The sequence below is a fragment of the Schistocerca americana genome, chromosome 2 (genome assembly GCF_021461395.2).
Source record: "Schistocerca americana isolate TAMUIC-IGC-003095 chromosome 2, iqSchAmer2.1, whole genome shotgun sequence".
NCBI classification, from domain to species: domain Eukaryota; kingdom Metazoa; phylum Arthropoda; class Insecta; order Orthoptera; family Acrididae; genus Schistocerca; species Schistocerca americana.
The window spans coordinates 731,901,692-732,190,049 of NC_060120.1; the positions used below are offsets into that span (position 1 = coordinate 731,901,692).

Consider the following 288,358-nt stretch of genomic DNA (forward strand, 5'->3'; position numbering starts at 1 on the left):
GGGTGCGCATGAATTTCTCCTTACCGATTTGATTGATATCGACAGGGTATGGATGGAACGTTAGGCCTTACACATTTGTCAGCAGGGAGACCAACTCTCAACCGTTTTCGAGAAAATCGACTATGAAAATTTTAGGCATGTTTACATACGATGTATGGTCGCTGCCATTCAAGGAGCCCGTAACAGGGCCTGTAAGCATTTAGTTACATAAATGTGAGGATTTTGGATTGAATTGCGCCACCGACACTAATTGTGTATCATTTCAATTTTAACGTTTGGAGATGTTCTGGCAACATGAAGTATTAAAGTAATCCCTCCAAAATGTACTCCGCTGTGTAGCCTTGCGATGTTTACTTTTACAGACGAGTGAAAAACCTTATAAAACGACTACTAAATTGCTCGCACGCCACCGAAAAGAAGAGAGAAACGGCGCCTAGAGAAGACTGCATACAAATTCCATCAACCACACTCCATCAGTTACCTGCACCAGTCTTTGGTGAAATTCTTCGATGCGCTTGGTACGCCCCGAAATTATGTGATAACCAAGAACCGTTTACAAGAGTAAACCAAGTTTACTTTGCAACAGAAAAACCTATGCACTTGCAAAATTTCGGCTTTCATTACATGGGCTGTATGTCGCAATAATTATTGTTTCCCATGTTTCTGCGATCAGTATGATGCTGATTCGTGCAGTGTCCCACAGGTTACAGATTATATTTGTCACAAATGTAGATACAGTAATGTAAATAAAATGACAGTACTGATTTGATCGAATGTCCTCTGCTATCCTTTCTTTATTTACAATCTCGTTCGAAAAATTGTTTTTCTTTTTTCAGTATAAAGATTATGCAAATAGTAAATTATTCATTACTTTTAATCTTCACAGTCATAATAAATCTTTTGTTAGAATTATGCGGTAATGAGGAAAAGGACCAGCACCAAGATTCGAGACCTCACGCTTATGGAACGCTCTACTGTGGGTTCTTTGGATAGAAGCGACCACGAAAAACATATAAGTAATTTTGAGCACATTCGTGTGGACCATTGTCAGCCAGAGTGTATCGATAGCGTCAGTAACATACCTCAGGACCCCATCTGTACTAACCTACAGTAGCTCCCAAAAGATCACACCTGGGCATTCTACTAGTTATTGTAGTCCTTGCTTACTGGACCCAGGATTTCTTTTACAGAGGTGGAGCCCTCCACGCCCACACCGGCATGATGGCCAACTCAATAGGTCCACTGCCATCTCTGCATAAGGGTTAATTTTCACTAAAGTGAGTTGTCACAGGATGTGGGTGCTGCGATGTTTGCGTACGTCTGGTTAAGGTTAAACATTAATACGCGCTCATCTGGAGATAGATTGGGTCAAAGTCGAACGAAGGGTAACGGTTTGAAGGGCAGAGGAAAAAAGTGCTAAGGCAAGAGCCAAGGGAAAAAAACCTCTGCGATACTTAGGTAGGGCGGTAAGAGCAGTAGCGGATGCCTGGCTGCCTGCGATAGGTCGTGCAGGGGTAGGCTTTGTTAGTAGTGGGTATCGTGCATGTCGATGCCTTTGACGTTGTGCGGTGGTGTTGCTCGGAGGTTGCCGCTGCCGCTGGGTGCCGGTGTTGAGCTCTCGTGCAACGTCAGCAACCTGCAACAGTTAGGTCTATTATCGTTTTATATCGGATGCACGGTGTAGGGTGGTGTATGCGGATTGTTTGTGCGTCAGTGGGCAAGCTCGTCGGTGTCCCTGCTGTGGCCTGTTGATCGGCTGTAGTAGCAGCTGGTAATTACCTGTCAGTGTTGCTGATATGCAGGGGCTTGCCGACGTTTGTCGCATGTTAGTGTATGTTAGTTTACCATAGGTGGCTATGCCCTAGCTAGTAGTGTCTTTGGCCGCTTGTGCTTCTACCTATGGTTGTGATCGTAGTTTCCCAGAGTGAGGGTGAAAGGATTGTTCGAGTGTCTGGAGTTCCTGTATAGTCGCGTGGCGTGTATTTTGATTACTTCCTTGAGCGTATCAAGGCGAAATTCTTGGTGAAGATCCACGGTGCGTGTGTAGCGTGGAGCGTTGCTAATGATTCGTAGCACTTTGTTCTGTATGATATGCAGGCGGCGCAGTCGTGTAGGAGCTGCATATCCCCAGACGGGAGCTGCGTACGTCATCAGAGCTCTAATAAGTGTCTTGTATATGGACCTCGACATCCTTCTATTCAGTGTGCTTTCCCTGTTGAGCGGATCCAGGACTAGACAAGTGTTCAGAAATAGATCAACGGAAGTGAACATAGCATTACATTTCATTTATCATTTGCAAACTCAAGTTATGTAAAGTGTAATTTACTTCAGTCGATTATTGTAGATTGTTGGTAATCTGAGTTACCACAATTTTTACAGTAGTTTGCCTGCACTTGTTTGGTCCTCTGACGAAGCAGTGTGGTTGCCACGTGCAAGCCAGCTTCGTCAGTAACAGCAACTACTTTCTTTTCCTCATACATTTATATTGGACGCCAAGAGTAATTGGCTGAGACAACAATATCTGACGTCAACAATAAGAATGTGGTTCCGTGACTGAAACTTCTGCAGTCGCCTAGGAAGGATAGGCTTGACAGAATCCCCCACGTTCTGTGCGACCCTTCATCAGTTGATTAAGTCACACATTGTTTTCGCGCCAGTGTTAGGGCGCTATGCAAGTAACTTTGTTCAAAAGGTTAAACGAATTGAAACACCAATGACGCATCAATATCTCCACAATTCTCACATTAGAGAACGAAAAAACTTACAAAAGCATCATGGAATTTCTAATCTAATTTCTTCCAGTATTTAGATGCAGCTGAGACGCTTAGTGCTGCCAACACCCTTTAACAAATGCAATATTCGATGAGTGGAAGGGAGAAACGGTTGGACGTACTCAAGGCAAAAAATAAAAGCAGAATACATTTGGAAATCGTTACGTAATCACCGGGACCAACCTGACTATCTAAATTACAGATTACAGGCACTGGAGATATGAACGAAGGACACGATCGGAAAATGGAAAAAAACGATGGTCTAAGGACGAAATACGGATGAGAGAAACAGGAATGAAAGTGTACCCATGTTTAATGAATGGAAAAACCAAGGACGATCAGTTATTGCTCTGAATTGCGGATCGAACGTACACTAAGGGACAAAACAAGGGCAATAAAACTTTTACGGTGTAAAAACGAGAAGGAAATCGAGATCGAATTGAGAACGGGCAGAACCAAGTGCATAGCCCAGGAAACAGTCAGGTATTAATGCCTACGCGAGCTGGTTAATGGTCGTAGCTGTTATGAATACAGACGCTGATTTAAATATTATTTTAACCGTGTTATTTCGCAGAATATGACAAGAGGAAAAGCTTTTACCTCTGCCAGTAAGTAGCATCATATTAGTAGGATCCGTTGGATAGAGGGCGAAGCCAGTTATGTTCCAAGACCAAACACAATTAATGTTGAATGATAACAGAGTGGAACATAGCGCTTTTGGTGGCTCAAGACTTCTTAGTGGACTTCGTTTGGGGACTGATTTTTTTGCAGACGAAAGCTGCGCAGATGGACTTCCAGGCCGGAAAGTTGGCAATGTATGCTAGAGATGGTGTTGAGGTTGATCTCTTAAGATCCAACGCCACACACGGAAGGTTCTGTGATAATTGCAAGAAATAGATATTGCACCAAAAGAAATACGTATGGCACAATGAGTGGAACTGTATGTTTAGAAGTAACTGACGAGGAAGTTAACGATTCATATCACTTCAATGCTATGTACAACCAAGAATAGAAATATGCCCAGTGTAACTTCTCATCAAATGACATGATATTGTTAAGAAATGTGAATGCCGTCTTTAGCCAGTACCTAGGTCAAAATATCGGAGGTAAATGAAGAACTCAAACAAATGGTAGTGACATATGGTACAAGATTAAAAAATCCATATTGCAGTCCCGCAAGGAGATTACATTTTAACTTTTAAGAAGTTGTAATCTACACATATAATTACCATTTAGTAAATTCTTTGAATGCGCTGTGTGACACGACAGGCCAAAAAAAAGAGGCAAAAAAAAGAGGTACTATATGACTTGGTTTGAGCGAGGATGCTGGCCGCTGCGCGACCACTTATCTGTACGCCGCATTGGCCTCTGAAGTAGGGATGGCCAAGAAATGGCGTCTCTCATATACATCATTGTAACTGAGAAGTTGCAGATATCACAATAACCACTTCACAGAATCTGGCGATGATTTTAGTCGCAATTGGAAGTCGCAAGTAGCATTTAAAAATTAACGCCATGTTCCATCTGTTAGCCGGAGTTCATAATTCGTACTTCTCTCTAAGAAACTTTCGTCTTACACTATGATTGTGTAACCTAAAATCATGGTCGAAGAAATTAAGCAAGAAACTAATTTGCTCTGAGAATAATTTTATACTTTGTGTTCTACCTGCCAGTAGCTCTGAAATGTTTGGCTAAACTGCGTTAAACTGTGTTACATTGGATACCCTATCCTTCTCCCTCCCCATCAAAGGCCGAGTTCAGGCCTCACATTCGGGAAGACGGCGGTTCAATCTCGCGTCCGGCCATCCTGATTTAGGTTTTCCGGGATTTCCCTACATCGCTCCAGGCAAATGCCGGGATGGTTCCTTTGAAAGGACACGGCCGACTTCCTTCCCCATCCTTCCCTAATCCGATGAGACCGATGACCTCGCTGTTTGGTCTCTTCTTCCAAACAGCCTAACCCCAACCGCGAGTTCATGGTTAGGTTGGAAGGTGATAATTCGGTTGAGAATTGGGGATACAGACGAATGTGAATGCCAAATAAAGGTTGTCCTTGTAGATGGACCTATAGCGCAGTCTGATGTTTACATCTGCGTCACATTTAAAAGTACTTAATGCACATTTCATCATAAAAACTTGAACTGCAAGACAATTTCAGAAAACATCCAATGAGGTGCATAAAAACTTAAACTGCAAGATAATTTCAGAAAACATCCACAGAGGTGACAAAAGTCACGTGACAGCGATATGCACTTATACAGACAGCCTAAGATCGCAAGCTCGTTGTATAAAAGGGCAGTGAACTGGTGGAGCTGTCATTTGCACTCAGGTGCTTCACGTGGAAAAGTTTCCGAAGTGATTATGGCTGCATGACGGAAATTAAAAGACTTTGGATGAGGAACGGCAGTTGGAGCTACACACAAGGTACAATCCTTTTTGGAAATCGTTACGGAATTCAAAATTCCGAGATCAACAGTGTCAAGAGTGTGCCGCGAATACCAAATTTCAGACATTACCGCTCGCTATGGACAACACAGTGGCCAGAGCGCTCCACTTAACGACCGAGAGCAGCGACGTCTGCACAGAGTTGACAATATTAACAGATAAAAAACACTGCGTGAAACAGCTACAGAAATCAATGTGGGACGTTCGACGAACGTGCGACCGACGCGAGTGCCTTTGCTATCAGCACGACATCGCCTCTCCTGGGCCCGTGACCATACTCTAGATGACTGGAAAACCACAGTCTGGTCAGATCAGCCCCAATTTCAGTTGGAAAGAGCTGATGTAAGGGTTCGAGTGTTGTGCAGACCCCATGAAGCAATGGACCCAAGTTGTCAACAAGGCACTGAGCAGTCTGGTGGGTGCTCTACTATGGTGGGGCCTACGTTTATATGGAATGGACCGTATCATCTGGTCCAACTGAACCGAACATTGGTTGGAAATTGCTGTTTCAGCTCCTAGGAGACCATCTGCAGCCATCCATGAATTTCATGTTCCCGAATTACGATGGAAATTTTATGGAGTACAATGCGCCGTGTCACTGGGCGACAATTGTTCGAGATTGGCTTGAGGAACATTCTGGACATTTCGAGCGAATAATTTGACCACTCAAATCACCCGATATGAATCTCATCGAAAATTTATGGGACACACTCGAGTCAGTTCGTGCACAAGATCTTTCGCCGGGAACACTTTCGCAATTATGGATGGCAATAGAGGCAGCATGGCTCAGTGTTTCTGCAGGCGACTTCTAACGACATGTTGAGTCCATGCCAAGTCGAGTTCCTGCACCACGTCTGGTAAAAGAAGGTACGACCGATAGAAGAGGGGAGCCCATGACTTTTGTCACCTCAGTGTATTAGGTAATAGACAATGATATGATGATTATTTTGATGCATATTATACACATATATCATACATAAACTACAAAACATCGATCAGGAGTCCAGTATACAGGGTGTAAATTTTAAGTTGACAAACCAGAATAACTCGAAAAATAAGCTTCACACGAAAAAATGTGTGGAATCCAGAGTTCATTTTTTTTTTCGAGAGAGACATCTGCTAGTGCTAAAATTAGCCCGCCACCCCAGCCCCCTTGGGGTTAAGGCGGGAGGCAACTTTAAAATTTAAAATGGGAACCCCCCATAGTATATGCTATACTGGATATAGACCGGCATAGACTAAGATGTGCAGACAGTATAATCAAGATATTAGCGAAAAATCAAGGCAGGTGCAAAGGGGTGCCAAAATAATGCTTTAAGATGATTATGAAGACCGTTAAAGAGGTGTTACTTTTGGATCAGGAATGTTTTAATCTTCTTTCTCCACTCCCCGTAAGGTTACTTTTTACCGCTCCTACGAACATTATTTCAGCTACTGTTGAACTTAGAAGTCTTAAATTTTTATGACATAGTCACATGGGCTTCTTGTATACATACTGAAATAATGATTTCTGAATTACTTAATTTACAAAAGATTCAGAGGTGATAATATAGTGAAAACTGATGGAAAAAGTTTATTGTAAGGTAAATATAAAATATCTTTGTAAGTAATTAATTTAATAAAAAAATTGTTATTTCAGTACTGTTAAAACACATCAATGACCATACAGTAAAAATTTTATCTCTTTAGCTTTAGTAATTCGAAAGAAAATGTTCCATATAGTAGGCATAATATAACATTGTGGGGATAGGCGAGTCCGTATCTAATTAACGTACATTCCATATTCTGACATTTGATGTCACTTGCGCACTAAGTACCACTAAGCCGTAAAACTGTAAGTAGGCTGTTTATGTTTTCTTATTGGCAACGTTATGTAGCGCTCTGTATGAAAATCACTGGCTGTGCTGTGTGCAGTCTGCGGCTAGTTTGCATTGTTGTCTGCCATTGTAGTGTTGGGCAGCTGGATGTGAACAGTGCATAGTGTTGTGCAGTTGGAGGTGAGCCGTCAGCAGTGGTGGATGTGGGGAGAGAAATGGCAGAGTTTTGAAATTTGTAAGACTGGATGTCATGAACTGCTATCTATATTATGATTTTTCAACACTATTAAGGTAAATACATTGTTTGTTCTCTATTAAAATCTTTCATTTGCTACCTATGCCTATCAGTAGTTAGTGCCTTCCGTAGTTTGAATCTTTTATTTAGCTGGCAGTAGTGGCGCTCGCTGTATTGCAGTAGTTTGAGTAACCAAGATTTTTGTGTGGTAAGTGATTTGTGAAACGTATAGGTTAATGTTAGTCAGGGCCATTCTTTTTTAGGGATTTTTGAAAGTCAGATAGCATTGCACTAAAAATATTGTGTGTCAGTTTAAGCACAGTCATGTACAATTTTTCAGAGGGGACATTTCATATGGCGACCCTGCCAGGATACCTTACTGGAATCTTCTGATTTTTTTCTTGTAGTTTGTGTAATTAGTGTAGCTATTGTTTATTGCTAGCGCATAATTGTAGAGAGAATCTCCTTTGCAGTTGCAGTATTTCATTGTTGTACAGTAAAACAGTTGTGGCATGCGTGTAGATTTGCACCAAGTATTTTGCAGCTGTGCTTGCAATTAACTAGATATTATTTTCAGTGCTATGTTAATGTGTTTTCTTATTTTGTTCTTCAAATTGTGCTTTTCTGTGTTGTGTGAAATATTGTGACAATGGCGTGTGAAAAACATAATACTAGTCTCCAAAGTAAACTGCAAAATAATAGTGACGACGAGCGTAGTTTATCAGCACCACTGTGTAATGAATTAACAGACATTCAAAGTAGTAATTTGGTAACTGTGCATAGGGAAATAGAGTGGGCGGCAAATAATGGCGTAGACAGTGACACAATTAGTGAACAGGGAAGCATTATCGATCGATCGGTCGGCAATAGCTCACCTCAGGAATCCCAAATGACAGGACACAATCTCGCAAATACTGTACATTCAGGTTTTGGATCCTCACTGTTCTCTCAAATAAGTCATGACACATTTTGTCAAAATGTGAATGTTGCCGGTGCAAATTCACTGCCAAGAAGCATTGACGAACATGTTTCAGACACTAGTGCGTTGTTATTACAATTAATACAACAAATGGGACAAACAGCAAAAGCTTCAAACGTTAGACACAATGGAACAAAATCAGAGACAAATACAGCAAAAGCTTCAAAAGTTAGACACAATGGAACAAAATCTTCGGAAGTTAGACACCACGCCTGAACAAACACGTGAAGATTTAACTACTGAGTTACATAACATTGAATCGAAATGTCAAAAAGTCTGTAATGACGTAAAAACACAAATTTGTGAGCATTTTCAACCTATTTTTTCGCGGCATGAAAATGCATTACAGAATCACGAAGCAGCCATAAAAGAACTGCAAACTATTGTTCATGAAAATCATGAGACCTTGCAAGCTAAAATTGACTCAGTTGCATCTACCGATTCGGTTACGCAACTGGCAAAAACTCAGGAAAACTTAAAGGACACAGTAGATACTCTGAAAATTGGTTCAGAAAGACACACGGAGGAAATTAGTTCATTATCAGAGAAAGTAGTTGAACTTTCAGATCAGCTAAATAATTTATCTACGAAGGTAGATGATAATCTGAATGACACAAAACCGGTAGTCTTTAATGACACAGAAGAGTGCGAACAAATTAGGAAATTCAAACAAAATCAGAATCAAATTAATATGCAACACCAAAGAGAAATCTGGGAAGTACAAGATCAGCTGACACAGGTAATACAAGAATTACGTATTTCAGAAGACACTCGTGCCCCAATATGGGGAGAGGGACATAGAAATACGGAACAGCCACAAAATAATAACACAGCGCATTTTGGAAATTATGAAAGAAATTGGCAAGGTGCACCGAATTTTGAAATGGAACCGCCGAAACAACGTAACAATGACCGATATACGACTCGCTGACATGATGATTTTGACTATAAGCTGTTGATTACTGCACGTAAATTTAAAACATTTAAGAATTCTGGGAACGACATTCATCCACAAGCGTGGCTCCATCAATTCTCTCATTGTTTTCCTCCCAACTGGTCATTAGAGCACAGATTAGAATTTATGTGTGGCTACTTAGAGAATGAACCAGCTGTAAGAATGCGATCGATCATTCAGAATTGTCACAGTGAAGGAGAATTTTACCATGCCTTCCTCTCAGCATATTGGTCTAAAGCTACAGAAGACCCAGTAAAACATAGCATCATAATGATGAAACATTTCGAACAATCTGAATTTTCCAGTCTTGTGAAATATTTTGAAAACATGTTGCACAAGAAGCAGTACCTGTCAAACCCATACAGCCCCTCAGAACTGATGTGCATTTGCTTAATCAAATTACCTGAACCTTTACGACATATTATTTTGGCAGGACGTTGCAAAGATGACATTGAAGCTTTTCAGGGACTGTTACAAGACTTGGAAATTGACACTGACAATCGCGGAACGTGGAAACAGGAACGCAACAATTACAGGTCACATCTGTCGCAATTCCACGATGAAAGAAATAATAACTGGACACGACAAGGCTATTCTCACAACACAAATCGTGACCAAAGCAGACACCACCCGTATGACAACCACTGGCAGAGTAATAGTTACAGAGAAAGATCGCATTTCCGTAGTAATGAATGTGACAGAGACAATCATAGAAACAGACAATTTGGCAACCAGAACATTTATTATCACGGGAGAAAGAATAACTTCAGATGCAACTGTCCACCGTGCAGTGATAATTCAGGGAGAAATTCTCCACCACTTAACCGACAAGAAAGAAACTACAGGAACTACCGACATGACGACAGACGATATAATCATAACGACAGACCTGAATTTCATCAGAACTGGCGGCATTTAAACAGGGCTGGGCCCTCTGGGCAAGATGAATTTGTAGAAGTTAGGTCTCCAAATCCCTATAACGACGCACGCCAACAAAGAGATAGCAGACAATGACTTGCACCGCAGGCAGCCACGTGCGCCGGCTGGCTCACAGAAAAATAACAAAGACGCTAACCTTAAGAAAAAATTTAGCATTCTTCACTGACGTATACCACATGATAATTGCGTTAAAGTTGAAACTCTGCATACTAGGAAGAGCAAAGGGTTACACCACATTTCACATGTAAAACCATTTATTGAGAGATAATCTGCTTTTTAACTTAGTCTTTGCTATAAAATTTTTCACTTCACGTTACTAGTACTCTTTTTCAATCTTAGAAACTGTTAACATGCAACTATGTTTTAAAGTTAACTATCCAGCCCAGAACCAAGAGAACATATTTAGACAGTAATTACGAATGCATTGTTATAGTGAACAGATGACACAGTGTTATTGTGTGTGTACATTCTTGCTTGTTAGTTGCACGATCACATAATGACTATAAGGCTCACATACTTAGGACATTTACCAGTACTGCTAATGAGATTTTATTGCAACAATTTGGTTTACTTGAAAATACATTCTGGATTTAAAGTACTTTCAGTGAGATACCAGATGACACAGTGGTTAGTTTATGTGACAGTTAGACGATTTTATCACGACGCTTCTAATGAGTGACAATTTACAATGTTGCTTTTGCAGTGTTTCTGTTTTATATCTGCACAGTTCTTCTGTATTATTCTGGAAAGTAAGACATGTTTTAGTAGTAACTTTTGTGGTATAGCTACAATGAGACAGCCTTTTCCACAGCACAGCAATACTTTACAGCACAGTACTTTCTTCATCACGGCAATAAGCGTAATAACTACGATATCTATACTCATAGCATTTCGCTTTTGTTTATTACGAGGTAAGTACATTGACTTCCACAGAACTTTGCTTGCGGACGACAGTAATTACGACACTTGGCACATTTTTTACCATTAAGTAATGACAGAGATTATGTTACAACAAGACGCACAATTTATGGCTACAGGACACGCATTTGAGTGATTATTTTTGTACTTAAATCATTTACTTTTCAAAATTTTTGACATACAAAGAAAGTTTTCCGTTATACTTTTCATTCCATTGCTGTAATCTGTAACACCTGACGGTATAATTACATTAATCCTCAGGGGGTACACGCCTACTTTGTGTACCATGTGTTTGGCAAGCACAAGGAGCCCTAGCTAATATGGTATTTGCTTATACAACTTTACACATCAGCACCATATTTCACTAACACATAAATTACACAGGTATCTGATCATTTAACTGAGAGACAAACATTTTTTTTACTACATCAGTGACAGATGTTTACGTAATTATACAGTTGGATAACTTCACACTTATGAAACTGTATTTTGTATGTACTTTGTGAACTGTTCATATTTTTTCAGAACCATTGTGATACTATGAGAGCTTTGAATGATGTATTTGGTATGAGATCATGATTTTTAAAGTATGTTTGAGATAGATGACACTATTGAAATGAGCAGAGAATTTTTTTTAGGTTTTGAAATTATTGCAGAAAGCTACAACGATTTTGAGATTTGACTGAGGTGTTATGTTGTTATTATTACGATGACAATGTGTATTATGCTGTTGAGGTATGTTTATGATCAATAAGCTGATGCTATATGAGGAATTTGATTATGCTATGTATTTATTATGATGAAATATTGAAGTGTCGTCACAAGATTTACGTGTCGACGAATATGTATTTGTGTAATAAGGTAAGGAGTAATGAGTAGTGGTTAGGGACTCTGGTTTGTGAAAAAATGATGTTGGAAACCAAGAATCGTATTTTAAGAGTTACGAAATGTGTGTAAATGCGTGAATGTATCACAATGCCGCCGAAAATTTTTTGGGCACTGTTATATTTATAAGATTTTGTTTCTACAGATTTGTAATGCAAATATTTCGACTTGTGAAATTTTATTTGTATCCAACTGTCACTGTAGCGGAAACTGATGTCGTAAGTATTTCGGTAGGTCACTGTAAGCACCCAGCTGTGCGACAGTCGCCTGGAAAAAAAATCCATTAGTGTGTGCCTTTCAGAGGCACAGGTGGAGAAAAAAGGAGGCCATTATCCTCGCTATTGACATTTCTTTGTAGAAAGCATCCTAAATACGATACGCTCAAACTTGAAAATATATGATTACACTGTGCAGCTCTTAATTTATGAAATTTACTAAAATGCCTAATGAAATGATGAGAAACATTTTACATCTATCGTCTACCTAGTTGAGAGATTTTTTTTGCCCTTGGAGACGCCATTTGCCTAGTGAATGACGTTTCATATGTTGCTTTGTATATATATTTGCTCATTTCGTTTAATATCTAGTTTCTAGCACTGCAGCATTGGATAAAATAAAATTTAATAGATGTACTAATATCACTTTTTTCTGTCTACAGACCCAGTAACGAATACGTTTATAATGTACTTTCTTAGAAAAGAGAGCAAAAATAGACATTTCCCTTCACAGGAATTCCATAAATAATTTTTTTAACAACTTGGTAACTTTCTTGCAGAGTAAGATTTTGTGATGCATCACTCTAGTGTGAAGATCTCACATAAGTATTAGACATGGGTATCTTTACTGTAATATTTTTTTTGCTTGTGGGTTTGTCATGTTTAGATATAAGTTATTATATTTACTGCTGCTTGCTTTGCCAATTTCCATTTTTTTGTCATTGCTGTTTGTGTTAATTTGTTATGTGCTGCTCCATTGCCTCGTCCCTTGGTATATATATCTGAGCTCAGTAGATTTAAGTTAGCTTAAGCGAGGGTAGACTATATAACAAACTAACTATGATGAATTGGAAGAAATGCATTGAGAATCTGTAAGAAAATGATTTGGCCAAAAAAGTAGTGTATGGTGGAGAATAACTATTTTTGAAAGAGGATGTGAACAGAATACAGAAAGCTGGCTTAGATAGGACTTTCTGAGAATAATGATGAATGAAGGGTGATCTCCATGCAAAATACTGCAGTAAAACAAACCCTGTCCTTTCCTTTTGTCTTATCCCTTTACGTGTTTGTGTACCCTTGTGTATTTGTGTTTTTCCTGTCTTTATGTGTTTAGCTGATGTTGTTATATTGTAGAATTTTTCTAATATTATGTTATTTACTTTGTAAAGATGTTTAGACATTATTTGTTCTGTTTTGTTTTAATGCTCATGTGTGAAGATGATGTTTCGAAAGTTATTCTGATCTTTTATGTATGTACTTATGTCATAATTCCTGTAACACTGATGTATATATTATTTCGATTCTTTTGTAAAGCACGTATTACCACAAATGTTATCTGTATTGTTATGTTCTTTAATGATATATTTTGTACCTTTGTAATTGTATTATTATGTTATAAAATTGTAATTGACAATCAAATTATTAACTTGTAAGTTCCATTTCACTGCGCACGTTTCTGTTGGTCATAGTTTATGGACAAGTAGGGACTGTTAGTGGTTGCACGTGTGTTAATAATTCAGCAAGGGACTGGGTAACAGCATTGCTGCTTCTAAGGACAATTCCAAAAACTTTGTGAGTGCACAAGTGGTGGTAATAGACTTGCTATAATATCCACAAGACTCATCAATGGTGATTGTGCACCTGCACAGTCACAACAGATGGCTGCTGGCCATCTCTAAAAGGACTACAGTGGGTCTGCATCTTTGATGACCCACCAATACCATTATTTCTACTAGGACTACAGTTGGTCTACACCTTTTCTGACTCACCAGTAGCATTACTTCTACAAGGACTGCAGTGGGTCTGCACCTCTGGTGGCCCACCAATACCATAATCTCTACCAGGACTACAGTGGGTCTACTCTGTGATGGCCTACCAAACGATATTCTTCAAAACTTCGAATGACTCTACTGTGGGTTTGCTCTGTTGTGGCCCATTGCCTGTCTGCATGTCAATAGTCAGCACTGTTTTTCCCTAGGAAGGACAACACTATTGCTTCCAGACTGCATGGAAATCCACTACCTCCGTGTGCATTTTCCTTTTCTGCTCAGACTTTGAGAAAAAAAACTGCAATTATACTATGATGGCTGATCAGGACTGTCTTTATGGACTGTGAAAAAGTTCTAGCTTTTGACCAACATTGTATCAATAAGTGTGTGCATTTGATTTCTTTGTTATTGCAATTATGAAAAATTTTATCAAATCATTATTGGCCACTGCCCAAAACAACTTGTAAAATATTTTGTAGGGAGCATGGGGGCTATGTAAGTAGGCTGTTTATGTTTTCTTATTGGCAACATTATGTAGCGCTCTGTATGAAAATCACTGGCTGTGCTGTGTGCAGTCTGCGGCTAGTTTGCATTGTTGTCTGCCATTCTAGTGTTGGGTAGCTGGATGTGAACAGCGCGTAGCGTTGCGCAGTTGGAGGTGAGCCGCCAGTAGTGGTGGATGTGGGGAGAGAAATGGCGGAGTTTTGAAATTTGTAAGACTGGATGTCATGAACTGCTATGTATATTATGATTTTTCAACACTATTAAGGTAAATACATTGTTTGTTCTCTATAAAATCTTTCATTTGCTAACTATGCCTATCAGTAGTTAGTGCCTTCCGTAGTTTGAATCTTTGATTTAGCTGGCAGTAGTGGCGCTCGCTGTATTGCAGTAGTTCGGATAACCAAGATTTTTGTGAGGTAAGTGATTTGTGAAACGTATAGGTTAATGTTTGTCAGGGCCATTCTTTTGTAGGGATTTTTGAAAGTCAGATAGCGTTGCGCTAAAAATATTGTGTGTCAGTTTAAGCACAGTCATGTATAATTTTTCAAAGGGGACGTTTCAAAACCACAACAGCGAGAAAGAATTAGTAACATGGTAATGCGTGTGCTTTGTACCGAACTCTTGCTGTGGGTGAAATAAGTCATATAAATATCAAAGTTCTATTAAAGCGTACTACAATCTCGAAGAGATGCTTATGTTTTTTTGTCTTCACATCCTGGACAGCGTCATGGCTACTGTGGCTCATGAGCTGTTCATTGAGCAGGTTGGGTGCTGTTGTAAATCACAAGGCACTTTCCGAAACCTTGCGACGAGATGCTGTCAGGAAATCCAAAGGGAACAAGCTACTCGTGCCTGCGAGCTCAAGTAAATCTGCTCAGCGCTCTCTTACGAGAATTTCCTTTTCTAAAGTGATAAGTTGAAGGAAATGTTGTAGCTGATTTCCAACGCTTGTAATTCTGTATAATACTATATTGGAGTAATACAGACGAAGACTGAAACGTTCTAAGGAAATCAAAAACGTTAATTTTTAATTCGGTATGGGGGGGGGTCTAAATTCAGAAGCAAATTTTTATCTCGTTTCCATATTATTATTATTATTATTGTGGAAAATGTCGTTCTGTAGCAATGTTGAGAACTAGAGCAAGTCACAACAAGCTTAAAAACAATTTTTTCAAGAATAGGAGGCTGTTAAGAAAATGGTTATACTTCCCACCTGAATACTGTTTACTAGTCAGTACTGTTGCTGCGAAGATATTATGTCCAGAACAACTACAGAGACACATAGCAAGGGAAAAAAAAGACAAAAGTGTGAAAAGAATAGCTGATAAAAAAATGGTTTTAATTTCTATTTCAGTACTATTTGTATGTCGGCATAGCCGTTCTGGAGCAATGTTAGGAATACGTAGAGCAACGCAAAGCACACTTTAAAGACACCAGCTTTTCAATAAAAGAGCTCTAGTCGGAAAAAAATTGTTTTGGTTACCAATTCTAGACTACTAGTAGATTGACATTGTTGTTCTGAGGTAACATTCAGAGTAGCTACAGCAACTCAGACCATGCATAAAAAATCCGATTTTTTAGGAAGTTGGATTTTGCTGATAATCTGTTTTTGCTCCCCATTTAAGAACTAGTTGTCTGAGGGCATTTTTGGTCTGGAACAACGTTCAGAGCAACTAGAGCAACTCAGAGCAACCATAAGAAATTGTATTTTTCAAAAAGTGGAGGATTTTGGAAAATATGTTTTCGCTTCCCTGCTGAAAACTGTTTTTCGGAGGACGGTGTTGTTCTGGAGCAACGTTCAGAGCAACCAGAGCAACAAAGAGCAAGCATAAAAAATCTGATTTTTCAAAAGGGGAAGACTGTGGAAAATTTGTTTTAGCTTTCCATTTGAAAACTGTTTGTCTGAGGACTACGTTGTTCTGAAGCAATGCTCAGAGAACTAGAGGAACTCGGAGCACGTATAAAAAATCCAATTTTTCAGAAGGTGGGGGCTGGTGGAAAACTTTGTTTTTGTTTATTTGTTTCCTTGTTTTTAAATTTACAGATGTGTCCTTCTGGAGGAAAGTTGAGCAGCCTCAGAGCAACCCAGAGCAACCCAGAGCAACAAAATAAATTCGAAAGTTTTCCCGAAGGCCGAAAATTGGCCACTTCGCGCCGGCCAGAGTATCCTGTGCGGACTTTTCTTTTTTCTACTTCGCATTCCAGGCGTCATCACATTTTCTGCGTCGATACCCTTCTTCCCACAAAACAAGCTAATTTCCCAAGTCAAGGTCCATAAAATTTCTGTACGATCAGCAGGGTTGAGTGAATGCTATGTCAGATCTCTAGAGCATTAGTTACATGAGGCCATTGAGATCCTGCATGGCGTTGAGAAAGGCTCCCCTAAACTCATCGATTTCGTATTTGCGTGGCAGTTGTGAGCTCCTGCCCTATGCAAGAAGCAATATCGTGGGACGATAAACTGCAGTGTCGGTAGGCCACGATCCTGATGCTGTGAAATTGCACTACGTGCAGGTGGACCTGACTCGCCTTTCACGATATGCAACACATTTTTTCACTTACAACCAAGAATCAGACGTGATTTCTAAATAAGAATTCTTCTGCATAGTTTTTCCCTGTATAGCATGTAGCACCCTGCTAATAATTTGAAAATTCTAGCACGCGGTGCACTTCTTGATAGTTTGATTTCTGTTGCATGTTGCCTTCAGGGTGTATCGATTTTAATGGCTAGAACGAAATATTCAGTTCAGGACGACTAGTTGTCGTGTAGCTATACTCTGTTTATTACAATTTAGTGCCTCCCAGCACATTTTCTCAAAATATTCTGTTCAGGAAGACTAGTTGTAGTGTAGCTATACTTTGTTTATTACAGTTTAATGCCTCCCAGCATATTTTCTCGAAATCGTCTACTTTGCCTAACACATTTGACTACCGTCTTGTCGACATTTCTGGTGTAGATTACCTGTGTTCTGCTTTTCTTTCCATGGATCTAATACGTGTGACACACAAAACTCCGGAAATACAGATCCTGTGTCTGAAATCTCTCTATTGGTAGCGACGGATTTTCATACACTTATGAAGTCCTTCTCGAAGACATTAAGCAAGGACGACTCTATTTTCACTGATTTCTAACGGTTTTCCGCATCTGTGTTTATCAACAGGAAATGGAAATAAAGTCCCGTGCTTCTTAACAGAGCGTAGGGGAACGATGCGGGAGACCCACACCGCCGTACTAGGCAAGATCCTAATGTAGGTGGTTCGCCGTTGCCTTCTTCCGACCATAATGGGGTACGATGATGATGAACACGACACAACATCCAGTCATCTCGGGGCAGGTAAAAACCCCTGACCCCGCCGGAAATCGAGCGCGGGACCCCTGCTCAGGAAGTGAAAACGCTACAGCGAGACCAGGAGCGGCGGACTTGTCAACAGCCCACTAAGTAAATTCCAGTTTTATTCCAGCGCATATGAACGACAACAGCAACAGCACGAATGGGAGAGAAAACGTTGTACAATGAGATCTGAAAGAAGGATACATGGCTTAAATATCCAGCACGCTGACTGGTAAAAGCAGTGAAGACTTTTAATGCCTTTACATACCTCACGACGGCATCCGCGCTGGAATACAAACGAGCTAATTGATGCGTAAGTGTGAGTTATTTACACAGGCCTCGCAAAAAGTGGAATGGAGGCACTGCGCCCTATCAAATCGCCGAAAATGCTGAACTGGCGGTTGATTACATTTTTACAACACAGTTGAATTTCCGATGAGCAAAAAATACATTATCATTCACGAAATGGGAGAGAAAACGTTGTACAATGAGATCTGAAAGAAGGATACATGGTTTAAACATCCAGCACGCTGACTGGTAAAAACAGTGAAGACTTTTAATGCCTTTACATACCTCACGACGGCATCCGCGCTGGAAATCCAACGAGCTAATTGATGCGTAAGTGTGAGTTATTTACACAGGCCTCACAAAATGTGGAATGGACTCACTGCGCCCTATCAAATCGCCGAAAATGCTGAACTGGCGGTTGATTACATTTTTACATCTACATCTACATCTACATCGATACTCCGCAAGCCACCCAACGGTGTGTGGCGGAGGGCACTTTACGTGCCACTGTCATTACCTCCCTTTCCTGTTCCAGTCGCGTATGGTTCGCGGGAAGAACGACTGTCTGAAAGCCTCCGTGCGCGCTCTAATCTCTCTAATTTTACATTCGTGATCTCCTCGGGAAGTATAAGTAGGGGGAAGCAATATATTCGATACCTCATCCAGAAACGCACCCTCTCGAAACCTGGACAGCAAGCTACACCGCGATGCAGAGCGCGTCTCTTGCAGAGTCTGCCACTTGAGTTTATTAAACATCTCCGTAACGCTATCACGGTTACCAAATAACCCAGTGACGAAACGCGCCGCTCTTCTTTGGATCTTCTCTATCTCCTCCGTCAACCCGACCTGGTACGGATCCCACACTGATGAGCAATACTCAAGTATAGGTCGAACGAGTGTTTTGTAAGCCACCTCCTTTGTTGATGGACTACATTTTCTAAGCACTCTCCCAATGAATCTCAACCTGGTACCCGCCTTACCAACAATTAGTTTTATATGATCATTCCACTTCAAATCGTTCCGTACGCATACTCCCAGATATTTTACAGAAGTAACTGCTACCAGTGTTTGTTCCGCTATCATATAACCATACAATAAGGGATCCTTCTTTCTATGTATTCGCAATACATTACATTTGTCTATGTTAAGGGTCAGTTGCCACTCCCTGCACCAAGTGCCTATCCGCTGCAGATCTTCCTGTATTTCGCTACAATTTTCTAATGCAGCAACTTCTCTGTATACTACAGCATCATCCGCGAAAAGCCGCATGGAACTTCCGACACTATCTACTAAGTCATTTATATATATTGTGAAAAGCAATGGTCCCATAACACTCCCCTGTGGCACGCCAGAGGTTACTTTAACGTCTGTAGACGTCTCTCCATTGATAACAACATGCTGTGTTCTGTTTGCTAAAAACTCTTCAATCCAGCCACACAGCTGGTCTGATATTCCGTAGGCTCTTACTTTGTTTATCAGGCGACAGTGCGGAACTGTATCGAACGCCTTCCGGAAGTCAAGAAAAATAGCATCTACCTGGGAGCCTGTATCTAATATTTTCTGGGTCTCATGAACAAATAAGGCAAGTTGGGTCTCACACGATCGCTGTTTCCGGAATCCATGTTGATTCCTACATAGTAGATTCTGGGTTTCCAGAAATGACATGATACGCGAGCAAAAAACATGTTCTAAAATTCTACAAGAGATCGACGTAAGAGATATAGGTCTATAGTTTTGCGCATCTGCTCGACGACCCTTCTTGAAGACTGGGACTATCTGTGCTCTTTTCCAATCATTTGGAACCCTCCGTTCCTCTAGAGACTTGCGGTACACGGCTGTTAGAAGGGGGGCAAGTTCTTTCGCGTACTCTGTGTAGAATCGAATTGGTATCCCGTCAGGTCCAGTGGACTTTCCTCTATTGAGTGATTCCAGTTGCTTTTCTATTCCTTGGACACTTATTTCGATGTCAGCCATTTTTTCGTTTGTGCGAGGATTTAGAGAAGGAACTGCAGTGCGGTCTTCCTCTGTGAAACAGCTTTGGAAAAAGGTGTTTAGTATTTCAGCTTTACGCGTGTCATCCTCTGTTTCAATGCCATCATCATCCCGTAGTGTCTGGATATGCTGTTTCGAGCCACTTACTGATTTAACGTAAGACCAGAACTTCCTTGGATTTTCTGTCAAGTCGGTACATAGAATTTTACTTTCGAATTCAATGAACGCTTCACGCATAGCCCTCCTTACGCTAACTTTGACATCGTTTAGCTTCTGTTTGTCTGAGAGGTTTTGGCTGCGTTTAAACTTGGAGTGGAGCTCTCTTTGCTTTCGCAGTAGTTTCCTAACTTTGTTGTTGTACCACGGTGGGTTTTTCCCGTCCCTCACAGTTTTACTCGGCACGTACCTGTCTAAAACGCATTTTACGATTGCCTTGAACTTTTTCCATAAACACTCAACATTGTCAGTGTCGGAACAGAAATTTTCGTTTTGATCTGTTAGGTAGTCTGAAATCTGCCTTCTATTACTCTTGCTAAACAGATAAACCTTCCTCCCTTTTTTTATATTCCTATTAACTTCCATATTCAGGGATGCTGCAACGGCCTTATGATCACTGATTCCCTGTTCTGTACATACAGAGTCGAAAAGTTCGGGTCTGTTTGTTATCAGTAGGTCCAATATGTTATCTCCACGAGTCGGTTCTCTGTTTAATTGCTCGAGGTAATTTTCGGATAGTGCACTCAGTATAATGTCACTCGATGCTCTGTCCCTACCACCCGTCCTAAACATCTGAGTGTCCCAGTCTATATCTGGTAAATTGAAATCTCCACCTAAGACTATAACATGCTGAGAAAATTTATGTGAAATGTATTCCAAATTTTCTCTCAGTTGTTCTGCCACTAATGCTGCTGAGTCGGGAGGTCGGTAAAAGGAGCCAATTATTAACCTAGTTCGGTTGTTTAGTGTAACCTCCACCCATAATAATTCACAGGAACTATCCACTTCTACTTCACTACAGGATAAACTACTACTAACAGCGATGAACACTCCACCACCGGTTGCATGCAATCTATCCTTTCTAAACACCGTCTGTACCTTTGTAAAAATTTCGGCAGAATTTATCTCTGGCTTAAGCCAGCTTTCCGTACCTATAACGATTTCAGCTTCGGTGCTTTCTATCAGCGCTTGAAGTTCCGGTACTTTACCAACGCAGCTTCGACAGTTGACAATTACAATACCGATTGCTGCTTGGTCCCCGCATGTCCTGACTTTGCCCCGCACCCGTTGAGGCTGTTGCCCTTTCTGTACTTGCCCAAGGCCATCTAACCTAAAAAACCGCCCAGCCCACGCCACACAACCCCTGCTACCCGTGTAGCCGCTTGTTGCGTGTAGTGGACTCCTGACCTATCCAGCGGAACCCGAAACCCCACCACCCTATGGCGCAAGTCGAGGAATCTGCAGCCCACACGGTCGCAGAACCGTCTCAGCCTCTGATTCAGACCCTCCACTCGGCTCTGTACCAAAGGTCCGCAGTCAGTCCTGTCGACGATGCTGCAGATGGTGAGCTCTGCTTTCATCCCGCTAGCGAGACTGGCAGTCTTCACCAAATCAGATAGCCGCCGGAAGCCAGAGAGGATTTCCTCCGATCCATAGCGACACACATCATTGGTGCCGACATGAGCGACCACCTGCAGATGGGTGCACCCTGTACCCTTCATGGCACAGTTGAATTTGCGATGAGCAAAAAATACATTATCATTCACGAAATGTACACCATCAAGTGACTATGCTACATAGAATGCTAGACTGTACACTGGTTGAAGCCTATCGATCTTGTAACAAATGTTGTTATAGCAATGGCTCTGTTATAGGGGACACTTGTAGTGGTGGTAAGACGTTTACGATGAAATTCTGAGATGATGTGATTACTTCTTTCAGTAAAGCAGGCATTTGTCGTAGTGTGAGCAGATTTCAGTACAGCAGACACACTGCCCTGTTTGCACTGCACCCTGTCCCTTATAGTATTGTGTTTCCTGAAAAAATGCTTGATTCACTGTACCAGAAGATATATGACGCTTGACAACTGAAGGAAACTGCGTAGGGTGGAATTTTCTAGACTCTAAAATACAACCAGACAAACAATGGGGGTGAAAGAGAATCGCCGATGCAATTGGAGGAAGTAAGTACTTTAACAGAGAGATTCAGTTGCCATCATCCGAAGAACAACATATATTAAGTCTTGTAAGTAGGCTGTTTAGGTTTTTTATTGGTAACGCCACCTCTGTATGAAAATCACTGGCTGTGCTGTGTGCAGTCTGTGGCTGCATTGCATTGTTGTAATACTCGCCATTGTAGTGTTAGGCAGCTGGCTGTGAACAGCGCGTAGCGTTGCGCAGTTGGAGGTGAGCCGCCAGCAGTGGTGGATGTGGGGCGAGAGATGGCGGAGTTTTGAAATTTGTCATGAACTGCTATATTTATATATGATGATATCAAGGTAAATACATTGTTTGTTCTCTATTAATATCTTTCATTTGCTAACTATCCCTATCAGTAGTTAGTGCCTTCAGTAGTTTGAATCTTTTATTTAGGTGGCAGTAGTGGCGCTCGCTGTATTGCAGAAGTTTGAGTAGCGAAGATTTTTGTGAGGTAAGCGATTTGTGAAAGGTATAGTTTACTGTTAGTCAGGGCCCATTCTTTTGTAGTGATTATTGAAAGTCAGATTGCGTTGCGCTAACAAAATATTGTGTCTCAGTTTAAGAACAGTCTTGTATAATTGTTAAAAAGGGGACGTTTCATATGTCGACCCTTAGCTGAGGATACCTCACTGGAATCGTCTGATTTTTTTCTTGTAGTTTGTGTAATTAGTGTAGCTATTGTTTATTGATAGCGCGTAATCATAGAGAGAATTTCCTTTGTAGTTGTAGTTTTTCATTGTTGTACAGTAAAACAGTTGAGGCATGCATGTAGATTTGCACCAAGTATTTCGCAGCTGCGCTGGCAATTAAGTAGACATTATTTCCATTGCTATGTTATTTTATTTTGCTCTTCAAATTGTGCTTTTCTGTGTTATCGTGTGAAATATTGTGACAATTATGGCGTGTGAAAAACGTAATACTAGGCTCCAAAGTAAACTGAGAAATGACAGTGAAGACGAAAGCAGTGTGTTAGCGCCGCAGAGTAATGCATTAACTAATGTTCAAAGCAGTAATTTGGTAATTGCGCATAGGGAAATGGAGCGGGCGGCAAACAATGGTGCAGACAGTGAAACAGGTAGTGAACAGGGAAGCGTTATCGATCGATTGGTCGGCAACAGCTCGCCTCAGGAATCGGGAATGACAGAACACAATATTGCAAATACTGCAGACTCAGGTTTTGGGTTCTCACCATTTTCTCAAATAAGTCAAGACACATTTTCCGCTTGTCAAAATGTGAATGTTGCCAGTGCAACTTCACTGCCGAAAAGCACTGAGGAACATGTTTCAGACACCAGTGCATTGTTATTACAATTAATGCAACAAATGGGACAAAAGCTTGAAAAGTTAGACACAATGGAACAACACCAGAGGCAAACACAGCAACAGTTAGACACAGTGGAACAAAATCTCAAAAAGTTAGACACAATGGAACAAAATCAGAGACAAACACAGCAACAGTTAGACACACTGGAACAAAATCAGATACAAACACAGCAACAGCTTCAGAAGTTAGACTCATTGGAACAAACTCTTGAACAAACGCGTGAAGATTTAACTACTGAGTTACATAACATTGAATCGAAATGTCAAAAAGTCTGTAATGATGTAAAAACTCAAATTTGTGAGCATTTTCAACCTATTTTTTCGCGGCATGAAAATGCATTACAGAATCACGAAGCAGCCATAAAAGAACTGCAAATTATTGTTCATGAAAATCATGAGACCTTGCAAGCTAAATTTGACTCAGTTGCATCTACCGATTCGGTTACGCAACTTGCAATAACTCAGGAAAACTTTAAGGACACAGTAGATACTCTGAAACTTGGTTCAGAAAAACACACTGAGGAAATAAGTACACTATCGGAGAAAGTAGCCGAACTTTTGGATCAGTTCACTAATTTATCTACGAAGGTAGATGATAATCTGATTGACGCAAGACCGGTAGTCTTTAATGACACAGAAGAGTACGAACAAACTAGGAAATTCAAACAAAATCAGAATCAAATTAATACACAACACCAAAGAGAAATCCGGGAAGTGCAAGATCAGTTGGCACAAGTAGTACAAGAATTACGTATTTCAGAGGACACTCGCGCCCCAATACGGGAAGAGGGACATAGAAATACGGAACAGCCACAAAATAATAACACAGCGCATTTCGGAAATTATGAAAGAAATTGGCAATGTGCACCGAATTTTGAGACTGAACAGCCGACACGACGTAACAATGACCGACATGCGACTCGCCGACATGATGATTTTGGCTATAAGCTGTTCATTACTACACGTAAATTCAAAACATTTAAGAATTCCGGCAACGACATTCATCCACAAGCGTGGCTCCATCAATTCTCTCATTGTTTTCCTCCCAACTGGTCATTGGAGCGCAGGTTAGAATTTATGTGTGGCTATTTAGAGAATGAACCAGCTGTAAGAATGCAATCGGTCATTCACGATTGTCACAGTGAAGGAGAATTTTACCATGCCTTCCTCTCAGCATATTGGTCTCAAGCTACACAAGACCGAGTAAAACATGGCATCATAATGATGAAACATTTCGAACAATCTGAATTCTCCAGTCTTGTGAAATATTTTGAAGACATGTTGCACAAGAATCCGTACCTGTCAAACCCATACAGCCCCTCAGAACTCATCCGCATTTGCTTAATCAAATTGCCTGAACATTTACGACATATTATTTTGGCAGGACGTTGCAAAGACGACATTGAAGCTTTTCAGGGACTCCTACAAGAATTAGAAATTGACACAGACAGTCGCCGGATGCGAAAACAGGAAAACAATCACTACAGGTCACATACGTCACAATTCCGTGATGACAGAAACAGTAACTGGACACGAAAAGGCTTTTCTTACAACGCAAATCGTGACAAAACAGACACCACCCATATGACAACCGCTGGCAGAGTAATAATAGTTACAGAGAAAGATCGCATTTCCGTAGTAATGAATGTGACAGAGACAATCAGAGAAACAGACAATACGGGAACCAAAACAATTATTATCAAGGGAGGCAGAATAACTTCAGACGCAACAGTTCGGCGCGCAGTTACGATTCAGGGAGAAATTCTCCACCACTTAACCGACAAGAAAGAAACTACAGGAACTACCGACATGACGACAGACGATGTGATCGTAACGACAGACCTGAATTGCATCAGAACTGGCAGGATTTAAACAGGGCAGGGCCCTCTCGTCACGGTGAATTTGTAGAAACTAGGTCTCCAAATCCCAATAACGACGCGCGCCAACAAAGGGACAGACAATGACTCGCATTGCAGGCAGCCGCGTGCGCCGGCTGGCTCAGAGAAAAATGACATAGACGCTAACCTTAAGAAAAATTCCAGTAATGTTTAACGACGTATACCACACGATAATTGCGTTGAAGCTGAAACTCTGCGTACTAGGAAGAGTAAAGGTTTACACCACATTTCACATGTAAAACCGTTTATTAAATGCTGTTTAACTTTGTCATTGCCATAAATCTTTTCACTTTACATTACTAGTATGCTTTGTCAGACTTAGAATCTGTTAATATGCAACAATGTTTGAAGTTAAATATCCAGTCAAGAGCCAAGAGAACTTATTGAAACAGAAATTACGAATGCATTGTTATTGTGAACAGACGACACAGTGTTATTGTGTGTGTACATTCTTGCTTGTTAGTTGCACGATTACATAACGACTATAAGGCTCACATACTTAGAACATTTACCAGTAGTGCTAATGAGATTTTAATGCAACATTTCGGTTTACTTGTAAATACATTGTGGATTCAAGGTGCTTTCTGAGAGATACCAGGTGACACAGTGGTTAGTTTATTTGACAGCTACACGATTTTCTCACGACGCTACTAATGAGTGACAATTTACAATGTTGCTTTTGCGGTGTATCTGTTTTATATCTGCACAGTTTTTCTGTTTTATTCTGGAAAGTAAAACATGTTTTAGTAGTAACTTTTGTGGTACAGCAACAATGAGACAGCCTTTTTCATGGCACAACAATACGTTACTGTACAGTAATTTCTTCATCACGCCAATTAACATAATAACTACGATATCTATTCGCAAAGCATTTCACTTTCGTTTATGATGAGGTAAGTACATTGACTTCAGCAGAACTTTGCTTACAGAGGACGATAACTACGACACTTCCACAGAATTATCTTACAGCAAGACGCACATTTAGCGCTACAGGACACGCATTTGAGTGATCAGTTTTGTACTTAAAACATTTATTTTTAAAGATTTTTGAATTACAAAGAAAGTTTTCCGTGATACATTCAATACCATTGCTGTAATCTGTAACACCTGAGGGTATAATTACATTAATCCTCAGGGGGGTACACGCTTACTTTGTGTACCATGTGTGTGGCAACCACAAGGAGCCCTAGCTAATATGGTATTTGCTTATACAACTTTACACATCGGTACCATATTTCTCTAACACACAAATTACACAGCTATCTGATCATGTAACTGAGAGATAAACTTTTTTTTTATTACATCAGTGACAGATGTTTACGCAATTACACAGTTGGATAACTTCACACTTATGAAATTGTATTTTGTCTGTACTTTGTGGAATGCTCATATTTTTTCGGAACCATTGTGATACTATGAGAGCTTTGAATGATATATTTGGTAAGGGAGCATGATTTTAAAGTACGTTTGAGGCAGATGACACTATTGACATGAGCAGAGAATTTTTTTAGGTTTTGAAATTATTGGAGGAAGCTACGACGATTTTGAGAATTGACTGAGATGTTATGATATTATTACGACGACGATGTGAACTATGCTGTTGAGATATGTTTATGATCAATAAGATGATGCTACCGTATATGAGGAATAAGAAGTATGTTGGAAACCAAGAAGCGTACTTTAAGAGTTATGAAATGTGCGTAAATGCGTGACTGTATCACAATGCTGACGAATATTTTATTTGGACACTTATATTTATAGAATTTTGTTTCTACACATTTGCAACGCAAATTTTCGACCCGTGAAAATTTATATATGAGACTGTCACAGTAGCGGAAACTGCTGTCGTAAATATTTCCGTAAGAAAGTTAAGTGACCACCTGCACATAATGCGTCGTGGGCACGCAGCTGTGTCAGACGCCGGGAGAACAAGTCATTAGTGAGTGCCTCATCAGAAGCACAGGTAGAATAAAAGAAAGGGGAGGCCATTGTCCTCGCTATTGACATTTCCTTTGTAGAAAGCATCGTAAATACGACACCCTCAAACTTGAAAACATGATTACACTGTAGAGTTCTTAATTTATGATATTTACTAAATTGCCTAATGAAATGACGAGAAATATTTTTATGTCTATACACCTGATTATGACTACTGTCTCTCTAGTTGAGAGATTTTTCTACTAACTTATGAAATGCCTAATGACTACTGAATGATTTTCTTATGCTTTACTTTGTACATAGTTGCTTATTTCATTTAATATCTGGTTTCCAGCTGCGTTGCAGCATTGGTTTTATAAAATAAACTTAAATGCATCTGCTAATGTGAACACTTTCTGTCAACAGATGTATTAAATAAGTATTTTCTGATCCACATTCTTTGAAAAAGGAGCTCTTGGAATGGAGAGAACAATAAGAAGGGACTAATAACAGTAACTGCATCTATAATTTTCTTTTCAAGTACTTGGTAATTTCTTTTGTAGAATAATTTGTGGTGCACCACTTTAATTACTTAGACATTAAGATGTGATTATACATTTCCCTTATCTGCATTGTTATCTTTAGTGCACTATTTTTTCTGCTTGAGCTTTGTCATGCTTAGGTATACATTATAGCATTTACTGCTGCTGTTTGCCAGGCATAGTGCTACTGAATTTTAATTTGTGTTACTCTGCTAAGCCAGTTTTACTACACATTTATTTTTCTTGTTTGCTGCTCATTGCCTTATATTAGTTGTAATTTATGCTGCTTGCTTTGCCTTTTGTATTTTTGATCATTGCTGTTTGTGTTAATTGTTTTGTGCTGCTGCATTGCCTCGTCCCTTAGTTTAGCATCTGAGCTCAGTAGATTTAAGTTAGCTTAAGAGGGGGTAGACTATAGAAGAGAATGAGTTGCGATGAATTTGAAGAAATGCACTGAGAGGCTATACGAGAAAAGTACAGAAAGCAGGTATAGATAGGACCTTTTGGGAATAATGACGAATGAAAGGAGATCTCCGAGAAGTAAAGAAAGTTTTGTTTGCAAAATACTGCAGTAAAAGAAACCCTGTGCTTTCCTTGTGTTATCCCACTATGTGTTTGTGTTCCCTTATGTATTTGTGTTTTTCCTGTCTTTATGCGTTTAGGTAATAAGATTTATGTTGTAGAATTTTTCAAATACTATGTTATTTTCTTCATAAAGGTGTTTAGACATTATTTATTCTGTTTTGTTTTAATGCTCATGTGTAAAGTTGATGTTCCAAAAGTTATTCTGATATTTTATGTATCTACTTATCTCATAATTCCTGTAACATTGATGTATATGTTTATTTCTATTCTTTTGTAAAGCCCCTATTATCTACAAATGTTATCTGTATTATTATGTTTAATGATGTTTTCTGTATCATTGTAATTGTATTCTCATGTTATAAAATTGTACTTGACACCAGTTCATCAAATTAAGTAACTTGTGAGTTACATTTCACTGCACACGTTTCTGTTGGTCATAGTATATGGACAATATGTGAGAGGTAGGGACTGTTAGTGTTTGCACATGTGTTAATAATTCAGCAAGGGACTGGATAACAGCATATGCTGGTTCTAAGGACAATTCCAAAAATTTCGTGAGTGAACAAGTGGTGGTTTATGGACTTGCTATATTCTCCGCAAGACTCTTCGATGGTGATTGTGCACCTGCACAGTCGCAACAGATGGCTGCTGGCCGTCTCTATATGGACTACAGTGGGTCTGCATCTTTGATGACCCACCAGTACCATTATCTCTACAAGGACTACAGTGGGTCTACATCTTTGATGATCCACCAATACCATTATTTCTACAAGGACTGCAGTGGGTCTGCACCTCTGGTGGCCCACCAATACCGTAATCTCTACCAGGACTACAGTGGGTCTGCTCTGTGATGACCTACCTACCAATAGTCTTCAACACTTCGAATGACTCTCTTATGGGTTTGCTCTGTTGTGGCACATTACCTGTATGCATGTCAAGAGTCAGCACTGTCTTTCCGTTGGAACGACAACACTACTTCTTCAAGACTGCATGGAAATCCACTACTTCCGTGTGCATTTTCTTCTACTGCTCAGACTTTGAGAAAAACACAACTATTTTACCGTGATGAACGATCAGGACTGTCTTTATGGACTGTGAGATAATTTTAGCTTTTGACCAACATGGTATCAATAAGTGTGTGCATTTGATATCTTTGTTATTGTAATTATGAAAGAATTTATCAAATCATTATTGGGCACTGCCCAAAACAATTTGTAAAATTTTTTATGGGGAGCATGGGGGCTATGTAAGTAGGCTGTTTAGGTTTTTTATTGGTAACGCCACCTCTGTATGAAAATCACTGGCTGTGCTGTGTGCAGTCTGTGGCTGCTTTGCATTGTTGTAATACTCGCCATTGTAGTGTTAGGCAGCTGGCTGTGAACAGCGCGTAGCGTTGCGCAGTTGGAGGTGAGCCGCCAGCAGTGGTGGATGTGGGGAGAGAGATGGCGGAGTTTTGAAATTTGTCATGAACTGCTATATTTATATATGATGATATCAAGGTAAATACATTGTTTGTTCTCTATTAATATCTTTCATTTGCTAACTATCCCCATCAGTAGTTAGTGCCTTCAGTAGTTTGAATCCTTTATTTAGCTGGCAGTAGTGGCGCTCGCTGTATTGCAGTAGCTTGAGTAGCGAAGATTTTTGTGAGGTAAGTGATTTGTGAAACGTATAGTTTACTGTTAGTCAGGGCCCATTCTTTTGTAGTGATTATTGAAAATCAGATTGCGTTGCGCTAACAAAATATTGTGTGTCAGTTTAAGAACAGTCTTGTATAATTGTTCAACAGGGGACGTTTCAGCCTGACCAGTAGAATAAAAATGTACAAAAACTGCCCTGCTGGACAGCCTCCTGAAAGCCTTATAGAAGACAGTCCTACCTGCTGCACTACGCCAAATTAGTTCTTTCTGTATTTACAAGGGGAGACCACGACGTTTGGAACGCGGATTTACTTCAAATTTCGTACACTCGTAGTACTCCATGAGGACAACAAAACGTGTAAGCAGTACCGCGTGCTTCTCAAGCGTTATTGAGAAAATTGCAAGGTAATTTCGATCGTCAAATATATATCTGTGCGTGGCCGTTTTTACCAAGAACCGGCGGCAGCCGATAGGTTAGTGTTCAAACCCTGTAATCGCAGGGTCCCTGGATCGAGTGCCGTTCGCCAGTTTTTTTTTTTTCATTTTCAACATAGTCATTTTCTTTACTGTTCATATTACAATTGATATAATGGGAAAAGTACGTGTAATCGGATGAACTTTTATTAAATTTACAATGTTATTTGGCAGTTTACAAATTTTTACTATCAGAAATAATATAATATTCATAACTACCGACTAGTAAACGACCAAACGCATAAAGTGATACTGAAAATGTATGCTTGTCCGTGATTTGAGAAATCCCTTATACCTGGAAGGAGCTCGAAACGAGTTGTTACCTCCAAGTTTTGACCGGCACACACGGCTTTCGAAAGATGTACAATTAATCATCGCTTTAGAAATTACTAGTACAAGTTGCAGGATGTTATTTTTCGTAACAGCATGGAAAACATAAAGTTAAACGGCGCCAGCTCCATTGAATAAATGCTATGATTCTGCATACGCAAGGTCTTTTGAGGTTTTCCGTGGAAAAACAAACCTCGTTAACATTTTCAAAATCGTCTCTTTCAGCCGATAATTTGGAAGCAAACAATGCATAACGCAGTATTTCCTTAAATACCGGCGCTGATAATTGGTCATGCAGTATCGACTGTATTTTAATAGCGTCTTCACGAGAAGCAGTTTCTCGTTCTCTTTTCGATTAAATACGAACAGTTTTGAAGACACGGGCAAGCATGCATTTTCAGTATCACTTTATGCGTTTGGTCGTTCACTAGTCGATAGTTATGAATATTATATTATTTGTGATAATAAAAATTTGTAAACTGCCAAATAACATCGTAAAATTAATAAAAGTTCATCCGATTACACCTATTTTTTCCCATTATATCAATTGCGATATAAATAGTAAAGAAAATGACAAATGTGTTGAAAATTAAAAAAAAAAAAAACTGACGAACGGGACTCGATCGAGCGATTACGGGGCTTGAATGCTAACCACTTGGCTGCAGCCATTTGATGGTAAAAATGGCCACGCACAGGTATATACTTGACGACCGAAATTATCTTGCGATATCCTCAATAACACTTGAGAAGTATGCGCTACTGCTTACACATTTTGTTGTCCTCATGGAGTACTACGAGTGTACGAAGTTCACAGTAAATTCGCGTTCCAAACGTCGTGGCCTCACCTTGTTAATCTGGCCAGCTGTCACCAGAGTGGCTGATAAGCAATTCCAGGTTTCCCCTGGACACAACACATCTTTCGAGTCAAATGCTCGATGAACACCCGTTGGATTCAGATGGGGCCTCTGGACAGGCCAGATCATTTTCGGATTGTTATTGTCCACAAACCGTTGCCTTATGGCAGAATGCATTAGCATGCTGATACTCTCATCGTCTCCCAACTGCTCCTTTACTGCTGGCGTACACATTGCTGTAAAACGTTCTCATCATTCCTACTTCAGCGTTTTCGTAAGCGCAATAAGGGGACTACACCAGAACCATGAGAACCCCCCCCCCCCCCCCACACACACACCACAACGTCACCTCCTCTGTGCTGCACTACTGGCACATGATGGCAGGTAATGTTTTCCAGGCATTCTGCAAACCCAGACGCTTCCAGCGGATTGCCACAGTGTATGGCCTATCACTTCAAGTCACTCGTTCCTAGTCATCCCCTGTCCAATGGTGTTGCTATTTTCACCACCTCGTGAGCCGCTTGGAACTGGCTACAGAAATGGGTGGCTAATGAAGAGCTGCTCGACCCTCGTACCCCATTCTTTTTAACTCACTACGCACAGTCATTGTGCCAGCTGGACTGCTGGTAGCACTACCGAGTGATTCCGTCCGCTGATTTCATGGGATTCTTTACAGGCACCTTCCGTAATGCCCGACGGACCCTGTCCGTCAGTATATGAGGTCTGCCTGTTCTCGGTTCAAGTGTTGTTTCTTCGCATTTCCACTTCATAGTCGCAACAGCAACATTCGACCTGGTCAGTTTTGAAATCACTGAAATGTTCGCGATGGATCGGTTATTCAGGTGACACGCAATGACTAGTTCAGTTCCAATGTCACTACGAAAGTTATATAAATAAATAAAAATATGATCTGAAGTACTCTGTTTCTGACTGTAAGCCTTAGCTGAGATAATAAATCAGCTATCGTATTGTGACTTGTACTGTCGTAATATGAAAGACAAGCTGCACTTAAAAGTGATTTATTCAAATAATCAAAAGGGAATTGTTTCATGTTGTGGAAATTAGCAATCTGATTGCAAGAGTTTTGAACGGTATAAATTGCCTAAATAACATGAACATGAAACACAGAGTAACAGGCTTTGCAAAATTTGATCACAAAAACTGTCTCTGAATAACATAAATTGACCCTGATTGAATAAATATAACAATCGAAATATTTTCTCTTTACCTCTAATCACTGCAAATCTGGATAACGCGTTCCCATAGTGCTTTGTCTTGCGCGCCGCTATGCTGAAGCTGCAAATTACTATATCTACACAGAGACACTCGTGAGGTGCAATGAGTTCTCTGTTAGTTGCAAATAGAAGTATCTGCGCAACATACATAGAGAAACTCGAGCTGTGCAATGAGTTCTCTGTTAACAGCAAATCGAACAACTTGGTTGGGTCATCCATTAAAAAGAATTGCAAGTGAGCGGTTGGTAAGAAAATGAAATATGCACATAAATGACAACACTCTTTCTTTATATACACAGGGCGGTCCACTTATCGTGACCGGGGGCCAAATATCTCACAAAATAAGCGCCAAACGAAAAAAATACAAAGACGAAACTTGTCTAGCTTGGAGGTGGAAACCAGATGGCGCTATGATTCGACCGCTAGATGGCGCTGCCATAGGTCAAACGGAAATCAACTGCCTTTTTTTAAATAGGAACCCCCATTTTTTATTACATATTCGTCTAGTACGTAAAGAAATATGAATGTTTTAGTTGGATCACTTTTTTCGCTTTCTGATAGATGGCATTGTAATAGTTAGAAACGTATAAGTACGTGGTATCACGTAACATTCCGCCAGTGCGGACGGTATTTGCTTCGTGATACATTACCTGTGTTAAAATGGACCGTTTACCAATTGCAGAAAAGGTCGATATATATATTGAGAGCAAGTACTCAGGGTAGATTTTATATTTACTGTACTTCTTAACATCCAAACAATACACTTTCCTATCTCTCAAATCTGACGACTTTCAGTACAGTAACCAAGTTCGTTCGATATCGCAGCAATAGTGAAAAAAAAAATTAACATCATAATTGTATTTACCTGACATTCCATTTCATTTATACCTTCACAAATCAGTTTCATAATCACGTTGATTGGAGAAAATGATAAACGAGGCATTAAATTTGAATCATAATATTGCCATAACTTCCTAACTAACACTGCTTACCATTATCAGCCTAACTGTAAAGCAATTGAACTTCGACTCTGTCTCTGCCAGAGCTAAACATTGTCTACTCCACTGCGCCCCGCGCAACTCAAAGATACTTAATTAACTTCCGCGATAAAGCTTACATCATCGCTGCTCGCGCACAATCGATTCAGATACCAAAAATTTTATGTATCAAAAATTATACAAGACACCTATTGTAACGTTCCCTGGCAGCACAAACACTATTAATAAAATAAAATGACAATTAATTGTACTATGCACGCCACTATGAAGCAATTCGTATGTACTGCATTGTTTAACAAAAAAATATTATTTAATTTTGTATAAAGGACATTCGTTATTATTATAATATTTTCTGTAATAATATTCTCGATGCATTTATCATTGTAATATTTCTATACTCATAATGTAATTACGAAATATGTTAATATCTGCGATAAGAAAAATGTAAAATACAGCCACAGAGGAAAATAATGTTGTAAGATTACAAAGAGATGTTAATGGTCAGCAATAATATAAATAGCACTGCATGGTGTGCGTTCTTTGTCGTCTTCCTCGAGAGCTGAGAGAGAAAGGAAACTGTGACGTAGCATTTTATGAATGAGTAGACTTCTTTTGTCTATATGTATCTTTAGCCGCCATTAGAGGAGAAATTACAAAGTAATGTAAGTTTAATTATTGTTGTGGTCTAAATACATTATAATTTATCAAAATTGTGTATTACTAATGTAAATTAGATTGCCCATGTCATCTATAATATTTCTTTAAAGAATTTTCATCATTTTTAGCGATTATCGTTGGTGTTGCTGGGCTGTGCCGCGACCGAACGATTTGCAGCGGCGGCACATTTAAAAAAATTGTTCCGGTAAAAAATTAACCAAACCCGTAAATCGGGAGCAGATAAAATTAGCAGTGAATTACGAAATATTTTTCTTTTACAGCGATCCTGAGGCTGACGGAATTTATTACTGGTTTTATATTTGTGCATTCATAGGCGGATAATTAACGTTGAAGTTGTTAATCTGTTGGTTCTTTCAATTTCTAAACCAAATAACTTAAACGTATAGTGAAGTGTGTTTTGTCAATGATAATTAAACGTTCAGGTCGGCTTGGCATTATTTAACCATTTTATGCTAACACAGACAATCTTGTGTTCCATAGCTAACGCCGGGAAAGAATTCAGTAACTATTTAAAAAACCACTGCATTTAGAAAATGTGTGCCAATGCCGAAATACGTAAAAAAAATTTAATTTATACAATTTTCAACTAAATGTTCTTAATCAGTTAGTATGAATTTATCAGCATGAGAGGGTTGCTAAGGTTCACGTAATTTTAAATGTGCTTAATTCTGTCACACGTAAATAAGGAGTTCTACAACAAAGTTCGTACTGAAAGAGCAAATAACAAAAATATTTAAAGCCATTTCTTCCCCATTTTCACTTCATTCATTTTTTTTGCATAAGAAATATATAAATATTAATTTTTTTCATTAAATTGGCGCCCAACGTGGGGCTCGAATAAGCAGTGGCCACAAAGTACCCATGAGATAACTAGGGAATTATTGTAGTCGAACTTTGTTGGAGAACAATTAATAATGTTTTCATGTATTGTATGTATTGCCTAACCAATATTGTGTGGTAATACCTGTATATGATTTTTTTTGCATGAGAACACTATATACCCAGAGGCAAGCTGAAGAAGAGATCCCATTACATCAAAAAATCAATTACCTACCACAATACCAGGGGGCAGGTGCACCCAAGATAGGTCACCAAAAGGTAAAGCTACAGTGTAGTTGTCTTGTGGGTAGTAAAGTAGCCTCAGTGCGGTGTTCTCGGATCATTAGTGGTGTGCTTGTTGTTAATGTTCTTTTTTTTTTTTTAAAATAACAGGACGTTTGGGTAGTTAGTCATCGTAGTATATAATAAGTGTGTTTCAACAAATGACCATTTCTTGTGTGACTATGTCAGTGAAACCTGAGTGTTAGGATATTTAGTTCAGATTTTGTTTCTTTTGTTGACTATGGTTAGATTGCGTAGTCAGAAAAATATAAACACGGATAATGAACAACAGTTAGCAAGCAGTGATACCGAGTTAGAAAGTGGGGAACAAAGTAATGTTAGTATCGTAGTTCAGGAAGTACAATGTGAGAATCTGGGGGCAGAAGGGCAAGAAATGTTGCCACTGCCAGCCAGTGATTCAGTTGAAAGTAGAAATACTGTGCCCCCCACAAGCTATGTTTATGCATGAACAAGCAGAGCGTGATCGACGCCAGCATGAGGGAGATTTGCAGTTAATGCAATCTTTGGAAGCTATGCAAAGTGAGCTTGTTAGTTTGAGAGAAAACTATGAGACCACACCCAAAGCGGTGCAAGAATTGAGCGAAAGAGTAGATAATATCCAGGTGTCTAACGCCAGTATCGTAGATGAAATCAGTGTACTGACTAACAGGATGGAAAAATTAGAAATTGACACAAGTCAAGCAATAGAGCAGAAAATGTCCGAACAGGCGAACAAAATTGAAAACGAATTTACAAAAAAAATAGACGAGAAGGTGCACGTCGCGATTGATGCCAAGGACTGGGGCTCCAGTGCGGAAGTGCAGGACCTAAAAAGGGCGGTGCACACTGACATACCGCTGTGGCAGCGGAATGTCAACCGTCGTCTTGCTCAGCTGGAAAACAGCTTGTTGCACGGCGACGCACAGGCGTGTGTGACGGTTGGTTGGTTTTGAGGAAGGAGACCAGACAGCGAGGTCATCGGTCTCATCGGATTAGGGAAGGACGGGGAAGGAAGTCGGCCGTGCCCTTTGAAGGAAACCATCCCGGCATTTGCCTGGAGCGATTTAGGGAAATCACGCAAAGCCTAAATCAGGATGGCCGGACGCGGGATTGAACCGTCGTCCTCCCGAATGCGAGTCCAGTGTCTAACCACTGCGCCACCTCGCTTGGTCGTGTGTGACGCCAGCCAGGTCCAACAATGATAGGCCTATAAATACAACAGTGAAAAATTGCGACTGCGAGACAGAACAGGCAACCAATGTTAGCGAAACAAACAAATGTCACTCCAAAATAGTGATTGAAGAAAGCCTGATTAAAAACCGACAGTTTCAGATTTTTACAACGGAGAAGAAATCTGTTCACCCTGTAGTATTTATCAAGGGATTTAGAAACATTTTGCCTAGCGTTTGGAGTCATACACAGAAAATACAATTCGTTATGTCTTACATACAAGGAGATGCTGCATTATGGGCAACCGAAGCAGCTGACAGTTGCGACACATATGAGCAATTCGAAAAGGCATTCTTGGCCAAATATTGGTCAACATGTATTCAGGGGAGATTACGGAAAGAGGTATATAATCCAGAGCCGTATTCTCCACGATTAGGCAATTTGCGAAAATATTTTCAGAAACACATTAATAAGACCCGTTACTGCGACGAGCAGATTTCATCCCGGGATTTGATCAGACTTTTGAAATCACACTTGCCGATACACGTAAAGAAAAAACTTATACACGTACCGGAGAAAGACATGGAACATTTCTTGTCTGTTCTGGACTCAATTGACCTGATTCAGGAGGATGTTAAGGCAGCCTCTGAACAGGCTAGAAGTAACGGAAACGGTTACAGAAATGGTCGAAATAATACGCCTCCACCAAATAATGGAAACGGCGGAGGTAACAATAGGAAACAAGATTATGTACAAAATGGGAATAGAGGTGGAGACCGGAAAGGCAATAGTCCACCGGTGAACAATGACCGGAAAAGGAGGTTCGATGACCGATATGAAACAGGCCCACCAAGCAATAGTAGATGGAAAAATGCCAGGGGGCCGTGGAACACCAATACCTATGATGATGCAAACCGAACTTGGCCACAGAACCAGAGGCCCAGTCCGGACCGGCAAAACAGTGAAAGATATGACAATAACCGACCGCCACCACAAAATGCGCCAATTGCGCAACCGTGGCGGCCGACGCAACACAACTTACACATACTGGAGGTCAGCGACACAGAGCAGCCACACCCATCCACCAGTAATAATCCAACAAACTAGATTCAGCCGAAATACGCTCTCCATCGTCGGCTGAGGTTTGGAGTGAGAGCAGCCCGACACAGAACAAAACATCGGAAATATGTATCCTCTGGTATAATGACGGGGTACAGATGGGACATGAATTAATAACTGAACCACCCACGTGCACAAAGGAGCACAAAGACAAAGTACAAGCGATAATAGAGATCAAAATTAACAATATTGATGTGCAAGCAATCGTAGATACAGGTGCTACTGTCAGTGTCATGAGTATGGACTTATTCAGAGTACTGGGGAAAGAAAAGCGTATGCTGACTTTTCCTGTGAACAGTTGCAAAGTCACTGGAGCCATCAGTGCACAGCGACAAATAATTAAACTCCAAGTGCAGGTAGAGATGTATATAGGGGGAGAAGCCATAGCGTGCTCGTTCCTGGTAGTAAAGCGTTTAAAGGTAGCCTGCATTTTGGGGGTAGATTTTTTGAGAGAAAGGGACGCAGTAATCGACCTTTCTCGGAGAAAATTAAGTTTGATGAACACGGGTAGGAGGATAGAATTGTCCATGCTCAGATCTGAAGAGGTACCTGTGAAAGGGTCCTGTAGCCACCTTTCATTAGTCCGGTAGCCCATTTTCATTACCATTTCTCTTTCTTTTCCTTGTTTCTCTATTCTCTTTACTCTCATAGTAGTGTGATTGAATGAATGTGGTTGTGTGTCACGTTGCTAGACGGTGGCGTAGTCTGCTGCAGAAAGTCTGCGATAGTCGTACAGATTCAGCAGCAGTTGCACAGAATAGCCGACTCTCGTAGTGGTCAAGTCGGCAAAGAGGTTTCCGCTACTTGTGAGAAGTCCACCTGCGTTAGGCTGGTGGCGGAAATGGCATCTTGGGGTTTTCCGGTCCACGCGGAGCGTGGAAGAGGCTGGAGAAGCGGGAGGCAGTCTGCCGCCGGTACGGGAAGCATCCACAGCTGTGCTCCAGTCGAAGAAGGGTGAGTTAGACTGACCGCGTGGCGCGTTGTTACTTGGCGAGGGGAGAGCTGTTAGCCTTTGGTCTCGCTTTTCAAATCTGGAAGATTGCTTTGCCTTGTCGCAGCAAGGAATGCAAAACTTTGGCAGATTTTTCTTTTAGCAAATTTCTGTAGCAGACTTGGATCCGCCGGAAGAGCGCCACACAAAGGTGTCGATAAGAAGTGAGCACTCGCTTCTGTATGAATGTCTGTTTGCCTTCAGCTGTGCCTGTATAAGCTTTCACCTTTCTAAATATTTAGAGCCTTGCCTTCTCGTAAATTTTCCTTACTTTCCGTGTCTTTCGTCCGTGGGGAGCCAACCACGTGGTAGAACATTATAGTTGTTGGGCTACCGGCATCACTAACTGTCCGATCTCATGTTTGTTTTAGAAAATGTTAACATGATTGTATGATGTGATATTGTTGGAATTTGGCACTATGCCTAGAAATTGTGGCTCCACAAACCACGTGTTATCAGGAATCGTGTACATGCCTCACATCCTTAGTGTCCGCCCCCGGTAGTTGAGTGGTCAGCGCGACAGACTGTCAATTCAAAGGGCCCGTGTTCGATTCCCGGCTGGGTCGGAGATTTCCTCCGCTCAGGGACTGGGTGTTGTGTTGTCCTAATCATCATCATTTCATCCCCATCGACGCGCAAGTCGCCGAAGTGTCGTCAAATCGAAAGACTTGCACCAGGCGAACGGTCTACCCGACGGGAGGCCCTCGTCACACGACATTTCATTTCATACATCCTTAGTTTAGGAATAAATGATTTTATCTGCAATTTTCTCTTGTGTTCCAAGATTACGTTTTTGCGCCTAAGCCACTCACCTCGTAGCTTTCCCATTAGCACATCCAATGCGTTTCCTTATGCACAGGTCCAGTGATTAGTCTCCTCTTGTATTTTATAACAAATGCTTTAGATTAAGTCATATTTTCAGGTGTGTTGCTGGGAGCTGATCTTATGCAGTGTTCATGCATTTTCTATTTTATTTTAAATGTTTGATTGTCGTGAACAGCGCACGGGCAATACTATTAATTACATCGTATCCGCTGTGAGCGACCTCACAACGTATGCATTTTTGTGAGTTTTTCGTCTGTGATCAAATTAATTTATTTTCCGACTCGACCAAATCTTTGATTAGTTGTATGGTTTGAGTCGGTGGCGACCCTATTCTTCTCACGTTGATTTCATAAGCAATAAGTATTTCCATTCCCAATAATAAGGAATAACCCGTAGTAACGTGGGTAGTTACACCTGTGCCTAATTGTAATGCTATTAACATAAAATGTAGGAATCAGTGGATACTACATTTAGACAATCATTCTCTAGGACAAAGTCTCTATTATCCAGACGTACAAAGTGATCAATTAAAAGCAAATATGGACGCACTTGTGAACAAAGTATCACAGTCCGAAAATTTGAACTCAATGCAACAGCAGGATTTGGTACAGTTATTATCTAACTATGCAGATGTATTTTCAGAACGACCAGGAATTGTTAAGGGATATCAATACAATATCGAGGTGAAGCCTCACAAAACGTACTGTCGAGCCTCATACTCCATTCCTTGATCCAAGAAGGAAATAGTAGCTATCTCTTAGCAGATCCCCACTCAGGGAGAGTACGGGGACTGTATCCGCGTAAGGATGTGAAAATATTCCTACAGTAAATGACTAATAGTCCTACGTGTTATGTGTCAAAAGGTACACCATTCTTTTGGAAATGAATGAACATTAATGATGTGTCATCTGTAGAGATAATGTACTAGTGTAGAAGTATTTAGTTATAAGAATATGATTGACTTTCTCTTTTGTTTATGATTATTTGTGATATGTCTTCTTTTTAATTAGTGTTAGCTTAAACATGCTCTAAATGTCTGCACAGATAACCTGATTAGTGCAATTATTTGTAGTGTTAAATTGTTACAGAGATCAGTCAGGAGGAACATTTTAGTAGTGATTAGTTTGTGTACTGCATGATATTCTATATGTGTGTTACACTTGAAATATTTCTTGGTACAGTCTTTTCTATTCTATATATATATATATATATATATATATATATATATATATATATGTGCAGCTGTCAGATTGACAGGTTCGAACCCAGAATAATATTAATAATATGAGACCCTGAGAACTTTATTTTCAAACCAGTATTATCAAAGAGAGTAATGCACCCAGTAGTGACCCGAGGGCACCATGGGAGGCAAACTTATTGCAAATTTAAGTAACGCGAAGTTACGCACAAAGAAGCTTCAATTGAAGCATGTGCAGATCGAATCAGTAAAAAGAGCTAGCCTGATACAGTCCAAGTCAATTTTAGCCTACAGAGACTACACTGTAGTTACGTAGGACCTTGCAAGTAAAGTGAGACACAATTTCAAAGGAGTTATTGAACAATATGCCTGAATCCGGCTGGAATGCACAAATAAAATCTACTCGAACATAAATATAGATGATTTTTGGGAAAACTAATACGAAATTTTAGTATTTGTTACCATGTACGCAATTATCACACACCTTGGTAACGAGCGAACAAAGAAGTTACGAACGTGCTGTTACAAAACATTGCACAACGGACATTGTAACTGAAAAAAAACTTAAACAAAAGTGCAGTATTGTGTGGCAGAGACAGACAGTGACTGTTAAAACTGCAGCAATACGTCGCGAGGTTGTTTTGAACGAGCAATAAGAAACTGTATCATCGCCGTGTGTGCAGGTGGACAAAGAACTAACACGACACGAACAGTGAGCCGATAACAGATGGTGGACCAAGGTGGTGTCAAACTATAACTCATTGTGTGTCAAGGGACGCCAGGAAAGCGCATTGACTACAGAGATACATTTTGTTCTAAGGTGAAAACTTGCGTGTGACTAATGACAAGTCATGACATAGTGAAAAAATATTGTGTGCCCATAAAACGCGTTACTGTGACAACGAAACATTGTGCAAACCAGAATAGTGAAGGCCTACTGAATAATAACTGCCAATAACTATGTGCATTCTTTCCCACAGCAGGAAAAATGTCCATAAGGATAGTACACTGTTTGTGAACTTGTTGCATGTCTGCTGCAGCACTGCAAGAAGATGTCACACGGGCGAGCTGATATACAACGCGCATCCGGGTACTTCAGCCATGCAGCGGCCGCATCAACCCGTAGCAGACCAGACAGCCACACGCCTCTCCGCGCCGTAGCTGTCAACACCGGGGGCGGTGACCTACACGGAGCCGACGCGTCGCGCCGAGCGCCGCTCACTAATCACTCCGCACCGCTCACCAACTACATCATTATTGACATATTCCAAAATATTTACACAAACTGCATAACACGTCAATGAACTCGATTTTTGACAAACATTGAACACTTATTATGTATACCCGTAAATTGACGAGAGAAAATGAACACTAACAAGTGTAGGAGATGGATTTGTAACACGTAGGTAGTGAGAACATTATGAAAAGTGACGTTGTACTAAATGATTTCAAAAAACTAAGTGATATATCCTAGGACAAGTGACCTTGCAGTATATCGCAAAAATGATAATTACGAGTTGTTAAACACACACAACAAACTTTCGTTTAACTGTATGTGACTGTGATATTATGTAACCGTTGATGACAAACTGCTAAATCATTTCAAAACAATGACTGTTAAAGAGACAAGATTAATCATGAACCAACTGGGATGGCTGGGCCCCAGCACAGTTTTTCCCAGGTTTCCTGTCTGCCTTCTCCCAAATGGGGGAGCCATGAACATATATAACCCTGGGACTAATTAAAAGAGCCATTCCATAAAAAAAAACAGAATTGTAAAGAACGTCACTGGCACCATTGTGTCAAAGTATAGAAACTCTTTGTCAAATGCTGCCAGGGGGCAATGTAACGTTCCCTGGCAGCACACACACTATTAATAAAATGAAGTGACATTTAATTGTCCTATGTACGCCACTATGAAGCAATTCGTATGTACTGTAATTTTTTAACAAAAAAATATTATTTAATTTTGTACAAAGGACATTCGTTATTATTATAATATTTTCTGTAATAATATTCCTGATGTATTTATGATTGTAATATTTCTATACTCATAAAGTAATTAAGAAATATGTTAATATCTGCGATAAGAAAAATGTAAAATACAGCCACAGAGGAAAATAATGTTGTAAGATTACAAAGAGATGTTAATGGTCAGCAATAATATAAATAGCACTGCATGGTGTACGTTCTTTGTCGTCTTCCTCGAGAGCTGAAAGAGAGAGGAACCTGTGACGTAACATCTTATGAATGAGTAGACTTCTTTTGTCTACATCTATCTTTAGCCGCCATTAGAGGAGAAATTACAAAGTAATGTAAGTTTAATTATTGTTGTGGTCCAAATACGTTATAATTTATCAAAATTGTGTATTACTAATGTAAATTAGATTGCCCATGTCATCTACAATACTTCTTTAAAGAATTTTCATCATTTTTAGCGATTATCGTTGGTGTTGCTGGGCTGTGCCGCGACCGAACGATTTGGAGCGGCGGCACATTTAAAAAAATTGTTCCGCTAAAAAATTAACCAAGCCCGTAAATCGGGAGCAGATAAAATTAGCAGTGAATTACGAAATATTTTTCTTTTACAGCGATCCTGAGGCTGACGGAATTTATTACTGGTTTTATATTTGTGCATTCATAGGCGGATAATTAACGTTGAAGTTGTTAATCTGTTGGTTCTTTCAATTTCTAAAGCAAATAACTTAAACGTATAGTGAAGTGTGTTTTGTCAATGATAATTAAACGTTCAGGTCGGCTTGGCATTATTTAACCATTTTATGCTAACACAGACAGTCTTGTGTTCCATAGCTAACGCCGGGAAAGAATTCAGTAACTATTTAAAAAACCACTGCATTTAGAAAATGTTTGCCAAGGCCGAAATACGAAAAAAAATTTAATTTATACAATTTTCAACTAAATGTTCTTAATCAGTTAGTATGAATTTATCAGCATGAGAGGGTTGCTAAGGTTCACGTAATTTTAAATGTGCTTAATTCTGTCTAAATGAATTTTTATTACCACACGTAAATAAGGGGTTCTACAACAAAGTTCGTACTGAAAGAGCAAATAACAAAAATATTTAAAGCCATTTCTTCCCCATTTTCATTTCATTCATTTTTTTTACATAATAAATATATAAATATATATTTTTTTCATTAAACTATCAACTGAGCTTTCCTGACCGAGCCATTCTGCTGTTATCGCTTCTCTACAGAAATGAAATGTCGTGTGGCTAGGGCCTCCTGTCGGGTACACCGGTCGCCAGGTGCAAGTCTTTTGGAGTTGATGCCACTTCGGCGGCTGACAACAAAATAGCCGTTCCCGCTCCCATGCCCACCCCTTTCATTACTGACGAGCCCGCCTCTCATAACATCTGGTGGTCAATTTCGCATTACATTCGAGTGACAGGATATTTTTGATCGTATTGTGTATGTCCTGAGCTTCATTAGGATACTGATTAATGACATTGTTTCATTGAAAGTAAACATTGTATAGGGCATTATTTATTTTTTAAGATGAATACCAACTAGACACTTTTCCTCCACAAAATCTGTGCCCAATCCTGTCGTGGTTGGTTTTCCTTCATCTGACGCTCAGAAATCGTTATATCAGATGGTTGATAGAACGAGAGGGTGGCTACATAACTGTTATCCAGTCAGGGGCCAGCAGAGCGCATCACTACACTATGTTTAGGAAAAATGTATAACAACAACCCAAAACGCTGGTGACACACTAACAAATTATACCACATGGAAAACAGATTTCAGCCACCAGACTCATTTTTGAAATGTTTTGTAGTGTTACAGGTTAATACGTATGATCCCATTTATGCATTGAACAGTCACTTACTACCAGTCAGTCTTCATTCGTGACATTTAATTAACAGTTAGTGGCAAAAATATTTATTTCTGCGGAGACATATATTTACGAATGACGTCTTGGCTGATTTGATGGAGCGCTCTCAACAATGACACGTTTGTTTCTGTCGTAGGGTCAGCGATATGTCTAATGATAAACATGAATACGTTATGTTAAAAAATGGAATTTCATCTACCACTATTGGTATTTGAATACGTCTTTGCTGTATGTGGCTTCCCTTCTTGCTGTGTTCCCACCTTCCTTTCTTCAGAAATGAAGAGACTGGGTGCCAGTTTATCCTACAGGAGGTAGTATTGCAGACTAATTCGTTTAAAACATGCCATATAATATGTGTCTAATTTTTGTTACTGAGATACAGATGGTTACAGAGATCAGTTTCAATTCTTCTTGCTGGTGCTTCAGCAATTGCAGAACTTCTACACGCACTAGTGTTCCACATTTATGAATATGGGGGACATTACGAATGTACGGCCTCTGCCGTACTGATTTACAATGGATTCGACACTTTCAAGAAGCTGATGAAGGTAATCGATTGAAATTTTCTCGTTGGCTAATTGCAAATCACCGAGTAATCATAATAAAATCGTTTACTGAAGTGGCCACTTTCACTCGTGACTGTATCAATAACATTCATAACTCACATATGTAGAACGATGAAAACACATGTGCCTTTGTCTACACACACTATCAAGGCACACTATGTACGAGTAAATATGTAGTTTGGTATGATAATCAGTTGACTGGGGCTGTTTTGTTACCTCATGGTCTTTCAGGTCTGTATATTCTAATGACCCAACATTCCCAGAAGATACATCGGCAGTAGTGACGCGATAATTCGTATTATGAAAGGTGCTGTTCTCATAAAAGAATGTTAATTCGACTCACAAAAGTGAATGTAAGTTGTGGAGAGTGCTCCAAAGTGCACAGAATTCATCAAAATCGGCCGGCCGCTGTGACCGAGCGGCTCTAGGCGCTTCAGTCTGTCACCACGCGACCGCTACGGTCGCAGGTTCGAATCCTGCCTCGGGCATGGATGTGTGTGATGTCCTTAGGTTAGTTAGGTCTAAGTCGGGGCTTCACAACATACGTGCTCGCAGAGCAAGCTGTGAGCAGGAAGGCGCGAGCACGGAGCAGCGCGAACACTGTACCCCCACTACCGGATCAGAGCGGAGAGTGGGGAGAGTCACGTGGGGCACACAACAGCTACTGCCAGTCAATGTAAATCCACGGCCATCTGCAGGGACATCACTCACGAATTATTACTGCAATAAATGAAACAAATAAAGGAGAATGTACACGTGCCACATAATTTTATTAGCTTAGTGTATGCCTCTACATTCGTATTAATTTATGAACTGTTACACAATAAAAGGTGTCACTGAAGTGTGGGATTCTCAGTTATCTTGTACTTTTTGCCCTTTACAATAGCGCCTATGTTCGGAGTAATTGTTCTTGTGCGCAGCGTGCAGTTTAAATTTCGATCAGACAATGCGTTTCTCAGGCGCGTCTTGTTACATTTCATTGCAGAAAACAGTTGTTCACAAACATACGTGGAACCGAACATTGATTATTATAGCCGTCAGTTTGTGCAAACGAGGAAATCTATCCTGAGGGAAGTGTCTGTAGAATTCCAAAATGCTTTTCTTCTTCTGAAATTTGTCTCTGTATTCTCTGTAACACTGCAGGTCAATAATTTCTAGTTGCAGCTCAGGACGAATCTCTTCAATATTCGCTGAATATGGGGAGGAGAACAGATCAAAATCACTGTCTAGTGCTGTCAGATCTTGGAAGCGTTGATAAAATTCTTCCTTAAGGGCAACTAAACTATGTGAATAACGTTCACAGTCTTTGTGAACATCTTGCATGGATGATAATTTAGGAAAGTGAGCTAGATTACCTGTTTCCAGCTGACTCGCCCAAAGTGTCAATTTCATTTTAAAAGCTCGTATTCGATCTATGAAATGAGTAATTAGCAGATCTTTAGCTTGTAGTGAAATGTTCAAAGCATTCAGATGGCTAGTTAAATCTGCTAAGAACGCGAGATCACATTTCCATGAAGGCTCTTTCAATTCAGGAACACACGTGTTATTTATTTCCATGAACATATTTGTCTCATCTAATAGGCAAAAAAATTGATTTAATATTTCGCCACGACTAAGCCAGCGGACCTCGCTGTAATAAGGCAGGCTACCATACTGGCTTTCTACGTCCTCAAGAAAGCTTTTAAACTGCCTGTGTTGTAGCCCATGGTTCCTTATAGAATTGGTTGCACGAACAACAACACTCATCACATTTTTTAGAGTGATACTCTTTGCACATAAGTTTTGCTGGTGGATCACACAGTGAACGCCCCTTATTTCATTCGGCACGGTCAGTTTTTGCATTTTCTCCTTCAACATCGCAACGAAACCTGATTTTTTCCCTGTCATCGCTGGTGCATCGTCTGTAGACACTGAAACTAAAGAATACCACGACAATCCTATATTTTCAACACTTTCTTCAACACTACTTAAAATATCACCTCCGAGTGTAGTGTTCTTCATGGCTACTACATCGAGGAGCTCCTCCCTCACCTGAAGATCTCTATTAACACCTCTAATAAATATGGCAAGCTGCGCTGTTCCAATGATATCAACACTTCCGTCCAGAGCTAGAGAATACGCCATAAAATATTTACAGATATTTGCAAGCTGGCTCTGGACGTCGTCTGCCATGTCCTGTATACGATGCATAATGGTCATGTTAGATAATGGCACAATCCGAAACTGTTCGACTTGAGATGGACACAAATGTTCCGCTGCAACTACCAAACATTCTTTTATTAAATCGCCATCAGTGAAGGGGACACAAGAATTTTGCTAAAAGCAAATCAATTTTGTAACTCACTCTGAGAGCTGCCTCAGTTGATTTTTCTTCGTCGACCAGATCTTCTTCGGATAGCTTCCCTTTAAGTTTAATAACTTCCTGTGCACGATCTGGTGCATCACATTTTCCTCTTCCGTAGTCTTTCGCGTGGTACGACATATAATGTCGCTGCAAATTACTAAACATTTTGCAACACCATCTTTTTCTATAAACAGATACAATTCCTCCCAGTGGGGGTTGAACTGCGAAAGCATGGTTGGGGTTACACAACGGCGACTTGACATGATTCTTAACCAGCGAAGTGACTGTTAGAGCTGATCGTAATACTTTAAACGTTACAAAGTCGGCGCGAATTCAATAGGCACGCTGCGGCCCTATTCAAAAGTGCGCGCGCATTTCCCCTCCCTCCCTACTCCGCGACCTTGCACCTGCTCGCGAGCCCGTGCCTGAGCAGACGCGAGTACTCGCGCTCAAAACCGGCCAATTGTTAAGCCCTGGTCTAAGTAGTTCTAAGTCTAGGGGACTGATGACCTCAGTTGTTAAGTCCAATAGTGCTTAGAGCCATCTGAACCATTTTTTAAATTGACTTTGAACATAATCATTTGCCTTTGCTTAATGCATTCTGCGAGTATTTTTATGGTTTATATTTAACAGCTGCATGTGTTTAACCAATAAAAATTAGTCGTATATTATATGAAATGTTTTATTCGAATTAATCTACACTGCCACCTTCTGTCGCTGAGTCTAAGGTCGATACACAGTTGGCGTCCAGGGCGTCTCCAGCCACGTCTTCGCAGGTTATCTGGGCTCGTTTCGAAGTGGGGCTCACCACTGAGGATAATTCATCTTCAATGAGATTCCAGGCCGAAGACATGCCTGGAGACGCGCCGGACAGAGGACCTCTTTGGTTGTCATCCGCAGTACCTTTACAGAACAGCGGTACGTCGACGACTTTCTACGCCTCGCTTTGTGTCCCTTAATGGCAAGCTATCCTGGGCTTACATTTCAGCAAGATAATGCCTGCTTGCACGCAGCGTGTGTTTCTACTACTTGTCTTTATGCTTACTGACCCATACCTTGGCCAGTACTGTCACCGGATCTCTTCCAAGTCGAGAATGTTCTGAGTATTGTCGGCAGGGCCCTCCAAGGAGTTCGGGATTATGACGATCAAATGCACCAGTTGGACAGAATTAAACACGACATGCCTCGGAGGGCATCCAACATTCTTGCATGAGGGCCAGAGACAGACCAATGAGTTACTGACTTGCACAATTTGTGAAGACCTTTCTATTGAATAAATCATCCATTTTTTCTGAAACTGTAGATGTACGTCACATCTACGAATTTCCTTATCATTCGGTTAATTCTTTCGTGATGCGTCTTTACTTTTTGTCTTAGAGTGTCTTCTTCCTGGAGTGTACTATATATTTATGTGTTAATTACACCCTAAGACAGATAAAAGGTCAGTTGAGGCATTGTAGGAGAATAGACTTCAGAACCACCTAAAAGCTAAATCTTTGCTCTGACTTGCATCACGAGCGAATCAAAGGTAGCCAGTGAATCCAGTCAGCGGATGATATCAGACACGCTGGTGAGCAATAAAAGTGACAACGGAGGCTACTGCTTATAACTTAGCGTGTAACGAATAGCATAGGACCTAAATAATAGCATGATGATTGCACGAATTCAGCTCGAGGAGGCCTTGAGATTCAAGTTTGTTGGAAAATGAAAAACAAAACTGAAGGCCATCGCAGTTTATTAATAGTTGCAACGGACTGTTGAAGGATAAGTACAGCGTTGCGAAATCGGCGTCGTTGCGGCGTTAACTGCGGGAACGGCTGGAGACCGGCTCTGGGCTCTTGCCAGTTGCTGCCGCTCAGACACACGCGATGTGCCGACGCGTGTGCTACGCACTGCCGCCGCTGCTGCTGCTGCTGCTGCTGTGTGCGGCGCATCAAGCCAGAGGCCGCGATTTGCGTGAGTACTTTGCGTAGCTTACTGGCAACAACAGCACTGCCTCCATAGGACAACATTTTCACATTGAATTAGCCGAGATTGTATCCAGATCTCGATATTAACTACGTCATTTCTCTGGATGTGAAACGTGTGTTGATGGTCAGCGCTTCATTGCTCATGATTAATTTTCTGAACGATGTTATGTTGTTAGGAGAAGGTTGGTTTCCATTTTGATTAAGTTGTGTAAGTGCTGATCGATGTTAGAGTACTTTGAAAGGTATAGTTTAAACTATGGCGTTAGAATGGTTCCGAAACAGCATACTGGTGTTGGGATCTTCAGAACGCTAATTGAAACGCCCGCTAAACCCGCAGGGCAGAAAAGGTGATTAGGATTATGGAAAGGGTCAAATAAGGTGGCGATCAGTTTCACTTCATAATTGTAACTTACGTAATTTAATAACACATTTAAACCAAAACGGCACCTTTACACACTACGAGTTTCAAAATCCAATTCTTTCATGGCTGAAGGCCTCCAAACAAGAAATCTTAAAAATCAACAATATAAATTTCAAGTGACTGAAGACAAGCAGTTAAAATTGCTAATAAAATAATTAAAATATATATGTATATATCACAGCTAGGCAGAAAGCCTCAAGACAAAAGTGGATAGAACAAACATAAACAAAATGCAATACCAATGGCTGAAGGCCACAATTAAGTTTCAAAATTTTAAAATATATTGCCATTATCTTTTAAGGCAGAAGGCCGCAATGTTTTCTCTTAAGGGGAAATTTTAAGAATAAAGCTTTAAGCGACTGAAGGCCTACAGTTGATTTTACAAAAATTCAAAAGTAACTTAAACCCTTAAGTTTTAAGTGGCCGAAAGCATGCTAAATGAAAAGGCAACGGAACGACAATAACTAAATTTAAGAATAAGGGTTTAAGCGGCTGAAGGCCCACAATTGATTTTCCAAAAATACAAAATACCTTAAACCTATAAGTTTTAAGTGGCTGACAGCGCACTAAATGAAAAGATAGCACAACAACAGTAACTTTCAGCAAAACATCCCCTTGCCAGAATACAAACTTACTTATACGGGCTGAAGGCCCTTGATTTACATAAAACAAAATAAAAATCTGTTTTCCTTTTAAGCATTGGCTATAATATATTACCAAAACACTATTAAACACCCATGAAAAGGACAATATAGACAACAGCACTCACACGCCTCCTGGGGAGGGGCGGGGGACAGGGGAGGGGGGGGGGGAGAGGGGGTGCCCTCGAAACATTAACGTTCACTTAGGTGAGATAGGTGGTGGGCCCAACTACACTTACTCTATCGGTAACCCAACCAAGAGATAGTCACGGACCGACCGACCAAACAAGTTGCTAGCCGCCAATCGGTACATGATAAAGACCAAACTGTTACGGACGTGATTATCCACAATGAAATATGTATTAAGCAGTCAAAACTACACACCGTGTTGGACAGTGACAACAGGTGAGGAAAGGACACCGCCTGAAATTACGTTAGTGGCCAGGGCAGGTAACAGGAACACTAACGGCCACAAGGCAGAAAATTCCGCTGGTGCACTTGAATTGTAATGAAGCAATATAATTCATTCCACATCACGGCGGCTCGATTTCACCACTGCAAACATTCGGTGTTGCTCACAGGAAAAGCTCCCTAACAGAGAACCACCGGATCGAACGACACAACATGAATAGACGTGGCTTGGGTACTTAAGACACCAACCAACTTTGACGTCCTGGGTCGGTGAGCCACGAAGCTTGTAGCGATCGGACAGCTCCAGACATGCTCCGACACTTCGTAGGGACCGCCACCGGACCCAGCTGAGTGTGCCGCACGGAGATATCCTCCCTGGTCCGCACCAACCGTCCGACTCCCGCACACCCCCTAGCCGGAAACTACACTCCTGGAAATGGAAAAAAGAACACATTGACACCGGTGTGTCAGACCCACCATACTTGCTCCGGACACCGCGAGAGGGCTGTACAAGCAATGATCACACGCACGGCACAGCGGACACACCAGGAACCGCGGTGTTGGCCGTCGAATGGCGCTAGCTGCGCAGCATTTGTGCACCGCCGCCGTCAGTGCCAGCCAGTTTGCCGTGGCATACGGATCTCCATCGCAGTCTTTAACACTGGTAGCATGCCGCGACAGCGTGGACGTGAACCGTATGTGCAGTTGACGGACTTTGAGCGAGGGCGTATAGTGGGCATGCGGGAGGCCGGGTGGACGTACCGCCGAATTGCTCAACACGTGGGGCGTGAGGTCTCCACACTACATCGATGTTGTCGCCAGTGGTCGGCGGAAGGTGCACGTGCCCGTCGACCTGGGACCGGACCGCAGCGACGCACGGATGCACGCCAAGACCGTAGGATCCTACGCAGTGCCGTAGGGGACCGCACCGCCACTTCCCAGCAAATTAGGGACACTGTTGCTCCTGGGATATCAGCGAGGACCATTCGCAACCGTCTCCATGAAGCTGGGCTACGGTCCCGCACACCGTTAGGCCGTCTTCCGCTCACGCCCCAACATCGTGCAGTCCGCCTCCAGTGGTGTCGCGACAGGCGTGAATGGAGGGACGAATGGAGACGTGTCGTCTTCAGCGATGAGAGTCGCTTCTGGCTTGGTGCCAATGATGGTCGTATGCGTGTTTGGCGCCGTGCAGGTGAGCGCCACAATCAGGACTGCATACGACCGAGGCACACAGGGCCAACACCCGGCATCATGGTGTGGGGAGCGATCTCCTACACTGGCCGTACACCACTGGTGATCGTCGAGGGGACACTGAATAGTGCACGGTACATCCAAACCGTCATCGACCCCATCGTTCTACCATTCCTAGACCGGCAAGGGAACTTGCTGTTCCAACAGGACAATGCACGTCCGCATGTATCCCGTGTCACCCAACGTGCTCTAGAAGGTGTAAGTCAACTACCCTGGCCAGCAAGATCTCCGGATCTGTCCCCCATTGAGCATGTTTGGGACTGGATGAAGCGTCGTCTCACGCGGTCTGCACGTCCAGCACGAACGCTGGTCCAACTGAGGCGCCAGGTGGAAATGGCATGGCAAGCCGTTCCACAGGACTACATCCAGCATCTCTACGATCGTCTCCATGGGAGAATAGCAGCCTGCATTGCTGCGAAAGGTGGATATACACTGTACTAGTGACGACATTGTGCATGCTCTATTGCCTGTGTCTATGTGCCTGTGGTTCTGTCAGTGTGATCATGTGATGTATCTGACCCCAGGAATGTGTCAATAAAGTTTCCCCTTCCTGGGGCAATGAATTCACGGTGTTCTTATTTCAATTTCCAGGAGTGTATATGCATAAGACAATGATGGTTCACGGTGCAAATATCGATATACATCGCTTGTGTCACATGTAGAAGGAGGAAGAACCACGGCATAACCGCAACAATGGCGGGAAACCAAACACAGATAGACAACCAAGTTCAAGGAAACACATAATTCGGAGTGAGCACTGCTCAACCTCCCCCCCTTAAACTTAACCCAGGAATAGGTTAATTCAAACCCCGAGCTACTTGAACTTAACTTGACTAAGGTGAGCCTGATATTGCTTGCCTGAGCTGTTCTCTTTAACCAAGAGATTTACCGGGCCTAATACACGCCTAATAGTGCAAGGCTTCAGAAAACGAGGAGTAAATTTACTAAGGTTACCGCCGCGCACCTGCCTCATTTGGAAATTCCGGACATATACTTGGTTCCCCAGCCTACCCTTAAGGGTTTCCCGATTACGACTATAACGCTCGGCTTGCTTATTATGAGCTCTGAGTATATTATGCCTGGCCCGGTTCCAGTTTTCCTTGATGACCATCGGATTAACGTCAGGTGGAATTAGATCCTGAATTTCCCACGAGTAGGAAAGAGGGGAATTAAATGGGTAGGAAGAGATCAAGGATGCAGGCGTAACTCGCGAGGCTTCATGACTGGCGGTATTAAAGGCAAAACTGAGCCAGGGAAGACTGGAGTCCCGTTTGCTTGGTGTTTTCTGATAAAAATAATCAAAGTGGATTTAAGATTCAGATTAACCCCTTTCCGCAAAGGGCCCCTGGGGATAATACAGGGTGGTGGTGAGATGCGTAACACCATTCTGAAAGCACAAGGTCTTAAAGGGGGGCGAAAGAAAGGCAGGAGCGTTATCACTAACCAGCTGCTCACGTGGCCCGAAAACACTAAAGACACTAGCCAAGTGATTAACCGTGGTGGTAGCGGTAACGATATGACTGGGAAGGATCCAAGTAAACCTAGAAAATGTATCAATCATAAAGAGTATTTATCGATGACCCCGTTTAGTCCGAGATAAAAGCCCTAAACAATCAATATAGAGCTTGTGCATGGGAGAGGACTCTCGTTCAGAACTCAACCAGCCTTGTTGAAGGGCATTGTTGGGTTAGGCTGCGTTACACAAGCGACATTGAGCTATCATTTGCCTAACATCCTGGTCCAAAGGGGGCCAAGTTAAATGCTCCTTGATATTTTGGAGCGTCTTATAAGTCCCTAAATGGCCACCCACCAATGAATGATGAAAATAACGGAAGACTGGATGCAAACAGATCTTAGACTGAAACTTCCTGGCAGATTAAAACTGTGTCCCCGACCGAGACTCGAACTCGGGACCTTTGCCATTCGCGGGCAAGTGCTCTAACAGGTTCGCAGGAGAGCTTCTGTAAAATTTGGAAGGTAGGAGACGAGATGCTGGCAGAAGTAAAGCTGTGAGGACCGGTCGTGAGTCGTGCTTCGGTAGCTCAGATGGAGAGCACTTGCCCGCGAAAGGCAAAGCTCCCGAGTTCGAGTCTCGGTCGGGGACACAGTTTTAATCTGCCAGGAAGTTTCATATCAGCGCACACTCCGCTGCAGAGTGAAAATCTTATTCTAGATCTTAGACTGCTTAGCATTGCCCACCTTCCTGCAAAGAATATCCCTCTTAATCTCATTTTCTTCCGAGAGCTCTCCTGCCAACACACGTTGCTTAATACCAGCCCACACAGGGTCCTGGTCCTGATGGTACGCAATGTCTTCAAACAAAAGGGGAATTTCACCTAACACCACACAATTAAGACTGTCGCCATCTACTTGGTCTTGCTTTCCTGACTAGACACGTCTTCGGCAAACATCCGGCTGAGAACATCCGCCAAGACATTTTCAGAACCTTTAACATGTTTAACTTCGAACTGAAAAGTCGAAACACGTACTGCCAACCTGGCAATACGGCCAGTCTTGCGCGGCCTCTCCAGTACCCAGCTCAACGCTTGCTTGTCGGTTTCCAATTGGAAAACCAGATGCTCAAGGTAGAACCGATACTTCTCTAATCCAAACAAAACGGCCAAGGCCTCGCATTCATAGACAGAGTACTTAAGCTCGGCATCTGTTAACCGCCGAGACGCGTAAGCTAATGGTTGTCTCTGCCCCTAAAAATTCCTGGAGGAGAATCACTGAAATACCGGCAATTGTAGCATCAGTCTGCAAGATAAACCTTTTGCTAAAATCGGGTACCCCAAGAACCAGCGGGTTGGCTATTGCTGTCGTAATTTGTTCAAAGGCAGCCTCCTGGGCAGGTCCCCATTCGAAACGCACGCCTTTACGGCTTAACTGATTTAAGGTTGCCGGCAACTGAGCAAAATTGGGCACAAAACGCCTAAAGTAATTTGCCATGCCATAAATCTAGCGATTCCCCGCTTATCAGCAGGAGAAGGCAATGCCCACAGGGCTTTCATCCGCTCTTGGTCAATGTGAATACTCTGACCCGAGACTATATGGCCTAAGAAAGATACCTCCGGCCTAGCTAGCGTAATTTTACTAGGTTTAACAGTTAGACCAGCTCGCTGTAACCTCAACTTTCCGCATATGCTCCAAGTGATCCTCAAACGAACGACTATAGATATCCAAGTCGTCCATATAATTATAAACATATACTAACTTCAAGTCTCCAAGAATATTATCCAATAAACGAGTAAGCACCGCCTCTCTGGTAGCTAACCCAAAGGGGACTCTGTTAAACTCGAACAAGTTCTAATCCGTACAAAAGGCAGTGACATGTTTACATCATCCAGCCAGCGGAATTTGATAATAGGCCTGATTCAAATCAAGAACAGTAAGCCAATTATCGCCAGCAAAACAAGTAAAAGGATTATGCATATCCAGCAAAGATACTGATTCCAGTACAACCTTGGCATTCAAACGCCGGTAGTCAACGACAGGTCTGAAATCCCGCCCCTGATCCTTAGGTACTAGAAAAATTGGAGAAGCATAAGCAGAAGTAGAAGGTCTGATGACTCCTTGTTCCAGCATCTGAGATATCTTAGTGCTGAGTACCTTAACATTCTGGGATGACAGGCGGTATGGAGGTTGCCTAGCGAGGGTGTCATCGGACAATGGATATGATGTTCAAGAACACTGGCGACACCCAGTGGAGAAAAACAGTGCAACAAATCGCGTAACTGAGACACCTGATTGGGCAAGAGATCGGCCAGATCAAATTCATTAGCTGCAACCTGTACGCCAAAGGTCCCGACAGTTCGCCATACACCAGGTTTAGCGCACTCACAAAGGCCAAACTTCTCACCAGGAGAGAACGTAAAGGACAAGGTGTGCCTGGAATACTCCAAGATGAGCCCGGTCTTATAAATGAAATCATACCCCAATATTAGATTAAGGGGCTCCAGAAAGGCTCAAAATCATGAAAAGTTCAATTTTTACTTTTTTGCGTTTTCTGAATCTGCCGACTATTACCTTTTAATAGATATATAATTTATTCAATCCCGAAGACTACAACTATTTTTAAATTTTTTTTGAAATGTGTTCTACATGGGCGTGACCCACTGTGCCCCAAAGAAGAAGAGAGTTGGTGTAAATACAACAAAGGATTGTTAACTGGTGAAGTGTACACTCATAAGCATAGTCTGCCTCATGCAATAATGGAGGTGATAAAACCTATTTTCAGAGACTTAGCAGCACCTGAACTGTTGAAAAAGTGTATTCACGGAAAAACTCAAAACCCCAATGAAAGTGTAAATAGTGTTATATGGTCGAGAATCGCCAAGACTATATTTGTTGGAATAGAAACACTTCACTTTGGTGTGTATGATGCTGTTGCGACTTTCAATGATGGCAACATTGTAAGGTGCAAGGTATTTAGAAATATGGGAATGAAGATAGGTTCTAACATGATACGAGCGATGCTTGCTTTAGACAAGGAACGCCTTCGGGCTGCAGACAGAGCTGTAAAGAGTCTAGAAATACAAGCAAGAGTAAACAGGAGGAGGAACAAGAGGAAGCTGGAGGAGGAGTTTGCAGAGGATGAAGATAATCCATCCTATGGACCTGGAATGCACTAAAAAGTTAATCCAATCTTTGTCGCTCGATTCCCAAAACTTTTATTTTCTCATACTAATTACATGTTTTCTAAGGATCTTCCAAACATATTTGTTTCAAACTTTCAGTAAATGTTACACAGTACCTTCTGCATAATTTAACACAGCCTTTTTCCAAAAAACTGTATATTTTTGAATATATAAATAAAAAATTCCAAAAAATGTTGTGAATTTTCATTACAATTGAAAAAAAATCATCTTTAATAACTGAACTAAAATTTTGTAAAATCCCTGTGTTAAGTTGTAGCCCATATTCCAATAAATAATCTGTAAATAGTTCAACTTCCTACCTCAAATACTTTGTGAGGAAAGATGTAATTTACAAGCGTTATTTTAACATTGCAAGTATAGGGCGTTCCGGAGCCCCTTAACAGACAGTCCCTTAACCGAGGCTAAAGGTACAGGCCAGGAAAACTCGGCAACTTACACACTCCCCTGGACCAAACCCTGCAAAGGTAACACCTGGCCATTGGCCACCTCACATCTCTGCACCGGAGACAGGACCGAACGAAGTCTAGTAACATGCCCAAATTCCAAAAACCACTCAAAACTCAATAATGACAAGGAACTACCAGAATCCAAGAGAGAGCTAACGAGCTCGCCACCTAGCCGAGAACAAACGTAAGGCAAAGAGGATGATGCGGGGGTGACCATGGGAGTACACCAAGGCCTAAAGGTTCGAACCCGGGTTCGCGTGCCAACCCGGCGTCATGTATTGGAGCACGAGGCTCATCACATGAGCATACCAAATGAGCTGTACTGCCGCATCTGAAACAATGCCTGGACTCCCTTTTGCTAACTTTGACGGATGTGGATAATCCGGAATCGGCCCCTATGTCGCGCCCTGCAACCTCCCCACGGCCGTCGTTCTCAGAGGGGAATGCGAATGCTGCTACAACCACATCACGGAGTTCTCCCCCAGTCTCAGGCTGCTTACGGAAAACAAAATGCGCCGCACAGAAACTAATTAGCGTGCAGGTAATTCAATCAGAAAAGCCAAGGAGCCTGTGTGGACTCTATCGACATTCTGATATAACTGCTGTAACCCCACTGCACTTCCCAAATGTGGCGGCACTCATCTTGTTTCCGAACCGCAGTTTTTTATGTGTTTCCACAATGTAAGCAGTATGATTCGAAAGACAACAGAAAAACCTATAATGAATCAACTGTCGGCCGATTAAAAAGAAAAACCTACATCGGTTGCCAAACTATAGTGATCTGCTTACAATAATATGGTAGAGTAAGTGTTGGGAACCAGAATGAAAAACGCTCCTATAATAGCAAAAATGGGGAATACTTCCTGGTCAGAGTTAGGGATGTAAAAGAAGGGCACTAGCTTTTCGACATATCCGGCAGCAGGAAAGACATTTAAATCAATATATAATTTTAGATAGCATGGTTGGAGATAAAACAGCAACCTATTCCAAGTTATGACATAATGAAACAGTGAAGATCCCAAATAATCATTCATTTGAAAATGACGACCGATTTCAGCTTTTATGCTCGCCAACTTGAGATCCACGGCAATTCATGTCTGAAGTCGGTGGTGCACGGAACAGTTGCGTGATTGCATGGTCGTTTAGTGCTCAAACGACCGTGCAATAAGTGAAGACGGCATCACGCAACTGTCCTGTGCATCGCCGACCACAGCCAAATGGTGCCGTAGCTCTGAAGATGGCCACTTGTGTGATGCCAAGGTCGTTTACAGCTTAAACGACTGTCCAGTAAATGACCTTGGCATCACGGGACTGTTCTGCACACTGCTGACTTCAGAAAAATGGTGCCATACATCTGTCAGCATAAAGGTCAAAACCCGTCATCATTTTTAAATAAATAATTATTTGCTATCTTGACTGTTTCAGAAACATACTGGTATAGTCGCGACTGTTTACGAGCTAACACTACTTCCACAGTGCAGTGAGCTACCTAAACCGTAAGGTATTGACATACCTTCTTATTGCAATCTATAGGCTAAACTCCCTGGTCCTGTACCCAAAATCCAGAACATTTTCCACCCATAGTAAACAATATATAATATCAGATATGACTGAAGAGCGCACATGTTATAGGTAAAAAAAGTTTTTCTTGGCAGCGTGGGGGAGGGGCGGGGGATGGCAGGTAAAATTTCTACAGGTGAACTTGTTCCTGGAGAAACGCTACAGTAATTTTTTGATTACCGGTTGGGGGAAAGGGTTGATTTTTTTCTATGAGGGGACAGTTTCAAACACACTCCCCATTACATGTGTAGTGAGGGATGTAAGAACAAAGAGACACAAATTTATGTGCTTCTAGAGAGTGGGATGCATCTACTATAGGAAGCATCTGGGAGTGGAGGTACATCTACATGCTGTATCAAAAATAATCATCCTATTTGGCACGTCTATATTTCTGAAACTAATGAACATATACAACGGATTTGGTTCTCTGAAGAACTGCAAACTCAAAAAGTTTCTTTCATACCTTTCCAAAGGTGTTCGATACGCCCCCTTGAGACGCATGGCATATATCATTGCAATATTCAAACTGTTCCCACACTGCAGCGAGCTTGTCTCGAGTTGTGATGTCACAGTTCATTCATTGTTGTTGTTAACGGAGGCACATAAACAGTCATTTATAAATTTTATAAGCCCCCGCAAGAAATAATCGCATACAGTCAAGTCCGATGAACTGAGACCTATCCATCGTTCAGGAATCACTTGATTTAAAAATTCCCGCACTTACAGATGACATTGTGGCAGTGCCCCATTCTGTTGGTAATTTAAGTCGTTCGAAACGGTTTACAACTTTGGGAAAAGAAAATTCTCAAGCATATCGAGATATGTGCTTTCTGTAACAGTGTTCTCGGCAAAGAAAAATGGACCATACACGTTCTCCCGTGAAACTGCAATAAACACAAAAAATTTTTGTGAGTCCCTCTCATGATGTAAAACTTCATAGGATTGTTCCGGCTCGATATTTTCACATTATGGCGGTTCACCTTTCCATTTAAATGGATGCAGCAGCTGAATTTTGTGTGGTTTCATGTGTAAACATCAAAGCCACTCATGCCAGATGGACATCGAGGGCATGTTGAGCTGTCGAGCTGCAGAGTGAACGAATTTCTGTGGACTCCTTGTGAAACTACGGCTGATGCATTTGACGTCTGTGTCAGACACTCCGGGACGGCCCAGCGATTTGCCTTTACACAACCAACCTGTTTCTCGGAGTTTTTCATGTCTTCCTCCAATGCTCCATGCAGTAGGAGGATCCACACCGTACCTAGTACGAAAGTGACGCTGAACAGTCATTACTGATCCGCACTGCGCAGAACATAAAACACAAAACGCTTTCTGTTGTCCTGACACCATTTTTAATAGAACTGAAGTGGGCGCCCACTGCAGCTATCTAGCGCAAACCAAGGAAAACTCGAGTATTTGCTGTTTCCAACAGTATGCTGTTCACGCACATACCTAAAATAACATTATAGTAGTGATTTTTTTAAATCACATGATTTTTTTTGATACACCCTGTATAATACTAAGTATCCCAGAGTGGGTATGCATGCAACCTAATATTAGTGAGGTGTTGTGTTATATTGCACAAGATGACTAATTGCATGGTGGATGACTTGATGGAATGTGTCATGTTCCAAGACATATCACATATTATGTTACTCTACTTTACACAATGCATTATATTACATGATATTGGTACTAATACCAACAAGTAAAAAAGTAAGAATATGTCCAGGTGTTTTGATTCCAAAGTCTTTGAAGCTGCCAAATAGGTCGAAAAGCTCGTTCCCCGCTTTTCCGTTTCTAAATGTGCCCAGCACATACTCACCTTTCTTGTACTGTGATAAGAGCATTTTTCATTGTGGTAAGCCAATGTTTCAGTCCAACAATTTGCAGAACTACTCATTTGCGCACAGCTCCTTGTAGTAATCACAATAGGACTACAAATAAGTCAAGTATTAAAAAAATGGAAGTCATTCAATGAAATGTGTTAATAAATTAATCAATAAACAGTTTAAAAAACTATGCACTGAAATTAAGAAAAAGACTCATTTAAACCGATGTATAATGCGAAGGCACACTTTCAACAAATGATTATATCTGTATTTTCAAAACCCACCAGCAATGTTTAGAAAGCTGCTAGAGGAATAAAAAGAATATGGATGAAGAGTACAAATGGTTGTATTGGCCAGGATAAATATGGTGGCAGCTCCCTTTCATTCTGTTGCAGCAGCCTAGTGGTGAACATTTAAAACTGTTCAGAGAGTGAGTTTACTGTTGACAGTTGCAGGCATTTGTGTATTTTCTAGATGTCTTTTGTAACGAAAGTAAAAAATTTATTTGCATGTATGAAATATATAATTGTATATATAATGACAGTTAACTGCTACAATGCTGGTAAAACATTATATTTTAGCTTTTGAAACACTCCATTTGTAAATTGCTATGGTTATGTAATTATCTATACAAACTTCATTTAGCATAATGACATTCAGTCAGTCCTAGTGGCCATTTACCTAACAAGGCAAACTAATCAAACACATGTTTTGTAATGTGTTTACCTTATTTCAAGACAACCGAGTTGATGATAGGACAGTAGTATTTCACAAAATGAGTATATTACAGCATTAGTATATTACATTTTGCCAAAAAGCTATACATTGTTTTTACAGCAGTCTGTTAAGATTCCACTATATTACATAAGAAAATCACTACAACAATAATGTTAGATACAGTAAAGAAAAAAGATATCAGAGAATGAAGCTGTGTATAACCTAGTAATAACTTTTGTAAATACAATGGGAACACAGCTGAGATTACTAGCAGCAAGTCGAATACATATCATACCTTAATCAAAACTTAAATTAGGCCAACAACAATAAGAAGGAAAGAAAGCCAAAGCTAAAGCTATAGAAATGGGAAGGCAACAGTAATAATGTTGAGCCTATATACCAGTAACCTGTTAGTAGGTAAGTTGAAGATAGATGAGCAGGTAAATAGCAGAGTAAGAAAACCAGTAGAAACTGAAAAAACTGTTTAGTACATCCAAACCTGTTGAACTGAATAATAATAAAACAATGACACAAGGAAAGGATCCAGTAAATAACAAGAAGCAACTTTTTGGAGAATAAAGTGAAGAACACAAGGACATTGTACATTTGTATTGCAGTGAAACTTTCCATATCAATGACAATGAATGCTATATTAAATGATCCAACTGCAAACTGTGGGATAATGATCAATGTGTTGGTTGTGAAGAGGATGAGAACATGTTTATGTGTAAATATTGTATTAATACCTGACTCTTGAACCTAATTTAACCTTTCCTTTTGACAAGCATTATGAAGCAAGTTGGAAACTGAAGAATCAATGAAAATTCTGCATAATGTTGTAGATGATTATTATATGGCAATATTTTTCAAATTTAAATATACTTCATTGTATACAATTCTATCTTTTTCATGTGACAATTTCTTGCTAGTCATCTGAGCCTTATTTTTGTTGCTATCAGTCTTTGACAACTTTTCCCCACCAGCTGCACAAAGTGGTCGTTTTGGAGAGCTGAATAATAGTGGAGTTCTTTCAGTTGCAGAATAGCTACAGTTTATATAGAAGTATTTCATGTGCCAGCCAAAGAACTGGGATCAGAAGCCACAGTTTCCTTAGGGTGGCCACTTTACCAGCTTTCACCCATATATGTGTCATTCTGTGAGATTAGCATTCCCATTACAGCCATTCTTACTATGTTATGCGAGCCTTTCCCTACATTATACATCTCAGATTGTCACATTAAAAAAACTATAACTAATAATTGAGAAAATGGTAACAAACTCAATGGCAAATGACTAAAAGTAGTTTTAGACCAGCTGCTGTAGAAACTTCCTTAAAAAACTTCCTTAAAAATTCATTGTTTAAATTTATCATTCACTGAATTTCTTTAAGATAAATAAATAAATTTTGGTTCACATTATTTGTGGTATGTTCAATAAAATTATCATGACTTCTTGTACATATTTTGTACTTGTACACATAGCTCTTATGCTTAGTTTTAAACCCATTGTTACCTGAATGTTACTAGAGTGCTATTTCATTCATCTGGTTTTTGCTGGTTTCCTGCCAAATTTTGATTGAATACAAACATCCCAGTGGTATTTTATGTCTCAAAATTCGAGATGGAAAATATTTTTATGCCATTCTATTCAATATGATTTAAGGGAGTTTTTTAATATTGCTTTAATATACTTACTGTATACTTTGAATGAAATATCCTCAGAAAGTGTTATAAGTAGATAATACTCAGTTTTTTGGAAATTCCTTCATGTTTTGAAAAATAAATAAAATAGTATCATTTATAACTCTCTTTAGGTAATACAACCAAATTTTTGCAACTTAGCTTTCTTTTACTTGTTGTCCAAATGTAAACTTCCTTCTTATATTACTTTTCTTTTTGAAGTTCGAGAAAGTGTTGTTCCTCTACATAAAGCAAAGATTAGAGGTGCAAATGGAATACCATTTTAATAAAGGTAACTTTTGTGAAGTTGCCATCTGTATATGAGAATTCGATGAGGCAAATTTGAAAACAGTATTTTAGAAAATAACTAAAAATTCAAGTTAATTTTGATACATAATACACCTTTTGTAACTGACTATGTAACTGATTATGGTCGAAGTAGAGACGATATAAAATGTAAACTGGCAATGGTAAGAAAAGCGTTTCTGAAGAAGAGAAATTTGTTAACATCGAGTATATATTTAAGCGTCAGGAAGCCTTTCCTGAAAGTATATGTATGGAGCATAGCCATGTATGGAAGTGAAACGTGGACGATAAATAGTTTGGACAAGAAGAGAATACAAGTTTTCGAAATGTGGTGCTACAGAAGAATGCTGAAGATTAGATCACATAACTAATGAGGAGGTACTGAATAGAATTGGGAAGAAGTGAGTTTGTGGCACAATTTGACAAGAAGAAGGGATCGGTTGGTAGGACATCTTCTGAGGCGTCAAGGGATCACCAATTTAATATTGGAGGGCAGTGTGGAGGGTAAAAATTGTAGAGGAGACCAAGTGATGAATACACTAAGCAGATTCAGAAGGGTGCAGGTTGCAGTAGGTACTGGGAGATGTAGAATCTTTTACAGGATAGAGTAGCATGGAGAGATGCATCAAACCAGTTTTAGAACTGAAGACCACAACAACACAATTCTAAAAATATTTCCTAATTGTACATTGTTTCAAAAATAAAAATATTCATCATTGGTTTGGTATTTATAATGTAATCATTCCAAGTTGTTTTAGAAAAGCAAATTACTTGTGTTGTTGCACATGTTTCTTCAAGTAGAAGAATTTAGCTGTTTAAAATATGAAAGGTGTTAGCACTCTGGCTTATAAAATTCAATAAACTAAATGGTCATAATCTAAGGCATTATGGGGCAAACCATTTAAACTAAATTTTTCTATTATAAAATTATGTGATATTGTTTTTTGTTTTTCCTGTCGTTTGTTAAAATTAAACATATAAATTGTACCTGTATTGCTCTTCTCTTGTTTCAGTGTAATCTGTTTCAGAAAAATGGCCTTTATTAAGAGAAACAGTCTGAATTTGGTTTTCTGTCGATACCTATTCTGTGCAGAATTTTGTAAAATTTATGAAAGATAAATAGCGAAAATCATATGTTTTACAATGTGTCAGTTTTGAAGTATAATGTTATCAGTTATAATATTCCTACAGAGATTCTGGCACTAATGATACACTTGCAATGTGATCCATGGTTTTTATGGGTAACCAAAGGGCAGTATTTAATTAAATAAATTTGACACAGGTAACTGACATTTCATTTATTACTTTTCCCCTTTTGCTCACATCAAAATAGTTGATTTGTGCCAGAAAACGTATTCTTTGTACTACAATATTAATTACAATATCAATTACAGCAATATTAACTTGAACTCAGAGGTAGATGCACATATTATGCTTCTTACATCCTTACAGATGACTAATAATATGTTTCCAGCATGCTGTATTAAATGCTAATTCAGAAAACACTGATTCATCTGCCTGCATAGTTTGAAACTGGGTCCAAGTAATCTAAAAGTAGCCATCAACTTAAAAAAAAACTTTGGCTGTTTGTAGGTCGAATAGGTAACTGATGTTTTGCTAAATGATAATGACTTTTCTAACTACAGCATAGAACTTTAAATGAAATTTACGTTTAAATAACAATCATATATGTGAATATAATTCGAATGTAAGTCAAATACATGCCAGTGAGGAAGCTATGTAACCCCTACTGAATACTTAATCCATGCCATCTCCAGTACTTCAGTTTCAAAATATAGGAACAAAATTTGTAGGTATGTGCATATGCTAAGTCCAACATGATCATCATCATAATTCATTCGATATCCATTGGTAGGAAAAGCGTATTCTAGACTTTCAAACCATTACACTTTTTGGCTGCATAGATCCATGTTGATTCACCATGTTTTCTAGTATCATATACATAAATGTGGAACCTTACTAACTATTGGAATACAGAAAAAAATTTATTTTGTTAATATTACATATATTTGTCTGTCTATATGACCTGCACACTTCTATTTAATTTTCACTGACATCATAATTATGTCTTCCATTCTAATATGTTCCTGTTACATTTCTATCCTCTCTTCTTTCTTTTAGAATTTCTCAATGTGGATGTATCTATTACTCACTGAAAGAATTTCGTTTCTTCAGTTATCTCTACAGGGAAAGTTCAAACCTCACTGCTGTGATTGCAAAATGAAATTACATACTGTCTTTTAAATTACAGTATGAAACAAATCAGGAGCATTGTTTCAAACATTGTATTTAGATTACTACAAGCTATTACTCGATTATTTACTTTGCTATCCATTCAGTCAATGTCTTTAATTACCCTGTACACAGATAACCATCAACTGTTCTATGACTATTGTAAATTAGTAGCATTCTTCTAATTTATTCATTATGCAAATCAGGCCTAATTCCAAACTTGACCTATATAGTTTTTCTACTAATAGATGCAGATCATCTGCACAATAAGCAAAGAGCATAATGTCACTTGGAAATCAGAAGTGTTGGAGAAATGTTCGATTAATCAATATTCTTTCTTCAATTTCATAGTTCAATACCTTGGATAGCTTCCAGAGGGCAACTGAAAACAATTCTGCTGACATGACATGTTTTATGTAGCTGTACCTTGAATTCTATGTAGGGTGTAGGCGTCTAAAACAAACTGTATCATTGACATAAACAATCTTCCATCCACATGTAGGTTGAATCAACGCCTGTTTTTGATAACAGCTGTTGGTGTTGAACTTAAAGCTATGAATTCTAAGCCAACCAGCGTTTGTACTCATTTCTGTACTATTTTGTGAAAAGCTTAGCGAATAGTTTGCACATTACACAGAGGAAGTTGATACCTTGCCTGCATCTACTCTTGTAAGGAACAATAATTACAGCAGGTTATTGCAGTTTAAAGAAGTGATGTCATTCTACAAACATTTTTAGAGGATAATTGGGCTACTTGGCGAAGATCTTGGCTTTTGATTTTTTGTTAAGTGAAGAGATACTGGTGACTGCAGCACACAGCTTAAGTTTTTGATTACAAAATAAGTGTTTAGGTCACCCCAAAACAACATTTCTTAAAAGCTTGCAATTGGCATACCCTGGGGGTGAGTTGGCATAACGTGACTGAATAGGGTTACTTATGCAGAATACAGCAACTATCGATGAAAAACATTTTATTTTGTCGAAACTTGGGGTTTCTTCCTTTTCAAAGACTAAATTTTTCAAAGATAAATTGGAATGAAGAAATAAAATTTGAGCAAAAATAAATTGTACTTAAGTGTCTAACATCAGTGTGATCTTAAATGTATGAACAAACAATGAATTCTTCAAGAAAAATAAGGTCTGCTTATTACTACATCTACCTACACCTATTCAGATAGAATACATTCAAAGTTTTGAATCGAACACGAATGTAGGAATAGGACGCTCATTTATTTTCATAGGTGGATTCAAATTCTGCACTATTTTACTTCGATTATATTTGATTGAATAATCTTCATCTGGCCATCTCCAGTTTTTCCCATTTTTGACCATGTTAGATATGCGAATTTCGTTGTCATCGTTTTCGTCAATCTTCCGAAGATACTGGTCGGCAGGCATGGTACTTCAAAGCAAAATTATTGACGTTGAATTCAGTGTGACTGAGAAGCCCTTGAGATAATGGATCATTTGTTGTTGATCTTTTTCGATGTATCTGTTGGAAGGCATTTTCGCCCAGAAAGGAATTTCCTTGACGATTGTTCGGGAGAGGGCAGAAGGTGTAATAATCTGAGGACGCAAAATCAGGTAAGTAATGTTATGTGGAATGACTTCCCAACCCAGATCCTTCATAGTGCTTTTTTACCCTTTTTTGTAAGTCTAGCAGAAGGCGGGTGGGCGTTATCGTGGTGGAGTAGCGTCTTCCTGATCATTGTTCTTGGATTGCGTCTCAGTTGTTGAAAATAAATGTCAGCAGAGATGGTTACATCTCAGGGAAGCAGTTCGTGGTACACCACACCATCACTGTTCCACCAAATGCATAGCATTATCTCTCGTGCATGCACAAAGGTTTTTGTACTGGATGTTGCTGCTTTGTTTGTGCTCAACCACTCCTTCTATTTGTTATATTAAGATAAATGTATATTTTCATTTCATCAATAACAATTCAGGATAAGAATTTCAGTGTTGTTCACTATCGAATTGATGACGAGCAAGAAGAGATGCACATATGGACACCTGCTGATTTCCTTAATTTTCGCTTAGAGTATGCAGTACAAATTCACGCAATTTTTGAATCTTCTCCACGCATGCAAATGTTGTATGATGGTAGAAAGATCACAGTTCACTACATTTTCCAGTTCTCGAGGACACTGACGTGGACCATTGTAGATTAATGGGTTTAAACGATCTCCATCAGACCCCAAATGTCATCCAGAATGTGGACAGTCAGTAATGTCGAAACGACCCTACTTAAGACGAGAAAACAATTTCCTTTTCGTGGTCTGTTTAATAGCATTGTCCCATACACGGCGCAAATGCTTCAGGCTGCCACCGCTGCTGACACCCTTCTATTAAGTTCAAACAACTGTTACGATTTCTCCACTTGGCGATCCATTTCCTAGCGTCCACAGCTCGACTATCTCTAAGTGACAAAATGACAATCTGTAAACTCAAATAGCAACAGTGAACTACAAATAAAAATGACAAAAAATAAATATACACATATCACCCGCAAGCTAAGGCGTCCACAGACGTCATTCAACATTTAAACGCCACTACAGATATTCGGATTTAGGTTATGACATATTCGTTGTGACTGCCATCATTGGCGATGATGTGGAGCAGAGGAATAGTGAAATTCTACATGACCCGCTGAGGAGTCGGAATATCGATGCTGTCGACGAACTCCTGAATCCCTGTTTTCAGTTGAGGAATAGTTTTGGCGTTATTGCTGCACACTTGGCTCTAATATAACCCCACAAAAACGAGTCGCATGTACACTACTGGCCATTAAAATTGCTACACCACGAAGATGACGTGTTACGGACGCGTAATTTAACCGACAGGAAGAAGATGCTGTGATATGCAAATGATTAGCTTTTCAGAGCATTCACACAAGGTTGGCACCGGTGGTGACACCTACAACGTGCTGACATGAGGAAAGATTCCAACCGATTTCAAATACACAAACAGCAACTGACCGGCGTTGCCTGGTGAAACGTTGTTGTTCAAGTGGCTCTGAGCACTATGGGACTCAACGTCTGAGGTCATCAGTCCCCTAGAACTTAGAACTACTTAAATCTAACTAACCTAAGGACATCACACACATCCATGCCCGAGGCAGGTGTCGAACCTGCGACCGTAGCGGTCGCGCGGTTCCAGACTGTAGCACCTAGAACCGCTCGGCCGCTCCGGCCGGCAAAACGTTGTTGTGATTCCTCGTGTAAGGAGGAGAAATGCGTACCATCACGTTTCCGAATTTGATAAAGGTAGGGTCGTAGCCTATCGCGATTGCGGTTTATCGTATCGCGACATTGCTGCTCTCGTTGGTCGAGAACTAATGACTGTTAGCAGAATATGGAATCGGTGGGTTCAGGAGGGTAATACGGAACGCCGTGCTGGATCCCAACGGCCTCGTATCACTAGCAGTCGAGGTAACAGGCATCTTACCCACATGGCTGTAACGGATCGTGCAGCCACGCTTCGATCCCTGAGTCAACAGATGGGGACGTTTGCAAGACAACAGCAATCTGCACGAACAGTTCTACGACCTTTGCAGCAGCATAGACTATCAGCTCGGTGACCATAGCTGCGGTTACCATGGCTGCATCACAGACAGGAGCGTCTGCGGTGGTGTACTCAATGACGGACCTAGGTGCACGAATGGCAAAACGTCATTTTTTCGGATGAATCCAGGTTCTGTTTACAGCATCATGTTGGTCGCATCCGTGTTTGGTGACATCGCGGTGAACGCACATTGGAAGCGTGTATTCGTCATCGCCATCCTGGCGTATTACCCGGCATGATGGTATGAGGTGTCATTGGTTACCCGTCTCGGTCACCTCTTGTTCGCATTGACGGAACTTTGAACAGTGGACGTTACATTTCAGATGTGTTACGACCCGTGGGTCTACCCTTCATTCGATCCCTGAGAAACCCTACATTTCCGCACGATAATGCACGACCGTTTGTTGGAGGTCCTGTACGAGCCTTTCTGGATACAGAAAATGTTCGACTGCTACCCTGGCCAGCACATTCTCCAGATCTCTCACCAATTGAAAATGCCTGGTCAATGGTGGCCGAGTAACTGGCTCATCACAATACACCAGTCACTATTCTTGATGAACTGTGGTATCATGTTGAAGCTGCATGGGCAGCTGTACCTGTACACGCCATCCAAGCTCTGTTTGACTCAATGCCCAGGCGTATCAAGGCCAGAGGTAGTTGTTCTCCGTACTGATTTCTCAGGCTCTATGCACCAAATTGCGTGAAAATGTAATCACATGTCAGTTCTAGTACAATATACTTGTCCAATGAATACCCGTTTATCATCTGCATATCTTCTTGGTGTAACTATTTTAACGGCCAGTAGTGTATTCAGATCCGCAGAAAATGGAGGCCAATCGATCCCCAAGCCAGTGGCCTCTAGATACCCCAGAACCAGAATACGGTCCCCAAAGTCCTCCTCCAGAACATTAAACGCTCTTCTGCTTCGACGGGGTCTAGCTCCGCCTCCTGTGGAAACCAGGGTTACCTTGGATAATGGGGATGAAATCATCTTCCAAAACCTTCACGTACCGTTTGGTAGTCTCCATTCCATTAAGGAATAACACACTGATTACTCCGTCTCAGGACATTGCACACCACAGTCACCCGTTGAGGGTGAAGAGAATTCTCGATCGCAAATGCGGATTCTCTTTCCCCCAAATGCGCCAGTTTTGCTGACTGACGAACCCATCCAATTGAAAGTGGGCTTGGTCGCTAAACCAAGCCATATGGCACATACTGATCCCAATCATACCTTGCGGCCAACCGTGCAGTTTGCACGTCCTAACGTAAACCGTTCAGAAGTTATGACAATTTTATTTCATGCAGTTCAATAATTGTCACTCTGAACTTCCAGAATGGCTTCTGTCGTTATTGTGTGTTTCTGATTCACATATAGTGACATACGGCTATTTAAAGAAACGTTTGAATGTTTGTTCAAATTTATCTCGTTGTTTGATGTGTGCCAGTACAGTAACTACACAATACATGTTTCTATTTTGTTCTGTTCCTGCTCTTGTTGATGTCAGTTTTCCATTGTGAGTTCTCACTGCCGTAACTACATTTCCTCAGGTGCTTCATTTATTGGTTAATTTAACTGTTATATGTCCTTGTCCTTGAATACTGTCACATGACCTTCCTAAGAGACTACTTGTCTATTGTCTTCATTCCTACTTTTAGTCTGCATCTTCGTATTCCACAACAACTTGAAATTTAGAAGTTGGATTCGTTCTTTACATGAAGCCTGCCTCTTTATTGTTTGATAAAATGTAGTATGCTTTATTTTATTTTCGTACTAAAAAATAAGAATTTGCTATTTGTTTTTTTCATGCACGATTGTTATTGTTTTCAGCAATTCTGAGACGTGTGACCTCTGTTATTTGTGGTAATATATCCACCAAAGAACTGTTCTTTAGTATAAAAAATCCACACCATTTCCTTGCAGGATTTTCTGTCATTTATCAGTTTCTGTCACTCTTCGGTATGTCTTCTGATTACTCGTCATTGCTTGGAATGATTTCCATTCAGTATATTTTTCTTATTTTTAAAAGAATTTTTTTAATCAGTCTGAAATTCATTAGATAGCTCTAACATTTTCTTGTAATTTTCTTGTGTACAGCAAACCGTAATACGAAGTTTTCGTCTGAACTTCATTTCTTCGCAGTGAAACATACAACTTAATTTGAGTTGTACTTAATCGTTTTTTCTTCACGTTTTCTTGCATCTCACTTGATATTATTTAATGGTGCTCTAATTCCCCCAAAGTATCAGCAGACGGTAAAGACTTGGGAATTACTCTTATTAAATAAAATGTTGCAGAAACGGATATCTAATGCCCTCTCTACTGTTCTTTTTGCTGTATGTTGTGCTAGCGTGTGCACAAACCATTTTAGTCAGGCACTATGACCTGAATCTGTTACATAAGTCAAAGAAATAATCGTTCAAGTGAAAGATTGTCTCAGAAACTCAGTAACGGAAACCGGGATTCCAAAAATCCTTGCTTAAGATATATTACCGTGAATGGTCCAAAAAGCAGGCAAGATACATGAACAGCATGACACCTAGCAGCTCTATGCTCAAAGCTGTCTCAGCTCAGGTCTAAGTTCTTGTAAACGTCTATACAGGGAATCATCATAATAGTTAGCTTCCTGATCATCTCTCAGCAGAGGCAAATGTTTAGACTGTCATTTAGCAGTCAGTAATTCATTGAGTATTTGTACGCCTCATACTTTATTTAGTCCAGAGCCAGTCTGTAGAGCGCGCTGGTGGGCAACCCATCCAAATTTGTTTCCTTTCCAGTGACCCATCAAGATTTTAGACTTGCGTGTGCTAACAGTTGCATGACGTGAGCGTCAGGTCCGAACACTGGGACACGTCCCAATTGTTTCCCATAAACCTCACTTTGGTGGAATTACGGACTCTGGAATCGGTACTTGGTTAAGTCACTTCTTGCAAAAGAAATTTTCTCGCTGCCGAAAAAAATTGAGGATAAATACAAGATTACTAGTCGACATCCGAAACACGTAACTCATACGTAAAATTATTTAGGAATGATTAATAAGTTGTATGAAATGGGAGGAATATATAATATTAGTAGCATTAAATGCATCTGTAAATGACTTGCATATAAGACGCTAGTGGGACAAATTGTGTTTCACCGTTTGGATGGGTATAAAAAACACGAAAGTTTTCAACCTAAAGGAATTTAAATGGCAATCAGTGGGAGAAAGGCGACGTTCTACTCGCAAAACGGTGGTGGTATATGTAGAAAACCCTGTAATAGAAGAAGACTATGTGATCATTCTGCGCCGGCCGATGTGGTCGAGCGGTTCTAGGCGCTTCAGTCGGAAACCACGCAGCCGCTACGGTCGCAGGTTCGAATCCTGCCTCGGGCATGGATGGGTGTGATGTCGTTAGGTTGGTTAGGTTTCAGTAGTTCTAAGTTCTAGGGGACTGATGACTCAGATGTTAAGTCCCATAGTGCTCAGAGCCATTTGAACGAATTTGATCATTCTGCAGTCACATTTATTTATTTTGCGTCAAAAGGAAAGAAGGAAGATTAGGGATTAACCTCAGATTAACCTCCTGTTGACAACGAGACCATTAGAGGAATTTCCTGTAGGGATCTTTGGAATAATGAGACTAGGCTACGTATCATAGAGCCACATGGTTTTGTCTCGCCCAACACATAAAAGAAATGTGATAGAAAATTGCTTTTTTGGTGCAAAGTACTCACCACCAGGTGACGCAGCATAGCTTTCGGCGTACAGGCTCTATACAGGGTAGTCAGAAACAGTCTGAGAAGTTTGTAATGGTGCTGCAGGATGGGTTATAACGAGAAACAGCTGTTAAGAAAATGTAGAGACGTTGCGCAGTTTTCGAGTTTCTTAGCATTGAAGCTAGCCAATCAGACCGTTGCACGCGCAAATTCAGACAGCCCGGCAGATACAGCTTGATAGCGCACATGACTGCACATCGTTCGGTTCGGGTTCGGTTCCTACTAACGTCTTGTATTCAATTTTTCTATCACTCTATTGTCTGCTCCTAGGAAACCAAACGAAGAACAAATCTTTGTATGTCCTTCCTTGTAATGGATGATTACAAGCATATTGGCTGTTCTATATCAAATGAAAATTAAAACATCTCCAGCCGTCACTTTTGCATTTAATTTATTTATGCAAGCAGTTTCGGTGTTCCATTACATCATCTTCTGACCTTTCGAACAACGTAAATTGGGAGGAGTCCAATCTTATGCTCAGTATAACAGGAGTCAATATTTAATAACCGATGTCAGTAGATCTCTGGTATACACGAGACTGTACCTTTGTATTAAATAAATTAAATTCAAAAGTTACGGTTGCAGGCTTTTTAATTTTTATTCAAACGCACAACACGTTAGGCGACACTGTCTCTGGCCCGCCACTTGAATTTGCCCACACAATTGTTTGATTGGCTAACTTCAACAATCAGCGTATCGAATTCTTTTTTTAACAATTATTTCCCAGCACAACCTACCCTGCAGCGTTGTCACAAGCTTTTCAAGCTGTTTCTGAGCGCCGTGTATACAGATGTAGACTGGTTTATTAAATTTAATCTTTACAGGGTTGCACACATTTTCTATAGCTTTTCTAAACTACAAAATTATTAATCAATTTGGCCATAGTCTGCCGTCCGTGTATTCAAGTCACTGTATATCTTTAAGCAAATGTAAGTATTTCGTTGATTTTTCGTAGTACATTGCTAGATATACGTAACGTTTTTAACTGAGATTACATTTATTTGGTGGCCATCATGACTAGCTAGCGGGTAGCGCACTGCACTCCGAAACTGGAGATCCCGGATTCAGTCCCAGACAGAGTCATGGGTTTTTCCCGTTCCATTCTCTCCGGTATGGCCCCAAGCCCTCCCACTGAGTACCGGGGATCGTTCCCCGAGGTAGAAGGCCGCTGGCGCTGTGGGCACGCAATAAGCCCCGTCTTAGTGCTGCAGCGAAGAAAAGCTGTGCTCTGTCTGCAGTGGGCCAGTAGCCCCGTGATGGGGTACGCACCAAAGACTTTACTTTGACCTGTATTCATTTCCTCATTCAATTCCCTCAGCATAATCTGTGAAACCTATACATCAGTCTTCTACTCTATTGCTTTCACCTGTTTCAGTCAGTCTTTCCCTAATACTTCCTTGAAACACTCCCCAACAGTGATTCTATCAAATTAACCAGGTCCCATGTCCTAAAACTCCTACCGTTCTGCAATTTATTCAGTTTTAATCTGTAGTTTATAATGTTTTACAGTGTGCAGTCTGGTTTCGAAGTCTCAAAAAAAAAAAAAAAAAAAAAAAAAGTACTCAAATGTGTATGAAATCTTATGCGATTTAACTGTTAAGGTCATCAGTCCCTAAGCTTAACACCACCTAACCTAAATTATCCTAAGGACAAACACACACACCCATGCCCGAGGGAGGACTCGAACCTCTGCCAGAAGGTTACACTCCTCTCCCCCATTTCGTGTCCTGCTACAACTTTTCCTTCTCTTCCCTTTCTCACTATCGCATTTCAGTCCTCATTAGTATTAAATTTTCATCTGGTTTAACGATCTAAATAATTCCTTTTATGGCATCAAACGTTCTTACCATCTTTTCATGAGTGGAGCTAGTCAGCACACAAACTTTTACAACCATAGTTAGTGTCGACTTGTATATAGTGTAATTATGGATTCACTATTTTGTTTATGGTAGTTTGCTGCATTTCTATTTTTGTATTTATTGTGAGACCTCGTTCTGCAATACATCTATTTGAATCTGTGTTGAAAAGCGTGTACTGACCTGTCCAAAAATCCGTTCTTCCTGCCGCTGCGTATCTCTAATTACCACTACCTTTCATTTCAGCCTATCCAAACTCTATTTTTAATTCCTTTAACCTACCTACCCTCTTAAAGCATCAAGTGTGGAACGCTCCGACTCGTAGGAGGCTGGTTTACCTGATGGCCAATATCTTTCTGAGTATATGAATGGACGATTTTACCTCCTATTGTAACCGCAGGGTGGCCGAGAAATTGCGTTGGGACCAAACGGAGAGCGGCCCGCGAACAAACAAATGAACAGAAAGGACGGGCATGAAACAACAACAACGGACGACCGAGAGAGACCTTACAACGACAACACGCAAGAAGCAACGGAGTGACAGGGACAACCAAACGAATCCAACACGTCCACTAGTAATGAAAACAAAGAACGGTAAACAAGCAGTCTGTTGTCGAGGCGATATGTCACACGCAATGATTAGACTAGCGGCTGAGCTTTTATTTTTTTCTTTATTGTATTTCAATTCCCCATCGGGGTGGGCTGGCAACAGCATATGCGCTGCTCTTCAGCCGAAAGACATAGAACAAACAATAGAAGACATTTAAAAAGAACAAAGGAGAGAATATGGTGAACATAGATATAAAAAAGGGGGAACATCACGGAAGGCAATAGACAAAAAACGGGGTGACTGTAAAATGGAGATAAAAAACTGTTAAAACTGTTTAAAAGTAGCACACACAAAAAGCCACACACTGTGACAATTAAAAGAACACAAGGCACAGTATGACTGGAGCATAAAAGATATTGACGGATGGCGTAGCACATAACAAACACTGACAGCGAACCTCAAGGCAGTATACAATTAAAATCACACCTCTTGATGCACAGGAGAAACAGCACTAAACACAACACAGATGTGGCACACTGACGATGATGAAAACAGAGGATCTGCCAGGCGCAAGGAGATGAGGGAGACTGGAAGAAGGGAGGGAGGGGAAGAGATGGGGGAGATGAGTGGGGGGCGCACTGAAGGGAGCCAGGTAGGGAGGGATGTGGGAAGGAAAGAGGGTGCAGGGTTTCAGGGGAGGGGGGGAGGGAAGGAGGAAAATCCATTCTGTGAGAAGGAGGGAAGAGGAAAAAAGGGGGCCCTGGGGGGGGGGGGGGGGGACAAGGCCAGGTTATAGTTGGAAGGAAGGGTAGATGTCACGGCAAAGTTCGTCATCCGGGTGGGGGAGGCATTGGAAATTGCCCTGATGAAGGAGATGGAGGGTGTGGAGGTGGAGAAAGGGAGGGATACAGCGATAGAGGCGCGGCAACGGGCGGGGGTTGGAGAGGAAGGAGGAAACCAGAGGGTGGGGGGGATCAAGCCTGTGGACAATGCAAAGGATGCGGAGATGTTGGAGGAACCGGAGGAGGTGGGGGAAGGGGATCAGTTCATACAGGAGCCGTGTGGGGGAAGGAAGGCGGATACGGAAGGCAAGGCGGAGTGCATGGCGTTCAAGGATTTGGAGGGCCTTGTAAAAGCAGGTGGGGGCGGAGATCCATCCGGCTGAGCGAGAGGCAGGCGCTTAAATACAGAATCAGGGGTGTCGCTATTGGCTGCTGGAACCACGTGTTCCACTGTGGCGCCCCCACACTATAAATGCAGGCCAGGAGGCGCACTCCGCCACGGCTTACGGCGCGATGGTGGAGAGACATCTAGGGGTCTTTGACGTCCATGATGTCTGGCGCTGATTCAAATTCCGTGGGGCATGGTACCAGACCTCCGGGCTATTTTACCTCCAGAATAATTTACCCACGAGGACATCATCCCATAACCCACACTCGAGAGCTATCTGTTTTGAACTAAATATAATAGCAGTCGTTTCCCTTTTCTTTCAGACATTGATAGTACCAATATATAAAGGCTATGTTGCCAAAGTTACAAGGCCAGATCAGTCAATCAGCTAGACTGTTGCCTCAGTGTAGAGGCCAATGTCCCTCTTCAGCATCACAGGCTACTCAGGACTCCCCATTGATTCATCTCTACATGTGTATCTGTGTCGTAGAGCAAAGAAAGCCACCCACTTTGGCATGGTCCACGGTTCTTAGGTGGCGATGATAGGTCGGGGGGGGGGGGGGGGGTGTAATCGTTTTATCAAGTATCAACCACTTGTACTAGAATATCAGAATAAACTAGGATATAAGAATAAAAGTAGTAGGCGAGTTTGATGTGTGTGTGTGTGTGTGTGTGTGTGTGTGGGGAGAGGGGGGGGGCTGCATAGGGAGTCGAATGTAGTTAGCAGGTGCAAATGGATGCACGTTAAAGTAGTTATAAAGAGATGCGGAGGCCTGCACAGGACAGACTGGCATATAGAGCTGCATCAAAACAGTCTCCGGACTGAAGACCATAACAATAGTTCCTTGATGCATTTTTTGTTTATATCTTGTAGTATCAAAGGAAAAATGCTCTTGTACCACATAAGACCTTTCTGTTTCAGCACAATACCTCAAAGCCTGCAGCGAGAAGGACCCAAACGTAAATGAATGTGCTCTGAAGAATGGTCGCGCTGCAATTCCCTATCTTGTGAAAGGTGAGTATAATTGATTACATTTTTGAATATAACGATGAAAGAACAGTCTTCCTTAGTTTATGTAAGGATATTGTGCCCCTTTCTTCCATTGTTCTAAGCGGTTTCCCTATTTGCAAAAACTGCTCACTTTGTACGTGTCCTGCAGTATGACATTCGAGTTACTATTTACATTTTACCACGCTGATCGGCACAAAATTAACTTGTGCTTAATAATACCTGTTTATAGTTTCTCAACAAGTCGCTACACAAAACACGACAAATGTTGGTAGGCGGTGTATTCTCTGTTTCACTGAAATGCAATGAGAAATACAAACTGCTTAGTATGCAGCCTAACCTCTCCTGTAATATGGTGTACTTGATGCAATACCGTTTTATGTGAAAGAAATACGTGCTCTTCGATTCTTTCCAACAGTTTCTACGGGTCTAACATCTTAGTACTTTCCGCGTTTAATACTGATATCTATAAATCTTCGTTGCACTTCCACATTAACTAATAAGGTTGGCAAGAACTCCAGAACAACGTTCCGAAATCATTATATCTGTAGTTTATAGATACTTTACCACACACTGACATTACAAGACTTTAGGACATATTGACAATTCTACTTACTCGTCTCTAAGGAGAACTCTGACATAACCCGTTCCAGAATGACGGTTTTGTGGTTTACGCAAACATAACAAGCTCAATATTCGTTTTCAGGTTCGTTCTACTTCATCTCAATGCACTTGATCCCCTCACTACACTGGTTTGCATAGGTAGTCTCCTCCTCCCTCACTATGTCGATTTCTTCCACCCCTCTTTGTGCGTCTTCTCTTCTCCCCCCCCCCCCCCGCCCCCCCCCCCCCCCCCCCACTCTCTGACGTTGAACCTTTTGTCATTGTACACAGAACCTTGGATGGAAACTGAAGTCGATAGAAATGAGTACGTAAATCGGCTGGGATCGTTGGCATATGGGGGTATGAGAGCTGCTGGGTCGTGACTATAGTAAGTTCAGTGATTTGTTTTCCATATTGTTTCAGTCTGCGAATGGGAAGAATTTCAAAGTTTCGGACGATTCGGAATCCGTGGTAGTATTCTAAACGCAGTCCGATAAGCTATAAATACGACTTTCCTGCTTGCTCTTAAAAGCAACCGCAAGGCAGAAACCAAAACATCACATTATTGTCTATACAATTTTTTAAAAATATTATGTGTATGGTCTGAGAATATACATTGGAGAAACAGTTTGTCTACTGGTTTAAATGCCTCCCATCGTAGTTAAAGCTGACTATGAGAAAGAAACTTAAACTGCCCATTTAGGCCGGCCGGTGTGGCCGTGCGGTTAAAGGCGCTTCAGTCTGGAACCGCGTGGCCGCTACGGTCGCAGGTTCGAATCCTGCCTCGGGCATGGATGTGTGTGATGTCCTTAGGTTAGTTAAGGTTTCATTAGTTCTAAGTTCTAGGGGACTGATGACCACAGATGTTAAGTCCCATAGTGCTCAGAGCCATTTGAACCAAACTGCCCATTTTCACGGCACGGCACAGCATTCTTTTTATTGTATTCGGGTTTTACTGAAAGCCTGTACACTGCTGTTTTAAAGTATATAAAGCTTATGTCTGTATGATTACGTAAAAATCTGAAGTAAATCGGTCAAGAACTATTCGAATTTTTTGTCAACAAATTATTGTTTTCGCATTGTTTCTAAATCATAGTCGTTATAACAATATCGTAAAATTATGAATTCTCTGTTGTACAGTACTATACACAATACATACAAGAGTATTTTGGTAGTTGCGATTTTATGATATGATTGGTGTTACTACAATGAGGTGACAAAAGCCACGGGATAGCGACATGTCTGCATGTATACAGATTGCGGTAGTGTCTCGTACACAAGTTACAAAAGGGCAGCGCATTGGCGGAGGTGTCATTTGTACTCAGGTGATACATGTGAAAATGGTTTCCGACGTGATTATGGCCGCACGACGGATATTAACAGATTTTGTATGCGGGATGGTAGTTTGAGCTAAATGCATGGGACATTCCATTTCCGAAACCGTTAGGGCGTTCAATATACTGATATCACAGTGTGAAGAGGGCCGGGAACACCAAATTTTAGGCATTACTTATTATCACGGACGGCGTAGTGACCGATGGCTCTCACTTAACAACCGAAAGCATTGGCATTTGCGCAGAGTTGTGAGCGCTAACACACAAACAAGACTGCGTGAAACAAGCGCAGAAATCGATGTGGGACGTACGACGAACATATCCGTTAGGACTGTGCGGCGAAATTTGGCGTTAACGGGCAGTGACAGCTGACGACCGACGGGAGTGCCTTGGCTAACAGCACGACATCGCCTGCCGCCCCTCTCCTGGGCTCGTGACCATACCGGTTGGACCCTAGACCACTGGAAACCCGTGGCCTGTTCAGACGAGTCCCGATTTCAGTTGATAAGAGCTCATGGTAGAGCTCCAGTGTGGAGCAGAACCTACGAAGCCAAGGACCAAAGATGCTAACAAGGCACTGTGCAAGCTGGTGGGTGCCCTATAATGGTGGGGGCTGTGTTTACATGGTCTAATTGAAGCGATCATTGACTGGAAATGATTATGTTCGACTAATTGTAAACCATTCGCAACCATCCATGTACTTTGTGTTCCCAAACAACGACGGAATTTTTACAGATGACAATGTGACATTTCGCTGGGCCACGAATGTTCGCGATTGATCTGAAGTACATTCTGGACAGATATAGCGAATGATATGGCCACTTATCGAACATTTATGGGACATAATCTAGGGGCAAAAGGTGGTACGGCACGGTGTTAGGAGGTATCCAGTGACTTATTCCGCCTCAGTGAACATGTTGGTTTATGATACCACATTTCGTTCATCTTTCAGTCGTGAAGTCGCACATGAAGCATTGTTTCAGAACTTGAGCATCTGACAGTAATTTTATTATATGTAATGTGATCCTGAATTCCAATCAAGAACAACTGCCTAGACGAGAAACATAGAAATAGATATCCTCGGGGTCGCAAAGCAGCTTAATTCACTTAATAAAAGCAAGGCTTCCGGTCCACATTGTATACCAGTCAGGTTCCTCTCAGAGTATGCTGACACAATAGCTCCATATTTAGCAATACAACCGCTCGCTCACAGAATGATCCGTACCTAAAGACTGGAAAATTGCTCAAGTCACTCCAAACCCAAAAATGGAAGTAGGAGTAATCCGCTGAATTACAGACCCATATCACTAACATCGATTTACAGTAGGGTTTTGGAACATATACTGTATTCGAACATTATGAAGTACCTCGAAGAAAACGATTTATTGACACGTAGTCAGCACAGATTCAGAAAATATCGTTCTTGCGAAACACTACTAGCTCTTTGTACTCATTAAGTAATAAGTGCTATCGACAGGGGGTGTCAAATTGATTCCGTATTTTTAGATTTCTAGAAGGCTTTCTGTGACACTGTTCCTCACAAGCGTCTTCTAACCAAACTGCGTGTCTATGGAATATCGCCGCAGTTGTGCGACTGGATTCGTGATTTCCTGTCAGAAAGATCTCAGTTTGTAGTAATAGACGGAGAGTCATCGAGTAAAACAGAAGTAATATCCGGCGTTCCCAAGGAAAGTTTTATAGGCCCTCTATCGTTCCTGATCTATATTAACGACACAGGAGACAATCTGAGTAGTCCTATAGATTGTTTGCAGATGATGCTGCCATTTACCGTCTTGTAAAGTCATCAGATGGCCAAAACGAATTGCAAAATGGTGCGACAAGTGGCAATTGATCCTGAATAAGAAAAAGTGTGAAGTTATTCACTTGAGTACTAAAAGGAATCCGCTAAATTTCGATTACACGATAACTCACACAAATATGAAGGCTGTAAATTGAACTAAACACATAGGGATTACAATTATAAATACAATAAATTGGAACGATCACATAGATAATGTTGTGGGTAGAGCCAACCAAAGACTGCGATTCATTAGCAGAACTCTTAAAAGGTGCAACAGGTCTACTAAAGAGACTGCTTACACCACGCTTGTCCGCCCTATTCTGGAGTATTGCTGTGCGGTGTGGGATCCGCATCAGATGGGACTGACGGATGACATCGAAAAAGTACAAAGAAGGTCAGCTCGTTTTGTATTATCGCGAAATAGAGGAGATAGTGCCACAGATGTGATACATAAATTGGAGTGGCAGTCATTAAAACAAAGGCGTGTTTCGTTGCAAAGGGATCTTCTCATGAAATTTAAATCACCAGTTTTCTCCTCCGATTGCGAAAACATTTGTTGGCACCTACCTACGTAGGAAGAAATGATGATTACGATGCAATAAGAGAAATCAGGCTTCGCACAGAAAAATTTAAGTGCTCGTTTTTTCCCGTGATAGACAGCTTGAAGGTGGTCCATTGAACCCTCTGCCAGCCACTCTCTCTCTCTCTCTCTCTCTCTCTCTCTCTCTCTCTCTCACACACACACACACACACACACACACACACACACATATATATATATATATATATATATATATATATATATGTGTGTGTGTGTGTGTGAGAGAGAGAGAGAGAGAGAGAGAGAGAGAGAGAGAGCGAGCTTAGTAAGGAACGCAGTGACTGAACGCAATCCACAAAGTAACAAATTTACGAAATTTGATATTGGGACACAGTAGAGATCTGTGCATTCATAGTTACAATAAACGTATTGAATTTTCTTGCTTAATCTGTGTTTCCTTACTCTGACAGGTGATCCGAGCATCAGACTTTTACCCATGGATCCACAGCAGATTACGGAAATGGTGGTGGACGACAAAGGGCTCAAGTTCATCATGAGAGACATGGTCGTACTGGGACAAGCAAACGTACAGCTCCAAGATGTAAGGTACGGCGTCGTCTATTTAAAAGCAGAAAACGGAAATTAATATATTACATGGATGATGACAAATTTTCAATGTGAGGAATTATGCTTCTCAGAACCATAGAGTTATTGTCTCAAATGTTTCAAAGGAAAATGATACAATCTATTTCATGGCGGACAAAACTTCTCCAACACTATAAATAATCCATATCATAGAATTAAAAAGAAAAGCTATTTTATGGAGATGCTTCGAATGCCTTTTTATATAACTGAATAACTGGGACAATAGAACACTAAAAATGTTTCATGTTTCAGACCGCACATACCAGACAGTCTCAAAGGAAGCGAGATTAGGATTTAATATTCAGTCTAAACGAGATCCTTATTCATGGAATAGGGGACAGCAGTAACACACTAAGTTCCACGGTTGTGTTAAATACACATCATGTATGTTAGCTAGTTCAGATGTCTACACCAATATCAGCCACTGTGCTGTTGTGGGCTCCAGTCCAGAGACTGGTTTGATGCAGCTCTCCATGCTACTCAATCCCGTGCAAGCTTCTCCATCTCTGGGTAACTACTGCGGCCTACATCCCCCTGAATCTGCTTAGTGTATTCATTTCTTGGTGTCCCTCTACGATTTTTGCCCTCCACGCTTCCCTCCATCGCTGAATTGGTGACCCATTGTTGCCGCAAGACGTGTCCTACTAACCGATCCCATCTTCTAGTCAAGTTGTGCCATAAATTCCTCTTCTCCCCGATTCTATTCAGTACCTCCTCATTAGTTATTTGATCGACCCATCAAATATTAAGCATTCTTCTGTAGCACCACATTTCGGAAGCTTCTATTCTTTTCTTGTCTAAACCATTTATCGTCCATGTTTCACTTCCATATATGGCTAAACTCCATACAAATACTTTCAGAAACGACTTCCTGAAACTTAAATCTATACTCGATGTTAACAAATTTCTCTTCTTCAGAAACGATTTCCTTGCCATTGCTAGTCTACATTTTATATCCTCTCTACTTCGACCATCATCAGTTATTTTGCTCCCCAAATAGCAGAACTCATCTACTGCTTTAAGTGTCTCATTTCCTAATCTAATTCCCTTAGCATCACCTGATTTCATTAGACTACATTCCATTATCCTCGTTTTGCATTTGTTGAGGTTCATCTTACATCCTCCTTTCAAGACACTGTCCATTCCGTTCAGCTACTCTTCCAGGTCCTTTGCTGTCTCTGACAGAATTACAAACCTCAAAGTTTTTATTTCTTCTCCATGGATTTTAATTCCTGCTCCAGATTCTTCTTTTTTTCCTTTGCTGCTTGCTCAATTTACATATTGAATAACATTGGCCGGCCGCTGTGGCCGAGCAGTTCTAGGCCTTTCAGTCCGGAACCGCGCTGCTGCTACGGTTGCAGGTTCGAATCCTGCCTCGGACACGGATGTGTGTGATGTCCTCAGGTTAGTTAGGTTTAAGTAGTTCTATGTCTAGGGGACTGATGACCTCAGATGTTAAGTCCCATACTGCTTAGAGCCATTTGAACCATTTGAATAACTTCGGGGATGGGCTACAACTCTGTCTCACTCCCTTCCCAGTCGCTGCTTTCCTTTGATGCCCCTCGATTCTTATAACTGCCATCTGGTTCTTGTACAAATTGTAAATAGCCTTTCGCTCCCTGTATTTGACCCCTGCCACCTTCAGAATTTGTAAGTGTTCCAGCCAACACTGTCAAAAGCTTTCTCTAACAAGGGGGCCCTTCATAATGTAGATCATGGATTTTGATGCGCTTGAAATATGTTGTAGAGGCACTTACCCTGAGTACCTGGCTATCCGGTTTTTTCGCGACGGGCTTGATGTTTGAGAAAATCGATTTTGAAGTTCATTTCGCGATTTTTACACCGGTAACATTACACATGTTTCGAGCAAGTCAACGTCGGGCAATGGTAAAGGTTCACGGCTACCACACTGGAGGTACCGTGTTCGAATGCTTCTCGTTACTTTTTTTTCAAAATAGACCGAATTTTCAATTTTATTTCAAAGAATATAAACAAACAGTATAAGGTGTGCGAAATTATAAATGCTCCAGACTTGACGAAAGACAATAGAGAGATCGCTTCTAGGGAAGATTCAATAAAATTACAGTCGCTGATCCTACATCTATTCAGTGCACCTAAATTTGAAAGCATGATTAGATACTGATCGTTCGCATCGAAATTAGCCGATGAAAGAGAAATATTTTTGAATGCAGAAGAATTGTGTTTCCCGGTATCGCTCATAAAATGCGGGTGGTACTGCGAAAATTTGTGCTTTTGTTGTTTCTATGATAAGTATCACCCACAATATTGTTCTGGCACATCAAGCAATGTAGACGATGAAAACTAAGATTTTGTAATATTGTGTGAAAGTAAAATTTAATAACTGAATATATCTTTATTATTTCGCACACCTTACTCTGTTTGTTGATATTCTTTGAAATAAAATTGAAAAATTCGGTCGATTCTGAAAAAAAAGTACAAGAGCAAGATTCGAACACGGTACCTCCAGCGTGGTAGCAGTGAACTTTCACCGCTGATCTACGCTGACTTGCTCGAAGCAGAGGTAATGTTACGGGTATACAGAACGCGGAATGAACTTCAAAATCGATTTTTTCAAAAACCAAGGCCCGTCGCTAAAAAACCGGATAGTAATGTACTCAGGGTAAGTGCCTCTAAAACATATTTGAAGCGCACCAAAATCCGTGATTTACAGCATGGAGGGTCCCCTTGTAAGTAAAAAAATACTAGAAACGTAGGTTTGCCTTTCCTTAATCTATCTTCTAACATAAATCGTAGGGTCAGTACTGATTCACGTATTCCAACATATCTACGGAATCCGAACTGATCTTCCCCAAGGTCGTCTACTGTTAGTCCTTCCATTCGTCCGTAATGAATTCATGTAAGTATTTTGCTGCTGTGACTTATTAAGCTGATAGTTCGGTAATTTTCACACCTGTCATCACCTGCTTTCTTTGGGATTGGAATTATTAAATTCTTCTTGAAGTCAGAGTATTTCACCTGTCTCATACATCTTGCTCCCCAGATGGTAGAGTTTTGTCATGGCTGGCTCTACCAAGTTCTAATGGAATGTTGTCTACTCCTGGGGCCTTGTTCCGACTTAGGTCTTTCAGTGCTCTGTCAAACTCATCACGCAGTACCACATCTCCCATTTCATCTTCACTTATGCCCTCTTCCAATTCCATAACATTGCCCTCAAGTACATCGCCCTTGTATAGACCCTCTTTCTGTTTTCGCTTATTTGCTTAGAACTGGTTTTTCATCTGAGCTCATGATATTCATACAAGTGTTTTTTTTTCTCCAAAGGTCTCTTTAATTTTCCTGTAGGCAGTTTCTATCTTGCCCTTAGTGATATATGCCTCTACATCCTTACATTTGTCCTCTAGCCATCCCAGCTTAAGCCATTTTGCACTTCCTGTCGACCTCATTTTTGAGACGTTTGTATTCGTTTTTGCCTGCTTCATTTAGTGCATTTTTATATTTTCTCATTTAATCAACTAAATTCAATATCTCTTCCGTTTCCCAAGGATTTCTACTATCCCTCGGCGTTTTTCCTACTTGATCCTCTGCTGCCTTCACTGTTTCATCTCTCAAAGCTACCAGTTCTTCTTCTACCGTATTTATTTCCCCTGCACCTGACAATCGTTCCGTAATGCTCTCTCTGAAACTCTATACAACCTCTGGTTCTTTCTGTTTATCCAGGTCCCATCTTCTTAAATTCGCACCTCTTTGCAGTTTTTTCAGTTTTACTCTACAGTTCATAACCAATAAGTTGTGATCAGAGGCCTCATTTGCCCCTGGAAATGTCTTACAATTTAAAATCTGGTTCCTAAATCTCTGTCTTACCATTATATAATCTATCTCAAACCTTCCAGTGTCTCCAGGCCTCTTCCATGTATACAACCTTCTTTCATGATTCTTAAACCAAGTGTTAGCTATGATCAAGTTTTGATCTGTGCAAAATTCTACCGGGCGGCTTCCTATTTCGATCCTTATCCCCATTCCATATTCACCTACTACTTAGCCTTCTCTTGCTTTTCCTACTATCGAATTTCAGTCCCCCATGACTATTAAATTTTCGTTTCCCTTCACTATCTGAATAATTTCTTTTATCTCATCATACATTTCTTCAATGTCTTCATCATCTGCGGAGCTAGGTGGCATATAAACTGTGGTAGTTGTGGGCGTCGTGTCTATCTTGGCTACAATAATGCGTTCACTGTTCTATTCGTAGTAGCTGACGCCATATTTTTTTATTCATTATTAAACCTACTCCTGCATTACCCCTATTTGATTTTGTATTTATAACCTTGTATTCACCTGACCAGAAGTCTTGTTCCTCCTGCCACCGAATTTCACTAATTCCCAGTATATATAACTTTAACCTATTCGTTTCCGTTTTTAAATTTTCTAACCTACCTGCCCGAATAAGGATTCTGACATTCCACGCTCCGATCCGTAGAACGCCAGTTTTCTTTCTCCTGATAACGACATCCTCCTGAGTGGTCCCCGCGAGGAGATCCGAATGGGGGACTATTTTACCTCCGGAATATTTTATCCAAGAGGCTGCCATCATCATTTAACCACACAGTAAAGTTGCAAGCCCTCGGGAAAGTTTACGGTTGTAGTTTCCTCTTGCTTTCAGATATTCGCAGTACCAGCACAGCAAGGTCGTTTTGGTTAACATTACACGGCCAGGTCAGTAAGTCATCCAGACTGTTGCCCCTGCAACTACTGAAAAGGCCGCTGCCCCTCTTTAGAAATCACAAGTTTGTCAACAGATACCCCTCCGTTGTGGTTGCACCTGTGGTACAGGTATGTGTATCACTGAGGCACTCAAACCTCCCCACCAACAGCAAGGTCCATTGTTCACCAGCCACTATTATATCGAAAAATAAGTCTAAATGAGCCATGTAACACTCTGGGGTCCTCCTTGGCATGCTACCTACAAAATGGTCCAGAGATTGCTGCTCAAACATCGATCGAGAAATGTGTTTGGCGATGTTCTTGTGACGATACACTACAGGTTTCATCTGTCAATCATTGCAGTCATGTACATGTCAGCTAATACTGGATTCCATCCCAGTCAGTCAGTTCATCCCTTCTACAGGAAAGTGTTAACGAAATGGACGACATGTTCTCATGTGTTAGTCTGGACAGATCATCGCCGAAAAGTTTTAGGGCTGGTCAGACGTTTGGAAGAACCTATCACGAACTAACTGTCCTTAACTTCAATAGCAATGGCAGGCATTTGACATCTGTGCAAGAAACTGGTTCGAAACATCACTGCTCCATGCTCCTGCTGAAACTGTGGGACTGAGAGCCCAATACTTGTATTGGTACACCGGCGCCATCGTATTCCTTTAGTGCAATAATCAGGCGTCACACTAAAGTGAAGAGATTCCGATGGGATCTATAGTCAAGACGGCGTAAGAAGGTCCCTGACAGCTCACAGCAGTGTTACCAGCTTTCAGCTGCAGGCGAAAACAGAAGCCGTCTACCGAGCAGAGGCAACACTGTGGCGTGGCCATGGAGACGTTTGCAAAATCCCGTTAAATTATTGATTGAGGTAGACTCGCGAAGCTGCCTTGTGCTTCCCACTGCTACTGTCAGGGATCAGCTTTCGCCGATTGCATTACAGCAACTTTTTATTCTTGGTATTGCCTATCCCAGCTACTTCCCACACTAAAGTCCTGTTTATACGATTCCGTTTCCCAATCTGTAAAAATTCAACCCTTATAAGATGTAGTCCATCTGCCTGTCTGTCTGTCTATCTGTCAGTCCGACTGTCAAGAACGCTTTTTCTCAGCAACTCATAGACGTATCAAGCTCACATTTATGTCAAATATTAAAGTTTATTGTCCCTTGGCGGTGTAAGATGTTTAAGCTTCTAATTCAATGCAATCAGTTTATGTCACATACTTTGATGCTCGAAAACTCTCTCATCAAAACGTATAACGTGTTCCCCGTTGACCCAGAACCATAAAATTTGGCGAGAAGCACGGTTTCACAATGAAAGTTAAGAAAAAAAACTCTCAAATGGATAATTTGTAATTATATAACACGAAGAAATGGTTTTTAACTGTTTATCTACCTGTCTATCCATCTGTTAAGAACAGGTAGACGTAGCAATTTCAAATTTATGTGACATACTAAGGTCTATGGTCCATTGGTGGTGAAAAAATCTAAGTTTTTGTCAATGTAGTCAAAAGATTCGGTCATTATGTCACATATTTTGATACTTGCAAACTCATTCATCAAAACCTACGGAAGTAGCCTTGTTTCTCGTTGACCTAGAATCATGAACTTCGGCAGGAAGCAAGGTTGCACGGTACAAGTATAGCGAAAAGTATGAAACTTGTTAATGTGTGATTATATCACATAAAAATATCTTTTGCTTTTTGAATATACATTGCATTCATCATCTGTCAAACATTACTGCATGCAAACGTAAAATGTAAGTTGTAGTCACTTTTTAGTTACTTAATAAAAACGTTTCATTAAATCTTCTCTTTCTCTCTCTCTCTCTCTCTCTCTGAAATCCCCTGCTCGCTTCTTTTGTATGTATGGGCTAGTCTAAAGAATTACAGTAGACATTTTCATACGATCTAGGAATTTCTAGGACCAATATCTTGTTAGTATCGATATCGATAACAGGCAAACACCATTGAGATTCTGGACTCTCACTCGCACTTGACCAATCGTTTTTCTTTTGTTTACTGTTCTGCGTAATGGACCCCAAGAGCAGATATTATTTTTGTGGAGACTGTTCGCACTGTCTGTGTGGACACAGTTCCAAAAATGAAAGCGCACACTTCTGCTTCATTCCTGTAGCCGTACCATGAGGTACGGCCTGCTGGTAGCAATCAGCAGCTGGTATTTTCCACGGCAGGCGAAAACTGCGACATACTGTATGTCTCTAGTGTTATGTGTCTCTCGATAATGGTTGAATGTTCAAATTATGTCACTTACTTTCATTACATAGCGATTTCCTGAGCTAAAAGAGTGGTGAAAAAGAGGCTCAAGAAGAGAAATAGCTATGGAATCATGAGGACTATGTCAATAGTTTTTTTTCTACAATTTAGTCATCATCAACAATGAGAACACTTTTAGTTCCAAAGCTCGTCTCTCTGGCGATAACCATGTTACTAAGGCTAAAGGTAGAAGGATTTACACACGTTTGACATTTAAGATTTGCTGACAATTCTTGAATCGCTGCTGGAAAATAACAGTGAAGAAAATGCTCCCTGCTCTTCTTCTTAGTACATCGCATTTAATACGTTTAGTAAGCAAGTTCTCAGAGCCAATCTTTTAGTCTTCAGCGGAGCGCGTGTTTTTATAAAATTTCATGACAGATTAAAATTGTGTGCTAAACTAAGACTAACCTGCAACATTACCTTTCTTCGGTAACACTCTTACTAACTTTTTAAAATCTAAATTGACTTCTGATTAAACTATACGTATTAGTCGAACTGACAACACAGCTAAATAATTGTGAAATATTAAAGGCAGTAAACCTAGGAGACACCTAGAAATTACTGCGTTAGTGTTCAAAAGATCTGTATATACATCTTATACGTAAAGTGACAAGTAATGAACCACATTGAAATTACCAGTATCGATAGGTGTGACAAGCATATGGCCGGGGAGTTTCTGTATAGCCACCTCAGCAATTGCTGCAAGCCGTTTAGCAAAACAACAGAAAGTCTGCATCTGAGTGGCTGAATCAGGATATGAACCCAACTTCGTACGATGAGAGTTAGTGAATTACTTGCTGTACAACTTTCCTCTATGGCTGTTTTGATCTATTTTCGTAGTTAAATTGTACTGGCTCATTGAATACAATGACAGAGAATTTCGGATAAGTATACGCCAAGAGTTTCTAACTGGTGGTACGTCTGAGAAACATCAGGTAAAAGATAAAGCATTATCTATCACTGAAGAAGTCTACAATATTCTCAACAGCATGCTTTAACATCCATTAGGAGTGCATTCTACTTTTTCATGAGACGCGCTGTTGGAAATATCTGATTAATGTTCATCTCAGCTGAATTGAGCATCAAGTTATGATGATTACTACGTCCACGATTTCGTTTTAAAATTTGGTGTTGGGCAGTCAGCAAGTGGAATTGCTCTGTATTCACTGGGTGTCGTCGGCTGCAAAGTTTATATTTCCCTACCATTTGCTACGTCTGCCAAATGGTCGACGCCACGGTCAACAGCATTCTGGAGTACACCCCTCATCCTTTGTTCGGACAAAACAACACCTTATTAGGATAATACAACAATATAGCTCATGAAATACACAAATAATTACAAATGAAGAAGTAGAAAGAGAAATAAATAGCTATTATGCAATTCCACTCAGAAGCACAGAACAAAGCAGCTAAACTAACAGCTCTGTACAAACTAACAATAAGTGCTGCAGCTTCTGTTGTTGCAAATGGCAACTTCAAACCGGTCAGCGACTGGAACACTAATGACGAAATGGGATGTGTACAACAGCTGCACTCATTCAAATGCTCTGAATGATGCGACTAGTGGAGTTGCGTTTGTGATGGCTGTACCAACATGTGTACTGCATTTCATGAGCAGCGGCTACGATAAACTTCACTACACAATCTGTGTACGTAATGCCATGTTGTTATTGTTGCCTTTAGGGCCATATTACGTCTAGGTATAAATCAAACACATAGAACATATTTTTGATACCTAAATGAAGTTAATGAGCTAAAATTATTAGTATTTAGAATTTTACTGCTGACTTTTACTGTCCTGTTTCCTTGAAAAGAATCAGTTACTTAACAAATGCAAATTAACACAGATCTCACTAACTTTCAAAGAAGATATCTTTGAATTACAATTAAATTTGCTACATTATACTTCTGAAGAAGAGAAATTTGTTAAAATAGTATATAGATCTATGTTAGAAAGTCTTTTCTGAATGTATGGAATGTAGCCATACATGGAAGTGACAATGGACGACAAACAGTTTAGACAAGAAGAGAACGTAAGTTTTTGAAATGTGGTACTACAGAACAATGCTGAAGATTAGATATATAGGTCACTTAACTAATGAGGAGGTACTGATAGAAGAAGGGAACGACTACTGGAAGAAATTTTGAGCAACGGATCAGCAGTTTAGTACTCGAGGGAAGTGTGTGTGGGGAAGGGAGGGGGGATGGAAGAGGGGGGAGGGGGGTACAAATCGTAGAGAGAGACTAAGAGGTGAATACAGTAAGCAGATTCAGAAGGATTTAGGTTGCAGCAGTTGTTCTGAGATGAAAAGGCTTGCACAGGATAGAGGAGTATGGAGAGCTGCATCAACCTGTCCTCAGACATTATCATTATACATCACAGCTCTTCAAAGGGTTTGGATTTAACTGGCGCTGCTAAATTACACAGAGGATCATTCAACAGTATTCATATCATACGTTTCCTGATGAAATGGATTACTATAATGCTGTGCCGACATTATTGTTCATGTAAATGTGCTACTTTCGTCTCAGCTTCTAGACCTGTGAAAACTCATTTATATAGATTCAGCACTATAAAAACTACACTGAAACATTGTTGTTTGGATCTTCGAGTGAGCCAGTTATAGTAATGGATTACTATCACTAACCCAAGTGAACCAAAGGAAAAATTTAGTTCGTTTTCATAATGTTGTCGTGAATATCTTAATATCTGATTTTACTGATATGGATTTCGGCCTTCTAAGGCACACTGCCGTTCGATTATCGTCTTAAGCCTTCTACAGCAGCTGGATCCTCATCGTAATTTCTACCAAACACACTGGATGAATGGCGATGATCATAGTTGACAAATATATTACGAGGAGCTTAAGGTCTTAAAATATCGGTAATTCATTTATTTATGTTAATGAGCTCTCTGTTTAGAAAATGACAGCAAATGGTTTTGATTTGTTTTGAAACCGGAAGCTGACATATATCAGAAATCGGATGGGGAGTCTCCTGAAGTGACAAGCTTCATGACAAGTAGTTATAAAAAAGACTTATACTATGGTAGGGCTGCTGTTATGAGAATACACATACATTCACGGAGTATTGCGAACTGGAATCTGTGTGCGGTCTTTATGTTGTGGTCTAACGTCCAGATCATGTGCAAGGCTTTTCGTCTCTGCATAGTTACTGCAACCCTACGTCCATTCGATCTTGCTTACTGTATTCATGTCTACGTGTCCTACACTTTCGACCCATCAAACTTCCCTCCATTACCAAATACGAGGATCGCTCCGAAAGTAATGCCGCCTGTTTTTCGTGGTGACTGGATGTTCGCTCCAGATGTCGATGGTGTAGTGCTAATGTTTGAACCTTCCTCTTTCATTTGCAGATGGTTCCGTTGCCCTGCGTTAGATGACACCAGGAAAGGAGTGTTACAAAATAGAGTCTGATATGCCCGCGCGTATAAAACAGGGAAGTGTGATTGAATTACTCACTGCTGAAGAAATTGCACCGATTGAAATCCATCGACGCTCGGTAAAGGTGTATGGAGACGATAACATATACGTGAGCAGTGTGAGGTGATGAATACGGCTTTTTCAAGGTGGTTAAAATTCACGGTTTGGTCGACCCTTCACAGCTGTCATTTCTCACAATGAAGAGGGTCTTGATTGACTCATCCATCCTCATCGGCGGATAATGACAGAGAATTATCTGCAAAGCTGAATGTTGGCTGTAACGACTTGGAAACAATGTTGGAAAAGGTCGGTTATTGCAAAGTCTGTGCGAGATAGGTCCAGCGGATGCTTACAGAAGAACAAAAAACTCATCGAATGAAAATTTGTCAGGAACCTGCTGGACCAGTTTGAAGCTGAAGGTGACAATTTTCTGAATAGCACCGGAGACGAGACGTGGTGTCACCACTACCAGCCGGAATCCAAAAGAGAATCCCCGGAATCGCGACATTCGAATCCTCCGTCAGAGAAGAAATTGAAGACACAGCAGTCTGCAGGCAAAGTGATGTGCACAGTCCAATTGGGTAGTCAGGGTGTAGTTCTTTTGGATGATCTGTAAACTGGAGAAACTGTCATTTCAGCATGCTACAAGACGACACTGGCTAAGCTGGAAACCCGAATTTCGAGTGTGAGGCCAGAGAAGAACACAAACTTTCACCTGCAACATTATAACGCCAGATCCCACATCAGTTTTACAACCACGCAACTCATTGCAAAATTCGGCTCGACTGTCTCACCGCATCCACCGTACAGTCCCGATTTAGCGCCTTCAGACTTCCATCTCTTTAGGCCTCTGAAAGATGGACTACGTGGCGAACAATTTCAAGAATCGGATGCTGTGATCAAAACTGTGAGGAAGTAGTTAGCCTCAGTTGGTTCCAATTTTTACAAGCGCGGTATGCAGGCTCTGGTTGATCTTTGGCAAAAGTGATAACGAATGGTAGTGATTATGTGTGAAAATGCAAATGAAATATGGCTCTATTTAGCTGTGCTGTTATGATTTATGTATCTCCTGAAGTTTCCATGAATGAGAAGCTTGTTTCTGGATCGACCCGAGTAGACTGTTTCTTAATGCCTCAGGATGTGTCCCATCAATCAGTCACTTCTTTTAGTCAAATTCTGTCATAAATTTCTTTTTTCCCAATTCGATGCACCATTTCTTCACTTTTAGTTTCCTCTTCCGATCTAATCTTCTACATTCTTGACTTGGATTCGCGTAACGTCCACGTTTTGTTTCTGTACATGGCAGAAAAATACGCCTTCAGAAGAGACTTCCCATCTCTTAAACTTATATTCCACGTTACAATTTTGTCTTTTCCAAAAACAGCTTCCTTGATGCTGCTAGTCGCATTTTACATTCTCCAAAATTCTTCCATCTTCAGTTTTTTTGATGCTCATACAGCAGAAATCATCTACTATTTATAGCCTGTCATTCTCAAGTCTGATTTCCTCAGCAACGTCCTGGTTTAATTGTACAAACCTCCACTCCATTTTTTTACTTTTGTAGATGTTAATCTCATAATCTATTTTTCAAGAAATGTCGTTTATGGTGGTGTTAGAATTACAATACCATCAACTCATTTTTTATTCTGTCTGTATTCGCTTTCCTATTTATCTTTGCTAGTATACTTAGATAAAAACGTTATGAATCGGCTGCAACCCTGTGTTATTCCATTCTGAACTACTACACATCTTTCATGTTTTTCTACTCTCAAACGTTTAGTTTGGTTTCTGTACAATTTTCAGATAACTTTAAGCTCCCAGTATTTCATCCTTGTTTCAGAATTTCGTAGAGTGTGTTCCAGTCAACAGTGCCAAAAGTTCTCTCTAAATCTACAAGTAGTGTAACCGTACCTCTTACGTTTGTCAGTCTGTCTTCTGAGACAAGTCGTAAGGTCAGTTTAGCCAGACATACTTCTCCATTTGTCTGGAGGATAAACTGATCTTCGATACTATATTGCAGAGCATGTGTTGTTAAGAAGAACGATGCAATGTTCCTTCCGACATGCAGGCACTGCGACCAGTACAGCCATTATGAAGTACATAAACTGTATTCGCAGTTGCAAATATGGACCACCATCAGCTGTATAAGGGGATGACGGCAACGAACCCGGCCTTCGTGGTTTACGGTGGCGGTCGCTTTCACCACTTTGGCTATTTCTGCGCGACTCAGGACCGTACGTTGACGTTACTGCATCACAACCTGTGCTCGTATACACAATACGTAATTCTAATACAGGGGAGGACATTTTTCACTGAAAGTCGCTGTATTGCGGTCGCTTTCTACTAGTGATCCTGTTTTTATGGAGCTAATTCGTGGCAGCATTTTTCAACGATGATTAATTAAACCGACGTTTCTGTAAAATGCGTACTTGTCAGGATGTACTTCCTGTACAGCTGTAATTATTACGTTCTTCTTTAAGTCTGAAGATACTTTGCCAGTCGTATACCAGACGGAATAGTTTTGTCATGACTAGTTCTCCCAAACACTCTAATAATGGCGAGTCAACATTAATTTTGCTTTGATGACTGCTGCTAATATAGACACGAGAGCAGTATTTGGAAGTAGAACACACGATTGAACTGTGTTGCAGTACCGTAAATAAAATGTATAATCAACTTCTTTTAATTTTCAGACACAATCACAACTACCTTTCCAGATTATCAATTTCGACTTTCTCAAATGGCCATCTTCAGATCTAAAATAAAAAACAGAAATCTGCTTATAATTTAAGCTACTCCATATAAAATACTTTTTGTATTAAAAACTACAGACATAATAAAATTCTCTTCTGAATGGAGAGGTTGTAACCTTCCTGTATAAAATCATGATGTGTAACCTTCCCGAACAGATTAATTAAATTTGGATAATTAAATCCTGACGTTTGAAAACCGATAAATCTTAACTCACGAAAAACTGACAAATTTTGACGTAAGTAGCGCTACGCCATGGCCCTGTGAAATCAATCTGAATCTGTCCGTGAAAAATAAACTGAAAAATTTTTACCTCGTGATGGTGTCGACGGATAGCGCTGTCTATATATCTGCTCATAAATGGCACAGGTTAGTGCAATGCTGGCTTATCTACTGATACTGGATGACATTTGTCTGAGAGCTGAATTACTAGAAAAACTGACTTTACGTAGTGACGTAGCTGCACAGCTGGTCGTCTGATTACTAAAAAGCACTAGAGAAGAATTCTGGAATATTTTAATTTAGATAAATGACTGGATCGGGACTGGCATTAACTTAAGGGGAAATTATACTTTTATTGTTGACTGGTAAAAACAATTGTATTCTAAAAAATTTTTACGTTATTGATAAAGATCTACAATCCGTTACACGAGAAAACTGAATATAATACAAATCTGGTCACCTGGTGCCGACGAATCACAAAAAAAGATTGAAACAAATTAATATTAACATCTCAGACAAGTGACTTAACTACGCGCATGCCAACAAAAATAATAAAATTTACCTTACGATAGATGGTTGACTTAAGTACACGTGATTATTCATTATACAGGGTGTTACAAAAAGGTACGGCCAAACTTTCAGGAAACATTCCTCACACACAAATAAAGGAAAGATGTTATGTGGACATGTGTCCGGAAACGCTTACTTTCCATGTCACAGCTCATTTTAGTTTCGTCCACCTACGCTCAATGGAGCACGTTATCATGATTTCATACGGCATACTCTACCTGTGCTGCTAGAACATGTGCCTTTACAAGTACTACACAACATGTGGTTCATTCACGATGGAGCTCCTGCACATTTCAGTCGAAGTGTTCGTACGCTTCTCAACAACAGATTCGGTGACCGATGGATTGGTAGAGGCGGACCAATTCCATGGTCTCCACGCTCTCCTGACCTCAACCCTCTTGGCTTTCCTTTGTGGGGGCATTTGAAAGCTCTTGTCTACGCAACCCCGGTACGAATTGTAGAGACTCTTCGTGCTCGTATTGTGGACGGCTGTGATACAATACGCCATTCTCCAGGGCTGCATCAGCGCAACAGGGATTACATGCGACGGAGGGTGGATGCATGTATCCTCGCTAACGGAGGATATTTTGAACATTTCCTGTAACAAAGTGAATTCACGCTGGTACGTTCTGTTGCTGTGTGTTTCCATTCCATGATTAATGTGATTTGAAGAGAAGTAATAAAGTGAGCTCTAACATGGAAAGTAAGCGTTTCCGGACCCATGTCCACATAACATATTTTCTTTCTTTGTGTGTGAGGAATGTTTCCTGAAAGTCTGGCCGTACCTTTTTGTAACACCCTGTATTAACAATTAATCATTTGTTCATCATCTTCTCATTCCATGGTATCATTTAGCTCTGCGGCTGATCACAATTGTTATTCAGTTCCATATAATAAAACTTTACAATTTGTTCTGCACTGCGACTTTTAACAACTACTAACTATAAACTGCGCAGTACCAGCGACGGACTGCAACTACACTGTAGCAGCGAGGGGACTGCAACTGCGGCAGAGACTGCTCTGACCTGCGATTCAATTGCAGATCTCTTTCAACAGGGGCAAAGAAATTTTATGTCTCAGGCAGCACCTGTGAATTGTCGTTCTAGGAAGTGAGCAATACATCGAGATTACATTTGCTCCAGCATAGTGGTGAGCCCCTTACAAGGTTCTGAATGGAGAATTCTCTTCTGAATGGAGAAGCTGCGACACCAATACAGTACCGCCAGGACTCGGAAGCTAGTGACATGACGGAAACACTGAAGCAGTAATGCCATGGCTGTTCAAGGATAGGACCTCACCACATCAGTTAGAGGGCAGAAGGGAAAGCAGAGCAGAGCAGGGTGAGCATTCACCAAACCGACATACTGTAGGAACAGGTTCCTGAGTGGAAAGGAAGAAAAAGGTCTTAGGAACATGTATCCGGAAATGCGTCGTTGCCTCGGTACATGGCGCTGACGAATGGCAGAATGGTCCAGTATTAATGCCGGGAATAAGGTAGATAGCAATGGTCGAGAGGCGGCGAGGCTATGACAAAACGAATACCCTCACAGACATCACCCACATCACACATTTCAAGGCGTATAGGGCGATTCTGTGTGCGTACACCAGGTCTGGAGACCGGGTTCTATACAGCATTGAGACGAACCTTAGTACAAGCTGCACGCACGTTGCCCGCGAACATGGCATAAGGCAAAATAGGATTATGTGTATCCCGGATGACAACTGCTACTAACCCTCCACGTGCAGCAAGTGCAAGCGAATTTCCCGCTACAGGAAGGATTTTGTAGATTTTTTTTTACACTAGACCATCACGATTATAAGATTTCTATCATCGGTCTTCTTTACCGATGAAGCAATCTTTACCAGAACTGGCGACATCAATCTGCATAATCGTCATCTACAGGCTGCAGACAACCCACGGAGGATGTGAAGCGTCTTTTCAGCATCGGTTCAGCATCAGAGTGTGGGCAGGGATTCTTGTCGACCACATACTTAGACCTGTTATTATTCCACAACACCTCGACAGAGGGACGTACATGGACTTCCTGCGGAATACTATGTGTGGGCTGCTTGAGAATGTGTCTTTGGCAATACGACAGGTTACGTGGTTTCTGCATGACGGAGCACCGCCCCACATCCGCATTACAGTTCGCCGACTTCTCAACAACACCATTCTCTGAAGCTGGATAAGTCGCAGAGGCCCTACAGATTCACCTGCTAAATCATCGGACGCCCTGGATTTTTACCTCAGGGGGCATTTGAAAAGCGTTGTGTGTGCTGAACCGCTTCCTAACGTGCAGACCCTTCAAAAGCTTGTTCAAGACGCCTGTGACGCTATTCGGAGATAAACCGGAACGTGCAGAAGAGTGTGGCAATCCATAAAGCGACGTGTGAACGCGTACATTGCATCCCATGGAGGCCACTTTGAACATCTGTTGTGATGAAGACGCGACGCAGCTCTGTAATGTGTTCCGGGTCCATTTCCGGACACATATTCATGGGACCTTTTTCCTCTGTTTCCAGTCAGAAATCCATCTCTGCAGTTTGCCTGGTGTTATTGGTGTCCACACTGTACTTAGCACCAAATTTTGACATCCAGTCTGAATAACCAGCCATTAGCCACGAAAGGAGCTCGACGCCAGTCTGTTTGTTAAGACGAGTCAGAGATCTGACAAGTTCTTCGCTAGCTACAGGCCGCCGCCTATGCTGAGGCCCAGTGCCTTCCGACCGGCTGACTCTTTTGTTGTCGGCTGCCTACCTTGCTGGGCTGTGGTTCGTATCTGTAGTCCTGTCAAATAGCAGGTATACCTCGCAAAAGCTGGAGCCGAAGATTTTATTCTTTTAACCCATTTATATTGTTAGAGAAATTGAAAAACCAAAGTTTTACCAAAATAATTTAGTCTAAAAACTTTGAAAATTTCGTACCTATTTCAGTTTTGTCCAAAAAAGTCAATCTCTTGTGCTCCTAGAGCTTTCATGACTGTTTCCTTTCTTAAAAAGAGCAAAAAATTCTCTACAAATTCGATTGCTACAACTTACGGAATACCAAGGGCGCTACAGTTCGTCAAAAATTAGCAAAATTTCTAGTTTTTATGAACATTTATTTCAGTTTCTGTTTACATATCAGAAATGTATCAGATTTTACGTTATAAATTTGATCTGAACATCTCACCATGCGGTATTCAATTACTCTCTCTGGACTCGTGTGATTCCTGGGCATCTATACATCGCAGGAATACGCATCTATGTATCTATATATTGTCAAGAACAGTGACACAGAAGTAAAATATTTGAGAAAATATTCTTTAAACTTGTTTTGAAATAATGTAAGCGCCCTTTAAATATTAAGTAGTAATTTGGCAGTAAATTACTTTATAGTTAGTAAACAGTAATATGGACACTTTGTTATGTACTCATCGAATATGAGGTGTTATTAGCTAATTATTAATTAACTCTTTGAGCTGTGGTACTTTGCTTGATTTCCCGATTTCCTAAAAGTTGATATAATACTTTCGCCATTTTTTCGTGAGTCAAGTGCCAAATGTTAGAGCGTCGAGCTGCACGTATTGCTTGTTTGGTTAATGTTTCTGGCGCTGGTATCAACAGAGCTTTTTCAATTGAACCGTATGCTCTTTACAACTGCGTTCGATAGATCTTGAGAAGACAATTACAGTGATTTAGCATTTGCTAATATTTTCGTTGAAACGTGTCGTAAAAAATTTGAGAAATGTCCTAGAACTCAAGAGCACAGTGACTGGAATCGCCATTAGCGATGCAAACACCACCAAGCAGAGCTCTTGTGCTACTGTGTGTCAGAACGTCTACACACTTGCCTGTTTTCTTGTCTGCACTGCAGGCCGCACATTACTTCTTCAACATGCGTTGCATACAAGCACGTACCGCAACGAGGAGTGGCTGGATTTACCACTTTATATGGTGACTATAAAAGAGATGCCGTAAAGCAGTACAGAGGTATACGGCTAAATATTCGGTTCGCCAGTGTCGACGCGCCACGCGATTGCACGAATTATTAAGACGCTAGAGTTGGCAGGCTGCTTGAACGTCAAAAAGAGGACACGAAAGAAAACTGCAACAGTAACGAAAAATCCGCACAGTGGTACAAGACATATTACCGAGTAATATGGAATCAGCAAGACGAGTGTCATTTGCATTCTGCATGGACAATATTGCCATCCCTATCATCCGTTTCTACGTCAGGTATTCGACGTCTGTGATTTCGAACGTCGCGCAGAATTTTGTCGGATTGCCCTTCAGCAACTGAGGGACGACCTTACATTTTCCCAACCGATGAAGCAACGTTTTCTAAACACGCTAATGTAAATTTGCATTGCATACAGTACTGGGCAACCGAAAATCCACACTGGCTTCGTTAGGTGCAACATCAACGGCCGTAGAGTGTAAACGTACGGTGCGGCATTATAGGAAATTACATTTTAGATCCTTACTTCATATCAGGCGTTCTAAATGGACATTCGTAGGCACACTTTCTGACGAACATTCTGCCAGTTCTTCTAGAAAAAGTACCACTGAATATTCGACGGTGTATGTGACTGCAACGCTACGGTTGACCAGCTTACTCGTCCCGTGTTGCAACACAAATGCTGAATGAGAACTTTCCTGGACGTTGAATAGGACGAAATTCTATTGTCATGGCGTGCGAGGTCCCGCGATTTGACACCTCTTCACTTCTTTCTTTGGGTAACAACGATTCTGTCCATGACGAAGCCCCACGAAGCCTAATGATGTGTGTCGTCGAATCGCCAGTGCGTGCTCTGCCATACCATCTGTTGTAATTACATCTGCTCATCGTTCTGTCGAACGGCGATTGCAAATGTGCCTTTCAGTCCATGGTCAACAGACTGACTATATGCTTAAATAAAGGATAAGTATAATTGTTAGTGAATTGTTTATTTCATATACGTGTGTATGATATTGCGTTGCAATGTCAAATAAGTCGGCAGTTTGTATTGCACGTAGATGGTAGCACTGTCATTACGCGCTTACGTTCAGCATGAAACGGGGTTTCGTTAAGAAGAATTTATTTTGCAGTGAACAGGTAGTCACCAAAGTATGTATAGTAAAATGTTTGGTTCAACGAATCTATCCCATATGATATAAGTCAGAGCAGTGTTAACAGAGACAGTTGTTCGATCGCATGTATTTTACCTCTAAGAAGCACGTACAGGAAAAGATAGGTCAAATCTTTCTTCTTATATTCAGATATTTAATACAGAAGATGCTTTTTGCAGCTCACGTAAATATGGAAGTGTACATAAGTGTGAAATAGTTTTCCGAAGCCCCTTTGTGATACGCTAGATTCTAGGTTATGTCATACATCATTATGAAACGTTCGTAGGTGAGCCTGCAGTTAGATGGCAAGTTGGTTCAAGGGGAAATACAGCTTTATTGTGGCAGAGCAGACCTTCCATACGGTGTACATCTACGCAGTCTGGTCCGAGACGCCAGCTTGTATGTACTTGCACCGCAAATGCCATTCCGTGCCACGATGCTCTCTCATTCTAGAATATTTCTGGAATTTTTTTTACGTTAAACATTAACCAAACAAAAACATGCTTGCCCCTAGACGTACATAACATTTGTCGAAAACCGTGTTTCGATATGTGCAACCGCTCACAAAATTAAAGGGGTGTTACGTCTCAAACGCCCGCAAGCGCGCGCGCGAGCGCTGATATATATACACTCCTGGAAATGGAAAAAAGAACACATTGACACCGGTGTGTCAGACCGACCATACTTGCTCCGGACACTGCGAGAGGGCTGTACAAGCAATGATCACACGCACGGCACAGCGGACACACCAGGAACCGCCGTGTTGGCCATCGAATGGCGCTAGCTGCGCAGCATTTGTGCACCGCCGCCGTCAGTGTCAGCCAGTTTGCCGTGGCATACGGAGCTCCATCGCAGTCTTTAACGCTGGTAGCATGCTGCGACAGCGTGGACGTGAACCGTATGTGCAGTTGACGGACTTTGAGCGAGGGCGTATAGTGGGCATGCGGGAGGCCGGGTGGACGTACCGCCGAATTGCTCAACACGTGGGGCGTGAGGTCTCCACAGTACATCGATGTTGTCGCCAGTGGTCGGCGGAAGGTGCACGTGCCCGTCAACCTGGGACCGGACCGCAGCGACGCACGGATGCATGCCAAGACCGTAGGATCCTACGCAGTGCCGTAGGGGACCGTACCGCCACTTCCCAGCAAATTAGGGACAGTGTTGCTCCTGGGGTATCGGCGAGGACCATTCGCAACCGTCTCCATGAAGTTGGGCTACGGTTCCGCACACCGTTAGGCCGTCTTCCGCTCACGCCCCAACATCGTGCAGCCCGCCTCCAGTGGTGTCGCGACAGGCGTGAATGGAGGGACGAATGGAGACGTGTCGTCTTCAGCGATGAGAGTCGCTTCTGCCTTGGTGCCAATGATGGTCGTATGCGTGTTTGGCGCCGTGCAGGTGAGCGCCACAATCAGGACTGCATACGACCGAGGCACACAGGGCCAACACCCGGCATCATGGTGTGGGGAGCGATCTCCTACACTGGCCGTACACCACTGGTGATCGTCGAGGGGACACTGAATAGTGCACGGTACATCCAAACCGTCATCGAACCCATCGTTCTACCATTCCTAGACCGGCAAGGGAACTTGCTGTTCCAACAGGACAATGCACGTCCGCATGTATCCCGTGCCACCCAACGTGCTCTAGAAGGTGTAAGGCAACTACCCTGGCCAGCAAGATCTCCGGATCTGTCCCCCATTGAGCATGTTTGGGACTGGATGAAGCGTCGTCTCAAGCGGTCTGCACGTCCAGCACGAACGCTGGTCCAACTGAGGCGCCAGGTGGAAATGGAATGGCAAGCCGTTCCACAGGACTGCATCCAGCATCTCTACGATCGTCTCCATGGGAGAATAGCAGCCTGCATTGCTGCGAAAGGTGGATATACACTGTACTAGTGCCGACATTGTGCATGCTCTGTTGCCTGTGTCCATGTGCCTGTGGTTCTGTCAGTGTGATCATGTGATGTATCTGACCCTAGGAATGCGTCAATAAAGTTTCCCCTTCCTGGGACAATGAATTCACGGTGTTCTTATTTCAATTTCCAGGAGTGTATATATCTTGATAACCTGCCATTGTAGTAGCAGTAACCGATCCAACAACTGCACCAGACACTAGAGGTCTTATATAGACGTGGCCGACCTCAGCGCTGTATCCTGCTATTTACATACGTTTCTACGAGAATACGCATGCCAATACCAGTTTGTTTCGCGCTTCACTGTAATACGACATTAGAACCTCCATCAAGCGAATTTAGAACTTAAGTTAAAATTAAAAATGAAAATTAAGTTGAAACTGTTGTATTAGAAAAATACTAAATGCAAAACTGAATTTATGAACATTAAAACAATTTAATAAGCTACATTAATTAGGTACGATTTAACGGACACAATTTACGAAAAACAGAATCATAAATGGTAAATGGCCTTAAATAATGTAGGAATACTTTTCGCCGACAAAAGCGATTCACCTTGCAAGTTTCAATTTGCTTTTTGAGGCAGACTTGACAAATAACTGGTAACGCAAATTATCCAGCGTATGGGAAATGCTATCACTTCCATTATACAGTGCGATAATAAACAGCTCAGGAGCTGTTTTTATTTCTTCACGGGTAGCGTCCGATTTCTTGTACATGCCAGATACTGGAGTCCGCAGCTCGTGGTCGTGAGGCAGCATTCTCGCTTCCCGCGCCCGGGTTCCCGGGTTCGATTCCCGGCGGGGTCAGGGATTTTCTCTGCCTCGTGATGACTGGGTGTTGTGTGATGTCCTTAGGTTAGTTAGGTTTAAGTAGTTCTAAGTTCTAGGGAACTGATGACCATAGATGTTACGTCCCATAGTGCTCAGAGCCATTTTGAACCAGATACTGAGCTTAGGTGTTCATTATTTTTAATAACGTTGCAGAATTTCGTTATGCCTTTGCCGAAAAAAGCGGATGTTATATCACATCCACAGACGGAGGAAGTGAACAGAATATGTTCACTGATGAATTTGTAGGAAGCAGTGCAAAACCACTTGACTTCTGCACTTTCTCTTCTCGGTTTTAGAAAACAATAAGTTTTCGATGCCTTGCTGTAAACGAGTCGTGAGTACAAGGAGGTCAATTTCTATTCCCATTACAACAACATTTCCAAAATGGTAAATGTTACAATGTTTCCCGCTAAATAGCAGTTCCTACACAAAATGAAGGCCTTGCACGGCAGGTGTTGTCATCACCTAACACTTCTAGGCTGAGATGCCATGGTCCATACATAAGACTCTCCTCTGACGTTTCGCCTTCGACTGCGGAAGGCATCCTCCGAGGACAATCGGCGAACTGCAACGAGAGCACGAGTGAGCGCCGTATATATAAGCCACCCAGATGGCGCCGCTGTCAATCACTTGACGTCGGCTGTGCTATGATCTCTGATATTGCCAAATTTCTCAGTTGAAATTAATCGATTGTCACGCCGTTGCTGCAATGTTGACATCCATACTTTATCCAGCTAAATGCCTTCATCTTTTCTATTAAATTATTGCAGTGTTTTGCAATCTCAATCTCATACAAGGCAACAGCAGCCTCAAAATTTCTCCTACATTCTCCGTAAATCAGGATCATTTCAGTTTCTTCTTCTGTGGTTGCAACATTCATCGTCCACTTGCACGTCTGTTCTCCAAATGACAGGTAAGTACGCAGGCAGTAAACACTGTGCAAGTATTGTAATACTTAGAATCGCTATCTGTTTTATGACTGCAAGATACGTGAGGCCCGGTTTCAGTGTACTGCCTGTTACGACGCGTCGTTGCTCGCTACACGACCACGGTGGCGCGTCGAGTTCGAAATAGCGGAGGAATACAACATGGCGAATGGGGTGCATGGAGGGCCCCACTTGTCATAGGATATTCAAGGGCGATTGAGTTGAAAGTAGTAAATCACTATTATGTACCCATTTTTATTGCTACGATTACAGCGAAACGACGAAAATGGTTTAAACAAAACATATATCAATTTTGTCGTAGAATCGTAATATCCAATAAATAACGGGGGTCCCACTGAAAACTTAAAAGTTATCTCACGTCACCGACGAACGAGATGGGGTGGTTGGTCTAGCTGCATGACCCCCTCTAAGGCAAACAAACTGGAATTATGCCGTCTCTGATCCGAACTGTAGGTTTCGAGATATTTAAATGTCTTCATTGAAAATGAACACTCGGTGTATTTTTCATTGATCAACGTTTGCAATAGTTCATAGCATATACTGAGCAATGTAGTTGCATCTTAATTATGTGAGAAGTGATGAGAAGTACAGTCCTGTGTATTTAACAAGTTTTGAAATAGGATATTATCATATGCTCGGATTATCACTATATCTTGTGTTACAGAGTGCTTCTCAAAGAGAGACGCTTGGAGATGGACCTGTTTTTCCCTATGCTGGACATGAGCTTCAAGTACAACGTGTCTGGTAAGGTACTGGTGCTGCCACTGGATGGTTCGGGCACAGGCACAATGAAACTCGGTGAGTGCCGCTGGCAGTTCTGGTCGAGTAAGCGTACATGTAAGGTTCACAGATACTGCGCAAGGAAATTCTGCAAGCTTGTGCATTAGAGGATACACATTGAGGTGGCAAAAGTCATGGGACAGCGATAGGCTCGTATTCAGATGGCGTAGTATCGTGTATACAAGGTGTAAACGGCTGTGCATTGGCGGAGCTATCATTTGTATTCAGGTGATTCATGTGAAAGGGTCTCGGACGCGATTATGGCCGCACGACGGGAATTAATAGACTTAGAATGCGGAATGGTAGTTACAGCTATATGCATGGAACATTCCATTTAGGAAATCGTTAGAGAATTCGTTGTTATGAGACGCACAGTGTCAAGAGTGTGCCAAGAATACCGAATTTCAGGCGTTACCTTTCACAATGGATAACGCAGTGGCCCTCAGCCTTCAGTTAACGACCGAGAGCAGCGGTCTTTGCTTAGAGTTGTCAGTGCTAACAGACAAGCAACACAGCAGGATATAGCCGCAAAAATCAACGTGAGACGTACGATGAACGGATCCGTTACGACAATGCGACGAAATTTAGCATTAATGACGTATGACAGTAGACGGCCAACGTGACTTCCTTTGCTAACAACATGACATCGCCCAGGAGCTCGTGCTCACATCGGCTGGGTCCTAGAGGACTGGAAAACCTGGGCTGGTCGATGAGTCACGATTCTGTTGGTAGGAGCCAGTGGCAGGGTTTGAGTGTGGCACAGATCCCTCGAAGCCATCGACCCAAGTTGTCAACAAGGCACTGTGCAAGCTGGTAGTGGCTCCATTATGTTAGGGGCTGTATTTACAGCTAATTGAACACCATTTGCAACCATTCATGGCCTTCATGTTTCCAAGTAACGATGGAATTTTTATGGGTGACAATGCGGCATGTCACTGGGGCACACATGTTCGAGATTGGTTTGAAGAACATTTTGGACAGTTCGAGCGAATGATTTGGCCACCCAGATCGTTCTGCATCAATCCCATCGAACATTCATGGGTCATAAAGGAGAGGTCAGTTCATGCTCAACAACCTGCACCGGCAACACTTTCGCAATTACAGACTGCTGTAGAAACAGCTTGGCTTAATATTTCTGCAGGGAACTTCCAAGGACTTTTTGGGTCCGTTCCACGCCGAGTTGCTGCAGTGCGGAGGGAAAAGGAGGTCCGAATCGATATTAGGAGGTATCCATGACTTTTGTCACCTCAGTATTAATGTTTGACGTCTAGAATGCGAGAGGTGTGTGTTTTAATACAGAAATATAGTACTCCGTGACAGAGCACACCGCACCTTTATACTACAAAAATGAATGTGTATCACTCTAGATCTGCGATACATGTGATGTAATGTTTCAGAACGTCTTAGAAATCAAGTATAATAACTTAAAAATCGATTTTTTCTCATTTATTGTATTATACATTTAAAAAATTTTCTTTCTTCTTTCCTTCTCCTACGGGGGAGAGGGGGGGGGGGGTTTGGAAAAAGGTTATCATATGCACTGAAAGTAAATCACATTATCAGATGCCAATATTAACTTTACTGCTTCAGGAAAAAAAGGACTGCAATTGAAAGAGTCAACAATAAAACTGAACAAACAATGCGCCCCTTAACTTTCCTGCTTCCGTCAGACGATTTCTCGTGCATGCCTTGGGAGAATACGTATTTGCAGCAGGTCGTCACTTCCTCCTCAAGGTTAATATACTAAAAGCACCTTTAAATTTGGCCTAGTAAAACACTGAAAGAGATGTATTTTTTCATAGTGGGACAAACATTGTGCGCTGCAATTTTGGGTATTTCTGTCTCATCATTTGTAAGTTTAGAAAATCGTTGTACTGCACAGTGCTGTTGACCGAACTTTGCGGATTCCACCTGATACTCCGAATTATTTGTGCCCATCCTTTACGGTGGTACATATGTACCTGTCTTCTCTATTGTGAAACTGATAGTCACACACTACATTTTCGCATGACCTGTTTCAAAAAATTCGTGATAAATCGATCGATTCTAAGTTTGGAATTTTCTTGTACAGAGGCACACACTAACGTAAACGTATAGTTCTTCTGTTAACCCAAGCGTCCATCTTCCACTCATCGTGTTAAGACTTTCCTACTGCTCTTAGTGAAAGAATAGCAAATAATGTGTAGTATTATTCCTAGTTGCTTTGGTGAAATATATTTTTGTCTAGCAAAGGTTTCATCAAGCAAAAAACTGCAGTTTATCAGGCACGTTGTTACGGGCAAAGTCTTGTAAATTATGACGAAATACCGGATTATAATCGCACATTTAAAGTTTTAAGGGTACCAAAAAAATTATGTGGCACATTCAAGTTCGCACAGAGCAGTGAGAGCTCATAGCGGAGTACTAAATTCGCGAATGAGGCATATCCAATATTGTGGCTTTATTAAACACGCTCATTTCACCCGTTCGTGGTAATATATCTTGAATTTTTACTTACAGTACCAAAACAACTCATTAGAGGTTTCACCGTAACAGAGAGCTAGAAAAATGAAACTCGCCGAGAGATATAAGTCAAAATCACCATGTTCACGCACTCATGGTTTTGTTGTAAGGACGATACATTGCGTTCTGACTCTGTGGCGACTTGAAACATATTGAAGGCAAGGAAAATAAGAAACTGGCTGTTGGTTACAGACTTAAACAGACAACATGCAACAGTAGTGTTGGACAACCGTTAAATTGACTGGGAAGTCACCACCTTCAGTTAAACTTGCAGAGCACCATTAAGGAAAGGTAATCCATCAGATAAGTAATCGTACAAGGGAGCACATATTATAAAGTCAGAGGCCGAATTCGTCAAATACGTGGGGAGGTGCTTACATTCCTGTAATACCAGACGTACTTATCTGACAGAATCAAAGCAGTGGAAATTAGAATTAATATTGACACCAAGACTAAGTTCTGTCGAAGACGACGGGCATGGCAAAAATATGAGACCGTTTCTACAACAGGTAGGCCAGAAACCGATACGACTACTCAGGAACTCGGGGACCGGGCTGACAAATCGCGAAAAATCGCAACAAAGAAGAGGCCTAAACGCGTCTCCTAGAAAGCTGTTGAGAGCTCTAATGCGGTACTGAGCGACATCGAGAACTGCTTTCGGGACACCAAAAGCAGAATTACAATTAACCACGCCCGCGAAAGCTCAATCCACCTACACAGACAGCTCAAACAGGGGTGCCCTTTGTCTGCCACGTTGTGTGCCATAGGGTCGGAAATCCTTTCCTCTTGAATTCCAAATTACCACATCTTAGCTTTCGCAGTTCACATACAGTGGTACAAGTCTACACAGATAACGTAAACATTGTCATTAAGAAGCAAGAGGAATTAACTGCGCCGTAAGAAATAATCATCGAATATTTGCAACATAGGTTAAACTCAATGAATAGAAATTTACTATATCAAAATTAGTTATGTTTTGTATTCTGCTCACTCGTCTAATTTAGGGTGCCTACGAAGCCGTGTTCCCGGACCGTTAGACAACAATTCAAGCAAATCGTATTAATGGAGTTTATTACAATAAGTTAAACTGACAATACTTAGCTTTGGGTATTCAAAAAGGTGAGTTGCAAGCACATGGCAACTTGCAAATAATCAGTGTCCTTCCGTAAATACAATTTCATTGCAGGCAAAATAATATAGTTCAAAAGTCACTGCTGTAGCGTATGTATGACGGCCGGTCTTCCACTAGGCGGCGCGGCGTTTACATTCTCTTCGTGTAGGGCCGCTCCTGTCTCGGTGTCATCCTAGAGAGCGTACTGTGGTTAACGTCGTCCCAGAGCCATCTCTGCTCTTCCATTCTTCATGGTCGTGCCGGCGGCACTTACGCCGGAACAGTATGAGCACACGGCCGTATAAATCAGCAATAGCTATGGCGGCTGGATGAAAGAAAGCAACTAGGAATGAGGACTATGGCAAACATACTAACACTGAAATTTCCTGGCAGATTACAACTGTGTGCCGAACCGAGACTCAACCTCAGGACCTTAGCCTTTCTCGGGCAAGTGCTCTACCATCTGAGTTACCCACTGGCGCTGCTCTACTGCTTGTGTTTGAGTAGTTTAGGTGGTAGAGCACTTGCCCGCGAAAGGTAAAGGTCCCGAGTTCGAGTCTTGGTCTGGCACACAGTTTTAATCTGCCAGAAAGTTTCATATCAGCGCACACTCCGCTGCAGAGTGAAAATCTCATTCTGGAAACATCCCCCAGGCTGTGGCTAAGCCATGTCTCCCGAATATCCTTTCTTCCGGGAGTGCTGGTTGTGCAAGGTTCGCGGGAGAGCTTCTGTAAAATTTGGAAGGTAGGAGACGAGGTACTGGCAGAAGTAAAGCTGTGAGGACGGGGCGTGAGTCATGCCTGGGTAGCTCAGATGGTAGAGCACTTGCCCGCGAAAGGCAAAGGTCCCGAGTCCGAGTCTCCGTCCGGCACATAGTTTTAATCTGCCAGGAAGTTTCGTATCAGCGCACACTCCGCTGCAGAGAGAAAATCTCATTCTGGATACTAACACTGGTTCAGGCTAACTGGAGCAACGAAGCGAACTTAGTTTGGGTACTCTTAGAGAGCAGAAGACGAGATCAATCGACAAGCTACAAGCAGCGTTTTATACACATGTGTGCGAAATTTAAGAAAGAAAGTAACTTTCGTATGACGTGTCACTGCCAAGTAACTTAGCTAGAGTAAACCGGGACCATACATAGAAAAGATGGATACAATATAGGACAGTACAGATGATGACTGAAAGGAATACTCAGTGAGCCGAACAGAAGCACTTTTATTCAGAGACGGCAATTGCATTCAGTCGCTGCGGTTCATGATCCTGTCATGCACGCTCCCGGTAGCCGAGTGGTCAACAGTCTGCCGCCGGCAGTGCTGCGAGGCGGTCACGTGCCAGAGCGCTACGGGCGAGGCGCGCACGGTGTGTTTGTCTTTACTTTGGCCGCTGTAAGAGCCGTTTTCTTTCTAGACCACCATGGCGCACAACTATCGGAAGAAGACATTGTGTTTCAACTTTTGTTCCGACTTCGCCCGACCCAAGGCCCTCGAGGTAGAACGATTTATGCGTGATGAAGTTAAAATACCACCAACGGATCTAATTGGTATCCACTTGTCCATAGTTAGAAGTACCGTCTACGTCAAAATGATCAACGATGCGGCGTGCGACAAGGTGTTCTAGAGGCAAAACGTGGACTGCGCTTCTGTCATTCCGACGGCAACGTCGGACCCTTTACCGTCGATCACGCAGGTCTCGGCACACGAACGATAAGGATCTTCGAACTGCCGTTCGAACCACCTGCAGACGTCGAGGCGCTCCTTCCCTATGGCAACGTTCTGGAACATGTTGGCGAACGATGGGTACAATTTCAAACCTATCCTGTTTTAAACGGTGTTCGACAGGTCCGCATCGAGTCGCAGAAACACGTGCCTTCCTATCTACGCTGCCGTGCCATTATAATGTACGACGGCCAACCTCGGTCTGTTCCGGTTGCGGGAAAGAAGGTCACCTACGGTCTGAATGCATTCAACGACGTTTCGCTCAGGTCCCGTTGTCGGAAGCGTCCGTCACACCCACGATGACCGCCCTACCGGTCACTTACTTGCCACGTCTACAGTTTCGTCCAGCCCGTAGCCCGGTCCCTCCGATCGGCACGTCCCACCGCCTCAGTGACCTACGGACGGTGCAGACGTCCCACCTGACAACCTTGCCGCCGAACAGGCTCCCGCACCGGACGCTGAGGAGACCAGTACTTCTTCACAACACCTGTTTGACAATTTCATTGTACCCACCGACGCCTTCGAACCAGGTCGACGCTCCTCCTTGCCATCGTCCGACACTGAGGTACACGTGCGCAAACAACGCTCGCCACGTAGGCGCAAACACCGCCGCCGTTCACCGACGGGCTCTCAAAGCGTCGCCACCAGCGACGACGAAGACGACACCCAACTAGCCGACATTTCCACACAGAGGTCGGCGGACAGCTTTCAAGATGAACAAGACGCTTCGCAGGATGGGACCACCATGGAGGTCGCCACGCACAATGCAACGATCGGTGCGCTGGTTGAGACGCCTGTCTCCACGCCGACAACTCCAGATCTCTCTCACCACGACGCAATTCCCATGGACATTGGACAGATACACGGCACCGGAGCATTGGCCGACGACATTGAGGAAGATATGTCCCCTCCTCCGGATGAGTTGCCTCCGCCGGACGAGGCTGCCTGTTAACATCAAAAGCGAGGCACTGCAGCTGATGAGACGGGACGTCCTGTCGGTGCCCTCCTCATACCTCCCTTGGTGATGGTAGATGCGCGTCCACCACCACTGAAACAAACGTACCGGTTCGCCACACTGAACATCAGCATGATTGGCACTGCACCCAAGCTGCAGCTCCTATGTTACGTGCTTCGGGCCTCTGACGTCGACGTCGCCCTTCTTCAGGAAGTACACGTTGCCACACTACCACCAGTCTACGGCTACGACTCATACACGTGCACATGTGATCAATCAGGGCGTGAGTGGCTTTCTACATACGCGAAGGAATCCCCCTCAAGGACACGACAATCCTTCCCTGTGGAAGGGCCATGGCTGTTACCATCTTCGACACGCGCGTCACCAATATCTACGCTCCGTCTGGCTCCACGAACCGTCGGCAGCGGTCCACTTTCTTCGGACATGACGTGGCGCCCCTGTTTTCTGGACGCTATGATCGCCTTATCATGGGAGGCGATTTCAACTGCGTCCTCCATCCGCATGACCAAATGCCTGGTTATTCGCCATGCCCGGCGCTGCTCACCTTAATCGAAGATTTCCATCTAGTGGACGTTTGGGAGAAAATTCATGGAAATACCCCCGTTTTACCCATTATACAGCACATTCTGAGAGCAGACTGGACCGGTTTTATGTCTGTGCCCTCCTTGGCATTTTCGGACCACTGCGCCGTCATTTGCTCCCTGGCTCTGCCACCTCAGTCAGTGTGGCGCAGCAGAGGTTACTGGAAGCTTAATACCTCTCTCTTTAATGATCCACACTGCCGACAATGTATTGCCACTACATGGGCGTCTTGCGAAAGACGCCTCCCGCAGTACACATCCACATTCCATTGGTGGCTCACATGTGCCAAACCTGCGATCAGAAACGTCTTCATGCAATGTGGGAAGGAAGCAGCAGCATGGCATCGAGACACCACAAATTTTCACTACTCCGTCCTCCGTGAGCTCGATGCGCTCCCTCCATCGCCTGACACCCATAGGGAACGACAGCGTATTAAAGCTCGTCTCCTTTCTCTCCAACGTGCACGACTGCATGGTGTCGTGGTGCGTTCCCGTCGACAAGACCTCCTCCACGACGAAACTCCATCCACAATCCATGCCGCATCCGACCATAGTCGTCGACGTCGACTTTTCGTCCCCAACATCACGACCTCCGACGGTTTTAACCACACAACACAGGCGGCAGTGGTGTCTGCCTTTGCTGAACATTATCGCCAATTTTATGATGATGAAACGATGGCAACGCCAATTCCTGATGATCTCCGTGCTTCCCCTGATCGGACCCTCACCGTAACGGAGTGAACGTCCATGATGTCTGCAATCACCGCAGAAGAGGTGGTAGATGCGATCAACGAGGGGACCAAGAACAAATCCCCAGGACCAGATGCTTCCTCGCTGGACGGAAATGATTCGGGAACTCTTTACTCCGTCCTTCCCAATTCCACCTGAATTCGTCACTGGCATTCTTCTACCTGTGCCTAAGCCGAAGGGACGGTCTCATGTCACTGCATATCGCCCCCTTACACTGATGAATGCAGACTATAAGATCTATGCACGCCTCTTAGCAGCGCGCATACGCGCCGTCTTACCTACGGTCCTTTCACCGGAGCAGACTGCACGTAGTTGTGGGGCCACCTTACAAACAGCCCTAAGAGAATGCCGTGACCTCATCGCGCTGGCGTCGGTTTGTTGCCTTTGTGCAGCACTGGTATCCATCGATTTCACGAGTGCCTTTGATCGCGTTCAACATCCATTCCTCCTCATGGTGGCGACACGTATGGGGTTCCCATTACCTTTTGTCGATGCCATTCGCCGGTTACTACTTCCCGCAGTCTCGATGGTACAAGTCAATGGGAGGCTTGTAGGACCGATTCCTATACGCCGCTCTGTGCGTCAAGGATTCCCTATGTCTACCTTACTATATGCCATTGCACTTGAGCCCCTCGTCACTGGTCTTACCTCTAGACTGCAGGGTCTCACTTTGCGTGACTAATCCTTTCAATGCAGGGCTTATGCGGACGACCTCCTCTTTCTCAACTGCTCCTCCACGGAACTCAATGACGCCATCCAATGGATCCACCAGTATGGACGTCTTTCTGGTAGCATTCTTAATGTCCGTAAATCGACTATGGTGCACATTGGACGCGGCCTCCCGGCCATGGTGCCGACCCCACTCCCAGTCAGCACCACCCTACGTTACTTGGGTATCGAATTTACGAGCTCCACACACCGCACAGTGGCCCTCGCTTACCGACGGCTTTTGCAGTCGATTCGGCACCATGTCCGCGGTGAAGTGCGCCGTAATTTAAACCAACCCAACGTGTGTCCTACGTCAACATGTATGTCGCCCCTAAACTGGTACACGTCGCCCAGATCCTCCCAATGCCATTACTCCATGGCCGCCGCATCCAATCAGCCTTTGGATATTTCGTGTCAGCAGGGGCACTTATCAAAGTCCGCTACAACACTCTAACACTGCCTCCTGCAAAAGGTGGCCTTGGACTCGTCAACGTGCGGGCACGATCTTCTGCACTCTTTGTCCACACACTGTTGCGGCACTGGCAGGGGCCGGTCCCGTCCTTAACACGCAGTCTCTTAGACATCCTCCGACCAGCTTCTCTCGATCCACCGATCAATGTGGCACCTATTTCTCCATTATTGTGCCACGTCGGCGATTGTTTCATAGAACTCAGCTACGTTCGGGCCGGTCTTCGATTCACCTGTCCTCCCCGTACAAAAGATTACTATCGTTTGTTCATGCTGTCGAACCCTTGCGACCCCATGGTGCTACAGCACCCTGACATTAACTGGCGAACGGTTTGGGGGTGTGTACATGCACCCTTTTTACCGTCGTCTGTGTCTGCACTCTGGTATGTTTTAGTCTATGGAAAATTCCCGACTAATAGCCGACTTAATAGCATAGGACTGGCCACCTCCCCACTCTGCCCTGGCTGTCAGCTCGAAGACACCGACGAGTACCGTCTTACGTGCCCCCTGAAACGAAACATATGGCTCCTCATCCAACGAATCGTGGGCTTTTACCTCCGTGCCCCGCCAACGACGGTAGCCCCGGATTTCTTGTTGTTGCCCCAGACATTTCACTGCCCTCTTGCTAAGCACCATACCCTAATCTGGTTTCGAGGACAGGCTTTAGAATACCTCTTTCAGAGTGGTCCGCATACAGTCCTCGACTTCTGGTACAAAGTTGTGAAAGCACATAGCACCCTCACCCGAAAACCATCTTACCGACAAACTTTTGCCGGTTATCTCCGCAGCGTCTTCCTCGGTACCCCTCAAAGTTGGGGTGTGCCATGCCTACCTGTCACATGATGCAACACCCTTCTCCACGTTTCATGCATCTACCAAAAAAAAAAAAAAAAGGAAGAAGACAGAATATGTTATATTTTGTTGTACATAATGTTTATGAAATATTTTTTTCTTAATTAACAGTCATTTGTATATGTTTAAATGGTACCTTGAAGAACTCTTGCATAGTGTATATATATGTACTGTTAGTTTGTTCAGTAAAGATCATTGGGGGAAAAAAAGGGGTCAGCGCGACAGGATGTCAATCACAAGGGCCCGGGTTCGATTCCTGGCTGGGTCGAAGATTTTCTCCGCTCAGGGACTGCGTGTTGTGTTGTCCTAATTATCATATTTCATCCCCATCGACGCGCAAGTCTCCGAAGTGGCGTCAAATCGAAAGACTTTCACGCGGCGAATGGTCTACCTGACGGGAGGCACTAGTCACACAACATTTACATTTTATTTTTATCGTGTCCTGGATATTATAAATGGGCATAATTCTTAATCGGGTGTATTGTCATCACGGACAGCAGTGCATGCTCTGCACAAAGATTCCATGCTGGACATAAGATAGGTAAGAAATTCTTGTGGTAGGGGTCTCCATTTCTCGCCAACGCTTGACAACTGCTGACTGGTCGCTGGTCATTTGGACGTGCTCCGATATGTCTCCCCTACGCATCCCACACTTGCTCGATCGGAATTAAGCCGGGGGAACTGGCAGGCCGGTCCATTTACCCAATATCCTCTCGTTCCACGAACTCCTCCACTGCGCTGTTCAATGCGGTCGCAAACTGTCATCCATAAAAGTGAAGCATCTATGTTGAGATGCACCTGAGGAAGGACTGCAGTGTCACAATAACGTTGCGGATGAGTATACTGTGCTCAAAGATTTGGAGATCAGTAAGGCCATACATCATTCCTCCCAACACCATAGCACCTGAGCCACCAAAACGGTCATATTCGACAACGCTGGGCCTACCCTCACATCGCGAGAGCTGGAAACATGTAATGCACTCAGGAATATTGTCAAACATGGAACTGTGCAGGTAGAGGAACCCTTGGAACGAGAGGATATTTGGCAATTGAACTGGCCCGTGCTTTCCCCCGATTTAAATCGTATCGAGCAGGTGTAGGATGAGATGGGGAGACGTGTAGCAGCATGTCCATATGCACCAATGACCATCCAGCAGTTGTCAACCACCCTAGTGGAGGAATGGAAAAATTTGGAAATTTGTGGTGAGTTCCTATGGGACCAAACGGCTAAGGTCATCGATCCCTAGGCTTACACACTACTTAATCTAACTTAAACTAACTAGTCTAAGGACAATACATATGCCCATGCCCGAGGGAGGAGGCAAACCTCCGACGGGCGTAGGCTCGTGAACCGTGGTAAGGCGCCTTCAGACAGCACGGCTGGAGGAATGGAACGCCCTACCGCAAGGACAACTTATCAACTTTGTGGTCAGCATGGGACCACATTGCAGAGTATGAGTTGCCATCTGTAGTCACTATAAACGCTAATAAGCGAAGTCACGCTCTTTGTAACGTCCAGAGAGCCATATGAAATTGCGACGACATCACTGTAATTACTGCCTTTGAATGAAAGTGTCACTTCTGTTCTCTTCATTGGGTATTTCTATCAATTAGCTTCAGGATAATACTGTCTGTGTATACTCCAGGTTTCTTCTACGAACGTTACTTGGCAATGACGTATTGTGTGAAAGTTTCTTTCATCCTTAAGTTTTTTAATTGCTATGTACAGTCAAAGTTCCATCACATTGCGGCGACGCTTCCTCCACCGAAGCCTATGATAATAAGTATCGTACCGACTGTGATCTGGCCATCACATTTTCAAGGTCCCCTCCGTTCTAACTGCCCTTCCCGTACAGAGTTGAGGTTTAGGTCGCCTTAATGGTGAAATTCGTTACAAGTCTGTCTTCTATTTTGTGCCATTTATTCGGCAAGTACCTTACAGCAACCCTTGGAAGTTTCATTATACATGAGGAGGTACCATTAAGCGGTGCAATGTCGATTGTAGTTGTTAAGGATATGGACCCTATGGGCCAAGGCAGCTCTGGTCTGTAGGATATTGATGACTGCTCTGCCACCACATCGACGAATCATAAAACAACCATCACGAAACTGAGAAGAATCTGGAAGAATAGGCACGTTTCGATACTTCAGTCTAATGTTGAATCTTTGACAGGAAACTTGGCCACTCGCCAACTGCCGCTGAGACTATAAGTCTGAGCCATTCACTTTAGATGCCAATAATACAGACCACACCTAATTCCAGTTATCTGCACAATCGAGAAAGGGTGTAGGATAACTGAGTTTTTGAAGGAAGTGTTGTCTTCCTTTCGGGCTGTGGTACTGCTTTATCTGCTTGTGGCCCGGTGGTAATTGCCGCTCAATGTACAAGCAAACACAAGTTCAAGTCCATCCATTCCTTTATTTTTCAAACTACATTTCGCATATTTGTTGCGACTATCAGTTTGATGGGACGACAAGAATAATTTGCATCAGTTTCAAACTCACCAGTAATAGAAAAACCTTTTCAAACATTTGTGGCGTGTTTCTGCTCTCGCATAGACAAGCATGAAATGGTTTATTGTTATAGTTTGATTTTCCACGAGAAATAACCTCAATGAAACGAGTGACTACAGTGCAGTAACACAACACATGCAGGCTGCTATGAGTGTATTCATCAATTGCCATTTTTTAATTTGAAGTTCTAGTATTCATCTTGCAGATTTGTTTTGGATTTTGCTTATTTGATCTTGCGAATGCCGTTCAACCGTTGGCAAATAGCTGTAAGTTGGAAAAGTTCTAACATTAGCAAGAGATTGTTTTCTTTGGGTTTAATAGAGTGGTGAAGGTAGTTCAGGCAGCTCGAAACATTTATAGCGTGTGTGGGGCCAGTGCTATGAAACAAATCACTTCAAAAAAGAATTTAAGTTTTCACGGAAAGATTGTTATGGCATCAATGATTTCCTACACCAGTAAGCCTTGATAACTGATCTGTGAACTGTGACATTTAACCTTAGTGAGACAGTTTCAATCAATAGGTAAAGTTTAGTAGTTGAATGTAAGAGCACTGCATGCCCTGATTCAAGACAACAGAAACTGAAAGGGTGACTGTTACGGGATTTTTGTTTCAGTGTCATCTATTTGTTTGTCAAGAATCCCTAAGTGTTATTGTTACTGGTCACGAATTATGATGCTTCTTTTTATCTTCTTAAAAAATAATAATTAACGGCTGAACCCTTACAAAAGATCATCTTGGCCAAAGGGCAGTGTAAACAGTTATTTTGCATCCCATGGCATAAAAAGAGTGTTGCGCCGTACGGACTACTGTTCCAGTGTGTGTGTTTGTGTGTGTGTGTGTGTGTGTGTGTATGTGTGTGTGTATTGAGGCCCAATCAACACACGCCGACGCTCCGGACGCCAAGCAGAGACGGGCAACAGAGGCGCCACAACGGTAAGATTTCTATACAGGACGCTCGACTATTAATAACTGCCGCCTGAGGTGCCAGACTGACAGGAGCGTCTGGTGCACCCAAATGCAAGATTTGTATGCAGTGTGTACCGTACTTAGTAGCGAAAACTGACGTGGGTGAAAGTGTGCGAAGGAAAAAGGGGCATCAAATCATAAGTTGGCTGTGTGGAAAAATGTTCTCGAACCATCCCTTAGCGTATTGCAGTTGGCATTTGCTGCAGCTATGGAACAATATACAGGGTCTGAGGAACGACCAACAAAACTGCATCAAGAGTTGCTTCTGCAAGATGACGTTTGCATGCATTCTGCTGATGGCACGAAAAAAGCTATCCACGAGTTTGTTTCGAGTGTCATCCCTTCGCACTTATTCTTCCGATCTTGGCCCTCAGATGGTTACCTTCTCAATACTTATCGAATAACCACATAGCAAATTCCTTTCTGGACCAAAAAAAACTTGAAATCTGGCTTGATGACACAATTAACTCGGAACCAGTAGGATTCCGCAGGCATGGGATCAGTAAACTACTTCAACATGGTCGTCAGCCTGTTTTAAATAATCGGACAAATTTCTCTCGTATGTATTATTGCAGTGCTCAATAAACTAATGGAAAACGCAGTTGAAATATGTACTATACGAAGGTAAATTAATTACGGCTTACCACAATAATACATAACATATTAGATAAGGGAGCCTAAATACACACAAACTGGCATGATATTATACAGTTTGGACTTAGAAAAAATTCTTGCTTACATGCTTTTCTCTGTCATACAAATGTAGTATGGAGATGTCGCAGGTGGAGCAGACATAAAGAAACCCTTTTAATAGGTTATTTAGAGCTGCAATTTCATAACTGTGTACTCACAAAACCCAAGAAATATTCCAGTTCTAGTCATGTGAATGAAAAATGATGTTTTGTTACATAATTAATTTGTGAAAGATGAAGGCATAATTTGGTAACATACTCAATCCACAATTATTGCTTTATGGTATATGGCTCTGACATTTTGGTTTTTCAATCTTAGGCGTAGTGATAACTGCAAATCTCATTAAATATTAGGATAATGTACAGTGGCTGCACTGTAAAAACTGTGAGTAGGCAACGCATCTTTTAATCATTACAAACTTAAAAGATGGCTTTTTGGAGAATGTCATTGGTATTATTCCCAAAACACAGGAACACATATGAAAAGACAACATAACATTGGTTGCAAAATAATGAACATTCACAGACCTTATAAGCTACCAGTAATAAAGTAACCGTATCAAAGTCTACTGTGAAAGAAAACCGTATGCGATGACTGAAAAAGGCGCAAAGATAATGAAACCAGTGAATGTGTACAGTGCAAGTTCTATTTGAGCTTCTGCTAATGAAAGAGGGGAACCATTTGCCATCAGAACATGTTTGATGGATACAACGCTGACACTAATGTATAAAATTATTACCTGTAACAATACAGGGTTATTACAAATGATTGAAGCGATTTCACAGCTCTACAATAACTTTATTATTTGAGATATTTTCACAATGCTTTGCACACACATACAAAAACTCAAAAAGTTTTTTTTAGGCATTCACAAATGTTCGATATGTGGCCCTTTAGTGGTTCGGCAGACATCAAGCTCATAATCAAGTTCCTCCCACACTTGGCGCAGCATGTCCCCATCAATGAGTTCGAAAGCATCGTTGATGCGAGCTCGCAGTTCTTGCACATTGTGTCTGTTCACTTCACCATTAAGAAAAATTGTTGCTTCATCACTGAAAACAAGTTTCACACTGAACGCATCCTCTTCCATGAGCTGTTGCAATCGCGCCGAAAATTCAAAGCGTTTGACTTTGTCATCGGGTGTCAGGGCTTGTAGCAATTGTAAACGGTAAGGCTTCTGCTTTAGCCTTTTCCGTAAGATTTTCCAAACCGTCGGCTGTGGTACGTTTAGCTGCCTGCTTGCTTTATTCGTCGACTTCCGCGGGCTACGCGTGAAACTTGCCCGCACGCGTTCAACCGTTTCTTCGCTTACTGCAGGCCGACCCGTTGATTTCCCCTTACAGAGGCATCCAGAAGCTTTAAGCTGCGCACACCATCGCCAAATGGAGTTAGCAGTTGGTGGATCTTTGTCCTGAAGTGTCGTTGCACTGTTATGACTGACTGATGTGAGTGCATTTCAAGCACGACATACGCTTTCTCGGCTCCTGTCGCCATTTTGTCTCACTGCGCTCTCGAGCGCTCTCGAGCGCTCTGGCGATAGAAGCCTGAAGTGCGGCTTCAGCCGAACAAAACTTTATGAGTTTTTCTACGTATCTGTTGTGTGTCGTGACCATATGTCAATGAATGGAGCTACAGTGAATTTATGAAATCACTTCAATCATTTGTAATAGCCCTGTATGTTATAGAAATTCTCAATAAGAGAATTGATGACGTTTAAATGTAATAAAACTTATACTGTTTGATTTTTTATGCCTTGAATCAGAACACGCTAGAATTTTGAGCCTTGCGTATTGAATGCATCTGTCTCACGAAGATTAAATGGTTACAGCTCATAGCATAAGTAACAAGACTTCCTGAATTTGGAAAATCGTTAATTTTTCTTGTAAAACGAAAATTCTTTGTTTGACGTGATTTATCCGATGGCACTTGGCCCAAACATGATTTAAATTTTTAATGTTTCGAGCAGCTTCCACTACTTTCATCTCTGTATTAAACCTAAAGAAAAATGTATATTGTCAAGGTTAGACATTTTTTCACTTGAAACTTTATGTTACAACGCTCAAAAAGCGTTGTTTAGATTAAAGTATGCAAAGTCCAATACGTAAGTGCAAGATAAACACCAGCACTTCAGGTAAAGAACATAGCCAATAAATACGCTCGCAGCAACCTATGATCGTTGTGTCAGTGCAACTGTGTTCGTTCGTTTTATAGAAGTTACTTCACGCAGGAAATCGAATCACAATAATAAACAATTTCATGCTTGCTAATGTTAGAACTTCAGTGACAATGTGCGTTGTGCTGTGTTTACCTTGACGGGTGGTGAATGGCTGGTGGCCACTGTACGGCGATGAAACTCTAGAGCATACACTGTTCTGATCTCGTCGCAGCCCCGATCACATGTGCAGACAGGTTTCTGGGTTATTTGTGAGTCATAATGAGTAGAAAATTACCTTTGATGTTCCATCAGACTGATGTCTGTGGCAGACAGACGAAATGCTGTTTAAAAATTAAACGAAAGAGTGGACGCGAAATCGCGACTGTGTGTTCACACTGTGCGACATTTACCACTAGACCAAGAGTAGATACAGCACTACAGCAGCTCGAGGGGAAGACAGCAATTCCTCCGGAAACCATTGCATCCTATCTTGCTGCAAAAAAGTGCCGTTAGTCAGACTTAGAATTTCGAGGAGCAGCCAGTTTTCTTAGGCACCTTAAATGTACTACTTGGACTTAATCTTTGCTGCAGTCGGCCAGTGGTCTATGTCAAATATCATACGTAGTTACTGGTACACCTCGGTTATCAACTCCTTACCACAGAGACAAGGTTTTTTGGGTAAAATTTGCCACTTCGGCTTATTGTTTTTCGGTTCAATTAATAGGCTACACAGCACATATTTTTACTTGCAGAGATAACAATCAGTTGTGGGCTTGTGCACGTAAAATATGGTATATACACCTAGGTCAACAGCTGAATTTATTACGGTGGGTCCGGACTGGTCTCTCTACCTGGCACACAAAAATAATACCTTTGCCTGAGTAATGGAACATCTGGTCATTTTCACGTTACGTTCAAAATGAATGTTTACAGGTGATTGTCGAGACTATTTACGGCAACAACATTAAATCATAGAAGATAAACTCGGCAACAAATGTAAATCAAAATTTCACAATTTATGACTGTGGTAGTCCTCCATAATTCCAAGGTTAGTCTTATTATTTCTATAGTTTTTATTGTTGTGCAGGAGGAATTTCATTAGCTTCTAAAAAGCGATCGTCATGGATTTTAAGTAATATTTATACATGGGCAGTTGATGCTGGGTTCTGAGAACAGGTTCATTACTCTTCAATAAGTTCAGTTCTTTTATTGTCTTTTAAACTAGATCCTTAATCGTTTACGAAGAAGAGTTTTCTCAAAGAAGAGGCTTCTTATTTCCCAAAATGAGTATTTTGCTTCTTGAAGAGGTTATTAAACATTATCATAGTCATCAAGAAGAGGACTGTCTTCAGTATTTACGTGTCACTTTCGTAACACAGACGATGCTTTTGAAAAAAATTGCTATAGGCTACATTCCCGATCCGAAGAAGGTGTATGTTACGGTGAATGCGAGACAGGGCTCAAGGAGTGATAAGAAGTCCCTTAATAAAAAATGAAATTAAAAAAAGAGAATAATATTGAAGTGGGAAAGAAAATGGATTACAAAAGAAAAAAATCAGTTCTTGTGGTACATTCGGCGTTCCGCTAAGTGCCCTAACTGCCCATGTTTCGTTCCACAGACTGGTAACTTCTTGCATTCGGTGAAAGACGACTTCTATGGCGTCAGTTCCACCACTCTGCCCCCCACTCTCCCCTCCCCCACACACTCAATTACTCTTTACTTTTAATAAACGAATCTATCATATGTTTCATTTTCTTACAAAATTTTAGTATTGTTACTTCTTAACCTAAAAGCGTCAGACACCAATAGCGCAAACGTTTAAAATAAGAATGAAGCGCTCTCATTTTGAATTTGCGTCCTAGCGTTTTCACCGCTGGCATATTTTTTCTTGGTTCCACTGAAGCTCATCCGACTAATTCCACGCAAATTTCGTAGAAGAATCGAACATATCCATTTCTTACCGATATTGATATCACGCAATATTATGTAAGGAAAACTTCTGAAACGTTCTAACATTAATATGTATATATGACTGCCAACTACTAGAAGGCCGTTCATTTAACCGGAGGCACCCTTTCATCTTGGGAAGTGGTAGCAGACATAATTTGATAGTCAGAAAAGCTAGAATTCCCAAATATCCAATAGAAATCAGTGGTAGTGGTACTATAGGACAGGACCATGACAACTTCTGAAACTGGTACTGTAGGTTCCAATTACTACCACGAGATGCGATGTTTTCTAGAGACATGTTCCTCTCACACAGCTCTGTCCAACACCTTGATGTACGAAGAGATACGTGGTGATCACTTTTACGGATCTCATACAAACAGTGATTAATGTTGCTAAAAATCTCTTTGTGTTGTACTGCCTCTCTGAAAGTCGTAGTGTAATTTTCACGGTTATACGTAATGCTGTACTTCAATATTTACTCTTTAACATCTTTTCATTTACCTGACCATCCTCATTCACTTCAGTGCCTACATATGTACATTCCACATAACCAGCACAACATTGTCTTCCCGTTCATTTTATCTTTGCCTTCTACAGTACAATCATTGTCAGAATATAATCTGCACTACTGCAATTTTTCCAGAAAATGTGACCTTCAGTTGCATAATAAACTATGAACCTTTTAATAAGGGTGGCACTGACTATATGAAGGCAACAGTGGTGGATTCCAGAGGTGAAGTTGGGCACTTGACAATAAACCTGCAGAATTTATTCAACGGTGACAAATTTCTTGGTGAGTGCTCAAAAAAAGTATAAATAATAACTTATGTAATGATATCGTTTTAAGAAATAGCTTGTGGTAATAAACTGCATGTGGAATTACTCCAACACATCAAAAACTTTGAAAATTTAGCTCATCAGACAAATTACAACATTAATGCTGATACATGAGGTTAAGTTTGGTACATAAAAATAATCTCATAGCGTCTATTCAACGTACATTAAATTGTGAAACACAACACTGTTTCGTTATGCAGATGCTTACTACAATTTGATTCTCTTACACAAACATTTATTCGACCGACAAATCCATGATTTTCTGTGTACTTGTTCCGTTAAGATTCTGAAAAGTATGTTACCGTAAATTAGTCGCAGTTAATTGACACATCATTAACAATCATACGCTTTGAAATCAGATGGTTGTGTGGGACAGAAATCACACGTGTTTGGTTTCTGAATCTCCCAAGCAGGCAGCACCTCACGCCCTGTGTCGTCAATGTCAACAGTAAGTCTACTGAAACAGCCCGCTGAAACTATTGTGCAGGGTACTTATCCCATCTCGCCCTCCGAATTAAAATTCAATCATTATTAAGACATCATATTTACATAAGAATAATTAATAATAATTAAACTGTGCTGTTAGGATTTAATATAATACAGTGTGCGGCAGCGTTAATAGTAGTGTATTAAAAGCACACCATCAGGCAGTTACTGTAATTTATGTATTACCTCTTATGTCAATTAACAGTTAAAGGTATGCCAATTACTAAAGTGTAAGTCATTGTCCATTGCGTGGATTACTTTTTGAATATGACTCCTGTCACATGTTGCCCCCTCTGCACAACATATTCATCTAGGCGGCGTTGGAAGCTTTCCATAACTCGGCGTAACGTATTCCCTGGAACATTGCCGACGGCAGTTCTGATGCGATCCTTCAACTCAGAAATGGTGACAGAATTGCATGGATTTCTTGCGACAGACATTTACCGGTAGATTAATTTCGCGTTTTGGTGACACTTCTTGGCCGCCTCGCTCACCTGACCTTTCACGTGCAGACTTTTTAATATGGGGCTACCTGAAGCAAGAAGCGTTTCGAAAACGTTGTGCCTCCATTCTTGAGCTGACGCACTGCATCAGAACTGCTGTCGGCAATGTCCCAGGGAATACGTTACGCCGAGTTATGGAAAACTTCCAACGCCGCCTAGACGAATGTGTTGTGCAGAGGGGGCGTCATTTGACAGGAGTCATATTCAAAAAGTAATCCACGCAATGGACAATGACCTACACATTAGTAAATGGCATACCTTTAACTATTAATTGACATAAGACGTAACAAATAAATTATAGTTGATGCCTGACGGTGTGTTTTTTAATATCCTACTATGAACACTGCCGCACACTGTACAACTACGTTAAGGTCGAAACACAGATATTTTCGAACTGGAAATGCGTTCTACAGAACACATTGAATTCCAGACACTGAAAGGCGACTGTTAATTTGCCACGGTGATTTTCTGGAGGCTTTGGCCATAAATGTGAAAGATGTGAATCTGATAAATATACTCAGCCCCTGTAGTATCAATATAACCATATTCTTTCAATGTCTGTGACTTTCAACACCAAGAAGTCTTATCAAAAAAGTCAGTCAATAGAACGGGAAAAGCTAAACTTGCTTTTAGTGGAGAAGCTCCCGGATGAATATACAGGGAATGATCGTTGAACTATAAGCTCAAATGTGTTGAAGGAAAGGTACGGCTTTGTGCTCTCCTATTACTTGCTTATTTCTGCAGATGAGTAAAGCCGGAAATGCGTGTCATACAGGGAGATTCAGCTGCCTGTACCGATGTCGTTTTTTGCAACCCGCAGTTTTATATCTGACCTTGGGAAACAACGCGAGAGATTTTCATATTCTCTCGCAAGCTACGCGCAGACTATTACTAGCTACTGCAAAAAAGTTACCAGGACGTTTTCGCAGGAAATTTTATATAGCTAAGTTTTGTACTAGGATGCGGTTCCGTTGGAGGCCACGGTTTTCGAGTTATTCAAGAAAAACGTACAAAAGTGACCTTGAAACGCAACTCCATCCACACACGCATCCCTCATCAGTCACGGTATCTAGTATGTTGGTCGTGGAATTCCCTTCTACCACTGAACAAGAATTTCCGGATATACGAACTATTACCGATATTCGAACCTTTTTTGGTCTCATGACTGGACTATTAGACCACCAGCGTAGTCGGCTATTTCGTCAGCATTTCTAATTTAACCGTAGCCGCGAAAGGAATGAAAGAAAAATGACTTTTGTAAACGTAACACTAAAACCAACGACGCTGACAATTCGATTCAAACTTAACCTCTACAAGTAATGTAGATTCGTTGTCAGAAGGCCTGAAGAGTACAACGATTTAATGGTTTATTGATATTCACAAAGCTGTTATGTACATTGTAAAAAATGTCAATTTTACAATTTGGCAGCGCTCGACTAAGCCGGTGGTACAATAAGGCCAGCCAATGAAGACCAAGAACGATGGACTGTGAGAGGTAATTCGTAGAATAGCAAATTTTTGTACAGTGGCAGGAGAAAGTGCGATGAACAACTTACTAGAAATGCTGACCGAAGCTTACTGAGTGTGAGAGTGTTTGAAAATCGCTTATGTACGTATTTTTGGAATAACTCGAAAACTACCATCTCTAAAGAAAACGTATTCTAATAAAAAATTTAACTACATTTAATTTCCTACAAAAAGGTCCTGTTAATTTTTCTCTGTAGGGTAATGGTTTGCTCGTAGCGAGCGAGAAGGCCCAGATATGACATTGTGGGTTGCAGGTGAATCGCCCTGTGTATATGACTACAATCAGGTTCGCCCCTCTAATACACTCAATATCCGAGTACGCTGGTGCAGTGGCTACCACATCGGGCCAACATTCTGGAGGACGACGGTTCTAATTAGCGTCTGGCCATGCAGATTTTGGTTTTCTGTGTTTTTCCCTAAGTCATTTAAGGCAAATGCCGGGACGGTTCTTTTCAAAGAGCACGGCCGATTTCCTTCCCCTTTCCTTCCTAATTCGAGCTTATTCTCAGTCTCTAACGACTTCGTTTTGACATGTCGCCAAACTCTAACCTTCCTTGTTTCCTTCCTTCACAGATACCACCAATTCGCTGTACCACTGAATGTGAACCCCGTTTGAAAACACAATTACGTTCTACCCTACAGCTTTAACAGTTTGCGAAATACTGATCGCAACAAAAACTGTATAATAGTAGACCCAACATATTTCACTACACTTAGTATCCGGCCGAGGTGGCCGAGCGGTTCTAGCCGCTACAGTCTGGAACCGCGCGACCGCTACGGTCGCAGGTTCGAATCCTGCCTCGGGCATGGATGTGTGTGACGTCCTTAGATTAGGTAGGTTTAATTAGTTCTAAGTTCTAGGGGACTGATGACCTTAGAAGTTAAGTCCCATAGTGCTCAGAGCCATTTGAACCGTTTTTGAACACTTGGTAAAACACTCTCTAAAATTTCATTCACTTTCGACGTTGGATTGTTTTTACGTTACGTAACCGTGTACTCGGCACAAATTTAATTTAGTTTTGCAGCGGTAGGATTCTCAGCGCATGGATTAAAAGATGACATACTCGTAGAATCTGCATTAACATTTCCTCTCTTACTAAAATGTATTGTTTGCTGTTGAGAAATAAGTGTTTTTTCAGTTTGAAATGTATTTGACTTCATTTCAGGTGAAAACACCAACAAAGTTCTGAACGAGAACTGGAAAGCACTCGTTGAAGAGGTAGGTCCGGCAATATACGAATCGTACCGAGCCATAGCACAGAACCTGGTGGACACGTTGTTTGACGGGGTGCCATACAGGAAGGTGGTCCTCGAGTAAGTCGCCCACCACCTGCGGTCACGTTCCACAGATGTCAGGCGGCTACGACAAGAAAATTCCCTGCGACCTTACTGAATGAGAGGATGTGCTCTTGGCGCGGAATTGAAAGAAGCTTTGGAATGAGTATCTTTAAAGAAAGTCGTAATTGGCTATGAAGACGTATACCTGAGATACCTAAATAGTAAAAGCGATTATCGCCACAAATAAAAAGCTAAAGAATTTGTTAATCTTATTGTGGGTCTTAGTTCAGGATGCAATATTCGATTTATTTACACGTCACGTTGGAGAGCAAGTTATGTAGTGGTCAGTTCAGTGAACGGACATGAGATATTCAGACAAACAGACCAATTACATAAAACTTAGTTTAATATGGGTGTTTAAATGTGCTAATTGTATAAATAAAAAGATGAAGTATGCAAATTGTTGTAATCGATACACTGTAATTACATTTTATTTTCCCTAAATAATTTCCTGGATGCCACACCTAAGTTTCATTTGTTTATGCAGTTATTTCACGTGTAATTGCGCTTCCACTGTTAGTAAACATTACAGTGTGTTACGTGAGTAACATATAATAGTAACAGTAATAATCATATTTTGTATAATCAGCAAAATGTGATTTTAAGAGACATCAGTGTTATTAACAGCAAGCAATTTCCTATTTATGTGCCTGTCGAATGTAAGAAGTCACACATGACAGAAACGCATAATACCAGTACAGGAGGATGAATGTGAAGAAGGAGTTGATTGATCAGAGGAAGAGTGAGAAATAATTGGGTGTTTTTTAGCAAATGAGATGAAAAGAAAACGAAGATAGAATGATGAGGATAGCACAGAGAAAGGCGCTACACTAATGGTGAAAAATATATGTTTGCATTCAGAGTGATTTTGGATAACAGATAGGTCATAGGGTAACTTATTCCTACAGCTGAAATGGAGAAAGGAATGGAGAAAGATATAATGTGTTGAGCCTCGATGCTGGACAAATGTAATCTGGTACTGTCTTTTTTGGAATGATCACACATATTGGGAATTAGGTGCGACCTGCGGCTGTGCTCAGAAATCAGTAGTTTTGTTATGATGGGTGATGGTAAGTAAGCTATTGTACGTGCAATAACATCGGCTGCCATCATGTGCCTGCTTTTTTGGGTAGCGTAGCTCCTGAAGCTCAACCCACTCACGCCCTCCCCCCCCCCCCCCCCGCTTTCCCAAGATGACCCACTGCACTGCATGATGCATCAGCATGAGCAGCCTCGCTGCCCGCTGCCGAGCAGGGCGTGCACAACGTGTAGAGGGGCACGGGCAAGAGCGCACATCTGTGCATCGTGCTGATGGAGTAGCTATGCGTTATACAACATGTCTATTATGCAACAAATAGTGTGGGCTACGAATATTGAAGCCTGCATAAGCACTGCGTTCATTACTTTCAATCAAACCTTGCAGCCCAAACATGTTAACCAATAAAAGCACTTGCACAGTTATCATAAAGATCAAGAGACAAAGACTAAACATCTTTTTCAATAACTAGATATTTTTTCTGTAATTCTTGCAATATGAGGGTTTTGTGAGAGTCACGACAATGCATCTCGTTTTTGTCACCCACAGAGCGGCCAGCAAGATATACATCTGTATGTCGGATGAGTGCGAATACTAACGTTTATGTTTATTTTCAAGATAGTTGTTACAATATTGAATGTATTTAGTGCCATAAAAATCTACTAAAAGTAAGAATTGGTACCACATTTCTCATTGTATAGTTTCCTGAAAACCTCTATGAGGTACAAGACGGTGCATTGCAGGACAGTTTATTTACAATTCTCTTATAAAGTACAGATATTTACTAAATAACGCCATTTTGCACTAATGACAAAAAACTGCTAGTATACACTAGAAGACTTGATCTTTAGCACATATACTTCGTATGTCTACAGAACAAAGCGAACTTTTGTTCGCTACACTTTCAGCCACATCAACGAACATTGACCTTAGATAACCTGTATTTAACGAATCAAAGAAGCCTCCACACTAGCAGCTTAAGGGAAAACACAACGAGTGAAAATCTCGATACCTATTTGGCCGTATACAACCTATTACAGCCCACTCCTCCACAAGAACCGAAACTAGAGAATGTAGTGGGGTTGGAAGTTGCGGTCTGGAGGGGAGTCGACGTTCTAACTCATTCTAAAGCTTCTCCATTGGGTCCAGATCTGGACTCTAATAGGAATGTTATTGTCATGCTGATACAATCAATCAAACTCTCTGACTGTTCATCTACTGTCTGCAATACACAATGATGTAAAGTGTCTTCATATCTTCCCACATTTAAGATTTCCTTAAGAACAATAAGGAGTAAACACTGTAACCACGAGGAACACACCCACACTGTGACACCACGCCCTCAATATTTCACTGTTGGCGATATATGTTATGACAGGTAATGTTATCCAGGCATTCGCCATACCCGAGCCATTCCATCAGACTGCCACAGGGTACAGTGTCATTAATTATTCTAAATAATTCGTTTTCTTCGCCTACTGAGCAGTGGCATCGTTCTTAACAGACTCAAGGTCTCTTAACAGTGACCACAGAAGTATGTAGGTATGTAAGGAGAGCTGAAGGGCAGTGTCACTGATGACATAATTGAAGATAACATGGATGATTCATGGGTTTCCCCCAGCCCACACCCCAAACCCCATCCCTCCACTACTGCCACCCCACCACCCCAATCCCACCCCACCCCACACCCATCACACCCTGAGCCCAACTCCACACAATCAATACCACCCACACCCCACCCTCACCACCATCTGACAAACGTCAACTGAATTGTTTAAAGTGGTGGACAGTTCCAGTTTTGGTGGGAAATTAAAAAAAATAGCCCAACTGCGCTAGTGTGTTTCATATGAGAGTAGAGCCATTATCCTAAGTATAAATAGACGGAAAATTCAAAATGAGGCATTGCCATGCTGGCTGACTTGGAATACTGACATTGGCTCTATGACGTCACAACCTAAGACTTGGAATACAAGCATCAGACGAACTATTATGTCAGAACTCAAGATGTCTGACCTAATACAAGATGGCGATTAAGGCATACTGGCATAGCTCTATGACGTCACAATCTATTTCAGACCTATTGGGCTATTTACAGCAGTGTTGAAATCTGGCAGACTGACCCAGAATTGATTTACAGGCGTGGCTCTAGTAAGACGTCATAATCCGAGATGGGTGATCAGGAATACAAGATGGCGATCGAATGTGGCGACCAGGGCATACTGTGACAGGCTCTACACCGGCATTATCTGAGTTCCGAAATACTGGCACTATGACGTCAGAGACAACATAACTTCAATAACGTAATGTCCAATACCTAACACAAGGAAATCTAACTAACTTTGATGTCTCTTGACAGTCTTTGATATTGTCACTATGAGTGGAAGTAATTATGCAACATAGACTGTCATGCTTCCCTGTAAATAGCAAATCTATGCCAGAAATGTTGTCCTCTGAACCGAGCTCAAGAACTGCACTCCGTAGCGTAACTCAGGAACTGAACTGGCTAGCTGCTGGCACTGAAATATACCGTCTGACTGCAAGATCTCTACTGTCAGATGTGTCCATGGCGCGTTGTTGGTGGAAGGATCTCCATTCCTGGCAGTACTAGGCAGAAGAACTGTTGACAAGGTTCTCTTCAGTAGCTAGCTACACTACCGGCTGACAAATGCCACACGCTGATCGACGTGACGGTGAAGCAGAAAATGGACCCTAATAGCCAGCGCCATCTGGAGGCTGCTTCTCGGAAATGAGAAGATGAGTGCCGGCCTGTAATAGTACTGTTGTGTATCTGTTGAGTCATGTGTGCAACAGAATTATCTCCAAATGTTCTGTTAAAAAGTTCTGATAGTTATTTGTACAGAATGATCGGGACTTCCGTCTTCTTGATACTACTTGGAGTGCCTAATATATCCAACGGAAAGTCTTGCAATAATTGAGCGTCCGTGTTTGTTAGTAACTACACTTGTGGCTGTTTAGAGTTGCACCAGAATGTAACGCCAGTAATTTCATATCTGTTCCAGAACGATGTGTGTGTGTGTGTGTGTGTGTGTGTGTGTGTGTGTGTGTGTGTGCGTCACCAGTACCATGGTGAGCACGGTATCAGTAATAATATAATTTCTTCAGCAAAATTCCCAGACAGCAGTTGTTGACGGGATCTAGGTAGCGCTTATAGTTTCCTAGGCAGAGGTTGCTATTTCAGCGTAAGACCTGTTAGTGTGCTCGGCCTGCAGCAATACGTGTGTGGTATTTCAGCGGAATGCCACGGAGGGCGCGGCACTGTGATGATGATCTATAGATGTCTCTGTGGGGTCACTGAATGCAGGGCTCTTAGAGACACCTGCAGTGCTGAAAGGAGGCAACATACAGGAGGTTCTCCCGCCTCCAGACCCAGAATCATGAGGACTATCGGCGGTTTGTAGACCAGCAGCTGGGTGATGATGTTGTTAGGCAAAGCTGATGCTGCTTGGCCTCACATAGGACCGTCAGGAGGCGTGGAAACGATGTCAGTTGGTGTCGAATGTTCTAGAAAAAGACTTACTGCAGAACGGCGAGTATTTACACTGTGATGACGATGGGATACCTGCTAATATCGTGTGAGATCTTCATTTCTCAACTTAGTGCAGCAACTCGACGTGACGTGGACTCAACAAGTCGTAGGAAGTCCCCTAAAGCAATAATGAGCCACGCTGCCTCTATAGCCGTCCATAATTGCGAAAGTGTTGGCAGTGCAGAATTTTGTACATAAATTGACCTCTCGCTTATTTCTCATAAATGTTCAATTGGATTGATGTTAGGCGAATTGGGTGGCCAAATTGTTCTCTCGAATGTCCACAATGTTCTTGAAACCAGCCGCGAACTATTGTGTCCTCGTGACAATTCCATCATTGTTTGGGAACATTAAGTCCATGAACAGCTGCAAATTGTCTTCACGTAGCCGAACACAAACATTACCAGTCAGTGATCGGTTCAATTGGACCAGAGGATCCAGTCCATTCCATGAAAACTCAGCGCACACCATTACGGAGCCACCACTGCCTTGCACACTGCCTTGTCGGCGAATTTGGTCAATGGCTTCAGGGGCGGCAGTGCCACACTCGAACCCCACTATCAGCTGTTACTAACTAAAATAGGGACACCAAGCCACGGTTTTGCAGTCGTCTAGGATTCAAACGATATGGTCACGATCCCAAGAGAGGTGTTGCAGGTGAAGTCGTGCTGTTAGAAAAGGCACTCGCGTCGATCGTCTGCTGCCATAGCCCATTAACGACAGATTTCACCGAATTGTCCTAACGGATACGTTTGTCGTACGTCCCACATTTATTTCTGCCATTGTTTCACGCAGTATTACGTGTCTGGTGGCACGGACAACAATATGCAAACAACACTTCTCTCAGGGGGTTAAGTGAAGGCTGTCGGCCACTGAATTGTCCGTGGTGAGAGCTAATGCATTAAATTTGGTATTCTTGGCACACTCTTGACCTTGCCTATCCCAGAATGTTGAATTCCCTAACGATTTTCGAAATGGCATGTCCCATGCGTTTATCTCCAACTACCATTCTGGGTTCAAAGTCTGTCAATTCCCATCGTGCGGCCATAATCATGACGGAAACCGATATCACATGAATCACCTAAGTACAAATGACAGTTCCACCGATGCTCTGCCCTTTTATACCTTTTGTACGCGATACTACCTCCATCTGTACGCGTGTAAATCTCTGTCCCATGACGTTTTTCACCTCGGTGTACAGTCGCTGTGCCCATCGCCATTGTGAGAGAGCCCCTCCCCCCACTCCTCACCCTACCCCCCTGGCCACATAGGCAAGTGGAAATCTAGCCCACCACTGCAGCGGACTGTGGTATTGCATCATGCTATGCTACCAGTAATATAGTAACACACGGTACCAGTACTTCGTGAGTGGGTTGTGAAGTCTAGTCGGAAGTTGTTGCCGCAATAAATAGAACAAGTACGAGTTATATTTTTTATGTACCGTTTTTTTTTTATCTGATTTGATTTACGGCCATCAGGTGTTCTCTTACGTCGGACCAGGATTTCACACAAAGAGTTACTTTTTCACATCACAATTACTTATGAAATAACAGTTTTAAAATGACAAATATTAAATTGATCTGAGTGTTTAAAGTGCCTGTGAGCTAATAAAGTTAATAATGCCAGTATTTCCGCTACTACTTCTGATGACCCTATTATTGATAATAGCAATCACAACAATAATAATAGTGGCAGATATAAAAAAACGTATAGGTGTACAAAATCGATGTTTTCTGATATAGCGAGTTCTGGACTAAGATTACTATATTTGTTTGGAAAGTAAGATGTACAAGAGTAATGTAATGTGTGGAGCGAATATGGCAATTACTATTGCTGCTTCAGCGGATGTGTTACTGTTTTCTGAAACTGGAGATGTTATTCAGTTCTCTAATATGATGTGTAAAGTTATGCCAGAGTCGAGTTTCTGTTACTGAGAAGGACTCTGAGAAAGTGGCTAAACGATGGAGCGTACTGGAGAACACAGAGAAAAGAAAGTTGACACAGATCAATAAAGCTGCACCTGTCCTCCAAACCCAACCAAAAATCCACAAACTGAATCTTCCTGTGAGACCCACATGCCAAAATTACTCTCTGGAAATTTCATAGTACAAGAAGACAGAACCATTAAAAACACTACACAGCTAATACAACAAATAAAAGATATAAAAATCCTAGACAGAGCAACACTCCTCTCATTTGATATAGAAGATATATTCCTACAAACCAGTAACAGAAACAACAGAAATCATAGATAAGAAATTGAAAGCTTCTAGTTAACTCCCTGATGAACAAATTAAGGAAATATGCACATTAATAAAGCTCATAACAGAACAAAATTACTTCCAATTCAATAATGAACTTTATTTACAAGAATACGGATCACCAATGGGGTCCCCAGTTTCAGGAGCCTTAGCAAATAATTTTGTAAACCACAATGAACAGATAGTTTTCAAAAAAATAGTAGCAAAAGAATACAACCTATTATATTGGTTCAGGTATATGGATGATATCCTTTGCTTAAAAGATGAACCACAAACGAAAATCGCAGAACTACATACTGACATCAACAAGATACATAAAAATATAATATTCACAATTGAAAGAGAACAGAACAAGCAAATTAACTTTCTGAATATAACAATCAAAAACAAAACAATAAGCATATTTTTTTTAATTTACCATAAACCCACAGCAATGGACATTATCATTCCCCAATCCCTGAACCATCCACACTCACAAAAGCAAGCAGTACTGTGACACATGCTCCATAGACTCAATACAGTGCCACTCACCAAAGAAAACTACCACAAAGAACTGGACATAATAATGCAGATAGCACAAAATAATAGTTACAATAGTAACATAGTCACAAAGCTAAGCAAAAAAATTAAAAGTACAATGAAATCAGAAATCACCAAACCACAGAGAACAACACAATAGAACCAAACACAAACACGCAGACCCATAACAACTACACGGGATACATAGAAAAAGATTAAAGAAAACACAAGATGGTACACAATGACATACAACCAAACTCACCCATAAAATCACTAACATTTTCAAAAGATAGGGAATAAACATATCTTACTCAACAGACAACTCTATACAAAAATACACCCCAAAACTGACAAAAACCAGAGACATATACCAGAAAGCAGGTGTATATGAACTACAGTGTAACACTTCTGAAGGTGAATACATAGGGCAAGCAGGTAGAACATTTGATGTCAGATACAAGGAACACATGACAGCCTGGAAATATGGGACAAATCACCCCACATTTGGAGAACACCTAAGAGAACATGATCACAAACCGACCACTATAGAAGAGGACATGGAAATAATTAGAATCAACAATAAAAGACACCTCCTAACCCTGCAAGAAAATTATCACATACAAAAACCAAAACAGAAAGGAAAACCAAGTTGAATGATTAAGTACACATGCCAAGCAATTCATTGTTTACACTAATAGATAAAATAATAGAAGAATGCTCCCAAAGAGGATTAATATAGTAATACCATCCAATATAATAATAATAGCACCCAACATCTTTATACTCACTTACCCATAACTGCTCTACAGAACATTGAAACGAAAAGTCAAATCAGCTGTCAACAAAGCTTTCAACCACTCGCTAACAGTTAGTACATTCATATTCAACACCATACAATTCTGGTAGTTATTTGTACAGAATGATCGGGACTTCCGTCATCATGATACTACTTGGAGTGCCTAATATATCCAACGGAAAGTCTTGCAATAATTGAGCGTCTGTGTTTGTTAGTAACTACACTTGTGGCTGTTTAGAGTTGCACCAGAATGTAACGCCAGTAATTTCATATCTGTTCCAGAACGATGTGTGTGTGTGTGTGTGTGTGTGTGTGTGTGTGTGTGTCACCAGTACCATGGTGAGCACGGTATCAGTAATAATATAATTTCTTCAGCAAAATTCCCAGACAGCAGTTGTTGACGGGATCTAGGTAGCGCTTGTAGTTTCCTAGGCAGAGGTTGCTATTTCAGCGTAAGTCCTGTTAGTGTGCTCGGCCTGCAGCAATACGTGTGTGGTATTTCAGCGGAATGCCACGGAGGGCGCGGCACTGTGATGATGATCTATAGATGTCTCTGTGGGGTCACTGAATGCAGGGCTCTTAGAGACACCTGCAGTGCTGAAAGGAGGCAACATACAGGAGGTTCTCCCGCCTCCAGACCCAGAATCATGAGGACTATCGGCGGTTTGTAGACCAGCAGCTGGGTGATGATGTTGTTAGGCAAAGCTGATGCTGCTTGGCCTCACATAGGACCGTCAGGAGGCGTGGAAACGATGTCAGTTGGTGTCGAATGTTCTAGAAAAAGACTTACTGCAGAACGGCGAGTATTTACACTGTGATGACGATGGGATACCTGCTAATATCGTGTGAGATCTTCATTTCTCAACTTAGTGCAGCAACTCGACGTGACGTGGACTCAACAAGTCGTAGGAAGTCCCCTAAAGCAATAATGAGCCACGCTGCCTCTATAGCCGTCCATAATTGCGAAAGTGTTGGCAGTGCAGAATTTTGTACATAAATTGACCTCTCGCTTATTTCTCATAAATGTTCAATTGGATTGATGTTAGGCGAATTGGGTGGCCAAATTGTTCTCTCGAATGTCCACAATGTTCTTGAAACCAGCCGCGAACTATTGTGTCCTCGTGACAATTCCATCATTGTTTGGGAACATTAAGTCCATGAACAGCTGCAAATTGTCTTCACGTAGCCGAACACAAACATTACCAGTCAGTGATCGGTTCAATTGGACCAGAGGATCCAGTCCATTCCATGAAAACTCAGCGCACACCATTACGGAGCCACCACTGCCTTGCACACTGCCTTGTCGGCGAATTGGGTCAGTGGCTTCAGGGGCGGCAGTGCCACACTCGAACCCCACTATCAGCTGTTACTAACTAAAATAGGGACACAAAGCCACGGTTTTGCAGTCGTCTAGGATTCAAACGATATGGTCACGATCCCAAGAGAGGTGTTGCAGGTGAAGTCGTGCTGTTAGAAAAGGCACTCGCGTCGATCGTCTGCTGCCATAGCCCATTAACGACAGATTTCACCGAATTGTCCTAACGGGTACGTTTGTCGTACGTCCCACATTTATTTCTGCCATTGTTTCACGCAGTATTACGTGTCTGGTGGCACGGACAACAATATGCAAACAACACTTCTCTCAGGGGGTTAAGTGAAGGCTGTCGGCCACTGCATTGTCCGTGGTGAGAGCTAATGCATTAAATTTGGTATTCTTGGCACACTCTTGACCTTGCCTATCCCAGAATGTTGAATTCCCTAACGATTTTCGAAATGGCATGTCCCATGCGTTTATCTCCAACTACCATTCTGGGTTCAAAGTCTGTCAATTCCCGTCGTGCGGCCATAATCATGACGGAAACCGATATCACATGAATCACCTAAGTACAAATGACAGTTCCACCGATGCTCTGCCCTTTTATACCTTTTGTACGCGATACTACCTCCATCTGTACGCGTGTAAATCTCTGTCCCATGACGTTTTTCACCTCGGTGTACAGTCGCTGTGCCCATCGCCATTGTGAGAGAGCCCCTCCCCCCACTCCTCACCCAACCCCCCTGGCCACATAGGCAAGTGGAAATCTAGCCCACCACTGCAGCGGACTGTGGTATTGCATCATGCTATGCTACCAGTAATATAGTAACACACGGTACCAGTACTTCGTGAGTGGGTTGTGAAGTCTAGTCGGAAGTTGTTGCCGCAATAAATAGAACAAGTACGAGTTATATTTTTTATGTACCGTTTTTTTTTTATCTGATTTGATTTACGGCCATCAGGTGTTCTCTTACGTCGGACCAGGATTTCACACAAAGAGTTACTTTTTCACATCACAATTACTTATGAAATAACAGTTTTAAAATGACAAATATTAATTTGATCTGAGTGTTTAAAGTGCCTGTGAGCTAATAAAGTTAATAATGCCAGTATTTCCGCTACTACTTCTGATGACCCTATTATTGATAATAGCAATCACAACAATAATAATAGTGGCAGATATAAAAAAACGTATAAGTGTACAAAATCGATGTTTTCTGATATAGCGAGTTCTGGACTAAGATTACTATATTTGTTTGGAAAGTAAGATGTACAAGAGTAATGTAATGTGTGGAGCGAATATGGCAATTACTATTGCTGCTTCAGCGGATGTGTTACTGTTTTCTGAAACTGGAGATGTTATTCAGTTCTCTAATATGATGTGTAAAGTTATGCCAGAGTCGAGTTTCTGTTACTGAGAAGGACTCTGAGAAAGTGGCTAAACGATGGAGCGTACTGGAGAACACAGAGAAAAGAAAGTTGACACAGATCAATAAAGCTGCACCTGTCCTCCAAACCCAACCAAAAATCCACAAACTGAATCTTCCTGTGAGACCCACATGCCAAAATTACTCTCTGGAAATTTCATAGTACAAGAAGACAGAACCATTAAAAACACTACACAGCTAATACAACAAATAAAAGATATAAAAATCCTAGACAGAGCAACACTCCTCTCATTTGATATAGAAGATATATTCCTACAAACCAGTAACAGAAACAACAGAAATCATAGATAAGAAATTGAAAGCTTCTAGTTAACTCCCTGATGAACAAATTAAGGAAATATGCACATTAATAAAGCTCATAACAGAACAAAATTACTTCCAATTCAATAATGAACTTTATTTACAAGAATACGGATCACCAATGGGGTCCCCAGTTTCAGGAGCCTTAGCAAATAATTTTGTAAACCACAATGAACAGATAGTTTTCAAAAAAATAGTAGCAAAAGAATACAACCTATTATATTGGTTCAGGTATATGGATGATATCCTTTGCTTAAAAGATGAACCACAAACGAAAATCGCAGAACTACATACTGACATCAACAAGATACATAAAAATATAATATTCACAATTGAAAGAGAACAGAACAAGCAAATTAACTTTCTGAATATAACAATCAAAAACAAAACAATAAGCATATTTTTTTTTAATTTACCATAAACCCACAGCAATGGACATTATCATTCCCCAACCCCTGAACCATCCACACTCACAAAAGCAAGCAGTACTGTGACACATGCTCCATAGACTCAATACAGTGCCACTCACCAAAGAAAACTACCACAAAGAACTGGACATAATAATGCAGATAGCACAAAATAATAGTTACAATAGTAACATAGTCACAAAGCTAAGCAAAAAAATTAAAAGTACAATGAAATCAGAAATCACCAAACCACAGAGAACAACACAATAGAACCAAACACAAACACGCAGACCCATAACAACTACACGGGATACATAGAAAAAGATTAAAGAAAACACAAGATGGTACACAATGACATACAACCAAACTCACCCATAAAATCACTAACATTTTCAAAAGATAGGGAATAAACATATCTTACTCAACAGACAACTCTATACAAAAATACACCCCAAAACTGACAAAAACCAGAGACATATACCAGAAAGCAGGTATATATGAACTACAGTGTAACACTTCTGAAGGTGAATACATAGGGCAAGCAGGTAGAACATTTGATGTCAGATACAAGGAACACAGTTAGCCTGTTAGCCTACAGTTAGCCTGGAAATATGGGACAAATCACCCCACATTTGGAGAACACCTAAGAGAACATGATCACAAACCGACCACTATAGAAGAGGACATGGAAATAATTAGAATCAACAATAAAAGACACCTCCTAACCCTGCAAGAAAATTATCACATACAAAAACCAAAACAGAAAGGAAAACCAAGTTGAATGATTAAGTACACATGCCAAGCAATTCATTGTTTACACTAATAGATAAAATAATAGAAGAATGCTCCCAAAGAGGATTAATATAGTAATACCATCCAATATAATAATAATAGCACCCAACATCTTTATACTCACTTACCCATAACTGCTCTACAGAACATTGAAACGAAAAGTCAAATCAGCTGTCAACAAAGCTTTCAACCACTCGCTAACAGTTAGTACATTCATATTCAACACCATACAATTCAAACCACTACCCCCCACTCCCCCCCCCCCAACGAACACACACACACACACACACACACACACACACACACACACACATACACACACAAAACTCTCCTCTGCTCTCTCTCTCTCTCACTCATATACACACACGATATAAATATCATAAAAATAAGCTAGTTTTAGACATTCACTTTGTTAGGTCGGCAAAGAGTAGGTAATTACAACAGAGATGAGGAAACACGTAATGGAGTCGCAATATTTACGTTGTTAAGAGAAGTGCCCAAAGAAATAGTTATATTGAGTGGAAAAAGGACAATAGCACACCACAAAGGAGAAGGAGAAACATGGTGAGTAGTGTGAAAAAGGTCAGAACTCAAAGTTGTGCTTATATGTCGGTAATAAAGTGATTGTGCGATCTACAGACTAGACAGAAAACGCAGATCAGCAACTTGTAAGTAATTTCTTTTTTACATAAAAACTGCAACGTGAACTGTTTGATAGCCCAAAAATAACAATACTGTATCGTTATAGATCTGACTGATGGTGCCTTAAAAAAGAAAGAAGCGAAACTCGTTTGGGAAAAATAAATTAAGTGGCAGCAGGAAAAGGCAGTTTTATTTACAAAACAAGTGTTTCTATGGTTGCTGCGCAGGATGGCCAATCAGACAAACTTGTTATGATGTTCTTTATTTCATTGACTTCTTCACAACCTTTGCCATCTGGATCTTTCCCACCAACACCGGCTTTTCTGAATTACGCAGGTGGGAACTCTCCCAGTAATATTTCGAATGTTCTCACCACCTTCCTGGCCTCAGCCTTTGTTAGTCACTGTCCTTACCCATCAAGCCACTTCCCTGTTACCATTCAAGCACATCACAGCCTTCTGTTCCATCAACGCACGCTCAGTCCTTTTTCTCTCCTTTCCCTCTATCCCCCCCCAAAGTGTCTAACACAATCCCCCTTACGACCCCAGCCTCCTCCTTACCCCCACCACCAGATGCCTCATCAATAATTTGCTGTTGCTCGCAATCTGGCTTCAGCAGCCAGAGACTATGGTCATATGGGTGTCACTTGCATCTGACTGAGTGTGTGTGTGTGTGTGTGTGTGTGTTGTCTACTTCTGACGAAGGCCTTGTTAGCTGAAAGCTCATTTTCTGACAGTCTTTTTATTGTTCTATCCATAAATCAGTATCTCCGCTACATGATGAGTAGCAACGCTCCCCTTCATAATATTGTTATATTCCATCCAAGATTGTCCTATGTTTTATTTATGAATACTGATTTACATAAGCGTGAACATTCCGCTGCTTGTCAGAACCAGTGGTGGTGATGAATACTTGGAGGAGTGATCTGAACCACAGTCCCAGGTCTCGTTGAATGCTGCTATAGATTAACAGCATTATTAATACTAAAAACGAACGTATTCTGTTAAAAAATGAGATTTACTTTAGTGATATTCGACTTTTGCTTGTAATGTTTCTTCGCTCATCTCATTCCCATCCTGCAGAGTCACTACTTGCCTCTCATCAAAAGTGAAGAGTTTTTCCCTCTCTCTCAGCGGCCAAGACTTAAAGGTCTCTGGAACATAATGGGATAATATACGGGATATGATAATTAGTGTTCCAGTTTCAAAATACTGTAGTAAGAGAACTACTTCTCAGAATTACGTCCAATTTGAACCGTGTATTATTAACACAGAGGGAATCGTCATGAAAGAAAAAAAGTTAACGAAAATTCGAGCAACAGATAGCGCCATAAGCGTCAGAATATGCATACTAGCAGACGTGTGGTACAAAGCTGTTCGTCATTTGTGTCTGAGGCGATCAGTAAGCCTATATCCATGAAGGATGGCGCACTGCTGGTAAAGCTCATTTACCAAAATGGTGACTGCCCCAGCAGCCCTGCAGAAGTACTGCCACTCAAGGGTATGAAAATAGGCATTGGTCTAATGTCAGCTATGTGTCTGGAGAAAATGATTACACAATTCTAAAAGAGAGCTTCTTTTGAAGAGCACTGTAGCAGAGGGAGGGAAGCAGTTGATCTGACGTCTGTCGAAGATGTGGCCACAACATTGCAGAAGGGGTCGAACGGCGATGTGCAAATATGCAGTGCATAGAGGCTTGCCCGAATGTTGGACGTGCCTGCGAGCACGCCGCATAAAATCCCACGAAACATCCTGTATAGCTCTTTATACGAAATCACTCGTGCTCAGGAGTTACTTCCTTCGGACCTGCCAGCAAGATGAACGTGCGCTCTGGAATATTTTGCTCGCATAGAAGTGGACAACGAATCACCATGGATCGACCATTCTGTGGACAGACGAAGCCCTTGTCTGTTTCCGAAGACAAGTCAATACGGAGAATTGCAGAATATGCGGAACGGGAAATCCATATGTGCATCAAGCGGTACCGCTTCATACCGCAAAGGTGACTGTTGGAGTTGGTTTGTGGCATCGTCCATCGTAGGGTCCTACTTTTTAGAGGCATAAGTCCTGCGGGTCTTGTTACTTATACCGTCACTGATAAACGCTAGAGACTTTTGAACACCAAAGTCATTCCAACACTTGAACTGCGTGGACGTGTGTGTCGGATCATTTTTATGCAAGATGGCGCTCCTCCGCACATTGCTCAGTCAGTGAAGCGGCTGCTGCAGAGGCATCTCTGATATGCCAGAATTATCAGTCGTGCCGGCCTGGGTGGCCGAGCGGTTCTAGGCGCTACAGTCTGAAACCGCACGGCCGCTATGATCGCTGGTTCGAATCCTGCCTCGGGCATGGATGTGTGTGATGTCTTTAGGTTAGTTAGGATTAACTAGTTCTAAGTTCTAGGGGACTAATGACCTCAGCAGTTTAGTCCCATAGTGCTCAAAGCCATTTGAACCAATTGCCAGCCGTCATTTCCCTACAGCCTGGCAGTCCAGATCACCTGATCTTAATCTGACTTCTGGCTACCTGAAAAATGTTGTATTCAGTGCTCCAGTTACTAACGGTGCTGAAGTGAGGGCACGCATTGCGCAACACATTCTGAGCGTGACCTCCGCGACACTTAGATCTGTTGTGGAACATACTTTTCCTCGATTTCAACTTGTGGGTGAAAACAGTTTTATCATACACTGCTCCAGTCTCACAACAACTAGAAACCGATATAATTTTGCTTTTTATGTTATTTTTAGCTCCTGGACAATTAAAAACAGATGTTATTTTGTTCTTATGCGGTTTTTGGTCAAAAACCGATTCTTTTCCATCCGATGTGGTACGATCTCGCTGTGGTGAATGGGTTTACCGTGCCACAACTGTTGACTGCGGAACTTGTGCAGTCATGTATACTGAACAACGCGGATCGTGTAATGGCGCGTACTTCGATTCATGTCATTGGTAGCCGACCCCATTTAAGTAAAGACGCTTACAGCTCCATCTACTGGCAAAATTGTCGTTTTTCCCCCTGCGTCAATAATATGCTCTTCAATTTGAGTTGAATTGCTCTTTCTACAGCATTTTTAAACCTGAACATACAGACAAACCAAGGAGTCCGACAACGGCGTAGCTCATCACCTACACTTATACATTAATGATTGAGATATGGAAGCATATTTTTTTAACACGGTACTTTTTGTAGACGATCTTGCTACTGTACAGGATAGCGCGTGCTCGCTACAAAGATCCATCTACAGTCTGAACCAAATTTCTAAAGAATACAGTGCGAAAATATCCATTCCAAAAACAGAAGTGATGGCTTTCAAATGGACAAAACTGCTCAATACTATGAACGTTATAGAAAACAAAACTACCGAACAACGTAGTACTTCAGTTACCAGGGAAATATTATGAGCTACCAGAATGAACTTGACATTGACAACAAACTGTAGAAAAATCATATGATATGTGGAAAAGTCAACAGAACATTGAGAAATAAAGTGAGGAAAGATACAAAATTCAAGATTGATGGTTATGGTCACCCACATATTCCCATTTGGAAGTGAAACTAGGACAGTTACTAAAAAGCAAGAAAGTGGATTCCGAGGGGTATAAACGAAATTTCTAGAAGAGTTAAGGTCTGTACAAGATTAGACAGACTAAGAAACGAAGACATTAGAGCAGAGAATGGGATATATGTTATAAATGAGGAGATCGATTATAATAGACAAAACTGGCTGGAATATCTGCAAAAATGGCAGATTCAAGACTACGAAAAGAAGCCTTAAGTTGCAGACCTACGGGTGCAAAATCTAAAGGAAGACCAAGAAAAAGATGGCTGGATACTTAGAAGGAGGCATGAGCCTGTGGCCTAGACCATGGTGCAAGATGTTGTTTTACATCTGGGAAATTTGTGGTAAGGTCTTGTGGGACCAAACTGCTAAGGTCATCGGTCCCTAAGCTTACACACTGTTTAATATAACTTAAAGTAACTTACGCTAAGGACGACACACACTCATGTAATGTAAGAAAACTCGTACTTGTTCTATTTATTGCGGCAACAACTTCCGACTAGACTTCACAACCCACTCACGAAGTACTGGTACCGTGTGTTACTATATTACTGGTAGCATAGCATGATGCAATACCACAGTCCGCTGCAGTGGTGGGCTAGATTTCCACTTGCCTATGTGGCCAGGGGGGCAGGGTGAGGAGTGGGGGGAGGGGCTCTCTCACAATGGCGATGGGCACAGCGACTGTACACCGAGGTGAAAAACGTCATGGGACAGAGATTTACACGCGTACAGATGGAGGTAGTATCGCGTACAAAAGGTATAAAAGGGCAGAGCATCGGTGGAACTGTCATTTGTACTTAGGTGATTCATGTGATATCGGTTTCCGTCATGATTATGGCCGCACGACGGGAATTGACAGACTTTGAACCCAGAATGGTAGTTGGAGATAAACGCATGGGACATGCCATTTCGAAAATCGTTAGGGAATTCAACATTCTGGGATAGGCAAGGTCAAGAGTGTGCCAAGAATACCAAATTTAATGCATTAGCTCTCACCACGGACAATGCAGTGGCCGACAGCCTTCACTTAACCCCCTGAGAGAAGTGTTATTTGCATATTGTTGTCCGTGCCACCAGACACGTAATACTGCGTGAAACAATGGCAGAAATAAATGTGGGACGTACGACAAACGTATCCGTTAGGACAATTCGGTGAAATCTGTCGTTAATGGGCTATGGCAGCAGACGATCGACGCGAGTGCCTTTTCTAACAGCACGACTTCACCTGCAACACCTCTCTTGGGATCGTGACCATATCGTTTGAATCCTAGACGACTGCAAAACCGTGGCTTGGTGTCCCTATTTTAGTTAGTAACAGCTGATAGTGGGGTTCGAGTGTGGCACTGCCGCCCCTGAAGCCATTGACCCAATTCGCCGACAAGGCAGTGTGCAAGGCAGTGGTGGCTCCGTAATGGTGTGCGCTGAGTTTTCATGGAATGGACTGGATCCTCTGGTCCAATTGAACCGATCACTGACTGGTAATGTTTGTGTTCGGCTACGTGAAGACAATTTGCAGCTGTTCATGGACTTAATGTTCCCAAATAATGATGGAATTGTCACGAGGACACAATAGTTCGCGGCTGGTTTCAAGAACATTGTGGACATTCGAGAGAACAATTTGGCCACCCAATTCGCCTAACATCAATCCAATTGAACATTTATGAGAAATAAGCGAGAGGTCAATTTATGTACAAAATTCTGCACTGCCAACACTTTCGCAATTATGGACGGCTATAGAGGCAGCGTGGCTCATTATTGCTTTAGGGGACTTCCTACGACTTGTTGAGTCCACGTCACGTCGAGTTGCTGCACTAAGTTGAGAAATGAAGATCTCACACGATATTAGCAGGTATCCCATCGTCATCACAGTGTAAATACTCGCCGTTCTGCAGTAAGTCTTTTTCTAGAACATTCGACACCAACTGACATCGTTTCCACGCCTCCTGACGGTCCTATGTGAGGCCAAGCAGCATCAGCTTTGCCTAACAACATCATCACCCAGCTGCTGGTCTACAAACCGCCGATAGTCCTCATGATTCTGGGTCTGGAGGCGGGAGAACCTCCTGTATGTTGCCTCCTTTCAGCACTGCAGGTGTCTCTAAGAGCCCTGCATTCAGTGACCCCACAGAGACATCTATAGATCATCATCACAGTGCCGCGCCCTCCGTGGCATTCCGCTGAAATACCACACACGTATTGCTGCAGGCCGAGCACACTAACAGGTCTTACGCTGAAATAGCAACCTCTGCCTAGGAAACTATAAGCGCTACCTAGATCCCGTCAACAACTGCTGTCTGGGAATTTTGCTGAAGAAATTATATTATTACTGATACCGTGCTCACCATGGTACTGGTGACGCACACACACACACACACACACACACACACACACACACACACACATCGTTCTGGAACAGATATGAAATTACTGGCGTTACATTCTGGTGCAACTCTAAACAGCCACAAGTGTAGTTACTAACAAACACGGACGCTCAATTATTGCAAGACTTTCCGTTGGATATATTAGGCACTCCAAGTAGTATCAAGAAGACGGAAGTCCCGATCATTCTGTACAAATAACTACCAGAACTTTTTAACAGAACATTTGGAGATAATTCCGTTGCGCACATGACTCAACAGATACACAACAGTACTATTACAGGCCGGCACTCATCTTCTCATTTCTGAGAAGCAGCCTCCAGGTGGCGCTGGCTATTAGGGTCCATTTTCTGCTTCACCGTCACGTCGATCAGCGTGTGGCATTTGTCAGCCGGTAGTGTAGCTAGCTACTGAAGAGAACCTTGTCAACAGTGCTTCTGCCTAGTACTGCCAGGAATTGAGATCCTTCCACCAACAACGCGCCATGGACACATCTGACAGTAGAGATCTTGCAGTCAGACGGTATATTTCAGTGCCAGCAGCTAGCTCAGTTCAGTTCCTGAGTTACGCTACGGAGTGCAGTTCTTGAGCTCGGTTCAGAGGACAACATTTCTGGCATAGATTTGCTATTTACAGGGAAGCATGACAGTCTATGTTGCATAATTACTTCCACTCATAGTGACAATATCAAAGACTGTCAAGAGACATCAAAGTTAGTTAGATTTCCTTGTGTTAGGTATTGGACATTACGTTATTGAAGTTATGTTGTCTCTGACGTCATAGTGCCAGTATTTCGGAACTCAGATAATCCCAGTGTAGAGCCTGTCACAGTATGCCCTGGTCGCCACGTTCGATCGCCATCTTGTATTCCTGATCACCCATCTCGGATTATGACGTCTTACTAGAGCCACGCCTGTAAATCAATTCTGGGTCAGTCTGCCAGATTTCAACACTGCTGTAAATAGCCCAATAGGTCTGAAATGGATTGTGACGTCATAGAGCTATGCCAGTATGCCTTAATCGCCATCTTGTATTAGGTCAGACATCTTGAATTCTGACATCATAGTTCGTCTGATGCTTGTATTCCAAGTCTTAGGTTGTGACGTCATAGAGCCAATGTCAGTATTCCAAGTCAGCCAGCATGGCAATGCCTCATTTTGAATTTTCCGTCTATTTATACTTAGGATAATAGCTCTACTCTCATATGAAACACACTAGCGCAATTGGGCTATTTTTTTTAATTTCCCTCCAAAACTGGAACTGTCCACCACTTTAAACAATTCAGTTGACGTTTGTCAGATGGTGGTGAGAGTGGGGTGTGGGTGGTATTGAGTGTGTGGAGTTGGGCTCAGGGTGTGATGGGTGTGGGGTGGGGTGGGATTGGGGTGGTGGAGTGGCAGCAGAGGATGGATGGGGTTTGGGGTGTGGGGTGGGGGAAACCCATGAATCATCCATGTTATCTTCAATTATGTCATCAGTGACACTGCCCTTCAGCTCTCCTTACATACCTACATACTTCTGTGGTCACTGTTAAGAGACCTTGAGTCTGTTAAGAACGATGCCACTGCTCAGTAGACGAAGGAAACGAATTATTTAGAATAATTAATGACACTGTACCCTGTGGCAGTCTGATGGAATGGCTCAGGTATGGCGAATGCCTGGATAACATTACCTGTCATAACATATATTGCCAACAGTGAAATATTGAGGGCGTGGTGTCACAGTGTGGGTGTGTTTCTCGTGGTTACAGTGTTTACTCCTCATTGTTCTTAAGGAAATCTTAAATGTGGGAAGATATGAAGACACTTTACATCATTGTGTATTGCAGACAGTAGATGAACAGTCAGAGAGTTTGATTGATTGTATCAGCATGACAATAACATTCCTATTAGAGTCCAGATCTGGACCCAATGGAGAAGCTTTAGAATGAGTTAGAACGTCGACTCCCCTCCAGACCGCAACTTCCAACCCCACTACATTCTCTAGTTTCGGTTCTTGTGGAGGAGTGGGCTGTAATAGGTTGTATACGGCCAAATAGGTATCGAGATTTTCACTCGTTGTGTTTTCCCTTAAGCTGCTAGTGTGGAGGCTTCTTTGATTCGTTAAATACAGGTTATCTACGTTCAATGTTCGTTGATGTGGCTGAAAGTGTAGCGAACAAAAGTTCGCTTTGTTCTGTAGACATACGAAGTACTTGTGCGAAAGATCAAGTCTTCTAGTGTATACTAGCATTTTTTTGTCATTAGTGCAAAACGGCGTTATTTAGTAAATATCTGTACTTTATAAGAGAATTGTAAATAAACTGTCCTGCAATGCACCGTCTTGTACCTCATAGAGGTTTTCAGGAAACTATACAATGAGAAATGTGGTACCAATTCTTACTTTTAGTAGAATTTTGTGGCACTAAATACATTCAATATTGTAACAACTATCTTGAAAATAAACATACACATTAGTATTCGCACTCATCTGACATACAGAAGTATAGCTTGCTGGCCGCTCTGTGGGTAACAAAAACGAGATGCATTGTCGTGACTCTCACAAAACCCTCATATTGCAAGAATTACAGAAAAAATATCTAGTTATTGAAAAAGATGTTTAGTCTTTGTCTCTTGATCTTTATGATAACTGTGCAAGTGCTTTTATTGGTTAACATGTTTGGGCTGCAAGGTTTGATTGAAAGTAATGAACGCAGTGCTTATGCAGGCTTCAATATTCGTAGCCCACACTATTTGTTGCATAATAGACATGTTGTATAACGCATAGCTACTCCATCAGCACGATGCACAGATGTGCGCTCTTGCCCGTGCCCCTCTACACGTTGTGCACGCCCTGCTCGGCAGCGGGCAGCGAGGCTGCTCATGCTGATGCATCATGCAGTGCAGTGGGTCATCTTGGGAAAGCGGGGGGGGGGGGGGGGGGAGGGCGTGAGTGGGTTGAGCTTCAGGAGCTACGCTACCCAAAAAAGCAGGCACATGATGGCAGCCGATGTTATTGCACGTACAATAGCTTACTTACCATCACCCATCATAACAAAACTACTGATTTCTGAGCACAGCCGCAGGTCGCACCTAATTCCCAATATGTGTGATCATTCCAAAAAAGACAGTACCAGATTACATTTGTCCAGCATCGAGGCTCAACACATTATATCTTTCTCCATTCCTTTCTCCATTTCAGCTGTAGGAATAAGTTACCCTATGACCTATCTGTTATCCAAAATCACTCTGAATGCAAACATATATTTTTCACCATTAGTGTAGCGCCTTTCTCTGTGCTATCCTCATCATTCTATCTTCGTTTTCTTTTCATCTCATTTGCTAAAAAACACCCAATTATTTCTCACTCTTCCTCTGATCAATCAACTCCTTCTTCACATTCATCCTCCTGTACTGGTATTATGCGTTTCTGTCATGTGTGACTTCTTACATTCGACAGGCACATAAATAGGAAATTGCTTGCTGTTAATAACACTGATGTCTCTTAAAATCACATTTTGCTGATTATACAAAATATGATTATTACTGTTACTATTATATGTTACTCACGTAACACACTGTAATGTTTACTAACAGTGGAAGCGCAATTACACGTGAAATAACTGCATAAACAAATGAAACTTAGGTGTGGCATCCAGGAAATTATTTAGGGAAAATAAAATGTAATTACAGTGTATCGATTACAACAATTTGCATACTTCATCTTTTTATTTATACAATTAGCACATTTAAACACCCATATTAAACTAAGTTTTATGTAATTGGTCTGTTTGTCTGAATGTCTCATGTTCATTGACTGAACTGACCACTTCATAACTTGCTCTCCAACGTGACGTGTAAATAAATCGAATATTGCATCCTGAACTAAGACCCCACAACAAGATTTACAAATTCTTTAGCTTTTTTATTTGTGGCGATAATCGCTTTTACTATTTAGGTATCTCAGGTATACGTCTTCATAGCCAATTACGACTTTCTTTAAAGATACTCATTCCAAAGCTTCTTTCAATTCCGCGCCAAGAGCACATCCTCTCATTCAGTAATGTCGCAGGGAATTTTCTTGTCGTAGCCGTCTGACATCTGTGGAACGTGACCGCAGGTGGTGGGCGACTTACTCGAGGACCACCTTCCTGTATGGCACCCCGTCAAACAACGTGTCCACCAGGTTCTGTGCTATGGCTCGGTCCGATTCGTACATTGCCGGACCTACCTCTTCAACGAGTGCTTTCCAGTTCTCGTTCAGAACTTTGTTGGTGTTTTCACCTGAAATGAAATCAAATACATTTCAAACTGAAAAAACACTTATTTGTCAACAGCAAACAATACATTTTAGTAAGAGAGGAAATGTTAATGCAGCTTCTACGAGTATGTCATCTTTTAATCCATGCGCTGAGAATCCTACCGCTGCGAAACTAAATTAAATTTGTGCCGAGTACACGGTTACGTAACGTAAAAACAATCCAACGTCGAAAGTGAATGAAATTATAGAGAATGTTTTACCAAGTGTTCAAAAACGGTTCAAATGGCTCTGAGCACTATGGGACTTAACGTCTAAGGTCATCAGTCCCCTAGAACTTAGAACTAATTAAACCTACCTAATCTAAGGACGTCACACACATCCATGCCCGAGGCAGGATTCGAACCTGCGACCGTAGCGGTCGCGCGGTTCCAGACTGTAGCGCCTAGAACCGCTCGGCCACCCCGGCCGGCTACTAAGTGTAGTGAAATATGTTGGGTCTATTATTATACAGTTTTTGTTGCGATCAGTATTTCGCAAACTGTTAAAGCTGTAGGGTAGAACGTAATTGTGTTTTCAAAAGGGGTTCACATTCAGTGGTACAGCGAATTGGTGGTATCTGTGAAGGAAGGAAACAAGGAAGGTTAGAGTTTGGCGACATGTCAAAACGAAGTCGTTAGAGACTGAGAATAAGCTCGAATTAGGAAGGAAAGGGGAAGGAAATCGGCCGTGCTCTTTAAAAAGAACCGTCCCGGCATTTGCCTTAAATGATTTAGGGAAAAACACAGAAAACCAAAAACTGCATGGCCAGACGCTAATTAGAACCGTCGTCCTCCAGAATGTTGGCCCGATGTGGTAGCCACTGCACCAGCGTACTCGGATATTGAGTGTATTAGAGGGGCGAACCTGAATGTAGTCATATACACAGGGCGATTCACCTGCAACCCACAATGTCATATCTGGGCCTTCTCGCTCGCTACGAGCAAACCATTACACTACAGAGAAAAATTAACAGGACCTTTTTGTAGGAAATTAAATGTAGTTAAATTTTTTATTAGAATACGTTTTCTTTAGAGATGGTAGTTTTCGAGTTATTCCAAAAATACGTACACAATCGATTTTCAAACACTCTCACACTCAGTAAGCTTCGGTCAGCATTTCTAGTAAGTTGTTCATCGCACTTCCTCCTGCCACTGTACAAAAATTTGCTATTCCGCGAATTACCTCTCACAGTCCATCGTTTTTGGTCTTCATTGGCTGGCCTTATTGTACCACCGGCTTAGTCGAGCGCTTCCAAATTGTAAAATTGACATTTTTTACAATGTACATAACAGCTTTGTGAATATCAATAAACCATTAAATCGTTGTACTCTTCAGGCCTTCTGACAACGAAACTACATTACTTGTAGAGGTTAAGTTTGAATCGAATTGTCAGCGTCGTTGGTTTTAGTGTTACGTTTACAAAAGTCACTTTTCTTTCATTCCTTTCGCGGCTACGGTTAAATTAGAAATGCTGACGAAATAGCCGACTACGCTGGTGGTCTAATAGTCCAGTCAATAGAGACCAAAAAAGGTTCGAATATCGGTAATAGTTCGTATATCCGGAAATTCTTGTTCAATGGTAGAAGGGAATTCCTCGACCAACATACTAGATACCGTGACTGATGAGGGATGCGTGTGTGGATGGAGTTGCGTTTCAAGGTCACTTTTGTACGTTTTTCTTGAATAACTCGAAAACCGTGGCCTCCAACGGAACTGCATCCTAGTACAAAACTTAGCTATATAAAATCTCCTGCGAAAATGTCCTGTTAACTTTTTTGCAGTAGCTAGTAATAGTCTGCGTGTAGCTTGCGAGAGAATATGAAAATCTCTCGCGTTGTTTCCCAAGGTCAGATATAAAACTGCGGGTTGCAAAAAACGACATCGGTACAGGCAGCTGAATCTCCCTGTATGACACGCATTTCCGGCTTTACTCATCTGCAGAAATGAGCAAGTAGTAATAGAGCACAAAGCCGTACCTTTCCTTCAACACATTTGAGTTTATAGTTCAACGATCATTCCCTGTATATTCATCCGGGAGCTTCTCCACTAAAAGCAAGTTTAGCTTTTCCCGTTCTATTGACTGACTTTTTTGATAAGACTGCTTGGTGTTTAAAGTCACAGACATTGAAAGAATATGGTTATATTGATACTACAGGGGCTGAGTATATTTATCAGATTCACATCTTTCACATTTATGGCCAAAGCCTCCAGAAAATCACCGTGGCAAATTAACAGTCGCCTTTCAGTGTCTGGAATTCAATGTGATCTGTAGAACGCATTTCCAGTTCGAAAATATCTGTGTTTCGACCTTAACGTAGTTGTACAGTGTGCGGCAGTGTTCATAGTAGGATATTAAAAACACACCGTCAGGCATCAACTATAATTTATTTGTTACGTCTTATGTCAATTAATAATTAAAGGTATGCCATTTACTAATGTGTAGGTCATTGTCCATTGCGTGGATTACTTTTTGAATATGACTCCTGTCAAATGACGCCCCCTCTGCACAACACATTCGTCTAGGCGGCGTTGGAAGTTTTCCATAACTCGGCGTAACGTATTCCCTGGGACATTGCCGACAGCGGTTCTGATGCAGTGCGTCAGCTCAAGAATGGAGGCACAACGTTTTCGAAACACTTCTTGCTTCAGGTAGCCCCAAATTAAAAAGTCTGCACGTGAAAGGTCAGGTGAGCGAGGCGGCCAAGAAGTGTCACCAAAACGCGAAATTAATCTACCGGTAAATGTCTGTCGCAAGAAATCCATGCAATTCTGTCACCATTTCTGAGTTGAAGGATCGCATCAGAACTGCCGTCGGCAATGTTCCAGGGAATACGTTACGCCGAGTTATGGAAAGCTTCCAACGCCGCCTAGATGAATATGTTGTGCAGAGGGGGCAACATGTGACAGGAGTCATATTCAAAAAGTAATCCACGCAATGGACAATGACTTATACTTTAGTAATTGGCATACCTTTAACTGTTAATTGACATAAGAGGTAATACATAAATTACAGTAACTGCCTGATGGTGTGCTTTTAATACACTACTATTAACGCTGCCGCACACTGTATTATATTAAATCCTAACAGCACAGTTTAATTATTATTAATTATTCTTATGTAAATATGATGTCTTAATAATGATTGAATTTTAATTCGGAGGGCGAGATGGGATAAGTACCCTGCACAATAGTTTCAGCGGGCTGTTTCAGTAGACTTACTGTTGACATTGACGACACAGGGCGTGAGGTGCTGCCTGCTTGGGAGATTCAGAAACCAAACACGTGTCATTTCTGTCCCACACAACCATCTGATTTCAAAGCGTATGACTGTTAATGATGTGTCAATTAACTGCGACTAATTTACGGTAACATACTTTTCAGAATCTTAATGGAACAAGTACACTGAAAATCATGGATTTGTCGGTCGAATAAATGTTTGTGTAAGAGAATCAAATTGTAGTAAGCATCTGCATAACGAAACAGTGTTGTGTTTCACAATTTAATGTACGTTGAATAGACGCTACCTCATGTATCAGCATTAATGTTGTAATTTGTCTGATGTGTTGGAGTAATTCCACATGCAGTCTATTACCACAAGCTATTTCTTAAAACGATATCATTACATAAGTTATTATTTATACTTTTTTTGAGCACTCACCAAGAAATTTGTCACCGTTGAATAAATTCTGCAGGTTTATTGTCAAGTGCCCAACTTCACCTCTGGAATCCACCACTGTTGCCTTCATATAGTCAGTGCCACCCTTATTAAAAGGTTCATAGTTTATTATGTAACTGACGGTCAGATTTTCTGGAAAAATTGCAGAACTACAGATTATATTCTGACAATGATTGTACTGTAGAAGGCAAAGATAACATGAACGGGAAGACAATGTTGTGCTGGTTATGTAGAATGTACATATGTAGGCACTGAAGTGAATGAGGATGGTCAGGTAAATAAAAAGATGTTAAAGAGTAAATATTAAAGTACAGCATTACGTATAACCGTGAAAATTACAAAAAAATGGTTCAAATGGCTCTGAGCACTATGGGACTTAACATCTTAGGTCATCAGTCCCCTAGAACTTAGAACTACTTAAACCTAACTAACCTAAGAACATCACACAACACCCAGCCATCACGAGGCAGAGAAAATCCGTGACCCCGCCGGGAATCGAACCCGGGAACCCGGGCGTGGGAAGCGAGAACGCTACCGCGCGACCACGAGATGCGGGCGTGAAAATTATACTACGACTTTCAGAGAGGCAGTACAACACAAAGAGATTTTTTAGCAACATTAATCACTGTTTGTATGAGATCCGTAAAAGTGATCACCACGTATCTCTTCGTACATCAAGGTGTTGGACAGAGCTGTGTGAGAGGAACATGTCTCTAGAAAACATCGCACCTCGTGGTAGTAATTGGAACCTACAGTACCAGTTTCAGAAGTTGTCATGGTCCTGTCCTATAGTACCACTACCACTGATTTCTATTGGATATTTGGGAATTCTAGCTTTTCTGACTATCAAATTATGTCTGCTACCATTTCCCAAGATGAAAGGGTGCCTCCGGTTAAATGAACGACCTTCTAGTAGTTGGCAGTCATATATACATATTAATGTTAGAACGTTTCAGAAGTTTTCCTTACATAATATTACGTGATATCAACAACGGTAAGAAATGGATATGTTCGATTCTTCTACGAAATTTGCGTGGAATTAGTCGGATGAGCTTCAGTGGAACCAAGAAAAAATATGCCAGCGGTGAAAACGCTAGGACGCAAATTCAAAATGAGAGCGCTTCATTCTTATTTTAAACGTTTGCGCTATTGGTGTCTGACGCTTTTAGGTTAAGAAGTAACAATACTAAAATTTTGTAAGAAAATGAAACACATGATAGATTCGTTTATTAAAAGTAAAGAGTAATTGAGTGTGTGGGGGAGGGGAGGGTGGGGGGCAGAGTGGTGGAACTGACGCCATAGAAGTCGTCTTTCACCGAATGCAAGAAGTTACCAGTCTGTGGAACGAAACATGGGCAGTGAGGGCACTTAGCGGAACGCCGAATGTACCACAAGAACTGATTTTTTTCTTTTGTAATCCATTTTCTTTCCCACTTCAATATTATTCTCTTTTTTTAATTTCATTTTTTATTAAGGGACTTCTTATCACTCCTTGAGCCCTGTCTCGCATTCACCGTAACATACACCTTCTTCGGATCGGGAATGTAGCCTATAGCAATTTTTTTCAAAAGCATCGTCTGCGTTACGAAAGTGACACGTAAATACTGAAGACAGTCCTCTTCTTGATGAATATGATAATGTTTAATAACCTCTTCAAGAAGCAAAATACTCATTTTGGGAAAAAAGATGCCTCTTCTTTGAGAAAACTCTTCTTCGTAAACGATTAAGGATCTAGTTTAAAAGACAATAAAAGAACTGAACTTATTGAAGAGTAATGAACCTGTTCTCAGAACCCAGCATCAACTGCCCATGTATAAATATTACTTAAAATCCATGACGATCGCTTTTTAGAAGCTAATGAAATTCCTCCTGCACAACAGTAAAATACTATAGAAATAATAAGACTAACCTTGGAATTATGGAGGACTACCACAGTCATAAATTGTGAAATTTTGATTTACATTTGTTGCCGAGTTTATCTTCTATGATTTAATGTTGTTGCCGTAAATAGTCTCGACAATCACCTGTAAACATTCATTTTGAATGTAACGTGAAAATGACCAGATGTTCCATTACTCAGGCAAAAGTATTATTTTTGTGTGCCAGGTAGAGAGACCAGTCCGGACCCACCGTAATAAATTCAGCTGTTGACCTAGGTGTATATACCATATTTTACGTGCACAAGCCCACAACTGATTGTTATCTCTGCAAGTAAAAATATGTGCTGTGTAGCCTATTAATTGAACCGAAAAACAATAAGCCGACATGGCAAATTTTACCCAAAAAACCTTGTCTCTGTGGTAAGGAGTTGATAACCGAGGTGTACCAGTAACTACGTATGATATTTGACATAGACCGCTGGCCGACTGCAGCAAAGATTAAGTCCAAGTAGTACATTTAAGGTGCCAAAGAAAACTGGCCGCTCCTCGAAATTCTAAGTCTGACTAACGGCACTTTTTTGCAGCAAGATAGGATGCAATAGTTTTCGGAGGAATTGTTGTCTTCCCCTCGAGCTGCTGTAGTGCTGTATCTACTCTTGGTCTAGTGGTAAATGTCGCACAGTGTGGACACACAGTCGCGATTTCGCGTCCACTCTTTCGTTTAATTTTTAAACAGCATTTCGTCTGTCTGCCACAGACATCAGTCTGATGGAACATCAAAGGTAATTTTCTACTCATTATGACTCACAAATAACCCAGAAACCCGTCTGCACATGTGCTCGGGGCTGTGACGAGATCAGAACAGTGTATGCTCTAGAGTTTCATCGCCGTACAGTGGCCACCAGCCATCCACCACCCGTCAAGGTAAACGCAGCACAACGCACATTATCACTTAAGTTCTAACATTAGCAAGCATGAAATTGTTTATTATTGTGATTCGATTTCCTGTGTGAAGTAACTTCTATAAAACGAACGAACACAGTTGCACTGACACAACGATCATAGGTTGCTGCGAGCGTATTTATTAGCTATGTTCTTTACCTGAAGTGCTGGTGTTTATCTTGCACTTACGTATTGGACTTTGCATACTTTAATCTAAACAACGCTTTTTGAGCGTTGTAACATAAAGTTTCAAGAGAAAAAATGTCTAACCTTAACAATATACATTTTGCTTTAGGTTTAATACAGAGATGAAAGTAGTGGAAGCTGCACGAAACATTAAAAATTTAAATCATGTTTGGGCCAAGTGCCATCGGATAAATCACGTCAAACAAAGAATTTTCGTTTTACAAGAAAAATTAACGATTTTCCAAATTCAGGAAGTCTTGATTACTTATGCTATGAGCTGTAACCATTTAATCTTCGTGAGACAGATGCATTCAATACGCAAGGCTCAAAATTCTAGCGTGTTCTGATTCAAGGCATCAAAAATCAAACAGTATAAGTTTTATTACATTTAAACATCATCAATTCTCTTATTGAGAATTTCCATAACATACAGGGCTATTACAAATGATTGAAGTGATTTCATAAATTCACTGTAACTCCATTCATTGACATTTGTCACGACACACTACAGATACGTAGAAAAACTCATAAAGTTTTGTTCGGCTGAAGCCGCACTTCAGGCTTCTGCCGCCAGAGCGCTCGAGAGCGCTCGAGAGCGCAGTGAGACAAAATGGCGACAGGAGCCGAGAAAGCGTATGTCGTGCTTGAAATGCACTCACATCAGTCAGTCATAACAGTGCAACGACACTTCAGGACGAAGTTCAACAAAGATCCACCAACTGCTAACTCCATTTGGCGATGGTGTGCGCAGCTTAAAGCTTCTGGATGCCTCTGTAAGGGGAAATCAACGGGTCGGCCTGCAGTAAGCGAAGAAACGGTTGAACGCGTGCGGGCAAGTTTCACGCGTAGCCCGCGGAAGTCGACGAATAAAGCAAGCAGGCAGCTAAACGTACCACAGCCGACGGTTTGGAAAATCTTACGGAAAAGGCTAAAGCAGAAGCCTTACCGTTTACAATTGCTACAAGCCCTGACACCCGATGACAAAGTCAAACGCTTTGAATTTTCGGCGCGATTGCAACAGCTCATGGAAGAGGATGCGTTCAGTGTGAAACTTGTTTTCAGTGATGAAGCAACATTTTTTCTTAATGGTGAAGTGAACAGACACAATGTGCCAGAACTGCGAGCTCGCATCAACGATGCTTGCGAACTCATTGATGGGGACATGCTGCGCCAAGTGTGGGAGGAACTTGATTATCAGCTTGATGTCTGCTGAACCACTAAAGGGCCACATATCGAACATTTGTGAATGCCTAAAAAAAACTTTTTGAGTTTTTGTATGTGTGTGCAAAGCATTGTGAAAATATCTCAAATAATAAAGTTATTGTAGAGCTGTGAAATCGCTTCAATCATTTGTAATGACCCTGTATTGTTACAAGTAATAATTTTATACATTAGTGTCAGCGTTGTTTCCATCTAACATGTTCTGATGGCAAATGGTTCCCCTTTTTTATTAGCAGAAGCTCAAATAGAACTTGCGCTGCACACATTCACTGGTTTCATTATCTTTGCGCCTTTTTCAGTCATCGCATACGGTTTTCTTTCACAGTAGACTTTGATACGGTTACTTTATTACTGGTAGCTTATAAGGTCTGTGAATGTTCATTATTTTGCAACCAATGTTATGTTGTCTTTTCATATGTGTTCCTGAGTTTTGGGAATAATACCAATGACATTCTCCAAAAAGCCATCTTTTAAGTTTGTAATGATTAAAAGATGCGTTGCCTACTCACAGTTTTTACAGTGCAGCCACTGTACATTATCCTAATATTTAATGAGATTTCCAGTTATCACTACGCCTAAGACTGAAAAACCAAAATACCAGAGACATATATCATAAAGCAATAATTGTGGCTTGAGTATGTTACCAAATTATGCCTTCATCTTTCACAAATTATTTATGTAACAAAACATCATTTTTCATTCACATGACTAGAACTGGAATATTTTTTGGGTTTTGTGAGTACACAATTATAAAATTGTAGCTCTAAATAACCTATTAAAAGGGTTTCTTTAAGTCTGCTCCACCTGCGACATTTCCATACTACATTTGTACGACAGAGAAAAGCACGTAAGCAAGAATTTTTTCTAAGTCCATACTGTATAATATCATGCCAGTTTGCGTGTATTTAGGCTCCCTTATCTAATATGTTATGTATTATTAAAAAAGACTATCGTGTTAATGTTATTGTGGTAAGCCGTTATTAATTTACCTTCGTATAGTACATATTTCAACTGCGTTTTCCATTAGTTTATTGAGCACTGCATTAATACATACGAGAGAAATTTGTCCGATTATTTAAAACAGGCTGACGACCATGTTGAGGTGGTTTACTGATCCCATGCCTGCGGAATCCTACTGGTTCCGAGTTAATTGTGTCATCAAGCCAGATTTGAAGTATTTTTTGGTCCAGAAAGGAATTTGCTATGTGGTTATTCGATAAGTATTGAGAAGGTAACCATCTGAGGGCCAAGATCGGAAGAATGAGTGCGAAGGGATGACACTCGAAACAAACTCGTGGATAGCTTTTTTCGTGCCATCAGCAGAATGCATGCAAACGTCATCTTGCAGAAGCAACTCTTGATGCAGTTTTGTTGGTCGTTCCTCAGACCCTGTATATTGTTCCATAGCTGCAGCAAATGCCAACTGCAATACGCTAAGGGATGGTTCGAGAACATTTTTCCACACAGCCAACTTATGATTTGATGCCCCTTTTTCCTTCGCACACTTTCACCCACGTCAGTTTTCGCTACTAAGTACGGTACACACTGCATAAAAATCTTGCATTTGGGTGCACCAGACGCTCCTGTCAGCCTGGCACCTCAGGCGGCAGTTATTAATAGTCGAGCGTCCCGTATAGAAATCTTACCGTTGTGGCGCCTCTGTTGCCCGTCTCTGCTTGGCGTCCGGAGCGTCGGCGTGTGTTGATTGGGCCTCAATACACACACACATACACACACACACACACACACACACAAACACACACACTGGAACAGTAGTCCGTACGGCGCAACACTCTTTTTATGCCATGGGATGCAAAATAACTGTTTACACTGCCCTTTGGCCAAGATGATCTTTTGTAAGGGTTCAGCCGTTAATTATTATTTTTTAAGAAGATAAAAAGAAGCATCATAATTCGTGACCAGTAACAATAACACTTAGGGATTCTTGACAAACAAATAGATGACACTGAAACAAAAATCCCGTAACAGTCACCCTTTCAGTTTCTGTTGTCTTGAATCAGGGCATGCAGTGCTCTTACATTCAACTACTAAACTTTACCTATTGATTGAAACTGTCTCACTAAGGTTAAATGTCGCAGTTCACAGATCAGTTATCAAGGCTTACTGGTGTAGGAAATCATTGATGACATAACAATCTTTCCGTGAAAACTTAAATTCTTTTTTGAAGTGATTTGTTTCATAGCACTGGCCCCACACACGCTATAAATATTTCGAGCTGCCTGAACTACCTTCACCACTCTATTAAACCCAAAGAAAACAATCTGTTGCTAATGTTAGAACTTTTCCAACTTACAGCTATTTGCCAACGGTTGAACGGCATTCGCAAGATCAAATAAGCAAAATCCCAAACAAATCCGCAAGACGAATACTAGAACTTCAAATTAAAAAATGGCAATTGATGAATACACTCATAGCAGCCTGCATGTGTTGTGTTACTGCACTGTATTCACTCGTTTCATCGAGGTTATTTCTCGTGGAAAATCAAACTATAACAATAAACCATTTCATGCTTACCTATGCGAGAGCAGAAACACGCCACAAATGTTTCAAATCGTTTTTCTATTACTGGTGAGTTTGAAACTGATGCAAATTATTCTTGTCGTCCCATCAAACCGATAGTCGCAACAAATATGCGAAATGTAGTTTGAAAAATAAAGGAACAGATGGACTTGAACTTGTGTTTGCTTGTACATTGAGCGGCAATTACCACCGGGCCACAAGCAGATAAAGCAGTACCACAGCCCGAAAGGAAGACAACACTTCCTTCAGAAACTCAGTTATCCTACACCCTTCCTCGATTGTGCAGATAACCGGAATTAGGTGTGGTCTGTATTATTGGCATCTAAAGTGAATGGCTCAGACTTATAGTCTCAGCGGCAGTTGGCGAGTGGCCAAGTTTCCTGTCAAAGATTCAACATTAGACTGAAGTATCGAAACGTGCCTATTCTTCCAGATTCTTCTCAGTTTCGTGATGGTTGTTTTATGATTCGTCGATGTGGTGGCAGAGCAGTCATCAATATCCTACAGACCAGAGCTGCCTTGGCCCATAGGGTCCATATCCTTAACAACTACGATCGACATTGCACCGCTTAATGGAACCTCCTCATGTATAATGAAACTTCCAAGGGTTGCTGTAAGGTACTTGCCGAATAAATGGCACAAAATAGAAGACAGACTTGTAACGAATTTCACCATTAAGGCGACCTAAACCTCAAGTCTGTACGGGAAGGGCAGTTACAATGAAGGGGAACTTGAAAATGTGATGGCCAGATTACAGTCGGTACGATACTTATTATCATAGGCTTCGGTGGAGGAAGCGTCGCCGCAATGTGATGGAACTTTGACTGTACATAGCAATTAAAAAACTTAGGGATGAAAGAAACTTTCACACAATACGTCATTGCCAAGTAACGTTCGTAGAAGAAACCTGGAGTATACACAGACAGTATGGTCCTGAAGCTAATTGAAAGAAATACCCAATGAAGAGAACAGAAGTGACACTTTTATTCAAAGGCAGTAATTACAGTGATGTCGTCGCAATTTCAAATGGTTCTCTGGACGTTACAAAGAGCGTGACTTCGCTTATTAGCGTTTATAGTGACCACAGATGGCAACTCATACTCTGCAATGTGGTCCCATTCTGACCACAAAGTTGATAAGTTGTCCTTGCGGTAGGGCGTTCCATTCCTCCAGCCGTGCTGTCTGAAGGCGCCTTACCACGGTTCACGCGCCTACGCCCGTCGGAGGTTCGACTCCTCCCTCGGGCATGGGCATATGTATTGTCCTTAGCCTAGTTAGTTTAAGTTAGATTAAGTAGTGTGTAAGTCTAGGGATCGATGACCTTAGCCGTTTGGTCCCATAGGAACTAACCACAAATTTCCAAATTTTTCCATTCCTCCACTAGGGCGGTTGACAACTGCTGGATGGTCATTGGTGCATATGGACGTGGTGCTACACGTCTCCCCATCTCATCCTACACCTGCTTGATACGATTTAAATCGGGGGAAAGCACGGGCCAGTTCAATTGCCAAATATCCTCTCGTTCCAAGGGTTCCTCTACCTGCACAGTTCCATGTTTGACAATATTCCTGAGTGCATTACATGTTTCCAGCTCTCGCCATGTGAGGGTAGGCCCAGCGTTGTCGAATATGACCGTTTTGGTGGCTCAGGTGCTATGGTGTTGGGAGGAATGATGTATGGCCTTACTGATCTCCAAATCTTTGAGCACAGTATACTCATCCGCAACGTTATTGTGACACTGCAGTCCTTCCTCAGGTGCGTCTCAACATAGATGCTTCACTTTTATGGATGAGAGTTTGCGACCGCATTGAACAGCGCAGTGGAGGAGTTCGTGGAACGAGAGGATATTGGGTAAATGGACCGGCCTGCCAGTTCTCCCGGCCTAATTCCAATCGAGCAAGTGTGGGATGCGTAGGGGAGACATATCGCAGCACGTCCAAATGACCAGCGACCAGTCAGCAGTTGTCAAGCGTTGGCGAGAAATGGAGACCCCTACCACAAGAATTTCTTACCTATCTTATGTCCAGCATGGAATCTTTGTGCAGAGCATGCACTGCTGTCCGTGATGACAATACACCCGATTAAGAATTATGCCCATTTATAATATCCAGGACACGATAAAAATAAAATGTAAATGTTGTGTGACTAGTGCCTCCCGTCAGGTAGACCATTCGCCGCGTGAAAGTCTTTCGATTTGACGCCACTTCGGAGACTTGCGCGTCGATGGGGATGAAATATGATAATTAGGACAACACAACACGCAGTCCCTGAGCGGAGAAAATCTTCGACCCAGCCAAGAATCGAACCCGGGCCCTTGTGATTGACATCCTGTCGCGCTGACCCCTTTTTTTCCCCCAGTGATCTTTACTGAACAAACTAACAGTACATATATATACACTATGCAAGAGTTCTTCAAGGTACCATTTAAACATATACAAATGTCTGTTAATTAACAAAAAAAATATTTCATAAACATTAAATACAACAAAATATAACATATTCTGTCTTCTTCCTTTTTTTTTTTTTTTTGGTAGATGCATGAAACGTGGAGAAGGGTGTTGCATCATGTGACAGGTAGGCATGGCACACCCCAACTTTGAGGGGTACCGAGGAAGACGCTGCGGAGATAACCGGCAAAAGTTTGTCGGTAAGATGGTTTTCGGGTGAGGGTGCTATGTGCTTTCACAACTTTGTACCAGAAGTCGAGGACTGTATGCGGACCACTCTGAAAGAGGTATTCTAAAGCCTGTCCTCGAAACCAGATTAGGGTATGGTGGTTAGCCAGAGGGCAGTGAAATGTCTGGGGCAACAACAAGAAATCCGGGGCTACCGTCGTTGGCGGGGCACGGAGGTAAAAGCCCACGATTCGTTGGATGAGGAGCCATATGTTTCGTTTCTGGGGGCACGTAAGACGGTACTCGTCGGTGTTTTCGAGCTGACAGTCAGGGCAGAGTGGGGAGGTGGCCAGTCCTATGCTATAAAGTCGGCTATTAGTCGGGAATTTTCCATAGACTAAAACATACCAGAGTGCAGACACAGACGACGGTAAAAAGGGTGCATGCACACACCCCCAAACCGTTCGCCAGTTAATGTCAGGGTGCTGTAGCACCATGGGGTCGCAAGGGTTCGACAGCATGAACAAACGATAGTAATCTTTTGTACGGGGAGGACAGGAGAATGGAAGACCGGCCCGAACGTAGCTGAGTTCTATGAAACAATTGCCGACGTGGCACAATAATGGAGAAATAGGTGCCACATTGATCGGTGGATCGAGAGAAGCTGGACGGAGGATGTCTAAGAGACTGCGTGTTAAGGACGGGACCGGCCCCTGCCAGTGCCGCAACAGTGTGTGGACAAAGAGTGCAGAAGATCGTGCCCGCACGTTGACGAGTCCAAGACCACCTTTTGCAGGAGGCAGTGTTAGAGTGTTGTAGCGGACTTTGAGAAGTGCCCCTGCTCACACGAAATATCCAAAGGCTGATTGGATGCGGCGGCCATGGAGTAATGGCATTGGGAGGGTCTGGGCGACGTGTACCAGTTTAGGGGCGACACACATGTTGACGTAGGACACACGTTGGAGTTGGTTTAAATTACGGCACACTTCACCGCGGACATGGTGCCGAATAGACTGCAAAAGCCGTCGGTAAGCGAGGGCCACTGTGCGGTGTGTGGAGCTCGTAAATTCGATACGCAAGTAACGAAGGGTGGTACTGACTGGAAGTGGGGTCGGCACCATGGCCGGGAGGCCGCGCCCAATGTGCACCATAGTCGATTTACGGACATTAAGAATGCTACCAGAAAGACGTCCATACTGGTGGATCCATTGGATGGCGTCATTGAGTTCCGTGGAGGAGCAGTTGAGAAAGAGGAGGTCGTCCGCATAAGCCCTGCAGTGAAAGGTGTAGTCACGCAAAGTTAGACCCTGCAGTCTAGAGGTAAGACCAGTGACGAGGGGCTCAAGTGCAATGACATATAGTAAGGTAGACATAGGGAATCCTTGACGCACAGAGCGGCGTATAGGAATCGGTCCTACAAGCCTCCCATTGACTTGTACCATCGAGACTGCGGGAAGTAGTAACCGGCGAATGGCATCGACAAAAGGTAATGGGAACCCCATACGTGTCGCCACCATGAGGAGGAATGGATGTTGAACGCGATCAAAGGCACTCGTGAAATCGATGGATACCAGTGCTGCACAAAGGCGACAAACCGACGCCAACGCGATGAGGTCACGGCATTCTCTTAGGGCTGTTTGTAAGGTGGCCCCACAACTACGTGCAGTCTGCTCCGGTGAAAGGACCGTAGGTAAGACGGCGCGTATGCGCGCTGCTAAGAGGCGTGCATAGATTTTATAGTCTGCATTCATCAGTGTAAGGGGGCGATATGCAGTGACATGAGACCGTCCCTTCGGCTTAGGCACAGGTCGAAGAATGCCAGTGACGAATTCAGGTGGAGACTTATGACCACAGCAGTTGAGTCCCATAGTGCTCAGAGCCAATTCAGGTGGAATTGGGAAGGACGGAGTAAAGAGTTCCCGAATCATTTCCGTCCAGCGAGGAAGCATCTGGTCCTGGGGATTTGTTCTTGGTCCCGGACGGAGATCATCAGGAATTGGCGTTGCCATCGTTTCATCATCATAAAATTGGCGATAATGTTCAGCAAAGGCAGACACCACTGCCGCCTGTGTTGTGTGGTTAAAACCGTCGGAGGTCGTGATGTTGGGGACGAAAAGTCGACGTCGACGACTATGGTCGGATGCGGCATGGATTGTGGATGGAGTTTCGTCGTGGAGGAGGTCTTGTCGACGGGAACGCACCACGACACCATGCAGTCGTGCACGTTGGAGAGAAAGGAGACGAGCTTTAATACGCTGTCGTTCCCTATGGGTGTCAGGCGATGGAGGGAGCGCATCGAGCTCACGGAGGACGGAGTAGTGAAAATTTGTGGTGTCTCGATGCCATGCTGCTGCTTCCTTCCCACATTGCATGAAGACGTTTCTGATCGCAGGTTTGGCACATGTGAGCCACCAATGGAATGTGGATGTGTACTGCGGGAGGCGTCTTTCGCAAGACGCCCATGTAGTGGCAATACATTGTCGGCAGTGTGGATCATTAAGGAGAGAGGTATTAAGCTTCCAGTAACCTCTGCTGCGCCACACTGACTGAGGTGGCAGAGCCAGGGAGTAAATGACGGCGCAGTGGTCCGAAAATGCAAGGGGCCATCGTTCAGCTGGGGCGACTTGGTTGCCAAGGTGGGCACAGACATAAAACCGGTCCAGTCTGCTCTCAGAATGTGCTGTATAATGGGTAAAACCGGGGGTATTTCCATGAATTTTCTCCCAAACGTCCACTAGATGGAAATCTTCGATTAAGGTGAGCAGCGCCGGGCATGGCGAATAACCAGGCATTTGGTCATGCGGATGGAGGACGCAGTTGAAATCGCCTCCCATGATAAGGCGATCATAGCGTCCAGAAAACAGGGGCGCCACGTCATGTCCGAAGAAAGTGGACCGCTGCCGACGGTTCGTGGAGCCAGACGGAGCGTAAATATTGGTGACGCGCGTGTCGAAGATGGTAACAGCCATGCCCCTTCCACAGGGAAGGATTGTCGTGTCCTTGAGGGGGATTCCTTCGCGTATGTAGAAAGCCACTCACGCCCTGATTGATCACATGTGCACGTGTATGAGTCGTAGCCGTAGACTGGTGGTAGTGTGGCAACGTGTACTTCCTGAAGAAGGGCGACGTCGACGTCAGAGGCCCGAAGCATGTAACATAGGAGCTGCACCTTGGGTGCAGTGCCAATCATGCTGATGTTCAGTGTGGCGAACCGGTACGTTTGTTTCAGTGGTGGTGGACGCGCATCTACCATCACCAAGGGAGGTATGAGGAGGGCACCGACAGGACGTCCCGTCTCATCAGCTGCAGTGCCTCGCTTTTGATGTTAACAGGCAGCCTCGTCCGGCGGAGGCAACTCATCCGGTGGAGGGGACATATCTTCCTCAATGTCGTCGGCCAATGCTCCGGTGCCGTGTATCTGTCCAATGTCCATGGGAATTGCGTCGTGGTGAGAGAGATCTGGAGTTGTCGGCGGGGAGACAGGCGTCTCAACCAGCGCACCGATCGTTGCATTGTGCGTGGCGACCTCCATGATGGTCCCATCCTGCGAAGCGTCTTGTTCATCTTGAAAGCTGTCCGCCGACCTCTGTGTGGAAATGTCGGCTAGTTGGGTGTCGTCTTCGTCGTCGCTGGTGGCGACGGTTTGAGAGCCCGTCGGTGAACGGCGGCGGTGTTTGCGCCTACGTGGCAGCGTCCGGTGCGGGAGCCTGTTCGGCAGCAAGGTTGTCAGGTGGGACGTCTGGACCGTCCGTAGGTGACTGAGGCGGTGGGACGTGCCGATCGGAGGGACCGGGCGACGGGCTGGACGAAACTGTAGACGTGGCAAGTAAGTGACCGGTAGGGCGGTCACCGTGGGTGTGACGGACGCTTCCGACAACGGGACCTGAGCGAAACGTCGTTGAATGCATTCAGACCGTAGGTGACCTTCTTTCCCGCAACCGGAACAGACCGAGGTTGGCCGTCGTACATTATAATGGCACGGCAGCCTCCGATACGTAGATAGGAAGGCACGTGTTTCTGCGACTCGATGCGGACCTGTCTAACACCGTTTAAAACAGGATAGGTTTGAAATTGTACCCATCGTTCGCCAACATGTTCCAGAACGTTGCCATAGGGAAGGAGCGCCTCGACGTCTGCAGGTGGTTCGAACGGCAGTTCGAAGATCCTTATCGTTCGTGTGCCGAGACCTGCGTGATCGACGGTAAAGGGTCCGACGTTGCCGTCGGAATGACAGAAGCGCAGTCCACGTTTTGCCTCTAGAACACCTTGTCGCACGCCGCATCGTTGATCATTTTGACGTAGACGGTACTTCTAACTATGGACAAGTGGATACCAATTAGATCCGTTGGTGGTATTTTAACTTCATCACGCATAAATCGTTCTACCTCGAGGGCCTTGGGTCGGGCGAAGTCGGAACAAAAGTTGAAACACAATGTCTTCTTCCGATAGTTGTGCGCCATGGTGGTCTAGAAAGAAAACGGCTCTTACAGCGGCCGAAGTAAACACAAACACACCGTGCGCGCCTCGCCCGTAGCGCTCTGGCACGTGACCGCCTCGCAGCACTGCCGGCGGCAGACTGTTGACCACTCAGCTACCGGGGGCGTACATGACAGGATCATGAACCGCAGTGACTGAATTCAGTTACCGTCTCTGAATAAAAGTGCTTCTGTTCGGCTCACTGAGTATTCCTTTCAGTTATCATCTGTACTGTCCTATATTGTATCCATCTTTTCTATGTATGGTCCCGGTTTAGTCTAGCTAAGTTACTTCGCAGTGACACGTCATACGAAAGTTACTTTCTTTCTTAAATTTCGCACACATGTGTATAAAACGCTGCTTGTAGCTTGTCGATTGATCTCGTCTTCTGCTCTATAAGAGTACCCAAACTAAGTTCGCTTCGTTGCTCCAGTTAGCCAGAACCAGTGTTAGTAACCAGAATGAGATTTTCGCTCTGCAGTGGAGTGTGCGCTGATATGAAACTTCCTGGAAGATTAAAACTGTGTGCCAGACCGAGACTCGAACTCGGGACCTTTACCTTTGGCGAGCAAGTGCTCTACCACCTAAACTACCCAAACACAAGCAGTAGAGCAACGCCAGTGGGTAACTCAGATGGTAGAGCACTTGCCCGCGAAAGGCTAAGGTCCCGAGTTTGATTCTCGGTTCGGCACACAGTTTTAATCTGCCAGGAAGTTTCAGTGTTAGTACGTTTGCCATAGTCCTCATTCCTAGTTGCTTTCTTTCACCCAGCCGCCATAGCTATTGCTGATTTATACGGCCGTGTGCTCATACTGTTCCGGCGTAAGTGCCGCCGGCACGACCATGAAGAATGGAAGAGCAGAGATGGCTCTGGGACGACGTTAACCACAGTACGCTCTCTAGGATGACACCGAGACAGGAGCGGCCCTACACGAAGAGAATGTAAACGCCGCGCCGCCTAGTGGAAGACCGGCCGTCATACATACGCTACAGCAGTGACTTTTGAACTATAGTATTTTGCCTGCAATGAAATTGTATTTACGGAAGGACACTGATTATTTGCAAGTTGCCATGTGCTTGCAACACACCTTTTTGAATACCCAAAGCTAAGTATTGTCAGTTTAACTTATTGTAATAAACTCCATTAATACGATTTGCTTGAATTGTTGTCTAACGGTCCGGGAACACAGCTTCGTAGGCACCCTAAATTAGACGAGTGGGCAGAATACAAAACATAACTAATTTTGATATAGTAAATTTCTATTCATTGAGTTTAACATATGTTGCAAATATTCGATGATTATTTCTTACGGCGCAGTTAATTCCTCTTGCTTCTTAATGACAATGTTTACGTTATCTGTGTAGACTTGTACCACTGTATGTGAACTGCGAAAGCTAAGATGTGGTAATTTGGAATTCAAGAGAAGAGGATTTCCGACCCTATGGCACACAACGTGGCAGACAAAGGGCACCCCTGTTTGAGCCGTCTGTGTAGGTGGATTGAGCTTTCGCGGGCGTGGTTAATTGTAATTCTGCTTTTGGTGTCCCGGAAGCAGTTCTCGATGTCGCTCAGTACCGCATTAGAGCTCTCAACAGCTTTCTCGGAGACACGTTTAGGCCTCTTCTTTGTAGCGATTTTTCGCGATTTGTCAGCCCGGTCCCCGAGTTCCTGAGTAGTCGTATCAGTTTCTGGCCTACCTGTTGTAGAAACGGTCTCATATTTTTGCCATGCCCGTCATCTTCGACAGAACTTAGTCTTGGTGTGGCATGTAAGCACCTCCCCACGTATTTGACGAATTCGGCCTCTGACTTGGTAATTTGTGTTCCCTTGTACGATTATTTATCTGATGGATTACCTTTCCTTAATGGTGCTCTGCAAGTTTAACTGAAGGTGGTGACTTCCCAGTCAATTTAACGGTTGTCCAACACTACTGTTGCATGTTGTCTGTTTAAGTCTGTAACCAACAGCCAGTTTCTTATTTTCCTTGCCTTCAATATGTTTCAAGTCGCCACAGAGTCAGAACGCAATGTATCGTCCTTACAACAAAACCATGAGTGCGTGAAAATGGTGATTTTGACTTATATCTCTCGGCGAGTTTCATTTTTCTAGCTCTCTGTTACGGTGAAACCTCTAATGAGTTGTTTTGGTACTGTAAGTAAAAATGCAAGATATATTACCACGAACGTGTGAAATGAGCATGTTTAATAAAGCCACAATATTGGATATGCCTCATTCGCGAATTTAGCACTCCGCTATGAGCTCTCACTGCTCTGTGCGAACTTGAATGCGCCACATAATTTTTTTGGTACCCTTAAAACTTTAAATGTGCGATTATAATCCGGTATTTCGTCATAATTTACAAGACTTTGCCCGTAACAACGTGCCTGATAAACTGCAGTTTTTTGCTTGATGAAACCTTTGCTAGACAAAAATATATTTCAGCAGAGCAACTAGGAATAATACTACACATTATTTGCTATTCTTTCACTAAGAGCAGTAGGAAAGTCTTAACACGATGAGTGGAAGATGGACGCTTGGGTTAACAGAAGAACTATACGTTTACGTTAGTGTGTGCCTCTGTACAAGAAAATTCCAAACTTAGAATCGATCGATTTATCACGAATTTTTTGAAACAGGTCATGCGAAAATGTAGCGTGTGACTATCAGTTTCACAATAGAGAAGACAGGTACATATGTACCACCGTAAAGGATGGGCACAAATAATTCGGAGTATCAGGTGGAATCCGCAAAGTTCCGTCAACAGCACTGTGCAGTACAACGATTTTCTAAACTTACAAATGATGAGACAGAAATACCCAAAATTGCAGCGCACAATGTTTGTCCCACTATGAAAAAATACATCTCTTTCAGTGTTTTACTAGGCCAAGTTTAAAGGTGCTTTTAGTATATTAACCTTGAGGAGGAAGTGACGACCTGCTGGAAATACGTATTCTCCCAAGGCATGCACGAGAAATCGTTTGACTGAGGCAGGAAAGTTAAGGGGCGCATTGTTTGTTCAGTTTTATTGTTGACTCTTTCAATTGCAGTCCTTTTTTCCTGAAGCAGTAAAGTTAATATTGGCATCTGATAATGTGATTTACTTTCAGGGCATATGATAACCTTTTTCCAAACCCCCCCCCCCCCCCTCACCCCCGTAGGAGAAGGAAAGAAGAAAGAAAAATTTTTAAATGTATAATACAATAAATGAGAAAAAATCGATTTTTAAGTTATTATACTTGATTTCTAAGACGTTCTGAAACATTACATCACATGTATCGCAGATCTAGAGTGATACACATTCATTTTTGTAGTATAAAGGTGCGGTGTGCTCTGTCACGGAGTACTATATTTCTGTATTAAAACACACACCTCTCGCATTCTAGACGTCAAACATTAATACTGAGGTGACAAAAGTCATGGATACCTCCTAATATCGAGTCGGCCCTCCTTTTCCCTCCGCATTGCAGCAACTCGGCGTGGAACGGACCCAAAAAGTTCTTGGAAGTTCCCAGCAGAAATATTAAGCCAAGCTGTTTCTACAGCAGTCTGTAATTGCGAAAGTGTTGCCGGTGCAGGTTGTTGAGCATGAACTGACCTCTCCTTTATGACCCATGAATGTTCGACGGGATTGATGCAGAACGATCTGGGTGGCCAAATCATTCGCTCGAACTGTCCGAAATGTTCTTCAAACCAATCTCGAACATGTGTGGCCCAGTGACATGCCGCATTGTCACCCATAAAAATTCCATCGTTACTTGGAAACATGAAGGCCATGAATGGTTGCAAATGGTGTTCAATTAGCTGTAAATACAGCCCCTAACATAATGGAGCCACTACCAGCTTGCACAGTGCCTTGTTGACAACTTGGGTCGATGGCTCCGAGGGATCTGTGCCACACTCAAACCCTGCCACTGGCTCTTACCAACAGAATCGTGACTCATCGACCAGCCCAGGTTTTCCAGTCATCTAGGACCCAGCCGATGTGAGCACGAGCTCCTGGGCGATGTCATGTAATTAGCAAAGGAAGTCACGTTGGCCGTCTACTGTCATACCTCATTAATGATAAATTTCGTCGCATTGTCGTAACGGATCCGTTCATCGTACGTCTCACGTTGATTTTTGCGGCTATATCCTGCTGTGCTGCTTGTCTGTTAGCACTGACAACTCTAAGCAAAGACCGCTGCTCTCGGTCGTTAACTGAAGGCTGAGGGCCACTGCGTTATCCATTGTGAAAGGTAACGCCTGAAATTCGGTATTCTTGGCACACTCTTGACACTGTGCGTCTCATAACAACGAATTCTCTAACGATTTCCTAAATGGAATGTTCCATGCATATAGCTGTAACTACCATTCCGCATTCTAAGTCTATTAATTCCCGTCGTGCGGCCATAATCGCGTCCGAGACCCTTTCACATGAATCACCTGAATACAAATGATAGCTCCGCCATTGCACTGCCGTTTACACCTTGTATACACGATACTACGCCATCTGAATACGAGCCTATCGCTGTCCCATGACTTTTGCCACCTCAATGTGTATCCTCTAATGCACAAGCTTGCAGAATTTCCTTGCGCAGTATCAGTGATCCTTACTCGACCAGAACTGCCAGCGGCACTCACCGAGTTTCATTGTGCCCGTGCCCGAACCATCCAGTGGCAGCACCAGTACCTTACCAGACACGTTGTACTTGAAGCTCATGTCCAGCATAGGGAAAAACAGGTCAATCTCCAAGCGTTTCTCTTTGAGAAGCACTCTGTAACACAAGATATAGTGATAATCCGAGCATATGATAATATCCTATTTCAAAACTTGTTAAATACACAGGACTGTACTTCTCATCACTTCTCACATAATTAAGGTGCAACTACATTGCTCAGTATATGCTATGAACTATTGCAAACGTTGATCAATGAACAATACACCGAGTGTTCATTTTCAATGAAGACATTTAAATATCTCGAAACCTACAGTTCGGATCAGAGACGGTATAATTCCAGTTTGTTTGCCTTAGAGGGGGTCATGCAGCTAGGCCAACCACCCCACCTCGTTCGTCGGTGACGGGAGGTAACTTTGTTTGAAGTTTTCAGTGGGACCCCCGTTACTTATTGCATATTACGATTCTACGACAAAATTGATATATGTTTTGTTTAAACCATTTTCTTCGTTTCGCTGTAATCGTAGCAATAAAAATGGGTACATAATAGTGATTTACTACTTTCAACTCAATGGCCCTTGAATATCCTATGACAAGTGGGGCCCTCCATGTACCCCATTCGCCATGTTGTATTCCTCCGCTATTTCGAACTCGACGCGCCACCGTGGTCGTGTACCGAGCAACGACGCGTCGTAACATGCAGTACACTGAAACCGGGCCTCACGTATCTTGCAGTCATAGAGCAGATAGCGATTCTAAGTATTACAATACTTGCACAGTGTTTACTGCCTGCATACTTACCTGTCATTTGGAGAACAGACGTGCAAGTGGACGATGAATGTTGCAACCACAGAAGAAGAAACTGAAATGATCCTGATTTACGGAGAATGTAGGAGAAATTTTGAGGCTGCTGTTGCCTTGTATGAGATTGAGATTGCAAAACACTGCAATAATTTAATAGGAAAGATGAAGGCATTTAGCTGGATAAAGTATGGATGTCAACATTGCAGCAACGGCGTGACAATCGATTAATTTCAACTGAGAAATTTGGCAATATCAGAGATCATAGCACAGCCGACGTCAAGTGATTGACAGCGGCGCCATCTGGGTGGCTTATATATACGGCGCTCACTCGTGCTCTCGTTGCAGTTCGCCGATTGTCCTCGGAGGATGCCTTCCGCAGTCGAAGGCGAAACGTCAGAGGAGAGTCTTATGTATGGACCATGGCATCTCAGCCTAGAAGTGTTAAGTGATGACAACACCTGCCGTGCAAGGCCTTCATTTTGTGTAGGAATTGCTATTTAGCGGGAAACATTGTAACATTTACCATTTTGGAAATGTTGTTGTAATGGGAATAGAAATTGACCTCCTTGTACTCACGACTCGTTTACAGCAAGGCATCGAAAACTTATTGTTTTCTAAAACCGAGAAGAGAAAGTGCAGAAGTCAAGTGGTTTTGCACTGCTTCCTACAAATTCATCAGTGAACATATTCTGTTCACTTCCTCCGTCTGTGGATGTGATATAACATCCGCTTTTTCCGGCAAAGGCATAACGAAGTTCTGCAACGTTATTAAAAATAATGAACACCTAAGCTCAGTATCTGGTTCAAAATGGCTCTGAGCACTATGGGACGTAACATCTATGGTCATCAGTCCCCTAGAACTTAGAACTACTTAAACCTAACTAACCTAAGGACATCACACAACACCCAGTCATCACGAGGCAGAGAAAATCCCTGACCCCGCCGGGAATCGAACCCGGGAACCCGGGCGCGGGAAGCGAGAATGCTACCTCACGACCACGAGCTGCGGACTCCAGTATCTGGCATGTACAAAAAATCGGACGCTACCCGTGAAGAAATAAAAACAGCTCCTGAGCTGTTTATTATCGCACTGTATAATGGAAGTGATAGCATTTCCCATACGCTGGATAATTTGCGTTACCAGTTATTTGTCAAGTCTGCCACAAAAAGCAAATTGAAACTTGCAAGGTGACCCTCCTCCCCCCCCCCCCCCCCCGGTAATCAGGGTCCGAAGCCTGTTGTGATGAGCCAAAGTCCAGCACCTCAATCAGTTCTTAACGTTGTTCCGTGCTCATGTAAGCTGAGCTGTGGTGGAGCTCACACCTACAAAAAAGCAGGTTTGAATTGATCTCCAATCTGCAAAAACAGCAGTGGAGTCAAATGTGAAAACTTGCCAGAATTTTTATATGAAGAAAGAGAAGAAGAAATAAATTTATATAAATTTTTGAGGAAACAGACGTCCAAACTAACGATCTGGAAGCGGCTGACTCACTGCTGGAAGAACACGTCGAATACACTCGATCTACTTATCCTGATTCTACTACTCAAGGCATTTCTGGGAACACAGTGGAACTTGGTGCATGAAAACGTCGGAAGTGACTGATACATCCACCTCAATTGCAGCAGAAGTTGAAACACTCTATCACAAGCACTGCGAATCCAAGTGTTTTTTAACTGTAATAAAGCTACTTATGTTTCATTTGTATTGCTTGGCTTCTTTATACAAGCATAATTAGTTACCTACATCATTTCACCTATTTCAGCTAATACTAGTAGTCCAATTTTCCGTCACTACCTATTTGATAAATATAACATAATGAGTAAATGATGTAATTTATTATAGATGCACGTAAGTCATGGCTGAAATGTCCTGGGGCAAACTTCAGTTACTGATGCAAGAATCACAACGCCGCACCTCGGCAAGAAACGAAAAAACGGGAATGTTCAGTTTTTTTCACTGAAAAATACGTCTGAAGTGCCACAGTGTGCATGAAAAACGTCAAATCTTTATCCGGAGTTTGTCCACCTTAGTACAGTTGTGTCAGTCTTGTTGTAGACTACTTCATGGTCCGTGACGGCAAGAACAGTGTCACTTCCTCATTGTCACTGGCAGGTGTACATGGGTCATTAAGAAGAGAAGCACATTCTGAGTTGTGAAACTTTTCATATATATATATATATATATATATATATATAAATATATATGAGGTAAGCTGAACGTCATTTTTAAGATAACTCATTATTATTACGTGTGTGTTTATGCAGGCTCTGTATCTTACGTTACAATGTTCTTCAGACATGTATGAACGCCTGAAGGAACAGACACTGTTCTGACGATTACAGCTCTTAAAAATATTACGAAATTTCGTGTGTTTCGGAGTACAGTAACTCCTGCTATAAAGAACTTAATACTGAATCCCTTTTGTCGGCGAAAAGTATTCCTACATTATTTAAGGCCATTTACCATTTATGATTCTGTTTTTCGTAAATTGTGTCCCTTAAATCGTACCTAATTAATGTAGCTTATTAAATTGTTTTAATTTTCATAAATTCAGTTTTGCATTTAGTATTTTTCTAATACAACAGTTTCAACTTAATTTTCATTTTTAATTTTAACTTAAGTGCTAAATTCGCTTGATGGAGGTTCTAATGTCGTATTACAGTGAAGCGCGAAAGAAACTGGTATTGGCATGCGTATTCTCGTAGAAACGTATGTAAATAGCAGGATACAGCGCTGAGGTCGGCCACGTCTATATAAGACCTCAAGTGTCTGGTGCAGTTGTTGGATCGGTTACTGCTACTACAATGGCAGGTTATCAATATATATATATATATATATATATATGTGCGCTCGCGCGCGCGCGTGCGGGCGTTTGAGACGTAACACCCCTTTAATTTTGTGAGCGGTTGCGCATATCGAAACACGGTTTTCGACAAATGTTATGTACGTCTAGGGGCAAGCATGTTTTTGTTTGGTTAATGTTTAACGTAAAAAAAATTCCAGAAATATTCCAGAATGAGAGAGCATCGTGGCCCGGAATGGCATTTGCGATGCAAGTACATACAAGCTGGCGTCTCGGACCAGACTGCGTAGATGTACACCGCATGGAAGGTCTGCTCTGCCACAATAAAGCTGTATTTCCCCTTGAACCAACTTGCCATCTAACTGCAGGCTCACCTACGAACGTTTCATAATGATGTATGACATAACCTAGAATCTAGCGTATCACAAAGGGGCTTCGGAAAACTATTTCACAATTATGTACACTTCCATATTTACGTGAGCTGCAAAAAGCATCTTCTGTATTAAATATCTGAATATAAGAAGAAAGATTTGACCTATCTTTTCCTGTACGTGCTTCTTAGAGGTAAAATACATGCGATCGGACAACTGTCTCTGTTAACACTGCTCTGACTTATATCATATGGGATAGATTCGTTGAACCAAACATTTTACTATACATACTTTGGTGACTACCTGTTCACTGCAAAATAAATTCTTCTTAACGAAACCCCGTTTCATGCTGAACGTAAGCGCGTAATGACAGTGCTACCATCTACGTGCAATACAAACTGCCGACTTATTTGACATTGCAACGCAATATCATACACACGTATATGAAATAAACAATTCACTAACAATTATGCTTATCCTTTATTTAAGCATATAGTCAGTCTGTTGACCATGGACTGAAAGGCACATTTGCAATCGCCGTTCGACAGAACGATGAGCAGATGTAATTACAACAGATGGTATGGCAGAGCACACACTGGCGATTCGACGACGCACATCATTAGGCTTCGTGGGGCTTCGTCATGGACAGAATCGTTGTTACCCAAAGAAAGAAGTGAAGAGGTGTCAAATCGCGGGACCTCGCACGCCAAGACAATAGAATTTCGTCCTATTCAACGTCCAGGAAAGTTCTCATTCAGCATTTGTGTTGCGACACGGGACGAGTAAGCTGGTCAACCGTAGCGTTGCAGTCACATACACCGTCGAATATTCAGTGGTACTTTTTCTAGAAGAACTGGCAGAATGTTCGTCAGAAAGTGTGCCTACGAATGTCCATTTAGAACGCCTGATATGAAGTAAGGATCTACAATGTAATTTCCTATAATGCCGCACCGTACGTTTACACTCTACGGCCGTTGATGTTGCACCTAACGAAGCCAGTGTGGATTTTCGGTTGCCCAGTACTGTATGCAATGCAGATTTACATTAGCGTGTTTAGAAAACGTTGCTTCATCGGTTGGGAAAATGTAAGGTCGTCCCTCAGTTGCTGAAGGGCAAACCGACAAAATTCTGCGCGACGTTCGAAATCACAGACGTCGAATACCTGATGTAGAAACGGATGATAGGGATGGCAATATTGTCCATGCAGAATGCAAATGACACTCGTCTTGCTGATTCCATATTACCTGGTAATATGTCTTGTACCACTGTGCGGATTTTTCGTTACTGTTGCAGTTTTCTTTCGTGTCCTCTTTTTGACGTTCAAGCAGCCTGCCAACTCTACGTCTTAATAATTCGTGCAATCGCGTGGCGCGTCGACACTGGCGAACCGAATATTTAGCCGTATACCTCTGTACTGCTTCACGGCATTTCTTTTATAGTCACCATATAAAGTGGTATATCCAGCCACTCCTCGTTGCGGTACGTGCCTGTATGCAACGCATGTTGAAGCAGTAATGTGCGGCCTGCAGTGCTGACAAGAAAACAGGCAAGTGTGTAGACGTTCTGACACACGGTAGCACAAGAGCTCTGCTTGGTGGTGTTTGCATCGCTAATGGCGATTCCGGTCACTGTGCTCTTGAGTTCTAGGACATTTCTCAAATTTTTTGCGACACGTTTCAGCGAAAATATTAACAAATGCTAAATCACTGTAATTGTCTTCTCAAGATCTATCGAACGCAGTTGTAAAGAGCATACGGTTCAATTAAAAAAGCTCTGTTGATACCAGCGCCAGAAACATTAACCAAACAAAAAATACGTGCAGCTCGACGCTCTAACATTTGGCACTTGACTCACGAAAAAATGGCGAAAGTATTATATCAGCTTTTAGGAAATCGGGAAATCAAGCAAAGTACCACAGCTCAAAGAGTTATTTAATAATTAGCTAATAACACCTCATATTCGATGAGTACATAACAAAGTGTCCATATTACTGTTTACTGACTATAAAGTAATTTACTGCCAAATTACTACTTAATATTTAAAGGGCGCTTATATTATTTTAAAACAAGTTTAAAGAATATTTTCTCAAATATTTTACTTCTGTGTCACTGTTCTTGACAATATATAGATACATAGATGCGTATTCCTGCGATGTATAGATGCCCAGGAATCACATGAGTCCAGAGGGAGTAATTGAATACCGCATGGTGAGATATTCAGATCAAATTTATAACGTAAAAACTGATACATTTCTGATATATAAACAGAAACTGAAATAGATGTTCATAAACACTAGAGATTTTGCTAATTTTTGACGAACTGTAGCGCCCTTGGTATTCCGTAAGTTGTAGCAATCGAATTTGTAGAGAATTTTTTGCTCTTTTTAAGAAAGGAAACAGTCATGAAAGCTCTAGGAGCACAATAGATTGACTTTTTTGGACAAAACTGAAATAGGTACGAAATTTTCAAAGTTTTTAGACTAAATTATTTTGGTAAAACTTTGGTTTTTCAATTTCTCCAACAATATAAATGGGTTAAAAGAATAAAATCTTCCGCTCCAGCTTTTGCGAGATATACCTGCTATTTGACAGGACTACAGATACGAACCACAGCCCAGCAAGGTAGGCAGCCGACAGCAAAAGAGTCAGCCGGTCGGAAGGCACTGGGACTCAGCATAGGCGGCGGCCTGTAGCTAGCGAAGAACTTGTCAGATCGCTGACTCGTCTTAACAAACGGACTGGCGTCGAGCTCCTTTCGTGGCTAAAGGCTGGTTATTCAGACTGGATGTCAAAATTTGGTGCTAAGTACAGTGTGGACACCAATAACACCAGGCAAACTGCAGAGATGGATTTCTGACTGGAAACAGAGGAAAAAGGTCCCATGAATATGTGTCCGGAAATGGACCCGGAACACAGTACAGAGCTGCGTCGCGTCCTCGTCACAACAGATGTTCAAAGTGGCCTCCATGGGATGCAATGCACGCGTTCACACGTCGCTTTATGGATTGCCACACTCTTCTGCACGTTCCGGTTTCTCTCCGAATAGCGTCACAGGCGTCTTGAACAAGCTTTTGAAGGATCTGCACATTAGGAAGCGGTTCAGCACACACAACGCTTTTCAAATGCCCCCAGAGGTAAAAATCCAGGGCGTCCGATTATTTAGCAGGTGAATCTGTAGGGCCTCCGCGACCTATCCAGCTTCAGAGAATGGTGTTGTTGAGAAGTCGGCGAACTGTAATGCGGATGTGGGGCTGCGCTCAGTCATGCAGAAACCACGTAACCTGTCGCATTGCCAAAGACACATTCTCAAGCAGCCCACACATAGTATTCCGCAGGAAGTCCATGTACGTCCCTCTGTCGAGGTGTTGTGGAATAATAACAGGTCTAGGTATGTGGTCGACAAGAATCCCTGCCCACACTCTGATGCTGAACCGTGGGTTGTCTGCAGCCTGTAGATGACGATTATGTAGATTGATGTCGCCAGTTGTGGTAAAGGTTGCTTCATCGGTAAAGAAGACCGATGATATAAATCCCATAATCGTGATGGTCTAGTGTAAAAAAAAAATCTACAAAATCCTCCCTGTAGAGGGACATTCGCTTGCACTTGCTGCACGTGGAGGGATAGTAGCAGTTGTCATCCAGGATACACATAATCCTATTTTGCCTTATGCCACGTTGGCGGGCAACGTGCGTGCAGCTTGTGCTAAGGTTCGTCTCAATGTCGTATAGAACCCGGTCCTCCAGACCTGGTGTACGCACACAGAAACTTCCTAAAGGCCTTGAAATGTTGTGTGATGTGGGTAATGTCTGTGAGGGTATTCGTTTTGTCATAGCCTCGCTGCCTCTCGACCATTGCTATCTGCCTTGTTCCCGGCATTAATACTGGACCATTCTGCCTTTCGTCAGCGCCATGTACCGTGGCAACGACGCATTTCCGGATACATGTTCCGAAGACCTTTTTCTTCCTTTCCACTCAGGAACCTGTTCCTACAGTATGTCGATTTGATGAATGCTCACCCTGTATATGAGAGCCTCCTCTGCTCTGCTTTCGCTTCTGCCCTCTAACTGATGTGGTGAGGTCCTATCCTTGAACAGCCATGGCATTACTGCTTCAGTGTTTCCGTCATGTCACTAACTTCCGCGTCCTGGCGGTACTGTATTGGTGTCGCAGCTTCTCCATTCAGAAGAGAATTCTCCATTCAGAACCTTGTAAGGGGCTCACCACTATGCTGGAGCAAATGTAATCTCGATGTATTGCTCACTTCCTAGAACGACAATTCACAGGTGCTTCAGAGTCATAAAATATCTTTGCCCCTGTTAAAAGAGAGCTACAATTGAATCGCAGGTCAGAGCAGTCTCTGCCGCAGTTGCAGTCGCTCGCTGCTACAGTGTAGTTGTAGTCCGTCGCAGGTACTGCGCAGTTTATAGTTAGTAGTTGTTAAAGTCGCAGTGCAGAACAAATTGTAAAGTTTTATTATATGGAACTGAATAACAATTGTGATCAGCCGCAGAGCTAAATGATACCATGCAATGAGAAGATGATGAACAAATGATTAATTGTTAATACAGGGTGTTACAAAAAGGTAAGGCCAAACTTTCAGGAAACTTTCCTCACACACAAAGAAAGAAAATATGTTATGTGGACGTGTGTCCGGAAACGCTTACTTTCCATGTTAGAGCTCACTTTATTACTTCTCTTCAAACCACATTAATCATGGAATGGAAGCACACAGTAACAGAACGTACCAGCGTGACTTCAAACACTTTGTTACAGTAAATGTTCAAAATGTCCTCCGTTAGCGAGGATACATGCATCCACCCTCCGTCGCATGGAATCCCTGTTGCGCTGATGCAGCCCTGGAGAATGGCGTATTGTATCACAGCCGTCCACAATACGAGCACGAAGAGTCTACATTTCGTACCGGGGTTGCGTAGACAAGAGCTTTCAAATGCCCCCACAAATGAAAGCCAAGAGGGTTGAGGTCAGGAGAGCGTGGAGACCATGGAATTGGTCCGCCTCTACCAATCCATCGGTCACCGAATCTGTTGTTGAGAAGCGTACGAACACTTCGACTGAAATGTGCAGGAGCTTCATCGTGTATGAACCACATGTTGTGTCGTACTTGCAAAGACACATGTTCTAGCAGCACAGGTAGAGTATGCCGTATGAAATCATGATAACGTGCTCCATTGAGCGTAGGTGGACGAAACTAAAATGAGCTCTAACATGGAAATTAAGCGTTTCCGGACACATGTCCACATAACATCTTTTCTTTATTTGTGTGTGAGGAATGTTTCCTGAAAGTTTGGCCGTACCTTTTTGTAACACCCTGTATAATGAAAAATCAAGTGTACTTAAGTCAACCATCTATTGTAAGGTAAATTTTATTATTTTTATTGGCATGCGCGTAGTTAAGTCACTTGTCTGAGATGTTAATATTAATTTGTTTCAATCTTTTTTTGTGGTTCGTCAGCACCAGGTGACAAGATTTGTATTATATTCAGTTTTCTCGTGTAACGGATTGTAGATCTTTATCAATAACGTAAAAATTTTTTAGAATACAATTGTTTTTACCAGTCAACAATAAAAGTATAATTTCCCCTTAAGTTAATGCCAGTCCCGATCCAGTCATTTATCTAAATTAAAATATTCCAGAATTTTTCTCTAGTGCTTTTTAGTAATCAGACGACCAGCTGTGCAGCTACGTCACTACGTAAAGTCAGTTTTTCTAGTAATTCAGCTCTCAGACAAATGTCATCCAGTATCAGTATATAAGCCAGCATTGCACTAACCTGTGCCATTTATGAGCAGATATATAGACAGCGCTATCCGTAGACACCATCACGAGGTAAGAATTTTTCAGTTTATTTTTCACGGACAGATTCAGATTGATTTCACAGGGCCATGGCGTAGCGCTACTTACGTCAAAATTTGACAGTTTTTCGTGAGTTAAGATTTATCGGTTTTCAAACGTCAGGATTTAATTATCCAAATTTAATTATTTTATTTTTATTTTCTGTTCGGGAAGATTATACATCATGATTTCATACAGGAAGGTTACAACCTCTCCATTCAGAAGAGAATTTTATTATGTCTGTAGTTTTTAATACAAAAAGTGTTTTATATGGAGTAGCTTGAATTATAAGCAGATTTCAGTTTTTTATTTTAGATCTGAAGATGGTCATTTGAGAAAGTCGAAATTGATAATCTGGAAAAGTAGTCGTGATTGTGTCTGAAAATTAAAAGAAGTTGATTATACATTTTATTTACGGTACTGCAACACAGTTCAATCGTGTGTTCTACTTCCAAATACTGCTCTCGTGTCTATATTAGCAGCAGTCATCAAAGCAAAATTATTGTTGACTCTCCATTATTAGAGTGTTTGGGAGAACTAGTCATCACAAAACTATTCCGTCTGGTATACGACTGGCAAAGTATCTTCAGACTTAAAGAAGAACGTAATAATTACAGCTGTACAGGAAGTACATCCTGACAAGTACGCATTTTACAGAAACGTCGGTTTAATTAATCATCGTTGAAAAATGCTGCCACGAATTAGCTCCATAAAAACAGGATCACTAGTAGAAAGCGACCGCAATACAGCGACTTTCAGTGAAAAATGTCCTCCCCTGTATTAGAATTACGTATTGTGTATACGAGCACAGGTTGTGATGCAGTAACGTCAACGTACGGTCCTGAGCCGCGCACAAATAGCCAAAGTGGCGAAAGCGACCGCCACCGTAAACCACGAAGGCCGAGTTCGTTGCCGTCATCCCCTTATACAGCTGATGGTGGTCCATATTCGCAACTGCGAATACAGTTTATGTACTTCATAATGGCTGTACTGGTCGCAGTGCTTGCATGTCGGAAGGAACATTGCATCGTTCTTCTTAACAACACATGCTCTGCAATATAGTACCGAAGATCAGTTTATCTTCCAGAGAAATGGAGAAATATGTCTGGCTAAACTGACCTTACGACTTGTCTCAGAAGACGGACTGACAAACGTAAGAGGTACGGTTACACTACTTGTAGATTTAGAGAGAACTTTTGGCACTGTTGACTGGAACACACTCTACGAAATTCTGAAACAAGGATCAAATACTGGGAGCTTAAAGTTATCTGAAAATTGTACAGAAACCAAACTAAACGTTTACGAGTAGAAAAACATGAAAGATGTGTAGTAGTTCAGAAGGGAATAATAAAGGGTTGCAGCCGATTCATAACGTTATTAACTAAGTATACTAGCAAAGATAAAGAGGAAAGCGAATACAGACAGAATAAAAAATGAGTTGATGGTATTGTAATTCTAACACCACCATAAACGACATCTCTTGAAAAATAGATTATAAGATTAACATCTACAAAAGTAAAAAAAAAAGAGTGGAGGTTTGTACAATTAAACCAGGACGTTGCTGAGGAAGTCTCTTCTGAAGGCGTATTTTTCTGCCATGTACAGAAACAAAACGTGGACGTTACTCGAATCCAAGTCAAGAATGTAGAAGATTAGATCGGAAGAGCAAACTAAAAGTGAAGAAATGGTGCATGGAATTGGGAAAAAAGAAATTTATGACAGAATTTGACTAAAAGAAGTGACTGATTGATGGGACACATCCTGAGGCATTAAGAAACAGTCTACTTGGGTCGATCCAGAAAATATGCCACTCATTCATGGAAACTTCAGGAGATACATAAATCATAACAGCACAGCTAAATAGAGCCATATTTCATTTGCATTTTCACACACAATCACCACCATTCGTTATCACTTTTGCCAAAGATCAACCAAAGCCTGCATGCCGCGCTTGTAAAAATTGGAACCAACTGAGGCTAACTACTTCCTCACAGTTTTGATCACAGCATCCGATTCTTGAAATTGTTCGCCACGTAGTCCATCTTTCAGAGGCCTAAAGAGATGGAAGTCTGAAGGCGCTAAATCGGGACTGTACGGTGGATGCGGTAAGACAGTCGAGCCGAATTTTGCAATGAGTTGCGTGGTTGCAAAACTGATGTGGGATCTGGCGTTATAATGTTGCAGGTGAAAGTTGGTGTTCTTCTCTGGCCTCACACTCGAAATTCGGGTTCCCAGCTTAGCCAGTGTCGTCTTGTAGCATGCTGAAATGACAGTCTCTCCAGTCTACAGATCATCCAAAAGAACTACACCCTGATTACCCAATTGGACTGTGCACATCACTTTGTCTGCAGACTGCTGTGTCTTCAATTTCTTCTCTGACGGAGGATTCGAATGTCGCGATTCCGGGGATTCTCTTTTGGATTCCGGCTCATAGTGGTGACACCACGTCTCGTCTCCGGTGCTGTTCAGAAAATTGTCACCTTCAGCTTCAAACTGGCCCAGCATGTTCCTGACAAATTTTCATTCGATGAGTTTTTTGTTCTTCTGTAAGCATCCGCTGGACCTATCTCGCACAGACTGTGCAATAACCGATCTTTTCCAACATTGTTTCCAAGTCGTTAAAGCCAACATTCAGCTTTGCAGATAATTCTCTGGTCATTATCCGCCGATGAGGATGGATGAGTCAATCAAGACCCTCTTCATTGTGAGAAATGACAGCTGTGAAGGGTCGACCAAACCGTGAATTTTAACCACCTTGAAAAAGCCGTATCCATCACCTCACACTGCTCACGTATATGTTATCGTCTCCATACACCTTTACCGAGCGTCGATGGATTTCAATCGGTGCAATTTCTTCAGCAGTGAGTAATTCAATCACACTTCCCTGTTTTATAAGCGCGTGCATATCAGACTCCATTTTGGAACACTCCTTTCCTGGTGTCAACTAACGCGGGGCAACGGAACCATCTGCAAATGAAAGAGGAAGGTTCAAGCATTAGCACTATACCATCGACATCTGGCGCGAACATCCAAAGTCACCACGAAAAACAGGCGGCATTACTTTCGGAGCGATCCTCGTATTTGGTAATGGAGGGAAGTTTGATGGGTCGAAAGTGTAGGACACGTAGACATGAATACAGTAAGCAAGATCGAATGGACGTGGGGTTGCAGTAACAATGCAGAGACGAAAAGCCTTGCACATGATCTGGACGTTAGACCACAACATAAAGACCGCACGCAGATTCCAGTTCGCAATACTCCGTGAATGTATGTGTATTCTCATAACAGCAGCCCTACCATAGCATAAGTCTCTTATATAACTACTTGTCATGAAGCTTGTCACTTCAGGAGACTCCCCATCCGATTTCTGATATATGTCAGCTTCCTGTTTCAAAACAAATCAAAACCATTTGCTGTCATTTTCTAAACAGAGAGCTCATTAACATAAATAAATGAATTACCGATATTTTAAGACCTTAAGCTCCTCGTAATATATTTGTCAACTATGATCATCGCCATTCATCCAGTGTGTTTGGTAGAAATTACGATGAGGATCCAGCTGCTGTAGAAGGCTTAAGACGATAATCGAACGACAGAGGGCCTTAGAAAGCCGAAATCCATATCAGTAAAATCAGATATTAAGATATTCACGACAACATTATGAAAACGGACTAAATTTTTCCTTTGGTGCACTTGGGTTAATGATAGTAATCCATTACTATAACTGGCTCACTCGAAGATCCAAACAACAATGTTTCAGTGTAGTTTTTATAGTGCTGAATCTATATAAATGAGTTTTCACAGGTCTAGATGCTGAGACGAAAGTAGCACATTTACATGAACAATAATGTCGGCACAGCATTATAGTAATCCATTTCATCAGGGAACTTATGATACGAATACTGTTGAATGATCCTCTGTGTAATTTAGCAGCGCCAATTAAATCCAAATTCTTTGAAGAGCTGTGATGTATAATGATAATGTCTGAGGACAGGTTGATGCAGCTCTCCATGCTCCTCTATCCTGTGCAAGCCTTTTCATCTCAGAACGACTACTGCAACCTAAATCCTTCTGAATCTGCTTACTGTATTCACCTCTTAGTCTCTCTCTACGATTTGTACCTCCCTCCCCCTCTTCCATCCCTCTCCCCCCCCCCCCCCCCCCCCTTGCACACACACGCACACTTCCCTCGAGTACTAAACTGTTGATTCGTTGCTCAGAATTTCTTCCAGTAGTCGTTACCTTCTTCTATTCAGTACCTCCTCATTAGTTAAGTGACCTATCTATCTAATCTTCAGCATTGTTCTGTAGCATCACATTTCAAAAACTTACGTTCTCTTCTTGTCTAAACTGTTTGTCGTCCATTGTCACTTCCATGCATGGCTACATTCCATACAATCAGAAAAGACTTTCTAAAATAAATCTATATACTATTTTATCAAATTTCTCTTCTTCAGAAGTATAATGTAGCAAATTTAATTGTAATTCAAAGACATCTTCTTTGAAAGTTTGTGAGATCTGTGTTAATTAGCAATTGTTAAGTAACGGATTCTTTTCAAGGAAACAGGACAGTAAAAGTCAGCAGTAAAATTCTAAATACTTATAATTGTAGCTCATTAACTTCATTTAGGCATCAAAATATGTTCTATGTGTTTCATTTATACCTAGACGTAATATGGCCCTAAAGGCAACAATAACAACATGGCATTACGTACACAGATTGTGTAGTGAAGTTTATCGTAGCCGCTGCTCATGGAATGCAGTACACATGTTGGTACAGCCATCACAAACGCAACTCCACTAGTCGCATCATTCAGAGCATTTGAATGAGTGCAGCTGTTGTACACATCCCGTTTCGTCAGTGTTCCAGTCGCTGACCGGTTTGAAGTTGCCATTTGCAACAACAGAAGCTGCAGCACTTATTGTTAGTTTGTACAGAGCTGTTAGTTTAGCTGCTTTGTTCTGTGCTTCTGAGTGGAATTGCATAATAGCTATTTATTTCTCTTTCTACTTCTTCATTTGTAATTATTTGTGTATTTCATGAGCTATATTGTTGTATTATCCTAATAAGGTGTTGTTTTGTCCGAACAAAGGATGAGGGGTGTGCTTCAGAATGCTGTTGACCGTGGCGTCGACCATTTGGCAGACGTAGCAAATGGTAGGGAAATATAAACTTTGCAGCCGACGACACCCAGTGAATACAGAGCAATTCCACTTGCTGACTGCCTAACACCAAATTTTAAAACGAAATCGTGGACGTAGTAATCATCAAAACTTGATGCACAATTCAGCTGAGATGAACATGAATCAGATATTTCCAACAGCGCGTCTCATCAAAAATTAGAATGCACTCCTAATGGATGTTAAAGCATGCTGTTGAGAATGTTCTAGACTTCTTCAATGATAGATAATGCTTTATCTTTTACCTGATGTTTCTCAGACGAACCACCAGTTAGAAACTCTGTCATTGTATTCATTGAGCCAGTACAATTTAACTACGAAAATAGATCGAAACAGCCATAGAGGAAAGTTGTGCAGCAAGTAATTCACTAACTCTCATCGTACGAAGTTGGGTTCATATCCTGATTCAGCCACTCAAATGCAGACTTTCTGTTGTTTTGCTAAACGGCTTACAGCAATTGCTGAGGTGGCTATACAGAAAGTCCCCGGCCATATGGTTGTCACACCTATCGATACTGGTAATTTCAATGTGGTTCATTACTTGTCACTTTACGTATAAGATGTATATACAGATCTTTTGAACACTAACGCAGTAATTTCTAGGTGTCTCCTAGATTTACTGCCTTTAATATTTCACAATTATTTAGCTGTGTTGTCAGTTCGACTAATATGTATAGTTTAATTAGAAGTCAATTTAGATTTTAAATAGTTAGTAAGAGTGTTACCGAAGAAAGGTAATGTTGCAGGTTAGTCTTAGTTTAGCACACAATTTTAATCTGTCATGAAATTTTAAAAAAACACGCGCTCCGCTGAAGACTAAAAGATTGGCTCTGAGAACTTGCTTACTAAACGTATTAAATGCAATGTACTAAGAAGAAGAGCAGGGACCTTTTTCTTCACTGTTATTTTCCAGCAGCGATTCAAGAATTGTCAGCAAATCTTAAATGTCAAACGTGTATAAATCCTTCTAAAAAAATGGCTCTGAGCACTATGGGACTCAACTGCTGAGGTCATTAGTCCCCTAGAACTTAGAACTAGTTAAACCTAACCAACCTAAGGACATCACAAACATCCATGCCCGAGGCAGGATTCGAACCTGCGACCGTAGCGGTCTTGCGGTTCCAGACTGCAGCGCCTTTAACCGCACGGCCACTTCGGCCGGCAAATCCTTCTAGCCTTAGTAACATGGTTATCGCCAGAGAGACGAGCTTTGGAACTAAAAGTGTTCGCATTGTTGATGATGACTAAATTGTAGAAAAAAAACTATTGACATCGTCCTCATGATTCCATAGCTTTTTCTCTTCTTGAGCCTCTTTTTCACCACTCTTTTAGCTCAGGAAATCGCTATGTAATGAAAGTAAACGGACACCAATATTCGCAAGGAATTTCAGTAAAGCACTGTGTCGTCAATCGCATTCGCGGCAATGCGGATTCATCGTTGTGTGTAGTCCCCGAACGGTCATTTTATTCTTAGAATGTATACGCACTGTCATTTACGATAAGAGTTGTCATCAAGTATTATTCTCTGTCGACCCAGTGACATAATTTGAACATTCAACCGTTATCGTGAGACACATAACAGTAGAGACATACAGTACGTCGCAGTTTGCGCCTGCCGTGGAAAATACCAGCTGCTGATTGCTACCAGCAGGTCGTGCCTCGTGGTACGCCTACAGGAATGAAGCAGAACTGTGCGCTTTCATTTTTGGAACTGTGTCCACACAGACAGTGCGAACAGTCTCCACAAAAATAATATCTTCTCTTGGGGTCCATCACGCAGAACAGTAAACAAAAGAAAAACGATTGGTCAAGTGCGAGTGGGAGTCGCGAGCTGAAGATTTCGTACGAACTTAACTACGTCTACATATAGTTCATCCTTCTTGGGAATCCACAATCTCAATGATGTTTGCCTATTATCGATATCGATACTGACAAGATATTGGTCCTAGAAATTCCTAGATCGCATGAAAACGTCTACTGTAATTCTTTAGATTAGCCCATACATACAAAAGAAGCGAGCAGGGGATTTCAGAGAGAGAGAGAGAGAGAGAAAAGATTTAATGAAACGTTTTTATTAACTAACTAAAAAGTTACTACAACTTACATTTTACGTTTGCATGCAGTAATGTTTGTCTATTATGCTTTTGACAGATGATGAATTCAATGTATATTCAAAAAGCAAAAGATATTTTTATGTGATATAATCACACATTAACATGTTTCATACTTTTCGCTATACTTGTACCGTGCAACCTTGATTCCTGCCGAAGTTCATGATTCTAGGTCAACGAGAAACAAGGCTACTTCCGTAGGTTTTGATGAATGAGTTTGCAAGTATCAAAATATGTGACATAATGAACGACTCTTTTGACTACATTGACAAAAACTTACATTTTTTCACCACCAATGGACCATAGATCTTAGAATGTCACATAAATTTGAAATTGCTACGTCCACCTGTTCTTAACAGACGGACAGATAGATAGATAAACAGTTAAAAAACATTTTTTGTGTTATATAATTATAAATTAACCATTTGAGATTTTTTTCTTCACCTTTATTGTGAAACCGCGCTTCTCGCCAAATTTTATGGTTCTAGGTCAACGGGGAACACGTTATAGGTTTTGATGAGAGAGTTTTCGAGCATCAAAGTATGTGACATAAACTGATTGCATTGGATTAGAAGCTTTAACATCTTACACCGCCAAGGGGCAATAAATTTTAATATTTGACATAAATGTGAGCTTGATACGTCTATGAGTTGCTGAGAAAAAGGGTTCTTGACAGTCGGACTGACAGACAGACAGACAGACAGACAGATGGACTACATCTTATAAGGGTTGCATTTTTACAGATTGGGAAACGGAATCCTATAAACAGGACTCTAGTGTGGGAAGTAGCTGGGATAGGCAATACCAAGAATAAAAAGTTGCTGTAATGCAATCGGCGAAAGCTGATCCCTGACAGTTGCAGTGGGAAGCACAAGGCAGCTTCGCGAGTCTACCCCAATCAATAATGTAACGGGATTTTGCAAACGTCTCTATGGCAACGCCACAGTGTTGCCTCTGCTCGGTAGACGACTACTGTTTTCGCCTGCAGCTGAAAGCTGGTAACACTGCTGTGAGCTGTCAGGGACCTTCTTACGCCGTCTCGACTATAGATCCCGTCGGAATCTCTTCACTTTAGTGTGACGCCTGATTATTGCACTAAAGGAATACGATGGCGCCCGTGTACCAATACAAGTATTGGGCTCTCAGTCCCACAGTTTCAGCAGGAGCATGGAGCAGTGATGTTTCGAACCAGTTTCTTGCACAGATGTCAATGCCTGTCATTGCTATTGAAGTTAAGGCCAGTTAGTTCGTGATAGGTTCTTCCAAACGCGTCACCAGCCCTAAAACTTTTCGGTGATGATCTGTCCAGTCTAACACATGAGAACATATCGTAAATTTCGTTAACACTTTCCTGTAGAAGGGATGAACTGACTGACTGGGATGAAATCCAGCATTAGCTGACATGTACATGACTGCAATGATTGACAGATGAAACTTGTAGTGTATCGTCACAAGAACATCGCCATACATATTTCTCGATCGATGTTTGAGCAGCAATCTCTGGACCATTTTGTGGGCAGAATGCCAAGGAGGACCCCAGAGTGTTACATGGCTCATTTAGACTTATTTTTCGATATAATAGTGACTAATGAACCATGGACCTCGCTTTTGGTCGGGAGGCTTGAGTGCCTCAGTGACACACATACCTGTACCGCAGGTGCAACCACAGCGGAGGGGTATCTGTTGACAAACTTGTGATTTCTAAAGAGAGGTAACGGCCTCTTCAGTAGTTGCAGGGACAACAGTCTGGATGACTTACTGACCTGGCCGTGTAATGTTAACCAAAACGACCTTGCTGTGCTGGTACTGCGAATATCCGAAAGCAAGAGGAAACAACAATCGTAAATTTTCCCGAGGGCTTGCAACTTTACTGTATGGTTAAATGATGATGGCATCCTCTTGGGTAAAATATTCCGGAGGTAAAATAGTCCCCCATTCGGATCTCCACGCGGGGACCACTCAGGATGATGTCTTTATCAGAAGAAAGAAAACTGGCGATCTACGGATCGGAGCGTGGAATGTCAAATCCCTTATTCGGGCAGGTAGGTTAGAAAATTTTTAAAAGGGAAACGAATAGGTTAAAGTTATATATAGTGGGAATTAGTGAAGTTCGGTGGCAGGAGGAACAAGACTTCTGGTCAGGTGAATACAAGTTTATAAACACAAAATCAAATAGGGGTAATGCAGGAGTAGGTTTAATAATGAATAAAAAAAATATGGGGGTCAGCTATTACGAATAGAACAGTGAACGCATTATTGTAGCCAAGATAGACACACAACTACCACAGTAGTAAAAGTTTATATGCCACCTAGCTCCGCAGATGATGAAGACAGTGAAGAAATGTATGATGAGATAAAAGAAATTATTCACATAGTGAAGGGAAACGAAAATTTAATAGTCATGGGGGACCGAAATTCGATAGTAGGAAAAGCAAGAGAAGGCAAAGTAGTAGGTGAATATGGAATGGGGATAAGGATCGAAATAGGAAGCCGCCCACTAGAATTTTTCACAGATCAAAACTTGATCATAGCTAACACTTGGTTTAAGAATCATGAAAGAAGGTTGTATACATGGAAGAGGACTGGAGACACTGGAAGGTTTGAGATAGATTATATAATGGTAAGACAGAGATTTAGGAACCAGGTTTTAAATTGTAAGACATTTCCAGGGGCAAATGAGGCCTCTGACCACAACTTATTGGTTATGAACTGTAGAGTAAAACTGAATAAACTGCAAAGAGGTGGGAATTTAAGATGGGGCCTGGATAAACAGAAAGAAGCAGAGGTTGTATAGTGTTTCAGAGAGAGCATTACGGAAAGATTGACAGGTGCAGGGCAAATAAATACGGTAGAAGAAGAATTGGTAGCTTTGAGAGATGAAATAGTGAAGGCAGAAGAGGATCAAGTAGGAAAAAAGCCGAGGGCTGGTAGAAATCCTTGGGTAACGGAAGAGATATTGAATTTAATTGATTAAAGGAGAAAATATAAAAATGCACTAAATGAAGCAGGCAAAAACGAATACAAACGTCTTAAAAATGAGGTCGACAGGAAGTGCAAAATGGCTAAGCTGGGATGGCTAGAGGACAAATGTAAGGATGTAGTGGCATATATCACTAGGGGTAAGATAGAAACTGCCTACAGGAAAATTGAAGAGGCCTTTGGAGAAAAAAAAAACCACTTGTATGAATATCATGAGCTCAGATGAAAAACCAGTTCTAAGCAAATAAGCGAAAACAGAAAGGTAGAAGGAGTATACAGAGGGTCTATACAAGGGCGATGTACTTGAGGGCAATGTTATGGAATTGGAAGAGGGCGTAAGTGAAGATGAAATGGGAGATGTGGTACTGCGTGATAAGTTTGACAGAGCACTGAAAGACCTATGTCGAAACAAGGCCCCAGGAGTAGACAACATTCCATTAGAACTATTGATAGCCTTGGTAGAGCCAGCCATGACAAACCTCTAACATCTGGGGAGCAAGATGTATGAGACAGGTGAAATACTCTGACTTCAAGAAGAATTTAATAATTCCAATCCCAAAGAAAGCAGGTGGTGACAGGTGTGAAAATTACCGAACTATCAGTTTAATAAGTCACAGCTGCAAAATATTTACATGAATTCATTACGGACGAATGGAAGGACTAATAGTAGACGACCCTGGGGAAGATCAGTTCGGATTCCGTAGAAATGTAGGAATACGTGAATCAATACTGACCCTACGAGTTATGTTAGAAGATAGATTAAGGAAAGGCAAACCTACGTTTCTAGTATTTTTATACTTACAAGGGGACCCTCCATGCTGTAAATCACGGATTTTGGTGCGCTTCAAATATGTTTTAGAGGCACTTACCCTGAGTACATTACTATCCGGTTTTTTAGCGACGGGCCTTGGTTTTTGAGAAAATCGATTTTGAAGTTCATTCCGCGTTCTGTATACCCGTAACATTACCTCTGCTTCGAGCAAGTCAGCGTAGAACAGCGGTAAAAGTTCACTGCTATCACGCTGGAGGTACCGTGTTCGAATCTTGCTCTTGTACTTTTTTTCAGAATCGACCGAATTTTTCAATTTTATTCCAAAGAATATCAACAAACAGAGTAAGGTGTGCGAAATAATAAAGATATATTCAGTTATTAAATTTTACTTTCACACAATATTACAAAATCTTGCTTGATGTGCCAGAACAATATTGTGGGTGATACTTATCACAGAAACAACAGAAACACAAATTTTCGCAGTACCACCCGCATTTTATGAAAGCAGCCGTCTTGCAGACGCACGATTTCTTCATGAGCGATACCGGGAAACACAATTCTTCTGCATTCAAAAAGATTTCTCTTTCATCGGCTAATTTCGATGCGAACCATCCGTATCTAATCATGCCTTCAAAATTAGGTGCACTGAATGGATGTAGGATTAGCGACTGTAATTTTATCGAATCTTCCCTAGAAGCGATCTCTCTATTGTCTTTCGTCAAGTCTGGAGCATTTATAATTTCGCACACCTTGTACTGTTTGTTTATATTCTTTGAAATAAAATTGAAAATTCGGTCTATTTTGAAAAAAAAGTAACGAGCAGCATTCGAACACGGTACCTCCAGTGTGGTAGCCGTGAACCTTTACCATTGCCCGACGTTGACTTGCTCGAAACATGTGTAATGTTACCGGTATAAAAATCGCGAAATGAACTTCAAAATCGATTTTCTCAAACATCAAGCCCGTCGCGAAAAAACCGGATAGCCAAGTACTCAGGATAAGTGCCTCTACAACATATTTCAAGCGCATCAAAATCAGAGATCTACATTATGGAGGGCCCCCTTGTTAGAGAAAGCTTTTGACAGTGTTGGCTGGAACACTTACAAATTATGAAGGTGGCAGGGGTCAAATACAGGGAGCGAAAGGCTATTTACAATTTGTACAGGAACCAGATGGCAGTTATAAGAATCGAGGGGCATCAAAGGGAAGCAGCGACTGGGAAGGGTGTGAGACAGAGTTGTAGCCTATCCCCGAAGTTATTCAAATGGTTCAAATGGCTCTAAGCAGTATGGGACTTAACATCTGAGGTCGTCAGTTCCCTAGACATAGAGCTACTTAAACCTAACTAACCTATGGACATTACACACATCCATGTCCGAGGCAGGATTCGAAGCTACAACCTAGCAGCAGCGCGGTTCCGGACTGAAAGGCCTAGAACCGCTCGGCCACAGCGGCCGGCCAATGTTATTCAGTATGTAAATTGAGCAAGCAGTAAAGGAAACAAAAGAAGAATTTGGAGCAGGAATTAAAATCCATGGAGAAGAAATAAAAACTTTGAGGTTTGCCGATGACATTGTAATTCTGTCAGAGACAGCAAAGGACGTGGAAGAGTAGCTGAACGGAATGGACAGTGTCTTGAAAGGAGGATATAAGATGAACCTCAACAAATGCAAAACGAGGATAATCGAATGTAGTCTAATGAAATCAGGTGATGCTAAGGGAATTAGATTAGGAAATGAGACACTTAAAGCAGTAGATGAGTTCTGCTATTTGGGGAGCAAAATAACTGATGAAGGTCGAAGTAGAGAGGATATAAAATGTAGACTAGCAATGGCAAGGAAAGCGTTTCTGAAGAAGAGAAATTTGTTAACATCGAGTATAGATGTAAGTGTCAGGAAGTCGTTTCTGAAAGTATTTGTATGGAGCGTAGCCATGTATGGAAGTGAAACATGGACGATAAATGGTTTAGACAAGAAGATAATTGAAGCTTCCGAAATGTGGTGCTACAGAAGAATGCTGAATATTAGATGGGTCGATCAAATAACTAATGAGGAGGTACTGAATAGAATCGGGGAGAAGAGGAATTTATGGCACAACTTGACTAGAAGATGGGATCGGTTAGTAGGACACGTCTTGCGGCAACAAGGGGTCAGCAATTCAGTGATGGACGGAAACGTGGAGGGCAAAAATCGTAGAGGGACACCAAGAAATGAATACACTAAGCAGATTCAGGGGGATGTAGGCTGCAGTAGTTACCCAGAGATGGAGAAGCTTGCACGGGATAGAGTAGCATTGAGAGCTGCATCAAACCAGTCTCTGGACTGGAGCCCACAACAGCACAGTGGCTGATATTGGTGTAGACATCTGAACTAGCTAACATACATGATGTGTATTTAACACAACCGTGGAACTTAGTGTGTTACTGCTGTCCCCTATTCCATGAACAAGGTTCTCGTCTAGACTGAATATTAAATCCTAATCTTGCTTCCTTTGAGACTGTCTGATATGTGCGGTCTGAAACATGAACCATTTTTAGTGTTCTATTGTCCCAGTTATACAGTTATATAAAAAGGCATTCGAAGCATCTCCATAAAATAGCTTTTCTTTTTAATTCTATGATATGGATTATTTATAGTGTTGGAGAAGTTTTGTCCGCCATGAAATAGATTGTATCATTTTCCTTTGAAACATTAGAGACAATAACTCTATGGTTCTGAGAAGCATAATTCCTCACATTGAAAATTTGTCATCATCCATGTAATATATTAGTTTCCGTTTTCTGCTTTTAAATAGACGACGCCGTACCTGACATCTTGGAGCTGCACGTTTGCTTGTCCCAGTACGACGATGTCTCTCATGATGAACTTGAGCCCTTTGTCGTCCACCACCATTTCCGTAATCTGCTGTGGATCCATGGGTAAAAGTCTGATGCTCGGATCACCTGTCAGAGTAAGGAAACACAGATTAAGCAAGAAAATTCAATACGTTTATTGTAACTATGAATGCACAGATCTCTACTGTGTCCCAATATCAAATTTCGTAAATTTGTTACTTTGTGGATTGCGTTCAGTCACTGTGTTCCTTACTAAGCTCGTTCTCTCTCTCTCTCTCTCTCACACACACACACACACACACACACACACACATACATATATATATATATATATATATATACGTGATTGCCATTCACAATAAAGTGGCTGGCAAGAGGGTTAAATGAACCACCTTCAAGCTGTCTCTCTATCACGGGAAAAAACGAGCACTTAAATTTTTATGTGCGATGCCTGACTTCTCTTATTTCATCGTGATCATCATTTCTTCCTACGTAGGTAGGTGCCAACAAGTGTTTTCGCAATCGGAGGAGAAAACTGGTGATTTAAATTTCATGAGAAGATCCCTTTGCAACGAAACACGCCTTTGTTTTAATGACTGCCACTCCAATTTATGTATCACATCTGTGGCACTATCTCCTCTATTTCGAGATAATACAAAACGAGCTGCCCTTCTTTGTACTTTTTCGATGTCATCCGTCAGTCCCATCTGATGCGGATCCCACACCGGACAGCAATACTCCAGAATAGTGCGGACAAGCGTGGTGTAAGCAGTCTCTTTAGTAGACCTGTTGCACCTTTTTAAGAGTTCTGCCAATGAATCGCAGTCTTTGGTTGGCTCTACCCACAACATTATCTATGTGATCGCTCTAATTTATTGTATTTATAATTGTAATCCCTATGTGTTTAGTTCAATTTACAGCCTTCATATTTGTGTGACTTATCGTGTAATCGAAATTTAGCGGATTTCTCTTTGTACTCAAGTGAATAACTTCACACTTTTTCTTATTCAGGATCAATTGCCACTTGTCGCACCATTTTGCAATTCGTTTTCACCATCTGATGACTTTACAAGACGGTAAATGGCAGCATCATCTGCAAACAATCTATAGGACTACTCGGATTGTCTCCTGTGTCGTTAATATATATCAGGAACGATAGAGGGCCTATAAAACTTCCTTGGGGAACGCCGGATATTACTTCTGTTTTACTCGATGACTTTCCGTCTGTTACTACAAACTGAGACCTTTGTGACAGGAAATCACGAATCCAGTCACACAACTGCGGCGATATTCCATAGACACGCAGTTTGGTTAGAAGACGCTTGTGAGGAACAGTGTCACAGAAAGCCTTCTAGAAATCTAAAAATACGGAATCAATTTGACATCCCCTGTCGATAGCACTTATTACTTAATGAGTACAAAGAGCTAGTAGTGTTTCGCAAGAACGATATTTTCTGAATCCGTGCTGACTACGTGTCAATAAATCGTTTTCTTCGAGTTACTTCATAATGTTCGAATACAGTATATGTTCCAAAACCCTACTGTAAATCTATGTTAGTGATATGGGTCTGTAATTCAGCGGATTACTCCTACTTCCCTTTTTGGATTAGGAGTGACTTGAGCAATTTTCCAGTCTTTAGGTACGGATCATTCTGTGAGCGAGCGGTTGTATATAATTGCTAAATATGGAGCTATTGTGTCAGCATACTCTGAGAGGAACCTGACTGGTATACAATGTGGACCGGAAGCCTTGCTTTTATTGACTGAATTAAGCTGCTTTGCGACCCCGAGGATATCTATTTCTATGTTTCTCGTCTACGCAGTTGTTCTTGATTGGAATTCAGGATCACATTACATATAATAAAATTACTGTCAGATGCTCAAGTTCTGAAACAATGCTTCATGTGCGGCTTCACGACTGAAAGATGAACGAAATGTGGTATCATAACCAACATGTTCACTGAGGCGGAATAAGTCACTGGATACCTCCTAACACCGTGCCGTACCTCCTTTTGCCCCTAGATTATGTCCCATAAATGTTCGATAAGTGGCCATAGCATTCGCTAGATCTGTCCAGAATGTACTTCAGATCAATCGCGAACATTCGTGGCCCAGCGAAATGTCACATTGTCATCTGTAAAAATTCCGTCGTTGTTTGGGAACACAAAGTACATGGATGGCTGCAAATGGTTCACAATTAGTCGAACATAATCATTTCCAGTCAATGATCGCTTCAATTAGACCACGTAAACACAGCCCCCACCATTATAGGGCACCCACCAGCTTGCACTGTGCCTTGTTAGCATCTTTGGTCCTTGGCTTCGTAGGTTCTGCTCCACACTGGAGCTCTACCATCAGCTCTTATCAACTGAAATCGGGACTCGTCTGAACAGGCCACGGTTTTCCAGTGGTCTAGAGTCCAACCGGTATGGTCACGAGCCCAGGAGAGGGGCGGCAGGCGATGTCGTGCTGTTAGCCAAGGCACTCGCGTCGGTCGTCAGCTGTCACTGCCCGTTAACGCCAAATTTCGCCGCACTATCCTAACGGATATGTTCGTCGTACGTCCCACATCGATTTCTGCGCTTGTTTCACGCAGTCTTGTTTGTGTGTTAGCGCTCACAACTCTGCGCAAATGCCAATGCTTTCGGTTGTTAAGTGAGAGCCATCGGTCACTACGCCGTCCGTGATAATAAGCAATGCCTAAAATTTGGTGTTCCCGGCCCTCTTCACACTGTGATATCGGTATATTGAATGCCCTAACGGTTTCGGAAATGGAATGTCCCATGCATTTAGCTCAAACTACCATCCCGCATACTAAATCTGTTAATATCCGTCGTGCGGCCATAATCACGTCGGAAACCATTTTCACATGTATCACCTGAGTACAAATGACACCTCCGCCAATGCGCTGCCCTTTTGTACCTTGTGTACGAGACACTACCGCAATCTGTATACATGCAGACATGACGCTATCCCGTGGCTTTTGTCACCTCATTGTAGTAACACCAATCATATCATAAAATCGCAACTACCAAAATACTCTTGTATGTATTGTGTATAGTACTGTACAACAGAGAATTCATAATTTTACGATATTGTTATAACGACTATGATTTAGAAACAATGCGAAAACAATAATTTGTTGCCAAAAAATTCGAATAGTTCTTGACCGATTTACTTCAGATTTTTACGTAATCATACAGACATAAGCTTTATATACTTTAAAACAGCAGTGTACAGGCTTTCAGTAAAACCCGAATACAATAAAAAGAATGCTGTGCCGTGCCGTGAAAATGGGCAGTTTGGTTCAAATGGCTCTGAGCACTATGGGACTTAACATCTGTGGTCATCAGTCCCCTAGAACTTAGAACTAATGAAACCTAACTAACCTAAGGACATCACACACATCCATGCCCGAGGCAGGATTCGAACCTGCGACCGTAGCGGCCACGCGGTTCCAGACTGAAGCGCCTTTAACCGCACGGCCACACCGGCCGGCCTAAATGGGCAGTTTAAGTTTCTTTCTCATAGTCAGCTTTAACTACGATGGGAGGCATTTAAACCAGTAGATAAACTGTTTCTCCAATGTATATTCTCAGACCATACACATAATATTTTTAAAAAATTGTATAGACAATAATGTGATGTTTTGGTTTCTGCCTTGCGGTTGCTTTTAAGAGCAAGCAGGAAAGTCGTATTTATAGCTTATCGGACTGCGTTTAGAATACTACCACGGATTCCGACTCGTCCGAAACTTTGAAATTCTTCCCATTCGCAGACTGAAACAATATGGAAAACAATCACTGAACTTACTATAGTCACGACCCAGCAGCTCTCATACCCCCATATGCCAACGATCCGAGCCGATTTACGTACTCATTTCTATCGACTTCAGTTTCCATCCAAGGTTCTGTGTACAATGACAAAAGGTTCAACGTCAGAGAGTGGGGGGGGGGGGGGGGAAGAGAAGACGCACAAAGAGGGGTGGAAGAAATCGACATAATGAGGGAGGAGGAGACTACCTATGCAAACCAGTGTAGTGAGGGGATCAAGTGCATTGAGATGAAGTAGAACGAACCTGAAAACGAATATTGAGCTTGTTATGTCTGCGTAAACCACAAAACCGTCATTCTGGAACGGGTTATATCAGAGTTCTCCTTAGAGACGAGTAAGTAGAATTGTCAATATTGTCGTAAAGTCTTGTAATGTCAGTGTGTGGTAAAGTATCTATAAACTACAGATATAATGATTTTGGAACGTTGTTCTGGAGTTCTTGCCAACCTTATTAGTTAATGTGGAAGTGCAACGAAGATTTATAGATATCAGTATTAAACGCGGAAAGTACTAAGATGTTAGACCTGTAGAAACTGTTGGAAAGAATCGAAGAGCACGTATTTTTTTCACATAAACCGGTATTGCATCAAGTACACCATATTACAGGAGAGGTTAGGCTGCATACCAAGCAGTTTGTATTTCTGTTCTTTCATCGTTATATTCAAAAATGTAATCAATTATACTCACCTTTCACAAGATAGGGAATTGCAGCGCGACCATTCTTCAGAGCACATTCATTTACGTTTGGGTCCTTCTCGCTGCAGGCTTTGAGGTATTGTGCTGAAACAGAAAGGTCTTATGTGGTACAAGAGCATTTTTCCATTGATACTACAAGACATAAACAAAAAATGCATCAAGGAACTATTGTTATGGTCTTCAGTCATGAGACTGTTTTGATGCAGCTCTATATGCCAGTCTGTCCTGTGCAGGCCTCCCCATCTCTTTATAACTACTGTAACGTGCATCCATTTGCACCTGCTAACTACATTCGACTCCCTATGCAGCCCCCCCCCATTCCACCCCCCCCCCCCCCTCGCCCCCCCCACACACACACACACACATCAAACTAACCTACTACTTTTATTCTTATATTCTAGTAGTTCATTCTGATATTCTAGTGGTTGATACTTGATAAAACGATTACGCCCCCCCCCCCCCCGATCTATCATAGCCACCTAGGAACCATGGACCATGCCAAAGTGGGTGGCTTTCGTTGCTCTATGACACAGATACAGATGTAGAGATGAATCTATGGAGAGTCCTTAGTAGCCTGTGATGCTGAAGAGGGACATTAGCCTCTACACTGAGGCAACAGTGTAGCTGATTGACTGATCTGGCCTTGTAACTTTGTCAACATAGCCTTTCTATATTGGTACTATCAATGGCTGAAAGAAAAGGGAAATGACTGCTATTATATTTAGTTCAAAACAGATAGCTCTCGTGTGTGGGTTATGGGATGATGTCCTCGTGGGTAAATTATTCCGGAGGTAAAATAGCCCGGAGGTCTGGTACCATGCCCCACGGAATTTGAATCAGCGCCAGACATCATGGACGTCAAAGACCCCTAGATGTCTCTCCACCATCGCGCCGTAAGCCGTGGCGGCGTGCGCCTCCTGGCCTGCATTTATAGTGTGAGGGCACCACAGTGCAACACGTGGTTCCAGCAGCCAATAGCGACACCCCTGATTCTGTATTTAATCGCCTGCCTCTCGCTCAGCCGGATGGATCTCCGCCCCCACCTGCTTTTACAAGGCCCTCCAAATCCTTGAACGCCATGCGCTCCGCCTTGCCTTCCGTATCCGCCTTCCTTCCCCCACATGGCTCCTGTAGGAACTGATCCCCTTCCCCCACCTCCTCCGGTTCCTCCAACATCTCCGCATCCTTTGCATTGTCCACAGGCTTGACCCCCCCACCCTCTGGTTTCCTCCTTCCTCTCCAACCCCCGCCCGTTGCCGCGCCTCTATCGCTGTATCCCTCCCTCTCTCCACCTCCACACCCTCCATCTCCTTCATCAGGGCAATTTCCAACGCCTCCCCCTACTGGATGACGAACTTCGCCGTGACATCTACCCTTCCTTCCAACTATAACCTGGCCTTGTCCCCCCCCCCCTCCCCAGGGCCCCCTTTTTTCCTCTTCCCTCCTTCTCCCAGAGCGGATTTTCCTCCTTCCCTCCCCCCCACCCCTGAGACCCTGCACCCTCTTTCCTTCCCACATCCCTCCCTGCCTGGCCCTCTTCAGTGCGCCCCCCGCTCATCTCCCCCATCTCTTCCCCTCCCTCCCTTCTTCCAGTCTCCCTCATCTCCTTGCGCCTGGCAGATCCTCTGTTTTGATCATCGTCAGTGTGGCACATCAGTGTTGTGTTTAGTGCTGTTTCTCCTGTGCATCAAGAGGTGTGATTTTAGTTGTATACTGCCTTGAGGTTCGCCATCAGTGTTTGTTATGTGCTACGCCATCTGTCGATATCTTTTATGCTCCAGTCTTACTGTGCCTTGTGTTCTTTTAATTGTCACAGTGTGTAGCTTTTTGTGTGTGCTACTTTTAAACAGTTTTAACAGTTTTTTATCTCCATTTTACCGTCACCCCGTTTTTTGTCTATTGCCTTCCATGATGTTCCCCCTTTTTTATATCTATGTTCACCGTATTCTCTCCTTTGTTCTTTTTAAATGACTTCTATTGTTTGTTCTGTGTCTTTCGGCTAAAGAGCAGCGCATATGCTGCTGCCAGCCCGCCCCGATGGGGAATTGAAATACAGTAAAGAAAAAAAAAAAAAGCTCAGCCGGCGAGTCTAATCGTTGCATGAGTAATGACAGTAGTGACATATTGCCTCGACAACAGACTGCTTGTTTACCGTTCTTTGTTTTCATTACTAGTGGACGTGTAGGATTCGTTTGGATGTCCCTGTCACTCCGTTGCTTCTTGCATGTTGTCGTTGTAAGGTCTCTCTTGGTCGTCCGTTGTTGTTGTTTCATGTCCGTCCTTTCTGTTCGTTTGTTTGTTCACGGGCTGCTCTCCATTTGGTCCCGACGCGATTTCTCGGCCACCCCGCGGTTACAATAGGAGGTAAAATCGTCCATTCATATACTCAGGAAGATATTGGCCATCAGGTAAGCTAGCATCCTACGAGTCAGAGCGTTCCTCACTTGATGCTTTAAGAGGGTAGGTAGGTTAAAGGAATTAAAAATAGAGTTTGGATGGGCTGAAATGAAAGGTAGTGGTAATTAGAGATACGCAGCGGCAGGAAGAACGGATTTTTGGACAGGTCAGTACACGCTTTTCAACACAGAATCAAATAGATGTATTGCAGAACGAGGTCTCACAATAAATACAAAAATAGAAATGCAGCAAACTACCATAAACAAAATAGTGAATCCATAATTACACTATATACAAGTCGACACTAACTATGGTTGTAAAAGTTTGTGTGCTGAGTAGCTCCACACCTAAAAGATGGTAAGAATGTTTGATGCCATAAAAGAAATTATTTAGATCGTTAAACCAGATGAAAATTTAATACTAATGAGGACTGAAATGCGATAGTGAGAAAGGGAAGAGAAGGAAAAGTTGTAGCAGAACACAAAATGGGGGAGAGGAGTGTAACCTTCCGGCGGAGGTTCGAGTCCTCCCTCGGGCATGGGTGTGTGTGTTTGTCCTTAGGATAATTTAGGTAAGGTGGTGTGTAAGTTTAGGGACTGATGACCTTAGCAGTTAAGTTCCATAAGATTTCATACACATTTGACTACTTTTTTTTTTTTTTTTTTTTTTTTTGGAGCCTTCGAAACCAGACTGTACACTGTAAAACATTATAAACTACGGATTAAAACTGAATAAATTGCTGAATGGTAGGACTTTTAGGACATGGGACCTGGTTAATTTGAAAGAATCAGTGTTTGGGGAGTGCTTCAAGGAAGTATTAGGGAAAGAGTGACTGAAACAGGTGAAAGCAATACAGTAGAAGACTGACATATAGGTTTCACAGATTATGCTGAGGGAATTGAATGAGGAAATGAATACAGGTCAAGGTAAAGTCTTTGGTGCGTACCCCATCACGGGGCTACTGGCCTCACTGCAGACAGAGCACAGCTTTTCTTCGCCACAGCGTCTGCAGCTCGTGGTCGTGCGGTAGCGTTCTCGCTTCCCAAGCCCGGGTTCCCAGGTTCGATTCCCGCCGGGGTCAGGGATTTTCTCTGCCTCGTGATGACTGGGTGTTGTGTGCCGTCCTTAGGTTAGTTATGTGTAAGTAGTTCTAAATTCTAGGGGACTGATGACCATAGATATTAAGTCTCATAGTGCTCAGAGCCATTTCTTCGCCGCAGCACTAAGAAGGGGGTTGTTGCGTGCCCACAGCGCCGGCGGCCTTCTACCTCGGGGAACGATCCCCGGTACTCATTGGGAAGGCTTGGGGCTGTACCGGAGAGAATGGAATGGAAAAAACCCATGACTCTGTCTGGGACTGAATTACTGACTGCTAAATGGCAGTCTAAACATTTGCCTCTGCTGACAGATGATCAGGAAGCTAACTATTATGATGATTCCCTGTTTAGACGTATACAAGAACTTAGACCTGAACTGAGACAGCTTTGAGCATAGAGCTGCTAGGTGTCATGCTGTTCATGTATCTTGCCTGCTTTTCGGACCATTCACGGTAATGTATCTTAAGCAAGGATTTTTGGAATCCCGGTTTCCGTTACCGAGTTTCTGAGACAATCTTTCACTTGAACGATTATTTCTGTGACTTATGTAACAGATTCAGGTCATAGTGCCTGACTAAAAAGGTTTGTGCACACGCTAGCACAACATACAGCAAAAAGAACAGTAGAGAGGGCATTAGATATCCGTTTCTGCAACATTTTATTTAATAAGATTAATTCCCAAGTCTTTACCGTCTGATGATACGTTGGTGGAATTAGAGCACCATTAAGTAATATCAAGTGAGATGCAAGAAAACGTGAAGAAAAAACGATTAAGTACAACTCAAATTAAGTTGTATGTTTCACTGCGAAGAAATTAAGTTCAGACGAAAACTTCGTATTACGGTTTGCTGTACACAAGAAAATTACAAGAAAATGTTAGAGCTATCTAATGAATTTCAGACTGATTAAAAAAATTATTTTAAAAGTAAGAAAAATATACTGAATGGAAATCATTCCAAGCAATGACGAGTAATCCGAAGACATACTGAAGTGTGACAGAAACTGATAAATGATAGAAAATCCTGCAAGGAAATGGTGTGGATTTTTTATACTAAAGAACAGTTCTTTGGTGGATATGTTACCACAAATAACAGAGGTCACACGTCTCAGAATTGCTGAAAACAATAACAATCGTGCATGAGAAAAACAAATAGCAAAGTCTTATTTTTTAGTACGAAAATAAAATAAAGCGTACTATATTTTATCAAACAATAAAGAGGCAGGCTTCATGTAAAGAACGAATCCAACTTCTAAATTTTAAGTTGTTGTGGAATACGAAGATGCAGACTAAAAGTAGGAATGAAGACAATAGACAAGTAGTCTCTTAGGAAGGTCATGTGACAGTATTCAAGGACAAGGACATATAACAGTTAAATTAACCAATAAATGAAGCACCTGAGGGAATGTAGTTACGGCAGTGAGAACTCACAATGGAAAACTGACATCAACAAGAGCAGGAACAGAACAAAATAGAAACATGTATTGTGTAGTTACTGTACTGGCACACATCAAACAATGAGATAAATTTGAACAAACATTCAAACGTTTCTTTAAATAGCCGTATGTCACTAAATGTGAATCAGAAACACACAATAACGACAGCAGCCATTCTGGAAGTTCAGAGTGACAATTATTGAACTGCATGAAATAAAATTGTCATAATTTCTGAACGGTTTACGTTAGAACGTGCAAACTGCACGGTTGGCCGCAAGGTATGATTGGGATCAGTATGTGCCGTATAGTTTGGTTTAGCGACAAAGCCCACTTTCATTTGGACGGGTTCGTCAGTCAGCAACACTGGCGCATTTGGGGGAAAGAGAATCCGCATTTGCGATCGAGAATTCTCTTCACCCTCAACGGGTGACTGTGGTGTGCAATGTCCTGAGACGGAGTAATCAGTGTGTTATTCCTTAATGGAATGGAGACCACCAAACGGTACGTGAAGGTTTTGGAAGATGATTTCATCCCCATTATCCAAGGTAACCCTGGTTTCCACAGGAGGCGGAGCTAGACCCCGTCGAAGCAGGAGAGCGTTTAATGTTCTGGAGGAGGACTTTGGGGACCGTATTCTGGTTCTGGGGTACCTAGAGCCCACTGGCTTGGGGATCGATTGGCCTCCATTTTCTGCGGATCTGAATACACTACTGGCCGTTAAAATAGTTACACCAAGAAGATATGCAGATGATAAACGGGTATATTGTACTAGAACTGACATGTGATTACATTTTCCCGAAATTTGGTGCATAGATCCTGAGAAATCAGTACACAGAACAACCTCTGGCCTTGATACGCCTGGGCATTGAGTCAAACAGAGCTTGGATGGCGTGTACAGGTACAGCTGCCCATGCAGCTTCAACATGATACCACAGTTCATCAAGAATAGTGACTGGTGTATTGTGATGAGCCAGTTGCTCGGCCACCATTGACCAGGCATTTTCAATTGGTGAGAGATCTGGAGAATGTGCTGGCCAGGGTAGCAGTCGAACATTTTCTGTATCCAGAAAGGCTCGTACAGGACCTCCAACAAACGGTCGTGCATTATCGTGCTGAAATGTAGGGTTTCTCAGGGATCGAATGAAGGGTAGAGCCACGGGTCGTAACACATCTGAAATGTAACGTCCACTGTTCAAAGTTCCGTCAATGCGAACAAGAGGTGACCGAGACGGGTAACCAATGACACCTCATACCATCATGCCGGGTAATACGCCAGGATGGCGATGACGAATACACGCTTCCAATGTGCGTTCACCGCGATGTCACCAAACACGGATGCGACCATCATGATGCTGTAAACAGAACCTGGATTCATCCGAAAAAATGGCGTTTTGCCATTCATGCACCCAGGTCCGTCATTGAGTACACCACCGCAGACGCTCCTGTCTGTGATGCAGCCATGGTAACCGCAGCTATGGTCACCGAGCTGATAGTCTATGCTGCTGCAAAGGTCGTAGAACTGTTCGTGCAGATGGCTGTTGTCTTGCAAACGTCCCCATCTGTTGACTCAGGGATCGAAGCGTGGCTGCACGATCCGTTACAGCCATGTGGGTAAGATGCCTGTTACCTCGACTGCTAGTGATACGAGGCCGTTGGGATCCAGCACGGCGTTCCGTATTACCCTCCTGAACCCACCGATTCCATATTCTGCTAACAGTTATTAGATCTCGACCAACGAGAGCAGCAATGTCGCGATACGATAAACCGCAATCGCGATAGGCTACGACCCTACCTTTATCAAATTCGGAAACGTGATGGTACGCATTTCTCCTCCTTACACGAGGAATCACAACAACGTTTTGCCGGCCGGAGTGGCCGAGTGGTTCTAGGTGCTACAGTCTGGAACCGCGCGACCGCTACGGTCGCAGGTTCGAATCCTGCTTCGGGCATGGATGTGTGTGATGTCCTTAGGTTAGTTAGGTTTAAGTAGTTCTAAGTTCTAGGGGACTGATGACCTCAGACGTTAAGTCCCATAGTGCTCAGAGCCATTTGAACAACAACGTTTCACCAGGCAACGCCGGTCAGTTGCTGTTTGTGTATTTGAAATCGGTTGGAATCTTTCCTCATGTCAGCACGTTGTAGGTGTCGCCACCGGCGCCAACCTTGTGTTAATGCTCTGAAAAGCTAATCATTTGCATATCACAGCATCTTCTTCCTGTCGGTTAAATTACGCGTCCGTAACACGTCATTTTCGTGGTGTAGCAATTTTAATGGCCAATAGTGTACATGCGACTCGTTTTTGTGGGGTTATATTAAAGCCAAGTGTACAGCAATAACGCCAAAACTATTCCTCAACTGAAAACAGGGATTCAGGAGTTCGTCGACAGCATCGATATTCCGACTCCTCAGCGGGTCATGTAGAATTTCACTATTCCTCTGCTCCACATCATCGCCAATGATGGCAGTCACAACGATTATGTCATAACCTAAATCCGAATATCTGTAGTGACGTTTAAATGTTGAATGACGTCTGTGGGCGCCTTAGTTTGCGGGTCATATGTGTATATCTATTTTTTGTCATTTTTATTTGTAGTTAACCGTTGCTATTTGAGTTTACAGATTGTCATTTTGTCACTTAGAGATAGTCGAGCTGTGGACGCTAGGAAATGGAACGCCAAGTGGAGAAATCGTAACAGTTGTTTGAACTTAATAGAAGGGTGTCAGCAGCGGTGGCAGTTTGAAGCATTTGCGCTGTGTATGGGACAATGCTATTAAACAGACCACGAAAAGGAAATTGTTTTCTCGTCTTAAGTAGGGTCGTTTCGACATTACTGACTGTCCACATTCTGGATGACATTTGGGGTCTGATGGAGATCGTTTGAACCCATTAATCTACAATGGTCCACGTCAGTGTCCTCGAGAACTGGAAAATGTAGTGAACTGTGATCTTTCTACCATCATACAACATTTGCATGCGTGGAGAAGATTAAAAAATTGCGTGAATTTGTACTGCATACTCTAAGCGAAAATTAAGGGAACCAGCAGGTGGCCATATGTGCATCTCTTCTTGCTCGTCATCAATTCGATAGTGAACAACACTGAAATTCTTATCCTGAATTGTTACTGATGAAAAGAAAATATACATTTATCTTAATATAACAAATAGAAGGAGTGGTTGAGCACAAACAAAGCAGCAACATCCAGTACATAAAACTTTGTGCATGCACGAAAGATAATGTTATGCATTTGGTGGAACAGTGATGGTGTGGTGTACCACGAACTGCTTCCCTGAGATGTAACCATCTCTGCTGACATTTATTTTCAACAACTGAGACGTAATCCAAGAACAATGATCAGGAAGACGCTACTCCACCACGATAACACCCGCCCGCCTTCTGCTAGACTGACAAAATAGGGTAAAAAAGCACTATGAAGGATCTGGGTTGGGAAGTCATTCCACATAACATTACTTACCTGATTTTGCGTCCTCAGATTATTACACCTTCTGCCCTCTCCCGAACAATCGTCAAGGAAATTCCTTTCTGGGCGAAAATGCCTTCCAACAGATACATCGAAAAATATCAACAACAAATGATCCATTATCTCAAGGGCTTCTCAGTCACACTGAATTCAACGTAAATAATTTTGCTTTGAAGTACCATGTCTGCCGACCAGTATCTTCGGAAGATTGACGAAAACGATGACAACGAAATTCGCATATCTAACTTGGTCAAAAATGGGAAAAACTGGAGATGGCTAGATGAAGATTATTCAATCAAATACAATCGAAGTAAAATAGTGCAGAATTTGAATCCACCTATGAAAATAAATGAGCGTCCTACGCCTACATTCGTGTTCGATTCAAAACTTTGAATGTATTCTATCTGAATAGGTGTAGGTAGATGTAGTAATAAGCAGACCTTATTTTTCTTGAAGAATTCATTGTTTGTTCATACATTTAAGATCACACTGATGTTATACACTCAAGTACAATTTATTTTTGCTCAAATGTTATTTCTTCATTCCAATTTATCTTTGGAAAATTTAGTCTTTGAAAAGGAAGAAACCCCAAGTTTCGACAAAATAAAATGTTTTTCATCGACAGTTGCTGTATTCTGCATAAGTAACCCTATTCAGTCAGGTTATGCCAACTCACCCCCAGGGTATGCCAATTGCCAGTTTTTAAGAAATGTTGTTTTGGGCTGACCTAAACTCTTATTTTGTATTCAAAAACTTAAGCTGTCTGCTGCAGTCACCAGTATCTCTTCACTTAACAAAAAATCAGAAGCCAAGATCTTCGCCAAGTAGCCCAATTATCCTCTAAAAATGTTTGTAGAATGACATCACTTCTTTAAACTGCAACAACCTGCTGTAATTATTGTTCTTTACAAGAGTAGATGCAGGCAAGGTATCAACTTCCTCTGTGTAATATGCAAACTATTCGCTAAGCTTTTCACAAAATAGTACAGAAATGAGTACAAATGTTGGTTGGCTTAGAATTCATAGCTTTAAGTTCAACACCAACAGCTGTTATCAAAAACAGGCGTTGATTCAACCTACATGTGGATGGAAGATTGTTTATGTCAATGATACAGTTTGTTTTAGACGCCTACACCCTACATAGAATTCAAGGTACAGCTACATAAAACATGTCATTTCGGCAGAATTGTTTTCAGTTGCCCCCTGGAAGCTATCCAAGGTATTGAACTATGAAATTGTAGAAAGAATATTGATTAATCGAACATTTCTCCAACACTTCTGATTTCCAAGTGACATTATGCTCTTTGCTTATTGTGCAGATGATCTTCATCTATTAGTAGAAACACTATATAGGTCAAGTTTGGAATTAGGCCTGATTTGCATAATGAACAAATTAGAAGAATGCTACTAATTTACAATAGTCATAGAACAGTTGATGGGTATCTGTGTACGAGGTAATTAAAGACGTTGACTGAATGGATAGCAAAGTAAATAATCGAGTAAGAGCTTGTAGCAAACTAAATACAACGTTTGAAACAATGCTCCTGTTTTGTTTCATACTGTAATTTAAAAGACAGTATGTAATTTCATTTTGCAATCACAGCAGTGACTTTCGAACTTTTCATCTAGAGATAACTGAAGAAACGAAATTTTTTCAGTGAGTAATAGATACATCCACATTGAGAAATTCTAGAAGAAAGAAGAGAGGATAGAAATGTAACAGGGACAGATTAGAATGGAAGACATAATTATGATGTCAGTGAAAATTAAATAGAAGCGTGCAGGTCATATAGACAGACAAATATATGTAATATTAACAAAATAATTTTTTTTCTTTATTCCAATAGTTAGTAAGGTTCCACATTTATGTATATGATACTAGAAAACATGGTGAATCAACATGGATCTATGCAGCCAAAAAGTGTAATGGTTTGAAAGTCTAGAATACGCTTTTCCTACCAATGGATATCGAATGAATTATGATGATGAGCATGTTGGACAGCATATGCACATACCTACAAATTTTGTTCCTATATTTTGAAACTGAAGTACTGGAGATGGCATGGATTAAGTAATCAGTAGGGGTTACATAGCTTCCTCACTGGCATGTATTTGACTTTCATTCTAATTATATTCACATATATGATTGTTATTTAAACGTAAATTTCATTTAAAGTTCTATGCTGTAGTTAGAAAAGTCATTATCCTTTAGCAAAACATCAGTTTCCTATTCGACCTACAAACAGCCAAAGTTGCAAAATTAACATTTTTTTTTTAAGTTGATGGCTACTTTACTTGGACCCAGTTTCAAACCATCCAGGCAGATGAATCAGTGTTTTCTGAAATAGCATTTAATACAGCATGCTGGAAACCTATCATTAGTCATCTGTAAGGATGTAAGAAGCATAATATTTGCATCTACCTCTGAGTTAAAGTTCATATTGCTGTAATTGATATTGTAATTAATATTGTAGTACAAAGAATACGTTTTCTGGCACAAATCAACTATTTTGATGTGAGCAAAAGGGGAAAAGTGTTAAATGAAATGTCAGTTACCTGTGTCAAATTTCTTTAATTAAATACTGCCCTTTGGTTATCCATAACAACCATGGATCACATTGCAAGTGTATCATTAGTGCCAGAATCTCTGTAGGAATATTAGAACTGATAACATTATACTTCAAAACTGACACATTGTAAAACATAGGATTTTCGCTATTTATCTTTCATAAATTTTACAAACTTCTGCACAGAATAGGTATCGACAGAAAACCAAACTCAGACTGTTTCTCTTAATAAAGGCCATTTTTCTGAAACAGATTACACTGAAACAAGAGAAAAGCAATACAGGTACAATTTATATGTTTAATTTTAACAAACAACAGGAAAAACAAAAACCAATATCACATAATTTTATAAAAGAAAAATTTAGTTTAAATGGTTTGTTCCATAATGCCTTAGATTATGAACATTTAGTTTATTGAATTTTATAAGCCAGAGTGCTAACACCTTTCATATTTTAAACAGCTAAATTCTTCTATTTGAAGAAACATGTGCAACAACACAAGTAATTTGCTTTTCTAAAACAACTTGGAGTGATTACATTATAAATACCAAACCAATGATGAATATCTTTATTTTTGAAACAATGTACAATTAGGAAATATTTTTAGAATTGTGTTGTTGTGGTCTTCAGTTCTAAAACTGGTTTGATGCATCTCTCCATGCTACTCTATCCTGTAAAAGATTCTACATCTCCCAGTACCTATTGCAACCTGCACCCTTCTGAATCTGCTCAGTGTATTCATCACTTGGTCTCCTCTACAATTTTTACCCTCCACACTGCCCTCCAATATTAAATTGGTGATCCCTTGACGCCTCAGAAGATGTCCTACCAACCGATCCCTTCTTCTTGTCAAATTGTGCCACAAACTCCTCTTCTTCCCAATTCTATTCAGTACCTCCTCATTAGTTATGTGATCTAATCTTCAGCATTCTTCTGTAGCACCACATTTCGAAAACTTCTATTCTCTTCTTGTCCAAACTATTTATCGCCCACATTTCACTTCCATACATGGCTACGCTCCATACATATACTTTCAGGAAAGGCTTCCTGACACTTAAATCTATACTCGATGTTAACAAATTTCTCTTCTTCAGAAATGCTTTCCTTGCCATTGCCAGTCTACATTTTATATCCTCTTTACTTTGTCCATAGTCAGTTACATAGTCAGTTACAAAAGTTGTATTATTTATCAAAATTAACTTGAAGTTTTAGGTATTTTCCAAAATACTGTTTTCAAATTTGCCTCATCGAATTCTCATATACAGATGGCAACTTCACAAAAGTTACCTTTATTAAAATGGTATTCCATTTGCACCTCTAATCTTTGCTTTATGTAGAGGAACAGCACTTTCTCGAACTTCAAAAGGAAAAGTAATATAGGAAGGAAGTTTACATTTGGACAACAAGTAAAAGAAAGCTAAGTTGCAAAAATTTGGTTGTATTACCTAAAGAGAGTTATAAATGATACTATTTTATTTATTTTTCAAAACATGAAGGAATTTTCAAAAAACTGAGTATTATCTACTTATAACACTTTCTGAGAATATTTCATTCAAAGTATACAGTAAGTATATTAAAGCAATATTAAAAAACTCCCTTAAATCATATTGAATAGAATGGCATAAAAATATTTTCCATCTCGAATTTTGAAACATATAAAATACCACTGCGATGTTTGTATTCAATCAAAATTTGGCAGGAAACCAGCAAAAACCAGAAGAATGAAATAGCACTCTAGTAACATTCAGGTAACAATGGGTTTAAAACTAAGCATAAGAGCTGTGTGTACAAGTACAAAATATGTACAAGAAGTCATGATAATTTTATTGAACATACCACAAATAATGTGTACCAAAATTAATTTATTTATCTTAAAGAAATTCAGTGAATGATAAATTTAAACAATGAATTTTTAAGGAAGTTTTTTAAGGAAGCTTCTACAGCAGCTGGTCTAAAATTACTTTTAGTCATTTGCCATTGAGTTTGTTACCATTTCCTCAATTATTAGTTATAGTTTTTTTAATGTGACAATCTGAGATGTAAAATGTAGGAAAAGGCTCCCATAACATAGTAAGAATGGCTGTAAGGGGAATGCTAATCTCACAGAATGACACATACATGGGTGAAAGCTGGTAAAGTGGTCACCCTAAGGAAACTGTGGCTTCTGATCCCAGTTCTTTGGCTGGCACATGAAATACTTCTATATAAACTGTAGCTATTCTGCAACTGAAAGAACTCCACTATTATTCAGCTCTCCAAAACGACCACTTTGTGCAGCTGGTGGGGAAAAGTTGTCAAAGACTGACAGCAACAAAAATAATACTCAGATGACTAGCAAGAAATTGTCACATGAAAAAGATAGAATTGTATACAATGAAGTATATTTAAATTTGAAAAATATTGCCATATAATAATCATCTACAACATTATGCAGAATTTTCATTGATTCTTCAGTTTCCAACTTGCTTCATAATGCTTGTCAAAAGGAAAGGTTAAATTATGTTCAAGAGTCAGGTATTAATACAATATTTACACATAAACATGTTCTCATCCTCTTCACAACCAACACATTGATCATTATGCCACAGTTTGCAGTTGGATCATTTAATATAGCATTCATTGTCATTGATATGGAAAGTTTCACTGCAATACAAATGTACAGTGTCCTTGTGTTCTTCACTTTATTCTCCAAAAAGTTGCTTCTTGTTATTTACTGGATCCTCTCCTTGTGTCATTGTTTTATTATTCAGTTCAACAGGTTTGGATGTACTGAACAGTTTTTTCAGTTTCTACCGGTTTTCTTACTCTGCTATTTACCTGCTCATCTCTCTTCAACTTACCTACTAACAGGTTAGTGGTATATAGGCTCAACATTATTACTGTTGCCTTCCCATCTCTATAGCTTTAGCTTTGGCTTTCTTTCCTTCTTGTTGTTGTTGGCCTAATTTAAGTTTTGATTAACATATGATATGTATTCGACTTGCTGCTAGTAATCTCAGCTGTGTTCCCATTGTATTTACAAATGTTTTTACTAGGTTATACACAGATTCATTCTCTGGTATCTTTTTTTCTTACTGTATCTAACATTATTGTTGTTGTGATTTTCTTATGTAATATAGTGGAATCTTAACAGACTGCTGTAAAAACAATGTATAACTTTTTGGCAAAATGTAATATACTAATGCTGTAATATACTCATTTTGTGAAATACTACTGTCCTATCATCAACTCGGTTGTCTTGAAATAAGGTAAACACATTACAAAACATGTGTTTGATTAGTTTGCCTTGTTAGGTAAATGGCCACTAGGACTGACTGTATGTCATTATGCTAAATGAAGTTTATATAGATAATTACATAACCATAGCAATTTACAAATGGAGTGTTTCAAAAGCTAAAATATAACGTTTTACCAGCATTGTAGCAGTTAACTGTCATTATATATACAATTATATATTTCATACATGCAAATAAATTTTTTACTTTCGTTACAAAAGACATCTAGAAAACACACAAATGCCTGCAACTGTCAACAGTAAACTCACTCTCTGAACAGTTTTAATTGTTCACCACTAGGCTGCTGCAACAGAATGAAAGGGAGCTGCCACCATACTTATCCTGGCCAGTACAACCATTTGTACTCTTCATCCATATTCTTTTTATTCCTCTAGCAGCTTTCTAAACATTGCTGGTGGGTTTTGAAAATACAGATATAATCATTTGTTGAAAGTATGCCTTCGCATTATACATCGGTTTAAATGAGTCTTTTTCTTAATTTCAGTGCATAGTTTTTTTAACTGTTTATTGATTAATTTATTAACACATTTCATTGAATGACTTCCATTTTTTTAATACTTGACTTATATGTAGTCCTATTGTGATTACTACAAGGAGCTGTACGCAAATGAGTAGTTCTGCAAATTGTTGGACTGAAACATTGGCTTACCACAATGAAAAATCCTCTTATCACAGTACAAGAAAGGTGAATATGTGCTGGGCACATTTAGAAACGGAAAAGTGGGGAACGAGCTTTTCGACCTATTTGGCAGCTTCAAAGACTTTGGAATCAAAACACCTGGACATATTCTTAATTTTTTACTTGTTGGTATTAGTACCAATATCATGTAATATAATGCATTGTGTAAAGTAGAGTAACATAATATGTGATATGTCTTGGAACATGACACATTCCATCAAGTCATCCACCATGGAATTAGTCATCTTGTGCAATATAACACAACACGTCACTAATATTAGGTTGCATGCATACCCACTCTGGGATACTTAGTATTATACAGGGTGTATCAAAAAGAATCATGTGATTTAAAAAAATCACTACTATAATGTTATTTCAGCTATGTGCGTGAACAGCATACTGTTGGAAACAGCAAACACTCGAGTTTTCCTTGGTTTGCGCTAGATAGCTGCAGTGGGTGCCCACTTCATTTCTATTAAAAATGGTGTCAGGACAACAGAAAGCATTTTGTGTTTTATGTTCTGCGCAGTGCGGATCAGTAATGACTGTTCAGCGTCAGTTTCGTACTAGGAACGGTGTGGATCCTCCTACTGCATGGAGCATTGGAGGAAGACATGAAAAACTCCGAGAAACAGGTTGGTTGTGTAAAGGCAAATCGCCGGGCCGTCCCGGAGTGTCTGACACAGACGTCGATTGCATCAGCCGTAGTTTCACAAGGAGTCCACAGAAATTCGTTCACTCTGCAGCTCGACAGCTCAACATGCCCTCGATGTCCATCTGGCATGTGTGGCTTCGATGTTTACACATGAAACCACACAAAATTCAGCTGCTGCATCCATTTAAATGGAAAGGTGAACCGCCATAATGTGAAAATATCGAGCCAAAACAATACTATGAAGTTTTACAACATGAGAGGGACTCACAAAAATTTTATGTGTTTATTGCAGTTTCACGGGAGAACGTGTATGGTCCATTTTTCTTTGCCGAGAACACTGTTACAGAAAGTACATATCTCGATATGCTTGAGAATTTTCTTTTCCCAAAGTTGTAAACTGTTTCGAACGACTTCAATTACCAACAGAATGGGGCACTGCCACAATGTCATCTGTAAGTGCAGGAATTTTTAAATCAAGTGATTCCTGAACGATGGATAGGTCTCAGTTCATCGGACTTGATTGTATGCGATTATTTCTTGCGGGGGCTTATAAAATTTATAAAAAACTGTTTATGTGCCTCCATTAACAACAACAATGAATGAACTGTGACATCACAACTCGAGACAAGCTCGCTGCAGTGTGGGAACAGTTTGAATATCGCAATGATATATGCCATGCGTCTCAAGGGGGCGTATCGAACACCTTTGGAAAGGTATGAAAGAAACTTTTTGAGTTTGCAGTTCATCAGAAAACCAAATCCGTTGTATATGTTCATTAGTTTCAGAAATATAGACGTGCCAAATAGGATGATTATTATTGATACAGCCTGTAGATGTACTTCCACTCCCAGATGCTTCCTATAGTAGATGCATCCCACTCTCTAGAAGCACATAAATTTGTGTCTATTTGTTCTTACATCCCTCACTACACATGTAATGGGGAGTGTGTTTGAAACCGTCCCGTCATAGAAAAAAATCAACCCTTTCCCCCAACCAGAAATCAAAAAATTACTGTAGCGTTTCTCCAGGAACAAGTTCACCCGTAGAAATTTTACCTGCCATCCCCTGCCCCTCCCCCACGCTGCCAAGAAAAACTTTTTTTACCTATAACATGTGCGCTCTTCAGTCATATCTGATATTATATATTGTTTGCTATGGGTGGAAAATCTTCTGGATTTTGGGTACAGGACCAGGGAGTTTAGCCTATAGATTGCAATAAGAAGGTATGTCAATACCTTACAGTTTAGGCAGCTCACTGCGCTGTGAAAGTAGTGTTAGCTCGTAAACAGTCGCGACTATACCAGTATGTTTCTGAAACAGTCAAGATAGCAAATAATTATTTATTTAAAAATGATGACGGGTTTTGACCTTTATGCTGACAGATCTACGGCACCATTTTTCTGAAGTCAGCAGTGCGCAGAACAGTCCCGTGATGCCAAGGTCATTTACTGGACAGTCGTTTAAGCCGTAAACGACCTTGGCATCACGCAAGTGGCCATCTTCAGAGCTACGGCACCATTTGGGTGTGGTCGGCGATGCACAGGACAGTTGCGTGATGCCGTCTTCACTTATTGCACGGTCGTTTGAGCACTAAGCGACCATGCAATCACGCAACTGTTCCGTGCACCACCGACTTCAGACATGTATTGCCGTGGATCTCAAGTTGGCGAGCATAAAAGCTGAAATCGATCATCATTTTCAAATGAATGATTATTTGGGATCTTCACTGTTTCATTATGTCATAACTTGGAATAGGTTGCTGTTTTATCTCCAACCATGCTATCTAAAATTATATATTGATTTAAATGTCTTTTTGCCGACCGAAGTGGCCGTGCGGTTAAAGGCGCTGCAGTCTGGAACCGCAAGACCGCTACGGTCGCAGGTTCGAATCCTGCCTCGGGCATGGATGTTTGTGATGTCCTTAGGTTAGTTAGGTTTAACTAGTTCTAAGTTCTAGGGGACTAATGACCTCAGCAGTTGAGTCCCATAGTGCTCAGAGCCATTTGAACCATTTTTTAAATGTCTTTCCTGCCGCCGGATATGTCGAAAAGCTAGTGCCCTTCTTTTACATAACTAACTCTGACCGGGAAGTATTCCCCATTTGTGCTATTATAGGAGCATTTTTCATTCTGGTTCCCAACACTTACTCTACCATAATATTGTAAGCAGATAACCATAGTTTGGCAACCGATGTAGGTTTTTTTTTTTTTAATCGGCCGACAGTTGATTCGGTATAGGGTTTTCTGTTGTCTTTCGAATCATACTGCTTACATTGTGGCAACACATAAAAAAACTGCGGTTCAGAAACAAGATGAGTGCCGCCACATTTGGGAAGTGCAGTGGGGTTACAGCAGTTATATCAGAATGTCGATAGAGTCCACACAGGCTCCTTGGCTTTTCTGATTGAATTACCTGAACGCTAATTAGTTTCTGTGCGGCGCATTTTGTTTTCCGTAAGCAGCCTGAGACCGGGGGAGAACTCCGTGATGTGGTTGTAGCAGCATTCGCATTCCCCTCTGAGAACGACGGGCGTGGGGAGGTTGCAGGGCGCGACATAGGGGCCGATTCCGGATTATCCACATCCGTTGAAGTTAGCAAAAGGGAGCCCAGGCATTGTTTCAGATGCGGCAGTACAGCTCATTTGGTATGCTCATGTGATGAGCCTCGTGCTCCAATACATGACGCCGGGTTGGCACGCGAACCCGGGTTCGAACCTTTAGGCCTTGGTGTACTCACATGGTCACCCCCGCATCATCCTCTTTGCCTTACGTTTGTTCTCGGCTAGGTGGCGAGCTCGTTTGCTCTCTCTTGGATTCAGGTAGTTCCTTGTCATTATTGAGTTTTGAGTGGTTTTTGGAATTTGGGCATGTTACTAGACTTCGTTCGGTCCTGTCTCCGGTGCAGAGATGTGAGGTGGCCAATGGGCAGGTGTTACCTTTTGCAGGGTTTGGTCCGGGGGAGTGTATAAGTTGCCGAGTTTTCCTGGCCTGTACCTTTAGCCTCGGTTAAGGGACTGTCTGTTAATCTAATATTGGGGTATGATTTCATTTATAAGACCGGGCTCATCTTGGAGTATTCCAGGCGCACCTTGTCCTTTACGTTCTCTCCTGGTGAGAAGTTTGGCCTTTGTGAGTGCGCTAAACCTGGTGTATGGCGAACTGCCGGGACCTTTGGCGTACAGGTTGCAGCTAATGAATTTGATCTGGCCGATCTCTTGCCCAATCAGGTGTCTCAGTTACGCGATTTGTTTCACTGTTTTTCCCCACTGGGTGTCGCCAGCATTCGTGAATATCATATCCATTGTCCGATGACACCCTCGCTAGGCAACCTCCATACCGCCTGTCATCCCCGAATGTTAAGGTACTCGGCACTAAGATATCTCAGATGCTGGAACAAGGAGTCATCAGACCTTCTACTTCTGCTTAAGCTTCTCCAATTTTTCTAGTACCTAAGGGTCAGGAGCGGGATTTCAGACCTGTCGTTGACTACCGGCGTTTGAATGCCAAGGTTGTACTGAAATCAGTATCTTTGCTGGATATGCATAATCCTTTTACTTGTTTTGCTGGCGATAATTGGCTTCCTGTTCTTGATTTGAATCAGGCCTATTATCAAATTCCGCTGGCTGGAGGATGTAAACATGTCACTGCCTTTTGTACGGATTAGAACTTGTTCGAGTTTAACAGAGTCCCCTTTGGGTTAGCTACCAGAGAGGCGGTGCTTACTCGTTTATTGGGTAATATTCTTGGAGACTTGAAGTAAGTATATGTTTATAATTATATGGACGACTTGTATGTCTATAGTCGTTCGTTTGAGGATCACTTGGAGCATATGTGGAAAGTTGAGGTTACAGCGAGCTGGTCTAACTGTTAAACCTAGTAAAATTACGCTAGCTAGGCCGGAGGTATCTTTCTTAGGCCATATAGTCTCGGGTCAGAGTGTTCGCATCGACCAAGAGCGGATGAAAGCCTTGCGGACATTGCCTTCTCCTGCTGATAAGCGGGGAATCGGTAGATTTATGGCATGGCAAATTACTTTAGGCGTTTTGTGCCCAATTTTGCTCAGTTGCCGGCAACCTTAAATCAGTTAAGCCGTAAAGGCGTGCGTTTCGAATGGGGACCTGCCCAGGAAGCTGCCTTTGAACAAATTACGACAGCGATAACCAAACCGCCGGTTCTTGGGGTACCCGATTTTAGCAAAAGGTTTATCTTGCAGACTGATGCTACTATTGCCGGTATTTCAGTGGTTCTCCTCCAGGAATTTTAGGGGCAGAGACAACCATTAGCTTACGCGTCTCGGCGGTTAACAGATGCCGAGCTTAAGTACTCTGTCTATGAATGCGAGGCCTTGGCCGTTTTGTTTGTATTAGAGAAGTATCGGTTCTACCTTGAGCATCTGGTTTTCCAATTGGAAACCGACAAGCAAGCGTTGAGCTGGGTACTGGAGAGGCCGCGTAGGACTGGCCGTATTGCCAGGTTGGCAGTACGTATTTCGACTTTTCAGTTCGAAGTTAAACATGTTAAAGGTTCTGAAAATGTCTTGGCGGATGTTCTCAGCCGGATGTTTGCCGAAGACGTGTCTAGTCAGGAAAGCAAGACCAAGTAGATGGCGACAGTCTGAATTGTGTGGTGTTAGGTGAAATTCCCCTTTTGTTTGAAGACATTGCGCACCATGAGGATCAGGACCCTGTGTGGGCTGGTATTATGCAACGTGTGTTGGCAGGAGAGCTCTCGGAAGAAAATGAGATTAAGAGGGATATTCTTTGCAGGGAGGTGGGCAATGCTAAGCAGTCTAAGATCTAGAATAAAATTTTCACTCTGCAGCGGAGTGTGCGCTGATATGAAACTTCCTGGCAGATTAAAACTGTGTGCCCGACCGAGACTCGAACTCGGGACCTTTGCCTTTCGCGGGCAAGTGCTCTCCATCTGAGCTACCGAAGCACGACTCACGACCGGTCCTCACAGCTTTACTTTTGCCAGTATCTCGCCTCCTACCTTCCAGATTTTACAGAAGCTCTCCTGCGAACCTGTTAGAGCACTTGCCCGCGAATGGCAAAGGTCCCGAGTTCGAGTCTCGGTCGGGCACACAGTTTTAATCTGCCAGGAAGTTTCAGTCTAAGATCTGTTTGCATCCAGTCTTCCGTTATTTTCATCATTCATTGGTGGGTGGCCATTTATGGACTTATAAGACGCTCCAAAATATCAAGGAGCATTTAACTTGGCCCCCTTTGGACCAGGATGTTAGGCAAATGATAGCTCAATGTCGCTTGTGTAACGCAGCCTAACCCAACAATGCCCTTCAACAAGGCTGGTTGAGTTCTGAACGAGAGTCCTCTCCCATGCACAAGCTCTATATTGATTGTTTGGGGCTTTTATCTCGGACTAAAAGGGGTCATCGATAAGTACTCTTTATGATTGATGCATTTTCTACGTTTACTTGGCTCCTTCCCAGTCATATCGTTACCGCTACCACCACGATTAATCACTTTAGTGTTTTCGAGCCACGTAAGCAGCTGGTTAGTGATAACGCTCCTGCCTTTCTTTCGCGCCCGTTTAAGACCTTGTGCTTTCAGAATGGTGTTACGCATGTCACCACCACCCTGTATTATCCCCAGGGGCCCTTTGCGGAAAGGGGTTAATCTGAATCTTAAATCCACTTTGATTATTTTTATCAGAAAACACCAAGCAAACGGGACTCCAGTCTTCCCTGGCTCAGTTTTGCCTTTAATACCGCCAGTCATGAAGCCTCGCGAGTTACGCCTGCACCCTTGATCTCTTCCTACCCATTTAATTCCCCTCTTTCCTACTTGTGGGAAATTCAGGATCTAATTCCACCTGACGTTAATCCGCAGGTCATCAAGGAAAACTGGAACCGGGCCAGGCATAATATACTCAGAGCTCATAATAAGCAAGCTGAGCGTTATAATCGTAATCGGGAAACCCTTAAGGGTAGGCTGGGGAACCAAGTATATGTCCTCAATTTCCAAATGAGGCAGGTGCGCGGCGGTAACCTTAGTAAATTCACTCCTCGTTTTCTGAAGCCTTGCACTATTAGGCGTGTATTAGGCCCGGTAAATCTCTTGGTTAAAGAGAACAGCTCAGGCAAGCAATATCAGGCTCACCTTAGTCAAGTTAAGTTCAAGTAGCTCGGGGTTTGAATTAACCTGTTCCTGGGTTAAGTTTAAGGGGGGAGGTTGAGCAGTGCTCACTCCGAATTATGCGTTTCCTTGAACTTGGTTGTCTATCTGTGTTTGGTTTCCCGCCATTGTTGCGGTTATGCCGTGGTTCTTCCTCCTTCTACATGTGACACAAGCGATGTATATCGATATTTGCACCGTGAACCATCTTTGTCTTATGCATATAGTTTCCGGCTAGGGGGTGTGCGGGAGTCGGACGGTTGGTGCGGTCCAGGGAGGATATCTCCGTGCGGCACAGTCAGCTGGGTCCGGTGGCGGTCCCTACGAAGTGTCGGAGCATGTCTGGAGCTGTCTGATCGCTACAAGCTTCGTGGCTCACCGACCCAGGACGTCAAAGTTGAGTGGTGTCTTAAGTACCCAAGCCACGTCTATTCATGTTGTGTCGTTCGTTCCGGTGGTTCGCTGTTAGGGAGCTTTTCCTGTGAGCAACACCGAATGTTTGCAGTGGTGAAATCGAGCCGCCGTGATGTGGAATGAATTATATTGCTTCATTACAATTCAAGTGCACCAGCGGAATTTTCTGCCTTGTGGCCGTTAGTGTTCCTGTTACCTGCCCTGGCCACTAACATAATTTCAGGCGGTGTCCTTTCCTCACCTGTTGTCACTGTCCAACACGGTGTGTAGTTTTGACTGCTTAATACATATTTCATTGTGGATAATCACGTCCGTAACAGTTTGGTCTTTATCATGTACCGATTGGCGGCTAGCAACTTGTTTGGTCGGTCGGTCCGTGACTATCTCTTGGTTGGGTTACCGATGGATTAAGTGTAGTTGGGCCCACCACCTATCTCACCTAAGTGAACGTTAATGTTTCGAGGGCACCCCCCCTCCCCCCCCCCCCCCTGTCCCCCGCCCCTCCGCCGGAGGCGTGTGAGTGCTGTTGTCTGTATTGTCCTTTTCATGGGTGTTTAATAGTGATTTGGTAATATATTATAGCCAATGCTTAAAAGGAAAACAGATTTTTATTGTATTTTATGTAAATCAAGGGCCTTCAGCCCGTGTAAGTAAGTTTGTATTCTGGCAAGGGGATATTTTGCTGAAAGTTACTGTTGTTGTGCTATCTTTTCATTTAGTGCGCTGTCAGCCACTTAAAACTTATAGGTTTAAGGTATTTTGTATTTTTGGAAAATTAATTGTGGGCCTTCAGCCGCTTAAACCCTTATTCTTAAATTTAGTTATTGTCGTTCCGTTGCCTTTTCATTTAGTATGCTTTCGGCCACTTAAAACTTAAAGGTTTAAGCTACTTTTGAATTTTTGTAAAATCAACTGTAGGCCTTCAGTCGCTTAAAGCCTTATTCTTAAATTTCCCCTTAAGAGAAAACATTGCGGCCTTCTGCCTTAAAAGATAATGGCAATATATTTTAAAATTTTGAAATTTAATTGTGGCCTTCAGCCATTGGTATTGCATTTTGTTTATGTTTGTTCTATCCACTTTTGCCTTGAGGCTTTCAGCCTAGCTGTGATATATACATATATATTTTAATTATTTTATTAGCAGTTTTAACTGCTTGTCTTCAGTCACTTGAAATTTATATTGTTGATTTTTAAGATTTCTTGTTTGGAGGCCTTCAGCCATGAAAGAATTGGATTTTGAAACTCGTAGTTGTAAAGGTGCCGTTTTGGTTTAAATGTGTTATTAATTAAGTAAGTTACAATTATGAAGTGAAACTGACCGCCACCTTATTTGACCCTTTCCATAATCCTAATCACCTTTTCTGCCCTGCGGGTTTAGCGGGCGTTTCAATTAGCGATCTGAAGATCCCAACACCAGTATGCTGTTTCGGAACCATTCTAACGCCATAGTTTAAACTATACCTTTCAAAGTGCTCTAACATCGATCAGCAGTTACACAACTTAATCAAAATGGAAACCAACCTTCTCCTAACAACATAACATCGTTCAGAAAATTAATCATGAGCAATGAAGCGCTGACCATCAACACACGTTTCACATCCAGAGAAATGGCGTAGTTAATATCGAGATCTGGATACAATCTCGGCTAATTCAATGTGAAAATGTTGTCCTATGGAGGCAGTGCTGTTGTTGCCAGTAAGCTACGCAAAGTACTCACGCAAATCGCGGCCTCTGGCTTGATGCGCCGCACACAGCAGCAGCAGCAGCAGCGGCGGCGGCAGTGCGTAGCACACGCGTCGGCACATCGCGTGTGTCTGAGCGGCAGCAACTGGCAAGAGCCCAGAGCCGGTCTCCAGCCGTTCCCGCAGTTAACGCCGCAACGACGCCGATTTCGCAACGCTGTACTTATCCTTCAACAGTCCGTTGCAACTATTAATGGACTGCGATGGCCTTCAGTTTTGTTTTTCATTTTCCATCAAACTTGAATCTCAAGGCCTCCTCTAGCTGAATTCGTGCAATCATCAAGCTATTATTTAGGTCCTATACTCTTCGTTACACGCTAAGTTATGAGCAGTAGCCTCCGTTGTCACTTTTATTTCTCACCAGCGTGTCTGATATCATCCGCTGAGTGGATTCACTGGGTACCTTTGATTCGCTCGTGATGCAAGTCAGAGCAAAGATTTAGCTTTTAGGTGGTTCTGAAGTCTATTCTCCTACAATGCCTCAACTGACCTTTTATCTGTCTTAGGGTGTAATTAACACATAAATATATAGTACACTCCAGGAAGAAGACACTCTAAGACAAAAAGTAAAGACGCATCACGAAGGAATTAACCGAATGATAAGGAAATTCGTAGATGTGACGTACATATACAGTTTCTGAAAAAATGGATGATTTATTCAAGAGAAAGGTCTTCACAAATGGTGCAAGTCAGTAACTCATTGGTCTGTCTTTGGCCCTCATGCAAGAATGTTGGATGCCCTCCGAGGCATGTCGTGTTTAATTCTGTCCAACTGGTGCATTTGATCGTCATAATCCCGAACTGCTTGGAGGGCCCTACCGACAATACTCAGAACGTTCTCGACTTGGAAGAGATCCGGTGAGAGTACTGGCCAAGGTATGGGTCAGTAAGCATAAAGACAAGTAGTAGAAACACACGCTGCGTGCAAGCAGGCATTATCTTGCTGAAATGTAAGCCCAGGATAGCTTGCCATTAAGGGACACAAAGCGAGGCGTAGAAAGTCGTCGACGTACCGCTGTTCTGTAAAGGTACTGCGGATGACAACCAAAGAGGTCCTCTGTCCAGTGCGTCTCCAGGCATGTCTTCGGCCTGGAATCTCATTGAAGATGAATTATCCTCAGTGGTGAGCCCCATTTCGAAACGAGCCCAGATAACCTGCGAAGACGTGGCTGGAGACGCCCTGGACGCCAACTGTGTATCGACCTTAGACTCAGCGACAGAAGGTGGCAGTGTAGATTAATTCTAATAAAACATTTCATATAATATACGACTAGTTTTTATTGGCTAAACACATGCAGCTGTTAAATATAAACCATAAAAATACTCGCAGAATGCATTAAGCAAAGGCAAATGATTATGTTCAAAGTCAATTTAAAAAATGGTTCAGATGGCACTAAGCACTATGGGACTTAACAATTGAGGTCATCAGACCCCTAGACTTAGAACTACTTAGACCAGGGCTTAACAACTGGCCGGTTTTGAGCGCGAGTACTCGCGTCTGCTCAGGCACGGGCTCGCGAGCAGGTGCAAGGTCGCGGAGTAGGGAGGGAGGGGAAATGCGCGCGCACTTTTGAATAGGGCCGCAGCGTGCCTATTGAATTCGCGCCGACTTTGTAACGTTTAAAGTATTACGATCAGCTCTAACAGTCACTTCGCTGGTTAAGAATCATGTCAAGTCGCCGTTGTGTAACCCCAACCATGCTTTCGCAGTTGAACCCCCATTGGGAGGAATTGTATCTGTTTACAGAAAAAGATGGTGTTGCAGAATGTTTAGTATGTCACAAAACGCTGAATTCTTTTAGGAAATTTAATTTGCAGCGACATTATATGTCGTACCACGCGAAAGACTACGGAAGTGGAAAATGTGATGGACCAGACCGTACACAGGAAGTTATTAAACTTAAAACGAAGCTATCCGAAGAAGATCTGGACGACGAAGAAAAATCAACTGAGGCAGCTCTCAGAGTGAGTTACATAATTGCTTTGCTTTTAGCAAAATCCTTGCGTCCCTTTACTGATGGCTATTTAATAAAAGAATGTTTGGTAGTTGCAGCAGAACATTTGTGTCCATCTCAAGTCGAACAGTTTCGGATTGTGCCATTATCTAACATGACCATTATGCGTCGTATACAGGACATGGCAGACGACGTCCAGAGCCAGCTTGCAAATATCTGTAAATATTTTATGGCGTATTCTCTAGCTCTGGACGAAAGTGTTGATATCACTGGAACAGCGCAGCTTGCCATATTTATTAGAGGTGTTAATAGAGATCTTCAGGTGAGGGAGGGCTCCTCGATGTAGTAGCCATGAAGAACACTACAACTGGAGGTGATATTTTAAGTAGTGTTGAAGAAAGTGTTGAAAATATAGGATTGTCGTGGGATTCTTTAGTTTCAGTGTCTACAGACGATGCACCAGCGATGACAGGGAAAAAATCAGGTTTTGTTGCGATGTTGAAGGAGAAAATGCAAAAACTGACCGTGCCGAATGAAATAAGGGGCGTTCACTGTGTGATCCACCAGCAAAACTTATGTGCAAAGAGTATCACTCTAAAAAATGTGATGAGTGTTGTTGTTCGTGCAACCAATTCTATAAGGAACCGTGGGCTACAACACAGGCAGTTTAAAAGCTTTCTTGAGGATGTAGAAAGCCAGTATGGTAGCCTGCCTTATTACAGCGAGGTCCGCTGGCTTAGTAGTGGCGAATTATTAAATCGATTTTTTTGCCTATTAGATGAGATAAATATGTTCATGGAAATAAATAACACGTGTGTTCCTGAATTGAAAGAGCCTTCATGGAAATGTGATCTCGCGTTCTTAGCAGATTTAACTAGCCATCTGAATGCTTTGAACATTTCACTACAAGCTAAAGATCTGCCAATTACTCATTTCATAGATCGAATACGAGCTATTAAAATGAAATTGACACTTTGGGCGCGTCAGCTGGAAACAGGTAATCTAGCTCATTTTCCTAAATTATCATCCATGCAAGATGTTCACAAAGACTGTGAACGTTATTCACATAGTTTAGTTGCCCTTAAGGAAGAATTTGATCAACGCTTTCAAGATCTGACAGCACTAGACAGTGATTTTGATCTGTTCTCCTCCCCATATTCAGCGAATATTGAAGAGATTCGTCCTGAGCTGCAACTAGAAATTATTGACCTGCAGTGTGACAGAGAATACAGAGACAAATTTCAGAAGAAGAAAAGCATTTTGGAATTCTACAGACACTTCCCTCAGGATAGATTTCCTCGTTTGCACAAACTGGCGGCTACAATAATCAATGTTCGGTTCCACGTATGTTTGTGAACAACTGTTTTCTGCAATGAAATGTAACAAGACGCGCCTCAGAAACACATTGTCTGATCGAAATTTAAACTGCACGCTGCGCACAAGAACAATTACTCCGAACATAGACGCTATTGTAAAGGGCAAAAAGTACAAGATAACTGAGAATCCCACACTTCAGTGACACCTTTTATTGTGTAACAGTTCATAAATTAATACGAATGTAGAGGCATACACTAAGCTAATAAAATTATGTGGCACGTGTACATTCTCCTTTATTTGTTTCATTTATTGCAGTAATAATTCGTGAGTGATGTCCCTGCAGGTGGCCGCGGATTTACATTGACTGGCGGCAGCTGTTGTGTGCCCCACATGACTCTCCCCACTCTCCGCTCTGATCCGGTAGTGGGGGTACAGTGCTCGCGCTGCTCCGTGCTCGCGCCTTCCTGCTCACAGCTTGCTCTGCGAGCACGTATGTTGTGAAGCCCTGACTTAGACCTAACTAACCTAAGGACATCACACACATCCATGCCCGAGGCAGGATTCGAACCTGCGACCGTAGCGGTCGCGCGGTGACAGACTGAAGCGCCTAGAGCCGCTCGGTCAGAGCAGCCAGCCGATTTTGATGAATTCTGTGCACTTTGGAGCACTCTCCACAACTTACGTTCACTCTTGTGAGTCGAATTAACATTCTTTTATGAGGACAGCACCTTTTATAATACGAATTATCACGTCACTACTGCCGATGTATCTTCTGGGAATGTTGGGTCATTAGAATATACAGACCTGAAAGAGCATGAGGTAACAAAACAGGCTCAGTCAACTGATTATCATACCAAACTACATATTTACTCGTACATAGTGTGCCTTGATAGTGTGTGTAGACAAAGGCACATGTGTTTTCATCGTTCCGCATATGTGAGTTATGAATGTTATTGATACAGTCACGAGTGAAAGTGGCCACTTTTAGTAAACGATTTTGTTATGATTACTCGGCGATTTGCAATTAGCCAACGAGAAAATTTCAATCGATTACCTTCATCAGCTTCTTGAAAGTGTCGAATCCATTGTAAATCAGTACGGCAGAGGACGTACATTCGTAATGTCCCCCATATTCATAAATGTGGAACACTAGTGCGTGTAGAAGTTCTGCAATTGCTGAAGCACCTGCAAGAAGAATTGAAACTGATCTCTGTAACCATCTGTATCTCAGTAACAAAAATTAGACACATATTATATGGCATGTTTTAAACGAATTAGTCTGCAATACTACCTCCTGTAGGATAAACTGGCACCCAGTCTCTTCATTTCTGAAGAAAGGAAGGTGGGAACACAGCAAGAAGGGAAGCCACATACAGCAAAGACGTATTCCAATATCAATAGTCGTAGACGAAATTCCATTTTTTAACATAACGTATTCATGTTTATCGTTAGACATATCGCTGACCCTACGACAGAAACAAACGTGTCTTTGTTGAGAGCGCTCCATCAAATCAGCCAAGACCCATGCGTCATTCGTAAATATATGTCTCCGCAGAAATAAATATTTTTGCCACTAACTGTTAATTAAATGTCACGAATGAAGACTGACTGGTAGTAAGTTACTGTTCAATGCATAAATGGGATCATACGTATTAACCTGTAACACTACAAATCATTTCAAAAATGAGTCTGGTGGCTGAAATCTGTTTTCCATGTGGTATAATTTGCTAGTTTGTCACCAGCGTTTTCGGTTGTTGTTATACATTTTTCCTAAACATAGTGTTGTGATGCGCTCTGCTGGCCCCTGACTGGATAACAGTTACGTAGCCACCCTCTCGTTCTATCAACCATCTGATATAACGATTTCTGAGCGTCAGATGAAGGAAAACCAACCACGACAGGATTGGGAATAGATTTTATGGAGAAAAAGTGTCTAATTGGTATGCATCTTAAAAAATAAATAATGCCCTATACATGTTTACTTTCAATGAAACAATGTCATTAATCAGTATCCTAATGAAGCTCAGGACATACACAATACGATCAAAAGTATCCTGTCACTCGAATGTAATGCGAAATTGACCACCAGATGTTATGAGAGGCGGGCTCGTCAGTAATGAAAGGGGTGGGCATGGGAGCGGGAACGGCTATTTTGTTGTCAGCCGCCGAAGTGGCGTCAACTCCAAAAGACTTGCACCTGGCGACCGGTGTACCCGACAGGAGGCCCTAGCCACACGACATTTCATTTCTGTACAGAAGCGATAACAGCAGAATGGCTCGGTCAGGAAAGCTCAGTTGATAGTTAATTGAAAAAATATATATTTATATATTTATTATGTAAAAAAAATGAATGAAATGAAAATGGGGAAGAAATGGCTTTAAATATTTTTGTTATTTGCTCTTTCAGTACGAACTTTGTTGTAGAACCCCTTATTTACGTGTGGTAATAAAATTTCATTCAGACAGAATTAAGCACCTTTAAAATTACGTGAACCTTAGCAACCCTCTCATGCTGATAAATTCATACTAACTGATTAAGAACATTTAGTTGGAAATTGTATAAATTAAATTTTTTTTACGTATTTCAGCCTTGGCACACATTTTCTAAATGCAGTGGTTTTTTAAATAGTTACTGAATTCTTTCCCGGCGTTAGCTATGGAACACAAGACTGTCTGTGTTAGCATAAAATGGTTAAATAATGCCAAGCCGACCTGAATGTTTAATTATCATTGACAAAAGAAATATTATAAATGACATGGGCAATCTAATTTACATTAGTAATACACAATTATGATAAATTATAACGTATTTGGACCACAACAATAATTAAACTTACATTACTTTGTAATTTCTCCTCTAACAGCGGCTAAAGATAGATACAGACAAAAGAAGTCTACTCATTCATAAAATGCTACGTCACAGGTTCCTTTCTCTCTCAGCTCTCGAGGAAGACAACAAAGAACGCACACCATGCAGTGCTATTTATATTATCGCTGACCATTAACATCTCTTTGTAATCTTACAACATTATTTTCCTCTGTGGCTGTATTTTACATTTTTCTTATCGCAGATATTAACATATTTCGTAATTACATTATGAGTATAGAAATATTACAATGATAAATGCATCGAGAATATTATTACAGAAAATATTATAATAATAACGAATGTCCTTTATACAAAATTAAATAATATTTTTTTGTTAAACAATGCAGTACATACGAATTGCTTCATAGTGGCGTACATAGTACAATTAAATGTCATTTTATTTTATTAATAGTGTTTGTGCTGCCAGGGAACGTTACAATAGGTGTCTTGTATAATTTTTGATACATAAAATTTTTGGTATCTGAATCGATTGTGCGCGAGCAGCGATGATGTAAGCTTTATCGCGGAAGTTAATTAAGTATCTTTGAGTTGCGTGGGGGCGCAGTGGAGTAGACAATGTTTAGCTCTGGCAGAGACAGAGTCGAAGTTCAATTGCTTTACAGTTAGGCTGATAATGGTAAGCAGTGTTACTTAGGAAGTTATGGCAATATTATGATTCAAATTTAATGCCTCGTTTATCATTTTCTCCAATCAACGTGATTATGAAACTGATTTGTGAAGGTATAAATGAAATGGAATGTCAGGCAAATACAATTATGATGTTAATTTTTTTTCACTATTGCTGCGCTATCGAACGAACTTGGTTACTGTACTGAAAGTCGTTAGATTTGAGAGATAGGAAAGTGTATTGTTTGGATGTTAAGAAGTACATTAAATATAAAATCTACTCTGAGTACTTGCTCTCAACATATACATCGACCTTTTCTGCAATTGGTAAACGGTCCATTTTAACACAGGTAATGTATCACGAAGCAAATACCGTCCGCACTGGCGGAATGTTACGTGATACCACGTACTTATACGTTTCTAACTATTACAATGCCATCTATCAGAAAGCGAAAAAAGTGATCCAACTAAAACATTCATATTTCTTTACGTACTAGACGAATATGTAATAAAAAATGGGGGTTCCTATTTAAAAAAAGGCAGCTGATTTCCGTTTGACCGATGGCAGCGCCATCTAGCGGGCCAATCATAGCGCCATCTGGTTTCCCCCTCCAAGCTAGACAAGTTTCGTCTTTGTATTTTTTTCGTTTGGCGCTTATTTTGTGAGATATTTGGCCCCTGTGTATATAAAGAAAGAGTGTTGTCATTTATGTGCATATTTCATTTTCTTACCAACCGCTCACTTGCAATTCTTTTTAATGGATGATCCAACCAAGTATGTTCGATTTGCTATTAACAGAGAACTCATTGCACAGCTCGAGTTTCTCTATGTATGTTGCGCAGATATTTCTATTTGCAACTAACAGAGAACTCATTGCACCTCACGAGTGCCTCTGTGTAGATATAGTAATTTGCAGCTTCAGCATAGCGGCGCGCAAGACAAAGCACTATGGGAACGCGTTATCCAGATTTGCAGTGATCAGAGGTAAAGAGAAAATATTTCGATTGTTATATTTATTCAATCAGGGTCAATTTATGTTATTCAGAGACAGTTTTTGTGATCAAATTTTGCAAAGCCTGTTACTCTGTGTTTCATGTTCATGTTATTTAGGCAATTTATACCGTTCAAAATTCTTGCAATCAGATTGCTAATTTCCACAACATGAAACAATTCCCTTTTGATTATTTGAATAAATCACTTTTAAGTGCAGCTTGTCTTTCATATTACGACAGTACAAGTCACAATACGATAGCTGATTTATTATCTCAGCTAAGGCTTACAGTCAGAAACAGAGTACTTCAGATCATATTTTTATTAATTTAGATAACTTTCAGGTCATATTTTTATTTATTTATATAACTTTCGTAGTGACATTGGAACTGAACTAGTCATTGCGTGTCACCTGAATAACCGATCCATCACGAACATTTCAGTGATTTCAAAACTGACCAGGTCGAATGTTGCTGTTGCCACTACGAAGTGGAAATGCGAAGAAACAACACTTGAACCGAGAACAGGCAGACCTCATATACTGACGGACAGGGTCCGTCGGGCATTACGGAAGGTGCCTGTAAAGAATCCCATGAAATCAGCGGACGGAATCACTCGGTAGTGCTACCAGCAGTCCAGCTGGCACAATGACTGTGCGTAGTGAGTTAAAAAGAATGGGGTACGAGGGTCGAGCAGCTCTTCATTAGCCACCCACGAGGTAGTGAAAATAGCAACACCATTGGACAGGGGATGACTGGAAACGAGTGACTTGAAGTGATAGATCAGGCCATACACTGTGGCAATCCGGTGGAAGCGTCTGAGAATGACTGGAAAACATTACCTGCCATCATGTGCCAGTAGTGCAGCACAGAGGAGGTGGCGTTGTGGTGTGTGTGTGTGTGGGGGGGGGGGGGGGGGGGTTCTCATGGTTCTGGTGTAGTCCCCTTATTGCGCTTACGAAAACGCTGAAGTTGGAATGATGAGAACGTTTTACAGCAATGTGTAAGCCAGCAGTAAAGGAGCAGTTGGGAGACGATGAGAGTATCAGCATGCTGATGCATTCTGCCATAAGGCAACGGTTTGTGGACAATAACAATCCTAAAATGATCTGGCCTGTCCAGAGGCCCCATCTGAATCCAACGGATGTTCATCGAGCATTTGACTCGAAAGATGTGTTGTGTCCAGGGGAAACCTGGAATCGCTTATCAGCCACTCTGGTGACAGCTGGCCAGATTAACAAGGTGAGGCCACGACGTTTGGAACGCGAATTTACTGTGAACTTCGTACACTCGTAGTACTCCATGAGGACAACAAAATGTGTAAGCAGTAGCGCATACTTCTCAAGCGTTATTGAGGAAATCGCAAGATAATTTCGGTCGTCAAGTATATACCTGTGCGTGGCCATTTTTATCATCAAACGGCTGCAGCCAAGTGGTTAGCATTCAAGCCCCGTAATCGCTCGACCGAGTCCCGATGTCAGTTTTTTTTTAATTTTCAACACGTTTGTCATTTTATTTACTATTTATATCGCAATTGATATAATGGGAAAAAATACGTGTAATCGGATGAACTTTTATTAATTTTACGATGTTATTTGGCAGTTTACAAATTTTTATTATCACAAATAATATAATATTCATAACTATCGACTAGTGAACGACCAAACGCATAAAGTGATACTGAAAATGTATGCTTGCCCGTGTCTTCAAAACTGTTCGTATTTAATCGAAAAGAGAACGAGAAATTGCTTCTCGTGAAGACGCTATTAAAATACAGTCGATACTGCATGACCAATTATCAGCACCGGTATTTAAGGAAATACTGCGTTATGCATTGTTTGCTTCCAAATTATCGGCTGAAAGAGACGTTTTTGAAAATGTTAACGAGGTTTGTTTTTCCACGGAAAACCTCAAAAGACCTTGGGTATGCAGAAACATAGCATTTATTCAATGGAGCTGGCGCCGTTTAATTTTATGTTTTCCATGTTGTTACGAAAAATAACATCCTGCAACTTGTACTAGTAATTTCTAAAGCGATGATTAATTGTACATCTTTCGAAAGCCGTGTGTGCCGGTCAAAACTTGGAGGTAACAACTCGTTTCGAGCTCCTTCCAGGTATAAGGGATTTCTCAAATCACGGACAAGCATACATTTTTAGTATCACTTTATGCGTTTGGTCGTTTACTAGTAGGTAGTTATGAATATTATATTATTTCTGACAGTAAAAATTTGTAAACTGCCAAATAACATTGTAAATTTAATAAAAGTTCATCCGATTACACGTACTTTTCCCATTATATCAATTGTAATATGAACAGTAAAGAAAATGACTATGTTGAAAATAAAAAAAAAAACTGACGAACGGCACTCGATCCAGCGACCCCGCGATTACAGGGTTTGAACACTAACCTATCGGCTGCCGCCGGTTCTGGGTAAAAACGGCCACGCACAGGTATATATTTGACGATCGAAATTATCTTGCAATTTTCTCAATAACGCTTGAGAAGCACGCGGTACTGCTTACACGTTTTGTTGTCCTCATGGAGTACTACGAGTGTACGAAATTTGAAGTAAATCCGCGTTCCAAACGTCGTGGTCTCCCCTTGTAAATACAGAAAGAACTAATTTGGCGTAGTGCAGCAGGTAGGACTGTCTTCTGGAAGGCCTTCAGGAGGCTGTCCAGCAGGGCAGTTTTTGTACATTTTTGTTCTACTGGTCAGACCTAATATATGTTGTTCTTCGGATGATGGCAACTGAATCTCTCCGTTAAAGTACTTACTTCCTCCAATTGCATCGGCGATTCTCTTCCACCCCAATTGTTTGTCTGGTTGTATTTTGGAGTCTAAAAAATTCCACCCTACGCAGTTTCCTTCAGCTGTCAAGCGTCATATATCTTCTGGTACAGTGAACTTGTCTTGAATCAAGCATTTTTTCAGGAAACACAATACTATAAGGGACAGGGTGCAGTGCAAACAGGGCAGTGTGTCTGCTGTACTGAAATCTGCCCACACTACGACAAATGCCTGCTTTACTGAAAGAAGTAATCACATTATCTCAGAATTTCATCGTAAACGTCTTATCACCACTTCAAGTGTTTCCTATAACAGAGCCATTGCTATAACAACATTTGTTACAAGATCGATAGGCTTCAACCAGTGTACAGTCTAGCATTCTATGTAGCATAGTCACTTGATGGTGTACATTTCGTGAATGATAATGTATTTTTTGCTCATCGCAAATTCAACTGTGTTGTAAAAATGTAATCAACCGCCAGTCAGCATTTTCGGCGATTTGATAGGGCGCAGTGCCTCCATTCCACATTTTGTAAGGCCTGTGTAAATAACTCACACTTACGCATCAATTAGCTCGTTGGTATTCCAGCGCGGATGCCGTCGTGAGGTATGTAAAGGCATTAAAGGTCTTCACTGCTTTTACCAGTCAGCGTGCTGGATATTTAAACCATGTATCCTTCTTTCAGATCTCATTGTACAACGTTTTCTCTCCCATTCGTGCTGTTGCTGTTGTCGTTCGTATGCGCTGGAATAAAACTGGAATTTACTTAGTGGGCTGTTGATAAGTCCGCCGCTCCTGGTCTCGCTGTAGCGTTTTCACTTCCCGAGCAGGAGTCCCGCGTTCGATTTCCGGCGGGGTCAGGGGTTTTTACCTGCCCCGAGATGACTGGATGTTGTGTCGTGTTCATCATCATCGTACCCCATTATGGTCGGAAGAAGGCAACGGCGAACCACCTACATTAGGATCTTGCCTAGTACGGCGGTGTGGGTCTCCCGCATCGTTCCCCTACGCTCTGTTAAGAAGCACGGGACTTTATTTCCATTTCCTGTTGATAAACACAGATGCGGAAAACCGTTAGAAATCAGTGAAAAATGAGTCGTCCTTGCTTGATGTCTTCGAGAAGGACTTCGTAAGTGTATGAAAATCCGTCGCTACCAATACGAGAGATTTCAGACACAGGATCTGTATTTCCGGAGTTTGTGTGTCACACGTATTAGATCCATGGAAAGAAAAGCAGAACACAGGTAATCTACACCAGAAATGTCGACAAGACGGTAGTCAAATGTGTTAGGCAAAGTTGACGATTTCGAGAAAATATGCTGGGAGGCATTAAACTGTAATAAACAAAGTATAGCTACACTACAACTAGTCTTCCTGAACTGAATATTTTGATAAAATGTGCTGGGAGGCACTAAACTGTAATAGAGTATAGCTACACTACAACTAGTCGTCCTGAACTGAATATTTCGTTCTAGCCATTAAAATCGATACACCCTGAAGGCAACATGCAACAGAAATCAAACTATCAAGAAGTGCACCGCGTGCTAGAATTTTCAAATTATTAGCAGGCTGCTACATGCTATACAGGGAAAAACTATGCAGAAGAATTCTTATTTAGAAATCACGTCTGATTCTTGGTTGTAAGTGAAAAAATGTGTTGTATATCGTGAAAGGCGAGTCAGGTCTACCTGCACGTAGTGCAATTTCACAGCATCAGGATCGTGGCCTACCGACACTGCAGTTTATCGTCCCACGATATTGCTTCTTGCATAGGGCAGGAGCTCACAACTGCCACGCAAATACGAAATCGATGAGTTTAGGGGAGCCTTTCTCAACGCCATACAGGATCTCAATGGCCTCATGTAACTAATGCTCCAGAGGTCTGACATAGCATTCACTCAACCCTGCTGATGGTACAGAAATTTTATGGACCTTGAATCGGGAAATTAGCTTGTTTTGTGGGAAGAAGGGTATCGACGCAGAAAATGTGATGACGCCTGGAATACGAAGTAGAAAAAAGAAAAGTCCACACAGGATACTCTGGCCGGCGCGAAGTGGCCAATTTTCGGCCTTCGGGAAAACTTTCGAATTTATTTTGTTGCTCTGGGTTGCTCCGGGTTGCTCTGAGGCTGCTCAACTTTCCTCCAGAAGGACACATCTGTAAATGTAAAAACAAGGAAACAAATAAACAAAAACAAAGTTTTCCACCAGCCCCCACCTTCTGAAAAATTTGATTTTTTATACTTGCTCCGAGTTCCTCTAGTTCTCTGAGCATTGCTTCAGAACAACGATGTCCTCAGACAAACAGTTTTCAAATGGAAAGCTAAAACAAATTTTCCACATTCTTCCCCTTTTTGAAAAATCAGATTTTTTATGCTTGCTCTTTGTTGCTCTGGTTGCTCTGAACGTTGCTCCAGAACAACACCGTCCTCTGAAAAACAGTTTTCAGATGGGAAGCGAAAACATATTTTCCAAAATCCTCCACTTTTTGAAAAATACAATTTCTTATGGTTGCTCTGAGTTGCTCTAGTTGCTCTGAACGTTGTTCCAGACCAAAAATGCCCTCAGACAACTAGTTCTTAAATGGGGAGCAAAAACAGATTATCAGCAAAATCCAACTTCCTAAAAAATCGGATTTTTTATGCATGGTCTAGGTTGCTGTAGCTACTCTGAATGTTACCTCAGAACAACAATGTCAATCTACTAGTAGTCTAGAATTGGTAACCAAAACAATTTTTTTCCGACTAGAGCTCTTTTATTGAAAAGCTGGTGTCTTTAAAGCGTGCTTTGCGTTGCTCTACGTATTCCTAACATTGCTCCAGAACGGCTATGCCGACATACAAATAGTACTGAAATAGAAATTAAAACCATTTTTTTATCAGCTATTCTTTTCACACTTTTGTCTTTTTTTTTCCTTGCTATGTGTCTCTGTAGTTGTTCTGGACATAATATCTTCACAGCAACAGTGCTGACTAGTAAACGGTATTCAGGTGGGGACTATAACCATTTTCTTAACATCCTCCTATTCTGAAAAAAAATAGTTTTTAAGCTTGTTGTGACTTGCTCTAGTTCTCAACATTACTGCAGAACGACATTTTCCACAATAATAATAATAATAATAATAATAATATGGAAACGAGATAAAAATTTGCTTCTGGCTTTAGACCCCCCCCCATACCGAATTAAAAATTAACGTTTTTGATTTCCTTAGAACGTTTCAGTCTTCGTCTGTATTACTCCAATATAGTATTTTACAGAATTACAAGCGTTGGAAATCAGCTACAACATTTCCTTCAACTTATCACTTCAGAAAAGGAAATTCTCGTAAGAGAGCGTTGAGCAGATTTACTTGAGCTTGCAGGCATGAGTGGCTTGTTCCCTTTGGATTTCCTGACAGCATCTCGTCGCAAGATTTCGAAAAGTGCCTTGTGATTTACAACAGCACCCAACCTGTGCAATGAACAGTTCATGAGCCATAGTAGCCATGACGCTGTGCAGGATGTGAAGACAAAAAAACATAAGCATCTCTTCGAGATTGTAATACGCTTTAATTGAACTTTGATATTTATGTCACTTATTTCAGCCACAGCAAGAGTTCGGTACAAAGCACACGAATTTCCATGTTACTAATTCTTTCTCGCTGTTGTGGTTTTGAAACGTCCCCTTTGAAAACTTATACATGACTGTGCTTAAACTGACGCACAATATTTTTAGCGCAACGCTATCTGACTTTCAAAAATCCCTACAAAAGAATGGCCCTTACTAACATTAACCTATACGTTTCACAAATCACTTACCTCACAAAAATCTTGGTTACTCAAACTACTGCAATACAGCAAGCGCCACTACTGCCAGCTAAATAAAAGATTCAAACTACGGAAGGCACTAACTACTGATAGGCATAGATAGCAAATGAAAGATTTTAATAGAGAACAAACAATGTATTTACCTTAATAGTGTTGAAAAATCATATTATACATAGCAGTTCATGACATCCAGTCTTACAAATTTCAAAACTCCGCCATTTCTCTCACCACATCCACCACTGCTGGCGGCTCACCTACAACTGCGCAACGCCACGCGCTGTTCACATCCAGCTGCCCAACACTACAATGGCAGACAACAATGCAAACTAGCCACAGACTGCACACAGCACAGCCAGTGATTTTCATACTGAGCGCTACATGATGTTGCCAATAAGAAAACATAAACAGCCTACTTACATAGCCCCCATGCTCCCTACAAAAAAATTTTACAAGTTGTTTTGGGCAGTGGCCAATAATCATTTGATAAAATTTTTCATAATTACAATAACAAAGAAATCAAATGCACACACTTATTGATACAATGTTGGTCAAAAGCTAGAATTTTTTCACAGTCCATAAAGACAGTCCTGATCAGCCATCATAGTATAATTGCAGTTTTTTTTTTCTCAAAGTCTGAGCAGTAAAAGAAAATGCACGTGGAGGTAGTGGATTTCCATGCAGTCTCGAAGCAATAGTGTTGTCCTTCCAAGGGAAAAACAGTGCTGACTCTTGACATGCAGACAGGCAATGGGCCACAACAGAGCAAACCCACAGTAGAGTCATTCGAAGTTTTGAAGAATATCGTTTGGTAGGTCATCACAGAGCAGACCCACTGTAGTCCTGGCAGAGATTATGGTATTGGTGGGCCACCAGAGGTGCAGACCCACTGCAGTCCTTGTAGAAATAATGATAGTGGTGAGTCAGAAAAGGTGTAGACCAACTGTAGTCCTTGTAGAAATAATGGTATTGGTGGGTCATCAAAGATGCAGACCCACTGTAGTCCTTTTAGAGATGGCCAGCAGCCATCTGTTGTGACTGTGCAGGTGCGCAATCACCATTGAAGAGTCTTGCGGATAATATAGCAAGTCTATAACCACCACTTGTGCACTCACAAAGTTTTTGGAATTGTCCTTAGAAACAGCAATGCTGTTACCCAGTCCCTTGCTGAATTATTAACACATGTGCAAACACTAACAGTCCCTACTTCTCACATATTGTCCATATACTATGACCAACAGAAACGTGTGCAGTGAAATGGAACTTACAAGCTAATAATTTGATGAACTGGTGTCAATTACAATTTTATAACATAATAATACAATTACAAAGGTACAAAATACATCATTAAAGAACATAACAATACAGATAATATTTGTGGTAATACGTGCTTTACAAAAGAATCGAAATAACATATACATCAGTGTTACAGGAATTATGACATAAGTACATACATAAAAGATCAGAATAACTTTCGAAACATCAACTTCACACATGAGCATTAAAACAAAACAGAACAAATAATGTCTAAACATCTTTACAAAGTAAATAACATAATATTGAAAAAATTCTACAACATAACAACATCAGCTAAACACATAAAGACAGGAAAAACACAAATACACAAGGGTACACAAACACGTAAAGGGATAAGACAAAAGGAAAGGACAGGGTTTGTTTTACTGCAGTATTTTGCATGGAGATCTCCCTTCGTTCATCTTTATTCTCAGAAAGTCCTATCTAAGCCAGCTTTCTGTATTCTGTTCACATCCTCTTTCAAAAATAGTTTTTCTCCACTATACACTACTTTTTTGGCCAAATCATTTTCTTACAGATTCTCAATGCATTTCTTCCAATTCATCATAATTAGTTTCTTATATAGTCTACCCCCTTTTAAGCTAACTTAAATCTACTGAGCTCAGATATATATACCAAGGGATGAGGCAATGCAGCAGCACATAACAAATTAACACAAACAGCAATGACAAAAAAATGGAAATTGGCAAAGCAAGCAGCAGTAAATATAATAACTTATATCTAAACATGACAAACCCACAAGCAAAAAAAATATTACAGTAAAGATAACCATCTCTAATACTTATGTGAGATCTTAACTCTAGAGTGATGCATCACAAAATCGTACTCTGCAAGAAAGTTACCAAGTTGTTAAAAAAATTATTTATGCAATTCCTGTGAAGGGAAATGTCTATTTGTGCTCTCTTTTCTAAGAAAGTACATCATAAACGTATTCTTTACTGGGTCTGTAGACAGAAAATAGTGATATTAGTACATCTATTAAATTTTATTTTAACCAATGCTGCAGTGCTAGAAACTAGATACTAAACGAAATGAGCAAATATATACACAAAGCAACATATGAAACCTCATTCACTAGGCAAATGGCGTCTCCAAGGGCAAAAAAATCTCTCTACTAGATAGACAATAGATGTAAAATTTTTCTCATCATTTCATTAGGCATTTTAGTAAATATCATAAATTAAGAGCTGCACAGTGTAATCATATATTTTCAAGTTTGAGCATATCGTATTTAGTATGCTTTCTACAAAGAAATGTCAATAGCGAGGGTAATGGCCCCTTTTTTCTCCACCTGTGCCTCTGAAAGGCACACACTAATGGCTTTTTTTTCCAGGCGACTGTCGCGCAACTGGGTGCTTACAGTGACCTACCGAAATACTTACGACATCAGTTTCCGCTACAGTGACAGTTGGATACAAATAAAATTTCACAGGTCGAAATATTTGCATTACAAATCTGTAGAAACAAAATCTTATAAATATAACAGTGCCCAAAAAATTTTCGGCGGCATTGTGATACATTCACGCATTTACACACATTTCATTACTCTTAAAATACGATTCTTGGTTTCCAACATCATTTTTTCACAAACCAGAGTCCCTAACCACTACTCATTACTCCTTACCTTATTACACAAATACATATTCGTCGACACGTCAATCTTGCGATGACACTTGAATATTTCATCATAATAAATACATAGCATAATCAAATTCCTCATATAGCATCAGCTGATTGATCATAAACATACCTCAACAGCATAATACACATTGTCATCGTAATAATAACAACATAACACCTCAGTCAAATCTCAAAATCGTCGTAGCTTTCTGCAATAATTTCAAAACCTAAAAAAAAAATTCTCTGCTCATTTCAATAGTGTCATCTATCTCAAACATACTTTAAAAATCATGATCTCATACCAAATACATCATTCAAAGCTCTCATAGTATCACAGTGGTTCTGAAAAAATATGAAAAGTTAACAAAGTACAGACAAAATACAGTTTCATAAGTGTGAAGTTATCCAACTGTATAATTACGTAAACATCTGTCACTGATGTAGTAAAAAAAATGTTTGTATCTCAGTTAAATGATCAGATACCTGTGTAATTTATGTGTTAGAGAAATATGGTACTGATGTGTAAAGTTGTATAAGCAAATACCATATTAGCTAGGGCTCCTTGTGCTTGCCAAACACATGGTACACAAAGTAGGCGTGTACCCCCCTGAGGATTAATGTAATTATACCGTCAGGTGTTACAGATTACAGCAATGGAATTAAATGTATCACGGAAAACTTTCTTTGTATGTCAAAAATTTTAAAAAGTAAATGATTTAAGTACAAAAATAATCACTGAAATGCGTGTCCTGTAGCGCTAAATTGTGTATCTTGTTGTAACATAATCTCTGTCATTACTTAATGGTAAAAAATGTGCCAAGTGTCGTAATTACTGTTGTCCGTAAGCAAAGTTCTGTGGAAGTCGATGTATTTACCTCGTAATAAACAAAAGCGAAATGCTATGAGTATAGATATCGTAGTTATTACACTTATTGCCGTGATGAAGAAAGTACTGTGCTGTAACGTATTGTTGTGCTATGGAAAAGGCTGTCTCATTGCAGCTATACCACAAAAGTTACTACTAAAACATGTTTTACTTTCCAGAATAATACAGAAAAACTGTGCAGATATAAAACAGAAACACCGCAAAAGCAACATTGTAAATTGTCACTCATTAGTAGCGTCGTGATAAAATCGTGTAGCTGTCACATAAACTAACCACTGTGTCATCTGGTATCTCACTGAAAGTACTTTAAATCCAGAATGTATTTTCAAGTAAACCAAAATGTTGCAATAAAATCTGATTAGCAGTACTGGTAAATGTCCTAAGTATGTGAGCCTTATAGTCGTTATGTGATCGTGCAACTAACAAGCAAGAATGTACACACGCAATAACACTGTGTCATCTGTTCACTATAACAATGCATTCGTAATTACTGTCTAAATATGGTCTCTTGGTTCTTGACTGGATAGTTAACTTTAAAACATAGTTGCATGTTAACAGTTTCTAAGATTGAAAAAGAGTAGTAGTAACGTGAAGTGAAAAATTTTATAGCAATGACTAAGTTAAAAAGCAGATTATCTCTCAATAAATGGTTTTACATGTGAAATGTGGTGTAACCCTTTGCTCTTCCTAGTACGCAGAGTTTCAACTTTAACGCAATTATCATGTGGTATACTTCGGTGAAGAACGCTAAAATTTTTCTCAAGGTTAGCGTCTTTGTTATTTTTCTGTGTGACAGCCGGCGCACGTGGCTGCCTGTGGTGCGAGTCATTGTCTGCTATCTCTTTGTTGGTGTGCGTCGTTATAGGGATTTGGAGACCTAACTTCTACAAATTCACCTTGCCCAGAGGGCCCAGCCCTGTTTAAATCCCGCCAGTTCTGATGAAATTCAGGTCTGTCGTTATTATTATATCGTCTGTCGTCATGTCGGTAGTTCCTGTAGTTTCTTTCTTGTCGGTTAAGTGGTGGAGAATTTCTCCCTGAATTATCACTGCACGGTGGACCGTTGCGTCTGAAGTTATTCTTTCTCCCATGATAATAAATGTTCTGGTTGCCAAATTGTCTGTTTCTGTGATTGTCTCTGTCACATTCATTACTACGGAAATGCGATCTTTCTCTGTAACTATTACTCTGCCAGTGGTTGTCATACGGGTGGTGTCTGTTTTGGTCATGATTTGTGTTGTGAGAATAGCCTTGTCGTGTCCAGTTATTATTTCTTTCATCGCGGAATTGCGATGGATGTGACCTGTAATTGTTTTGTTCCTGTTTCCGCGTTCCGCGATTGTCAGTGTCAATTTCCAAGTCTTGTAATAGTCCCTGAAAAGCTTCAATGTCATCTTTGCAACGTCCTGACAAAATAATATGTCGTAAATGTTCAGGTAATTTGATTAAGCAAATGCAGATGAGTTCTGAGGGGCTGTATGGGTTTGACAGGTACTGCTTCTTGTGCAACATGTCTTCAAAATATTTCACAAGACTGGAAAATTCAGATTGTTCGAAATGTTTCATCACTATGATGAAATGTTTTACTCGCTCTTCTGTAACTTGAGACCAATATGCTGAGAGGAAGGCATGGTAAAATTCTCCTTCACTGTGACAATCCTGAATGACCGATCGCATTCTTACAGCTGGTTCATTCTCTAAGTAGCCACACATAGATTCCAATCTGTGCTCTAATGACCAGTTGGGAGGAAAACAATGAGAGAATTGATGGAGCCACGCTTGTGGATGAATGTCGTTCCCAGAATTCTTAAATGTTTTAAATTTATGTGTAGTAATGAACAGCTTATAGTCAAAATCATCATGTCGGCGAGTCGTATATCGGTCATTGTTACGTTGTTTCGGCGGTTCCATTTCAAAATTCGGTGCACCTTGCCAATTTCTTTCATAATTTCCGAAATGCGCTGTGTTATAATTTTGTGGCTGTTCCGTATTTCTATGTCCTATAAAATAAATAAAATAAAATAAAATAAAATAAAATATTAATTATTTTTATCTGTATGATTGGCTCTCCTATGAGTCGTCAGGTTTTGATTATTCGGTATCAGACGCTTGACAATGGCTTTTTCGTAAATGTAATGTTATTCGTAGTTGACCGTGAAATAAGACTCAAATAATCGGACTTCGTAATTAAATCGTTTCCAAAGACTGCTGCGGTAGGTGCGGACTCATAAACTAAATCTCAATATTACAATAATTTGCCAGCCATGCCAAAACGTCGTACAGAGGTGATTGTCTACTAAACAAAAAATTACACAGTTAGTTAAATCAGATATATTCAATGAATAAGCCTACAGTTCATAATCCTACTTACTTTTATAAATATAAATTCTTTACAGAATCGAGTGCCTAGTATGGTTGCAACTCGCAGTAATTTTCTATATCATGAAATATGGCGGTGTGCCAGACAATAAACTAAAATACGTGCTTCTCGCACCACTTCAACGAGAGCTCTTTTTTCTTAATCAAACATACGAGTAACGTAGTTCTGTTTTTGTTTTATCAGCGACACAGCGCTGCAGTTCTGTGCCATAGGCTTTATTTATTTCTCACAGATTATTTATTTAATTAATATCTCGCGTTTCCGAGGAAACTCACGCTCGGCATGCAAATGTGCCTTTATATTGCCCCCTGAATTGCGAGGCGAAAGGACACACCTGCAGGCGAGCAATTCACCTAAAGGCACAAGAAAATCTAAGTTATCTACAACTATTTACATGACTTACATTATACTGTATATTATACACAAAATTTGAATGACGCGCGTGCGCCGAAAAAGTTCTTATGTTGGCAAAACAGAGTGCGCGCATGCGCAGAAGCGTCTGTGTAACTACGGCACTGCCGTTATTTCGTAAATTTAGATCACGCGGCACAGTATTGCAGTTCATATTGTTCGTGTGCGCGCGCATTTCTTAGTCGTTGCACAAAGAAAATATTCCACCAAGATTACATATGAAGACTACATTCTATGACAGGTAACTTAGTTTTAAAATTACAATATTTGTTATAATACAATACAACTTTAGATTGTTGAATGTTCTTAGTTACATAGCATTGCAATGAAATGCTTCAAAGAAAAATGTCCGTATTTTTCAGGTGCGTTGACCTATACACATGGTGTCGTTATCACAGTTCATATTCATCTGCTGCACAATAATTTTTTACAGGTTAGTATCGTCGTGGTAAAGTTTTTTTGATCACAGTAACATCGTTGTATAACAACGTGATTGATACATAAGCATGTCCATTTCCTATTTCCATTATAGTCGTTGTGATGCAGTTCGTTGTGACAAAAAGCATTGTTTATTACAGATCAGACGTGACCCGTCGAGTAATTAGTCCATATGCAGTTCGTTTTCGATATTCCGTGGAAGCTTGGTTGCAGAACCTCGGACGGCACATAGCTGGCGTCGATCCTTGGACAGTCCAGGTAAGCGTGTCCGTCACATTTCGAGAACATTTCATTCCCTGAAGTTCCAACCAAAATTCTTCCACCCGTCGTGTTGTTTTCTGGACAGGCACTTTGTGTCCATTTAATCCAGTTAACATCTTGAAGTTGGGTACTGTAGTAATGTCGCTAGACGATGCACGAAGTATGCACTTCACATATTCAGTTTTTTTTTTTTTTTTTTAAATATAGCTCACCTAAATGTTCGTGGTTACTCATCGAAGAAATCGTTCATCGCGTTAACAAAGGTACGATGCATCATGAATGTCATTAACAGTTTCTTTCACATAGGTTTCTGCGTAGTTGCAGACTTAGTAATGTACGTTAATGTCCGTGAATAGTGGTTCACTACGCAATTTTTTTTTTTTTTTTTAAAAAGTTTTTCACATTTTGGCACTCGTTATCGTTCAAATTTTCACACAGTAACAGTTACATTATACATCAGTTTAAAAAAAACATAAGTAATAATACATACACACGTCACATATTTTCTTAGCATAAACATAATACAGTTGCACATAAACATGTTTACATCATCATTACATAGCTATAGGTTATTACATTGTGTCATATTTGATTACATGAATTGCAGATATTTACATCCTCTTTAGCGGTTTTGCTGGGATATTATCGATGTTTTTTGTGATGTCATCTGAAATTAAGATAGGTTAGACACAACATTCATTACATCAGTAGGCAAGACCAGGCGTTTTCACTACTCAATAAATATTCAAAATAGTAAGAGAGAGAAAATGTTCGATTCCTCGCGTTTTGTGCGTGTGTGTAGTGTGTCTGTGTGGCCTTGACTACTGGTAGATGCTTTTCTTGCTGAGAGATGTGCGTCTAATCTATTTCTCGAAGTAAAAGATCGCTTCACAGATGACGTCTGTCGGTTCGTCAGGTGTCATAGCAAGTCAGTGGTACCTACAGTCACAAATGTTCCGTGAAAAATTTATATATCATTCACTGCTACGTAATCATAAATTTTACTTTAATATTCAGTCTTCTCGGTGGAACCGCGGCGTTGAAAGAAAAGTTCTTCTGTCTTCAACTGCGACTCTGGAACGCTGAAATGAAAATTTCTATACTACTTATTATCTGTGTTGTAGCAACAGAGTTTTTCGAGTTGCTTAGCAATATTTTGATGGGTATGACTTTTACATTATTCAGCATGAAATGCTCTAAGATCTCGGTGTGCGTATAGCCCAATAATTTTGTTAGTTCTACGATGTTGTAACAGATACGCACCAGGGTGCGGTATGTTAACAATTATATAAGGTCCTTCATATAGCAGACGCCACTTAGCGTTGCGTCGTTTGAGTGCAACAGATTTATGATGAGTACGAAGTAGTACAAGCATTCCTACCTCGAATTTTTGTTTTCTTTTTATTATGTTTCTGTGATGTTTGTTTCGTATCTGTGCGTGATGTGTCAGCGTAGTCAATACTTCTTTTATTTTCTGTTCAGGTGTGATTTCCTTGTCTGACAACTTAGGTAATGGTTCTATCCACTGATCGTTCTGTTTGCAATTGAACATGATCTCGTTAGGTGTGTAATTTGTATCGTAAATATTTAAGTTATTGTGTACGTCTTCGAAAAGACTTAGGTAGGACACCCAATTAGTATGTTTTGATGAAATATAGGTCCTCATGAATCGATTTAATTCTCGGAAAAGTCTCTCAGTCGCGTTACATTGTGGACTAAACCTCGAAATAAATATACTTTTAATGTTATTGTCCTTCAAGAAATTTCTCCATTTGTACCCAGAGTAGTATGCTGCATTATCTGACAGAATTGCTTTAGGTTTTCCCACGTGCGTCAGGTAATCACTTGAGAATCTTCGTATTATAGCATTTGCAGTGGCGGATTTTAAAGCATAAAGTTTTACGTGTTTAGAAAATATATCGTAAAAAGCTAAGATATATTTGACGCCTCCAGAGCTTGCTGGATGCGGTCCACTAATGTCAGTACACAGAATTTCCAGGGGTCTACCAGGTAAAATAGAATGTAAATCTGTTTTTGTGGATAAATTCTGAGGTTTTGATTTTTGACATATGACACATGTTTTTAGTTCCCTGTAAATTTTTCTTCTCATATTGCTAAAATAACAGTATGTACTGAGCTTTGCCAAACACTTTTTCGTCCCATAATGACCCCAAACTAAGTGTGTGTGCCAAATTAGATTACGTTCAGACTCTTTGGGAATGCATACACACCAGTTAGTAGCATTTGGATGTCGGCGGTAAAATAACACATCATTGTGTAACTTGTAATACTGAGTCAAAGGATGGTTGTGTTTTTCTACCAGTAATGTTATTATCTTATACCAGTGAGGATCAGATTTTTGTAATTCAGCCATGTTTCTGCACATATCAATATAATATTGGTGATACTGCTTGTCTTGCATTAAGAGAATCCTGTAGTCATTTATATTTTCTAAGTCACTGTTGGTATCATTCATACCTTGTGGAAGTCTAGACAAAGTGTCTGCAATGGTGTTGTCCTTACCTCTTATGTACTTAATTTCAAAAGAGTAGTTCTGAAGTGTAACTGCCCATCGTGATAGTCTAGGATGTACAAGTTTACAAGTTAACAAAAATGTCAGGGCCTGGTGATCGGTGTAAATTACCGTATGTTTTCCAAATAAATAATAATTGAATTTCTTGAATGCCCATACTATGGAAAGTGTTTCTAACTCAGTAGTGGAGTATGTACGCTCACATTCAGTTAGAGTGCGACTCGCAAACCCAATAATTCTTATCTGTTCCTCCTCTTTATTCTTTACAACTTGAAATAAGCAACAGCCCAAGCCAGTACGTGAAGCGTCACAAGTCATACAAAAATCTAAATTGAAATCTGGATGGCTCAAAATGTTAGCATTCACTAAAGCATGTTTAATTGTATTAAAGTCATTCTGGCACTGTTCCGACCAGATCCAAACTTGATTCCTTCTGAGTAGATTTAGCAGATGTTTACTGTTCAAAAGTGGTTGTGGCAAAAAACGTCTGAAAAATGAACATAGCCCAAGGAATGATTTTAACTGCTTTTTAGTTCGAGGGCTAGGAAAGTTTCTGATAGCATCTAATTTACTGGGATCCGGACGTATGCCCTGTGAATTAATGATATGTCCTAAATACTTTATCTCACTGCAACCAAATTTTGATTTTCTTAGGTTGGCTGTGACTCCAGCTTGTGCAAATTTTTCTAAAATTCTTTGAAGTGTGTCAACGTGTTCATTCCAGGATTGTGTAGCTATCAGTATATCATCTACATAGTGTGTGACTGTCTCAACTAAATCGTCGCCAAGCACGGTATCCAGGGCTGTAATGAATACCCCAGAGCTGACATTCAGTCCGAAGGGTAGAACACAAAACTGATAGGTTCGCCCCCCGAACATAAATGCAGTATATTTCCGAGAATCAGGAGTGATACCCACCTGCCAAAACGAATTAGCGAGATCTATTGTGGAAGAATATTTTGCATCTAGAAATTTCTGTAATTGCTCTTCTAAATTTTCAGGTTTTGTGTGAACCGGTAAAATTATTTCATTAATAGCTCGTGCGTCTAACACTAACCTAATGCCTCCATTTGATTTTTTGACAACAAGTAGAGGACTACAATAAGGTGAGGTGGATGGTTCGATGACCTTCCAGTCTAACATTTGTTTTAATTCTTGCCACACAGCAGGTCGTTGAGATAACGGTACGTTATATGTCTTATGGTAGAAGATCTTGTGAGGCTTAACTTCAATCTTGTACACATACGTGTTGATAACACCTAATCGTTTGGTAAAAACTTGTAAATATTTGGATAACACTTCCTGTAGTTTTATACGTTCATGTACACTGAGAGCTGTAGCTTCACTTATCTTATGATCAAGCAATGTTTTCAAGTCCATTAGCTCTCTGTCAGATGAGTGTGTTTGCATGTCTTGAATGTCTTTGTCAAGTACTAACTGTACCTTGTACCCTGTACAGTGTTTGTCATGCTTTAGAGTTCTCCTGTCCAAATCAATAATAAATACACTGCCTTTATCATTTAAAATACATTTACCTTTGGAGAAGTCTATAATGCAGTCCTTCTCGCTCATAATATCTATTCCTAATATGCAATTTGTCACAAGGTTTTGTACAACCAGGAATGGCCATTGTACGGTTCCATTACCTATTTTAACGTTTACAAAAACTTGCTTCGTAACCCTACATGACTTATTACCTAGTGCAGTAGTTATTTTACAGTTTTGGGCAGGAAACTCAGGCACAGGTTCCAATTCACACATCTTTTTATAAAAATTAAAAGATAAAACGCTCACAGCTGCACCTGTATCTAGGATAATAGTAGTTGGAATCCCACCTACTACACCAGTAGTGGATGCTAAAACAATTTCATTTGTGTTTAAACGACATTGTGTACTGTCTTGTAAAAGTTCATCTGATATATTGTTATTGTGGTTGTATCTTATAAATAAAACAGGTAGTTTTTGTTTAGAATTACTCGGCATATCATTATTCTGTTGTTCAAGTGTGGTGTCAAATAACTGATTAACATTGAAGCCGCCCCCCAAGGATTCTTCAGCCACGACCTGGGGCAAAGTAGTGACTGTTTCTAGTTTGTTGGATTATCATTTGTACTAGGTACTGACACAGATTGAGGTTGTGCATCAGGTGTCATTTCTATTATATTCACATTCGGATATTGCCTATTATGATCTCCAAACTTTTGCGGTTGTTGTTGCTGTTGCGCATTATAACTTACCTGTCGGTCGTAAGGTATGCTCCAATTTTGACCTGGTGGCTGCTGTGGTAAAGCAGAGTTTGAATGAAAGTACTGATCGTTACGAGTCCAACCTTGATGCTGTCTTGGCTCGTAGTTATTATTATTTCTATTTCTGTTTGTGTTTTTGTTATTACCTTTGTATCCGTTGTTACCGTTGCAGTTATTACCGCGGTGCCTTTTGTATGGATTGCCGCATGAAATGTTATTACTGTTGTAACTATTGTTCGTATTGGAATACGCGTGTTGATTTTGATTTCCGTACTGAGACGGCATGTGAGTTTGCTGTTTTTGTTGTACTGCGTATCCAACTGTGGGCGCGCCAGAATTGTGTTGGCAAGCCTGCATGTTTTGCATACCACTAGTGTAAACATTGTGGCTGCTGTTTTGCCGCGCGAAGCGCTGATCTTCAAGTAACATGTCAACCGAATCTAAAGCTGTTAAAAAATAATCTGAATCGTCATCCGGGATATGTAGAAGTTTTTCCTTAATGTTGAAAGGCAATTTGGCCTTCAACGCTCGGAGTATATCACGTGTTGCGACTGGTTCGTCTAAAAAATGTCCCATGTTCAAGTATTTTTCAAAATATCTGCGTAAGTTACCATTTTTACTGTTAAAAGTTTCAGGTTCTAAAATTTGTCTTCTGAGTCGCTCCTGGACGGATTGCGACCAGAATTTGTTCAGAAAGGCACGCTCAAACTCACTGTACGTGGTACATACGTCAGCTTGACTGTATGCCCAGACAGCTGCATCGCCTTGGATGTAACCGACAATATATGAAATCTTTTTCCGGTCACTCCAAGTGCGTGGAAATGCGTTACTAAAAGATTTAAGAAAAATCACCGGATGAATGGTTCGTTTCTCTGGGATAAAAGCCTGAAATTGCCTGTGTTTTATTAAGCTTTCTTCTTCCTTTGCATTATGATATGGATTTGTTCCACTGTAATTACTGCAATGCTCAGCTGGCGAGTAATTACGATAATGTTGCTGTGGTTTACCATGATAATAGCTTGTGTTTGTGGTTGCACGTCGTGGTATGTGTTGTAGTCGTGGTGTGTTTTGTTCTTGTGTGTTTGTGGTGTGCGGTATGTGTGCGTCATACTCGAATGTATATTGGTTTCTGAACTGTACATTTTGACTGATATTTTCGTTACATTCAGACTGTGGTTGATCGGTGAATTGTCTCATGGGTGCAGTGACGGATTGTACTGCGTCACTAATCAGCTGTTTGTTATTAGTGATGTATTCCGCTACGGAGTCGTGCACAATTGTTGGTAAATTTTCACGTATGCATCTATCAAAATGTTTGTCTTTGTTCTCTACCCAATCATGAAATTCTTTATTAATATTTTGAAAATGAGCTGTGGCATCAGATTGTAAGATGTCAGTCAGGTGTTGTTCAACATCGTCAAATTTATTCTGCACGTCAGTAATTCGTTTTTCAAGGTTGTCGTGTACTGAAGGATATGTTTGAATTTGTTCAGTAAGAGCTTCACACGTGACATTAAGGTTTTTTAATTGTTTCTGTAAAAGTGCTACGTCATTTGTAGTCTTTTCTTGTCTCGTATTAAGCTTGGAAAATTTCGTACTGAGTTCAGTCATCTGTTCGGTCAGTGTGGCGTCTATAAGTTCCACACGTTTACACAAAGTGTCATTACATGCCTTGATTGCTATGAGATCAGATTTAATTTCGTCATTTTGTGTCTTTAACTGTTCATTTTGTGTCTTTAAGGTTGCCATGTTTTCCGCGTTCTGCATCCTTAAGGTTGCCATATTTTCTGCGTTTTGTTTCATTAGCATTTGTAACATGTTGGCAATGTTTACTGTTTGCAAGGTCTCTGCCCCCGCCGCGTCATTAGACGTGACGTCATGTATTAACATGGGCTCTGACTGAGACTTTGAAATTTTTGTGGTGGACGGCCTATTGTCAAAATTTCCGTTGACACTTGCGTCAATATTTGATGTATCGTCACTACCGGTTGCTGTCGTAAAGTCATTTTCTAACATTTGTCTCTCGTCCGAGTCGGATTGCGTCTGAATAGTACGTCTTTGCTGTTCCATTTTTGCGTATTGTTTTCTAGTTATTACCATGCCACACGTGCTATATATTTCAAGAAATTAATGTTTGACACTGGTTTTAAAATAAAATGCAGTTGAGCATGAATCGGTCGTAGCAACAATGGCTGTCTGTTAATTTAAAAATATAAACTGAATTTGAGATTATTGGTAATGGCTGCTGGCCATGTTACATGATATCGTACAGAAGTCGGCCATATTGTACACTCGTGTATTGGTATTGTTGCATACGTTATTGTTTAAGGAAAAATACTGAGAATGGAATTTATCACTGAAACTGTTATGCGGAAAAGAAACACAACAGAATTTTACTGAAAAGCTAATACACTGAATTATACGTCTGGTCAAGCCTGCTAATGCAAAGATGCTGCGTCTTACCTTATTTTGCTGGAAGCTTCTTTGCGTCTTCCCGCAAAATTTTATAATTGGCAAATATCTTCTGATTTTTTTTATTTCTCATATAGTCAAGTCCAGGACCAGAAGGTTGATTTTTCACATGAAACAAAGAGAACAATGTAACAAATGACAAAATAACAAGTCCGACACGCAGTCGCCAATATAAAATAAATAAAATTAAAATGAAATATTAATTAAAATATTAATTATTTTTATCTGTATGATTGGCTCTCCTATGAGTCGTCAGGTTTTGATTATTCGGTATCAGACGCTTGACAATGGCTTTTTCGTAAATGTAATGTTATTCGTAGTTGACCGTGAAATAAGACTCAAATAATCGGACTTCGTAATTAAATCGTTTCCAAAGACTGCTGCGGTAGGTGCGGACTCATAAACTAAATCTCAATATTACAATAATTTGCCAGCCATGCCAAAACGTCGTACAGAGGTGATTGTCTACTAAACAAAAAATTACACAGTTAGTTAAATCAGATATATTCAATGAATAAGCCTACAGTTCATAATCCTACTTACTTTTATAAATATAAATTCTTTACAGAATCGAGTGCCTAGTATGGTTGCAACTCGCAGTAATTTTCTATATCATGAAATATGGCGGTGTGCCAGACAATAAACTAAAATACGTGCTTCTCGCACCACTTCAACGAGAGCTCTTTTTTCTTAATCAAACATACGAGTAACGTAGTTCTGTTTTTGTTTTATCAGCGACACAGCGCTGCAGTTCTGTGCCATAGGCTTTATTTATTTCTCACAGATTATTTATTTAATTAATATCTCGCGTTTCCGAGGAAACTCACGCTCGGCATGCAAATGTGCCTTTATAGTCCCTCTCCCCGTATTGGGGCGCGAGTGTCTTCTGAAATACGTAATTCTTGTATTACCTGTGTCAGCTGATCTTGTACTTCCCGGATTTCTCTTTGGTGTTGCATATTAATTTGTTCTGATTTTGTTTGAATTTCCTAATTTGTTCGCACTCTTCTGTGTCATTAAAGACTACTGGTTTTGTGTCATTCAGATTATCATCTACCTTCGTAGATAAATTATTTAGCTGATCTGAAAGTTCAACTGCTTTCTCTGATAATGGACTAATTTCCTCCGTGTGTCTTTCTGAACCAATTTTCAGAGTATCTACTGTGTCCTTTAAGTTTTCCTGAGTTTTTGCCAGTTGCGTAACCGAATCGGTAGATGCAACTGAGTCAATTTTAGCTTGCAAGGTCTCATGATTTTCATGAACAATAGTTTGCAGTTCTTTTATGGCTGCGTCGTGATTCTGTAATGCATTTTCATGCCGCAAAAAAATAGGTTGAAAATGCTCACAAATTTGTGTTTTTAAGTCATTACAGACTTTTTGACATTTCGATTCAATGTTATGTAACTCAGTAGTTAAATCTTCACGTGTTTGTTCAGGCGTGGTGTCTAACTTCCGAAGATTTTGTTCCATTGTGTCTATCTTTTGAAGCTTTTGCTGTTTGTCCCATTTGTTGTATTAATTGCAATAACAATGCACTGGTGTCTGAAACATGTTCGTCAATGCTTTTCGGCAGTGAATTTGCACCGGCAACATTCACATTTTGACAAGCAGAAAATGTGTCTTGACTTATTTGAGAAAACGGTGAGGATCCAAAACACGAATGTACAGTATTTGCGAGATTGTGTCCTGCCATTTCGGATTCCTGAGGCGAGCTATTGCCGACCGATCGATCGATAATGCTTCCCTGTTCACTAATTGCTTCACTGTCTACGCCATTATTTGCCGCCCACTCCATTTCCCTATGCACAATTACCAAATTACTACTTTGAATGTCTGTTAATTCATTACACAGTGGTGCTGATCAACTACGCTCGTCGTCACTATTATTTCGCAGTTTACTTTGGAGCCTAGTATTACGTTTTTCACATGCCATTATTGTCACAATATTTCACACAACACAGAAAAGCACAATTTGAAGAACAAAGTAAGAAAACACATTAACATAGCACTGAAAATAATATCTAGTTAATTGCAAGTGCAGCTGCGAAATACTTGGTGCAAATCTACATGCATGCCATAACTGTTTTACTGTACAACAATGAAATACTGCAACTACAAAGGAGATTCTCTCTACAATTATGCGCTAGCAATAAACAATAGCTACACTAATTACACAAACTACAAGAAAAAAATCAGAAGATTCCAGTAAGGTATCCTGGCAGGGTCGCCATATGAAACGTCCCCTTTGAAAAATTATACATGACTGTGCTTAAACTGACACACAATATTTTTAGCACAATGCTATCTGACTTTCAAAAATCCCTAAAAAAGAATGGCCCTGACTAACATTAACCTATACGTTTCACAAATCACTTACCTCACAAAAATCTTGGTTACTCGAACTACTGCAATAAAGTACTAGCACTAGCAGATGTCTCTCTCGAAAAAAAAAATGAACTCTGGATTCTACACATTTCTCTAGTGTGAAGCTATTTTTCGAGTTATTCTGGTTTGTCAACTTAAAATTTACAGCCTGTATAGTGGACTCCTGATCGATGTTGTGTAGTTTATATATGATATATGTGTATAATATGCATCAAAATAATCATCATATCATTGTCTATTACCTAATACACTGAGGTGACAAAAGTCATAGGCTCCCCTCTTCTATCGGTCGTACCTTCTTTTACCAGACGTGGTGCAGGAACTCGACTTGGCATGGACTCAACAAGTCGTTGGAAGTCCCCTGCAGAAACACTGAGCCATGCTGCCTCTATTGCCATCCATAATTGCGAAAGTGTTGCCGGCGAAAGAGCTTGTGCACGAACTGACTCGAGTGTGTCCCATAAATTTTCGATGAGATTCATATCGGGTGATTTGAGTGGTCAAATTATTCGCTCGAAATGTCCAGAATGTTCCTCAAGCCAATGTCGAACAATCGTCGCCCAGTGACACGGCGCATTGTACTCCATAAAATTTCCATCGTAATTCGGGAACATGAAATTCATGGATGGCTGCAGATGGTCTCCTAGGAGCTGAAACAGCAATTTCCAACCAATGTTCGGTTCAGTTGGACCAGATGATACGGTCCATTCAATATAAACGTAGGCCCCACCATAATAGAGCACCCACCTGCTTGTTCAGTGCCTTGTTGACAACTTGGGTCCATTGCTTCATGGGGTCTGCACAACACTCGAACCCTTACATCAGCTCTTTCCAACTGAAATTGGGGCTGATCTGACCAGACTGTGGTTTTCCAGTCATCTAGAGTATGGTCACGGGCCCAGGAGAGGCGATGTCGTGCTGATAGCAAAGGCACTCGCGTCGGTTGCACGTTCGTCGAACGTCCCACATTGATTTCTGTAGCTGTTTCACGCAGTGTTTTTTATCTGTTAATATTGACAACTCTGTGCAGACGTCGCTGCTCTCGGTCGTTAAGTGGAGAGCTCTGGCCACTGTGTTGTCCATAGTGAGCGGTAATTCCTGACATTTGGTATTCTCGGCACACTCTTGACACTGTTGATCTCGGAATTTTGAATTCCGTAACGATTTCCAAAAAGGATTGTACCTTGTGTGTAGCTCCAACTGCCGTTCCTCATCCAAAGTCTTTTAATTTCCGTCATGCAGCCATAATCACTTCGGAAACCTTTCCACATGAAGCACCTGAGTGCAAATGACAGCTCCACCAGTTCACTGCCCTTTTATACATTGAGCTTGCGATCTTAGGCTGTCTGTATAAGTGCATATCGCTGTCACGTGACTTTTGTCGCCTCTGTGGATGTTTTCTGAAATTATCTTGCAGTTTAAGTTTTTATGCACCTCATTGGATGTTTTCTGAAATTGTCTTGCAGTTCAAGTTTTTATGATGAAATGTGCATTAAGTACTTTTAAATGTGACACAGATGTAAACATCAGACTGCGCTATAGGTCCATCTACAAGGACAACCTTTATTTGGCATTCACATTCGTTTGTATCACCAACTCTCAACCGAATTATCACCTTCCAACCTAACCATGAACTCGCGGTTGGGGTTAGGTTGTTTGGAAGAAGAGACCAAACAGCGAGGTCATCGGTCTCATCGGATTAGGGAAGGATGGGGAAGGAAGTCGGCCGTGTCCTTTCAAAGGAACCATCCCGGCATTTGCCTGGAGCGATGTAGGGAAATCCCGGAAAACCTAAATCAGGATGGCCGGACGCGGGATTGAACCGCCGTCTTCCCGAATGCGAGGCCTGAACTCGGCCTTTGATGGGGAGGGAGAAGGATAGGGTATCCAATATAACACAGTTTAACACAGTTTAGCCAAACATTTCAGTGCTACTGGCAGGTAGAACACAAAGTATAAAATTATTCTCAGAGCAAATTAGTTTCTTGCTTAATTTCTTCGACCATGATTTTAGGTTATACAATCATAGTGTAAGACGAAAGTTTCTTAGAGAGAAGTACGAATTATGAACTTCGGCTAACAGATGGAACATGGCGTTAATTTTTAAATGCTACTTGCGACTTTCAATTACGACTAAAATCATCGCCAGATTCTGTGAAGTGGTTATTGTGATATCTGCAACTTCTCAGTTACAATGATGTATATGAGAGACGCCATTTCTTGGCCATCCCTACTTCAGAGGCCAATGCGGCGCACAGATAAGTGGTCACGCAGTGGCCAGCATCCTCGCTCAAACCAAGTCATATAGTACCTCTTTCTTTTGGCCTGTCGTGTCACACAGCGCATTCAAAGAATTTACTAAATGGTAATTATATGTGTAGATTACAACTTCTTAAAAGTTAAAATGTAATCTCCTTGCGGGACTGCAATATGGATTTTTTAATCTTGTACCATTTGTCACTACCATTTGTTTGAGTTCTTCATTTACCTCCGATATTTTGACCTAGGTACTGGCTAAAGACGGCATTCACATTTCTTAACAATATCATGTCATTTGATCAGAAGTTACACTGGGCATATTTCTATTCTTGGTTGTACATAGCATTGAAGTGATATGAATCGTTAACTTCCTCGTCAGCTACTTCTAAACATACAGTTCCACTAATTGTGCCATACGTATTTCTTTTGGTGCAATATCTATTTCTTGCAATTATCACAGAACCTTCCGTGTGTGGCGTTGGATCTTAAGAGATCAACCTCAACACCATCTCTAGCATACATTGCCAACTTTCCGGCCTGGAAGTCCATCTGCGCAGCTTTCGTCTGCAAAAAAATCAGTCCCCAAACGAAGTCCACTAAGAAGTCTTGAGCCACCAAAAGCGCTATGTTCCACTCTGTTATCATTCAACATTAATTGTGTTTGGTCTTGGAACTTAACTGGCTTCGCCCTCTATCCAACGGATCCTACTAATATGATGCTACTTACTGGCAGAGGTAAAAGCTTTTCCTCTTGTCATATTCTGCGAAATAACACGGTTAAAATAATATTTAAATCAGCGTCTGTATTCATAACAGCTACGACCATTAACCAGCTCGCGTAGGCATTAATACCTGACTGTTTCCTGGGCTATGCACTTGGTTCTGCCTGTTCTCAATTCGATCTCGATTTCCTTCTCGTTTTTACACCGTAAAAGTTTTATTGCCCTTGTTTTGTCCCTTAGTGTACGTTCGATCCGCAATTCAGAGCAATAACTGATCGTCCTTGGTTTTTCCATTCATTAAACATGGGTACACTTTCATTCCTGTTTCTTTCATCCGTATTTCGTCCTTAGACCATCGTTTTTTTTTCCATTTTCCGATCGCGTCCTTCGTTCATATCTCCAGTACCTGTAATCTGTAATTTAGATAGTCAGGTTGGTCCCGGTGATTACGTAACGATTTCCAAATGTATTCTGCTTTTATTTTTTGCCTTGAGTACATCCAACCGTTTCTCCCTTCCACTCATCGAATATTGCATTTGTTAAAGGGTGTTGGCAGCACTAAGCGCCTCAGCTGCATCTAAATACTGGAAGAAACTAGATTAGAAATTCCATGATGCATTTGTAAGTTTTTTCGTTCTCTAATGTGAGAATTGTGGAGATATTGATGCGTCATTGGTGTTTCAGTTCGTTTAACCTTTTGAACAAAGTTACTTGCATAGCGCCCTAGCACTGGCGCTAAAACAATGTGTGACTTAATCAACTGATGAAGGCTCGCACAGAACGTGGGGGATTCTGTCAAGCCTATCCTTCCTAGGCGACTGCAGAAGTTTCAGTCACGGAACCACATTCTTATTGTTGACGTCAGATATTGTTGTCTCAGCCAATTACTCTTGGCGTTCAATATAAATGTATGAGGAAAAGAAAGTAGTTGCTGTTACTGACGAAGCTGGCTTGCACGTGGCAACCACACTGCTTCGTCACAGGACCAAACAAGTGCAGGCAAACTACTGTAAAAATTGTGGTAACTCAGATTACCAACAATCTACAATAATCGACTGAAGTAAATTACACTTTACATAACTTGAGTTTGCAAATGATAAATTAAATGTAATGCTATGTTCACTTCTGTTGATCTATTTCTGAACACTTGTCTATTCCTGGATACGCTCAACAGGGAAAGCACACTGAATAGAAGGATGTCGAGGTCCATATACAAGACACTTATTAGAGCTCTGATGACGTACGCAGCTCCTGTCTGGGGATATGCAGCTCCTACACGACTGCGCCGCCTGCATATCATACAGAACAAAGTGCTACGAATCATCAGCAACGCTCCACGCTACACACGCACCGTGGATCTTCACCAAGAATTTCGCCTTGATACGCTCAAGGAAGTAATCAAAAAACACGCCACGCGACTATACAGGAACTCCAGACACTCGAACAATCCTTTCACCCTCACTCTGGGAAACTACGATCACAACCATAGGTAGAAGCACAAGCGGCCAAAGACACTACTAGCTAGGGCATAGCCACCTATGGTAAACTAACATACACTAACATGCGACCAACGTCGGCAAGCCCCTGCATATCAGCAACACTGACAGGTAATTACCAGCTGCTACTACAGCCGATCAACAGGCCACAGCAGGGACACCGACGAGCTTGCCCACTGACGCACAAACAATCCGCATACACCACCCTACACCGTGCATCCGATATAAAACGATAATAGACCTAACTGTTGCAGGTTGCTGACGTTGCACGAGAGCTCAACACCGGCACCCAGCGGCAGCGGCAACCTCCGAGCAACACCACCGCACAACGTCAAAGGTATCGACATGCACGATACCCACTACTAACAAAGCCTACCCTTGCGCGACCTATCGCAGGCAGCAAGGCATCCGCTACTGCTCTTACCGCCCTACCTAAGTATCGCAGAGGTTTTTTTCCCTTGGCTCTTGCCTTGGCACTTTTTTCCTCTGCCCTTCAAACCGCTACCCTTCGTTCGACTTTGACCCAATCTATCTCCAGATGAGCGCGTATTAATGGTTAACCTTAACCAGACGTACGCAAACATCGGAGCACCCACACCCTGTGACACCTCACTTTAGTGAAAATTAACCCTTATGCAGAGATGGCAGTGGACCTATTGAGTTGGCCATCATGCCGGTGTGGGCGTGGAGGGCTCCACCTCTGTAAAAAAAAATCCTGGGTCCAGTGAGCAAGGACTACAACAACTAGTAGAATGCCCAGGTGTGATCTTTTGGGAGCTACTATAGGTTAGTACAGATAGGATCCTGAGGTACGTTACTGACGGTATCGATACACTCTGGCTGACAATGGTCCATACGAAACTCCCCTCACTGATTTGATTCACACTGACAGGATGTGCTCAAAATTACTTATGTGTTTTTCGTGGTCGCATCTATCCAAAGAGCCCACAGCAGAGCGTTCCATAAGCGTGAGCTCTCTAGATCGAATCTTGGTGCTGGTCCTTTTCCTCATTACCACATAATTCTAACAAAAGATTTATTATGACTGTGCAGATTAAAAGTAATGAATAATTTATTATTTGCATAATCTTTATACTGAAAAAAGAAAAACAATTTTTCGAACGAGATTGTAAATAAAGAAAGGATAGTAGAGGACATTCGATCAAATCAGCACTGTCATTTTATTTATATTACTGTATCTACATTTGTGACAAATATAATCCGTAACCTGTGGGACACTGCACGAATCAGCATTATACTGATCGCAGAAACATGGGAAACAATAATTATTGCGACATACAGCCCATGTAATGAAAGCCGAAATTTTGCGAGTGCATAGGTTTTCTGTTGCAAAGTAAACTTGGTTTACTCTTGTAAACGGTTCTTGGTTATCACATAATTTCGGGGCGTACCAAGCGCATAGAAGAATTTCACCAAAGACTGGTGCAAATAACTGATGGAGTGTGGTTGATGGAATTTGTATGCAGTCTTCTCTAGGCGCCGTTTCTCTCTTCTTTTCGGTGGCGTGCGAGCAATTTAGTAGTCGTTCTATAAGGTTTTTCACACATCTGTAAAAGTAAACATCGCAAGGCTACACAGCGGAGTACATTTTGGAGGGATTACTTTGATACTTCATGTCGCCAGAACATCTCCAAACGTTGAAATTGAAATGATACACAAAATTAGTGTCGGTGGCGCAATTCAATCCAAAATCCTCACATTTATGTAACTAAATGCTTACAGGCCCTGTTACGGGCTCCTTGAATGGCAGCGACCATACATCGTATGTAGACATGCCTAAAATTTTCATAGTCGATTTTCTCGAAAACGGTTGAGAGTTGGTCTCCCTGTTGACAAATGTGTAAGGCCCAACGTTCCATCCATATCCTGTCGATATCAATCAAATCGGTAAGGAGAAATTCATGCGCACCCAATGTGTGTGGAGCCATGTGACTGCTTACATCCGCGTTTGGCGGATGAATATTCCCCTGGGACTTATTTTGGTTACTTAAGACCGAAGCATAACACACATCTGTGTTGTGTGCAACCTCTACGGCTTCGGACTACAACAATGTTAACGCTTCTCTGGAATCTGAGGGCTGCGTCTCGCATCTACTGGACGGCACAGCAGATATTGTCTGCTGCATATCCGGTGCGTAAACCACAGTTTTCTGGCTGGAGATGGTTTCATATCGCAGTACTGGTGGCGCGTCAGTCATTCGCCCTTATTTTCACTCTTTGTTCCATACATTATGTGCCCTCAATTTAACTTACAGGCGGTGGTTGACATTGTCTCCTTTGTGAGAAACTTCATTTAGTTGTTTTCGCGAAGGCCTAGATGACACGCAATCCATTCCGCTGCAGCTCAAGCACCTTCTGCGCTACGTTCGTGAGACAAACGTTGTGGTGTGTCGACATGTCTTGGCGTTGCTGAGAGCTGGCAGTACACTTAAAGCGTCAGGTATGAAATAGGTCACGTTCAGCGCAAGTAGAGAACTTACATGGCTCCCACTGCCTCTGCAGTAAAGATTGACCTGCTCTGAGCGACGGAGTACGAAGTTCTTATTAGACGTCGGGACAAAAGAAGAAAGCACCCACATGGATTTGATCAGTTAATTCAGTCCCGTCAGTGAATTTGAGTCATCAGTCTTATGATTGGTTGGATGCTGCCCACTACGAATTCCTCTCCTGTGCCTACCTTTCCCTTCCCATGAGAAATGGACTTTGCCGTCGGTTGGGTGGCTTGCGTGCCGCAGCTATTCGTATAGGCATACCGTAGATGTAACCACAACGGAGGAGTGTCTGTTGAGAGGCCAGACAAATGTGTGGTTCCAGAACAAAGGCAGCAGCCATTTCAGCAGTTGCAGGGGCAACTGTCTGGATGACTGATGTGGCCTTGTAACATCAACCAAAACGGCTCTGTTGTACTGGTACTATGAACGGCTGAAAGCAAGGGAAAACTACAACCATAATTTTACGCAACGGCATGCAGCACTGCTGTATGGCACCCACTTGAGTAAAATGTTCTGGATGTAAGGCAGTCCCCCATTCGGATCTCCGGGCCGGGACTACTCAAGAGCATGTCGTCATCAGGAGAAACAAAACTGGCTTTCTAAGGAACTAAGGGAGGAATGTTAGATCCATTGATCGGGCAGCTACGCATGAAAATTTAAAAAGGGAAATGGATAGGTTAAAGTTCGGTGACAGGAGGAATAGGACTCCTGGTCAGTTGAAAACAGGGCCACAAGTACAAAATGGAATAGCGGTAAAGCAGGAGTAGGTTTAATAATAAATAAGAAAATGGAATTGCGGGAAACCTGCTATGACCAGCTTAGTGAATGCATTATCGTAGCCAAGATAGACACGTAGTACAAGTTTTATTGCCAACTAGCTTCACAGATGAAGATTTGTTTGATGAGATAAAAGAAATTATTCACATAGATAAAGGGGGACTGTAATTCGACAGTAGGAAAAGGAAGAGAAGGAAACATAGTAGGTGAGTATGGACTCGGGGGAAGGAATGAAACAGGAAGTCGCGTGGTAGAATTTTGCACTGAGCATAGTTTACACATCCCTAACACTTGTTTTAATAATTATAAAAGAAGGTGCTATACATGAAAGAGACCTGGAGTCACCAAAAGATATCAAATTGGTTGTATAATACTAAGACAGAGATTTAGGGACCAGATTTTAAGCTGTGAGACATTTCTAGGAGTAGATGTGGACTCTGACCACAATTTATTGGCTATGAAGCGCAGATTAAAACTGAAGAAATTTCGGGAAGATAGAAAATTGAGGACACGTTGAAAGACCCAGAGGTCACTGGGTGCTTCAAAGGAAGCATCAGGCAACGGTTGACTAGAACAGGGGAAAGGAATACGGTAGAAGAAGAACGAATAGCTTAAAGTGACGAAATAGTGAAGGCAGCAGAGAATCAAACAGGTAAAAAGACAAGGGATAGCAGAAATCCTTGGATAACACAAGACATAGCGAATTTAACTAATGAAAGAAGAAAATATAAAAATGCAGAAAATGAAGCAGGTTAAAGGAATACAAACGTTTAAAAATCAGTCTCATAGGAAGTACAAAATATTAATGCAGGAATGACTAGATGATAAATGTAAGGATTTGGAGTCATATTTCGCTATTGGAAAGACAGATAGTACCTATAGGAAAATAAAAGGGGCCTTTGGGAAAAGAGAAGCAGCTGTATGAATATTAAGCACGCAGATGGAAAATCAGTCCTAAGCAAAGAATGAGGTGGAGTGAATATGTAGAGGTTCTGTACAAGGGAGATGAACTTGAAAGCAATATTATAGAAAGGGAAGTGGACGTAGATGAAAATGAGATGGGAAATGTGATACTGAGAGAAGAATTTAACAGAGCTCGGAAAGATTTCAGTCAAAATAATGTCCCGAGAGTATATGATCAGAACTAGTGATAGCTTTGGGAGAGCCCATCATGACAAAACTCTTCCATCTGGTGTGCAAGATTATGCAACGAGCGAAACACCCCCAGACTTCAAGATCAATGTAATAATTCCAAATGCAAAGAAAGCAGTTGCTGATAGGTATGAAGATTACCGAACTATCAATAAGTCATGGTTGCAAAATACTAACACGAATGTTTTACTCAAGAATGCAAAAACTGTTGGAATATGACAGCAAGAAAGATCCATGTGGATTCTGGAGAAATCTAGGAACACGCTGGGCAACATAGACCCTACGAATCCAATTAAAAGATATGTTAAGCAAGCCAAATCTACGTTTGTAGCATTTGTAGACTCAGAGAAATCTTTTGACAATCTTGACTGGAGTACTCTCTTTGAAATTCCGAAGGTAGCAGGGGTAAAATACAGGGAATAAAAGGCTGCTTACGACTTGCACAAAACTAGATGGTAGTTATGAGTCGAGGGGAATGAAAGGGAAGCATTGGTTGGGAAGGGAGTGAGATGGGGTTGTAGCCTATCCCCGATGTTATTAAATCTGTATATTGAGCGAGCAGTAAAGCAAACAAAATGAAAAAATTGGCGTAGGAATTAAAATCCATGGAGAAGAAATAAAAACTTTGAGGTTTGCTGATGACACTGTAATTCTGTCAGGAAGATTAGTTGAACGGAATAGGTAGTGTCTTGAAAGGAGGATGTAAGTTGAACATCAACATAAGCAAAACGAGGATAATGGAACGTAGTCGAATGAAATCAGGTGGTGCTGCGGCAATTAGATTAGGAAATGAGACACTTAAAGGAATAGACGAATTTTGCTATTTGTGCAACAAGGTAACTGATGATGGCCAAAGTACAAAGGATATAAAATATAGAACGGCAATGTCAAAAAAAAGGAATACTGAAGAAAAGAAATTTATTAAGATCACATATTGATTTCAGCGACAGAAAGTCTTTTCTGAGGGTATTTGTCTGGAGTGTAGCCATGTATGGAAGTGAAACATGGACGATAAATGGTTTAGACAAAAAGAGAAAAGAAGCTTGTAACACAATTGTCAATATAATCTACGAGGGTGAGTGCAATGAAAACCTAAAATTTGTAATAACAAATCGAAATTTCACACCGCTATCCTGTAAGTTTGCAAGCGTGCTACAAAGAGCGTACAGAGTGGCCTGTGGGTGGCAGCATAGTGCAGGTGCACACATACCGTCGCAGTATCAGTGTAAAGATGGCCGCCCCACTTGCGACTTGCACCAGGGAAGAACAGCGTTCTGTTAATGTCGCTTTTTGCGTAGTGAAGGTGTGAAACCTACTGAAATTCATCGAGTACGTGATGCATGTTTGTCACAGCAGAAAGTCTACAAATGGAGTAGGAAGTTTGCAAATGGTGTGGCTTCTGTGGAAGATGCTCCTCGTCCAGGTCAGGCACAACGAGTTGTGACTCCACAGAACACTGCAGCAGTAGAAGCCATAGTGAAGGAAAACCGCTGTGTGACAATGAATGACATTGCAGTATGCTTACAGATTAGTCTTGGGTCAGCACACCACATTGTGCATGATGTGCTCCAGTTTCACAAAGTGTCTGCAAGATGGGTGCCACGGCAGCTGACTCCTGAAATGAGAGAACGACATGTTGATGCTTGTGAACGAGAAGGCGATGGTTTCCTTGCAAGAATCGTTACTGGGGACGAAACCTGGGTTTACTTCCACCAACTGGAAACGAAGAGAGCGAGCAACGAATGGTGCCATTCCTCGTCACCAAAATCAAAGAAGTTTCGAACAGAACCATCAGCAGGAAAGGTTATGCTGACTCTCTTTTGGAGCGAAAAAGGCGTCATTTTGGAGCATTACATGCCTAGGAGGACCACTGTCACCAGTGCATCATACACAGATCTCCTAAGAAATCATCTGAGGCCTGCAATCAAATCAAAGCGAGGTGAATTGCTGTCAGCAGGTGTCCTTTTGCAACATGACAATGCAAGGTCCCACACTGCCTGTACAACAGTTGCAACAATCACAGACCTGCGTTTTGAGTGTCTTCCTCATCCACCATACTCACCAGGCCTTGCCCCAAGTGATTTCCACATGTTTGGACCACTTAAAGACGCAATGAGAGGAAAGAAGTTTCGCTCTGATGAAGAGGAGAGGTACGCCACGCGGTGCATGAGAGATTGAGCAGACTGCCAAAAGAATTTTTTTCTAAAGGAATTTATGCACTTTGTAAGCGCTGGAGGACTTGCATTGAGCTTGGGGGAGATTATGTTGAAAATTGACACAATTTTGTACCACTTCTGCAGAATAAATAATATTTAAAAAAAATATTTAAGCTTTTCATTTGACTCACCCTCGTACAATAGTCTGATATAGCTTCATTGTTTTTACTTAATGTGATTTCTGTATAACTATGCTCTTCAGTGTAACATCCATGGAAGCTTTTTATTCGTTATATATGATAATTTGTGTAGCGATTTTCCATAATTAAACTGACTAAAGAACCTTTTTCCATGTCAATAGTGTTCCACCATTAGCAATTATTTAGTTATAATTATCATTATCTTCCTGCTGTAATCTACAGATAGTAAGTGTTACTGACAGCCAGTTGTTGCCTAAATGCATAATACTCCTCCTGTGTGGTTCAAGTCAAATCACTGGTAAATTCCTTGCTAAATTGTGCTACTGTCTTGTATCATATCAACAAAGCAGAATTTTAGTATCAAGTGAAACCAACTTCATAAGCTAACTTCCCTTATGAACCATACTAGTTCTGGGTACAACTTTGCCTAATTAGGATGGCAACCTTTTACTTTTACATAATTACAGCTTACTCAATTACTAATAAAACCTTGGTTCGATTACAATTTATCTTCCTACTTCCTGCCAATACAAATCCTTAGGAAACAAAATAAGTCCAATACCTTAGCTATTACACGCCATCACATTCACAAAATATAATTCGTTTCACAGGAGTAACATTATCGGTATGTTGATAATTTAGTAGTAGCCAGTAGTGTTATAAACTTTCCAAATGTGGTGCTACAGAAGGATATTGAAGCTTAAATGGGTAGATCATATAGCTAACGAGAAGGTACTAAATAGAATCGGGGAGACAAGGAATTTGTGCCACAACTTGACCAAAAGAAGGGATCGGTTGACAGGATACATTCTGTGACTTCAACGCATCACCAATTTAGTACTGGAGGGAAGTGTGGTGCGTGAAAGTCGTAGTAGGAGATCAAGAGATGTATAAAGAAAACAGATTCAGAAGGATATAAGTTACAGTAGCTATCCGGAGATGAAGACGCTCGCACAAGAAAAAAGAGCATGGAAAGTTGCATGAAACTAGTCTTCAGGCTGAAGGCCACAACAACAAAACACGCAAACTTTTTCATCGCAAAGTATCACTTGCAAACTAGGTCTACAGTTATGTTCTAGATGTATCTCTGTCGTTGTCTACCTCTACAGTTTTTACTCCTTACAGCTTCCTCTAGTAGTGTGGAAGGTATTCCCTCATGTCTTAACAGATGCCCTGTCATCCTGTCCCTTTTTCTTGTCAGTGTTTTCCATATATTTCTTTCCTCCCCGATTCTGCAGATAACCTCCTCATCTCATATCTTTTTGCTCGACATAATTTTCAATATTCTTCTGTAGCACCACATCTCAAACGCTTCTGATCTCTTCTGTTCCAGTTTTCCCAAAATCCATGTGTCATTGCCATGCTCCATACGTACATTCTCATACATTTCTTCCTCAAATTAAGACTTATGTTTGATCTAATAACATTTTCTTGGCCAGGAATGCCCTTTTTGCCAGTGCTAGTTTGCATTTTATGTCATACTTGCACTTTCTGTCATGGTTTATTTTGTTGTCGATGTAGCAGAATTCTCTAACTTCATCTACTACGTAACACCAACTACGATTTTAAGTTTATACTGTCCTCTTTTCTTTTACTTCTCATTACTTTTGTCTTCCTTCGATTTACTCTCAGTCGATATACTGTATTCATTAAAATGTTCATTTCGTTAAACAGGTCCTGTAATTGGTCTTCATTTTCATTGACGATAGCATCACCATCAGTGAATCTTATCATTGATGTCGTTTCACCTTGAAGTTTAATCCCTTTTTTGAAACTGTCTTTTATTTCCGTCATTAATTCTTCAACGTGTGGATTCAACAGCAAGATAGAAGGATTTCATCCCTGATCTGAACCCATTTCAATCCGTGCTCTTCATACTTGATGTCCCATTCTTACTGTTCCCTCGTAGTTCTTGTGCATATTGTATGTTACCCGTCTTTCGCTAGCTTGCCCCTATTTTTCTCAGGATGTCGAACATCTTGCACCATTTTACACCGTTGAACGGTTTTTCCAGGTCGACAAATCGTGTGCACATGTCTTAATTTTTCTTCACTCTTGCTTCGATTATCAGTTTCAACATCAGAACTGCCTCTCTGGTGCCTTTTCCTAAAACCAAACTGATCATCATCTTACAGGTCCTCAACTTTCTTTCCCAGTTTTCTGTGTGTTATTCTTGTCAACAAATGAGCTGTTAAGTTGATTGTGTCAGCTATTGCAGTCTTTCGAACTGTCTGGATGATATTTTTCCGAAAGTCTGATGATATATACCCAATCTCATGCACTCTACAAATCAACGTGAATAATCGTTTTGTTGCCATTTCTCCCAATGGAATGTTATGCAGCCCTTCTCCTTTATTCGATTTCAAATCTTCCAAAAGTCTCTTAAATTCTAAGACTGGATCCCCTATCTCTTCTATATCGACTCGTGTTTCTTCTTCTATCACGTCATCAGGTAAGTCTTCCCCCACACAGAGGTCTTCCTGTATTTTTTCCATCTATTCGCTCTCTCCTCTGCATTTAACAGTAGAATTTCCACTGCATTCTTAACGTTACTATCCTTATTTTTAATTTAACCGAAGGTTGTTTTGGCTTCTCTGAATTCAGAGTCAGTGTTTTCGACACTTATTTCTTTTTCGATTTCTTCACGTTTTTCATGCAGCCATATCGCCTTTGGTTCCCTGAACTTCATATTTATTTCATTCCTAAGTCATATTATTTTATCAAGAATTTGCCTGGACGTTTTCGTACTTCCTTCTTTCGTAGATGAACTCAAATATTTCTTTTCTTACCCATGGTTTCTTCGCAATTATCTTTCTTGTACCTACGCTTTTCTCTCTAACTGAAGCGGTTTCCCTGTAAAGAGATGTCCATTCATCTTCAACTGAACTGCCTTCTAAGCTATTCAGTATCTAGTATCCATAGCCTTCAAGCCTATCTCTCCGTTCCTTAGTACTTCCGTAGCCAATTCTCTCTGCATTGATTCTTCCACTCTAGTCTCTTAAACGTAGCCTACCCTTCATCATAGCCAATTTGTGATCTGAATCTGTATCTGGGCATGCATTACAATGCAGTATCTAATTTTGGAATATCTGCCTGGCCATGATGTAATCTAACTGAAATCTTTCAATGTCTCCCAGTCTTCTCCAAGTATACCTTCTCCTCTTATGATCCTTGAGCAGAGTATTGCCTACCACTAGCAGAAATTTATTTCAGAACTTAATTAATCTTTCTCCTCTCTAATTTCTAGTACCAATTCCTTACTCTCCTGTGACCCTTTCTTCTACTCCTTCCTGCACGCGCACTGCAATCCTCAATGACTATTTGATTTTGACAGCCCTGTACGCACAGAATTAACCGTTCAATATCCTGATATATTTTCTTTATCTCTTCATCTTTGGCTCGTGGCATTGGCCTGTACTGAAATATCGTTGTCGGTGTTGGTTTGCTGTCGATACTGATGAGAACAACACTGTCACTGAACTGTTCACAGTAACTCACTTTCGGCCCTACCATGCTATTCACTTCGAATCCTACTGTTTTCTTCTGCTATTGGTACTCATCTGACCAGAAACTCTTTCCACTTCACTTCCCTGAACACGACTATACCTAGATTGAGCCTCAGCCTTTTCCCTTTTCAAATTATCTAGCTTCCTTACCACCTTCATACTTCTGACATTCCACACCCCGACTCATAGAACATCGTTTCATTCGTTATTCAATCATTTTCTCATAGTCACCTCCACTTGGCAATCCCTTTCCAGAGATCCCAATGAGGGATGATTCCACGCATGATGGCATCGACGGATACAAGGTGCGAATGGCGTCCTGTGGTATAGCCATCCATCCTGCAGTCACCTGGTTCCAAAGTTCATCTTTGTTGGTTGGCATTGGAACACAGCACTGCACCCGTTGTTTCGCTATAGCCCACACATTTTCGATTGGTGACATCCTTTGACGTTAAGAAGGCATACGTTCATGCAGAAACATGTGGTAGTGCATTGTATTGCTGAAAAATGGCGGCTGGGGTATTGTGCAGAAAGCGTGGGTTGCAGGATTTCATTTGCTTAGTTGACAATGGTCATAATGCCCCGGCCATGCGCCAATTGTGTTTTGTGGCTACACCCAATAGCGCCCCATGCCATGAGGACTTACGTTGACGCTGTATGTCTTGTGTGAATGCATTCACTGTGATGCTGCTCCCCATCTCTGCTGCGAACCAAAATGTGACCATCATTTTCAAACAAACAGAACCTGAATTTGTCCGAAAACACGTCTGATGCCATTCCTGTCCCCAGTGATGTCACTCCATACACCACTGTCATATAGCATTTTTCTGCACATTCGTCAAAGATAGGCAGAGAAGAGGATGACGCTCACGTAGCTCTTGTCATAATCAGCAGAGACGGACGGTTACCTCTGGTAGTGTATAGTGTGTTACACTGTTCCACTGTTGCGCCAGAGTCGACGAGAATGTAGATCTGTCCTGCAACGCCATTCGGATGAGGTGTTGATCTTCTCGTGGAGTGGTCTGGCTGGTGCGACCAGACGCATCTCGTTGCATTCTATGGCCCCCTGTGAACGATTCTGGGCACACCCGTTTCACTGCCAAACACTTTAGCCCACATGAACAGCAGTTTCCCAGATGGATGCATCACATTCTTTCATGCCAATAATGCGCCCTTTTTCAAACTCACTGATTTGATGGTACAGTTCGCGCATACATCTGCAAGGCATCCTGCACATCACCTCAAGTCAGACTGATCAATTACCTTCAGTTTATAGGGTCAAAGAGAGCCGCAGGAACATTTTAACGGTAGATGATGTTGCGCCGCGATATCGATGTTGACCTTGATCCCTCAGACTGACGTGGTTCAAATACTAGTCTTTTCTGCAGAACATACCATTGTACATGACCTGTGAATATGAACGTCCTATCTCTAGTCGTTCGGTGTGTTTTGTTTTTTCTGAACATGAGAGTATGTGCATCTCCTGAACAAACAGATAACACAAACCAAAGCACACATTAATATCAACAATGGAAATCAAGGAACTCAACATTATAAATGCAGTTAAATTGTTCTCTCCATATTGGGACTGGCTTTTGTATGACATGTGGTTTCTGGAAGATTAAATTGCCTTTCTCCTCCAGTAAGTAATGCACAGTGCATTAGCATACACCTTTCTCCTCATCTCTCGACAGTTCCTATAATGAAAATTGATGTATCATAATTAGTATACAAAATAACAGACAAGATTATGCGAATACATTTCTTGCCTTTTACGTACTTCAACCGCTGATGTATCTCTTCCTCCGTAAGTTTTGTATGACCTGAGTTGATTCATTCATATATGTGTTACATTACACAACATGGTGCACAGCTAGCAATACACTGCATAAAAATAAAATAAGACAAGTAAATATGACCATAATAATTATTCTATTCGTGTTAACTTCCACTAGCTGTAGACTATTTTGATCAATACTGTAACCTTGTACCAATTCTCTTTATACCTCACCTCATATGCATTATGATCAGTTTCAATGTGATGCATCATCTCTCTTTCCTCTGTAGGTTGTCTATTCAAGATCTTAAATGTTGGACATCTTCTTACTACCATACATTCTCTCCTTGGCTGTCGTCCTTTACCCACACATAGTACAAGAATTATAATAAAGAATGTCTGAGGCCCTGGAACTTTACTGTGTTTCATCATGCAGACCTAAGTAGTGTAAGTCTAGGAGAGTTTGACCACTGTGTGAGATGGACCAGTAGCATATTTCACAAATGCGCAGTTTCCTCTTACTTGTGACGAATCTGTTTTGAGGAAAAAAGTGGCTTAAAAGTGTTGCCAACATGTTCATGTCAATTCCGGAGAAAAATCATATTCTCTGTTTTCGCAGGCCGAAAAGTTTGATCGTGTAGCTACATAATTTTAGTATTAAGGCTTAGTTTACCCAATACTGATGCAGTTTTTTTACTGCAAGCTTGAGAAGGGTATAGGCATGAAACTATCCTTAAATACTGCCTATTTCGCTGGGTGGTCCAACTGTGCTAGAGGAGTGGAAGAGATGGGCCTGTGTTATTTGGGAGTGGTGGTCTACTTGTTTTAGTGTGTGACAGATGGAGCAGTACTAGATTTAGCTTCAAGGCTTTTGGAATAATTCCCACGAAGATGGCTACAATAACAGACTATGTTTACATATTTCCCAACAAATGGCAGAGCATAATCTGAAGCACAGGAGAGGCCAACAAACCTCTTCAAAGCTCATCAAAAGAGCTTGTGAATCCAAGAACATCAAAAGAGCAGAGACTTCTGCTCAAGTTAAATTTCTACACAGACACAACTTCGGACTCCAATCCTGCAAAATATAGAACTTAAAAGATCATTATCTCAGTTCTTTCTGCTCCTAAACCAACAGAGACGAAACATCTGGAACAATCTGGAGGAAATACCACCTGTTCCTTCTATTGATAAAACCGTGAATTTTAAGAGGAATGCAGCAACTACATCCAAAGGGCTAAACCCTGCAAAAAACAATGAAACTCTAAAGAAAAAGAGCAAAACATAAACAAAGGAAACACAAATAAGGCACACGAAGATCACCAAAGGGTAATGCTAGTGAAGAAGGAAACAGACTGAAGAAGCTACAAACGAAAACCACTGCAAATAGCTCACTGTGTTCATCAGATGCAGACATTGTAAAAGATTATGAAAATAGCTTTGATGAATCAAATGATGGTGAATGTGTTTGGTGAGATAACATCTATTATGAAACTAATTAAAACGGTGATAGGATTCAGTACATTTTCTGTTCACGATGATCACATTAATGTTTTTCAATATTTGGTAATAACTGTAACTGCTGTGATGAGAGATTGACAAAACCAACAGCCCATTGGGAAAGCCAATGTTCAAACAAGATTTACAGTGAACCGTAAAGGATTGAATAATATTATTCTGCATTCATAACAGCATATTCTAAATAAAAATATATGATTTTAATTGACTCTTTTCTTCATGTGTAGTCATTTTATATAGGCCATCTCTCCCGGTACACTGGTTCATCTTACTTATACATCTGCGGGTAAGATGGACCACTCACGTCTATTCGTCTATTTTCAATGTATTATATCTCTTGTGCACAAATCAAAAAAAGTTTTGCATCACCACAGCTCCCAGAACTTCTGAAGATAGACGTTGACTGTGGATATTGTATCACAGACAGTCCCTTTGACTGTTCAGATATGTCACTAAACGCGCCGAAAGATGTAAACAACCATGCATGAGCAGCGCCTGTTAGAAGGAGGGGGTCCGACAGTCTTTCCACCAGGAAGTAGGTACACGGCTCGTGTTGTCTGTAGTTCAACCATGTCTAGACGCTCAATACCGCGGTCCGATCGCGACCGCATTGCTACTTTGTTCCAGGAAGGGATCTCAACAAGCCAAGTGTCCACGCGTCTCGGAGTGAACCAAAGCGATGTTTTACAGACATGGGAGAGAAACAGAGAGACAGGAACTGCCAATGACGTGCCTCGCTCAGGCTGCCCAAGGGCTATTTCTGCAGTGGATGACAGCTACCTACGGATTATGACTCAGAAGAACCCTGACAGCAACGCCACCATGTCGAATAATGCTTTCCATGCAGCCACAGGACATCGCGTTATAACTTAAACTGTGCACAGTAGGCTGCATGATGCGCAACTTCACTCCCTACTTCCATGGCGAGGTCAACCTTTGCAAGCACGACACCATGCAGCGCGGTACAGATGGGCCCAGCAACATGCCGAATGGACCGCTCAGGATTGGCATCACGATCTCTTCACCGATGAGTGTCGCATATGCTTTCAACCAGACAATCGTCGAAGATGTGTTTGGAGGTAACTTGGTCAGGTTGAACGCCTTAGACACACTGTCCAGTGAGTGCAACAAGGTGGAGGTTCCCTGCTGTTTGGAATGGCATCATGTGAGGCCGACGTACGCCACTGCTGCCATGGATGGTGCCCTAACGGCTGTGCGATACGTGAATGCCATCCTCCAACCGACAGCGCAACCATATCGGTAGCAAACTCCCGAGGCATTCGTTTTCATGGACGACAATTCACGCCCCCATCGTGCACATCTTATGAATGACTTCCTTCAGGATAACGACATCATTCGACTAGAGTGGCTAGCATGTGTACCAGAGATGAACCCTATCGAACATGACTGGGATAGATTGAAAAGCGCTGTTTATGGACGACGTGACCCACAAACCACTCAGAGGGATCTATCCCGAATCGCCGTTGAGGAGTGAGACAATCTGGCCCAACAGTACCTTGATGAACTTGTGGACAGTGTGCCACGAAGAATACAGGCATGCATCAATGCAAGAGGACGTGCTACTGGGCATCAGAGGTACCGGTGTGTACAGCATTCTGGACCACCACCTCTGAAGGTCTGGCTGTATGGTGGTACAACATGCTATCTGTGGTTTTCATCAGCAATAAAAAGGGCGGAAATAAACTTTATGTTGATCTCTGTTCCAATTTTATGTACAAATTCCGGAACTCTCGGAACAGAGGTGATGAAAAACATTTTTTGATGTGTGTATTTCTGGTTACAGTGCCTTAATAATGTATTGTACTTAAGTTTACATGATAATGTATAAGTGTAAATGAACATCCTGCCATAAGTCAAAAAATTGAAAAATACGCAAATTTTATGCTGAAAAAAGTGGTCCAACTCTTCCTGACTTACCCTATTCATGACACTTCAGAGTTTCGGATAAGATGGAATGTCATTACTACAAGTCCTAACACGATTACTGACATAACAGTTTCCCTTTAGAAATGCGATGTACTCCTTTCACCCTCCTATTTCTATCGCATTCAGGTATGCCAAATGTCAGACTCTGAAAGGACCTACATAGATTACAAAAACTTACACTTCAATGTATGTCGTTTATGGGATAGTTACTGCAACCTCACTAGAAACTTGTACCAAATGTTGAACAGTTTTCTGAACCTTTTGCTCCTATTATTTCTTTAATACCTCTTCACAACCTTCCCAATGTTCTCCAGCACTAATTTCAGCACAGCACCATGCACTTCTTCAGTGAAAGTTGGAAACTGCTCATTTCTCTTATCTTATCTGATAGAAACTGGTTACCTAACATTGAAATAGATGACAGAGATGTAGAATTGTTCGACAATTCATTAATTACTTCCGCAGATAAATGTAGTTACGAATCCCAGGACCTGTGGCACTACTGACGATGCATCCTACACTGTTTGCCAAGCACATTTCTAACATGCTCAGATGAAGTAGATGCTGGTTGGTAAGATAAAATATAAATCGTTTGTTTTCTTCTATTTTGCAAAGCACTGCACCAATCTACCGAGCTGATTTGTGGACCATAGTCAGATATCACTGTGTCAACTTTATCAACTTTGCGAAGGAAATAATGCAAATATGCGTGAACAACAGACGAATTCGTAGCTCTTCTTACTGGTGCGAGCAAAACACACTTAGGAAGTCAGCTCCACATCAAAAACAACATAGGAATAAAACTGAACATTTTTGAACGGATCTAAACAGAACAACTTCAGTGAGTTATTTCAAACTTGATGGATTAAGTGGAAATAAAGGTGCATGACGTAATACTGTTGGCTATTTCGCATTTTGACATCACTTACACAAAGCTATTACTTTGCAGATGCATTTCTCCATATTGAGGAAATAATATGTTCCACAAAGTTCCTGAAAACACATGTTTGCAGCAAACTTCACATAACGCAGATGTGTATGCTAGATTAATCGAATTGCTAATTCATCAGGGATACAGACAACTATCTCAGAGGTAGTTGTACAATACATATTATAAATCTTGAAAGAAGAAAATAGGTGGTAAAGAAACGAAAGAGCAACTAAACAAACATCGTTCAAGTTGCCATATTTAACTTTAGTCAGCTATTGTATATTTCATTGTACGTCAAGCCAATCACAATCTGTTAGCAAAATTGTGTGACATGGGGTATGATGATAATTGCAACCCAAGAATATGTGTTTAACTCTGCATGTTCTCTCTCTCATTTTGCCAACTAAACAAACAACGGCCACTATATGTTTAGCAGTTTAATTATGTTGTGTCTTACATGTATTGCAGATGCTTAAGAATGTCTATGTAGCGGAAAGTTATTTGTTAGTGAACGATATGAAATGCAATGATGGTTCTGTCCCATCAATAACAGCCAGTGCAGCAAATTGATATGTTTGGAGAAATTTGTCACAATTGGTACTAAAATATTCTAATGACCTCGTTGTAGACATGATGTTGGACTCTAATCTTTCTTCCACTCGAGGGATGAATTAAAAAAGGCCTTCAGTCACAATTTTTTGTGTTTTATTCAGTACACGATAAATTTCAGAATCTGTAGGTCCATCTTCAGGTGTAATTCGTTTTAATACATGCTTTATTTGTTCTCTTGAATGAGATGAAATACATATTCCTGTCACGAAAAGGTATGATGTTAGGTTACGAATTTCGTAAGTCAGACGCGGAAAATATGTGTGAAATAGTGGAAAAGATGAATAGTGTAAACTTACCAAATAATCGAAGAAAAGCGTTTTAACGTTTTAGTAACAGCATAAGCTTTTTCATTCATCGTTTTCAAGCGTGTCGCTTCATCCAAGAAGCACATTCTCAAACACATGTTTGAAAACACTTCACAGATGTTTTTTTACTTGGTGTGGTCAAAGATGAATTTTTCATAGTGCTAAAGATATATGCAGGAATCAATTGACATACGCAGGAAGCAATTGGCATGTTCAGGAAACAACTTTAGAACAGATCTTTAAGATTACTGAAATAGCTGTGGCTTGCGAAATCTGTTCATTTAACATCGATTCTGGTTTTTTGATTTTGTGGAGATATATCTCCAGTTGTTCTAACAGGTTTAGGACCTTGAGGGAGCATTTTGTTGATACCGCCTCTGTAGAATATTTGACTTTATTGACGAAGTCACAACCTTAACACTGCTTACAACGCTGCCTCACTACCAGAGTGAAGTCATCGTTGGTGCTTTTCAAGTTTTGGAAACATGAAAATAGGATGGGGCCAAATCGGGACAGTATGAAAAATGACCGAAGATAGTCAACCCAAGGCATCGGATTGTTACACTCCATGTGTGGACGAACTGTCCGAATTCTAAATTCAATTACAGCATGCCATTTCTCATCCAATCACGTAGTTACGTTACACACCGCCGTGCCGGAATTTAGCAGGCTCGGTGAAGATATTTGTTACTCTGAGATTTATTCCACCTAACTACCATGGTGACTAAACCAAATGCTGTATTACGATTGAAAATTGCTATGATTGTTATTGCCATGTATCGCTGCCAGTGGTTACTCACTCGAGAGCAGAGGTGCCAAACAAATTACATTAATTAGGGCGTGCAGTGCTCTAACGGCCACCTAACGTTTGTTAAGTGTCGTGAGAGCCACAGACCAAAGCCTTTATACTTCACGAAGATGCGTTGACCTCAAAAATAGCCATGGTCTTCCGCTCTCGATGTACTCACTGTAATCTCTTGTTGGAAGAAAGAAAGAAAGAAATAATTTAGGAAATGAAAAAGTTCGTTGTTAAGTAGATAATATATCTAACATAATAACTGAATTGTAACTGAGAGGCGCATTGTCGCGTAAGGGATCACATGTTACATCTGCAGGGGATTGTTATTATAGTAGTATTTGGTACCTATTGTTGAATCTGAGAACACACAATCGACAGAGTATCAGGCTTCGCTTCCGCGCCACTTCCACCGTTCATGATGATATTATTCTTCACTATGAATAAGGCCCTACCGCCTAGATACATTTCGTGTACATTAGCCGCGTCTAGAACAATACGTCTATCCTGGATGCACATAGAGTCTGTATACCGGCTTCATTCAGTGTAATCGCAGATAGTTAATTTTGCACTGCCACGTGGACCCTTTAATAATGAAACTACAATTGCACTCCCTCACCTATACATTCAAACATGAAACAATGAACTGGTATTCTGTTACACACATTTGACTAGTACTTTTGAAGACGTAACAGAAATTCAGACCAATGCTGAGCCAGCATGACATCACTTACTCATGACGAAGAACACCATCTTGATTGCGGTATGCGGTTCTACCGTTGTTCAAATGTTTGTCACAGTTTCATGAAATTGTACCACACAATCAAAGTCGTTTCCTCACGTACACGCCTACTGGTGTGTGTTAATAGTTGAATAACCTGTTGCTACTCAACTGCTGTCCCTGACAACCGCAGCAGTGTCTGGAGAGCTTTTGTACTTTGATAGTACTTAACGACGGCATAAACTGAACATTTTAGCGGAGCGCTCTGATTGGGGTGAGGACTCAGTGACGGGCCGAAAGCGACTCTCTGAATCGAGCGCGCCAATCCCTAGCCTCTCACCCCCTTCACCGTACCTATGCCTCCGCGCCGATGAGTAATCGGATAGTCACTCAGTTTAAAAGCCGAATTAAAGGATGTGAAATTTAAGAAAGGAAAACGTTTTCACAGCCACTACCCTCAATTACCTTCTTTAGATAGTTTTCAAATTACTTTTTCTTAACCTGCGGGACTAAGAATAATTGGGAATATTTTGTCTCGATGACGATAACTCGCAATATTGCTCATCAAAGTCGTAAGCGGTTTCCCGAGCGCTTTCTTGGTAGCGGAAAGGTATTCTTACGCTTGAATTTGTTCTAGAAGCTGCTAGAAGCTTTTTACTTTCCCGCGCACTTGGCACTCCCTAATACTTCCGCCCACGTCAATCAGTGCTCCGGCCCGCTCAGCGTGACTCAGGGCCTTCTACACAGATCGTTTTGACGTACGCCTGCCCAATGTCATTGGAATACTCTCGTTTACGTTTGTTTGGACAATACAGCAAATAAAACAATTCATGTCGCCTTATGGGTGGCGTGAATTGTTTCCGGTTAGTTATGGGTGTAGACCTTATGATCTTATTATTTTAAAAATTATTCTTCAAGTTTTCAAATTAAACTGAAAGTGAAACTTAGAGTGGGTACATTTACACAGTACTACGTAACGTCATTGCTACGTTATAATATTTTACACGCTGCAATTCGGAGCCCTCTAGCGGCAGAGGCTGCAAATATGTAGATGTACAGAATAATGGTGCTCCAGAACTTGACATACCCACAACATAAATTTTTCCGCCGGCAACTTGTAACAAATTCGACCAGATATCTCCACTGCTTTCCGACATTGTTTAGTGCAGAGTTTTGTCTAGCTTGGTCAGTGCTGTCTTGACGTCGCTTTGATAAAGATCACACTGGTACAGGACGAGCGCTATGGCGCTATGTGTGACCCACCGTGTATGGACTAAATCTGTTCATCAGTTGCTCTACTCACGGAAAAGTCTGATGTGATATATTGCTTTAGATGCACGTCATAATTTAAAAACAGGAACTGTCTGGTCGTATGTTCCCGCAACTTCAACTGAGGTAGGAGATGCCGCACGAGTTTAGGAATAATCGCCAAATACTTGTAATTCGCAGGACAGTTTTGTTAGCCCACCGTTTTTCAGCGAGCCATCAAGAAACATGGCAGCATGATTGAGAATAAGGCAGATTATCTGGAAAGTTGTGGTCGTTGAACATATGAAAAAACTCACTGCTTAGTCTAAGAATTAATGGTGAAGAAGTTTCAAATTAATCTCCACAGTATATCTTATACACTGAAGCGCCAAAGAAACTGGTATGGGCTTACGTACAGAAAAACAGAGATATGTCACGGTCGGCAACGCCCATACAAGACAAGTGTCTGGCGCAGTTGTTAGATCGGTTACTGGTGCTACAATGACAGGTTGTCAAGATTCAAGTGACTTTGAATGTGATGTTATAGTCGGCGCACGAGCGATGGGACACAACATATCCGAGTTAGCGATGAAGTGGGGATTTTCCCGTACGACTATTACACAAGTGTACCGCGAATATCAGGAAGTCAGTGAAACATCAAATCTCCAACTTGGCTGCGGCCGGAAAAAGATCCTGCGAGAAAGGAACCAACGACTGAAGAGAATTGTTCAACGTAGCAGAATGCAACCCTTCCGCAAATTGTTGCACATTTCAATGCTGGGCCATCAACAGATGTCAGCGTGGGAGCCATTGGTTCAAATGGCCCTGAGCACTATGGGACTCAACTGCTGTGGTCATAAGTCCCCTAGAACGTAGAACTACTTAAACCTAACTAACCTAAGGACATCACACACATCCATGACCGAGGCAGGATTCGAACCTGCGACCGTAGCGGTCGTGCGGTACCAGACTGTAGCGCCTTTAACCGCTCGGCCACTCCGGCCGGCGTGGGAGCCATTCAGCGAAACATCATCGACATGGGCTTCGAAGCCGAAGGCACACTCATATACCCTTGATGACTGTATGACACAAAGCTTTACCCCTCGCCTGGGCCCGTCAACACCGACATAGGACTGTTGATGACTGGAAACATGTTGCCTGGTCGGACGAGTCTTGTCTCAAATAATATCGATCGGATGGACGTGTACGGGTATGTGGACATCCTCATGAATCCATGGACTCTGCATGTCAGCAGGGGACTGTTCAAGTTGGTGGAGGCTCTGTAACGGTGTGGGGCGTATGCAGTTGGAGTGATATGTAACCCCTGATACGTCTAAATACGACTCTAACAGGTGACACGTGTAGTTACTTGCATCTATTCATGTCCATTGTGCATTCCGACGGACATCGGCAATTCCAGCAGGACAATGCGACACTCCACACGTCCATAATTGCTACAGAGTGGCTCCAGGAACACCTTTCTGAGCTTAAACACTTCTGCTTCCCACCAAACTTCGCAGACGTGAAAGTTATTGAATATGTCTGGGATGCCTTGCAACGTGCTGTTTAGATGAGATCTCCACCTCCTCGTACTCTTACGGGTTTATGGACAGACCTGCAGGATGCATGGTGTCACTTCCCTCCAGCGCTACTTCGGGCATTAGTCGAGTCCATTCCACGTAGTGTTGCGTTACTTCTGCTGGGGCCTTACACTATATTAGAGAGGTGTACCAGTTTCTTTAGCTCTTCAGTGTAATATATTGGGCTAAGGACCTCTTTTTAGGGAGATCTTCAAATAATATTTTGTATGGATCCACCATCTCATTTCTCAACAACGTATAAATTGTGATCCTGTCGATAGATGCCTGTGATTGAAGTATCATCTATTCTAAGAGCGCAAAGCCTTTGTATTAATATGTGGACTTGTACCTTTACATATGCAGCTGAGATATATAGGAAGAGTGTGGTGGGGAAGCTGTGCAAGAGGAACACAGCTATGAGCCCACCTGCCAGTATTGTGTGATTCTTATACATTTCCCCTTCCAGTTCTGAAGCCACTCTGGAAGATTAACCATAATTAGTTGTCTTCAGTTTCACTTTATTTGCCTTTGCAAAACTACCATGTTTGTTGCTAAGTAACTTATTCCTGTGTAAACATCATAAAACAGCTTCCTGTGCTCAAAGACACGCAGGACAAATGCTAGCACAAGGTTAAAGGCTCTCCACACTAACCCATTCTGGGCAATCCTCTTCATCTATGAATAACAGCTGCAAATACCATTCGTTTCAATCTGCTTACAGTATTCATGTTCTGGTCTCCCTCAACATTTGCTCCCGAAGCTTCCCTACATTACCAAATCAATGATTCCATCATGCCTCTGGATGTGTCCAATCAGCAGATTCAGTATTTTAATCAAGTTGTGCCACAAATATTTTTCCAGAGTCCGATTGTATACCTCGTCACTAGTGACTTGATATATCATCAAATCTTCTGCAATCTTCTGTAGCACAACATTTAAAAAGCTTCATTTGTGTTCTTGTCTAAACTTCTTATCGTCCTCGTTTTACTTCTGCACAAAGTAACACTCCAGACAGATACAATAAGAAAATATTTCCTAAGATTTACATTCGTATTGGAAGTCAACAAAGTACTTCTTTTCAGAAACTCTTTTCGTGCTAAAGCCAGTCTGCATTCTATGTCCTCTCTTTAATTCGAGCTTATTCATCTACTACATTCAGTTATTTCTTCGAAATCACCTTATTTAATTCGACTACATTCCATTATCTTCTTTTTATTTTGTTATATTCATCTCATAACGTCTTTTCAAGACACTGTCCGTATCTTTCTTTTGATCTTCGAAGTTCTTTGCTGTCTTTGACGGAATTACCTCAAAACTATTATTTCTTCTCCCTGAACTTTTATTCTCTCATTTTGTTTTTCTTTACTGCTTACTCAGTGTACATATTTAATAACGTCGAGCTTAGCCTGTAATCCTGTCTCACACTGTTCTCAACTACTGGAGATGCAAGAAGCATAGAGATGACGCAATGTGGGATGAGGTACCGGTGACAGATGTTAGATTCGGTACCATTCCCGTGAGAAAGACCCCCTGCATGATGCTGCTGCTCTGTGATTGGCTGCTGTGCTCGGCGGTAGGGAGCCAAAACGTTGAACTTTAGTTGCTATTATTAATTAAACCTGTCATCCAAATTACTTCATTTTTTTAAATAAACATCTCTCAACAGCCAGCTATCAATCAGTCATTTCAAAATTATTAAAATCAAAGTATTACTAAAACAAAAGACTGACGATATTACTGCCAATGCACTTCGGTGGCGTTCAGGTCACGCCTTGCTGGCTTGGCGCGCGAAGTGTCTCGGGCAGTCGGCTCTCCAGTTCTGACCGTTCCAGTAGACAGACATGTTGTCTTTTATAGCAGTATTTGTTTCATGCAATTTTATTTACTACAGTTCCGACCGTCGCTAGGCACAGACATGTTGTCTGTAATAGTAGTATTTGATTCATGTAATTTTATTCTCCAGTTCTAACGGTTCCAGTAGACATACATGTTGTCTGTGGCAGGATGTATTTCATGTTATTTTAGCCAGGTATGATGACTGTGGAAAGATGTGTTCAATACATAGTGATCAAGAATAGTTTATCGTGTCTATATCAATAAAAACGCGAGTGGCATCCCAAATGAGTTATTGTTTATTCGTAGCAGCCGTTCCTTGCGAAGTTAATTTCAGCCTCAAGAAAAAGAATCCACGACCTGCGTACTGTTTTCTTGCGCTGGGTACATCATCATGAAGACAGCAGGTTAGTTAAGTGTACAAGAACTTATGTATTCCACACAGGGAAGTGGAAACAACTAGGCACCTCAAGTGTACTGCATGCACAGTACAAATGTGCTCAGTGACACGTCATCTGCAGTAATGCAGAGGAGTAAAGAAGGATGAAAGTATTAACACTATCTCACTTTTATTCCTTTTTTCTTGCCGTACTGTCTCAACAAAACGTCTCAATAATTCTGAGGCAATTTCGTGTACTACTGAGACCTTCTTTTGCCTTAGGTCTTTCAATACTCTTTCAAATTCTTCTCGCATTGTCCTGTCATCCAGCTCATTGTCATCTACTTCCCCTTTCCTTCTAAACTATTGTCTTCCAGTTCACTTCCATCCAACAATTTCCTTCCACTTTTCACCTTTCTGTTCTATTTTTACTACTGGCTTGCCATCTGACTTCTTAATATTCATTCTGTTGATTCTATTTTCTCCAAAGGCATTTTTTAATAACTTGAGTACTATGTATTAATGTTCCACAATAATATATATATAATGAACTGGCTTCTGGCATCTTAGGCGATCGTCAGATTACTTAATGCTAAGCATATCGTCCAAACAACTTCAGCGAGAATTAATAGCTACTTTTATTTTATTTTTGTTTATTTATTTAATTTTTGAGTCATGAGTCTTCTGACTGGTCTGATGCGGCCTATCACGAAGTCTTCTCCTGTACCAACCTCTCCATGACAAAGGAGCACTTTCAACCTACAGTCTCGATTATTTGCTAGATGTATTCCAATCTCTGTCTTCTTCCATACTTTTTATCCTCTACAGCTCCTTCTAGAACTATGGAAGTTATTAGCTGATGTCTTTACGCATGTTCTGTTATCCTGTCCCTTCTTCTTCTCAGTGTTTTCCACTTATGCCTTTCCTCCCCGATCTGCGGGGAACCTCCTTATTCCTTACCTTATCAGTCTAAATATTTTTTAAAATTCTTCCTTTAGGCAACATATCTCTTTCTTCTCGTTTGAATTCTTCTACACTTTTGTGTTTGTTTCCTAGGCACTCCTACCTAGCTATTTTGCACTTTGATTAAATCTGATTCTTCTACGTATGTTTCCCTTTCGCCTTGTTCAGTTGCAGAATTTTATATATCCTCCTTTCGTCAGTTAAATGCTAAATGCTAGAGATACAATTTGACATGTTACATTAATGATAAAATCATAGAAATTTGTGTTTCTGCATAGAGACTGCTTTTGTAATAGGTTAAAATGGTTAACAAATAAGTAGGTCTACGAACAGATACAGCAACATTACATTAAAATATCGCACTCAGACACGGTGCATGACTATTCCACTGACTGACATGAGTGGTTGCGCTCTCTTCATACAGAAACACCATTTCTCTAGGGCTGTCTTTTACCAAACAAAATTCAGTTGTGATCACGCTGCTTTGAGTTATATTTCGAACTATATACTGAGAAATTTGCACAGCATAACTGCAGTCCACTGTATTTAATGAATAGTGACACTTCTCTGAGTTTGAATTATAGATACCTTCGTCGCTGATTGACGGTGCTGCAGTTTCAAGCAAAATTCAAATATCATTCGACAAAAAGCGACTTACTGGTACATATTACGCTATATGATCTTACAAAATTAGACAGTAGTTTGCAGTCTTCTCGGGGAAGATTGTACTGGAAACATGCTAAAATGTACGTCGAAGGCGTCGCACTTTTATTGGTCAGTTTCTTGCGGAGTGTCCGCAACCGCTTCTTGTTTCCGATTTTTGAATTCAGAAACTTGAAGTAAAGGAGACATATTTTCTGTTTCACACTATAGTCTTGTAATGGAAAAACTGGTGTCAGATTAAATGCTCGTCGGTAAGGGTTCAGTCTTACGACTTTATATCAGATTGTGTACGATGATGGGGAGGTAGGAGCGTGGACCGGCTTCTGGGAATCATAATTCTGCATTTTACCTGGACAGAAGCGAATATCTCGGCCAT

General features: G+C 41.4%; 2 protein-coding genes across 4 annotated transcripts; one reads left to right on the forward strand and one right to left on the reverse strand.

Moving 5' to 3' along the window:
• Positions 1 to 49,682: 49,682 nt before the first annotated feature.
• On the forward strand, positions 49,683 to 129,432 carry LOC124595044 (protein takeout-like). Of its 2 annotated transcripts, XM_047133606.1 has the most exons (6): positions 49,687 to 49,841; positions 77,850 to 77,942; positions 82,686 to 82,821; positions 106,268 to 106,401; positions 124,970 to 125,119; positions 128,846 to 129,432. In XM_047133606.1, exons 1-6 carry the CDS (start codon positions 49,754 to 49,756, stop codon positions 128,995 to 128,997), a joined length of 753 nt encoding a protein of 250 aa, XP_046989562.1. In that variant the 5' UTR covers positions 49,687 to 49,753; the 3' UTR covers positions 128,998 to 129,432. The 2 variants fall into 2 exon arrangements, with proteins under 2 accessions (XP_046989563.1, XP_046989562.1); XM_047133607.1 differs by lacking the exon at positions 124,970 to 125,119 and having other exon boundaries at positions 49,683 to 49,841.
• Positions 129,433 to 151,730: 22,298 nt separating this feature from the next.
• LOC124595457 (protein takeout-like) lies at positions 151,731 to 226,750 on the reverse strand. Of its 2 annotated transcripts, XM_047134204.1 has the most exons (6): positions 226,599 to 226,750; positions 202,722 to 202,814; positions 198,173 to 198,308; positions 174,457 to 174,590; positions 155,957 to 156,106; positions 151,731 to 152,282 (listed from the first exon to the last, which is right to left on the reverse strand). In XM_047134204.1, exons 1-6 carry the CDS (start codon positions 226,684 to 226,686, stop codon positions 152,131 to 152,133), a joined length of 753 nt encoding a protein of 250 aa, XP_046990160.1. In that variant the 5' UTR covers positions 226,687 to 226,750; the 3' UTR covers positions 151,731 to 152,130. The 2 variants fall into 2 exon arrangements, with proteins under 2 accessions (XP_046990160.1, XP_046990162.1); XM_047134206.1 differs by lacking the exon at positions 155,957 to 156,106 and having other exon boundaries at positions 151,732 to 152,282; positions 226,599 to 226,749.
• Positions 226,751 to 288,358: the final 61,608 nt, after the last annotated feature.

Coding starts and splice junctions, on each gene's coding strand:
- LOC124595044 (XM_047133606.1), top strand. CDS start 49,754: ATGTGCCGACGCGTGTGCTACGCACTGCCGCCGCTGCTGCTGCTGCTG. Junction 77,943..82,685: donor AATTCCCTATCTTGTGAAAG/GTGAGTATAATT, acceptor TTACTCTGACAG/GTGATCCGAGCATCAGACTT. Junction 82,822..106,267: donor GTACAGCTCCAAGATGTAAG/GTACGGCGTCGT, acceptor CTTGTGTTACAG/AGTGCTTCTCAAAGAGAGAC.
- LOC124595457 (XM_047134204.1), bottom strand. CDS start 226,686: ATGTGCCGACGCGTGTGCTACGCACTGCCGCCGCCGCTGCTGCTGCTG. Junction 174,591..198,172: donor GTGCAGCTCCAAGATGTCAG/GTACGGCGTCGT, acceptor CTTGTGTTACAG/AGTGCTTCTCAAAGAGAAAC. Junction 152,283..155,956: donor CAACGGTGACAAATTTCTTG/GTGAGTGCTCAA, acceptor ATTTCATTTCAG/GTGAAAACACCAACAAAGTT.